This window comes from Eurosta solidaginis, chromosome 5, assembly GCF_040869045.1.
Source record: "Eurosta solidaginis isolate ZX-2024a chromosome 5, ASM4086904v1, whole genome shotgun sequence".
In the NCBI taxonomy this organism is placed as follows: domain Eukaryota; kingdom Metazoa; phylum Arthropoda; class Insecta; order Diptera; family Tephritidae; genus Eurosta; species Eurosta solidaginis.
The window spans coordinates 157,087,201-157,330,993 of NC_090323.1; the positions used below are offsets into that span (position 1 = coordinate 157,087,201).

At 38.2% G+C, this 243,793-nt stretch overlaps 3 protein-coding genes across 6 annotated transcripts; 2 read left to right on the forward strand and 1 right to left on the reverse strand.

Annotated features, from left to right (window-relative positions):
* The first annotated feature begins 41,458 nt into the window (after window positions 1-41,458).
* Window positions 41,459-42,453, forward strand: LOC137252816 (collagenase-like). The gene is made up of 2 exons (XM_067788893.1): window positions 41,459-41,768; window positions 41,832-42,453. Exons 1-2 carry the CDS (start codon window positions 41,500-41,502, stop codon window positions 42,391-42,393), a joined length of 831 nt encoding a protein of 276 aa, XP_067644994.1. The 5' UTR covers window positions 41,459-41,499; the 3' UTR covers window positions 42,394-42,453.
* A 50,456-nt stretch (window positions 42,454-92,909) lies between these two features.
* Window positions 92,910-238,966, forward strand: Egfrap (EGFR adaptor protein). Of its 4 annotated transcripts, none has more exons than XM_067792189.1 (8): window positions 92,910-93,061; window positions 96,975-97,437; window positions 152,254-152,404; window positions 220,468-220,630; window positions 220,703-220,835; window positions 230,900-231,185; window positions 231,253-231,533; window positions 231,632-238,966. In XM_067792189.1, the coding sequence occupies exons 4-8, from the start codon at window positions 220,533-220,535 to the stop codon at window positions 231,857-231,859; spliced, it is 1,026 nt and encodes a 341-aa protein (XP_067648290.1). In that variant the 5' UTR covers window positions 92,910-93,061; window positions 96,975-97,437; window positions 152,254-152,404; window positions 220,468-220,532; the 3' UTR covers window positions 231,860-238,966. The 4 variants fall into 4 exon arrangements, with proteins under 4 accessions (XP_067648290.1, XP_067648291.1, XP_067648294.1 ...); XM_067792190.1 differs by having other exon boundaries at window positions 97,014-97,437; XM_067792191.1 differs by having other exon boundaries at window positions 92,919-93,016.
* LOC137252828 (serine protease 1-like) lies at window positions 104,334-105,241 on the reverse strand. The gene is made up of 2 exons (XM_067788922.1): window positions 104,976-105,241; window positions 104,334-104,898 (listed from the first exon to the last, which is right to left on the reverse strand). The coding sequence occupies exons 1-2, from the start codon at window positions 105,239-105,241 to the stop codon at window positions 104,334-104,336; spliced, it is 831 nt and encodes a 276-aa protein (XP_067645023.1).
* Window positions 238,967-243,793: the final 4,827 nt, after the last annotated feature.

Below are 243,793 nucleotides of genomic sequence, written 5' to 3' on the forward strand. Positions count from 1 at the left end.
ACTTTAAAGAACAACGATTTTCCAACATACACAATTAAAAAATTATTAAGTAGAGTAAACCATGCTATTAGTCAACAAAAACCACAAAAGTCAGTCATTTTCAAATCTCTCACGTACGTACCTCAACTCTCCGAGCGCCTTGCAAAATCGGATTGTTACAATAAGGAAAAAATAAAAATTGCCCATAGACCGACTAATACTTTAAAATATTTATTTAATAATACAAAATCAAAAATACCACAAAACGAAAAAAACAATGTTGTGTACCAAATTCCGTGTAAAGGAAGTGGCAGAGAGCCGTGCAAGAGTGTCTATGTGGGCACAACAAAATTGAAATTAAAATCCAGACTTTCACAACATAAATCGGATTTCAAATATTGTCATACAACTGATAACCCAAAAACAGCACTAATGGCCCACTGTTCATCTAGTGGGCATTCGCCTAATTTCGACGACGCGAAAATTCTCCAACAAGAACGAAATTACAATAAGAGATTTACATTGGAGATGTTACATATAGTAAACATACCGTCGAATATACGACTTAACTTTAAGAGTGATAGCTTCGACTGCGCGCATATATATAAGCATTTATTAACTAATAAACAGTACCAAACTCCGCGTCACACAGGGCAGACGTGAAAATTAATGTATGTGAAAAATAATGTATTTTTATTATTATTTTTTAATGAATTAATTTTTTATTATTTTCTTACGTTTGAAGTTTGTTAATTTGTGTTTTATTTATGTTCATCAACAGTTTTACCCTGAGGACGGTTACCGTGGAGTAACCGAAATATATTGGTTAGAAAAGAAAAACACTTGTGTTTTATTTTTACGAAAGTTGACCTAAAGCCAGCCTAACAACAAAGTTTAGTTACATAAAGGTCGCCAAAAAATTTTATTAAATTTTTAATATTGTAACGAATTTACTGCAAATCCTCTTATTTCAAATCTTCTACTAAGGTTCGGATAATTAAACTGTTGAATAAATAACTCCAATATTTAATAATGCAAAATGGCCTTTATTAAAGTACTTCACAATAAATAACTCTACTGTTGCTCGACAGATAGCGTGCTTGATCAAAACTGACTGTCGCGCTTTTACTGTTGCTGCCTTTTATAGTGTTTGGTTTCCTCGTTGACATTTCTAGGCGGTTCTGTTCTAGAATCTACTGTTGCTGCCTTTTATAGTGTTTGGTTTCCTCGTTGACATTTCTAGGCGGTTCTGTTCTAGAATCTACTAGTTGGTTATCTGCTATAATTGTCTCAGCTATAACTACAGATGCACAATTTTTATAGCTTCTCTCACAGCTCATGCGCGTGTGTTTGTGCGTTGCTTCTCCGCTGCGTATACGTACATATGTGTAGACATAATGATTGAATTATTGATGTGAATACGCGTCATTGCTTAGCCTCGTCGTAGAGATGACAGTACCCCGGCCAGTTCAACCTAAACTAACCTAAGCTCAACAAAATCTTTATATTTGTTTGCATCAAAAAAATTTTTACAGTGATTATGGTTAAATTTTAATATCAAACAAAGTTCAATAAGACTGTGTCTTTATTAAATTAGATATTTTTCGTTTCTTATGGTCCATTTATGTAAAGGAAGTAATTAAAATTTGTTTATCTTCTTTTTAGTTTCTTCTTTTGTTGCCTTGTCAAGGTGACCTGAACTATGTGTAAGGTTTCGTATATGTAGCTCAGTGAGTAGTTACTTAAAATCGATCGCAAGATTCCAACATTTTTAATAGACTTTTTAAAACCTCTCAACATCTCGATCCCTGTTCCTTCTAGAAAACTCTTTTATCCAGACATCGAAAATATCTATTAATAATTTAAAAGGTTTTGAAAATAGCATGAAGGTTAAGCCAAATATTCAGATATTCGTCGAAAACTGAAATTCAAAGAAAAAAATATTTTTTTTTTGTCTTAGAAAAAACCTTACAGTTTGAAATTTTCGTTCTTTCTCTGATTATTGTTTTAAAAAACTTGAATAACTCAAACGAAAATAATATTGTAACGAATATTAGCAACACTAAGAGATACTATCATCTCTAAGCCGATGCTAAGAGTGACTTGTATGCACATCCATAAATCAATCATTATATATCTACATAAACGAATCAATCATTATGTCTACACATATGTACGTACACGCAGCGGAGAAGCAACACACAAACACATGCAGATATCTTATCTGAGTGCTCCCAAAGTATGCAATTGTAATTGTGGAAGTGTCGCTCGTAAATACACGCGCATGAGCTACACACGTGCATCTGTAGTTATAATTATATACCAGTAACTAAGTAAATTCTGGAAACCCCTAGAAGATGCAACGAGGAAATCACACAGTATAAAAGTAGCAACAGTAGAGGCGAGAGAATCAGTCTGATTTAAGCAATCTATTAGCTGCGAAGTAAAAGTGTTACTGTGAAGTACTTTAATAAAGGCCATTTTGCATTATTAAATATTGGAATTATTTATTCAACAGTTTATCGATACGAACGTTAGTAGAAGGTTGCGAATAAGAGGATTTGCAGTAAATTCGTTACAATTGGTGTCAGAAGAGGAATTGTTGAGTAAATTCCAGAGGAAACAAGAACATGGCAAAGTCCAGTGAACTGAAGATCCAGCAACTGAAGAAGGAGTTAGAGAGCCGTGGACTGAATACAACCAGCATTAAACTCGAACTTCAGGCACGACTACGAGAGGCAATGGAAGCAGAAGGAATTAACGTGGAAGAGTATGTCTCTCATCTTGATGTCTACGAGACAACAACAAAAATTGAAGAGAAAAACGAAGCGTCGCAGACAGTTACGAGCACAAACTTGAACATGATATTGGCTGCAATAACTGCTCAAACATCGACAGTGGCATCTCAGCCGGAATCGCAGGAGACACGTTTAACATCCAAGATAGAAGCACAGGAGGCACGCATTTCAGAAATGTCGTCACAAATATCCACAAATATGTCATCACAACTGGAATCACAGGAGGCATGTATTTCAGAAATGACGTCACAAGTGTCATCTCAACTGGAAGACGAAAAGACATATATGGTATCTCAATTGGAAGCGCAAGAGGCGCGTATATCTGAAATGTCGGCAGAAATTTTGGAACAGGTATCATCAAAACTGGAAGCGCAGGATGCAAAAATGGCTCAATTTCAGGCAGAAGTAGATGATTTAAAAGGTCGTATGGAACAGTTACAATTAATCGCCCAGCTGTTTCAGCAAGCAATCCGAAGGTAAAAACTCCATCTTTTGAGAAGACATCACCAGTGAACAACTGGAATACAGAAGATAAAGGTGCTGCACTGTTCGTGGCATTGAAAGGGCCTGCAGCTGAAATCTTACAGACCATTCCAGAGTACGAACGGAACAATTATGAAACATTGATGGCCGCTGTCGGGAGACGTTACGGAAGCGAGCATAGGAAACAGAGCTACCAAATAGAATTGCAAAACCGCCGAGACTTTGCAGGAGTTTGCTTCGGATATTGAAAGGTTGGCCCATTTGGCAAATGTGTACGCACCCGTGGAGTACACCGAGAGGGTAAAAATCCAGAGTTTTATAAATGGAAAGGCCAGACTTGGTAGACACAATTTTGGAAGCATTAAAAGGAACGCAACAGAAAAACGATGGTGCCGTCAAATGCTTTAAATGTGGAAAGCCAGGGCACATTGCACGCTATTGCAGTACCAATCCTAACAGTTCCAGCAATGTGGGTGGCCGTAAACGCAGAGCTGAAGGGGATGAGCAAATCTCCAAATCCACTAAATCTTTTAACTAAAGCAAGTCAGCTGCAAGGGGCGACAGCTGACTCCCTCAATTGAATGCCCCATAATCTCTATCTCACAAATTGGAAGAAGGTCAAACAATCTTACTGTCGGAGGACATGTGGAAGGAAAAGAATGTTTACTGACTGTAGATATGGGTGCATCCCATTCCATCATTCGATCAGATTGAATCAACAAGAAGATAAGAACATTTCTTGGAGCAAGATTACGTACAGCCACGGGAGAGGACACCCAGGTAATTGGAGAAGTAGCATGTGAAGTAGCAATTGGGAACGTCACGGTACTACACAATTTTATAGTGGCAGAGATTGTTGATGAAATCATAACTGGAGTGGACTTCTTAATGGACCAAGGCATTAAGATCGATATGCAAAGCAAGACGATGCGATATAAGAACATGGATGTGCCACCTAATTTCGGCTACGAGAGAGGCTACAGCAGTAAACGAGTGCTGGTGGAAGAGAGTCAGCAAATACCACCAAAATCCGAAGCAGTCATCTGGGCAAAGGTTGATGGAGATTGTGGGAAAACAAATTGTGGGTTGTCGAAGCAGCAAATAAATCAGCACTGAATATACTTGCAGGAAAAACCCTGGCTATGACAAAACAAGATGGACGTATTCCGGTAAGAGTACTCAATGAGTTCAAGTCACCACTCAACCTGACCAAAGGAGCTATTTTGGGAAGATGCCAAGAGGCTGAAGTAGTTATTAACTGTGAACAGCTCCTGGAACACGTTTCATCCAGAAATACTGATCTTTCAAATGGCATCACGGCATGGACGCAGGGGCTAGAGGAAGCCTATAAGAGTAAGGAAAAACAACTGCTCCTAAAGTTTGCGAACATATTTGACCAGGATGGTTCCAAACCAGGCCGCACCAACGTTGTGAAACATCAAATTGACACTGGAGATGCGAGGCTGATTCGTCAAGCCCCACGTAGTGTTCCACTGGCGAAGCGGAAAGTTGTGAGTCAAATCATACAAGAAATGAGCGACAGCGGCGTCATCGAACCATAAGCTAGTCCATGGAGCTCACCGGTAGTACTTGTAAAGAAGAAGGATGGAAAAATGAGGTTTTGCATGGACTACCGGAAGTTGAATGACGTTACGAAAAAGGATAGCTACCCATTGCCAAGAATTGACGACACTCTGGACTCGCTATCTGGTATGAAATGGTTTTCCACACAGGACTTGAAAAGCGGCTACTGGCAAGTTGAGGTGAAGAAGGAAGATAAAGAGAAAACAGCCTTCAGTGTCGGTGATGGTCTTTGACAATTTACAATGATGCCTTTTTGAATTTTTAATGCACCAGCTACTTTTGAGAGTCATGGACCAGGTACTGAAAGGACTACATTGGAAAACATGCTTGGTGTACCTGAACGACATTATCGTATTGAGCAAGAACTTTGATGAACATCTTAAGAACTTGGAGGAAGTTTTCCAGAGAATAGCTGGCGCTGGTCTGAATCTAAATCCCAAAAAGTGTGGGCAGTTTAAAAAGGAAGTAAATTATTTGGGTCACAAGGTAACGACAGAGGGCATCTGCACTGCGAACGAAAAGATAGAGGCTGTAAAGGATTGGCCAATACCACAGAAGCTACATGAAGTGATAAGTTTCCTTGGGCTGTGCACATATTACCGCCTATTTGTAGCAAATTTATCCAGCGTAGCCCATAGTCAGCACATGGAGCTTACAAAAAAAAAATAAAGCTTTTGAATGGAAGAAGGAGCAAGAAGTGGCTTTCCAAACATTGAAGGAGCGTTTGTGCACTGCCCCAATGTTGGCATATCCGATTCCAGGAGCAACATTTATTCTAGATACAGATGCGAGTGGATATGCTATATGAGGCGTTTTGTCACAACTGGTTGATGGACAGGAGAAGGTAGTTCCATATTACAGCCATTCAATTGGAAAACCAGAGAGAAACTACTGCGTTACCCGTAGAGAGCTGTTGGCATTGGTAGAGTGCATTAAACATTTTCACAAATACCTCTACGGCCAGCGATTCCGCGTCAGGACAGATCACGCAGCGTTGAAATGGATTCTGCAGCTCCGTAATTCGGAAGGAAAATTGGCACGGTGGATCGAGCGACTATAAAGCTATGGCTTTTCCATTGAGCATTGAAAAGGTAGTACCCATGGCAATGCTAATGCAATATCACGAAGACCATGTAGTTTGGAATGCAAGCACTGTTCAAAGGCCGAGGCTTACGAAGACATTATAGATGTCCGGCTAATGACTATAACATGTACAGATGAATGGGACAAGGAACAACTAAGGAAGTGTCAGCGAGAAGATACAGATCTGTCACATGTTATGCAAGGGCTCGAACGAAACGAAAGACCAAATAGAGAGGAGATGTCAGCAGAGAGTCCCATGGAAAAGTCATATTGGGCACAGTGGAACAGTTTAGAATTGATATCCGGTTGCTTGCATCGAGTATGCGACAGTGAGGATGGTCATTGCAAGAAGAAACTGATAGTTCTCCCCAGAAAGACGATTCCTAACGTGCTCAGCGAGCTGCATAATGGTCCAAGCGGAGGTCATCTTGGAATCACGAAGACGCTCGAGAAGATTAAACAGAGATTCTATTGGGTTGGTTGCCGTAAGTCGGTCACTGAGTGGATTGCGAACTGCGAGATTTGCAGCAGAGCGAAAGGACCCAAAACCCGAAGTCATGGCCAGATGAAGCAATATAACTCAGGTGCGCCATTTGAAAGGATCGCTATGAATGTCGCAGGCCCATTTCCTGCTAGCAACTGCGGAAACAAATGTGTACTAGTGGTTATGGATTATTTGGGCAAATGGCCAGAGGTATACCCAATCCCAAATCAAGAAGCGGAAACAGTAGCAGAAGTGTTGTCGGGTTGCAAGGTATGTTGTACCAATGGAATTACATTCTGACCAAGGCAGGAATTTCGAATCAGCTGTGTTCCAGGAAATGTGTAAATCATTGGGCATTCGAAAAACAATCCGATGGTATGGTAGAACGATTCAATAGAACATTGGAGGAGCACTTAAGGAAAGTAGTAGACAAGTACCATAAAGAGAGGGATACCCGCATACCGTTATTCTTGATGGCTTACCGATCAGCAGTGCATGACACAACGGGCCAAACCCCTGCAAAAGTAATTTTTGGCAATGACCTTAGACTGCCAGCTGATTTGAAATTTGGGATAGATGCCAATGCGGAAAGAAATGTCAAGAAATCCACAGGTGATTTGGAAGAAGAGCTAAGAGAAATACATGATCTGATAAGACAACGAACAAAGATTATGAGTGACAAGATGAAAGCCAGATACGATAAAGCATTTAATTCGGAAGGGCTTCAGGAAGGAGATCTGGTGCTGTTATACAACCCACAACGAAGAAAAGGTTTGTCCCGAAATTGCAGTGTAATTGGGAAAGCCCATACAAAGTTGTAAAACGGATGAACGATGTAGTGAACCGCATACAAACCATTGGCAAACCACGAACCAAAATGAAAGTGGTTCATTTGGAAAGGCTGGCAGCATTTAGATCGAGATATCTGTCTGACCGGGACGATCAAGACTTAGGTAGAGGGCAGTGTGACGAATATTAGCAACGCTAAGGGATACTATCATCTCTAAGCCGATGCTATGAGCTATTCACGTTAGCCTGCTTATCAAGTTATCTGTTTAAAAAAATGTTTCTGTCTAATGCATTTTATTTTTGTGATTGAGTAAAAAGAAAACTAAATGAGCTGATAACCTGATAGGATCATAAATTATCCCGACATACTCCAGAAAAAGTTCCGAAATGGCTCCGAGGGGATCCACGACGGATCGCGTAAACCATACAGAAATGATTCCGGAAGGATCCCAAAATGATCCCGAAATAGTCCGGAAATGACCCAGATGGGATCCCGCACAGATCCAGAAATTATCCCGAAAGGGTCCAAAAACTATCCCAGAAAAGTAACAAAAAATCCCGAAATGATTCCTACGGCATCCGGGACGGATCCAGAAATGATCTCGGAAGGTTCCCCAAATGATCTCAAAATGGTCCCGAAATGACCCTGATGGATCCGGCAAACCATCAAGAAATTATGCCGGAAGGGTCCCCAAATGATCCCGAAATAATACAGAAAAAGTCAATAAAAACGACCCCTCTAGGGTCCCCAAATGATCCCGTATTAGCCCCGAAATAACCCCGACGGGATCCCGGACAAATCCCGAAAACCATCCAGAAATGATGCCGGAAGGGATCCCAAATGATTCCGAAAAAGTCCCGCATAGATTCCGACGGGATCCCGAACGGATACCGAAAATCATCCAGAAGTGATGCCGGAAAGGTCCTCAAATGATCACCTAATAGTCCCGAAATGACCCTTAAGGCATCCTGGACGGATCCCGCAAACCATCCAGAAATGATCCCGATATAGTCCCGAAATAACCCTGACGGGAGCTCGAACGCATCCCTAAATGACCCTGACGGGATCCCGGACAGATCCCGAAATCCATCCAGAAATGATCTTGGGAGGGACCCCAAATGATCCCGAAAAATCCCGCAATTATTCCGACGGGATCTTGAAAGGATACCGAAAACCATCCAGAAGTGATGCCGGAAAGGTCCTCAAATGATCACCTAATAGTCCCAAAATGACCCTGACGCCATCCCGGACAAATCCCGAAATCCATCCAGAAATGATCTTGGGAAGGTCCCAAAAAGATCCCGGAAAAGTCCAGAAATTACCCTCACGTGTTGCCGGACGAATCCTGAAAGCCATCCTTAAATGTTCCCGAAAAAGTCCCAAAATGACCCTGACGGTCCCAAATGATCCCGAAATAAAACAGAAAAAGTCACGAAGCGACCCCTAGAGGATCCCCAAATGATCCCGTATTAGCCACGAAAAGGTCCCGAACTAACCCCGACGGGATCCCGGACAAATCCCGAAAACCATCCAGAAATGATGCCGGGCGGGATCCAAACGATTCCGCAAAAGTCTGGCAATGATTCCGGCAGGATCCCGAACGGATACCGAAAATGATCCAGAAGTGATGCTGGAAAGGTCCTCAAATGATCACCTAATAGTCCCGAAATGACCTTTAAGGGATCCTGGACGGATCCCGTAAACCATCCAGAAATGATCCCGATATAGTCCCGAAGAAGTCCCGAAATGACCGTGACGGGATCTCGAACGCATCCCTAAATGACCCTGACGGGATCCCGGACAGATCGCGATATCCATTCAGAAATGATCTTGGGAGGGACCCCAAATGATCCCGAAAAAGTCCCGCAATGATTCCGACAGGATCCTGAACGGATACCGAAAACCATCCAGAAATGATGCCGGAAAGGTCCTCAAATGATCACCTAATACCAAAATGACCCTGAGGGCATCCCGGACAAATCCCGAAATCCATCCAGAAATGATCTTGGGAAGGTCCCGAAATAGTCTCGGAAAAGTTCAGAAATTACCCTGACGGGATCCCGGACGAATCCTGAAAGCCACCTCTAAATGATCCCGAAAAAGTCCCGAAATGACCCTGACTGGACCCCGAAAGGATCTCGAAAACTATCAAGAAATGATGCCGGAAATGTCCTCAAATGATCACCTAATAGTTCCGAAAAGACCCTGACGGGATCCCGAACGGATCCCGACAACTATCTAGAAATGATGCCGAAAGGGCCCGCGAATGATCCCGTATTAGTCGAGAAAAAGTCCGAAAAAGAACCCGACGGGATGCCGGACGAATCCCAAAAACCATACAGAAATGATCTTGGGAGGGTCCCAAAATTATCCCGAAATAGTCTGGGAAAAGTCCAGAAATTACCCTGACGGATCCCGGACGAATCCTGAAAACCAATCTTAAATGATGCCGAAAAAGTCCCGAAATGACCCTGATGGGACCCGGAAAGGATCCCGAAAACTAACCAGAAATGATGCCGGAAAGGTCCTCAAATGATCTCCCAATAGTTCCGAAAAGACCCTGACGGGATCCCGAACGGGTCCCGATAACTATCCAGAAATGATACCAAGAGGGCACGCAAATGATCCCGTATTAGTCGAGAAAAAGTCCCGAAATGACCCCGACGGTATGCCGGACGAATCCCAAAAACCATCCAGAAATGATGTCGGAAGGGACCCCAATGATCCCGAAAAAGTCCCGCAATTATTCCGACGGGAATCTGAACGGATACCGAAAACCATCCAGAAGTGATGCCGGAACGGTCCTCAAATGCTCACCTAATAGTCCCAAAATGACCCTGAGGGCATCCCGGACAAATCCCGAAATCCATCCAGAAATGATCTTGGGAAGGTCCCAAAATGATCCCGAAATAGTCTCGGAAAAGTCCAGAAATTGCCATGACGGGTTCCCGGACGAATCCCAAAAACCATCCAGAAATGATGCCGGTAGGTATCCCAAATGATCCCGAAATAATCCCGAAATGACCTCGTCGGCATCCCGGACGGATACCGAAAATTATCCAGAAATGATGCCGGAAAGGTCCACAAATGATCCCCTAATAGTTCCGAAATTACCGTGACGGGATCCCGAACGGATCCCGACAACTATCGAGAAATTATGCCGCAAATGATCCCGTATTAGTCGAGAAAAAGTCCCGAAATGACCCCGACGGGATCCCGGACGAATCCCAAAAACCATCCAGAAATGATGCCGGTAGGTATCCCAAATGATCCCGAAATAATCCCGAGATGACCTCGTCGGCATCCCGGACGGATACCGAAAATTATCCAGAAATGATGCCGGAAAGGTCCACAAATGATCCCCTAATAGTCCCGAAATTACCCTGATGGGATCCCGGACGGATCCCGAAAACCATCCAGAAATGATGCCGGAAGAGCCCCCAAATGATCCCGAAAAAGTCCCCAAATGACCCCGACGATATCCCGGACGGATCCCGAAAACCATCCAGAAATGATGCCGGAAGAGCCCCCAAATGATCCCGAAAAAGTCCCCAAATGACCCCGACGAGATCCCGCACGGATCCCGAAAACCATCCAGAAATGATGCCGGAAGAGCCCCAAATGATCCCGAAAAAGTCCCCAAATGACCCCGACATACTCCAGAAAATGTTCCGAAATGGCTCCGAGGGAATCAACGACGGATCGCGAAAACCATACAGAAATGATTCCGGAAGGATCCCAAAATGATCCCGAAATAGTCCGGAAATGACCCAGATGGGATCCCGCACAGATCCAGAAATGATCCCGGAAGGGTCCAAAAACTATCCCGGAAAAGTAACAAAAAATCCCGAAATGGCTCCTACGGCATCCCGGACGGATCCAGAAATGATCTCGGAAGGGTCCCCAAATGATCCCAAAATGGTCCCGAAATGACCCTGATGGATCCGGCAAACCATCAAGAAATTATGCCGGAAGGGTCCCCAAATGATCCCGAAATAAAACAGAAAAAGTCACGAAACGACCCCTAGAGGATCCCCAAATGATCCCGTATTAGCCCCAAAAAAGTCCCAAAATGACGCTGACGGGATCCCGAAAGGATTCCGAAAACAATACAGAAATGATGCCGGAAAGGTCCTCAAATGATCCCCTAATAGTCCGGAAATGACCGTGACGGGATCCCGACAACTATCCAGAAATGATGCCGAAAGGGTCCGCAAATGATCCCGTATTAGTCGAAAAAAAGTCCCGAAAGGACCACGACGGGATCCCGACCGAATCCCAAAAACCATCCAGAAATGATGCCGGTAGGTATCCCAAATGATCACGAAATAGTCCCGAAATGACCTCGTCGGCATCCCGGACGGATCCCGAAAATTATCCAGAAATGATACCGGAAAGGTTCCCAAATGATCCCCTAATAGTCCCGAAATTACCCTAATGGGATCCCGGACGGATCCCGAAAACCATCCAGAAATGATGCCGAAAGGGTTCCCAAATGATCCCGTATTAGTCGCGAAAAAGTCCCGAAATGACCCCGACGGGATCCCGGACGGATCCCGAAAACCATCCAGAAATGATGCCGAAAGGGTTCCCAAATGATCCCGTATTAGTCGCGAAAAAGTCCCGAAATGACCCCGACGGGATCCCGGACGGATCCCGAAAACCATCCAGAAATGATGCCGGATGAGCCCCAAAATGATCCCGAAAAAGTCCCCAAATGACCCCGACGAGATCCCGGACGGATCCCGAAAACCATCCAGAAATGATGCCTGAAGAGCCCCCAAATGATCCCGAAAAAGTCCCCAAATGACCCCGACGATATCACGGACGGATCCCGAAAACCATTCAGAAATGATGCCGGAAGAGCCCTCAAATGATCCCGAAAAAGTCCCCATATGACCCCGACGAGACCCCGCACGGATCCCGAAAACCATCCAGAAATGATGCCGGAAGGGTCCCCAAATGATCGCGAAATAGTCCCGAAATGATTCCGGAATAGTCCCGAAAATATTCCAAAATAACCCCGACGGGATCCCAGACGGATCCCGTAAACTATACAGAAATGATCCCGGAAGGGTCCCAAAATGATCCCGAAATAGTCCCGAAAAAGTCCCGAAATTACCCCGGCGTAATCCCGGACCGATCCCGAAAACCATCCAGAAATGATCCCGGAAGGGTGTCGATATGACCCTTACGGGATTACAAATAAGGTGAAGCTAATTATAAAACCATGTTAATAAAGCAGCAGGCGCATTGGAGCGAATAAAAAGTTAGATAGAAACATACAGGTAAAGCTAATAAAAGCGTGCTAATAAAAACAATTGATGGAGGGCGGATGGCGGGAGTAGAGGAGAGGACCACTGATCGTTCCTCCAAAATTGTCTAGATCTCGTTCTGTATGTACCAGATACCAAAAACTATTGATTTAGGAGAAATTTTAGATTGAGTTATAACAATTTATGGATTTTACACCAGAGGGGGAGATAAAGGGGGGCGGGCGGAGGGTGTCACTGCTTACTTTGTAAGCCCTCGACTTATTTGACCCCTTGAGTCTGTGATATTGGTGAAGGCCAGTATACGTAAAGTTATAATGTGTAAAAATTATGAAAAATAATTTCTCGAAGGGTCGTGGGACCCCCACCCCTCTTTCCATGTTCGAAAAAAATTTCGCTAGTAGACTACTGTCTGTGTCCCAAATTTCATCAAAATCCGTGTAGCCATTCTGGCGTGATTCAGTCGCAAAGACGAAAAAATATAATAATTAAATTATAACTGTTCCTAGGGGGCGGGGACCACGCCCCGTTTGAAAAATATATAGCTAGTAGATCCTTCTAGACTATTGGCTATATGTGTGCAAAATTTCATCCAAATCGGTCCAGCCGTTCTTGCGTTATTGAGTCACAAAGACAAACGTCTGGACAAACATCCAAACATCCAAACATCCAAACATCCAAACATCCAAACATCTTAACATCCAAACTTTCCCATTTATAATATACTAGCCTTTACCCGCGGCCCCGTCCGCAAGGAGAAAATGAAATATGTGGGCTATTCACGTTAGCCTGCTTATAAAGTTATCTGTTTAACATTTTTTTTTCTGTCTAATACTATGTTCAAACAGAAAAATAAATTGAGGAAATTTCGATTTGAATTGAGTGCTGTTCATACAACTCGATTTAGCTTAAACAATAGTAATTTGATAGCTGGTTGGCTCATCTCTACAGCAAGAACATACCTTTGTTCAGACTGTCAAAATGAACACGCACATTATTAGGCGAATGAAATGGAATGAAAACATAAAACTTTGAAATTTTTGTGTGTTGTAAGAAAATGTGTTCAATGTTTTGGTTTCATTTTGATTTTGCCATCTTCTTTTGAAATCCGTACTCCAGTGAAATGAAAGACATAAAATCAGCTGATTAGATGAGCCAACCATATAGTTCAGCCATGCGTAACTGACGTTTAAGTATACTCAATAAACACACTTTACAATGTTGCATTTGCAGTTTGAAACAATTTATTACGCAATTTTTTTTAAATTGGCAATTTATTATTACAATTTATTATATGACAAATTGCGTAATAAATTGCCCAAATAGTATAAATTGCCAATTTGATGTGTGTTTGAACCTAGTATAATGCATTTTATTTTTGTAATTGAGTAAAAAAAATAACTTTATGAGCTGATAACCTGATAGGATCCCAAAATGATAACGAAATTATCCAGAAAAAGCCACGAAATGACCCCGACGCTATCGCGGACGGATCCCGAAAACCATCCAGAAACGCCCCGGAAGTGTTTCCAAAAGTTCCCGAAGTAGTCCCAAAAAAACCCGAAATGACAACGACACGATTCTAGACTTATCCAGATAACCACACAGAAATGATGCCTGAAGGGTACCAAATTGATCCCGAAATAGTCCCGAAAAAGTTCCGAAATTACCCTGACGGGCTCCCGGACGGATCTCAGAAACCATCCAGAAAATATCCAGGAAGGGTCCCTAAATTATCCCGACTAACTCCAGAAAAAGTTCCGAAATGGCTCCGAGGGGATCCACGATGGATCGCGAAAACCATACAGAAATGATTCCGGAAGGATTCCAAAATGATCCCGAAATAGTCTGTAATTGACCCAGATGGGATCCCGCACAGATCCAGAAATGATCCCGGAAGGGTGCAAAAACTATCCCGGAAAAGTAACAAAAAATTCCGAAATGGTTCCTACGGCATCCCGGACGGATCCAGAAATGATCTCGGAAGGGTCGCCAAATGATCCCAAAATGGTCCCGAAATGACCCTGATGGATCCGGCAAACCATCAAGAAATTATGCCGAAAGGGTCCCAAAATGATCCCGAAATAATACAGAAAAAGTCACGAAACGACCCCTAGAGGATCCCCAAATGATCCCGTATTAGCCCCGAAAAGGTCCCGAAATAACCCCGACGGGATCCCGGAGAAATCCCGAAAACCATCCAGAAATAATGCCGGAAGGAAACCCAAATGATTCCGTAAAAGTCCCGCATTGATTCCGACGGGATCCCGAACGGATACCGAAAATCATCCAGAAGTGACGCCGAAAAGGTCCTCAAATGATCACCTAATAGTCCCGAAATGACCCTTAAGGGGTCATGGACGGATCCCATAAACCATCCAGAAATGATCCCGATATATTCCCGAAGAAGTCCCGAAATGACCCTGACGGGATCTCGAACGCACCCCTAAATGACCCTGACGGGATCCCGGACAGATCCCGAAATCCATCCAGAAATGATCTTGGGAGGGACCCCAAATGATCCCGAAAAAGTCCCGCAATGATTCCGAGGGGATCCTGATCGGATACCGATAACCATCCAGAAGTGATGCCGGAAAGGTCCTCAAATGATCACCTAATACCAAAATGACCCTGACGGCATCCCGGACTGATCCCAAAATCCATCCAGAAATGATCTTGGGAAGGTCCCAAAATTATCCCGAAATAGTCTCGGAAAAGTTCAGAAATTACTCTGACGGGTTCCCGGACGAATCCTGAAAGCCATCTCTAAATGATCCCGAAAAAGTCCCGAAATGACCCTGACTGGACCCCGAAAGGATCCCGAAAACTATCCAGAAATGATGCCGGAAATGTCCTCAAATGATCACCTAATAGTTCCGAAAAGACCCTGACGGGATCCCGAACGGATCCCGACAACTATCTAGAAATGATGCCGAAAGGGCCCGCAAATGATCCCGTATTAGTCGAGAAAAAGTCCCGAAATGAACCCGACGGGATGCCGGACGAATCCCAAAAACCAGCCAGAAATGATGCCGGAAGGGACACCAAATGATCCCGAAAAAGTCCCGCAATAATTCCGACGGGATCCTGAGCGGATACCGAAAACCATCCAGAAGTGATGCCGAAAAGGTCCTCAAATGATCACCTAATAGTCCCAAAATGACCTTACGGCATCCCGGACAGATCCCGAAATCCATCCAGAAATGATCTTGGGAGGGTCCCAAAATCATCCCGAAATAGTCTGGGAAAAGTCCAGAAATTACCCTGACGGATACCGGACGAATCCTGAAAACCAATCTTAAATGATGCCGAAAAAGTCCCGAAATGACCCTGATGGGACCCGGAAAGATCCCGAAAACTAACCAGAAATGATGCCGGAAAGGTCCTCAAATGATCTCCCAATAGTTCCGAAAAGACCCTGACGGGATCCCGAACGGATCCCGACAACTATCCAGAAATGATACCGAAAGGGCCCGCAAATGATCCCGTATTAGTCGAGAAAAAGTCCCGAAATTACCCCGACGGGATGCCGGACGAATCCCAAAAACCATCCAGAAATGATTTTGGAAGGGACCCCAATGATCCCGAAAAAGTCCCGCAATTATTCCGACAGGAATCTGAACGGATACCGAAATCCATCCAGAAATGATCTTGGGAGGGTCCCAAAATCATCCCGAAATAGTCTGGGAAAAGTCCAGAAATTACTCTGACGGGTTCCCGGACGAATCCTGAAAGCCATCTCTAAATGATCCCGAAAAAGTCCCGAAATGACCCTGACTGGACCCCGAAAGGATCCCGAAAACTATCCAGAAATGATGCCGGAAATGTCCTCAAATGATCACCTAATAGTTCCGAAAAGACCCTGACGGGATCCCGAACGGATCCCGACAACTATCCAGAAATGATACCGAAAGGGCCCGCAAATGATCCCGTATTAGTCGAGAAAAAGTCCCGAAATTACCCCGACGGGATGCCGGACGAATCCCAAAAACCATCCAGAAATGATTTTGGAAGGGACCCCAATGATCCCGAAAAAGTCCCGCAATTATTCCGACAGGAATCTGAACGGATACCGAAAACCATCCAGAAGTGATGCCGGAACGGTCCTCAAATGCTCACCTAATAGTCCCAAAATGACCCTGAGGGCATCCCGGACAAATCCCGAAATCCATCCAGAAATGATCTTGGGAAGGTCCCAAAATGATCCCGAAATAGTCTCGGAAAAGTCCAGAAATTACCCTGACGGGTTCCCGGACGAATCCTGAAAGCCATCCTTAAATGATCCCGAAAAAGCCCCGAAATTACCCTGACGGGATCCCGAAAGGATTCCAAAAACTATCCAGAAATGATGCCGGAAAGGTCCTCAAATGATCCCCTAATAGTTCCGAAATGACCGTGACGGGATCCCGAATGGATCCCGACAACTATCCAGAAATTATGCCGAAAGGGTCCGCAAATGATCCCGTATTAGTCGAGAAAAAGTCCCGAAATGACCCCGACGGGATCCCGGACGAATCCCAAAAACCATCCAGAAATGATGCCGGTAGGTATCCTAAATGCTCCCGAAATAATCCCGAAATGACCTCGTCGGCATCCCGGACTGATCCCGAAAACCATCCAGAAATGATGCCGGAAGAGCCCCCAAATGATCCCGAAAAAGTCCCCAAATGACCCCGACGATATCCCGGACGGATCCCGAAAACCATCCAGAAATGATGCCGGAAGAGCCCCCAAATGATCCCGAAAAAGTTCCCAAATGACCCCGACGAGATCCCGCACGGATCCCGAAAACCATCCAGAAATGATGCCGGAAGAGCCCCAAATGATACCGAAAAAGTCCCCAAATGACCCCGACATACTCCAGAAAAGGTTTCGAAATGGCTCCGAGGGAATCAACGACGGATCGCGAAAACCATACAGAAATGATTCCGGAAGGATCCCAAAATGATCCCGAAATAGTCCGGAAATGACCCAGATGGGATCCCGCACAGATCCAGAAATGATCCCGGAAGGGTCCAAAAACTATCCCGGAAAAGTCAACAAAAAATCCCGAAATGGCTCCTACGGCATCCCGGACGGATCCAGAAATGATCTCGGAAGGGTCCCCAAATGATCCCAAAATGGTCCCGAAATGACCCTGATGGATCCGGCAAACCATCAAGAAATTATGCCGGAAGGGTCCCCAAATGATCCCGAAATAAAACAGAAAAAGTCACGAAACGACCCCTAGAGGATCCCCAAATGATCCCGTATTAGCCCCAAAAAAGTCCCAAAATGACCCTGACGGGATCCCGAAAGGATTCCGAAAACAATACAGAAATGATGCCGGAAAGGTCCTCAAATGATCCCCTAATAGTCCCGAAATGACCGTGACGGGATCCCGACAACTATCCAGAAATGATGCCGAAAGGGTCCGCAAATGATCCCGTATTAGTCGAAAAAAAGTCCCGAAAGGACCACGACGGGATCCCGGACGAATCCCAAAAACCATCCAGAAATGATGCCGGTAGGTATCCCAAATGATCCCGAAATAGTCCCGAAATGACCTCGTCGCCATCCCGGACGGATCCCGAAAATTATCCAGAAATGATGCCGGAAAGGTTCCCAAATGATCCCCTAATAGTCCCGAAATTACCCTAATGGGATCCCGGACGGATCCCGAAAACCATCCAGAAATGATGCCGAAAGGGTTCCCAAATGATCCCGTATTATTCGCGAAAAAGTCCCGAAATTACCCCGACGGGATCTCGGACGGATCCCGAAAACCATCCAGAAATGATGCCGAAAGGGTTCCCAAATGATCCCGTATTAGTCGCGAAAAAGTCCCGAAATGACCCCGACGGGATCCCGGACGGATCCCGAAAACCATCCAGAAATGATGCCGGATGAGACCCAAGATGATCCCGAAAAAGTCCCCAAATGACCCCGAAGAGATCCCGGACGGATCCCGAAAACCATCCAGAAATGGTGCCGGAAGAGCCCCCAAATGATCCCAAAAAAGTCCCCAAATGACCCCGACGATATCCCGGACAGATCCCGAAAACCATCCAACAATGATGCCGGAAGAGCCCTCAAATGGTCCCGAAAAAGTCCCCATATGACCCCGACGAGATCCCGCACGGATCCCGAAAACCATCCAGAAATGATGCCGGAAGGGTCCCCAAATGATCGCGAAATAGTCCCGAAATGATTCCGGAATAGTCCCGAAAATGTTCCAAAATAACCCCGACGGGATCCCGGACGGATCCCGTAAACTATACAGAAATGATCCCGGAAGGGTCCCAAAATGATCCCGAAATAGTCCCGAAAAAGTCCCGAAATTACCCCGGCGTAATCCCGGACCGATCCCGAAAACCGTCCAGAAATGATCCCGGAAGGGTCTCGATATGACCCTTACGGGATTACAAATAAGGTGAAGCTAATTATAAAACCATGTTAATAAGGCAGCAGGCGCATTGGAGCGAATAAAAAGTTAGATAGAAACATACAGGTAAAGCTAATAAAAGCGTGCTAATAAAAACAATTGATGGAGGGCGGATGGCGGGAGTAGAGGAGAGGACCACTGATCGTTCCTCCAAAATTGTCTAGATCTCGTTCTGTATGTACCAGATACCAAAAACTATTGATTTAGGAGAAAATTTAGATTGAGTTATAACAATTTATGGATTTTACACCAGAGGGGGAGATAAACGGGGGCGGGCGGAGGGTGTCACTGCTTACTTTGTAAGCCCTCGACTTATTTGACCCCTTGAGTCTGTGATATTGGTGAAGGCCAGTATACGTAAAGTTATAATGTGTAAAAATTATGAAAAATAATTTCTCGAAGGGTCGTGGGACCCCCACCCCTCTTTCCATGTTCGAAAAAAATTTCGCTAGTAGACTACTGTCTGTGTCCCAAATTTCATCAAAATCCGTGTAGCCATTCTGGCGTGATTCAGTCGCAAAGACGAAAAAATATAATAATTAAATTATAACTGTTCCTAGGGGGCGGGGACCACGCCCATTTTGAAAAATATATAGCTAGTAGATCCTTCTAGACTATTGGCTATATGTGTGCAAAATTTCATCCAAATCGGTCCAGCCGTTCTTGCGTTATTGAGTCACAAAGACAAACGTCTGGACAAACATCCAAACATCCAAACATCCAAACATCCAAACATCCAAACATCCAAACATCTAAACATCCAAACATCCAAACATCCAAACATCTTAACATCCAAACTTTCCCATTTATAATATATATTAGATATTAGATATTAGATATATTAGATTAGATATTAGATTAGATATTAGATACCAGTAATTAAGTATATTCTGGAAGCGCCTAGAAGATGCAACGAGGAAATCACACAGTATAAAAGCAGCAACAGTAGAGGCGCGAGAATCAGTCTCATTTAAGCAATCTATTAGCTGCGAAGTAAAAGTGTTACTGTGAAGTACTTTAATAAAGACCATTTTGCATTATTAAATATTGGAGTTATTTATTCAATAGTTTAGCGATACGATCGTTAGTAGAAGGCTGCGAATAAGAGGATTTACAGTAAATTCGTTACAATGTTATAGAAAATTTTCTGAGAAAAACATTTGACGCGTATATAAGCTGGGTAAATATCGTATCGTATAAGTACGCTATTTGCAGGAATAGGGTTGCAGCAAACAATGCCATTGGAGACGTTTTCCAATATAACGAGGAAGAAAAAAGTAAATTGGCGGGCGAACATTTGACCAATTTAAAACGCCACATAATAACGAAGAAAGGAAGATTTCTAGACGGTTCAGTGCTAATTTCGGAAATAGCGAACCATCAAAAAAGAAAATTAAAATTTCATACTCTATACAACCTTTCTTTAAGAATTCGTTAATACAAATTGTAACAAAAGACGAGCAGGCGTTGTCGCAACTGGACACTGAAGGGTTCAGGGAGAGAGTGGTTCCCATCTTCAAAGCCCTTAATATGAATCCAATCAACTCCCATAATGTTATGGAGTTAATAAGTAATCGTTCTTTAGAAATAAAAAACGAAATAAAAATGTGATTGTAAAAAAATTAGTGTCAATTAAAATTGATGCCGCTACTCGGCTTGACCGCTCAATATATTGAAATTCAAATTCAAAATTAGTAGTAGTTGTAAAAACTCTCGGAATGAGACCATTGTCACACCCACACACTGGGGACAAAATAAAAAGGACGGTATTGAAACTCTTGAGGAATATGATATTAGGCTGGAGAAAATTTATAGGTATTGTATACATCAAGGCGCTAAAAAAAATGCGAAAATATGCCTCTCTCTTGACCAGGAGCTCATAAACGCTCACCAAAGCTCGCAACTCACTACCTTTTTGGATGAGATGGCTCAAAATATAATAGCTGTAGTTCCTCATCATGAAGTTTCCGAACTTACTAATATATTTGCTGAAATTGTCAATTTTGAAAGCCTTCATAGTTGCTTGGCGGTATATGAATACATTTTTACTTATTATCAAAATATTCGCTTTACATCTCCGTAGAAAGATCATTTTCTTCTTTGAATTTCATTTTGGATGAAAGGAGGTACAACATAAGCGATGAAACGCTTGAAAAGCTATTACTTGTAAAGCTTTACTCATATCTCTTCATTTTATTCTGTTTAAACATACAATTTGTTGGTTGCTAAAAGACAAAAAAAGTTTAAAAATCACCTTACTTGTTGACCTTTTTTTTGGTTTTACATTTTATAGTTTTTTTCATTGAAATACAAAAAAAAAATTATATTTGTTAACAATTATTTTCAATCTCTGCTTTTATCCAAAATACTACAACCCAATAAAGTTTCAGGTCCCTGAGTTATTGGGATTTTCCTCGATTCTTCAAATTCGTGGGGCTCTGAAGTCCTTAATGTCGCAACCATAGATAGCCCAAAGTTTGATTCAAAGTTTCAGGTCTCTGGCTTTCGATAAGCTCCTTAAAATTCGAAAGCAAAATTCGGATTATTTTATTTTACTTTTTTAATTTTTACGATCCCTGGAACACATAGCGCAAATTTTTTTTCCTAAATGTTGCATTGTCATAGGGTTCTGTAACATGTTCTTGTTTCAAGAATCAAGCTCTACATTCCACATGTTATAAATGGACTTTTTACTATCTCTAAATATCTCGATCCCTGTCCCATCAAGAAAACTTGTTTATCCTAAAAATTACAACACAATAAAGCCCGAAGCTATGTTTCGGGTCACTGGGTTATCGGGAATTTCCTTAAAACTCGAAAGCAAAATTTCAAACTCGGAAGGTTTTTTGACGTTTCTCGATCCCTGAACAACCTAGCGAAAACTCGTTTCCCTCATGTTGCATTTTCAACGGGTTCTGCACTAGCTTTCTAGTTTTAAGAATCTAGCTCTACGCGAAAATTCTCAAACATTTTGTGAGTGGACTTTTTTAATTTCTCGATCCCTGTCTCATCGAGAAAGCTCTTTTATCTTAAATATTACAACCTAATAGAGCTCAAAGTTTTGTTTAAAGTTTCAGATCTCTGAGTTATCCGGAAGTTCCTTAAAACTCGAAGGCAAAATTTTCAAGTTAGGGCGTTTTTTTAATTTTCGGGATCTCTGAGCCACATAGCAAATTTTTTTCCCAAACGGCGAATTTTCACCGGGTTCCGATGTTTATTCCATGTTTCAAACCTCTAACTCTTCGGGAAGTTACTCAAAAATGAACTGCAAGAGTCTCCAATTTTGTATGGAAATTGGCGGAAAAACATCAAACAAAACTAATACTTAGCATATTTTTCTGGTGTTATATAGCTTCACTTAAGTCATTTTTCAACTACAACAATATCGTGAAGATTTTGATGAGACGTACGAATTTTTATTGCAACACATTAAATTTGAATAACGTATTTGTTGTAATGACCGCGTCACCAACTTTTTCGTATTTTTAAGGAGAACGGCATATCGAGCGACACTAGCGCCATCTGACATAAAAATGTGTTATACGTAAACCATAAAAAGAAGACGAAGACATTTGCTGTGGCTATGAGTGCTTTCACACTTTGCAAGTGGAATTATTTTTTCCACTCTTTTGAGCTTTTCCAAAGTTTTTCACAATTAAAAACTGCATTTTAACAAAAGAATAGGAGACAAAATATGTTAGCAAGTAGCTTTCTTATATAGTGAAACTGTTTATAACAGCGCTTTGCTAAATTTTGTACGTAAATGGGCAAGGCGGAAGAAGTTTCAATTGCTAAGTCTGAAGTTTCTTTATATTTCAAAACGCAACATTTTGCGTTATTGTGGCGATGTTACTGAAAAAGTTCACTCCGACGCGGCCATAAGTATATGTAAATGTTGGCAAGTTTAAGTCGACTTAATAATGCGACAACAAGCAATAAATTAGTTAACATGGCGTTCAACATCATGCAGATTGTCCCCTAGAAAAGTACTTCGCACGATTTATAGCAACAAAAAAATTTCAGCAAACAGTTTATTTGGATGCTCCTACATCATGACCCAAGAAAATATTCATTGAATTGAGTGCATCTACAAATACTTTTATACAGTTTACAATGTACGACTTTTTGATCGGCAAATGCACTCGTCATTCGCTCCAACAGCAAGCGGGACAATGCGTAAATCTATTCGAGCAAACATGGAGTTAACAATTGCAACACTCTAGAAGAACCATTATTAACACCCTGTATTGAAGATTATCCCTGCGGCGAATAACATTGCTTCCGAGTTAGCTCTGATTCTGGCTCCTCGAAGTGTTTTCAGCTGATGTCCCACCAAATGGCAACTTCCGTTTTACAGTTCTTTTGATGGCGTTCTCAACTGGATCAGTCATAGGTACTTTTGAAATAGTGGTTTAATACCACGTCGAATCCGATTCAAAGCCGTCCGATATTGGTTGGTTGCTCTACCTCCAGGCCGGCGCGACCGGGCCCAAGTAGCGCTCTAGGTGTCATTTTGATGAACTTACTCCTGGAACCAATTAGTTATCATGTATGTATATTAAAATATTATGCAGTGTTCTAATTTTTACTCTAAGTTAGTTCAATAAACCTGTTAATACTTCTTTAAGATCGGACAACACGTTATCGTCCAGCTCGGTACCTGATATTAGCCAGGGCCGGACACTCGCAGAGGAAATGGGTGACTCTTTGCCTACAACCTTCTTGGCTGCACTTGCTACAGAGTTTGTTCAAGGTTGATCCCCATGCTTTCTGCGTATGGGCCAAATGGCCAGTGTCCTGTGTTTGTGTCTGTCATCCCTAATATATATTTCCTAGACAATTTTATCAAATTCTGATTTTTTTTATGGTTGTGGTCCGATCACATTCTTTTGGTGATCATATATGAATCCGTTAAGTACCAATTTTGAATAGCGGCTTCCAGAAATGGGTAAGAATGTCAATTTTTATGAATGTAAGCGGTCTTTTTACCGCGACAGCCTCAGTGATGTCTAACGAAGTCCTGTGATCCAGTACCAATATGAATGGAATGGAAGCTGAGTTTGCTGCATTGCACAGCGCGCTCTTAAATTTATTGACGGCGTTTGAAGATGTAAGTGGTGAGTCCAGCGCCATGAGCACTGCTTGGTAGTCTGAGAGTATGTTTACCTCTCGACCGTAAATAGGGTTATCTAATAGGTAACAACAGACCTTCTCAATTCTAAGTAGCTCGGCTTGAAAGATACCAGCTGAGTTTGAAAGAATGCGAGAGCGAGTTCAAGATGTTCGGAGAAGACCCCGCCACCAACAACGCAGTAAATTTTGGATCCGTCAATGTAGAGTGATGTGATATCCTCCGTACTTACTATCGGCTGACCAATCCGTTCTCGAAACTAGAGTTTGCGTTTTCTCGAATTCGTTCCAGAAGAAATTTCGCTCGATTATCGGCTTATCGCGAGACTGTGCCACACCCATTTTCAAAAATTTTAGTGTTTTCCATTTAATGTTATAATTCAATTTAAAAAGTAAAATTCTATTGATACAAAGCTCTTTTTCGCTAAGAAATAGCTTATTATTTTCGTCTACGACCCTTTTATAAATCCTTTATATAAAAGTGGGCGTGGTCTTTCCGATTTCGTCCATTTTTTCTAGATAATCTGTGTACCTAATTTTATTATGATCCGTTAATTTTTCTTCGAGTTATGGCTTCCGAAACATAGAAAATTGCTTAGTCATAAAAGTGGTGCCACGCCCATTTTCAAAATTTGAAGTTTTTTTTGTTAAAATCCACTTGGGAAATGAAATACCATTGATATAAAGCTCTTTTTTGCAAAGATATAGCTTATTTTATTCGTCCACGACTCTTTTAAAAATCTTTTATATAAAAGTGGGCGTGGTCCTTAACCGATTTCGATAATTTTTCTTCGAAGCATTCCTTATAGTAAAGGCAACCTCTCTGCCGAATTTTGTTACGATAGGTTTAGAGTTGGGTCGTTTCGTTCTGAACTTGTTCAATTGACCGGGTCTCTCAACTGAAGAAGTGAACTAGATCTTCGATTTCGGTTATATTTGTTCCCTTAGTTCGTTTTATCTAATGTTATTGTTTCTCACTCTCGTTCGCGAACATTGTAAATTCATACATACATACGCAGAAATTCTGAGCACGAATGTCGATGATGCCACTTACACTAAAGATATGTGTGGTCATCTTTGTGTGTGGCACGGCTACAATATATGTATGGACTAATTATGAAAAACATCTTTTGTAAGAAACTAATTACATTTATTAAACTTGAAAAGAGCATATTTACAATTTGCGTCTGTACTCTTTCAATTTCCTGGATTCTCTGAAATGAACGAAAAAGCACAACTCTAGATAGGTTTAAAGATATTTGATTTATGATTAATAATATTTGTAAAATAAATTTTATCACAAGTAGGCGGTGCAACGCCCATTTAAAAAAAATTTTCAAATTTTTATGAAGGGTCTCAATGTCAGTCCACACGTCAAATTTCGATATTCTGTGTATTATTCGGTGTATTATTTACTAAATAGTTAGGTTTTTTGTGTATTTTGAGTATTTCGAAATTCGTTATTCTCGCTAGAAACGGAGTTTTCTATTTCTTGAGACAGGAAATTCTCGTTTGTTTCCAGAAGAAATCGTAAGCTCTACTAAAGTCCAATACTTATTTAAGTTTTACTTTCTATTGTCCGACATCGGTTTAGTTTCGCTTCCGATTTGGGTTGGACTTTTTGGTCATGGTTTGAGTTCAGGATTTGGTCTCAGTTTAGGTCCAGGTTTGGTTGCGGTCTAAGTTTCAGATTCGACTGCGGTCTTGGCTCAATAATTGGCTCGGGATTTTTCTTTCTGGTTCCAGAGTTGCTCCCTGCTTTTCGTTTTTGCTTTCGGTTTCGGATTTGGTATCAGAATCAGTTCCGCATGAGGTTAAGGTTTCGATATCCGATCCGGTTCGGACTCCGGGTTCGCTATAATTTTGATACTGTTTTCGATTTCTGTCCAGGTTGTGTTTCCAGATTCGGCTTCGGTTCCGATTTTGCTTCAATTTTCCGTTTAATTCCGGTTTCTATTGCCCTGGTTTCGGTATCTTATTCAGTTCTGCTTTTATTCCGCTTTCGGTTCCCATTTTGGCTCCGATTTCGTGTCGTACCCGGTTCAGGCTGTAGTTTGGGTTTCTTGTTTGGTTTCAAGTTCAGCCCCAGTTCCGATTCCGCTATAAGTTAAATATTCGATTATGATTCCGGATTAGTTCCCATTGCGGTCCCGGTGTCGCTTTCGGTTTTACATTCATGTTTCGGTTCCATTTGGTTGGCGTTGTAGATACAAGATTAGGCGTGGCATGAACCTCATGACACCCTGTATAAATATTTGTTCACATGCATAATTTTCGCATTTCGCTAGTTAGCATCTGAATTCCTTGTGACTGTGAAAAGCTCTTTGGTAATATTGCGCTTTGCCCCACTTTTATGCGCAACCTGCATAAGTATTTCTTGCCGTTGGCCAATATACCAAAGTCCTGCTATAAAAACTACGAGTAGCTTTAAAACTTTTAAAAATTAATTTCATAGCACCAAATGGAAATAGCAATGGCAATGGCAATGGCAGTGGCAACGAAAAGACAATGGCAACGGCAGCCGTGAATATAGTGACTGCCAAAATGCAAAAACAAAAACAACAGCAAAACAATTGGTTTGTTGTAGGGAATATTTTTAAGAAAAAAATGCACAAATTACAACATTACAATATAATGCTTATAAGTACAATACAGAAAACAACAACAACACTAACGCTAGAGCTCTCTTCTTGTTGTTAATGATGATGACGGTGCTGAAGTTGCAGAAGTTGCATTTAGCAATTCAGTTGATGACGTTGCCGAAATGTGTTGCAAACAGAAAGAGAGCACTTGAAGCAAACATGAAAAATTAAGATGATGTGAAATTTTGAACAGCTTTGTAAACAACAGACAATAGTGACAGGAATAAGGAGATCTTCTCTTGGAAAAGTTTCTTAGGAGAAACAAAAAAGTTCGTTTAAAATGAAGACAGCAATGATAAAAACTGATTCAGTAATAAGAACTTTACACAAGTAAGGAAGTCAAAGCTCGATTGAATATGATTTTTAATTACCCAGCAATATGCTCATATGCATATAATAAAGAGGAATTTAAAGAGCAGTGACATGATCTTTAAATAAAATATAAGTGATTATATATTAAAGTGGGGCAATATACTTCCGAGGAGATTCAGGCCGAGCTGCTCTTCCAATTTCTGTCATGCTATTTAATTTTAACATATAAAAATGTATACTTTTTCTAATTTTTCCAACAAAATGGTGTATTGGGCCGGGGCTTTATGCTTTATACCGACTCATAACGGCAGCTGCGAGATAGGTGAGTTTTCGCTGTGAAGATTTTCATGGCAGGGGAACACTTCCAAATCACTGCCAAGGTGTCGCCCTGTTTAGAACAACTTTTCCTAAAGTATTTTGACGTTGATTTCGAGGGGCTTGAACCCAGCACATACGGAGGCCTTATGAAAGAGTTATCATCATAAAATCAATTTGCTTACTTGTGACTTATGGCACTTAAAGTTTTTAGGAGAGATTTATTAAAAAGAGCGAGCCGTAAATTTTTGTTCTTTGAACTATTATTTCACCACTGTGGTGGAATTCCAGCACAATCTAGTCATATACCGTAAATATCTTGCAAATTTTGATAAGGTGAAATGTTTAAATAACTTTTTTTTTTAATGGGGACGTCTAGCTGTTTTCGTCCAGACTAAAATATCACGCGATCCCGGCTGTCGTTTCGAAAAAAGCCTATGAGCTTAATTGCAATACATTTTGACAATAGCTGGAGCGTTTATGAAACAAATTCACAGATTCACGCTAATCAATCATAAATTCTCCCAGATAGGGCGTTTTCGAACTGGCAGCCGAGAAAGAGTGATATTTCACTCAGCTGTCGATATATAATAACCAATTTCAATATGATATCAATGGTTTTGAATTTATAACGTGCAAGACTTTTAAATTTTCTTCTACACAATCTGGGGAGTGCCACTCCCATTTTCAAAAATGGCGTGTGATACTGCCATGTTCAGAAGTCGCGCAAAAGTAAATCAGACTTCGGTATATTGGTGGAACCAGGAAATGGCGGAGTAGCGTAGAAAATTCCACAAGACACGGCGAAGGGCACAGAGGACATGCTCGTCGCCACGGTATAATGAGCTACACAATACCTACATAGCCAAAAGAACGGCGCTTAAAAATGCTATACAAATGAGCAGAAGAGCTTGCTTCAAGGAACTGATGGATAGTGCCGATCTGGATCCTTGGGGATTGGCTTACAGAATGGTGATGGCGAAGATTAAAGGGCGGAAATCAGAGCAGCCTACATGCCCGATATAAATGAGAAGAATCGTAGAAACTATTTTTCCGACACAAGATTACTGGACCTCGAAGGTATGGAAATCCCACAAATAAGAGAGCAGGAGGTACTGGATGCAACACAATGAATTACGGATAGTAAGTCTCCAGGACCGGACGGAGTGCCAAATATAGCCCTTAAATCAGCGATAAAGTCTAGAACATCGGTATTTACAGATCTCTTCAACGCCTGTATCCAAGAAGGCGTCTTCCCGCGCTAATGGACACGGCGAAAGACTCTCTGTATACAGAGTTTTTGGAGACGAGCCTTTCATTAAGAATTTATTTCCCCAAATGTGCGGGCAAATAGATTGTTGAACTGCTGTGGGCAAGATGACCTTGATAGTTATGACGAAATTGATGAATGCTGAGGGCAGGAAAATGCGCATACGAAGTAGTGGTGTTTAAATCGCCTTCCCCCCCCCCGTGCCGTTATGCCTAACGGCGGTCCCACGGGGTCCGGTCACATGAACAAGATTAGCCTGGTTTCATTGGAAGACTTGAGGGTAGTGCGCTACCCCACCTTCCAATAAAATAGGCAGATCCCTAGGCAGCTGAGTCACATGGTTCAGGAGTTCAGCTGAGGTCTCATACCAACGACAAAATGACGCCCCTATTGAGGGTTTTTGATTTATTTATATCCATATTTTAGACAGAAAATTTAATTTACTGACATTTTATTATTAAATTTCCATATCCAGGCATCATAATTTTTATGTTTTTATGTAAATACAAAATTTATTATAACAGATAAGATAATGGCATACACATACATACTTAGTAAGATACATACATACATACATATGCACATATGTTTCAACTTACACTAAGTACTTTTATAAATTAACATTTATATAAGCACATAGTACGTACATATAAACGGTAGTAATTAAAATTATCAAACTCATCAATCTGGCGCTGCATTAAAACATACAAACTTTTATGATTTTACGATTGCACTGATTTATTATACCACAAAAGGCTTCAACTACTGGCTTTTGCCAAAACCGCAACAGACGATTCGACGCAATGACAAAGCTCAATGAGTCGATAGTCATAAATCAGTGACCAACTCATCGCAGTCATCTCAGTCGTCATCAAATCAGACAATCAGGCAATTAATTATAAGCCCTGATTGGCTGACCGTTGAATTGTAAACATAAAATATTAAAATACTTATTTATTTTTATAATCAAAATCATTTTGCGGAAAAAATGTGTTAATTTATTTCGCATTTAACTGTAAAGCTCTGACGCATTAAATAAATTGCAGTGTTGAAAATAAAGAGTGTTTTTATACTCAGTTGAGCAGAGCTCACAGAGTATAGTAAGTTTGATTGGATAACGGTTAGTTGTATATATATAAAGGAATCGAGATAGATTTAGACTTCCATATATCAAAATAATCAGGATCGAAATTTGATTTAGCCATGTCCGCCCGTCCGTTAACACGATAACTTGAGTAAATGTTGAGGTATCTTGATGAAATTTGGTATGTAGGTTCCTGAGCACTCATCTCAGATTGCTATTTAAAATGAACGATATCGGACTATAACCACGCCACTTTTTCGATATCGAAAATTTCGAAAAACCGAAAAAGTGCGATAATTCATTACAAAAGACAGCTAAAGTGACCAAACTTGGAAGATGAGTTGAACTTGTGACGCAGAATAGAAAATTAGTAAAATTTTTGACAATGGGCGTGGCAACGCCCACTTTTAAAAGAAGGTAATTTAAAATTTTGCAAGCTGTAATTTGGCAGTCGTTGAAGATATCATGATGAATTTTGGCAAGAACGTTACTTCTAAAAATTAGCAAAATCGGAGAAGGACCACGCCCACTTTTAAAAAAATTTTTTTTTTTAAAGTAAAATTTTAACAAAAAATTTAATATCTTTACAGTATATAAGTAAATTATGTCAACATTCAACTCCAGTAATGATATGGTGCAACAAAATACAAAAATAAAAGAAAATTTCAAAATGGGCGTGGCTCCGCCCTTTTTCATTTAATTTGTCTAGGATACTTTTAACGCCATATGTCGAACAAAAATTAACCAATCCTTTTGAAATTTGGTAGGAGCATAGATTTTATGACGTTAACTGTTTTCTGTGAAAATGGGCGAAATAGGTTGATGCCACGCCCAGTTTTTATACACAGTCGTCCGTCTGTCCTTCCGCATGGGCGTTAATACGATAACTTGAGCAAAAATCGACATATCTTTAATGAACTTAGTTCACGTGCTTACTTGAACTCACTTTATCTTGCTATGAAAAATGAACGAAATCCGACTATGACCACGCCCACTTTTTCGATATCGAAAATTACGAAAAATGAAAAAATGCCATAATTCTATACCAAATACGAAAAAAGGAATGAAACATGGTAAGGTAATTGGATTGTTTTATTGACGCGAAATATAACTTTAGAAAAAACTTTATAAAATGGTTGTGACACCTACCATATTAAGTAGAAGAAAATGAAAAAGTTCTGCAGGGCGAAATAAAAACCCCTTAAAATCTTGGCAGGTATTACATATATAAATAAATTAGCGGTATCCAACAGATGATGTTCGGGGTCACCCTGGTCCACATTTTGGTCGATATCTGGAAAACGCTTTCACACCACTCTCATTAATACCTTTAATTTGATACCCATATTGTACAAACTCATTCTAGATTCACCCCTGGGCAACCTTTATGGCGATATCTCGAAAAGACATCCACCTATAGAACTAAGCCCCACGCCCTTTTAAAATACTCATTAACACCTTTCATTTGATACCTATATCGTACAAACATATTCTAAAGTCACCCCTGGTCCACCTTCATGGCGATATCTCGAAAAGGCGAACACCTATAGAACGAAGGCCCACTCCCTTTTAAAAATACTCATTAACACCTTTCATTTGATACCCATATCGCACAAACAAAGTCTAGAGTCACCCCTGGTCCACCTTTATTGCGATACCTCAAAAAGGCGTCCACCTGTAGAACTAAGGCCCACTCCCTTTTAAAATACTATTAACTCCTTTCGTTTGATACCCATATTGCACAAACGAAGTCTAGAGTCACCCCTGGCCCACCTTTATGGCGATATCTCGAAACGGCGTCCACCAATGGAACTAAGGATTACCCCTTCTAAAATACTCATTAACACCTTTCTTTTGATACCCATATTGCACAAACGAATTCTAGAGACACCCCTGGCCCACCTTTATGGCGATATCTCGAAACGGCGTCCACCTATGGAACTAGGGATTACTCCCTTTTAAAATACTTATTAACACCTTTCAATTCATACCCATATCGTACAAACATATTCTAGAGTCACCCCTGGTCCACCTTTATGGCGATATTTCGAAACGGCGTCCACCTATAGAACTAAGGCCCACTCCCTTTTAAAATACTCATTAACACCTTTCGTTTTATGCACATATTGTACAAACAAATTCTAGGGTCACCCCTGGTCCACCTTTATGGCGATATCTCGAAACGGCGTCCACCTATGGAACTAAGGATTACTCCCTTTTAAAATACTCATTAACACCATTCGTTTGATGTCCATATTGTACAAACAAATTCTAGGGTCACCCCTGATCCACCTTTGTGGTGATATCTCGAAACGGCGTCCACCTATGGAACTAAGGATTACTCCCTTTTAAAATACTAATTAACACCATTCGTTTGATGCCCATATTGTACAAACAAATTCTAGGGTCACCCCTGGTCCACCTTTTTGGTGATATCTCGAAACGGCGTCCACCTATGGAACTAAGGATTACTCCCTTTTAAAATACTCATTAACACCTTTCATTTGATACCCATATCGTACAAACGCATTCTAGATGCAACCCTGATCCACCTTTATGGCTATATCCCTAAATGGCGTCCACCTATAGAACTATGGCCCACTCCTTCATAAAATACTCTTTAATGCCTTTCATTTGATACACATTCCAGGGTTTCCCAAGGTTCATTTTCCTACTTGGTTATTTTCCCTTATGTTGTCACCATAGCTCTCAACTGAGTATGTAATGTTCGGTTACACCCGAACTTAACCTTCCTTACTTGTTATTTATAAAAAATTACCTAAAAATATAATTCTTCGACAACTCAGTATTAAATTTAGATATTTTCTTTAATTTTGGTACATTGGTTCCCTTTGTAGAGCTGACTCGAAATGTATTAAAAATTTGAAAAATGGTCGTGACAACGCGAATTTATCAAAGAGATGCTGAACAGCTACGGTAGCGATATTTTGAAAACGGTTAAAGGTACAGTGATTAAAATTGGAATGCACCTTCTTAATTTAAGGTTGAAAGCCTCTAGAAAAAATTACAAAAATTGGTTGATGATCACGCACCCTGTCTATATAAAATTACATTTTGCACGCTCATGCAGCTTGACATCTATGTAGGTAAAATATAAAAGCTAATTTTAGAAAATTATATCGTGAAGACGATTAAAAATATGTATTTAGAAAACTAAAACAAGAGCGTGGCAACGCCCCTTAATGCCGCTAGAACCTTATAAAAATGCTTTTTAGTAGAGATATTTGGAGTATGGTGAAAGCTACAGCCATGAAACTTGGTATGCATCTTCCTTCTTGAAAGGAAACGCACCCATCTTTTTTTTTTGCTATACAGTAAGTGGGCGTAGTCACAAACCGATTTTCGTGGAGCGGTGATCTGTTCATTTTCAGAGCCGGATGAATAGGAAACACAAAACCTCCAAAGTAATAAAGCCTTTTCGATCACTGTTTCAGAATTGGTTTCAAAAATGTTCGATTTTAGAATTTGGTTTGACTCATAAATGACTCACTGAGCTTAAACTCATTCTCTGGTGCGTTTGAAAAAAAGTCTTTGATGGGAACGAAATTTTTGGATAAAGCGCTTTTGAAACATATTTTGAATGGGGTGTTTTTGAAAAATATTTTCAGATAGACGTTATCAAACTGGTAGCCAAGATAGGAAAGTATTCCACTCAGCCGTCAACTTTAATTGTGCTCCAATAGTATTACCAGTTTTCATATAGCTATCGCTAGACTGCTTCATCAATAGTATACGCCGTCATGCCCCAAGTTACCGCTACACATGTACCCCCTGTGATATACTGTTCATACTCACTTTAGCATTTAGGATTTAGCATTTTCGAAAATATGTTCATGTCGGAGGCATTTGCAAATGCTCATTTTCCAAAGTTTAAATCATGTGTCTTTTGTTTATCAACTTTCTAACCAAACGCTTTTTGTTTACATAAAAATTTTGTGTACAGAGAAAATTTTCAATAAATTTGCGTTATTTCAATTATCAATAACAATACTAACACCATAAATTGAATAAAACAAGTAAGGACGGGACTGTCTTCGGCTGTGCCGAAGACTTCATACCTTTCATGAATGGGGCTGAACAATAATCTTATCCCATTCGTAATCTCCGAATAATCGGATGTATAAGATAAGAAATATATAGTGAACAGATCTACATACCTAAACGATTTCTAAGATAAATATAAAATAAACAAGTAAGGAAGGTTAAGTTCGGGTGTAACCGAACATTACATACTCAGTTGAGAGCTATGGTGACAACATAAGGGAAAATAACCATGTAGGAAAATGAACCGAGGGAAACCCTGGAATGTGTATCAAATGAAAGGCATTAAAGAGTATTTTATGAAGGAGTGGGCCATAGTTCTATAGGTGGACGCCATTTAGGGATATAGCCATAAAGGTGGATCAGGTTTGACTCTAGAATGCGTTTGTACGATATGGGTATTTTAAAAGGGAGTAATCCTTAGTTCCATAGGTGGACGCCGTTTCGAGATATCGCCACAAAGGGGGACCAGGGCTGACCCTAGAATTTGTTTGTACAATATGGGCATCAAACGAATGGAGTTAATGAGTATTTTAAAAGGGAGTGGGCCTTAGTTCTATAGGTGGATGTCGTTTCGAAAAATCGCCATAAAGGTGGACCAGGGGTGACTCTAGAATGTGTTTGCACGATATGGGTATCAAATTAAAGATATTAATGAGGGTTTTAAAAGGGAGTGGTGGTTGTTGTATAGGTGGTCGCTTTTCGAGATATCGCCATAAAGGTGGACCAGGGGTGACTCTAGAACGCGTTTGTACGATATGGGTATCAAATGAAAGGTGTTAATGAGTATTTTAAAAGGGAGTAATCCTTAGTTCCTTAGGTGGACGCCGTTTCGAGATATCGCCATAAAGGTGGACCATGGGTGACCCTAGAATTTGTTTGTACAATATGGGTATCAAAAGAAAGGTGTTAATTAGTATTTTAAAAGGGAGTAATCCTTAGTTCCTTAGGTGGACTCCGTTTCGAGATATCGCCATAAAGGTGGACCAGGGGTGACCCTAGAATTTGTTTGTACAATATGGGCATCAAACGAATGGAGTTAATGAGTATTTTAAAAGGGAGTGGGCCTTAGTTCTATAGGTGGATGTCGTTTCGAAAAATCGCCATAAAGGTGGACCAGGGGTGACTCTAGAATGTGTTTGCACGATATGGGTATCAAATGAAAGGTGTTAATGAGTATTTTAAAAGGGAGTAATCCTTAGTTCCTTAGGTGGACTCCGTTTCGAGATATCGCCATAAAGGTGGACCAGGGGTGACCCTAGAATTTGTTTGTACGATATGGGTATCAAATTAAAGGTATTAATAAGGGTTTTAAAAGGGAGTGGTGGTTGTTGTATAGGTGGTCGCATTTTCGAGATATCGCCATAAAGGAGGACCAGGGGTGACCCTAGAATTTGTTTGTACAATATGGGCATCAAACGAAAGGTGTTAATGAGTATTTTAAAAGGGAGTGGGCCTTAGTTCTATAGGTGGACGCCGTTTCGAAATATCGCCATAAAGGTGGACCAGGGGTGACTCTAGAATATGTTTGTACGATATGGGTATCAAATTAAAGGTATTAATAAGGGTTTTAAAAGGGAGTGGTGGTTGTTGTATAGGTGGTCGCATTTTCGAGATATCGCCATAAAGGAGGACCACGGGTGACCCTAGAATTTGTTTGTACAATATGGGTATCAAAAGAAAGGTTTTAATGAGTATATTTAAAAGGGAGTGGGCCTTCGTTCTATAGGTGTTCGCCTTTTCGAGATATCGCCATAAAGGTGGACCAGGGGTGACTTTAGAATATGTTTGTACGATATTGGTATCAAATGAAAGGTGTTAATGAGTATTTTAAAAGGGCGTGGGGCTTAGTTCTATAGGTGGACCCCTTTTCGAGATATCGCCATAAAGGTGTACCAGGGGTGACTCTAGAATTAGTTTGTATGATACGGATATCAAATTAAAGGTATTAATGAGAGTTTTAAAAGGGAGTGGTGTGAAAGCGTTTTCCAGATATCAACCAAAATGTGGACCAGGGTGACCCCGAACATCATCTGTTGGATACCGCTAATTTATTTATATATGTAATACCTGCCAAGATTTTAAGGGTTTTTTATTTCGCCATGCAGAACTTTTTCATTTTCTTCTACTTAATATGGTAGGTGTCACAACCATTTTATAAAGTTTTTTCTAAAGTTATATTTCGCGTCAATAAAACAATCCAAGTACCTTACCATGTTTCATCCCTTTTTTCGTATTTGGTATAGAATTATGGCATTTTTTCATTTTTCGTAATTTTCGATATCGAAAAAGTGGGCGTGGTCATAGTCAGATTTCGTTCATTTTTCATACAAAGATAAAGTGAGTTCAAGTAAGCACGTGAACTAAGTTCATTAAAGATATGTCGATTTTTGCTCAAGTTATCGTGTTAACGGCCATGCGAAAGGACAAACGGACGAGTGTGTATAAAAACTGGGCGTGGCATCAACCGATTTCGCCCATTTCATCACAGAAAACAGTTAGCGTCATAAAATCTATGCCCCTACCAAATTTCAAAAGGATTGGTTAATTTTTGTTCGACTTATGGCGTTAAAAGTATCTTAGACAAATTAAATGAAAAAGGGCGGAGCCACGCCCATTTTGAAATTTTCTTTTATTTTTGTATTTTGTTGCACCATATCATTACTGGAGTTGAATGTTGACATAATTTACTAATATACTGTAAAGATATTACATTTTTTGTTAAAATTTCACTTTAAAAAAATTTTTTTTTAAAAGTGGGCGTGGTCCTTCTCCGATTTTGCAAATTTTTATTAAGCGTACATATAGTAATAGGAGTAACGTTCCTGCCAAATTTCATCATGATATCTTCAACGACTGCCAAATTACAGCTTGCAAATTTTTAAATTACCTTCTTTTAAAAGTGGACGGTGCCACGCCCATTGTCCAAAATTTTACTAATTTTCTATTCTGCGTCATAAGCTCAACTCATCTACCAAGTTTCGTCGCTTTACCTCTCTTTTGTAATGAATTATCGCACTTTTTCGGTTTTTCGAAATTTTCGATATCGAAAAAGTGGGCGTGGTTATAGTCCGATATCGTTCATTTTAAATAGCGATCTGAGATGAGTGCTCAGGAACCTACATACCAAATTTCATCAAGGAACCTCAAAATTTACTCAAGTTATCGTGTTAACGGACGGACGGACGGAAGGACGGACGGACATGGCTCAATCAAATTTTTTTTCGATCCTGATTATTTTGATATATGGAAGTCTATATCTATCTCGATTCCTTTATATATGTACAACCAACCGTTATCCAATCAAACTTAATATACTCTGTGAGCTCTGCTCAACTGAGTATAATAAAAATAAAATAAATGAACAACAATAAAGCAAGCAGCCATACCTATATGTACACATTAAAGAAAGCAGTCACACCTATGTACATGAACACATCAAACAACCAGCCACATATACACATAACCAGCAGCTTTAAGCAAAGAGATTATTTCACATACACATCACGTTATCATCAGCAAGAGCAGAAGTTGTTACTCACACATACACGCGCATATAGCTAAATAACCAAGTATGAGATAAAACTATTCCAGAAGGCATGTTCTTGAAAAGTTTAAACCTTAGGAGAAATAGGTGAACGAGGCTAACGGAGAGTATAAAAGCAGCGGTGCATGCGATAGTCAGATAAGTTTGATTTTAACAAGCTTTTAGTGAAGTACGCGTTAATTGTGTAGTATTACTCCCCAAGTAGGCTAAATAAAGACCATTTTTCAATACTGAATATTGGAGTTATTTATTCGACATTTCAGCGATTCGAACGTTAGCAGAAGGTGCATAATTATCAGGAACTCCCCAAAAATTCGTTATATTATCATAAGTGGAAAGGTGAAAATTGATGAAATTTTTTCGAGTTAGTGTTCATATTTGGTAAATATTTTTGTCTTGATCTTGTGTCCGGATATTGTCTTGCCGTGATAATGTATATTCTTGGCTAAGTCGTGTCTGCATTATAAATGGTCGGGATTTGGCCGTGTCTGGAGTATGTATTTCGGGACTATATATTGTATTTGACGATATTTTGTTATACCCACAGCACTACTTCAAAATTTTGAGCCATGGCAACTCACCTGCCAACTTACTGGCCTCTAATTTTACGGGTCCTTCTTCCGCCGTTATACGTGAAAACTTACAAGCGTCTTACTCGACCGTGGAAATGCCCATATGTTTTTTGGTACGGAACTTGTTTTCAATTAAGCGGAAGTAATTTTAAACCAAAAAGTGAAATGTTAGTCCACTTATGTTTTCTTTTAGCGCAATGAATTGTGATTATTCATCTATAAAATTTTATAACATTCATGCACACAATTATGAGCATGATAATAGCAGTGACAATTTTAAACAATTTTTTATTTTTTTTTTTTTCGAGAAAACTTCAATGAATTGCGAATCATCCTTAAAAACGTTTTCGAAATAATTCGAAAGTTCGAGGTGAGTTGAAAAATTGACATGCCAGTTTCGAATTTTTTATTTTAAATATTCAAAATTTTCATGAGAATGTAGCTATGTGATTCAATTTTAGTCCAGATAAATACAAACTGCAAGACTCGACAGTTTTTTTAACAATATTTTAGCTCATCTTTCCTAAAAAAATTAAAAAACCCAAAAAAACATTTCGGAACAAAAAGTTTTCAAAAGTCAATTCGTATTTTGAGAGAATTGCAATTTGTACTTCGTTGGACATAAATTTTAAGAGGCTGCAAATCTGCGTACTCAAGAATATTCTGAAAATTCTAATTTTAAAAGTTTTGAAAGTTCATACAGACACTTCTTGAATTAGTTTGCATGGTTTCAGTTATACAGTTCATTGATATTTTTTCTAAAAGTTACAAAAATAAAGGGAGAAAATAATTGATAAAATTTGTTAAGAACTTTCGTTGCTAATTTTGTGGTCGCAACTGTAAATAAATTAGATTTCGTTATCGCATTAACACTTTGTTATGGTTTCGTTAACTAAAACCCTAATTAAAATATTACAAACAATTTACTGAACTTTGTTCATATGTATATGTATGTACTTACATATGTACGTGACTAATTCTTGCTTAAGTCAATACATAAAATAAATTGAGTTCATTTAAGCGAGTAATTTTCTTCGCCTTTGCTAACTAACTTTATATAAGCATTGCCTTCCAACAGTTCCCACTCCGCTACCTATCTATCCACCCTTGATTTTTACTCTACATAAAGAAATATAAATTTTTCATCCTCTCATCGCTTTCGCCTAGGCAATTGCGGTCATTACGTAGCAAGTCATGCCAGTTATTCATGCTTCAAACCAGTTATCCCAGCTTCACGATAACTCACGCCTATTGAAAGCTCCAATCCTCTGCTTTCCTCCTTTCCATTTCCTCTGCTTCCAAATACTGGTGTCGAGAGGAATTCTTTTTGAGCCAAAGCGTCTTTATCAGGAACCGGCCTGTTCTAAAAAACTTTAATTGTTTGCGATTTGCTTAGAATTTGTTACTTGGGTCGCTTAGATTTATTTTAGAGTAATATATCTATCTTGGCAAAGAAACGGGAAAATGAAAGGGACACGAATTGTAGAAGTAACACAAAAGAGAAAGGAATGCATTTGGATAAGAGGAGGAGATGAAAGGTAGTGGAAGAGAAGATGGGAGCGAAGTGGGAAGGAGAAGACAGTAGGAGTGGACAATCTTCTTCTTACTCATCTTCTTCAAACTAGATTAAATACAATCATTATAAATTAATAAACAAACACTTTTTTCAAGAAAGTACGCAGGTACCAATATTTTGAAAAAAAAAATCATTTTTATCATGCGAGCGGTGAATAAATGAGGAAATAGTAGAGAGGCAAACGAGGTCAGAGAGGAGAGTTAAGAGGAAAGGGATGGGAGACGGACCGGAATAGGGAAAGCCAAAGGTAAAAGCAGAAATAGGAGAGAAGACGAGGAGCAGGGAAAAGGCGAAGGAGTGGAAGAGTTAGGGGTAAGGGAGAGGACCAGAAAGAGGGTGGAGAGAAGGCTAAATAAATTGAGGAAATGATAAACTGGTATTAGAATGAAATTTGGGGACGAGCGGCAGAGAGTATGAGTGAGCTTTGATAGTAATCTTCGAAAATATACTTATCTAAAAAAAATTCGTTTAAAACAAATACTGTGGAGAATATTAGCTGTTGAAGCCAAAGGGCCTGCAACAGTTGGGAATCGCCACAAATCAACACTATTATTGGAAAATCACCGGTGAGGATTTCCATGCTAGGATGGAAGTAGCTGATGATTGGCTGGAACGAGCAGTCTTTTGATAACCATCAACAGCAGCGTATCGATCCATCATCGCAACCCACAGCTAACCTAAGTAATTACAAGTTTTTTCCTATAGTGATAAACTTGCTATTATATATACCTCCCTATATCCTTGCCTACTTACTTATTTTGAAATACAGTCCTATCATTATACCTATACTAATTCGCTTTGTTTTCTTTCATTTGTGCTAATCTTTCGTGAGTTCGTACCGGCAGTTCCTTCGCTCGATTTCCCCCCTGAACATTAGCAGTTTCAATACATCAATATACTGCCAGTAAATAAATGCTGCTAATACAAAACACATGTAAACAGCATTTAAGACAGACGTCGGCAAATAGTCGCTGAGCATATGGCGCAGCAACATCGATCGTGTGCGTCGCTCGCAATGTTGACGAATGTTGCCCATATGTGTATTGAGTACATGTTTTGTAAACAAAAATATGCATTAGGGGTTGTATATTCTGCAGAAAAATATATCTTAGGATAAACCATTGTTTTACTGAGTAGAATTGGCAAAATTATAATAAACGATTTTGTCTTGTTGCTTGCTAATAAGCGACTGAACGATGCATCAAATGATGTGCCCGATCATCGCGCTCTCACTAACACATCTGCATTTTCTTTTTGCTGACGACTGTTCTAAGAGTGAAGAGAAAATTTCACACACATGTACACAGTAGTAAATAGCACACATGGCTTACATGAACAAAAGATACACATCCTTTTATGTAGCCAAAGCCAATATGAGATAGAGAAACGGGAAATAAATAATCGAAATAACTTAAACGTCGGAAGACAACAATTTGCTATACTGAATATATGAGTTATTTATGCAACTGTTAAGCGATTCGAAACGATAATAAAGGGTGCAGAATAATCGACAATCCTTAAAATTATTGACAATACCTTTTTCCTTAATTACGTTTTTAAGCCGGTAAGTCGATAGCGAATGCTTCATAGAATTTTAATAAAAATAGGAACGCCCGTCGGTAGTGGTGGTCAGCCCACCGAGTGTATCATTTACGTAGTTCATCCCTTCATCTTTCTTCTTTCCACACCCGCCCCTACTTTCAGTGGAAATCATTGTCCCATCCCAAGTCCCTCTCTATTCGCTTGCTCTCAATCTTTCTAACACAGTCTGACAACCTTCATACATATTATCGTCCATGCAGAAGTGTTCCATTGTACTTCTCGCAACAATCAGTTTCTAAGGTTCGATTATTTATATGAGCGCCTTAGTAGATAAAGGTGGTGTGAGCCCAAGAAAATGTGTATGTAAAAGAGCAATAAAACTGCTAACATTATCTGATAACGATTTAATGATTTTGCGGTAATGCGTAATTCCTAATTTATTCTTAGTCTTAGTTCTTTATCTTATTTTATAATTTTTGATTAAAAGTACATATACGAATATAAATATTGACCCAAGATCTTGCACTGAGTGAAATACAGTCCACTAAAATGAACGTATTGCTGTGTTTAATATTTGTTGTAGCCACCGCTACTGCAGGTCCACCTGGCATTTACGATAAGTTTTTCAATACGAAGAGTTTACCAATTCTTGATGGTCACCCAGAAAGTCGTATTACGAATGGTAAAGATGCAGCAGATGGACAATTTCCGTATCAAGTGTTTTTAAATTTTACCCAAGTGGAAAATAGAAAATATTATTGTGGTGGTGTTTTGATCTCAAACGACTATGTTTTGACAGGTGCTCACTGTACTTATAAGTAAGTAATTATACAAATACATACATTTGTTAGTAATACTCTTTTGTAATTATTTTATTATAGTGCCACTGTTGTCACTGTTGTACTCGGTACAACTCAATTCACAAGCCCCTTAGTGACTCGCACCGTTAACAGTAGCAATTTTATTGTAAACCCCAAATTCAGTTATGATATTTATGGCAATGATATTGCACTTATTAAAATTCCTCCAGTATCTTTTAATCATTACATCAACAAGGTACGTTTACCCGCCATCACTGCAACGCCATCCACTTATGATGGTCAAACTGCTATTGTTTCCGGTTGGGGTTTTTTAAATAACAATGCAACTAGGCTTAGTCCTAAATTGCAATCTGCTACCTTACAAGTGATAAGCAATATTGTGTGTGATCAGTTTTATACGCATGAAATTTTTCCCGATATTCTTTGCACTTCAACTGTCAACGGTACGTCAGCATGCAATGGTGATTCAGGTGGCCCATTGACAGAGGTATCGACTGGTGAACTAATCGGCACGTTTTCATTTGTACCAGATAGTGGTTGTGGAACTGGCGAACCAAGTGGTTATACACGTGTCACTTACTACTTGGATTGGATAAAAGAGCATTCTGGTGTTTATTATTGAGTTTAAGTATTTTCGAACTAATAAAATATGCTTTCAGAAAAATGTGTGTTTGTGAGATTCGGATAAGTCTTAAAGACGAAATGTATATACACATATATAAGGAATGCCAATTTTTTTCAATTTAATAAGATATATTTATTTTTTCAACAGCATAGCTTGCTCTAACTTTTAAAAAACTTAAGAGCTCACCTACAATATTAGGGGCACTCTCTATGCCTTACAAAGGGCACGGATTGCACCAATTGTTAACATCCTATGCGCTTTTACGAGAGCACCCTATAACAAAGTTGAAATATTCATCAGTAACAAGCGTTAAAATAATGGGATACAAATTAGCGAAATACCAATTTTACCATATTTTGATTGGGTATTTTGAATATTTCGATGCTGACTATGCCTACTGATATATCGGCCGCTGAATAAAGTATCACCCTATCTCGGCTGATTTTTCAAAAACACCCCCTTTCGGAAAAACTTTGAAAATTGTTTCAAAGATGCCCTATCTGAGCGTAAATTTAATATATTTCGTTGTCGGGTGTCATGTTAATGAAAGAGTTCTAAGACAGGGCGCTTTTTCAAAACAAATTCTGAACTTCTGGGAGTTTATGAAAAGTATTTTGAGGTAGAGAATTTTCGAATTAGCTTCAGAAATAGGATGATATTCCACTCAGCAGTCGATATATATTATACAATTTTACTTGATGCAAAACTGTTAGAACTTAAAAATAAATACAAATTTTATGTTGAGAGGACTTCAAAATATCTCCCGATATGGAAAAATCGTTTATTTATACTCAGAGATTTGTTAACTTATGTGAGGGCGCGGTGTATAGGGTTAATGAGATAATAATTAGCTCTGCTAGTACACAGCTAGAAAGGTTAGAAATAGCTTAGATATCTATGTGGTTAGGTTAGATTAGGTTAGGTGGTAGCTGCCCTGATAAGGGAAGCTCACTTGGCCAACATGAAGGTCCGTTGTGATACCACATACAATAAAATAATGGTGACGTAGATGTAGCTACTTAGAGAATCGTTGCGTAGCAACGATAAAGTTCCGAATGATACCGATCTCAACCTTGGACAAATCCTCGGGAGATCGGTGAGTCGTGATCAAAGTACTTTCGCCTTTCACTTAAAATGATTTTTCTTCAATTTCTTTTATTGACTTCAAAATAAGTTTGTCAAATAAAAAACACACTGATAAACTAACAACATATATTTTTTTATTTGGCACAACAAAAGCATTTCGGACAGACCTGCTGTCCATCATCAGCGACGCGCTACTAAAACAAAAGAGTCAAGAATATAAACAAAATAGAAAATATTAGCAATATTATAGCAAGTTCGCCTAGTTCTGGCAAAATCTGGCAATCAAACATAAAGTCATTTGATGATTTTATGAAGAAGAGCTGGACAATCCAAAGAGCCAACAATGAGGTTAAAGACAAACATGAAAAACTTGGCAGTTCTCCATATATCGAGGAAATGCAAATGGATAAACTAAAAACGGGAGAAGTTAGATGAAATCTGACGATCAAAATGTTGAAACCGGTTTATTTCGCAACCAAATTTGACAAGGGAATGAGCAAAATCGTTGCAATATACATAATTTATCCACGCTGTCGAAAAATCAACAAAATAAAATGAATCTCTACAATTTTTTAAAATATCTCGAAGAAAGGCCAGGTTACTGATGGCTTTCGCATGCATGTAACGGATGTCGTTGGTAAGTTTGAAGCTTGCGAGTATTGTCCTGGGGAACTCCAGATGTTGCAAGAAATAGGTGGGACTTGCAATGTTCAATTTCAACACAAACCAGCCTATTCGTCAAATATGACTTCAACCAACTTAAAAACGCAGAGTATAAGCCAATCTGTTCAACTTTATAAAGTAAGATCTGATAAGAAAATTTATCAAGCATTTTCGAGAAGTCGGTGTATATAAAATCAACTTGGAATACGACTTTGAAAGCAAAGTGACAGTAGGACGTTCAGCAACAAACCCATGCTGGTAGGGCTCAATAATGTTCCTGACTACAAAAGAGAATTTATCTTTTATGATTTTTTTAAGTTTAGCAATAGGCTAGTTGTAAGCGATAGAAAGATACAAGGTTAACTTTCACCTTTCAATAAAAAATCATGATGAAAAAAATACAGATTAAATATATAACATAAATAGGCATATAGAGATTAGATGAAATGCTTCAGAACAAAAGCGCAAACATTGTCACTATTACCTTTTTGTGAGAGCTTAAATGTGAGCTCGAAAATAGTGAGAGACTGCAAATCTATTTGTTCAGATATGTAAGGTAGGGGAGTCAGGATAGTAGATTTAATTTCAAAGTTCGATTTAAATAAACCTAGGAAAACTTAGCCGATTCATTCAGAAACTGAGAGTATTTACGATTAAAATTCATACACATTGAAATAATAGAAGACCCACGTTTGGAGCAAAAAACGCAATTCGAATTTTATTTCGACTTTTGGAACGAACTTCTTTTTGGAACCGGTAACTTTTTAAGAACCCATCGCGTTCTGGAACTGGCAATATTTTGCAACGGTCAAGTTTTTTTTTTTTTTTTGGAAAAAGTTATTTCGTTATTAGGAAGCATCAATTTTTGGTTACCTTTTTAGAACTGGTCCGTTTTATACTCGTAACTTAAGACAATTGAACCGTGCTATTCTTCAACACAAACAAAGAGCTCTGCTATATTTTCAGGCGAATATTGAAATGTGCTAGTCCTCCAAGTACGAGAACAAAACGAAGTACCTGCCGTCTTCGAGCAAAGCGCCTTGGAAACTACGCCCCTGTTGGCAGTCCTAATTTCGGAATAGTAAAAGACTTTTTTATTTGAGAACCAGAATTAACACAAACAACAACATCAGCTCTGAAATCTAGCGAAGAATTACTCTTGCTACTTTGGACTAGGTATACAATTGAAAAGTAGAGTATTCTCTCTGCAAACGAAAAACATACTCTACAATTCACTTATCGTGCCCTTCCTACTATATGGTGCAGAAGCATGGACCATGACAACATCAGTTGAGACGGCTCTGTCAGTGTTCGAGAAAAAAGTTCTTGGAAAGATTTATGGACCTTATGATGAGTTGTACGATCTGACACAGGCATCAACATAATCCAGTGAATAAAACGCCGCGGCTACGTGAGATAGGCCATTTTACGCGAATGAAAGATGATGCTCCTGTTAAGAAAGTATTTTTATCGGAATCCCCCTATGAAAGCAGGAGAAAAGGGAGGCCTCCGCTCTGCTGAAAGGACCAGGTGGAAAATGATTTAAGCTCCCTTGGTGTGACCAATTGGCGCCAGTTATGAGAGCGAAGAAATGACTAACGGGCCTTGGTGGACGGTTAAGCGCCATGGTTGAAAGGGATGTAGCATATAATAGGTTTCTCCTATTAAAGGAAACCGGTTATGGGCATTCTGAAGCGTGGGATCAATATAAGCAGAATAGAAATAAGTTTATAAATATTTGGAGGAATGTTGAGAAAAAATACTACGGAGATAGATTTGATGAACTGAAGAAAGATCCCAACAAGTTTTGGAATCATTTTAAAACTCTATATAAAGCTAATTCTAAACAAATTAATAGTGTTATAATTCAGAATGCACAGGTGTTTGATTCAGTTGAAATAGCAAATAGGTTAAATCAGGTTTTTGTCTATAGTGTAGAGAAAATAGTCGACAAAGTTTCCAATGAAAATATTGCTGAATTGGGAATGAGAGCCGGTAATGTTTCACTAAGTGAGTTCCCAGAAGTAGATAAAGAAGCTGTTGAAAAAATAATAAAAAATTTGAAAAATACGAAAGGTCCTGATGGCTTCAGTTGTGAAGCGATTAAAAACTTGTGGGAAGTGACTAGTATTATCCAACAGTCACTTGCACAAAAGAATATGCCTAAAACCTTAAACACGTCAGTAATTGTGCCAACCGCTAAAATCAAGGGGAGTGTGAATTGTAATGATCTCAGGCCAATTAATACCCTTCCTGTGATATAAAAAGAAATTGAAACTGTGTTGCATGAAACATTACTAAAGTACATATTAGAAAATCGATTACTTACAAAGCACCAGTCAGGATTTAGAGAGAAACACAGTACGGAGTCGACTTTACAACTTGTTATAGAAAATTGGATTAGAGCTATTGATAGAGGTGAAGGCGTTTTAGCAGTTTTTCTGTACTTCAAAAGAGCTTTTGAAACAATAAATAGAAATTTGTTGCTGAAAAAATAAGGGATATGTACAACATCACTGGATTTGTTTATGAGTGGTTAGAAGACTACTTAAGTGAGAGATTTCAAACTGTGAGATTTAATAATAGAGTTTCCAATGAGTTTGAAGTAAGACATGGTGTCCCCCAAGGAAGTAAATTAGGATCATTGTTGTTTATACTATATATAAACGATTTGCCAAATGTATTACTTCATTGTGAAGTACATATGTTTGCAGATGATACATTGATTTATTTAAGTGGAAACGATGTACAAGAGTTGAGTGGAAAGATTAACGCGGATTTAGCTACCGTGTGCGACTGGATTTGCATGAAACAATTATGCGTTAATGTTCATAAAACAAAATGTATGGCATTGGAAAAGCGGAGGTTCAGGGAAGATATGGAAATGGGATCAGTTATGCTTATGGGATCAATTCTGCAATGGGTTCCACGATATAAGTACCTAGGGGTAATTATAGATGCCAACTTGAGTTTTAAAGACCACGTTGAATATATAAATGGTAATATGGCAAAAAAAAGTTAACTTGTTGTGTGGATTACGGAAAACTATTTCTAAAGCAGGGAAAATTAAACTTTTCAAAATGATTTTGGTGCCTCATATAAAGTACTATTCTACAGTACCCTCAATGGCAAATAAAAATGATATATCTAAGTTGCAAAAGAATTTTAATAAAGGGACGAGAACAGTATTGAACAAAAGGCCTAGTGAAAATGTTCACAGTATGTTAAGTGAGTTAGGCTATTTATCCGTGGAAAATGAAGTGTTAAGGGATGTGTTAACTTTTATTCATAGAGTGGAAAATGGTTTGCTTCCAGAGTACTTATAGTCATTAGTAAGAAGAAACTCAGATGTGCAATATCGCCATAAAGGTGGACCAGGGGTGATTCTACAATGCGCGTGCACGATATGGGTATCAAATGAAAGGTGTTAATGATTATTTAAAACGTAGTGGGCCTCAGCTATATAGGTGGACGCCTTTTCGAGATAGCGCAATTAGGGTGGACCAGGGGTGCCTCTAGAATGTGTTTTTACTATATGGGTATCAAATTATAGGTATTAATGAGGGTTTTAAAAGGGAGTGGCCCTTAGTTGTATATGTGAAGGCGTTTTCGAGATATTGACCAAAATGGAGACCAGGGTGACCCAGAACATCATCTGTCTGGTACCGCAAATTTTTTTTTATATGTCATACGACGAACAGTATTCCTGCCAAGATTCTAAGGGCTTTCGATTTCGCCCTCCAGAACTTTTTCATTTTCTTCTACTTAATACGGAAGGTGTCACACCCATTTTACAAAGTTTTTTCTAAAGTTATATTTTGCGTCAATAAACCAATCAAATTACCATGTTTCATCTCTTTTTTCATATTTAATACAGAATTGGGCATTTTTTTCATTTTTCGTAATTTTCGATATCGAAAAAGTGGGCGTGGTCATAGTCGGATTTCGGCCATTTTTTATACCAAGATAAAGTGAGTTCAGATAAGTACGTGAACTAAGTTTAGTAAAGATACATTGATTTTTGCTCAAATTATCGTGTTAACGGCCGAGCGGAAGGACAGACGGTCGACTGTGTATAAAAACTGGGCGTGGCTTCAACCGATTTCGCCCATTTTCACAGAAAACAGTTATCGTCATAGAATCTATGCACCTACCAAATTTCACAAGGATTGGTAAATTTTATTTCGACTTATGGCCTTAAAAGGATTCTAGACGAATTAAATGAAAAAGGGCGGAGCCACGCCCATTTTGAAATTTTCTTTTATTTTTGTATTTTGTTGTACCATATCATTACTGGAGTTGAATGTTGACATTATTTACTTATATGCTGTAAAGATATTCAATTTTTTGTTAAAATTTGACTTTAAATAAAAATTTCTTTTTAAAGTGGGCGTGTTCGTCATCGAATTTTGCTAATTTTTATTTAGCAGCCATATAGTAATAGGGGGAAAGTGCCTACCAAATTTCATCATGATATCTTCAACAACTGCGAAATTACAGCTTGCAAAACTTTTAAATAACCTTGTTTTAAAATTGGGCGGTGTCACGCCCATTGTCCAAAATTTTACCAATTTTTTTATTTTGCGTCATAAGGTCAACGCACCTACCAAGTTTCATCGCTATATCCGATTTTGGTAATGAACTATCGCACTTTTTCTGTTTTTCGAAATTTTCGATATCGAAAAATGGGCGATTGTAGTCCGATTTCGTTCATTTTAAACAGCGATCTGAGATGAGCGCCGAGGAGCCTACATACAATTTCATCAAGATACATCAACATTTACTCAAGTTATCGTGTTTACGGACGGACGGACATGGCTAAATAAATTTCTTTTTTTGCCCAGATCATTTTGATAAATAGAAGTTTATATCTATCTCGATTAGTTTATGCCGTTACGTATTACCGTTATGCGAACAAAGTTAATATACTCTGTGAGCTCTGCTCAACTGAGTATAAAAACCCCCTAGCACAGGCACCCCAAGAATCCAAGATATGCACGATGAAATTCAAGTATTTCGCTTTAACTTGATCCATTCAACCATATCCAGACATTGGATATGCAGGGCATGACTGCAATCAAAGCATATTAAAGTATAAGGAAAGTGAAATGCATCTCCAATAGTGAACTAGTCAAGCAGTAAATGCTGTGAATATTTACAAAACTGTTGTTGCTGCTGTCATAGAAACAACACTTGAAATGACGTACAACAACAATAATAATCGTGGGCGTTGCAAAGAGTTTCATGACGCATAGACAAACCGACAAGGCGTTAAAATTATGAACAGCTGCCAACTAACAAAATTGAAAGGGGATCCAGATTGAGATGAAACAAACTCATGTAGAAGGAAGAGTTGAGAAGAAGAAAAGAGTAGTGATGAGCGGCACGAGGCAAAATGCTTGGCAGCATCAAAGTAGTGACTAGCAATTTCCGTTTGACTTTCATTGCCAATTCGACGGACACTCAACGAATTTTATGGTTGTTGCGTGGCGTTGCGCCACTAATTGCAGTTGAAAACTACTAAAATATGAAATGTTGCAAAACGGCCAAGGCGCAAATTTGGCTGGAAGTGGAGTTTTGGTAAAGTAGGGTTAAGCACAAACACATGCACAGACGCCTTGCCTTCATGCTTCAAAATTGCAGTAATCATTGCGGGAGTATAACTCATAAATTGTCATGCAATGAGCGTGACTTTCAGTGTCATCTTTTGGCTGTAAGCCAGTCCCTCCCTTTGTATTGTGTACTTGTTATACCCAGCTGTACATGTACACTTGTATTTATTATAACCTTGTTTGGATAACGGTTTGTCCTGCAGGTATAAAGAAATCGAGATAGATAAGGACTTAAACATAGCGAAATCATCAGTATCGAAAACAAATTAGGCTAAGCCATGCCCGTCCGTCTGTCTGTCCGTCTGTTAACACGATAGCTTGAGCAAATATTGAGATATCTTCGCCAAATTCGGTATATGGGCTTAACTGGACCCAGAATAGATTGGTCAATATCAATATGAGCGTAATCGCAAGATAACCACGCCTACTTTTTCGATATCAAAAACGAATACTGCTAAGCTAATGAAATTTGGTAGGTGGATTGGTTTTATCAAAACATAAATTCAAAAAAATTTTGGAATATGGGCGCCCACATTTAGAAGAAGACAATTTGGAAGTTTAGCAAGCCGTTAAAGACATTACATTGCAATTTTGCAGAGACACTATCCTTGCCAAATTATTTAGACTTGATGAAGATAGATTTGAAGGAGATAGTCAAAAAGACGACGTCCACTTTTCATAAAGGTCTAACCTTAACAAATTTTGCAATAATTTTGCATGGTATTTAACTACATTTGACTGATATTCTACAACAGTAGTGGGTAGTGGTATGGTGGAGCTTAGAGCGAAACTTAAACAAATTTTGAAAATGGACATGACTTGCCCTTTTTCTGTTACTCTTTCCAATATAATTTTAATTCCATAAACCGAACAAAAATCTCCCAATCCGAACGAAATATGGCATAAACATTTTTTTCAAAGCTTCAACTGTTTGGTCTGAAAATGCGCCTGAAAGCCACTCTTAGTTCAGCGTTTTAAGTACACAGTTGGGTATGTAATATTGGGTTTCACCCGAACTTAGGCTTTCTTACTTATTTTATTATGTTTTAATGACTTCTTCTAGTATTGCTGAAAAACGTTGAACATACAAACACACACGCTTGTTGTTGGTGAGTAATTAAAAAATTTGGTAATTTTCACTTATTTTGCCAAAGCATGACAGTTCCATTGGCCATTAGTTTAATGCGTAATTGCAAATAATTTGATAATTAATGACTGAACGAACTTCTGTGGTTGCCAAGAGAGCAGTGGCTTTGGAAGTAAAAGCAATCATCGACAACTTAATTTCTTTCGAAGTCAAAGAAATGGTAGACAAAAAATTCTTAAATTATAATTACCCAGTGCTATTGAAACTTTTTTCCCGCAACAAAATAACCATGGAATTTTTCATAAAACGGACTACGTACGGATCATTTTACCTTTCATGAACATGAAATGGTATATTAACTTTGGTCTGATGTTTGTAACGTTTAGAAATATAGAACATAGACTCACCATTAAGTATACCGAATTGATCAGGGCGACGAACTGAGTTAATATAGCCATGTCCATCTGTTCGACCGTCCGTCCGTCAGTGTGTTTGAACGCAAACTAGTTCCTCAAATTTTGAGATATTTCAATGAAATTTGGCAAAAGGATGTATCTTTGTATTATATTAGGTATTTGTCGGATCCGGTAGGATCGGACCACTATAACATATATCTCCCATACAACCCATCGTTCAGATAAGACGATTTTGGTCATTCCTGCCGCAATTTAGAAAGTATAAACGTGACACTCGGTGATATATATTTTAATATATTGTTACGAATATTAGCAACACTAAGGGTACTGTCATCTCTAAGCTGATGCTAAGCAGTGACGTGTATGCACATCAATAATTCAATCATTATGTCTACACATATGTACGTACACGCAGCGGAGAAGCAACGCACAACACACGCGCATTAGCTGTGAGATAAGCTATAAAAGTTGTGCATCTGCAGTTATAGCTGAGAAACTTATAGCAGATAACCAACTAGTAGATTCTAGAACAGAACCGCCTAGAAATTTCAACGAGGAAACTAAACACTATAAAAGGCAGCAACAGTAGAGGCGCGACAATGAGTTGGATTTAAGACGCTATGTAGCGAGCAATAGCAGTATTATTTTGAAAATCAGTTTCATTTAAGCAAGCTATTGATTGTGGAGTATCAGTGTTATTGTGACGTACTTTAATAAAGGCCATTTTGCATTATTAAATATTGGAGTTATTTATTCAACAGTTTAGCGATACGAATGTTAGTAGAAGGTTGTGAATAAGAGGATTTGCAGTAAATTCGTTACAATATCATAGAAGATTTTCTGAAAAAATCACTTTGATCGGAGCTATATACAGTATATATCCCATACAACCGATCGTTCAGATAGAAAGATTTTTGGCAATTTGTCGGATCCGGTAGGATAAAAAACTTTAAACTTGGTGATATTTATTCCAATATATCATAGAATATTTCATTTTGATTGGAGCTATATATAATATTGTAACGAATTTACTTGCAAATCCTCTTATTTGCAATCCTCTGCTAAGTTCGAATCACTAAACTGTTGAATAAATAACTCCAATTTGTAATAATGCAAAATGGCCTTTATTAAAGTACTTCACAATACACTCAAACTGTGCAACGAATAGCTTGCTTAATAACCACACTGACTGATAGCTCAATGAAACTCTACTATTCAAAATAGTACTGCTATTGCTCGCTAGATATCGTCTTAATCGCAACTGCTTGACAACTCAAATCAAACTGAATTACTTCTTACTCGCCTGCATCGCTTTTATAGTTTACGCTGCATACTTCTAGGCTCTTCGATTTCCAGAAGTTACTAGTTGTTTCGGCTACAAAATCGCCAGCCACAATTACGTGCATAAATTATTGCTCTCTCTTGTGACAACTCAGATAAGGTATATGCATGTGTTTGTAGTTTACAGTCTCCCGCACACACATAAGCGTATAAGTAAATTCATCGGTGTGTGACATCTCATCTCTCGCTGCCTTGTATGTAAATGTTGCTCGTCGGAATGTGTACATATGTGTAGACGCAATTATTGATTCGTTTATGTAGATACATAATGATTGAATTATTGATGTGCATTCACGTCACTGCTTAGATCGGCTTAGAGCTGGCAGCACTCCTTAGTTTTGCTAATATTCGTAACACTGCCCTCCACCTAAGTCTGATCGTCCCGATCAGACAAATCTCTCTATCTAAACGCTGCTAATCTCTCCAAATGAACCACTTTCATTTTGGTTCGTGGTTTGGTAGTGGTTTGTATGCGGTACACTACATCGTTGATCCGTTTTACAACTTTGTATGGGCCTTCCCAGTTACACTGCAATTTCGGGGACAAACCTTTTTTTCGTTGTGGGTTGTATAGCAGCACCAAATCTCCTTCCTGAAACCCTTCCGAATTAATTGCTTTATCGTACCTCGCTTTCATCTTGTCACTCATAATCTTTGCTCGTTGCCTTACCAGATCGTGTATCTCTCTCAGCTCTTCTTCTAAGACATCAGTGGATTTCTTGACATTCCTCTCCGCATCGGCATCTATCCCATACTTCAAATCAGCTGGCAGTCGAAGGTCATTGCCAAAAATTACCTTTGCGGGAGTTTGGCCCGTTGTGTCATGTACTGCCGATCGGTAGGCCATCAAGAATAATGATATGTGTGTATCCCAGTCCTTATGGTACTTGTCGACTACTTTCCTTAAATGCTCCTCCAATGTTCTATTGAAACGTTCCACCATACCATCGGACTGAGGATGCAATGCAGTTGTCCGTGTTTTTCGAATGCCCAACTTCTTGCACAGTTCTTGGAACACAGCTGATTCAAAATTCCTGCCTTGGTCAGAATGTAACTCCATTGGTACACCATACCTTGCAACCCATTCGTTTTTAACCACTTCTGCTACTGTTTCTGCTTCTTGGTTTGGGATTGGGTATACCTCTGGCCATTTACTGAAATAATCCATAACCACCAGTACGTATTTGTTTCCGCGGTTGCTAGTAGGAAATGGACCTGCGACATCCATGGCGATCCTTTCAAATGGTGCACCTGAAATATACTGCTTCATCTGGCCACGACTTCGGGTTTTGGGCCCTTTCGCTCTGTTGCATACCTCGCAATTGGCAATCCACTCGGTGACCGACTGACGGCAACCAACCCAATAGAATCTCTGCTTAATTTTCTCGAGTGTCTTCGTGATTCCAAGATGGCCTCCACTTGGACCATTGTGCAACTCGCTGAGCACTTCAGGAATCCTCTTTCTGGGAACAACTATAAGTTTCTTCTTGCACTGGCCATCCTCACTCTCCCATACTCGATGCAAGCAACCGGATATCAATTCCAAACTGTTCCGCTGTGCCCAATATGACTTCGCAATGGGACTCTCTGCTGACATATCCTCTCTGCTTGGTCTTTCGTTTCGTTCGAGCCCTTGCATAACATGTGACAGATCTGTATCTTCTAGCTGACACTTTCTTAGTTGTTCCTTGTCCCATTCATCCGTACACGTTATAGTCATTAGCCGGACATCTATAATGTCTTCTTTAGCCTCGGCCTTTGAACAGTGCTTGCATTCCAAACTACATGGCCTTCGTGACATTGCATCGGCATTTCCATGGGTACTACCTTTTCGATGCTCAATGGAAAAGTCATAGCTTTGAAGTCGCTCGATCCACCGTGCCAATTGTCCTTCCGGATTACGGAACTGCAGAAGCCATTTCAATGCTGCGTGATCTGTCCTGACATGGAATCGCTGGCCGTAGAGGTATTTGTGAAAATGTTTAATGCACTCTACCAATGCCAACAGCTCTCTCCGCGTAACACAGTAGTTCCTCTCTGGTTTTCCAATCGAACGGCTGTAATATGCAACTACCTTCTCCTGTCCATCGACCAGTTGTGATAAAACGCCTCCTATAGCATATCCACTTGCATCTGTATCTAGAATAAATGTTGCTCCTGGAATCGGATATGCTAACATTGGGGCAGTGCACAAACGCTCCTTCAATGTTTGGAAAGCCACTTCTTGCTCCTTCTTCCATTCAAAAGCTTTGTTTTTTCTTGTAAGCTCATGGAGGCTATGGGCTACGCTGGAAAAATTTGGTACAAATCGGCGGTAATATGTGCATAGCCCAAGAAAACTTCTCAATTCATGTAGATTCTGTGGTCTTGGCCAATCCTGTACAGCCTCTATTTTTTCGTTCGCAGTGCAGATGCCCTCTGTCGTTACCTTGTGACCCAAATAATTGACTTCCTTTTTAAACAGCGCACACTTTTTGGGACTTAACTTCAGACCAGCGCCAGCTATTCTCTGGAAAACTTCCTCCAAGTTCTTAAGATGTTCATCAAAGTTCTTGCCCAATACGATGATGTCGTCCAGGTACACCAAGCATGTTTTCCAATGTAGTCCTTTCAGTACCTGGTCCATGAGTCTCTCAAAAGTAGCTGGTGCATTACAAAGTCCAAAAGGCATCACTGTAAATTGCCAAAGACCATCACCGACACTGAAGGCTGTTTTCTCTTTATCTTCCTCCTTCACCTCCACTTGCCAGTAGCCGCTTTTCAAGTCCAGCGTGGAAAACCATTTCGTACCAGATAGCGAGTCCAGAGTGTCGTCAATTCTTGGCAATGGGTAGCTATCCTTTTTCGTTACGTCATTCAACTTCCGGTAGTCCACGCAAAACCTCATTTTTCCATCCTTTTTTTTTACAAGTACTACCGGTGAGCTCCATGGACTAGCTGATGGTTCGATGACGCCGCTGTCGTTCATTTCTTGAATGATTTGACTCACAACTTCCCGCTTCGCCAGTGGAACACTACGTGGAGCTTGACGGATCGGTCTCGCATCTCCAGTGTCAATTTGATGTTTCACAACGTTGGTGCGGCCTGGTTTAGAATCATCCTGGTCAAATATGTTCGCGTACTTTAGGAGCAGTTTTTTTGCCTTACTCTGATAGTATTCCTCTAGCCCCTGCGTCCATGCCGTGATGTCATTTGAAAAATCAGTATTACTAGATGAAACGTGTTCCTGGAGCTGTTCACAGTTAATAACCACTTCAGCCTCTTGGCATCTTCCCAAAATAGCTCCTTTAGTCAGTTTGAGTGGTGACTTGAACTCATTGAGTACTCTTACCGGAATACGTCCATCTTGTTTTGTCATAGCCAGGGTTTTTCCTACAAGTATGTTTAGTGCTGATTTGTTTGCTGCTTCGACAACCCACAATTTGTTTGTCCCACAATCTCCATCAACCTTTGCCCAGATGACTGCTTCGGATTTTGGTGGTATTTGCTGACTCTCTTCTACCAGCACTCGTTTACTGCTGTAGCCTCTCTCGTAGCCGAAATTAAGTGGTACATCCATGTTTTTATATCGCATCGTCTTGCTTTGCATGTCGATCTTGATGCCCTGGTCGATTAAGAAGTCCACTCCAATTATGATTTCATCAACAATTTCTGCCACTATAAAATTGTGTACTACCATGACGTTCCCAATTGCGACTTCACATTCTACTTCTCCAATTACCTGGGTGTCCTCTCCCGTGGCTGTACGTAATCTTGCTCCAAGCAATGTTCTTATCTTTTTGTTGACTAAATCCGCTCGAATGATGGAATGAGATGCACCCGTATCTACAGTCAATAACCGTTCCTTTCCGTCCACATGTCCTCCAACAGTAAGGTTGCTCGATCTTCTTCCAATCTGCGAGATAGAGATTATGGGGCATTCAATTGCGGGAGCCAGCTTTCGCCCCTTGCGGCTGACTCGATTTAGTTTAACGATTGAGTGGTCTTGGATATATGCTCATCACCTTCTGCTCTGCGTTTACGACCACCCACATTGTTGGAGCTATTGGGACCGCTGCTGCAATGTCGTGCAATATGACCTGGGTTGCCGCACTTGAAACATTTAATAACTCCGGAATTTTTCTGTTGTGATCCCTTCAGTGCTTCCAAGATAGTGTCTACCCAATCTGGTCTTTCCACTTCTACACGATGAGCTTTGTATGCTGGTTTACTCAATAGTGAGGCCGTTTCCTGAGTCAATGCATGTGATACCGTTTCAGAAAATGTCAGCTTTGGGTTTGCGTATGTAGCTCGCTTCGTTTCCACGTCCCGTATGCCATTTATGAAACTCTGGATTTTTACCCTTTCAGTGTATTCCACGGGTGCGTCCGCATTTGCAAGATGAGCCAATCTTTCAATATCTGAAGCAAACTCCTGCAATGTTTCATTTGCTTTTTGGTAGCGGTTTTGCAACTCAATTTGGAATATCTGTTTCCTATGCTCGCTTCCGTAACGTCTCTCTAAAGCGCTCATCAATGTTTCGTAGTGGTTCCGCTCGTACTCTGGGATGGTCTGTAAGATTTCCGCGGCAGGCCCTTTCAGTGCCACGAACAGAGCTGCAACTTTATCTTCAGCATTCCATTGGTTCACTGCTGCGGTCTTCTCAAACTGTAGCTTAAAGACCTGAAAAGGAACAGAACCGTCAAAGGATGGTGTCTTTACCTTTGGATTACTCGCTGAAACAGCTGGGCGGTTTAGTTGTAACTGCTCCATACGACCTTTTAACGCTTCTATTTCGGCATCAATTTTGTCCTCGAGTTGTAAAATTTTTGCATCCTGCTCTTCCAGTTTCACAAAGAGCTGCGCTGATACCTGTTCCGAAATTTGTGCCGACATTTCAGATATACGTGCCTCTTGCGCTTCCAGTTGAGATGCCAAATATGTCTTCTGTTCTTCCAATTGTGTCTCCATCTTTGATGTAATCTGTGTCGACATTTCTGCCATACGCGTTTCTTGTGCTTCAATCTTCGATGTAATCTGTGTCGACATTTCTGACATACGCGTTTCTTGTGCTTCAATCTTCGATGTAATCTGTGTCGACATTTCTGACATACGCGTTTCTTGTGCTTCAATCTTGGATGTTATGCGTGTCTCCTGCGATTCTAGTTGTGATGACATTGTCGATGTTTGAGCAGATATTGCAGCCAAAATCATGTTCAAGTCTGTGCTCGTAACTGTCTGCGATGTTTCGTTTTTCTCTTCAACTTTTGTTACTTCCTCGCCATCAAGATGAAAGTCATACTTTTCCACATCAATTCCTTCCGCTTCCATTGCCTCTCGTAGCCGTGCCTGAAGTTCAAGTTTAACGCCGCTTGTATTCAATCCACGGCTCTCCAACTCCTTCTTTAGTTGCTGGATCTTCAATTCACTGAACTTTGCCATGTCGTTGTTGTCCTCTGGAATTTATTCAACAATTCCTCTTCTGACACCAATTGTAACGAATTTACTTGCAAATCCTCTTATTTGCAATCCTCTGCTAAGTTCGAATCACTAAACTGTTGAATAAATAACTCCAATTTGTAATAATGCAAAATGGCCTTTATTAAAGTACTTCACAATACACTCAAACTGTGCAACGAATAGCTTGCTTAATAACCACACTGACTGATAGCTCAATGAAACTCTACTATTCAAAATAGTACTGCTATTGCTCGCTAGATATCGTCTTAATCGCAACTGCTTGACAACTCAAATCAAACTGAATTACTTCTTACTCGCCTGCATCGCTTTTATAGTTTACGCTGCATACTTCTAGGCTCTTCGATTTCCAGAAGTTACTAGTTGTTTCGGCTACAAAATCGCCAGCCACAATTACGTGCACAAATTATTGCTCTCTCTTGTGACAACTCAGATAAGGTATATGCATGTGTTTGTAGTTTACAGTCTCCCGCACACACATAAGCGTATAAGTAAATTCATCGGTGTGTGACATCTCATCTCTCGCTGCCTTGTATGTAAATGTTGCTCGTCGGAATGTGTACATATGTGTAGACGCAATTATTGATTCGTTTATGTAGATACATAATGATTGAATTATTGATGTGCATTCACGTCACTGCTTAGATCGGCTTAGAGCTGGCAGCACTCCTTAGTTTTGCTAATATTCGTAACAATATATATCCCATACAACCGATCGTTCAGATAGAAAGATTTGTAGCCATTTCTCCCTTAATTTCCAATATAAAGACGTGAAATTTGGTGATATATATTCTAATATATCATAGAAGATTTCCTTTAAAATCATTTCGATCGGAGATATATATAATATATATTCCATACAACCGATCGTTCAGATAAGGGGGGTTTTTGCCATTTTTATACTCAGTTGAGCAGAGCTCAAAGAGTATATTAACTTTGATTGGATAACGGTTGGTTGTACAGGTATAAAGGAATCGAGATAGATATAGACTTCCATATATCAAAATCATCAGTATCGAAAAAAAATTCGATTGAGCCATGTCCGTCCGTCCGTCCGTCCGTCTGTCCGTTAACACGATAACTTGAGTAAATTTTGAGGTATCTTGATGAAATTTGGTGTGTAGGTTCCCGGGCACTCATCTCAGATCGCTATTTAAAATGAACGATATCGGACAATAACCACGCCCACTTTTTCGATATTGAAAATTTCGAAAAATCGAAAAAGTGCGATAATTCATTACCAAATACGGATTAAGCGATGAAACTTGGTAGGTGAGTTGAACTTATGACGATGAATAGAAAATTAGTAAAATTTTGGACAATCGCGTGGCACAGCCCACTTTTGAAAGAAAGTAATTTAAAAGTTTTGCAAGCTGTAATTTGGCAGTCGTTGAAGATATCATGATGAAATTTGGCAGAAACGTTACTCCTATTACTACATGTACGCTTAATAAAAATTAGCGAAATCTGAGAACGAACACGCCCACTTTTTAAAAAAAATTGTTTTTTTAATACAAATTTTAAAAGAAAAATTAATATCTTTACAGTATATAAGTAAATTATGTCAACATTCAACTCCAGTAATGATATGTTGCAACAAAATACAAAAATGAAAGAAAATTTCAAAATGGGCGTGGCTCCGCCCTTTTCCATTTAATTTGTCTAGGATACTTTTAATGCCATAAGTCGAACAAAAATTTACCAATCCTTGTGAAATTTGGTAGAGGCTTAGATTCTAGGACGATAACAGTTTTTTGTGAAAAAGGGCGAAATCGGTTTAAGCCACGCCCAGTTTTTATACACAGTCGACCGTCTGTCCTTCCGCTCGGCCGCTAACACGATAACTTGAGCAAAAATCGATATATCTTTACTAAACTCAGTTCACGTACTTACCTGAACTAACTTTGCATTGGTGTAAAAAATGGCCGAAATCCGACTATGACCACGCCCACTTTTTCGATATCGAAAATTACGAAAAATGAAAAAAATGCCATAATTATATACCAAATACGAAAAAAGGGATGAAACATGGTAATTGTATTTGTCTATTGACGCAAAATATAACTTAAAAAAAAAACTTGGTAAAATGGGTGTGACACCTACCAAATTAAGTAGAAGGAAATGAAAAAGTTTTGCAGGGCGAAATCAAAAGCCCTTAGAATCTTGGAAGGAATACTGTTCGTGGTATTACATATATAAATAAATTAGCGGTACCCGACAGATGATGTTCTGGATCACCCTGGTCCACATTTTGGTTGATATCTCGAAAATTCCTTCACATATACAACTAAGGGCCACTCTTTTTAAAATACTCATTAACACCTTTCATTTGATACCCATATCGCACAAACAAATTCTAGAGTCACCCCTGGTCTACCTTTATGGCGATATCTTGAAAAGGCGTCCACCTATAGAACTAAGGCCCACTCCCTTTTAAAATACTCATTAACACCTTTCATTTCATACCCATATCGTACAAACAAATTCTAGAGTCACTCCTGGTCCACCTTTATGCCGATATCTCGAAAAGGCGTCCACCTATAGAACTAAGGCCCACGCCCTTTTAAAATACTCATTAACACCTTTCATTTGATACCCATATTGTACAAACGCATTCTAGAGTCACCCCTGGTCCGCGTTTATGGCGATATCCCGAAAAGGCGTCCACCCATAGAACTAAGGCCCACTCCCTTTTAAAACACTAATTAACACCTCTCGTTTGATACCCATATTGTACAAACGCATTCTAGAGTCAACCCTGGTCCACTTTTATAACGATATTCCGAAAAGGCATCCACCTATAGAACTAAGGCCCACTCCCTTTTAAAATACTCATTAACACCTTTCATTTGATACCCATATAGTACAAACAAATTCTAGAGTCACCCCTGGTCCACCTTTATGGCGATATCTCGAAAAGGCGTCCACATATAGAACTTAGGCCCACACCCTCTTAAAATACTCATTAACACCTTTCATTTGATACCCATATCGTACAAACAAATTCTAGAGTCACCCCTGGTCCACCTTTATGGCGATATCTCGAAAAGGCGTCCACATATAGAACTAAGGCCCACACCCTCTTAAAATACTCATTAACACCTTTCATTTGATACCCATATCGTACAAAATAAATTCTAGAGTCACCCCTGGTCCACCTTTATGGCGATATCTCGAAAAGGCGTCCACCTATAGAACTTAGGCCCGCTCCCTTTTAAAATTATCAATAACACATTTCATTTGATACTCATATCGTACAAACAAATTCTAGAGTCACCCCTGGTCCACCTTTATGGCGATATCTCGAAAAGGCGTCCACCTATAGAACTTAGGCCCACTCCCTTTTAAAATTATCATTAACACATTTCATTTGATACTCATATCGTACAAACATATTCTAGAGTCACCCCTGGTCCACCTTTATGGCGATATTTCGAAAAGGCGTCCACCTATAGAACTAAGGCCCACTCCCTTTTAAAATACTCATTAACACCTTTCATTTGATACCCATATCGTACAAACAAATTTTAGAGTCAGGCCTGGTTGACCTTTATGCCGATGTCCCTAAATGGCGTCCATCTATAAAACTATGGCCCACTTCCTCTTAAAATACTCTTTAATACCTTCCATTTGATACACATGTCATACAAACACATTCCAGGGTTACCCCAGGTTCTTTTTACAACATGGTGATTTTCCCTTACTTTGTCTCCACAGCTCTCAACTGAGTTTGTAATGTTCGGTTACACCCGAACTTAGCCTTCCTTCCTTGTTTATTTTGTATTTATCTTAAAAATCGTTTAGGTATGTACATCTGTTCACTATATATTTCTTATCTTATACATCCGATTATTTGGAGATTATTAACGGTATAAGATTATTGTTCAGCCCCATTCACGAAAGGTTCCCGTCCTTACTTGTTTTAACTTAACATAAGTACTTATAGTCCAGCACGTCTGAGTTATTATACCCAGCGTGTACTTGTGCACAAGGTAGATGTAATGGCATAAAAGAATACATATAGATATAGCATCGTCAGTTCGCCCGTCCGTCCGTTCGTCGGTTAAACGAAAACTTGAAGGAAAATTGTGAAAACATTACAAAACTTGGTATACTGGCTTGATCGTGACCTAAAATGGATTATTATTGAAAATATGAAAAATTGATCGATAGCCACGCTCACATTTTCGAATTGGAAATTTAAAAGTTTTTCAACCGTAAATCAAAAGCTGTTCAAGATATCATGTTGAAATTTGGCATGTAGATTGTTCTCGCTTATACGTACATATACACTTTATGAAAATAAGAGAAGATCGGTTGGCGACCATGCCCATTTGGAAAAAAGGAAAAAATACCCAAATTCTTTGCCGAATATTGTGACACGTATGATGACTTGATGGTGATAAATTGAATTTTTTTTAATTTTGTAAAATGGGAAACAAGAGTGTTTCAAGCCGTTGAAGATATCATGTTGAAACTTGGTACGTAGGTTTTTCATTTTTAAAATAAGCAGAAGAAGGGGGAGACCACCACTTAGTTAGCAGATGCAGGTGTAGGCAGACTTGACTGTTTTTGGTGCTCACAATCGGCGTCAGCTATCGTGAAATAGGAATAGTTGGCGTGACTTGTTACGAGACGGTCAAAATCGCTCAGGCGGTTAAGCGCCAATCAGGGAGGATGATGACTTCGAAGAGATTGTTTTCGCTGAACATACTTATTGCACAGTATCTCCAAGTTATATTTTATGTTGACTTAATAAGTGGCCTGTGCTTAGGTTTAAAAAAAAATCCTGAAAATTAACAACTTTTTTGTCCTAGAAAATATTGCTTCTTGCACAAAGCTTATCCTTTTCTACGAACATTTTGACTCTCCTCAATGAGTCTTTCCATTGTTTTTTTCCCAGAAACGAACATGCTTAATAAATATTTAGCAGCATGTTGCATCAACACGTAGCAGCTTGTTAATGCCACCTGGAAAAATATGGAAAAGAGATATTAACCGAAATGGTGGAATGAAAATGTTGTCTAAGAAATGTTACTTATTTATAAAGGACCAGTATTCTACTGTAGTGTAGGGGCCGTGTGCTCGTCTAACACCACGAAGGTTCTTTGTTCAAGGCCTAAGAAAAATAAGATCAAAATCTTTAGAAAAATTTGTTTCAATTAGAAACAAGTTGTTCCAACCGGGGTCACCTCTCGGCAGCGGTTTGGCAAACGCTCCGAGCGTATTTTTGTTATGAAAAGCTTCTCAGCGAAAATTCATCTGCTTACAGACGCCGTTATATTTCGGTATAGTAGTAAAACTAAGAAAGAGGAGCTGGACTTAAGGTTTCTTAAGCGAAACTTATCTGTATGAAGTTAATTTCTTTGTTGCATAATTGTTGTTGCACAGTGCGATTGATATCTACGATAAATCCGTGAAAATTTCTTTAACCATTTTAGTACAAAAAAAAGGGTAATATTTGATGTTAAATGATTTAATCAACTGAAATTAATTTTATTTCCTCTCACCCGATTAAACATCGAAAAAGGGCTGGTTTTCGTTTCCCCAAAAGTAGTTACCACGCAAATTTCCATCAACTAATTACAACAAAGCAAAACGACGCAAACCGTTTTAAGCTACTACAAAAACGAGCTTAACAAGATTTTTTCATACCTCAATTTTGTTGGTAAAATTATTTTATTTTTCGTTTGCATGCAGTAGCTGTACTATTAAGCCCAGGCGTAACCTCAATCAATCATTTTGGCAAAATAACAAACAAAAACAACACATTTTTTACTATCAAATAAAGTGGACACAAAAGATATGATAACGACGACAAAAACAGTCTAAATGAAAAAGAATTTCCTGATGAGAAAAATTTGAAAAAAATCAAAAAAATAATAGCACAAGCCCAAAAAGAGCTGACAAGAATTTAATAAAAGCCAATGAAGAAAAGAACTTGCCAAAAAATAGGTCAACAAACCTAAAAAGGCGAGTCTAAAAACCGCCACATGAAAATAACAAGTAAGGAGGTCTCAGTTCGGGTGTAACCCAACAGTATACATAATATACTCAGCGTGAGTTTCAATTGTACAGTTTATTTCAGATAAATTACTTTTTCGAATTTTGTTACGAGGGACGAATTTTTTTTTTGTTTTTTTTTTTTTTGAGGCTCTAGAAGTGTTGTTTAATGCTTGATTGAAATAGAGGCGTGTCACCGCCCATTTAAAAAAAATGTCTCACAATTCCTCTTACAATAAAATTTGGTAAATGAAATATCATTGGTGCAAAACTATTTTTCGCTAAGATATAGCTTATTATTCTAGTCTACGACCCTTTTAAACATCCTTAAAACAAAAGTGGGCGTAGTCTCAAACCGATCGCGTCCATTTTTCCTAGAAATATTTCCTGCTATAAGGAAAATACATTTACCCAATTTTTTACGATCAGTTAATTTTTTTTCGAGTTAAGGCTCCCGAAACTTAAAAAAACATGTATATTCAAAAAAGGGGCAGTGCAGGTCCCATTTTCAAAAATTTTAATATTTTCTCACTTTTTGTTATAATTCCATTTAGAAAGTAAAACACCAAAGGATTATTAGACGTTAAATGTGGGCGTGGCCCCAAACCGATCTGCTAAAAGGAAAATATGTGTACTCAATCTTATTTCGATCCGTTAATTTTTCTTTGAAACATAGAAAATTGATTGGTCATAAAACGCACATTTTTGAAAATTTTTATTTTTTCTTTTTTATACTCAGTTGAGCAGAGCTCACAGAGTATATTAAGTTTGATTGGATAACGGTTGGTTGTACATATATAAAGGAATCGAGATAGATATAGACTTCCATATATCAAAATAATCAGGATCCAGAAAAAATTTGATTGAGCCATGTCCGTCCGTCCGTCCGTCCGTCCGTTAACACGATAACTTGAGTAAATTTTGAGGTATCTTGATGAAATTTGGTATGTAGGTTCCTGAGCACTCATCTCAGATCGCTATTTAAAATGAACGATATCGGACTATAACCACGCCCACTTTTTCGATATCGAAAATTTCGTAAAACCGAAAAAATGCGATAATTCATTGCCAAAGGCCGTTAAAGCGATGAAACTTGGTAGATGGGTTGACGTTATGACGCAGAATAGAAAATTAGTAAGATTTTGGACAATGGGCGTGGCACCGCCCACTTTTACAAGAAGGTAATTTAAAAGTTTTGCAAGCTGTAATTTGGCAGTCGTTGAAGATATCATGATGAAATTTGGCAGGAACGTTACCACTATTACTATATATGTGCTAAATAAAAATTAGCAAAATTGGATGAAGAACACGCCCACTTTTTAAAAAAAATTTTTTTAAATTCGAATTTTAACAAAAAATTTAATATCTTTACTGTATATAAGTAAATTAAGTCAAAATTCAACTCCAGTAATGATATGATGCAACAAAATACAAAAATAAAAGAAAATTTCAAAATGGGCGTGGCTCCGCCCATTTTCATTTAGTGTGTCTAGAATACTTTTAGTACCATAAGTCGAACAAAAATTTACCAATCCTTTTGAAATTTGGTAGGAGCATAGATTCTATGACGTTAACTGTTCTCTGTGAAAATGGGCAAAATCGGTAGAAGCCACGCCCAGTTTTTATACACAGTCCACCGCCTGTCCTTCCGCTCGGCCGTTAACACAATAACTTGAGCAAAAACCGATATATCTTTACTAAACTTAGCCCACGTACTTATCTGAACTCACTTTATCTTGGTATAAAAAATGGCCGAAATCCGACCATAACCACGCCCACTTTATCGATATCGAAAATTACGAAAAATTAAAAAAATGCCATAATTCTATACCAAATACGAAAAAAGGGATGAAACATGGTAACTGGATTGGTTTGTTGACGCAAAATATAACTTTGGAAAAAACTTTGTAAAATGGGTGTGACACCTACCATATTAAGTAGAAGAAAATGAAAAAGTTCTACAAGGCGAAATCAACAGCCCTTGGAATCTTGGCAGGAATACTGTTAGTGTTATTGAATATATAAATAAATTAGCAGTACCCGACAGATGATTTTCTGGATCACCTGATCCACATTTGGTCGATATCGCGAGAACGCCTTCACATATACATCTAAGGGCCACTCGCTTTTAAAACCCTCATCAATACCTTTAATTTGATATTCATATCGTACAAACACATTCTAGAGTCAACCCTGGTCCACCCTAATGGCGATATCTCGAAAAGGCGTGCACCTATAGACCTAATTCCCACTCCCTCTTAAAATGCTCAGTAACACCTTTCGTTTGATACCCATATCGTAAAAACATTCTAGAGTCACCCCTGGCCCACCCTAATGGCGATATCTCGAAAAGGCGTCCACCTATAGACCTAACGTCCACTCCCTCTTAAAATGCTCAGTAACACCTTTCCTTTGATACCCATATCGTACAAACATTCTAGAGTCACCCCTGGCCCACCCTAATGGCGATATCTCGAAAAGGCGTCCACCTATAGACCTAATGCCCACTCCCTCTTAAAATGCTCAGCAACACCTTTCGTTTGATACCCATATCGTACAAACATTCTAGAGTCACCCCTGGCCCACCCTAATGGCGATATCTCGAAAAGGCGTCCACCTATAGACCTAATGCCCACTCCCTCTTAAAATGCTCAGTAACACCTTTCGTTTGATACCCATATCGTACAAACATTCTAGAGTCACCCTTGGTCAACCTTTATGGCGATATCTCGAAAAGGCGTCCACCTATAGAACTGAGGATTACTCCCTTTTAAAATACTCATTACCACCTTTCATTTGATACCCATATCGTACAAACACATTCTAGAGTCACCCTGGCCCACCCTAATGGCGATATCTCGAAAAGGCGCCCACCTATAGACCTAATGCCCACTTTCTCTTAAAATGCTCAGTAACACCTTTCGTTTGATACCCATATCGTACAAACATTCTAGAGTCACCCCTGGCCCACCCTAATGGCGATATCTCGAAAAGGCGTCCACCTATAGACCTAGTGCCCACTCCCTCTTAAAATGCTCAGTAACACCTTTCGTTTGATACCCATATCGTAAAAACATTCTAGAGTCACCCTTGGTCCACCTTTATGGCGATATCTCGAAAAGGCGTCCACCTATAGAACTAAGGATTGCTCCCTTTTAAAATACTCATTACCACCTTTCATTTGATACCCATATCGTACAAAAACATTCCAGAGTCACCCCTGGCCCACCCTAATGGCGATATCTCGAAAAGGCGTCCACCTATGGACCTAATGCCCACTCCCTCTTAAAATGCTCAGTAACACCTTTCGTTTGATACCCATATCGTACAAACACATTCTAGAGTCACCCCTGGCCCACCCTAATGGCGACATTTCGAAAAGGCGTCCACCTATAGACCTAATGCCCACTCCCTCTTAAAACGCTCAGTAACACCTTTCAGTTGATTCCCATATCGTACAACTAGAGACACCCCTGGTCCACCTTTATGGCGATATCACGAAACGGCGTCCACCTAGGGAACTAAGGATCACTCCTTTTCAAAATACTCATTAACAGCTTTCATTTAATACCCATATCGTACAAACATATTCTAGAGTCACCCCTGGTCCACCTTTATGGGGATTTCTCGAAAAGGCGTTCACCTATAGAACTAAAGCCCATTCCCTTTTAAAATACTCATTATCACCTTTCATTTGATACCCATATCGTACAAACACATTCTAGAGTCAGCCCTGGTCCACCTTTATGGCGATATCCCTAAATGGCGTCCATCCATAGAACTATGGCCTACTCTCTCTTAAAATACTCTTTAATACCTTCCATTTGATACACATGTCATACAACCACATTCCAGGGTTACCCTAGGATCATTTTCCTACATGGTGATTTTCCTTATTTTGTCTCCATAGCTCTCAACTGAGTATGTAATGTTCGGTTACACCCGAACTTAGCCTTCCTTACTTGTTTTGTTATGATTCTACTTGGGAAATGAAACACCATTAATATAAAGCTCTTATTTGCAAATATATAGCTTAATTTATTGATCCACGACCTTTTTAAAAATCTCTTGTATAAAAGTGAACGCGGTCCTTAACCGATTTCGTAAATTTTTGTTATAGTAAAGGCAACCTCTGTCGAATTTTGTTATGGTAGGGTTAACGGTATTTGATTTATGATTCATAATATTTGTAATATTGATTTTATCACAAGTGGGCGGTGCTCCACCCATTTTCAAAAATGTTTTCAAATTTTTTTTTCAAGAGTCTCAACATCAATCCACACATCAAATTTCAACATTCTAAGTGTATTATTTACTTAATGATCGGGTTTTTTGTATTTTCCAAAATGTTAAAAGTGGGCGTGGTTATCATCCGATTTCGCTCATATAAATAGCGCTGGGAGATGGGTGCCAAGGAACTCATGTACAAAATTTCAATAAGATAGCTCAATATTTACTCTAGTTATCATGTGCATAGACAGACGGACGGACGGACATGACTAAATCAATTCCTTTTTTCCTGAGCATTTTGATATATGGTTTCGTTTACGCCGTTACAATCAACCGTTATGTTACCAAAGTTGATATACTCTATGAGTAGAGCACGCTGAGTATAATAAAAAACGAGCCAACAAAAAACACAACGAAACAAAATCAGAGTTTTAAGCAGCACAAATTCCCCAAAGAAGCTCCAATTTAAAGGCAGCACCCAATTCGCATCAGAAGCATTCATGGTTGACCTGATTTTCGGTATTAGCTTTGCTGAGCTTTTTTCTTGTGAATTGTTTTGTTGTCGAGTTGTTCATATATTTATGCACAAAATTTATATTTGTATGTATGTGCGCGTAGTTGGTTGTATGTGTGATATGTGAGATATTACCTGCTGTACTTGGATAACATGGCCGCATAATTTAGCAACCTGCAGCGAAGAGCGAAGGCAATTTGTCGTTGTCGCATCGAAGAACAACAACACGTTGCAACATTTCACTACAATGCTTTTCCAACGCTATATTTTGCTACTTGAATGATGCTTTCAAAATCACTGGTAATTTGGTAGAGATAAACACACCCAACAAAATCCATTCAGTTCGTAAACATGCAATTTTCGTTAAATTTATGAAGTTTCATTTTGGTGTCAAATCTCACTAGGAGCCAAATTGTTGTTGTATTTTAAATACAGTTTAAGATTATAGAGGGTACATAATTTTGATCTTAACTCTAAGCCAAAGTAGCAATGTGGGTGCAGATTTGAGTTTGTGCTTACTAAAATTAGTTGAGGTGTTGATATTTGCAACGCTTGCGCTCTTTTCTTTCTCCGTCACCAATGTGCAGGATGCTTTTTTGAAGAAGACGCAGTGAAGTCGAGGCCTGATTAACTTTTTTTTTTGGAGACATTCAAGCAGGATGTGATGATGACCGCAATAGGTAAAGGGACTTGGAATGCTCCCGCGGTTATGCGTGCATGTCGTAGGAGATGATTGTAACCACAGACCCGTATGCTTCAGCAGATGACTGGGCAATCTTTGCAAGGGAAAAATTTCTGGACACTCTACCTCAAATTTTGCAAGACAATTCTGAAGGAATTCTCCACTTTCAGAACTTCCTCGATTTGGGGAGTACCGTTTGTACTTTCTGATAGGGTTAATTATTTAGAGTTTACGCTGAAAACAAACTGGATTCCAGGCCATTTCTGAAGGATAGGATTAGGAAGGCCTCTGTTGTCAGGTAGGAGTTCGGCAGTCCGTTTGACACATATGGTTTGCTGCTATATAAATGGGGCTTGATTAAGAAAGCGCTGGAAATACGTCTTGCATCATGCCATATCCTTATGGCTGAAAGTGGAGTTCAAGTGGTACATCATAATACACTGTGCAACTCTTCTTATTGCAGCTGCTTGAATGGTTTTGAGGTAGAATCGTCGCATTACTTCACGCATAACTGTCCGTAAAAATCAAAGTGGCTCTTCATGCTGTTAAGATGAGCTAACCCTACTGAGGTAGCTATTACCCAACATAAGCATCTATTCGGTAATGATAAACTAGATCCCGAGCCAAAAGAGTTACGTGGTCATTTTAGCCCACGTGTATACAACTGAAACGGAGTTTTGCAGTCCGCTGGACACATATGGTTTCCTCCTATAAAATGGGGCTTGATTCAGTTGAGAAAGCGCTGGAAAACGTCCTACAGCGTGCGTATCCTGGAAGTAGAGTCCAAGCGGTACGTCGTAATACGCCGGACATATTTTCTTACCGCAGCTGCTTGAACGATTTGAGTTAGAATCGTCGAATTTCTTCACGTGTAACTGTCAAAGTTTTGGTTATCGTTTGTAGCACCAAAATTCATCATCTTGTTGTTAAGATCAGCGTCCCCTACCGGGATGGCTATTACTCAAACTAAACTAAAATAACTAGTATTTTTAGAATGGGGCTGTTTTGCGAAGTGTGGGCTATCCCTTTTCGAGCAGAAATGTAATAGTCTCAAACTTGCTCTGATTTGACAAAGAAAATCAATTAAATTATAGTAAGGGTTGAGCTTGTGTTTACGATACATGGTTCCGAAAAAAAGCATAACTTAAAAAGAGTGTTACTTTTCTTTGTAAAATTTTTGTACTTTTCCAACAAGTCTAAGAGCATTCACGACAAGGTCTGGTTGTAAACTTGTTTTTTTTTTCTGAATAGTTTGTGTTATCACGGCAGGGTTTTGATGTGCTGGTATCTATATAAGCACCCGTTGAATACCTTTTACATTTTATTAGGGTTTCGTGTTTTTGATGTACGTCCGCATGTTTGCGTGGCTAAATGTATCTGTGTTAGTGCACATGCACTCGAATATTTAAGCTACAAAACATGCTCTTGTGATGTTATCAGTATTTTGTGGCAGCTCGTGCGTGTACCGATTATTTTACGGTTGTAGAACATGTGTTGATGTATGATTACCATCTCAGTAAGCTTTTTCGGGGGAGCCTGAAATCCCTAGAGGGCGCGTCCCCAGGTGGCGGATAGGGGAATGCCTCCCAAATATGGGTGGTAGGAGAGAAATCAAATATCTCCCGCGGACCACACAGGCCGAAGAAGGACACTTCGTTAATAAACCAAAGTACAAAAAAAAAAATCCTGTCGCCTCTTTGGGAGCCGAGTAGCCGGCAGGTGGGCGTCTGTTCTCCATGTAAGGAGCGGCCTGCTTCGAGCAATCTGTGAACTCATCACTCGCTGATTGAAATTTAAATAATATTCTAGCATGGATCAAAACGATAACGGAAACTATTCTCCACGGGGTAACCAGCATTTGCGACACAATCCCTCTGCTTCGGCAGCTGGCACATCGGATGTGGAGGTGCCAAATTCACGCTTTAATATTAGGATGAATGAAACTGAAACGACCGACCAAGATCATATTCCTGAAAGTAACAAACATCACAGAATCGGCATGAAGCATAAAACACAAATATGTACATGGAATGTACGAACTCTCTACGAGAGTGGTAAGCTTGAACAGCTACGGAGGGAAATGCACCGATACAAAATAGACATATTAGCCATACAAGAGTGCAGATGGACAGGATATGGCCGAATAAATGACCAAGGAACAACGTTCCTATACTCGGGCCGAAATGAAGGAGAGAGTCACACCAGCGGCGTAGGTTTTTTAATAACAAATACAATAGCGAAAAGTATTATTGAATGGGTGCCGATAAGCCCCAGAATTATTATACTTAAACTCCGCACTAGAGCAAGGAAACTAGTCATCATCAATGTTTATGGACCAACAGAAAGCCAAAATGACGAAATCAAAAACGAATTTTTCGATACGCTCAACAGCTGCGTAAACTCACACGTTAATCAAGGGGACATATGTGTTATTCTAGGCGACTTTAATGCTAAAGTTGGATCTGACAATGATGGTCTAGATATATACATGGGTAAACACAGCCCTGGTACCCGGAATGACAATGGTAGTAGGCTTATAGAATTTTGTTGTGAAAACGGTCTGGTGATCGGTGGAAGCTTATTCCCACATAAATTAGTCCACAAAACAACATGGACGTCTCCGGATCAACGCACTAATAACCAAATTGATCACGTACTAATAAACAGCAGATGGAGGTCATCCTTGCTAGATGTGCGCGTTAAAAGAGGAGCAGATATTGGTAGCGATCACTACCTTGTAGCTGGTAGTTTCAGATTTAAGGTAGCCGCAGTACAGAAAACCCTTCAAAAAATTAGCAAGAAAATTGATATTGAGAAACTAAAGCATGAAGAATATCAAAATGCCTTTAATGCCGCAGTACGCGAACGTGTTGAACAGGTAAACATGAGTGGTAGTACAGGTGACAGGCTAGACTCCGTTAATAATATCTACCAAGAACTTGGTAGCAGTATCCTTGGACACAAAAACAAAGCAAAGAAAGTATGGCTAACAAATAATACGTGGACACTTATTGAACAGCGGCGGAAAATTAAAGAATCGCTTCTCAGACGGACGAACAACAATGACACGGAGGAAGCAAGGCAGTTAGCCGCAAGGTATAAAGAAAAATGCAAGCAAATTAAGAAGTCTGCTAGAAAAGACAAGAGGGAATGGGCTGACACATTAGCAAGTCGAGCTGAAACGGCAGCCAGATTAAATAATATGAGGGAACTCTATGAGATTAGTAGGGAACTCACCGGAAAATACAGGAGTGGTCAAAAACCAGTAAAAGACTTAAACGGAAATCTTATTACTGAAAGCGAACAACAAATGAGTGTATGGGTGGAACACTTCAAGAAAGTATTAAATAATCCTGTAGGTGAAGCGACCTTAAATTCCAACACTATTGCTGCAAACTACAACAGCCAACCCCACTTCAATGGGGTAAACAGCGCGCCCCCTACGAAAAATGAAATAATTTCAGCAATCAAGTCCTTAAAAAAGGGCAAGGCCCCAGGAACTGATGACATATATGCTGAATACCTCATAGCAGATCCAGATACCGCAGCTGAAACCTTACTTCCAATCTTCCGTCAGGTATGGGAAGAAGAATCCTACCCTCGTCAGTGGAATGAAGGCATACTTGTAAAAGTCGCAAAAAAGGGAGATACCTCTGATTGTAACAACTACAGAGGTATCACCTTACTCTCGATTCCTAGCAAAGTGTTCTCCACGATCTTACTGTCCCGAATTGAAGAGGCGGTGTATCGAACTCTAAGAGAAAATCAGTTTGGCTTTAGACAAAACCGATCCTGTGTTGATCTAATAAATACCGTCCGAATCATTGTTGAACAATGCTGTGAATACAGAACATCAGCTTATTTACTTTTTATCGACTTTAAAAAGGCTTTTGATAGTCTCGACAGGAAATATATTTGGGAAATACTACGAAAACGAGGGATGCCCAATAAAATAATCAACATTATAAAGGCAATGTATGCCGAATTTAAGTGCCGGGTCAGTCACGATGGGCGCCTCTCAGAACCCTTCGAAATTAAAAGCGGGGTGCGACAGGGATGCATACTCTCCCCGCTCTTGTTTATCTTGGCATTAGACGAGATTATGAGGAACGCAGAAAATGGTGGACACGGTGTACAGTGGACGCCTTTCACTCAGCTAGGGGATTTAGAATATGCAGACGATGTCTGTCTGCTAAGCCACAGAAGTACTGACCTTCAACACAATTTAGAAGCTGTCAACACACATGCAAAGGAGGCCGGACTAAGCATCAATACAGCGAAAACCAAAGTCATAAGATGCGGCTATAGTATTTCATCAAGGCCATTGACGCTTACGGTTGACGAAAATGAAATCGAAGGTGTAGAGTCCGTTGTTTATCTTGGTAGTATTGTCTCAAATAAGAGCGGTGCAGATGAGGACGTTCAGTCTCGCATAAACAAAGCAAGAATGGTTTTTGGGCAACTGGCAAACGTGTGGAGGTCCAGCCAAATATCTTTAAAAACGAAGCTTCGACTGTTTAATTCGAATGTTAAATCAGTACTGTTTTATGCTTGCGAGACGTGGAAAAGCTCAACTTCAATTCAGAAACGTCTACAAGTTTTTATTAATAAATGTCTGCGCCGAATCCTGAAAATTCGATGGCCGGAAAGAATTTCAAATGACGACTTATGGTCTAGAACAAATCAACCTAAGGCTACCACAGAAATAACCAAGCGTAAATGGTCGTGGATTGGTCACACTCTCAGAAGACCTCCAGTAAATATAGCCAGACAAGCATTGCGATGGAATCCACAAGGAAGCCGACGACCTGGTGCACCTGCGAAAACTTGGCGCAGAACTGTGGATAAAGAACTCGAAGACGCAGGATATACGTGGAATGACATCACAAGAACTGCACCTAACAGAATAAGATTTAAGTCGGTGGTCGAGGCCCTATGCTCCAATAGGAGTTGAGGAGGATGATGATGATGATGATGAAGCTTTTAATGTGTGAACCCTTAGTAAGATCATTTACGCTTTTTTTGATTAATGGAAATTTCGATTCTCCGCCCTTTTTTCGGATACATATAAACGCGCATACTACAGGTATGCACGTGTATGCTAGGGATCGTACAAGTATGCTACCATGTAGCTGTTCTGATGATTAACACGATTCCAAACTAAATGCGAGTAAGGGTAAAATATTTCCACCATGGCCCAACAAGTTTATAACCTGGACCCGATATAAAATCCAGAGTTGCGCCAAAGGATCCAGAAATGATATCGACCGTAAGACTACAACAATATGCTCACATGAACAAATGTGCTATATTTTCCGAACTAAGGTAAGTCTGATAGTTGTCGTAAAGGTTGCTATGATAACACGATGCCAAACTAATATGTACTGACAGCATCGGCATCGTCTTATCTTAAATTAAAAAAATTTTAAAGTTGGCTAGAATTTATCCATGCAATTGTAATGCTGTTGTCTTCAAATCAGCCTTTGACAGCGCCAAAAAAGTTAATTGTGTGCTGCTATGTCTGAATTTAAGCTCCCTGTAGAGTTAATAAGGCTATGCGAAAGTACTTGAGCAACATCACCGGCTCCGTAAGGACTGGGAAGGATCTCTCCTAATTCTTGCAGCGGAACTAAGCCCAGATAGCAGAATCTTTATTATAGGAGCATACAATTACTGGCATATGCTGATGATAACGATAACGTTGGCCTTAACAAACGCGCCGTAAGTTTTGCTTCTCTGGATTAGATAAAGAAGTGGTATTACTGTCAATGAGGAACAGACGAAGTACCTGCCGTCATTCAAGAAAGAATGGACGCAAACACGTCTTGGCTCACTGTCGACAGATATTAATCGAGTCTGTAGAAAGCACCCTCAACTGCGAAAACAATATCAGCTTACAAAAGGAGAACAATGCTTGCCAACAAATCTTACTTCGGACTGACTAGGCAATTGAAAAATTAAGTCTATCCTCGACTGATGTATGGCTCGAAATTGTGGGCGATGTCAAGAGAAGATGAGATGAACCTTGGAGTGTTCGAAAGAAAACCTCCCCGGACGTTTTATTGTCCCGTCAGTGATGTCGACGGCAAGTACGGTAGGAGGTGTTATGTTGAGCTGTATGAGCTTTAGGCAAACATGAAGATAATGCAGCGAATAAAAGCCCAAAGGCTATGCTGGCTAAGTCATGTTGTGCTCCGGCCGAGAAAGTATTTTAATCGACAACCGTATTTAGTAGCGAATCAAGGGGATACCTCTATTGAGTTGAGTGAGGTAGGTGAAGAAAAACTTCATCTTTTTTAAGCTTAAATTGGCGTAGGCTATCGCGACTGGCACTTGGAATAGCCAGATGGTGGCGAACTTGATCTCCCTTGATGCTACCAATTGGCGTCAGTTATCGCGAAACAGAGATAGCTGGTTTGACTTGTTACGAAAATACCAGATCGCTTAGGCGGTTACGCTCCAATAGTGAATGAATGAATTTCAGTTTCTGGAGGTGTCGTTCCACCTCTTTTGCCTTTTAAGTACTAAGGTTATTGTCCTTAGATTTTTTCTTCCTGAGGAGCAGATAAATACTGCTCCAGCTCTGTACACAACATTCTTCCGAATCCTTCTCCAACATCCGAGGTTCTGATTCTTCAACTTGTTCAACGCATCCTCCGAATTCATCATCCGTTGTATACACAGCTTGGGGCTTAGCGAAGTCCGTATCAGAGCTCTAATAAGCAAATCAACAATGTGCCTTTGTCTTTCCTTTGATAATCTGAAATTACTCCCTTCAACCATTCTGAGATAGTGTCTTTTGTCAAGAGCTAAATGTAAGCCGCAAGTTTAAGTTGGCTGATCACTGCAGTGCATTCCAAGCGGAAGTTTCTGCGATTAAGGATGCGGTGGATGAAATGATATTCAGTGCTACTACGGTTAGGGAATTTAACATCTACTCTGATAGCCAAAGCGGCTATCAAGGCCGTGAGTTCAACTAGAATGCGATCGAGGGTGGTCTGGGAGCTATTTTATAATTAACATTATCTGTGTCCCGGGCCATAGTGACATCCCGGGTAACTGTTAATCGGATCTCTTAGCCCACATCGGTACAACTGAACCGGATGAAGATGGCTGTAGGGATTTCGGAATTCCGCTGGCCACCTGTGGTTTGCTCCTCCATAGCTGGGCCTCGAGTCAGCTCAGCAAACGTTGGGCGGACACCACCTCTTGCAGGGTAGTAAGATCTTTCTGGCCCAAAGTGGATGGCAGGGGTCTGCAGAAATAATTGGGTTCACTAAGACTCACCTATCAATGGTCATATGGGTTTTGAAAAGGCACTGTCTCATGTGTATCCATGCGGTACGTCTCAATATACTGGAAACTCCATCCTGCTGCAGCTGTATGGAGGATGATGATCACCAAATTACTTTATGCTTGATTGCCCAGCTTTTGCCAGAACTAGGTGAATGTACTTCGGTCTCGACTCACCTGGATCTCCCGAGGATTTATCCAAGGTTGAGATCGGTATCACTCGGAACTTTTTCATTGCTACCCAACGATTCTCTAAGTAGCTATATCTTCCTTCATGTTGCCCACGTGAGCTTCCCTTATTAGGACAGCTGTCACCTAACCTAACCTATTTGGTTCGTCTCGCATCATTTTGATCATTACATACATATATCAGTTCCTCTTCTCAACCTTCCGTTGACATCGGCCAGTAGGGTTGCTGCAATATATTAGTGCCACAGTCAGGGGCTGACTCTTCACTTCGTGCCTCTCATCGAAGACAACCGGAATCACAGAATTGACGATTGGTTGTAGCAAGGTCTATGCCAGTTAGAAGGCAGTTGACCCTCACTAAGCCTTAACACCATCGACAAGGTGCTTGCTATAGTGAGGATATTTATAAAAAGGTTTTACAATCTAAACCACTTCACATCTGAAATAATTACCTTGACGAAATATAGCAAAAAAAACTCAACTCACAGTATCTAAAAACCAAAGTGATAACATTCAAAGTGCTTCCTTTCCCCATAATAACTTATGTCAATATTTGACATTCATCACGCTGACAACGAAAAGCAGTCGCCGCCATTCGAATCCATCAATTTTAGGCGATTTCAAAAACTTACCAAAATCGATGCTGCGATAGAAAAGTATAAAACAAACTGACAAAAAGGCCGTAAACAAAGCCTGTCGACATTTTTGTGTCCCACTTTACACTTACACTCCATTTAAAAGTCAGTCCCATATCAAAAGTGTCACAGACACTGGTTTTTGGGTAGCACAGTAGCTGAGTGGTGACATCGCATCATTTGCTACCGAATACCTGTGTATGTCTGAAGGTATTTGTTTTTGTTTACTTACAAAGTTAGAGTAGAAACGGCGAAAGAAATTGATTGAAATGATCGTAATAAAAGTGGCCAATATTGAAATGCGACTATAGCAACAACAACAAAAATGTAAATAACGTAAACAATAACAACTAGTGCACGTACGGTAAACACTACCAACACCGAAATGCAAACAAACAAACAAATAAACTTGAAGCTTAGTGTCCCAAGTCTGTAGTCCGCATCTAAAACGCCAATATCGCAGCGACAAAAGTGAGATTTTGTTGGCGTCAATGACAATTGTTTATATGATGACCATTGGCTTGATGGACAACAGTCCATCTTATTGTTGTTTTGAAATGCAAGGAATCGAAGCGCACAAAAAAGCTGAGGTATTCTCTGAAGCAAATGCTGTCGAGATTTCTATTGTAATCGTTTAAATTCGAAAAAGGTTCAATGGTATGAACGTGAAGTATTTTGCACTTAAGCTTGTTGGTGTAGCACTTGGCTACGTTACAAATTTTTGCAAATAACAAAAGTTCTTCCAATTTAAAGGCAGCTACTAACTATTAGCGGTGTAGTCGCATACGTCTGATATGTAGAGATATGCCACCGCCTATGTCATCGCCATGGTCGCCGCCGTCACCAACACCACCACTGTCATCATCATCAACACCAAACATCACTGTTGCACTCTCACATCGGGTATCACATTCGATTCAATTGAAATTTGCCTGCTACGTGACTGAAATACGAATTCTTGGCATAAAACACGATGCCTCTGAAGCAAAAACATGTTTACATGCGTACCACCGTTAGTACTATGAGAATTTTTGGAGAGAGAAATGTGAAGGTATGTGAACATGTTTGTTTTGCATGTGTACGCCCTGTAGGAAAACCAGTTAAGCTAGTTTCGGAATCTCCTCACTAGAGAAGACACCTAGTCGATGATGTGTGGGCTTAGCCAAATTCGATAGCGCCTGAGAAATACTCAGGCTAAGCGGGTAGGATAGCATCTAAACCGTTTCGTTGCTTAGGAGAGAGGCGGGATGACGGTGTATCAGAACTGTAAGCCACACACTCCTGGGTATTACTTAGACCGTACCAATTTTATAATTTGCAGCCAGGCTGCAGTTCACTTATACCGAGTCGCCTCGGAAAGTAACAAGGACCTTACTACAATTAGAGACTCTGACGTGACGGAAAATTTGTCTGCTTATAATAAATACACCCATGTAACCTCCTGGTAGGACGGCTGGGTCGTATGGCCACGATAAATCACGCTGAAAATATAAAAAGAAGATAAACGGAATACGATAATATGAAAGCATCACAAGAGATTAGTGTGGGTGAAAATAGTGAAAAGCCAATGAGCTCCGCCACCAAACAGAGCGTACGGAAGTTTCAGTGGGTGATAAGCCAAGAGGTTACCTGTCTCTTTCCATCGTTATTTCCTACTATTACGCTTACATGCCAACCTAATAAAAATGCACTGCAGCAGTTTTCTGTCAAAAATGTCTAATGCATTGTGAATCAAACTAAGTGTGATATCTTCTGCATAGACGTCAAAATTCCAAAGTGATTGAATCACCTAATTTGTAATTGACTATCGCTGTCTCATTCTGTATCTCTTTCTATCAACCGCTGAAGATAGGCGGCCCTATGCGCCGCCATATTGAACACCCTGTTGACAGATAGATATCACACTTAGTTTGATTCAAAATGGTCTCATGCACATATAAATTGTATGAGAGAACCAAAACTGAGTTAAAAAGCTAACTCCATTTCCAATTTTTGATCTGCGTGACATTTCGGTTTGACGTTTGCATATATACATGGTTCAACTATACACACGGCGGCCACCGTGGTGTGATGGTAGCGTGCTCCGCCTATCACACCGTATGCCCTGGGTCCAACTCTCGGGCAAAGCAACATCAAAATTTTAGAAATAAAATTTTTCAATTAGAAGAAAATTTTTCTAAGCGGGGTCGCCCCTCGGCAGTGTCTGGCAAGCGCTCCGATTGTATTTCTGCCATGAAAAGCTCTCAGTGAAAACTCATCTGCCTTGCAGATGCCGTTCGGAGTCGGCATAAAACATGTAGGTCCCGTCCGGCCAATTTGTAGGGAAAAATCAAGAGGAGCACGACGCAAATTGGAAGAGAAGCTCGGCCTTAGATCTCTTCGGAGGTTATCGCGCCTTACATTTATTTATTTTAACTATACACAGGTTGGCTCATCTGTAAAGCAACAAAATATGTATGTTTGTATGTTCAAGTGTTGGTGCGAATGGTATGGAATGGAAACATAAAACTTAGCAGTTTTTGTATGTGTAAGTAAAATATTGCCAATGTGTTGGTTTCATTTTGAGTTTGCCATCTCCTTTTGACAATCCCTTCGACCATGCAATGACATTAATAAAATCAGCTGATGAGATGAGCCAACCTGTACATAATTGAACCATGCATATATGATTTATATTGTCGCAACGCATGCTTATTTCGGTTAGGGCAAAAAAAGCCGTTTAAGTGCGTGCGTTCAAAAACCGCAGTGCCTTTTTATTAGGTTGGCATGCCACTGATAGTAGCGATCTCTTTAGACAGATCTCGTTACAGAAAAACGCACTTTCATAAACTTTAAAAAAGGAAAGTGGGACGAATACAAATCTTTTACAGACAACCTCTTTGCTGGCCTCCCTATCCCGACTTATGCCCGCCAAAGGGAGCGTGCTTTCCGCAAGGTCATTGAATCCGCCTCGGCACGTTTCATTCCCGCTGGGAGAATTCCCGAAATTCGGCCCCACTTCCCGGAGGAGGCCGCAAATTTAGCGAGAGAACGTGACCTTATAAGAAAGCTCGACCAAGGCGACCCCCAAATAAGGGATATAAACCAACGCATCAGATCGCTTGTGGATGAACACAAGCGGGCGAAATGGGAGGAGCACCTAAGAGGTTGTAACCTCTCTGCCGGTGTGGGTAAACTTTGGTCCACTGTAAAGTCCCTGTCGAATCCGTCTAAGCACAATGACAAAGTTTCCATCGCCTTCGGCGATAAAGTGCTGTCGGATTCGAAAAAATGCGCGAGCGCTTTCTGCAGTCAATATGTAATGCATTCTACGGTCGACAAAGATAGACGGAGGGCCAACAGACACGCAGATAAACATAAATTCCGCGCGTCACCAATTACCATCACCGCCAGAATGATTGAAGACGCCATTGGTCATGCTAAACCATCCAAAGCAGTGGGCTCAGACGGCATAGCCATGCCGATGCTTAAAAGCCTAGGGAAAGAAGGTTTCAAATACTTAGCACATGTCTTCAACCTGTCTCTTTCCACCTTTGTCATACCCGAAAAATGGAAAATGGCCAAGGTGGTCCCGCTACTAAAGCCTGGGAAACCAGCTAACATAAGAGAGTCGTATCGGCCGATACCTCTCCTATCGCCAGTAGTAAAGACGCTTGAAGCCATTTTGCCCCTACTTCCAAGCAAATTTGCAGCTAGCCTGTCATCAGCATGACTTCAGAAAACTCCATAGCACCACCACCGCGCTAAATGCCATCAGCACGCAGATAAATTGCGGTTTAAATCAAAACCCCCACCATAGAACAGTACTCGTAGGGCTAGACCTATCAAAAGCTTTTGATACGGTCAATCATGGCACGTTACTGCAAAACCTGGAAGGGTCTACCCTTCCCCCATGTCTTAAAAGGTGGACCGCAAATTATCTGGGTGGTCGGCAGGCATCGATGCAATTTAGAAACGAAACATCAAAACCAAGAAGAATTAAACAAGGGGTGCCACAGGGCGGTGTCCTATCCCCACTTTTGTTTAATTTCTACATATCTAAGCTACTTTCACCACCAGAAGAAGTCACTATCATTTCATATGCCGATGACTGCACAATAATGGCCACAGGCCCACAGATCGATGAGCTCTGCAACAGAATAAACGGCTGCCTACCTGATCTCTCCAGTTTTTTCGCCTCGCGAAAACTGGCATTATCACCGACTAAATCTTCCGCGACCTTATTTACAACATGGACGTCCCAAATGTCGACCATTTTGAACATCCACGTCGATGGCACTACGCTACCGACTGTCCTACACCTGGACGTTTGATCAGGACGTTTAATCAGGATCTACATTTTGGTGAGCACGCAGCCGCAATTGCTCCGAAAATCCAGAGCCGTAATAAAATCCTCAAATCTCTTGCTGGCAGTACCTGGGGAAAAGATAAATAAAAGCTCATTACTACATGCAAAGCAATTCGCCAGCCGTTTACGTGCTACGCGTCACCCATATGGTCGCCAAGCCTAAAAATTACCCACTGGAAGAAGCTACAGGCCTGCCAAAATACTGCTCTCAGAATCGCCGCGGGCTGCCTTCTTATGTCCCCAGAACACCATCTACATAATGAGGCGAGAATACTCCCCATCAGGGAGAGAAAAGAGATGCTAACCAAACAGTTCCTGTTGAATACTCAGGAACCTGGGCATCCAAACAGACATCTGATTGATGATCCAACACCGCCTAGGAGCTTAAGGAGTCATCTCCGTAAGCATTTTGAGGAAATACGGCACCTGAGAACCCAGCCGTATGAAGCAAAAAACACAAGCAGGTCCTTGGTGAACTCCACAAACAGGCGTCGGACCTTTATGCCGGGAATTGCACGGTGAATCCAGTACTCAAAGAAAAGTACCCAAAAATTGTGGAAGAGGAACGGATACTCCCCAGGGAAACGCGTGTCACTCTTGCTCAACTTCGTTCTGGATACTGTAACAGGTTAAATTCTTACCTATCCAGAATCAACCCCGATATACAAAATGTATGGCCCGCTTGCAATGTGTCCCCACATGACACCAACCATCTCTTTAATTGTAATGTGGAACCAACGCCTCTAACACCCCTTTCATTATGGTCCACCCCTGTAGAAACAGCAAGTTTCCTTGGACTCCCGTTAGAGGATATTGATGACAATTTGTCATCGGTCGCGGCTGTTAGGTGGGCGAAGCACTGCTACAACAACAACAACATCTCTTTAGACAGATGTTTAAAGGCAGTTTCTTGGCTTCATAATCAATATATTACAGAACAACCCAGTAAACCGCTTCCATCCATTCGATTCCGCAGGTAGTATTAAGTCGATATCGCGAGGTCGGGGTGGCTAGAGTGAACTGCTCTTGCTTTCTTAAGGCAAGGAAAAAGTGGCTCCCCCATAAATTAAGAAAACAAAAATTCAGAAAACAAAAATTCAGAAAAACATTTTTTCAGAAAACATAAGTCAGAACCCTTTTTTCGGAAAGCCAAAATTCAGAAGTCAAAACTCAGAAACAAAAATTCAGAAATCAAATTTCAGAAGTCAAAATTCAGAAGTAAAATTTTGCGCAAAATTAATGTTTTTTGCTGTCTGGTTACTTTCTGAATTTTGACTTCTGAAATTTTACTTCTGAATTTTTTTCAGCCTGGAACACAGCAACGTCGAAAGAAGGCGTTATATTCAATCGAATTATGGAATATGTATAATATCACCAAATTGGGTGAAGTTCGTACAAATAATTCCATCGAAAGGTGGCACAACGTCATTCCAAATGCGTTTGGGACACACCCTAACATATTTAATTGCATAAATAAAATAAAAAACGAACAGGCAATAATAGAAACAAAACTGCAGCAATTTTCAGCTGGAGGCGATCCATATCGGAAACGCAAGAAAAAATTGAAAGACTTCGTTTTTTTAATACTGTAAATTCAAAAGATCGCGGGTTCGAATCGAGCTCGTGGCCTAACAATAATTATTTTATCATTATTATTGTTATGATAAATTTTTTCTTAATTGAAACAACAACAATTGTTAATACATCCCAGAGCACGGGGAAAAGTGTCGATACATATGACATCATTTAATGTGGCATCTTTGCCGTGAAAAAAGTCCAATTTTCACATCCATTCTGCAACAGATGTCGCAGTGCTGTGAAATCAATTGGCATGAAACAGGGTAGAAGTAGAAATGATGAAGACAAACAAGCAACCGCTGTGATAGCTGAATGGTTATAGCAGCGGCGCCTAAAGGTTGCCGTGAAGGAATTTAGCAGTTGTCTACATTTTTTTCTTTCTTCTATTCTAATTTAAATTTTTTTCAATTAGGAAAAAATTTATTATAAAAACAATAATGCAAAAATAATTATTTTTAGGCCTTGAGCTCGATTCGAACCCGCGATCTTACAAATCAGCAGGACGATATAACAACAAAAATTGTAAATTCATTTGAAAAAGATAAACGCGAAAAAAATTAATTAATTACATGCTTGCTATTGCACACAATTCAAAATTTTAGATTGTGCTACTTTTTCTTTATACATAATTCCTTCCAAATACATAAGTAAACGTTTTTGAATTTTGAGATAAATTTAATATATTTCTGTCGTCTGATTACTTTCTGAATTTTGACTTCTGAGATTTGACTTTTGAGTTTTGACCTCTGAATTTCGTCTTTCTGAAAAAATGGTTCTGACTAATGTTTTCTGAAAAAATGTGTTTCTGAATTTTTGCTTTTTGAATTTAATGGGGGCACCGGAAAAAGGACACGGTTTGAGGTGGTGGATAGAGCGTAAACCCCACAATACCAAAAACCAAGGTTTGGATCGCATATTTGGTGATGTCGAAAGATACGCAGCTTATTCTAAAACGTTTGAACTTGAATATACTAACACACAATTTTATGGTTCATATATCTACCTAGAAAGGTGTGTAAGTACTAAAACCTTCAAATAAATAACCAGGTGAATGATATGTCGTACACGGAGCTTGAAAAAAATGTTATGGGCGTAGGCAATATTAATTTTCACCCAAAGAAGAGAATACAAATGAGTATTTTATATTTCAACATTTTCTCTCATTGTATTTGATCCTACGTGCTTCCAATTTTTAAGTCGCCTAATGCAAAGTTATAAGCAAAAATATACTCCGAAATTTGAAAAATGTATAGCGCGTGTAAAATTAAAGTAATTTTTATGAAAAATTCACTATAGACAATAGCTCCAAAATTCTTTCTTAAAATTCGGTCGTTTCTACTAAAAAAGCTTTGAAAATGTTCGGCAGGCTTCGGTTTTCCGCTTGCAAAGTAGTCAAAAATGACATCGCAAAAACTGAAATCACGACTTTGTTAGTAGACAAATCCACCTTCCCATTTTTTAGTTCATCTAGGAACCCTGTTTCTTAACCATACAAATTAATGGTGTACCGTCGCCATTGTATTTATTAAAAATATGGTTTCATTATGGAAAAAAATTGCTAAATCGGCACACGGTTTTCACTTTTTTCCATTTTTTTAATTAAAATTTATGCAGCTGTCAGACACAAATTATGTGCCGCCGTTTTCCCAAATGTATACAGCGGTAGACTTATCAGAGTACACCCAAAGGAGTCAAAATGAAAAACTCTGTATGGTTCCGAATCCGATTAAAGAAAATTTGTGTAAAACGGAAAACAAATAAATCCTTGGATTTACTATTAAAGAGATTTGCCGAAAGTGAAAGTTTTTTCTCCGCCCATAGAGAAGTTAAAGGCTTTTGATGTGTTCTTCACTATGACTATGGTCGTTTCTTGTTTGTACAACAATAAATACTTGCAATAAAAATACAGTTTAAAATAAACCGTGTGTATGCACTTAATATTTTCTAAACATTTTCCTGCAGGGATATTTTTAAGGCAGATTTCACATTTCCACATACGCATTAGCCCTCAAATGCTTATATAAAACAGAAAAGCAAAGGCATTTGAAAATAGTTTTCGATTTGTACCTACAGGAGTGTTGTAATTAACAAATCAAGGCACGCTGAACTTAACTTCGCTTAAGAATTAATTTAATGATGCAAACTCACAAGGAGGAATGCTTAAAGATAAGTGATTTTGAAAACGACATCGTAGAGTTTAAGAGTTCCAAAATGAAGACTGTCAATAGTATTATAGTCAAGGCAACTGATTTTTGTGCTATCAAATATCGATTGAGAAGGTCAAAGTTTTCCCAGGATCAATTAAACTCATTTACTTAAAAGGCCACTAACCGTTTAAAAGGTTTGGCCGTACAACGAATCGGCGCCAGTTGGTTACATAAAGGTAACTGAGATCGTGTTCCACGTGGTCTTTACTGCTTCCATCGGCAGGAAAGGAAAGCAAAAGAAACGAAAAGAAAAGAAAAGAAACGAAAAGAAAAGAAAAGAAAAGAAAAGAAAAGAAAAGAAAAGAAAAGAAAAGAAGAGGAAAGAAACTATTTGACATATTGGGCGTTTTTGTTTCAAAATTGGAAAATAAAAACAAATGAAGCGAGTTGTTTAATTTTTTTTTTTTTTTTGCTTTTCAATTGAAATTGAAGCTTTAGAAAAAAAAAACATTGTGTTATAAATATATCTATAATCTATATTTAATCAAAAAGCTTGTTGATTTGTTATCAAAACGTTATGGATTTTTTATCAAAATGCTATCGATTTGCCATAAAAAATTATCAATTCTATATAAAAATTCTTAATTTTAAATATTTTATCAAAAAGTTAAATAAAAACAAGTAAGGACGGAACTGTGTTCGGCTGTGGCGAAGACTTCATACCTTTCATGAATGGGGCTGAACAATAATCTAATCCCAATCGTAATCTCCAAATAATCGGATGTATAAGATAAGAAATATATAGTGAACAGATGTACATACCTAAACGATTTTAAGATATATATAAAAAAATGTCAAAAAACCCCCTTATCTGAACGATCGGTTGTATGGGATATATATTATATATAGCTCCGATCGAAATGATTTTTACAGGAAATCTTCTATGATATATTAGAATAAATATCACTAAATTTAACGTTTTTATATTGGAAATTAAGGGAGAAATTGCCAAAAATCTTTCTATATGAATGATCGGTTGTATGGGATATAACTATATATAGCTCCGATCAAAGTGGTTTTTTCAGGATATCTTTTATGATATATTAAAATATATATCACAGAGTTTCACGTTTATACTTTCTAAATTGCGGCATGTATGACCAAAACCGTCTTATCTGAACGATCGGTTGTATGACAGATATATGTTATAGTGGTCCGATCCTACCGGATCCGACAAATGTCTAATACAATACAAAAATACATCCTTGTGCCAAATTTTATTGAGATATCTCAAAATTTGAGGGACTAGTTTGCGTTCAAACAGACAGACGGACGGACATACGGACGGACGGACAGACGGACATGGCTATATCAACTCAGTTCGTCTCCCTGATCAATTCGGTATACTTAATGGTGAGTTTATCTTCTACATTTCTCAACGTTACAAATATCGGACCAAAGTTCATATACCATTTCATGTTCATGAAAGGTATACTTATCTATGTATCACTTAAAAGTTATCGACTTGTTATTAAAAAGGGATTCATTGCCAAACTTTGACTATTAATTATAGATATATTTTCGACATGTTATCAAAAACTAACCTAGAGTCTATCCATTCTTTAAAGACATGTTAACTATTTCTTACGGAAAAATTATCGACTTTTATCAAACAGTTATCGATTTGTTATTAGAAAGCAACAAGTCGATAGTATTTTAGTAATCGAAAAGTTGTCTACATGATTGTAAAAGCTTATCGATTTCCTATCAAGATGTCATCGATTTGTTATTGAAAATTTTTCGATTTTTTATCGCAGTGCTAGCAATTTGTTATCGGCGTGTTATCGATTTGGTATTGAAAAGTCATCGAATTACCATCAAAAATTTAAAATGATAAATTTCTTATTGTAGTGTTACCAATTTGTTAGCGACGACTTATCGGTTTATTATGAAGCATATACATACCTTTAAAACCCATAAGAAACCAATAACTGCATGAGTACTTAGTACTCACGACTCTTTTTTTCCAAAACAGGCCTAGTCAGATTGAATCACAGCTTTATGAAAAAAATTCAGATATTAGATGTTCTCTAAAAACCTGCTCAGACTCGATAACTAGATACAAGCAATTTTCGAACCAGTAGCCAGTAAAGTACATTATATTTTTCACACTCTGAATATCTAGGCCAGCTATTAAAAATTAACTAACATTTGTTTTTATATTCTCAGAGTTCAGACATGTATGCGAACCAAAAATATGTCCGGCTTATTCGGAATATTAAAAATTTAATGTCTAAAGGATAGAAAGCAAAACATGCCAATATTTGTAAATGAGCAACAACACCGCCACCGGAGTTCCGGTAGAATGCACATTTTCCAAGTACTGACTGAAATGTACGGAATCTTATGAATGTATTACAGCAACGAGCAACACAGCAAACTCGTCAGCAACAAAGAAATCGACTAACGACGCAACTGCAATGAAGTCAAAACGTCGCACATGACTGGGCTGGCAGAAACTCGCAATAAGTTATTTTATTTATGTAAATCTACCTGTGAGTTGCCCAGAAATAGCTAATAGTAAATATCAGCGAAAAAGAAAGAAGACGCTATATCATTTGAGTGCAAAAAATTGCAGGAAATGTAGTTGGATGTATAAATTTTGTGGATATATGTACGTGTGTATAGAAAAGTTGCATACATTTTACATACTTAGTTATAACTTATAAGAAAGCTAAAAATTTGCAAAATGAAAGAAATTTTTACAAACAAACGTACGTTTTAACGGATGTACTTACTTTACAGTCCAACCAAATTGTAGGTAACAACTAGTACAGACAATAGACCGAGTCAACTAGTCATCAAAGTAACTGATATTTAGCATTTTTGACATAAGAAGCTTCTACGATATTTTTGTGAGGGGCATACCTTTCTTTACTAGCACAAAATGGAGAAAAACGACGAGGAGACTTGTGATAATTGAAGGAAACTGCATTCAGCTCGATCGTCATACGCTTTACGGACAGACGTTGTTCTACTACAATGACCTCTAAAAAGCAGGTATTCCACCGTAGTTAAAAAGATGGAACGAAATGTTCAACACTCATAAAATTTGCTGGTTCACTATCATACACTATAAAAAGTCCCACTAAGATGCAATTTTTGCAAGGACTAGAAACGAGTGTTTTACAACCGACCTGCAATACGTCGGCTCTGGATAGTGACGTTTAAGATTGGTTTTAGACCGTGAGCTGCCGTGCTGATGGGAACCACGTTCACTACGAAAACATTAGCCGTGTTTTTTTACATGTATATACATCTACATTTGCGCGTAAAAAGGCAATTATTGAACACTCGCGTCAGTGGTCAAATAACTCCCTACAAAACGGTTTGTGCTTAATAGCGAAGACACGCATTACTGTTTTGGAACCAGCTACTTTATTGGAACGGGTTACTTCCTTGGAGTTGGATACTTTCTTGGAAGTGGTTATTTCTTGGAACAAGTAACTTTTTGGAACCGGTTACTTTCATGCAACGGGTACTCTTTTGGAGCCAGTTGATTTTTTAGAACCGGTAAATTTTTGGGAACCTGGTTGATTTTTCGTAACCGGTTACTATTTAGAAAGCCGCTATTGATTTGGAGCTGGTTACTTTTCATGAACCGGGTAATGTTTTGGAAACGGTTTGTTTTTGGATACTGTTTTTCATATCTACCACATTTTTAAAGTTTCACCATTAAAATACGGCTTACTTTTCGGGTACTATTTTAGAACCGGGTACTTTTTTAAAACCGGCTACTTTTTTGGAAAAAGGGTTCCTTTCTTTCAAATCAGATGTAAAAAGATATAAGGGTGCTCTAGAGCACTGAATCGCGTTAAAAAAATAGATCCAAAAGTGACACAAGTATCACAAAAATGAGTTTTGTGCAGAGTCATATGGGTTTCGATGTATCGACTAATACTAGAACCCACATAGTTAGCTGTTTTCTATATTGAAATTAAGCCACCCTAGAATGCATGCACATGAACATACAAATATATGTGCCCGTTTAGGAGTTAGTACACTGCTATTTTTGTATTCACTTGCAGTCTCATGCTCCGCTGCAGGTTTAGTGTTGCAAATCTTCTGGCACACACATATGCACAGTTCTACAAACTTGCTCTTGGGAAACGTAATCTCCTCAACTAAGCATTTCCCGCCAGCATTTGCTTGTGAATTTCCCCTCCTTACCATAATTGCCGCTGCCTCGCCCCAACATGTTGGGCCTATCTAAAAATGTGCTGAGCTATTTGATGACTTGCATGCCGCACCAGAGCAATCTCTTATTATGACCTTGTGTGTTTGTTCTGCAATTGTTGTGGATGCTACGCGTGAATGTCGCATGCCGGTAACAGATTTTTCAGACTTGTTCGACAGATTTGGAATTTATATCGGAAATGGAAAAAAGTATGACGCGTACGTAAAGATGCACATGTCAAATGAATGCGTATGCGAAATACATACTTACATATACATATTCATATAGTTACTTGAGCTATTTATATCTTGAAACGGATTTACAATGAATTTTGTGCCAATGCTTTTAGCTGATACACCTCTAATGGCATTTATTCCGTCTCATGAAGGGGAAACTATCAATTTTTGAAATATCTTGACACTGAAAAGAAAGGGTGAAATAGAAATACTTATGAATTTCAATACTCCGGGTGGGTCCTACAAAGCCGTCTACATTCGTAGCAGGTGCCCCGGCTATTAGTTAAGCCTTGAGCATTTCTGCAGAGAAGCGCTGCATGAAAAATAAGTAAAAATTAAAAAAAATAAATAAATAAAAAAAATTGATCCGGAAGTCGAGGAAATTCAGGATCAAGACAGGTGAATTTCTTCTATTCGGCCGACCTTACCTCTCCTGCCCATGAATCCAAAAAAAATACTTAGTACCACGCCCCTCCCTCCCCCCTCATCTCCTTCTTCTTGTAATAATTGGAGGCTCCCGAAGGTTCTGTGAAGTTTTATCGATGTTGACGGTGCTTTGCCGGATATTAATCCAGTACGTTCCGAAAAAATAGCACCTTATAGGTTCTACCCGAATATCTCTGGATCGATTTAAAATGACCACGTTGAACCTTTAAGATCATCCATCCCCCTGCCGCCGTTAGGAACTTGCGGTCGCTAAAGCCTCCTTTTCTAAATAAACACTATTCTTCACGGATATGTGCGGGTGACAGTTGAGATTGGGAAGCTACAAACACAACCAACCGCTTGAAGGTTCACATTATAGAACATGTGGGATATGTATGCATTCCTAAGATGCAGACCTTCCAATACCACCATTAGTCGGAGTCTCATACCAACCTTTCCTCGACGGCAAGGGGGATACTACTCTTCAGATTCTGGCTTCGCGCTAGAAAAAAATCACAGCTCACTTCTGTGGTGGGAAGAGTGGGAACGGTTCGGATTTGGGTGTGTCCGATAGAAGTAGCACGTTCAATATAATCGTAGCCGTACTTACTTCCGTCATTGCAAACAATGTCGGAGGGTAGGAGCTGCAAGACGGCACCATCTCAGTAAAGTTTTTTTTCCACTTCGGATTGGCTAAACGGTACTGCAGAAATATTTCCAAAAATGAGAAGAAACTCTCAAAATTTTTGCCAACTTTCTTGAAATATTTTTCATGATTCTCGAGAGCGCATCAGCGCCAACGGAAGCCACAGGGGACTCGAAAAACAATTTCTAGTTTCTATCGGAAAGCACTTAAATCATTTAGTCAATAACTGTGTCGGATTCGGAGGACATAGTCAGTCATATGGGCTTCCTGAACTTTCAGTGTCTTCCAAGCGAAGTTCTATGCTATAGAGACGCCTGGTAAGCTGCTTCACTAAATGTGGCGATCCAGGCTGTCTTAATTGCATAATCTAACTTAACAACTTCCCTGTCCAATGAGTCATATGTGACAGAGGTGCCGAACTCCTCTTGCCTTCATAGGGCGTCTCAATGTACTTCTATATTGGCTCCCCGTACACAACATTATTGTAGTTTCTACAATGATTTTGCTGACGCTATAGGCCAGGAAAGGTTTCGTAATGGATATAAACGATGCTGAGTACTCCGCATGACCACCACTGGATTATCTTCTCGTGAAAATTCGGGAATATTCTATTAGGGCAACAAAGTTGCTGTGAAATAGCCTGCAAAAATATGAGATCCCAAGGTCATCGCCATGTTTGAAGAGGAGAGGCATGACCTACGGTCCCAAACTTAACACATCAGCGCCGCTGCTGCTACGATGGCCCATGTCAATAAGCTTCCTCTGCATGAGCGGTGAGAATTAGATGGAGCCCTTAAGCCTTTGGTTCCCAGTCGTCCCTACGAACAATAAGGGGTTGTTATGTTTAACCCTCTAACGTCATCTATAGCAATGGAGTCTCTTATCAGCAAAATGCTACACTGCCCAACCAAGTGCGGTCCCACATACTTATAGTCCTCAATTGTCAAACGTGTTTTGATGTTACACAAAAGTCAAAGCAATGGAACGTGGAAACTGGAAGTACCAAAGAAAACGAGAGAGATAGCCAAGCCAAAATTCCATAAATAACGCTAAGAGGACTCTCAGTAATTTCTGTGCGCAAGCAAAGGCTACCAAATATTACAATCCATTCTTTGACGTCCAGTTACATATCACCAACTCTACCACTTACGTTCCACAGACATGTTCTCGCAAAGCACAGAAATGAGTGCACTTCTACAAACACATACAAAACGAAATTGTGTATCTCATAGATACGAAAAACACTTGTAGCCAACATGGAACTTATATGCTATTGACTTTTTCAGATTACCAGCTGGTCGGCATTTAGATTTGGATTCCACACAGCTACCAATATATATTTGCCATTATGACAGTTGGCGTTGTACTTGCTCCCCACCCTTCCTTTTCTATAGGTATCACACAAAACGTCAGCCTAAATGGTCATGTTGCCAACAATTATAAACAGTTTCTGCGCTGATAGTGAAGATGCGAAGCATTGCGAGGGTCGATTCGGCTGCGATGTGAACAGCGACGTCACTATTGATGTGGACAATACGGCGTGTGTGTATGTTAGTGTTGCTCTTGGTATTAGTCGTAGTGGTGGTGGTGGAGCTGATGGTTTGGGGCTTATGTTGATATCAACCTGATTGAATGTGCATAAAATTTATGTTCTTTTTAGTTAGTCCATAACGACGAGTCTGCGAGTGTAAACGTGACGAGCCGCGTATGCAAGATAATTATTGAAATATTTTTGAAATAAAATTAAAATAATCGTGTTGACTTCGCGAAATTTGTATTTGATTAGATCGTTAAGTGAGAATTTCGTTATAAAAAAGAACTACATAAATGAATTATTAAGTGAGCCATTCAACTTAAGTTTTATATCCGTATCAATATATAAAAAATGTATAAATTAATTCATATTCACCATCATTTTATTGGCTGCGTATCGCCAATTTTATCAAACAAAATTTTCGTTCCCGAGTTTTCACATATTTTCCAAGTGTTCATTTTAAAATATAAAAAAAAACTACCACATACGCATTGCTTATGGCCAACTTGTGCAAATCGTAACAGCTTTTACGTTACACACTCACACAGCTACATACATATACAATTCATGTAACCGGCTAAGCTTGCCATCAAGCAGCCTACAGGCCGTTGGACCAAATCAAATAACCAACCAGGTTGTGCCATCGCTGTCTCTCTACTTGTCGTGATCCCCTCGTAAGCCTCTTCGGATAGTGCTGAAATACATGTATACTTACCGGCGCATCGTGGGCAAAAAGTGTACTTTTATGATGTCAAAATTTTGTCAAGACACTTTCGGTCACTACGCGTCAACTAGAACTACTTCAGAAATAACACGCTCTTTTCCTGTCTTGAAAGTGGTGGCAGCGCCCTGCCCCAAGCAGTCCAATGAAACCAGGCTTATCCTGTTCACATGTCCACAACACGGGAAACCGCCACTGAGGAGAAATGCGTTTAAATCACCAGTGCTTAGCATACGCATCTCCCTGTGTTCCCTTTCAGAAGCCAGCAATCGTGATAGGCCTATGTATTAAAGGGAGCTAAATTCCTTTCCTCGAAAGTAAATCGCACTAATAATTTATTTTTTTTATTCTTTCAATTCTTCGTGGAAGGCTCAGTTCAGTGAGTATTTTGCCATGACAACGATAGCAAGGATACTTGACATCTTCTACATTTTCCAATTAAGCGAAACAGTATGGACAGAATCATCCTATTGCATACGCTTTTACAAATACTCCTTGAAACCATGCCTACTAAATATCTGCGTGAGATGGGGGTTTATTCGCCGTGTTTCCGTTTATACATATAACGAACTAACTTGGCGTTAGATCTTCGAACTAAATCTTCCATAATAAAGACACTCCATGAAGGTTTCAAGGAGTGTTTATGATATTGGTGCTCCTTTGCTGGATGAACATACATATATCCGGTACGTTCCGGTAGCAAGCACCATTAAGGTACACGATTATCGCTGGAACGATTTAATATGGTCACATTGAACCTTCTATACCATTCCGCCTACACCCCCTACTTTCAGAAGCTTAGATTGACCAGAGCCTCGCCTGCTAATTGTGTGTTTGATACATCCACATACATATGTAATAGGTTTCGCCTTGGGTATGCAGGCTTGACTATTAGGTAGGTGAAGCTGTATTGCGCCTAACAATCCCGTGAATCGCACGGCAGCTTGTTATCATCCAGATAAAATTTTTCACTTAGCGCATATACTAGAGTTTTCCGAGATAGGAAAAGAAAATGTTTCAATTGGCAAGATCAACTGGAGTTTCCGAGATAGGACGGTCTGATATACACTAGCTACTTCTATGGCAGTTAGTTGGTAGTTGGTCGATCAGCTACGATGAGCGCCACACGGGTGCTGTGTATGGTGGACAGTTCCCGCTTCGCCACGAACTCCAATGTTAGGCACAATGGGCATATGAACACCACTTACTATTTCCCACCACTCTGAAGTAATGCTTGGAAATTTGTTTCCTTTATTCTTTCTACGAAGACCAGTTTCATGGCCATTACTACAACCACAAAATCAACTGCATATCCGATGAATTGTATTCCTCCTTGGAGACCGGTCTTTAGTATCATATATCGCATCCATAGCGCACCTCATCAGAGTAATTCATCTTTAAAGTAGCTGCCAATTATTCTACGCAAGTGTGCCAAAGCTTCGTATCGGTGTCATTATCTATGTCCAGTGGACAATATTAAAGGCGTTATTTATGTTCAAAATAATCAGTGATCAGCGCTCTCTTTTACATTGACTTTCGGGGTTTGACTTCTCGAGTTATATTGACAATTCTTTGATGACATCTTCCCTGGACTTTGATTTTCCTTGTCCAAACTGATGCCTCAACAAACCCTCGGAGCTTTCCAGGGCAAGATGGCGCATTAGATATTCGAATGAGAACAAGCGTACCCGTTATAATATCACTAAGACATAGGTGCAGATACAAAATGCGAATACCTTGATTTTTTTAAAGATTCAGCTCAATTTGGAAATGATGATGTGACTAAATAATTTAAAAGGAGACAACTTCACTCAAGTTGGTAATGAGGATATCACTGAACAAATAAAATGAAAAGGGCTTCACTTAAACTTGTTTGAACTTGTATAAATTTTTCGCACTATCACTGCACTGTATTCATATAAAAAAAGAGCACGGATTAAAATTTGAAATGAATAGGTATATTATTCCTTTAATTCACTTGTTTAAAAATGTAAGTACAAATTAATGATTAATTTCATTTATTTAAATTATAAAACCAAAGTCAAAAAAATGCAATAGATGCGCGACGGCGGGCGGGCGTTAATACAGGGCGAACGCTTACGATCGATGCGTAGCGAACGGGCTGGTAGTTAATGATAAACTAACAAAATTGAGAGTGAGCGCGGTGGTGGTTGGCAAGCCACAGCTGAGCTGCACTGCCTGCGCTTGGCCGCACTGGCCGGGTGTTGCCAGACGGAGGGGGCGGACTTAGTCCGAAAACTCGATCATGTCTTCAACATGCTCCCCCCGCCCGACGCGTTGGTGGGTTAAGGGCGGCATCAACCCTGTCCAAGGCCGCCCGTGCCTCGGCTACTAATTCTCGTATTTTGTCGTCGCGCTGTCTAGCCGACCGGCTTTGAATTGCCCGTTGGCGATGTTGGGCTGTTGCGCGCTGTGGTCCTCTATCGGTGCGACGCGGGTTGGTGGGTGTGCGTCGAGCTCGGTGTAGGAGCGTGTGATGGCCGAGGGAGCATTTGCGGCAGCTTGATTTTGAGTCACATGCCCCGGTGCTGTGCGACACTGCCAGACAGTTGATGCAGTACCGGTGGTTCCTCGCGCACTCGTAGCGCTCCTCCGGCTTCATCGCGAGGAACGCCCGGCACTGCCTTAGCGCGTGTCGCTGGCCACACAGCCGACATTTTGGCATCTCCGTACGTCTGCGGGTCCTGTAGAGACAAGAAAAAAATACGTATTTTTCAAAAAATGGGTTGGTGAGGGTAGCTTAGATATCTTTCCAGATTGCTAGGGGCATGAGGCAGAGCGTATCAGAGGTAGGGTTGGCACTACTAGGCAGTTGGTAGCACGCACAGTTTGGCTAAAATTGAACTGTGGTGTCGAAGATGAGCGTTTCTCCTCTCCATTAACGGTAGCACTTCCCATCCGTTTCCCAATCTTTTGTTGTTGTTGTTGGCCAGATTTTAGGAATTTATGTAAAGTAGCATTGCTTCTTTAAATATGAACCACTCACGTCTACAAGTTAACGGCGTCAAGACATGTTTCATGCAAGCTGCTGGCCCCAGAAATATTGAGTGCAATGAAAAATTTAATTCTGAAACAGTTACGGTGCATCCTCCTTTAAAGACAATTAAAAGAGGCCAAAAAGAGAGCAAACAACCAGGCGCGATATACCTCCAAGGGGATTCATGCCTAGTTTCTCTTGTTTTATGCTCCAGTTTAGTTTTTCCTACAAATTGGGGGTACCCTTTATGTTTTATAGCGACTTCGAACGGCAGCTGCATGCAAGAAAAATTTTAACCGGGAAGTGTTTTGGCAAATTCTCCGAGTGTATTTTGACCATGCAAAGCTTCTCAGTGAAGACGCATCTACCTTGCAAATGCCTTTCGGAGTCGGCATAAAACAATTAAACAAACACGACGCAAATGGAAGAGAAGCTCGACCTAAATCTACCATGAGTAAGGATTTTCGATTCGCTCTTTCAATTTTATTTTCTAACTGAGGAGCCGCAACTTGAGCAAAAAAAAAATACTCATTTATAGGTGATTCAAATTAAAAAAAAAAATTGTGAAACAACAAAGTGCAAATTAAAACATAAAAAAAAAAAAAAACAAATGAAAAATGTTGCAAAGAGATCTACAATTAAACAAGTTTGATACATAAACACATTCAAACAAATTTTTTCATCTGGAATTTTGTGTCTGTGTGTGTGCTCGCGCTCCGGAAAAACCTGTTGAACCTTTGTGCTCCTCGTTGTTGCTGCTGCTGCTGCATTCATGCTCAGTGGACTTTAAAAACCCATTGCCTGCATTATATTACAGTGCGTGCGTGTGAGTGTGTGTGCGTATTGCCGGATTGCTAACAACAAAAAATGTTATACTGACGAATGCTTTATATGAAAAATCTACGAATACAATTGCACTCAATACGCATAAAGAAGAAACTGAATAAACAGCAAATGTAAAGGTAAGGGATTAAATAAAATTTATTGGTTTTATATGTTATGTTAGAAGCATGAATAAAATTGGATTATTTGTATGACATTGAGCGTTGAGAACAAATTATTCATTTGAACGAATTTTGAAAATACTTAATGCACTCAACTCTAATATTTCCCAATAAAAATTTTGTTAAAGCAAAAAAGACAACATGGAATTTGTTTTAGGAATCTCTTAGAATTACTCTCAAAAAGTCTTTAGTAAACCGTGACGCAAGAAATTCCTTTTCGACAAAAAATCAGTTAACAAACACTTCAACTCAATGGCACTAAATTAATACAAGCAAAACCCATGTGTGATTTATTTATTAATCTACAAATTGATCGATTAAAACTAGAATGTACAAAGTGATAGAATATACATTTAATAATTGTGTTGTTGTTGTTGTAGCGATAAGAACACTCCCGACGGTTTTGAGGAGTGTTATCAATGTCGATGGTCCCTTGCCGGATGCAGATCCAGTACGCTCGGGTAACAAGCACCATTAAGGTATTAGCTGTACCATCTCGGGAACGATTTAGTATAACCACATTAAACTTTATAGGGCATCCCGCCCTCCAACCCCCTACATTCATGGGGAAATTGACAATTGGATTGTAGAAGATATAAATTGCGCTAGAAACCCCTTAAAATGGTTGCACTACACAACCCCTTGAATCAATTTGATTTTAAACAGTTTTATTTAGCTTAACTTGACAGGCCGGCCGGCCGTGGTGAACGAATTTTGTAATTAAAATTTCAGTAACTTCCCGATAAGCTACAAGCTTGAAATTTGGAATATAGTTCAGAACCCGATGACGATGCACTAATAAGAAAAAAACTCCGATAGGTGGCGCATGGATCGAAATATTTAAAAAAAAACGTATTTGTGGTCCGATTTAGTTCATATTTGGAACACATAATACATACATGAATATAAAGAGACCTATTGAAAAAATTGCCACTAGGCGGCGCAAGATACTTAAAAAAATATTCAAGTTAAACGGTTTTATTGAAAACAATACTGAAATTAAGTAATAGTAATACTAAAAGCTAGAAAATAATTAGGTAGGTCTTAGGCACTAGTCATCACACTCCTCATCAATCTAGGGCGTTGAACAGAAAATTAAATAAAAGCGTTGACGCGTCAAATTTCTATTGATAGTCATAAGTGGGACCAACTGAACTTTAATCAGCTTATGCTACGCCTCACGTTTTTAGAAATTTCACGCACCCAATGCTTTTATTTAATTTTCTGATCAACGCCCTAGATTGATGAGGAGTGTGATGACTAGTACCTAAGAGCTACCTAATTACTGTAAATAAAAATAAATAAATATTTTTAATTATTTTTTTAGTCGCCTCATACGACAGGCATACTCGCCGCGGGTATATTCTAAGTCCCCTAAACCGCTGGTGCTATATAATAAGTTTTCGGGATGGAATGTGGATGGCGAGTAGCTAGAACTGATTACTATCAAAGCTGTCGGAATGTACGGGATTTCGAGCAGCTAGTTTATGTATACATATATATCACACAATAATAATGGCTGCATCGTCTGGAGTTTGGAAAGCACGCGATTCCAAGCCATCCGTCCAAATCATTGAAGCTGGAAATTAGTGTGGGAGTTTGAAAAGGACATGATTCCAAGCCACCCACCCAATTCATTGCGTACTTAAGATCAGTAGATATTTTTTTACTACGAACAGCGAGTCGCAGGTGTGAATATGTATACAGTGCTTATTGAAATCAGTTCACAGACAACGGACAGGTTCGTGCATTGCGAAATTCGAATATGGATATATGAAATGGTTGGAAATGTCTCGATAGCCTAATAGGAGCATTAAACATAATTTCACCAAGCAGAAATTGGCTATTGACCACCTCTCTAATAAGTTGTACTAAGAATAACACATCTAACATCTCTCTACGACTCTGTAGCATAGGAAGCTGTATAAGTATTAAGCGGCTGGAGTAGGGAGAAAGAATGATGGAGGTATCCCACGGTAAGTCCCTTAGCGCGAAAAGTAGAAATTGCTTTTGAACCGATTCTAATTTGTCGCAGTGAGCCTGATAACGTGTGTTCCAGATTAGCGAGGCATATTGCAATATTGACCTCACTAAAGACATAAAGAGATTTTTAGTAATATATGGATCATTGAATTTTTTAGACCAACATTTGACGAACGCCAAAGTTTTGTTGGCATTTTTTTCTTTTTCCAACAGATATGTACATATATGAAAATAATTAAAATTCGACTGTGAAAAAGTTTGAATATTGTTGACCATCGATTGTTACAATTATAAATACGTGTTTTCTTAAAAATCGCTTTTTAATATTTATCTGAATTGAATTTTTCTGTCGGAAAATAATAGTATTTTTTTGGTTTTTTTCATTGCTCGGGCATTGAAAACTATTTTTCATATTTTTTTATCTCTGAAAAAAAAATTAATTTTTTTTTTAATTTGTTCGTAAAATAAAATAACACTACTCGACAAAAAAAAATCTCCAAAAATAAAATAGGCCTTTCCTAAAGTAAAATATTCTCCTGATTCCGAATATGACTTCCTTTTTCCTGTGGCAGATCTAGTTTCCGAGATATCGGCGAAAATATGAAAATTCCCATTTTTGCAGAACACTACTTCATATAGGTAGGGCAAAAATTTGTACTTTTCATTTTTTCATTTTAAACATTATACTAATTCCCATAAACATTTCTTGCCTTCACCTTCTTTCAGTATCTTCAGTAGTTTGGCCACTATGCCAAAAAACGTTGAAAAAATGTTGAGAAAAAAAAGAAATTTTTTACAAAATTTCAGATTTAACCACTTTAAAATCGGAAAAATTCTATGGACGAAAAAAAGTTAGCCCTCCTATGTTGTAGGTAATTTAACTATGAAAATTTTAAGCATACCTGTACAACAATCGGACGTGCCCTTGAGACTATAGCCCCGTTAGCTTGCAAGCGTCTATCCTACAATTTTTTATAGACAATTTTTATTCAAACTACGTTTTTATTTTTTTATAACGTTTTATTATAGACATATGTTTGCACGTTAAACTGTATTCAATTGAGTAATATGAGTATAAATCAGCAATTCAGTAAAAAACAACAACGGCGACAACATTAAATACGTACATATCTACATCTAAAAGAAAGTCAAATTGAGCGATTTTACCGTGGTGGTCAATAGTGAGGGACGTGGGTACCCGTTTATAATTTTCTGCGTTTGTCTTGCGTATTATTGTCCAGCAATAATCTGCCATCATTTTTTCATTCCAAAAACCTTGGTAACGCTTTTCAAAAATCATGAGGTCTTGGTGAAACCTGTTCATCACTTTCAGCACCTAGGTTTGCGGGAAAATTATCCAAATGTGAATGCAAAAAATGAATTTTGATGGACATGTTGCATTATATAGCACTGTAGTTTTTCAACAAGGCTTTGACCATCTCTCTATAATTGGGATCTGTGTGACTTGCTTAAAGCTGCCACAAGCCGCTGCTCTTACTGATGATAAATGATTCACAAAATTTTCTTCTTTCAGCAACTTTCTAATTTGCGGACCAACAAATATACCTTCTTTTAATATGGCTTGAGTTATTTAAGGAAAAATTTCGTTAGCTACTGGAAGGATGGCGCGTCCTTATTTAAAGCCTTTACAAATTTTTTCATTAATCCTAATTTGATGTGAAGTGCTGGCAAAATAACTCGTTCGGGATTTACTAAAGGCGGGTTTGCGATATTGAAGGCACCTGGTTCGTACTAAGCTCTTGGTGGCCAGTTTTCCTGAATATAATGGGTTTCTCTAGCACGGCTGTCCCAAAGATAGAGAAAACATCAATATTTAGTGAAACCTCCTTGAAGTTCGATAATTATAGCTACAACCCTGGGATGTATTTCATATACTATTTATTTTAAATTTTGCCACCGAAACTGCTTATCTTTAAGTCCGCACAAATTTTCCAATTAAATTATTTATATTGAATGAGCTCATGTAAATTGGATATGCTTAAATAAGTTTCTTTAGTCTTCTCAGAATGTGCCACTGGTATTGACGGTAACGAATTTCCTCTATGGAGTAATGCTGCTTCTAAACTATGCTTTGAACTGTCTATAAACAAGCTCCAATCAACCACTTTATTTTCTAATTTTAGTGCTTCAAATTAACCTTGAACATCATTGCAATAGCAAATATTTTCACTTTTAGTAAAAAAAAGAAGAGAAAGTCTTGTGTCTATTTCGAAATTTGGAAGTACTTGTCGAAAATTTTCGTAGTTAAATTACTTACAATATAGGAGGGCTAACTTTTTTTCGTCCATAGAATTTTTCCGATTTTGAAGTGGTTAAATCCGAAATTTTGTAAAAAATTTCTTTTTTTTTCTTAAAAATTGTTCAACGTTGTTTTGGAATAGTGGTCAAACTACTGAAGATACTGAAAGGAGGTGAAGGCAAGAAATGTTTATGGGAATTAGTATAATGTTTAAAACGAAAAAATGAAAACTACAAATTTTTGCCCTACCTATATGAAGTAATGTTCTGCAAAAATGGGAATTTTCAAATTTTCGCCGATATCTCGGAAACTAGATCTGCCACAGGAAAATGGAAGTCATATTCGGAATCAGGAGAAAATTTCACTTTAGGAAAGGCCTATTTTGTTGTTAATCAAAATTTGTTGAATAGTGTAATTTATTGAGTTTAATTTTTCTCCCGAAAAATAACAGTTATTTTGTAGTTGTTTTTTCTCGAAAAATAATAGTTATTTCTTAGGTTTTTTTACTTCGTTAGAGCGCTTCGAGGGAGATCTTAAGGCCACAATAGAAGTGGACGGTTGGCGCAAGGCGATACATGTGTACACAGATGATTCCAAAGTAGTGGAAAGAGTAGGGTCTGCGGTATACTGCGCTGATCCGGAAATAAGCAGATCCTACAGGCTGCCGGATTACTGTAGCGTTTTCCAAGCAGAAATATTAGCCGTAACCAAAGCAATAGAAACCCTGGAAGAGAAGAGCTTAAGCTGCAACCGTGTTAACTTTTATATTGACAGTCAAGCAGCAATTAAGGCAATAATCTCGCATAGCATAGCATCTAAATGCATGTTAGAGTGTAAGCCGTCTCTGGAGAGAATCGGGACAGGGAGAAGCATACATCTATATTGGGTCCCAGGGCATATGGGAATAGATGGGAACGCAAAAGCGGATGAACTAGCTAAAAATGGCGCATCCATTGAAGCTTGCTCCGCACACGTGCCAATTAGATTGGGCGAGATTAAGCGAAGGCGAGAGGTGCACATGATCGACCAAGCGGGAAAGACGTGGTTTCAAGCGCGGGTCTGTACAATGTCGAAGATTATGTGTAGGTCTTACAACCTTAGACTAACAAAGTTGCTTCTATCATTAAAAAGAGAGGACTGTATACTCATGACGGGTATTCTGACTGAACACTGCCTTCTGGCGTCACATGCCTTTAAATTAGGCTTGGTCAGTGATAGCAAATGTAGGAAGTGCGGGTTGGAGGAGAAAAGGATCTAGCACGATCGTGCCCTGCACTTGCCAGGCTAAAAATCCAGCTATTAGGAGTGATACAGCTGTCAGATCTATAAGCAGGGAGTGGCTTAAGTCCTAGTAAGCTTCTAGTATTTGCCAAGAGGACGGAGGTATTTTATAACATAGGTCCCGGTTTTGATAGGGTTTTTCAATTTGGTCGTTAAAACAAACTTCTGGTAACACTACGGACTCAATCAGTCTATGTGAGGTCCTCATGGACCGGTCAGTTCAACCTAGCCTAACCTTACTTCGTTCGAAAATAAGAGTTATTTTTTTGAGCTTTTTATTTCTGTCGGGAAAAATCTAGTTATTATTTCACGAAAAAAAAATTGTATAAAAAGATAATTATTATAAAAGCTATTTACCGTCACTTTTTTTTTTTTAATTTTGTCGCAGAAAATTTTCTTTTCTATCCCTGATCAAAGAACACGAAAGCAAAACGATCACGTCCTGGTCGCTAGTATCCTGGCTGGGCACGCTCTACGAGGTCAAAATATAAACTCCAACTATTACGATGAGAATGTCAGGATTTTCAAACAGCGACCCAAGAAAAGTTTGCTCACTATTACTCTAAGTGATTTTTCCCGGGGTGTTGGATTCCTTCAGCTTCACGGAATACAGAAGGAAGGAAATGATTGACCGATTGCCGATATAGCGCTAAAAGCATACAAAGTTTAACGCAGACCAAGGAGGACCGATAGATGGGACGCTCAATTTTAACTGCACACATTGCGTAAGGGTAGAGAAATGATTTTATCCTTTGAGATCTAAATTTGTTCTTTACATTAGATATTAGTCATCTTTCTCAAACAGCTGTTTTACTTTAGCTGCACCCTGTAATATTGATTGAGAGTGGCTTGGTTAAGGCACCAAGCATGGGTCTCCAAAAATTTTAAATTATTTCCCTTTCGCATATACAATTTGAGCACAATTGTGCGCGGAGTGAAGACCCCTGCTTTAAAGGTTTTTACCATAGACTCGTTAGAAATACTTTACCACATTTAAGGGATGTAGATATATTTTTCCACTGGAAGGTGCGAACCGGCCTACCCACTTTAGTTTAAGCTGAATGGAACCAATATAGTATACCGAGCTATTACCTTCTCTTTAGCTAATTAACTGGACTAATAACGTCAAATCAGATGTAACGGACAATCAACAGCATGTAGGGTACATTCGTTATGTCTTTTGGTATTGAATTTCCTTTGGTAAAGTAAATATGGTAGGCTCAACCAACAGTGACTTAAGAAGTATGGAATGGGATATTAAAACTCGCTTTCTTCAAATCTGCTAAAATCCATTTAATGGAACATTTCATAAATAAAAGGAAGCTGTCCTTCAATACGATATACCACTATTAGCCTTGATCCAATCCAAATAGCTTGTAACACGAACAAAACCAGCCGGAGCACCCGATTGGCAACCGGCACTGGAAACAAATGACGTAACACCAGCAAGCACTCCACTTGATTCCATAACCAAAGGACCACCGGAATCACCACTGCATGTAGAAGTACCAGCAGGAGTAGCCGTGCAAATGGTCTTTGAAGTGACCGATAATGAGCCATAAGTCTTGGCACAAACCGTATTATCAATCACTTGCAAACTTGCGTATTGAAGTGTTGGGCTAACCGAACTCGCCGAATCACTCACTAAACCCCAACCAGAAGCAATAGCTTTTTGACCAGAATAAGCGGCAGATGAAGAAGACGCCTTAGGTAAAGCAACCTTATTAATGTGGGGCGTATAGGATACAGATGCAATTATAATAAGCGAAATATCATTACGTAAAGTAAGAGAATTGTAGGCCGAATGTTGTATGAAATTGCTCTTATTAACTCTTCGATTTGTTTTAGCGCTTGTGCGTTTCGTTGCACCCAGAAAAATAGTGCCTGCGGAAGCACTGTGATGAAAGGAGTCAAATGAGATAGATTTATACTTTATAGCATATTTAAAAAAAATCAGAGTTTCACTACTTACCCGCTCGTGCAATGAGCGTCAGTTAAGATCCAATTGCAATCAATCAAAGACCCACCACACCACCAGCCACCACCGCTAGCTGTAAAACTCAAACCAACTTGGTAGGGAAATTGAGCTTCACGTGCAGCATCTGCATTGGTGATACGGCCATTAGGATGCGCCATTATGAGTTGCAAATCACGAGGATGTACAGGACCCTCAGGCTGTTGCACAGGACCCGCTGAAGCGGAGACCACAAGCAAAGCCAAAATAATGAATAATTTCATTGTAGACAGACTGTAGAACTTTATGCGAAAACTTGGGTAAAAGTCTCACCTTTTATACCAAAAAAATAAAAAATAGATCGAACGGTGTAACAGGAAACATGCATGAGGGTGCAAATTGATAAAACTCAAGTGCTGGATTGTCAAAATACAGGGAATTTTGATATTTTCATGGATTTTAATAAATTACAAAGATTATCGATATGAATACTTTTATTGTTTTATTAGCTAGATATATGATTTCATCGATAACTAGCAGAAAGGATTAACCGCAAATAAAGTTATCTCCGGATAACTTATTGCTTATACTTCAGGCTTTTATTATCTGTTTTATATGAGTGGTGCACGTGTGATATGACAGAGTATTGCAATCAACTGCGTCATTTGTAAGCAGAATAAGGGGAGACTTCCCCTGAATTGGAAGAGGGAAGTGGTCAAGTCTTTTGACCTGATGTGTGTTCTAAACTAGCTTCAATTATCGCGAGACAGGGACAGGTGGATTGGAAAGCTGGTAGGAAAGGAGATATTATTAGTCAATCAATTGCGCTCCGCCTTTATATTTTTACTTCTCATAAATATTTTTGCAATTTCTATGTCAAAATTTAAAAATCAAAGTTTAGCAAGAATATGCCTTTATATAAAGAGAAAATTTTCGCTGATTTTTGTCCATTTATATAAAGGAAGTGCTTAAAATTTTTTTATTTTATTTTTATTTTCTCCTTTTCTTACATTTTCTCGGCGTCTTAACCTATCTGTTAAGTTTTACGCTTGTAGCTCAATGAGAACTTACATAAAAATCAATCCCAAAATTCCCTCCGTTCTGTTTGATTTTAATACTCAATTGAGCAGAGCTCACAGAGTATATTAAGTTTGATTGGATAACGGTTGGTTGTACATATATAAAGGAATCGAGATAGAGGATCGAAAAAAAATTTGATTGAGCCATGTCCGTCCGTCCGTCCGTTAACACGATAACTTGAGTAAATTTTGAGGTATCTTGATGAAATTTGGTATGTAGGTTCCTGAGCACTCATCTCAGATCGCTATTTAAAATGAACGATATCGGACAATAACCACGCCCACTTTTTCGATATCGAAAATTTCGAAAAACCGAAAAAGTGCGATAATTCATTACAAAAGACAGATAAAACGACGAAACTTGGTAGCTGAGTTGAACTTATGACGCAGAATAGAAAATTAGTAAAATTTTGGACAATGGGCGTGGCACCGCCCACTTTTAAAAGAAGGTAATTTAAAATTTTTGCAAGCTGTAATTTGGCAGTCGTTGAAGATATCATGATGAAATTTGGCAGGAACGTTACTCCTATTACTGTATGTACGCTTAATAAAAATTAGCAAAATCGGAGAAGGACCACGCTCACTTAAAAAAAAAAATTTTTTTAAAGTAAAATTTTAACAAAAATTTTAATATCTTTACAGTATATAAGTAAATTATATCAACATTCAACTCCAGTAATGATATGATGTCACAAAATACAAAAATAAAAGAAAATTTCAAAATGGGCGTGGCTCCGCCCTTTTTCATTCAATTTGTCTAGGATACTTTTATCGCCATAAGTCGAACAAAAATTAACCAATCCTTTTGAAATTTGGTAGGCGCATAGATTTTATGACTTTACCTGTTTTCTGTGAAAATGGGCGAAATCGGTTGATGCCACGCCCAGTTTTTTATGCACAGTCGTCCGTCTGTCCTTCCGCATGGCCGTTAACACGATAACTTTAGCAAAAATCGACATATCTTTAATAAACTTAGTTCACGTGCATACTTGAACTCACTTTATCTTGGTATGAAAAATGAACGAAATCCGACTATGACCACGCCCACTTTTTCGATATCGAAAATTACGAAAAATGAAAAAATGCCATAATTCTATACCAAATACGAAAAAAGGGATGAAACATGATAAGGTAATTGGATTGTTTTATTGACGCGAAATATAACTTTAGAAAAAACTTTATAAAATGGTTGCGACATCTACCATATTAAGTAGTAGTAGAAGAAAATGAAAAAGTTCTGCAGGGCGAAATAAAAAACCCTTAAAATCTTGGCAGGTATTACATATTAAATAAATTAGCGGTATCCAACAGATGATGTTCTCGGTCACCTTGGTCCACATTTTGGTCGACATCTGGAAAACGCCTTCACATATACAACTACCACGACTCCCTTTTAAAACTCTCATTAATACCTTTAATTTGATACCCATATCGTACAAACTCATTCTAGAGTCACCCCTGGTCCACCTTTATGGCGATATCTCGAAAAGGCGTCCGCCTATAGAACTAAGCCCCACGCCCTTTTAAAATACTCATTAACACCTTTCATTTGATACCCATATCGTACAAACAAAGTCTAGAGTCACCCCTGGTCCACCTTTATTGCGATACCTCGAGAAGGCGTCCACCTATAGAACTAAGGCCCACCCCTTTTAAAATACTCATTAACTCCTTTCGTTTGATACCCATATTGCACAAACGAATTCTAGGGTTACCCCTGCTCCACCTTTATGGCGATATCTCGAAACGGCGTCCACCTATGGAACTAAGGATTACTCCCTTTTAAAATACTCATTAACACCTTTCATTTGATACCCATATCGTACAAACAAAGTCTAGAGTCACCCCTGGTCCACCTTTATTGCGATACTTCGAAAAGGCGTCCACCTATAGAACTAAGGCCCACTCCCTTTTAAAATACTCATTAACCCCTTTCGTTTGATACCCATATTGCACAAACGAATTCTAGGGTCACCCCTGGCCCACCTTTATGGCGATATCTCGAAACGACGTCCACCTATGGAACTAAGGATTACTCCCTTTTAAAATACTCATTAACACCTTTCTTTTGATACCCATATCGTACAAACACATTCTAGAGTCACCCCTGGCCCACCTTTATGGCGATATTTCGAAACGGGGTCCACCTATAGAACTAAGGCCCACTCCCTTTTAAAATACTCATTAACGCCTTTCGTTTGATGGCCATATTGTACAAACAAATTCTAGGGTCGTCCCTGCTCCACCTTTATGTCTATATCCCTAAATGGCGTCCACCTATAGAACTATGGCCCACTCCCTCATAAAATACTCTTTAATGCCTTTCATTTGATACACATGTCATACAAACACATTCCAGGGTTTCCCTCGGTTCATTTTCCTACATGGTTATTTTCCCTTATGTTGTCACCATAGCTCTCAACTGAGTATGTAATGTTCGGTTACACCCGAACTTAACCTTCCTTACTTGTTCTAAATATCTCAGTCCGTGCGCCCCTTAGCGAAACTTTTTGTACTGTGTCATCGACTGTCATCGACCTCTGAATTAAGCTCTAAATTTTTAGCCTCTAGTTCATCAAGAAGTTACTTAAAAGCTGGTTTGAAAATTTTCAAATTCTTATATAATTATTTCGATCCGTGCGTCACCTAACGGAATTTTTTTCTACTTTTGTTCCTTTGTCACGGTGTCTTAACCAGTCTCTGAGGTTTCATGCTTCTAGCTCAATGAGAAGTTAATTTAAAATTGATCTCAAAACACCAAATTTCCAAATTCTGATCTAAATATTTCGATCCGTGCGCCACCTAACGGTATTTTTCTCCTTTTCTTAAATTTTCTCGGCGTCTTATCCTATCTGTGAAGTTTTACAATTGTAGCTCAATGAGAACTTACATAAAAATCAATCCTAAATTCATTCCGTTTCGTAAGATTTTTCTAAATATCTCATCCCGTGCGCCGCTAGCGAATCTTTTTGTATCGTGTCATCGGCTGTCAGCGACCTCTGAATTAAGTTTGAAATTTCAAGTCTCTAGCTCATCGAGAAGTTACTTAAAACCCGGTTTCAAATTTCCAAATTATTATCTAATTTTTTCGATCCGTGCACCACCTAATGGAAATTTGTCTCCTTTTGTTCCTTTGTCATGGTGTCTTAACCAGTCTCTGAGGTTTCATGTTTATAGCTCAATGATAAGTTACTTTAAAATCGATCTCAAAACACCGAATTTCCAAATTCTTATCTAAATATTTCGATCCGTGCGCCACCTAACGGAATTTTTTTCTCCTTGTCTTAAATTTTCTCGCCGTCTTATCCCATCTGTGAAGTTTTACATTTGTAGCTCAATGAGAACTTACATAAAAATCAATCCAAAAATTCCCTCCGTTTCGTACGATTTTTCTAAATATCTCATCCCATGCGCCCCCTAGCGAATCTTTTTGTATCGTGTCATCGGCTGTCATCGAAATTTCAAGTATCTAGCTCATCGAGAAGTTATTTAAAAGCTGGATTGAAAATTTTCAAATTCTTATCTGATTATTTCGATCGGTGCGTCACCTAACGGATTTTTCCCCCTTTTGTTGCACTGTCACGGTTTTGTAACCTATGTGTAACGCTTCACGTTTATAGCTCAATGAGAAGTTACTTAAAATCTATTACAAGATTTGTATGAAAAGCGGACAAACATTCAACTGACCTAATATAAAGGAACTAATAAAAACCGAAACTTAAATTGTTACTGGATTCGGATCCAAAACCGGTACCGAGCCGAAACGGTACTTAAACGGCAATGGAAACCCGACCGGTAACCCAAATCGAATAGAAATCGAGATCGAAATCAAAACACGAACCAGATAGAAGCCGGGACGGAATTCAGGACCAAAACCAGACAAATACCAACCGAGACCGCCGAAACTGGAACTAAAATCAGTATTAAAACCTAAATACACCCTAACCAAAACCACACCAAAACCAAAGTCGGAAACGAAACCCGTCCTGAAGCACATATCGAACCGAAGGGGAATCCGGCACCTTAACCAAAAACCAAGCCAGAACCGCAATCGGAACTAAACACGGAACTGACACTAAAACCGAAACAATATTCAAATATCAATATCAATAATCCCAAACCCGAACCAAAGTCAGTACCTAAGCCGAAACCAGACAGAAGAGGGTACCAAAATCAAAACCGAAATAAAACAAAATCCGGACCCATCCAAATCCGATTCGGAAACTGGAAGCGAGACCGCAAAAAAGGAAAGCTGAATCCAGAAATAAACTGGAAACAATTCCAGAACCGGAAGACAACAAAAACCAAATCAAAACCGGATGTCAGAACTATACTGAATTGAAAGCGAGATCAAAACCACAACAGAATTCCTTCTCTCCTCCTTACTTCGAATGCCTACTTATTGGCAATGAGTTCTTTTGCAAAAGCCACTTGAACTTACAGTAGACGCTCGACAAAAAGACCATGAATATGAGTTGCAATATTATAGGCTTGACGAATCTTCACTTATTAGTGCAGGATTTGGCTGCTAGTATGACTCGGTGAGAATTCAACATTTGGAATTGACGCGAGTGCCGACAGGCATCGATATCAGATGACATGGCGAGAGGTTGGTTAAATGGTGTGAAAATAACTTAACGTCTGACGCGCACTTAAATACGACAGTGCTTGACTTCCAAGTTCAGAATATAAGGGATTCTTCTAAAGAGAAATGGGAAGAAGATTTTAACAGAGGTAGGGAGATAACAGTTTACAAAAATAAAAAATAAATATTAGACGCGATATACCTCCGATGAGATTTAGGCCCATTTCACATTTGTGTCTTGTTTTTTTTCTAATTTTTTCCTACGAGCCAGAGGGAGAGGTCCAATTTGTTTTATGCCGACTATGAACCGCATCTGCAAGCAGATTAATGTCGCTGCGAAGCTTTCCACACCACTGCCGAAGAGCAACCACGCTTGGAAGAATTTCTTTCTAATTGAAAACAACACTACTCTTTAAAAGATTTTTATGTCCATTTTCCTGAACTTTGAGCACAGGACATTTTGTTTGATAGGCGAGCACGCTACCGCTACACCAAGATGGCTCAAAAGTGGGAGAGGACACCACAAATGGGCCGTACTCGAAGCATATGAGAAACAATCAGTCGTACCGACTTACTGACTAACACGGTGTCTTCAAGGAGAATATCTCTGTCTTAGATAGATCAGCTAGACTGCTCCAGAACAGTACGTCTTGGTTGACAGCCAGACAGCTTTGGAGATATCCAACATTATTAAACCGAATAATCGAATATCGTGCGAAGATGGCGAGTGTCGCTGTCATTAATAGGACATCGCAATGAATTCCTTTAATTGAATCGTTGGAAAAGATGGAATCGAATTTGCTAATAAGATGGACAGGAAAGGTTTCGAAGGTAATATAATCCTGACGGAAAACTACCATTGGGTGGACACTGAGACGGTGGCGCAGAAGTCTGCAGAAGGAAGAAGAGGAATCCATGAATCTTGCGCTCCTAGTAAGGTTCATATGGGAAAGCATTTAATTTTTGAAGACTAATTTCAAGTATGAAATGATTGAAATAATATGCTCCAATCCACCACTTTATGGACAACTTTTAACCTAACTCCGAACCTACTACGTGTAGAAATTGATAACGACAATTCTTTCCAAAATTTGGTGTGTGGGACAAAAATTTACACCGAAGGCGGTATAACGGTAAACGCGAAATTACACTGAAGAGGGCACAGCGCTAGAACAGGTAAGTCTCCAAACAAAATTTTGCATGGTATAACGGAAAATAATTCTAATATACATACATCAAGTATCCACCAAGTCGGAAAAACAAAAAGAGAAAATAAAATGAGAAAAAAGTATTTGCAGAATCCCGTAACTTACCGACGCCCTAAACGCATTTGCTCCGCTAGAAAGAGAACAGGCAACAAAAAGTAACACACGGGCTGCGAAAATGCGCGTACCAGCCGAAAAAAAAAACAAAAACAAAGTCACACATCTTGCATCTTCACACACTTGACATGACAGCCGACAGCTGGAGGGGAGCAATTTATGTTGAACAAGCAAACACGGTACAACCACAAGGTGCAAAAACCTTAAGCTAGGAGAGGGCATTGTCATGTTTGCATATCAAATTTTTTTAGCTAATTTATGTGAGTGCTTTTGAGGGCATCTGCGCCTTGGAGTGCTGCATGCAACAAACAAAATAAATTTGATAAAAAATAGCAAGCAAAAGAAAATATGATATGCAAGTGTGTAAAATGCATATTCACATTTCTTTGCAAGCAAAAACAAATAAAAAATGCCAGAATGGAACTATGAGCAAAAACTGCTATGGCATGCAAATATTTGCAATTCTTTTGCGGTAATCGTGGTATTGCCGTTGCAAATGTGTTTGCGCATGCGCGATAGCAATGACTCGTGATGAGTGGATCATCCATGTTCGAATATGTATGTATGCTATGGAATGTTTATGGTAACATAGTGCATGAAGCATGAGAAAAAATCGAAAATCGAATGTGGTAAACCAATGAGAAAAAGTAATAAAATCTGAAAAAGAATTAGAAACTTAATTGCTTTTCTCATGGTTGTGATCTGCAAGCAAATATTTGCCACAGGTAGGCGTGTATAATTTATTAAAAGTGTGCACGCACCTTTAGCAGTCATCAAAGGAGGAAATGTAAAATCACATTAGTTTTATAAGGAGCAATTTCATTAAGCAGGCATATCAAATGAGCGAAGGAGAGGCACATTTCCTTCCTTTTTTTGTGTTTGGGCGATATTGCGCCCTCATTCGTTAAAAGAGAAAAAATAATGGTATAAAAAAATGTTTAAGAAAAACTTGTTAAACAACTTTTTTGCATTAAATTCGCTGCAACCAATTTAACTACAAACAAAAATAAACAACGGCAGCCAACATTACTGCAGAAAATTAAAATAAAACATATTTATTTAACTAGCAATGGGAATATGCCGTCGAGTCCATTACCAACAGAAAAAGAGCTAGAAAAAATCCTATTATTGCAATCAACATACAGATGTCGTCTCAATACGAGCACAAAAGCCAGGGACCGTAATCGTCATAAGTGATTTCAATATACCTACACTCACAAATATTCATAAAGTTTGAAACTTTTTTATTGAAAAATAAATTATGCCCTGACTTCCTCCACTTTTAAACGATTTTATTTAGTTTGAGTTGACAGGCTGGCACGAATTTTGTAATTGAAATTCAAGTAACTTCCCGATAAGCTACAAGCATGAAACTTTAAATATAGTTCAGAACCCGATGATATTGCAATAATAAGAAAAAGAACTCCGATAGGTGGTGCATGGATCGAAATATTTCAAAAAATCATATTTGTGGTCCGATTTGGTTCATATTTGGAACACATAATACAACATGAATAGAATGCGACCTATGAAAAAACCTCCGCTAGGTGGCGCAAGGATCGAGATATTCGAAAAAATCGTATTTGTTGTCCGATTTGGCTCATATTTGGAACACATAATACATACAAGAATAGAAAGAGACCTATGAAAAAGTCGCCGCTAGGTGGCGCAAGGATCGAGATATTCAAAAAAATCGTATATGTGCCCCGATTTGGCTCATATTTGGAACACATAATACATACATGAATAGAAAGTGCCGCTAGGTGGCGCCACGATCGAGATATTCAAGAAATCGTATTTGTGGTCCGAATTGGCTCATATTTGGAACAAATATTACATACAGTCCGGTAGAAGTAACATCAAAATATTTTGGAGTTCGAGGAGGGACAAGCATACGTGGCGCAGAGTCGAGTAATGTCTTTGGAAGGATTATGTATTGAGGACTTAGATTGTAACAAATTGTCAGCAAAGAGTCCGTGTACTAATGAGTCACTAAATGAACTAAATAGAATGGGAAATAACAGGCAATTAAATAAAGATTAAAAAGTTGAAAATAAAATAATTACAAAAAAAAAAAACATTTAAGTTAAACAGTTTTATTGAAAACAATATTTACATGAAGTAATAATAACACTAAAAGCTAGAAAATAATTAGATAGGTCCTAGGTACTAGTCATCACTCTCCTCATCAATCTAGGGCATTGATCAGACAATTAAATAAAAGCATTGGACGCTTAAAATTTCTATTGATAGTCATAAGTGGGACCAACTCAACTTAATCAGCTTATGCTACGCCTCACATTTTTGGAAATTTCACGAGCCCAACGCTTTGATTTAATTGTCCTAATGCCCTAGATTGCTGAGGAGTGTGATGACTAGTACCTAGGACCTATCTAATTATTTTCTAGCTTTTAGTGTTATTATTACTTCATGTAAATATTATTTTCAATAAAATCGTTTAACTTAAACATTTTTTTTATTATTTTATTTATATTAGATTGTTATTGGATCACACAACTGAAAAAAAAATCTACAACTTTCCAGCAAAATAATTAGAAATTTGATATTGTTGTTGCAGTGATAAGGACACTCCCCGAGGGCTTGGGGTATTTTATCGATGTTGATGAACCTTTTCCGGATGCAGATTCGGTACGTTTCGGTAACAAGCACCACTAATGTACTATCCTGACCACCTCGGGAACGATTTGGTATGGCCACATGAAACCTTCTACGTCATACCGCCCTCCTACCCTCTAGATCCATGAGGAACTTGGTATCGCCAGAGCCTTAGCTTTTAAAGAAAGAGGATTCGCCACGCGTAGGTGAGGTTGGCAATTGGGTTGGAAAATCTATACATTGCGCTGGCAACCCCTCGAAAGGGTTGCCCTACACAACTCCTTGAATCAATTTGGCATTTTAGTCGCCTCTCGCGACAGGATCGATCAATAAGGATCTCACATATACCGAATCTCTCTAGCAGTACTACCGATATTAGCTCGCCAGCCAACGAAAAAAACCCAATTAAGTACCAGGACGTATGTTATAAAATAGTCCTAGTCCTGTCCTTCTTGGAAATACTAGAAGTTTTCAAGGACGCAGCTTAATTGCTGTCTGATAACTTTGCTGTCCCTAGAAGTTGGAGCCTTGACCTTGCGAGCGCAGAGCATGAACCTTTTTCTCGTGAATCCCGCACTAGCTTTAACTGCTGTCACTAACCAGGCCTTATCTATGGGCATGCTTTACCATAAGCTGATGCCCCATTACACAGTACGCCCATTTTTAGGCTACAATCTTCTCTATTTAAAAATATAATCAACTTTGTTTCTGATCCAAGAGATTATTTTGCCACGAATTTCACGCCGTTCTAACGTAATTGAGCTCGACGCAGCCTTACTATGTTAGAGATTCTTTTGAGTGACACGCAGTATACTGGGCCTATTTGCCTCTTTGAACTTTGGTATTGTTGTATCCACTTCAAAAACCCGTGGTTTTTTAATGTTTTGGTGGTCTTGTGCTATCCCACTTAGCTAACTCAAAGCAATGTGTAGGCTGCACCCTCTAAACTAAATCCTATTTATCATCGCAGTGTATGGAAGTATAAAGATTCGTCCCGCAATATCCTGATCATTAAGTTAGAAAGCTATATTTCTTCACATGTCCACTTTTCCGTAGAAATCTGCCCAAAGTGAATACTACGATCCATTAAGGTCACAGTCAAGGACTAATTCTCCACGTAATTCATTCTCACGCATACATGCAATACCTTTGTTTGGCCTCTCTGAGTGTGCCAAAATCGTCATGTAAGCGTTATTTCACTTACTTTATCCATCTTTTCTGTTGTTGGCATACTATTGCCCCCACTCTTTCTCACTTGCAACTTTGCGGAAAGTTTTTTGACTCATAGCTTGTTACTGTGTCCTTTCCTCATTCTGTCTGTCACTACCTGCCTATTCCGCTCAAAACTTGTTCCCCTCTCACATCGGTTGCAGTATGAAGGTTTTCTCAAGCCCAAGTTCTTGTTATCGAACTGAATTCCACTTGTGTCTTCTGTCTGACGAGCCAATGCCGAGTGCACGCTTCCTTTATCAAATTTGTCTTACTTGACTTTCCGTTATCTTCACTTGTCTTTTCTTCTCTGTCAAGGCGAATCTATACAAGGTGATGGCAATGCGAAATCAACACAGTTCTCCGTGCCGAAGAATGTTAAGTCAAAAGAAAATTATTACTGATTTCGATTAACTGACATAGTGTTGTACCAAAGCATTCATTCATTCATTCATTTCAATCATGGAAAGTATGAGGAAGAAGCAATTCGCTGATGGTATAACACCACCTGGTAGAGAATTCGCCTTGTTGTCTGGTTAACGAACCTATGCTGCTATTATACTCCTTCATATCTTTGTTTTAAATGACATGGCGGCCCAGCAGTCCGTTATTAAATATGGGGAAGAGTTTTGAGATCAGTGCTCCGACATTCCGCAACTTCATACATTTCGAAATTCAGAAGCCTTAAATATGTCGCATTATTGACTGTCCCTACAAAAAATCAAACCAGCAAACAAACAAGTACATACAAATCACGTGCTTGCAACGTATGTGTGAGTGTATTTGGAAATCATGCTACTTAAATACCTGTTCCCATAGGCGCTGTTTTTTTAGCGAGATTTGCTCTAAAGCGCGAATATTTTGTTCGCTACCTTGACAACTGCTTTTTCGTTGCTTTATTTTTTTTTTCTTTGCTTGTTGTACTTGTTTGGAGCAGCTGCTGTTGCGCGTCAGCTTTTGTGTCGAACCAATAGATATAATTTAAACTTTTATGCACTTTTTTGGTTTTGTTTGCATTAGTTCAGGCATTCAAGTTAAATTGTGACCGACTTTGATCTGCTAATGTTGATAATTTAGAACTGTGCCACCTGTTCAGAACGATTTAAAAGTGAACGGAAAAGTAGGGGCATAATTTACCTTGAACTAAAAATATTTAACACTGCATTTGTTTCCTTGATACGTCTAAGATATTTTCCTAGAGTCCAAGTCAAACAAAAAGTGTTCTAACACGAGGACTCTGCCTACTACTTTAACCCTTTAGCGCGTACTGGTACAATATGTCTCAGCTGCATTCGAAATGAAATATCTTTTTTTTATGAATGAAAACTTGTATCTGAAATGTCCCAGTACAATATTTGGGATTTGTTTATATTGTCACGGATATTAGCATCACTAAATTATCCCATCACTAAGGCGATGCTAAGGCCATGCCAAGCAGTATTTACGTTAATAATCAAATCAAGTATACACATATATAAGGCAGCCCAGAGAGATGTCACACACAGATGCATTAACTTATACGCCTATATGCGCGCGAGAGACTGTAAACTACAAACATTCACATCAATAATTCAATCTTTATGTATCTACATAAACGAATAAATAATTGCGTCTACACATATGTACCATGTACGAATACGAGCAGCGGAGAGTCAATGCGCAAACACATGCATATATCTGAGAAGTTTGAGAGTTAGTGGACTAGTATATTCTGGAAGCGCCTAAAAGATGTATAAAATTGTGCAATTTTAGTTATAGCTGAGAAGTTTGAGAGCTCATGGACAATGCTAGTACATTCTGGAAAAATGCGAACGAGGAAACCAAAAGGTATAAAAGCAACAGATGTAGAGGCGCTGTAATTCAGTTTGAGTTGAGCTATCAATCAGTTTGATTAAGCACGCGATCTGGCGGCCAATAGTAGAGTTTCATTTGAGTTATCAATCAGTTTGGTTATTAAGCCAGCGAGTAGCAAAGTATAAGTGTTATTGTGAAGTACTTAATAAAGGCCATTTTTCCATCATTCAATATTGGAGTTATTTATTCAATAGTTTAAGTGATTCGAACTTAGCAGAGGATTGCAAATAAGAGGATTTGCACCATTTTCGTTACAATTGGTGTCAGAAGAGGAATTTTTGAATGAATTCCAAAGGACAACAAGGACAAAGTTCAGTGAATTGAAGATCCAGCAACTAAAGAAGGAGTTGGAGACCCGTGGATTGAATACAAGCGGCGTTAAACTTGAACTTCAGGCACGGCTACGATAGGCAATGGAAGCAGAAGGAATTGATGTTGAAGAGCATGTCTTTCATCTTGATAGCGAGGAGACAACAAAAATTGAAGAGAAAAACGAAACATCGCAGACGGTTACCAGTACAGACTTGAACATGATTTTAGCTGCAATATCTGCTCAAACATCGACAGTGTCATCTCAACTGGCAGAACAGCAAACATATATGGAATCGCAGGAGAACCGTATAACATCCAAGATGGAAGAGCAGGAGAACCGAATAACATCGAAGATTGAAGCACAGGAAACACAAATTTCTTCACAACTTGAAGAACAGAAGACATATATGGCATCCCAACTGGAATCGCAGGAGACACGCATAACATCAAAGATGGAACAACAAGAAGAGCGCTTATCATTACAGGTGGCACAAATGTCTTCACAGTTAGAAGCACAGGAAGCAAGGGTAACATCAAAGCTGGAAGCGCAGGATGCAAAAATCGCTCAATTTCAGGCAGAAGTCGATGATTTGAAGGGTCGTATGGAGCAGTTACAATTAAATCGTCCAGCAGTTTCAGCGAGTAATCCAAAGGTAAAAACACCATCCTTTGACGGTTCTGTTCCTTTCCAGGTCTTTAAGCTACAGTTTGAGAAGACCGCAGCAGTGAACAACTGGAATGTGGAAGATAAAGTTGCCGCGCTCTTCGTAGCATTGAAAGGACCAGCTGCCGAAATCTTACAGACTATTCCAGAGTACGAACGGAACAGCTATGACGCATTGATGGCTGCTGTAGAACGGCGATACGGAAGCGAACACAGGAAACAGATATATCAAATAGAATTGCAAAACCGCTACCAAAAAGCTAACGAGACTTTGCAGGAGTTTGCTTCTGACATTGAAAGATTGGCTCATCTTGCAAATGCGGATGCACCCGTGGAATACACGGAAAGAGTGAAGATTCAGAGCTTTATAAATGGGATACGGGACGTCGAAACGAAGCGAGCCACATACGCGAACCCAAAGCAAACATTTTCTGAAACGGTATCCCATGCATTGACTCAGGAAACGGCGTCATTATTGAGTAAACCAGCATACAAAGCTCATCGTGTGGAAGTAGAAAGGCCAGAGTGGGTAGATACAATTTTGGAAGCTCTGAAGGGATCACAACAGAAAAATGCCGGAGTTATGAAATGTTTCAAGTGCGGTAACCCAGGTCACATTGCACGTCATTGCAGTAGCAATTCCAATAGTTCCAACAATGTGGGTGGCCGTAAACGCAGAGCTGAAGGAGACGAGCAAATCTCCAAATTAACTCAATCGTTAAACTAAAGCGAGTCAGCAGCAAGGGGCGACAGCTGACTCCCTCAATTGAATGCCCCATAATCTCTATCTCACAAATTGGAAGAAGGTCGAGCAATCTTACCGTCGGAGGACATGTGGATGGAAAGGAACATTTACTGACTGTAGATACGGGTGCATCTCATTCCATCATTCGAGCGGATTTAGTCAACAAGAAGATAAGACCACTGCATGGAGCAATATTGCGTACAGCCACTGGAGAAGACACCCAGGTAATTGGAGAAGTAGAATGTGAAGTAGCAATTGGAAACGTCACGGTACTACAAAATTTTATAGTGGCAGGTATTGTTGATGAAATCATAATTGGAGTGGACTTCTTAAACAACCAAGGCATCAAAATCGATATGCAAAGCAAGACGATGCGATATAAGAACATGGATGTGCCACTTAATTTCGGCTACGAGAGAGGCTACAGCAGTAAACGAGTGCTGGTGGAAGAGAGTCAGCAAATACCACCAAAATCAGAAGCAGTCATCTGGGCAAAGGTTGATGGAGATTGTGGGACAAACAAATTGTGGGTTGTCGAAGCAGCAAATAAATCAGCACTGAACATACTTGTAGGAAAAACCCTGGCTATGACAAAACAAGATGGACGCATTCCGGTAAGAGTACTCAATGAGTTCAAGTCACCATTCAATTTGACCAAAGGAGCTATTTTGGGAAGATGCCAAGAGGCCGAAGTAGTTATTAACTGTGAACAGCTCCAGGAACACGTTTCATCTAGTAATACTGATCTTTCAAATGATATCACTGCATGGACGCATGGGCTAGAGGAAGCCTATCAGAGTAAGGCAAAACAACTGCTCATCAAATACGCGAACATATTTGACCAGGATGGTTCCAAACCAGGCCGCACCAATGTTGTGAAACATCAAATTGACACTGGAGATGCGAGGCCGATCCGTCAAGCTCCACGTAGTGTTCCACTGGCGAAGCTGGAAGTTGTGAGTCAAATCATACAAGAAATGAGTGACAGCGGCGTCATCGAACCATCAGCTAGTCCATGGAGCTCACCGGTAGTACTTGTAAAGAAGAAGGATAGAAAAATGAGGTTTTGCGTGGACTATCGAAAGTTGAATGACGTTACGAAAAAGGATAGCTACCCGTTGCCAAGAATTGACGACACTCTGGACTCGCTATCTGGTACGAAATGGTTTTCCACACTGGACTTGAAAAGCGGCTACTGGCAAGTTGAGGTGAAGGAGGAAGATAAAGAGAAAACAGCCTTCAGTGTCGGTGATGGTCTTTGGCAATTTACAGTTATGCGTTTTGGACTTTTTAATGCACCAGCTACTTTTGAGAGACTCATGGACCAGGTACTGAAAGGACTACATTGGAAAACATGCTTGGTGTACCTGGACGACATCATCGTATTGGGCAAGAGTTTTGATGAACATCTTAAAAACTTGGAGGAAGTTTTCCAGAGAATAGCTGGCGCTGGTCCGAAGTTAAGTCCCAAAAAGTGTACGCTGTTTAAAAAGGAAGTAAATTATTTGGGCCACAAGGTAACGACAGAAGGTGTCTGTACAGCAAATGAAAAGATAGAGGCAGTAAAGGATTGGCCAAGACCACAGAATCTGCATGAATTGAGAAGTTTCCTTGGGCTGTGCACATATTACCGCCGATTTGTACCAAATTTTGCCAGCTTAGCCCATAGTCTCCACGAGCTAACAAGGAAAAATAAAGCTTTTAAATGGAAGAAGGAGCAAGAAGTAGCTTTCCAAACATTGAAAGAGCGGTTGTGCAATGCTCCAATGTTGGCATACCCGATTCCAGGAGCAACGTTTATTCTAGATACAGATGCGTCGGATATGCTATAGGAGGCATTTTATCACAACTGGTCGATGGACAAGAGAAGGTAGTTGCATATTACAGCCGTTCAATTGGAAAACCAGAGAGGAACTATTGCGTTACACGGAGAGAGCTGTTGGCATTGGTAGAGTGCATTAAACATTTTCACAAATACCTCTACGGCCAGCGATTCCGTGTCAGGAAAGATCACGCAGCGTTGAAATGGCTTCTGCAGTTCCGTAATCCGGAAGGACAATTGGCACGGTGGATCGAGCGACTACAAAGCTGCGACTTTTCCATTGAGCATCGAAAAGGTAGTACCCATGGAAATGCTGATGCAATGTCACGAAGACCATGTAGTTTTGAATGCAAGCACTGTTCAAAAGCCGAGGCTAAAGAAGACATTATAGATGTCCGGCTAATGAATATAACAGGTACAGATGAATGGGACAAGGAACAGCTAAGAAAGTGCCAGCTAGAAGATGCAGATCTGTCACGTGTTATGCAAGGGCTCGAACGAAATGAAAGACCAAACAGAGAAGAGATGTCAGCAGAGAGTCCCATTGCGAAGTCATATTGGGCACAGTGGAACAGTTTAGAATTGATATCCGGTTGCCTTCATCGAGTATGGGAGAGTGAGGATGGTAAATACAAGAATAAACTGATAGTTGTTCCCAGAAAGAGGATTCCTGACGTGCTCAGCGAGCTGCATAATGGTCCAAGCGGAGGTCATCTTGGAATCACGAAGACGCTCGAGAAGATTAAGCAGAGATTCTATTGGGTTGGTTGCCGTCAGTCGGTCATTGAGTGGATTGCGAACTGCGAGGTTTGCAGCAGAGCAAAAGGGCCCAGAACATGAAGTCATGGCCAGATGAAGCAGTATAACTCAGGTGCGCCATTTGAAAGGATCGCCATGGATGTCGCAGGTCCATTTCCTACTAGCAACCGCGGAAACAAATACGTACTGGTGGTTATGGGTTATTTCAGTAAATGGCCAGAGGTATACCCAATCCCAAACCAAGAAGCAGAAACAGTAGCAGAAGTGGTTAAAAACGAATGGGTTGCAAGGTATGGTGTACCAATGGAGTTACATTCTGACCAAGGCAGGAATTTCAAATCAGCTGTGTTCCAGGAAATGTGTAAGTCATTGGGCATTCGAAAAACACGGACAACTGCATTGCATCCTCAATCCGATGGTATGGTAGAACGATTCAATAGAACATTGGAGGAGCACTTAAGGAAAGTAGTAGTCAAGTACCATAAAGAATGGGATACCCGCATACCATTATTCTTGATAGCTTACCGATCAGCAGTGCACGAGACAACGGGCCAAGCCCCTGCAAAAGTAATTTTTGGCAATGACCTTAGACTGCCAGCTGATTTGAAGTTTGGGATAGATGCCAATGCGGAGAGAAATGCCAGGAAATCCACTAGTGATTTGGAAGAAGAGCTAAGAGAAATACATGATCTGATAAGGCAACGAACAAAGATTATGAGTGACAAGATGAAAGCCAGATATGATAAAGCCATTAATTCAGAAGGTTTTCAGGAAGGAGATTTGGTGCTGTTATACAACCCACAACTTAAAAAAGGTTTGTCCCCGAAATTGCAGTGTAATTGGGAAGGCCCATACAAAGTTGTAAAACGGATCAACGATGTAGTGTACCGCATACAAACTATCGGTAAACCACGAACCAAAATGAAAGTGGTCCATTTGGAAAGGCTGGCAATGTTTAGATCGAGAGATTTGTCTGATCGGGACGATCAGACTTAGGTGGAGGGCAGTGTCACGGATATTAGCATCACTAAATTATCCCATCACTAAGGCGATGCTAAGGCCATGCCAAGCAGTATTTACGTTAATAATCAAATCAAGTATACACATATATAAGGCAGCCCAGAGAGATGTCACACACAGATGCATTTACTTATACGCCTATGTGCGCGCGAGAGACTGTAAACTACAAACATTCACATCAATAATTCAATCTTTATGTATCTAAATAAACGAATAAATAATTGCGTCTACACATATGTACCATGTACGAATACGAGCAGCGGAGAGTCAATGCGCAAACACATGCATATATCTGAGAAGTTTGAGAGCTAGTGGACTAGTAGATCCTGGAAGCGCCTAAAAGATGTATAAAATTGTGCAATTTTAGTTATAGCTGAGAAGTTTGAGAGCTCATGGACAATGCTAGTACATTCTGGAAAAATGCGAACGAGGAAACCAAAAGGTATAAAAGCAACAGCTGTAGAGGCGCTGTAATTCAGTTTGAGTTGAGCTATCAATCGGTTTGATTAAGCACGTGATCTGGCGGCCAATAGTAGAGTTTCATTTGAGTTATCAATCAGTTTGGTTATTAAGCCAGCGAGTAGCAAAGTATAAGTGTTATTGTGAAGTACTTAATAAAGGCCATTTTTCCATCATTCAATATTGGAGTTATTTATTCAACAGTTTAAGTGATTCGAACTTAGCAGGGGATTGCAAATAAGAGGATTTGCAGCAAATTCGTTACAATATTAAAGATCCCTCATCATATGATAAATATATAGCATTTGGTAGTACTGGTCAAGTCTGCCACAGCATGGTTGGAAATTTCACTGATCTGTCAGGACAAAAGTTGTCAACAGTAGGTAATAACCGTTAGCCACGTTGTGTAGAGCGAAATAAGGTGTAGATTTTGCCAATTCTTGCTTGAATTTTGCCTAAAATATTTAAAAAAAAATATGCAGAATGGTGAGTTTTATACAAACTATCAATTCGTGGGATATATTGTCCCAATATGTGTTTAATATAGGATTTATTTGTGCCAATATTGTTTTTAATAGATGTCGAAAAGGAAGTACACAGAAAAAGAGGTGGCAGATATATTGTGCGAAGCCTCCGATGATGAAGATTTTAGCCCTTCTGAGAGCAGCTATATGACTTCGCCTGACGAAGAAAATATAACAGAACCAGCCGAAGATGGCAGCTATGCTCCCTGGTCTGAATCGGACGACGAAGAAAAGCCTGAAAACAACTTAGGTGCATTTTCCCAAGAGGACGAAGAACTATGTGAAAATTACGCAAATGAAGCAGTCACCCTTGCTACCTGGACTAACATAACAGAAGAGGTAAACTTTGAACTGAAATTTGAAATGCCTCTGGAAAGAGATCCGCAAGTTCTGGTAACTTTACTACCGAACTCAATGTATTCAGAAAGTTGTTTCCAAAAAGTTTGTGAATTTTTTTCGCGCAATTTACAAACCAGCGAATAAGAAGTACTAGTTGTTTCTAACTGCCACAAACCAATAATATCCAACGTAAACAGGAAACAAAAGGATGGTAAAAAGAAGGAAGTTGATTGTCCCTTAGCTATTGTGGACTACAACCGTATAATGGGCGGCGTAGACCTGGTCGATCAAAAATCAACTGTATACGAAAATCTCAGAGGTGGTGGAAGAAAGTATTTTTCAAAGTTCTGATGCTTTCCACTGTAAATGCTGGGATTGTTCACAACGACCTAAACTGCAAAACACATCGATGATAAAGTTCATGGTACCGTTAGCTGAGTCATTGATTTCGGAAGGAAAAAACACAAGAAAATAAAAAAACGTCGGACTGGCAGAAGACCAGCTAAACGTACATGCACTGAGTTATTGAATATAGGCGATTATTTACCAATCAAGCGACCTTTTCGACGTCCCTGCGTACAGTGCACTTCGCTATAAAAGGAAACAAGAACAAATTACATTTGCTCCGGATGTAATGCGAATGCATTATGTTTTAACTGCTTTACTCCCTATCATAAATAAATGTTTTCCCAACAAAAAAGCTACAATACTTTTTAAATAAATATACAATATTTCAAAATTAATGTTTTATCAACTTGATATATTTTTATAGGAACTTATGTATATATAAAACCTTATTGGAGTAATATGTCCCAGGATAACGAAAGGACATAGCGCTTTTAAGCATGCAGAACATGTTTTTTTAACGTTGTTTTCACGTTTTGAAGAAAACAATATCTTAGGAACAGAAATAAAACTCCGGTGGGAAAGGGTTAACTCATAAATGCTATTACAAATTCACAATACTTCGACTGCCCACCACTGGCTCAATTCTGTATACTAAAATATAAACAATGCATTTCTTAACAAAAAAAGATTTTCTACTTTTTGTTGTGTGGTTGCTTCTCCTTTAGTAACACTAAAGAAAGCTAAGAGAAATGTAAGAAGAAGATGAGCTGCCAAAAAATTACTGACAAGCCATAAACAAGTCGATCAATTTGACGAGAAATGAGCAGGCGAAGACAATCATAATTATTATAATTGAGAATGAGTTGAATGGCAAGCCGGAAGGCATAAATACAGATGCGGAAAAAATATTTAATGCACACAACAACAATATGAACGACACATAAACAAAAAAATAAAAATAAAAATTTAATGTAATATTCATTATATATTTATGCACTTACATTAAGTTAATGTTTATGAATGCATAAATTGCTATTATTATAGGACATCGTAAGATTAAATGCTCTTTGTCGAAACTCATTAAAGGGACAAAGTCGGTCAGCGAAAATCGAACTTAAGGTGCAAATTTCCAAAATAAAATGGAGCAAGTTTTATTTAGCTTTAGAGAACTTTATTAACATTACCCGCAATCTTTTGTGACTGAGTTCAAAAAATCACGAGGCATAGTACTCATCGTCAATAAATTAGATACGAGACCAATGTTCCATCGTCACTGGTTGGCTATTTGTGGGCTAAATGGTATCTGCAAGTATTTTGAAAAAATAAACTAGCGGGTTTAGGTTGTAATGTACAGGCTAACAGGCTTATAATCGGAATTAAGAATTGAATTGAAAATCTCTGAACTTCAATTGTAACTTTCTGATTTTAAATTGGAATTTCTGAGCTTGAATTGTAATTTTCTAAATACTAATTTCTGAATTTTAACAGAAAAATGTGTAGATGTTGTGGAGTTTGCTTCCGAATCATTTCGGGACAAATGCACAATACTTTTGGGATGATTAAGAAAACATTTTGTGACTGATAGCAAGTTCGAATCAGAATTTTCCGTGGAGTTTCCGAACTGTAGGAGGGAGTATATCGTCACAGATTGGGGATAATTTCGGCACTATCGCCTAATTTTTTTCAAGTTCATTTCAGGAATATTTGTGGACTGCTTCTGGTTCATTTCAGGATTATTTCAAAAATGCTTCCCGGTGTTTAAACGAGATGATTTCAGTAGTGTTTTTTGGGAATATTACGAAAATATCTCCAGATAACTTTGGTGCTATTTTTGTATTATTTAGGCTTTTTTTACAATTGTTTCAGTAAAAGTGTCGAGATAGCTTTGAGACCATATCAGAGTGAGTTCTTGTTCGGCATCACCTCATCATTGCAGAACTACTTTGGAATAACCCTCTCCTTCATGGGAACAATTTTTTTTCAAACGTTCGATTCATTGACAATTTCACTATAATAAAGACCACTTCATGATTTTTTCGGCATCACCTGGGTACTTATTGGATATCATTTGAAATCAATTCAAGACTATATTTGGATCGAATCGGCATTATATTAAAGATTATCGCAATCTACTACAGAATACCCTCGCAGATTGCAGTATATTCGTATATGGCAAGAGTGCTTTATATATGGGTCATTTCTAGGCCAAAGCAAGACTCAGTAAATTGACTCAATGTGTGCTCGCATTTCCTTTATGAAGGGTAATTTGTTTTCTATGGTTCATTTTGCAAATTTCTCCGAAGGCTTCAGGCAAACAAATGATTGTGCACCCAGAGCAAGTCATCCTAAGTTCATACGACCTCAGAAACATTAGCTGTGTTATGTGATCCTTGGACTGTTTCGGGAGAGAACAACTTTTGAAGGATTTATCTCATCAGGGAACATCCACGCGGTCGTTTGTTGGCTTATTTCGACTTAAATGTTTACATATGTATGCATATCCAGGTTAAGTCAATTGTGATGATTTTATGGATGTAATTTCAATCATCGGGATTGTATTTTTCCAGCATACCATCCCTACAGTCAAAAGCCAAAGTAGTCAGCAAACATTCTAGTTCATTGACTAGAATTTTGTGGGGTTATTCATACTTGTTAGTGTATGAGTAGTTATTTGACTAGAATTTTGTGTCGTTCACCATACTAGTCAGTTTTAGAATGGTTCATTGACTATGATTTTGTGGTGTTATTCATAGTAGTTAGTATTTGAATAATTGATTCGACTAGAATTTCGTCTGTCGGACTCGAGGAAATGCGCGAGTGCCAGTTTGCAATCCATATTTCAATTGACGATGCTAGATATCGTCCAAATCAACGGGCACATAAACACAAGCATGACGAGTCGACCCTCACCGTTACCTCAACGGAGGTTAAAGAAGATATCGAAAACGCCAAGCCTTCCATATTAATAGTCCCAGACGGATAACCTATGCCGATGCCAAAACACTTTAGCCATGAGGGCATCAGCAGCCTAGCACATTTTTTCTACTTAGCGTTAAAAGCATTTGCCATTCCAGAATAACGGAGAATGGCAAGGATAATACCACTACCAAAGACCGGAAACCCAGTCAGTACCTACCGATATTATCCCTTTAGTCAGTAACGAAAACGTTTAAAGTCATTATGATTCCCTCAATTAAAGGAAATTCTTCGGTTATCTAGCCATCAGCATGACTTCTGTAAAGTGCATATCACTACCACCATTCTGAACTCCATTAACACTTATCGTAGGACGGTGCTAGTGCAGTTTGGCCTGTATTGATACCGTCAACAACGCCTGGTTCGTTCCTTCTCCGTTAGATAGATAGATAATTTATTGAGGATTGCACGGCGACCATTGGTCAGAACCTCATCCCAGCCGACTTCCATGATGAACGCGAGCAGTTCTCTTGACTTGAGGGACTTAATGTGGGAATGTTCTGGCCATGGTGAGCCCATAAACTTAGCCCTGCGTCTTGAGAATGCGTCACATTCCCGAGGATATGGTCCACCGTCTCCGCTGATCGATCACAAAATCGGGATGTGTTATTTCGTTACTTATTAATTTTTATACGTATGTACGTCTTTTTATTAAAATTTATTCTAAAGTATATTGAAGTCTTATATCTTCCAGAAGTGATCCACTTTTGATCCAGCTTCGACGAATATGCCGATATTTGTAAAATTAAACTTTTTATCGAATACTCGGCTGCTTCGCTTAAATCGTACTTAAGTACAACAAAACTCAATAATTCTTTATATCTGATTTCCTTCGAATGTTGAACCCAAATGTCAAAAAACTCCGTTCTTGGTACGGTTATAACTAAACTGCTTTGTGTTGTTGATTTTGCGACAGGGTGAATAGCTGATGATTGTTGTGCTGCCATCTTAAGTGTCGTTGATCGTTCTGATTTGTTATCAGTTGTGCAGTATTTATACTACATTCAGGTATTGGCGTAGATGCTAACAAATGAGGTTGTTTCGTGTAGCGTTCCTGTGTGGTTATACCTGCATTAGGATTGCTTTGTATGTACCTGTTTTTATGCCTTGGTGACTGGTGCGGTAGGTTGTGGCAGGTTGAAGTCAGTGATCTTCGCCTTTTTGCTTTTGGTGTGCTCCTGTTGACCTTGCGCGTTTATTTTTGTGTGTTTTATGGCTACGTGTTTGTTCCCTGTACCTGGGAATTGGTTTTGCCGTTTGTGGATCAGTTTTAAAGGTTCAAATATCTCGTCGGAGCTGGTACGTACATACATCCTATTTTATATGTGGAGATAACAAAATCTACAAAAAAAAAATTAAAAATAGATGTGCAAAGAATTCGCAATAGTTTTTCTATTGACTATTAGAGAATACTTGGGGCTATAACATATGTAAAATTTAGCCCGGATGTCCGCGGATATATGTAACTTTTTTGTCCCTAAATTTAAAAATATAGAGAAAAAATACCTTTTCTTCTTAATAACGGAATGTTAAATATATTGAAAATACTCTAATTGTGAAAGAATTACTATTAAAAAATTTTACTTACCTTCGAGCTTAGAATCCATCAAAAAAATTATATAAAAGTGTTCACTTAAAAGAAATAAGAAGCTTATTATTCAACAAGAATTTTGCAAATTAATCAATGCATTTCACGGCCACTCCTGCCTTCTTACTTCAATTACTCAATAAAAATGAAATGAAAATGAAATGAAATATATGAGCAGAAATATAAAAAAAGGCAAAAATCCCTTTATTTTGTTTCTTTTCTTTCATTTCTCATTACACTTTTCTTGGAATAAGAACTTTGTTTTTGTCCAGCTAGCTTGTTCTACACGAAACATTGTGCATCGCAGTGATTTACTTAACTTTTATATTTTTGGCAACCAATTTGACAGTTCAAAATCTATTGTGAGCTAAAAATACAATCCAACCTAATGTGGATCGTAAAATTTATTGTGAATTGAAAATAAATTACGTTCCGTTTGCTATCGTATTATATAATCCCATTTTGTTTATACGTTTGACGTACCACGTAATTTGCTTTCGTATGGTATCCGATCCGTGATCGTATGTCACGATTCGAGCCCAGTATTTATGTAAATTCATACATATGTACTGATATGTATCTGAGTGGATATTGACATTAGCACCGTGATGTTTAACATGGCTTTATCTTGTGAATACATGCTAAGTTACAATTGATTGGTATCAACTTATTCACATATAATTTCTGTTAATGCTGCCCAAGAGTGTAAACATATCATTAAAAACATACAATGTATCTATCTACAAGTATGCTTAAGTATGTGTTCCCTGTAAGTTACTGATTTACAGGTACATATGTCAACGAAAATCTCGTTGTAATAAAATAATCCATTCCCCATGAATGAGATATGCACTACTTCTGCACTATAGCAGATATCTTCACGTGTAAAGATCACTTCTGATATTATCAAGCTCATTATTAACACGAAAATGCTATAAACTGCTAGAAACTTAAATGCAATGAAAAGTTCATTTAAAACGTCAACTACAAAATTTATCAATTTTTTTCTTTTCCTTATATTTTTATTATCCAAAAAAAACAAGTAAGGAACGTTAAGTTCTGGTGTAACCGAACATTACATACTCAGTTGAGAGCTATGGTGGCAACATAAGGGAAAATAACCATGTAGGAAAATGAACCGAGGGTAACCCTGGAATGTGTTTGTATGAAATGTGTATCAAATGAAAGGTATTAAAGAGTATTTTAAGAGGGAGTGGGCCATACTTCTATAGGTGGATGCCATTTAGGGATATCGCCATAAAAGTGGATCAGGGTTGACTCTAGAATATGTTTTTACGATATGGGTATCAAATGAAAGGTGTTAATGATTATTTCAAAAAGGAGTGATCCTTATTTCCATAGGTGTACGCCGCTTCGAGATATCGGCATAAAGGTGGACCAGGGGTGACCCTAGAATTTGTTTGTACGATATGGGTATCAAATGAAAGGGGTTAATGAACATTTTAAAAGGGAGTAGGCCTTAGTTCTATAGGTGGACGCCTTCTCGAGATATCGCCATAGAGGTGGACCAGGGGTGACTCTAGAATGCGTTTGTACAATATGGGTATCAAATGAAAGGGTTTAATGAGCATTTTAAAAGGGAGTGGGCCTTAGTTCTATAGGTGGACGCCGTTTCAAGATATCGGCATAAAGGTGGACCAGGGGTGACCCTAGAACTTGTTTGTACGATATGGGTATCAAATGAAAGGGGTTAATAAGCATTTTAAAAGGAAGTGGGCCTTAGTTCTATAGGCGAACGCCTTCTCGAGATATCGCCATAAAGGTGGACCAGGGGTGACTCTAAAATGTGTTTGTACAATATGGGTATCAAACGAAAGGTATTAATGAGTATTTTATAAGGGAGTGGGCCTTAGTTCTATAGGTGGACGCCTTCTCGAGATATAGCCATAAAGGTGAACCAGGCGTGACTCTAGAATATGTTTGTACGATATGGGTATCAAATTAAAGGTATTAATGAGGCTTTTAAAAGGGAGTGGTGGTAGTTGTATATGTGAAGGCGTTTTCCAGATATCGACCAAAATGTGGACCAGGGTGACCCAGAACATCATCTGTTGGATACCGCTAATTTATTTATATATATAATACCACGAACAGTATTCCTGCCAAGATTTCAAGGGCTTTTTATTTCGCCCTGCAGAACTTTTACATTTAATTCTACTTAATATGCTAGGTGTCACACCCATTTTACAAAGTTTTTTTCTAAAGTTATATTTTGCGTCAATGAACTAATCCAAATATCATGTTTCATCCCTTTTTTCGTATTTGGTATAGAATTATGGCATTTTTTTCATTTTTCGTAATTTTCGATATCGAAAAAGTGGCCGTGGTCATAGTCCGATTTCGGCCATTTTTTATACCAATACAAAGTGAGTTCAGATAAGTACGTGAACTGAGTTTAGTAAAGATATATCGATTTTTGCTCAAGTTATCGTGTTAACGGCCGAGCGGAAGGACAGGCGGTCGACTGTGTATAAAAATTGGGGGTGGCTTCAACCGATTTCGCCCTTTTTCACATAAATAATTTACCGTCCCAGAATCTAAGCCCATACCAAATTTCACAAGGATTGGTAAATTTTTGTTCGAATTAGGGCATTAAAAGTATCCTAGACAAATTAAATGAAAAAGGGCGGAGCCACGCCAATTTTGAAATTTTCTTTTATTTTTGCATTTTTTTGCACCATATCATTACTGGAGTTGAATGTTGACATAATTTACTTATATACTGTAAAGATATTAAATTTTTTGTTAAAATTTGACTTTAAACAATTTTTTTTAAAAGTGGGCGTGGTCGTTCTCCGATTTTTCTAATTTTTATTAAACATACATATAGTAATAGGAGTAACGTTCCTGCCAAATTTCATCATGATATCTTCAACGACTGTCAAACTACAGCTTGCAAAACTTTTAAATCACCTTATTTTAAAAGTGGGCGGTGCCACGCCCATTGTCCAAAATTTTACTAATTTTCTATTTTGCGTCATAAGTTCAACTCACCTACCAAGTTTCATCGCTTTGTTCGTCTTTCGTAATGAATTATCGCACTTTAATGGTTTTTCGAAATTTTCGATATCGAAAAAGTCGGCGTGGTTATAGTCCGATATTTAAATAGCGATCTGAGATGAGTGCTCAGGAACCTACATACCAAATTTCATCAAGATACCTCAAAATTTACTCAAGTTTTCGTGTTAACGGACGGACGGTCGGACGGACATGGCTCAATCAAAATTTTTTTTGATCCTGATGATTTTAATATATCTCTATATCTATCTCGATTCCTTTATACCTGTACAAACAACCGTTATCCAATCAAAGTTAATATACTCTGTGAGCTCTGCTCAACTGAGTATAAAAACTGACGGAAGCAGCTTATAACCCAGCAAACTACAACTCGATCTATTGAATTTACTTGCGTTGTTGTTGCAAGCGATTTAAAAGAATTATTAAAACTAAAACGATTTGTGAAAATAAAACAAAGCAAAGAAAGTTTCCGGGCACTAGCAACTCGATACCCATGCTCTTTGTTCACCATCCGCTTTTCTTAAAGCAAAAAGTTTCAGAAATAAAACTTGCCGTATTTGAGCATAGTCAAAAGATAAAATGCAAAATCAATTCTGATTTTGGCTTTCGCCACATTACTTGCAGAAAAACCGACCTCAATCTAACCCAACACCAGTTTACAATGATAGCCCCTTTTTTGCAAGGTATTGGAAATAAAACGCTAGGTAGATTAGAGAATTACATAGAAAGCAACACCACAAAGTAACCTAGTTCAGTTGGCTAAGCGGTTTGAGATGAAAGCGCTTAGGTAACAGTCGACCAAAAAATGGGCACTATAGTGAACTATCTTTACCCGGCGCACGTTGTAACGCCCGAGATCGAATGGATGTTGCGTTATTTTTTCTGTTTTGTTTGTTGATAATTTTATTTATTGTTCTGTAAACTGAATTGAATTTTGTACGCATATTTAGTGAAATTTTCTGTTAAAACATTTTATTCTTGTATCTTATTGTAATGCATGTGGGTAAACAATAGTTTTGGTTTATTCGTTCGGTGCAAAGATAAACAAATTTTTTTGGTGTTCCAACTCTAGAGCAAGCAACATATAGCTGGCCATGGGAAAAGCACGGACTCTCTAAATTTAAGCCTGCAACAGTAAGCGATTCTCCTTGTGCTTTGTTGATTGTAATTGCAAAAGCAAGGCGTTCAGGAAACTGCAATCGCTTAAAATTGAATGGCAAATCTGTAGGAATCATTGGGATTCAGCAGCCATAGTTTTTCCCCATTCCACATTTTACGGGACTTGAAGGTGTTAGGACTTAACGTCACATAGCTCCTAACCAATTTTAATTATCCTACCATTACGACATTCAGATATATGCAGTATAATATATTCCATTTTTATGGGAGGTGCCACGCTCCCTTTTTCCTAATTCCATATTTTCTTGGTGGTGTTAGGGATTGACATAACTCCTTACTGAATTTCAATGTTCTGGCATGTATACCTTCAAAGTAATGCAGTACCAAAAATTCCATTTTTATGGGAGGTGCCACACCCCTTTTATATATCGAAATTATTTTTAGCCTAAAACCTTCCCGTTGATCGAAGGAACCCATAACACAAATTTGATGATGATTGAAGTGTGGGAAATATGTTTCCACATACCGAATACACACACACACAAACACACACACAGAATTTGATTTTTATATATATAGATGAGCTAATGAAAAGTACATATGAATGTGCAGATAAATGAAAGTAACAAAATATCAGCGTGTCGGCAGGATGACATATGTATCCTTATCTGGCTTATTGTTAAAAACGTACTTCGCTAGAAGTATAAACGTCAAAGCAGTTAAAAAAGTACCAATTAGCTGCTGATAAACTTCCACCACCTATATGTTTCCACCATGACGAAACTGTTTGCCTAGTTGAAGCGTTTTTTCAAGCTAGCTTGCAAAAAAAGCAATTATTAAATACCTTTAACGAGGTTATAAACTTTATAAGCAAAAGGGAATTTATTTTAATGGTCTGACCTTAAACTGGTTTGCCGTATCTTAATCGTTTCATAAAAGGGCTTTCTAACCCAAACTAAGCTTCTATTTAGGGATAATTCATGCACCCTTTTCGTATTTAATAATATTTACTTCTGAGATTTACACAGCCATAGGAAGTAATCAAGGGGCGTAACTCGATATTCCCAAGCATATTTTCCACCAGCTATAGAATCGAGAGAAAAGTTCTTCGAAAGATGTATGGACCTCTACGCGTTGGCGATGGCGAGTACCGAAGAAGATTTAATGATGAGCTGTACGAGCTATACGCAGATATCAACATAGTCCAGCGAATTAAAACGCAGCGGCTACACTGGCTAGGCCATGTTATGCGAATGAAAAATAATGCTCCGGCCAAGAAAGCGTTTCTATCGTAACCAGCCTATGGAAGCAAAGGTAGAGGGAGGCCCCCACTCCGTTGGAAGGACCAGATGGAAAACGATTTAAACTCCCTTGGTGTGACCAATTGGCGCCGGTTGGCGGAGCAAAGGAGCGACTGGCGGGCCTTGTTGGACGGCAATAACCGTTTAGACGATTAAGCGCCAATTAAGTAAGTAAGTAAGTAAGTATAGAATCGATATCCGATTTTGTTGATATCGATTTTGTATTAATTTTGCGATGCAGCTTGACCACCTTAGATAGTAATGCTTTTGCTCATTTTGGCATAATATTCTCTTTCAATCTTTGAAAATGTCTAGACGGTCTATTGTACTAAATGAACATAGTTTTTCAAGCAAAAACTGCTGTTTGCTGTGCTGGAGGCATGGCGGTTTACTACTCATCAGGCACCTCTCTATGACTGTGTAGCGTAGGAAGACTCTTTGTTGAAACCTTTGGTAAGTCTCTCAATGCATAGAGCAAACATTTTCTCTGGGCTGATTCCAAACTGTCACAATTTGCCGTTTTCTTTTTTCTCATTACTTCTTTCCGAGTTGCATAAATTCGCATCATACATATGTGTGATGCTTTCTCATAGATCGGTCCATATGCTACTACCCAGAAACATAGTGTAGGTACTAAGTACCTGATAACAAAACGAAGTACCTGCTGTCGTCGCGCAGAGTCAGCGCATATGCGCCTTGGCAACCACGCTACTGTTAGCACCCATAATTTCGAAATGGTAAAAGACTTCGTTTATTTGCGAACCAGCGTTAAGCTCTGAAATCCAGCGAAGAATCATTCTTGCCAATAACTTTGGACTAGGTACGCAATTGAAAAGTAAAGTCCTCTCGCGGCAAATGAAAATCATACTCTACAAGTCACTTATCGTTCCCACCCTGCTATATGGTGCAGAAGCATGGACCAAGACAACATCAGATGAAACTGCTCTGAGAGTGTTCGATAGAAAAGTTCTTCGAAAGATTTATGGACCTCTACGCGTTGGCGATGGCGAGTACCGAAGAAGATTTAACGATGAGCTGTACGAGCTATTCGCAGACATCAATATAGTCCAGCGAATTATGAAGCAGAGGTAGAGGGCGGCCCCCACTCCGTTGGAAGGACCAGGTGAAAAACGATTTAAACTCCCTGGGTGTGACCAATTGGCGTCGTTTGGCAGAGAGAAGGAGCGACTGGCGCGACTTGTTGGACAGCCATAACCGTTTAAACGGTTAAGTGCCAATTAAGTAAGTAAATTATGTACTGCATAATCTTAGCAATAATCCGTCAATATATGCAGTCGCATCCTAAATATGGTTTTTTCTTTATACACTCAGACACTTCTAAAAAAATTTCTATAGATTGAAGAAATATTCTATGAATTGAGTAAAATTTTTCTATTTCTGTATAAAACCTGCCATTAATTTGAGGAGAGATTTATCTTTGTTTCTGAAAACCAAAATATAATGCTGCCACCCTTTCTAAATATGTTAACGAACTTTCTTCGTGTTTTTTTACGCATATGCGTGAGCGCTTATCTCTTCATACAAAATTTAGGCGCAAACGCATATGCGCGTAAGCATTTCGCTCACTTGCGTGGATTTTTCTTGAAAAATATCATTTATGATACATGTTGCGTTTAATTACCAGCATTTATCTTAGCTGTCAAAAATTAAATGTCATGCAACGCGCCACAAAAGTTTTATTAGACATCGCCTTAACCGTCTCCAATGTGATCGATTAATGGTGCCATAACCTTAAACAGCTTAAACGACGCCTCATTTCGCGTTTCTTGCAAATATCTCTTGAGGGACATAACTATTTTATTTTCCGCTTTTTCCCGAAAAATATAATTTTAATTGCGAAAAACCAAATACAAGCAAACACAAAAATGGCAATAAGTTGTTTATGGATATGGCTATAATTGATCGGTCTCAGATCCAGTTTCCGAAAAAACTTAACAGGAACACTTTCTGGGTGTCCATGAAGCTATGCTGGAAATTTTAACGAAATAAGCTGAGTGTAGTAGGAGTGTAGTATAAGTTGTATTCTTCAAATAGTTACAAATTTTAAAGCATTAAATTTCTTACAGGGACTTGAAAATTTTCTTTGGTATTTATAATGTGATTCGGTCGTTTACATATATGGTGGTATTGGTTTTTATGCCATATTCAACTTTAATCTCAAAATTTTTTTTTACATTATTTGGTTTATAGTGGTGTAAATATTTGCTCGGTAATCGTCTTACGTTTTATGTTTATTTTCCTTAGGATTCGTGCGACAAAGGCACGTTTGGAATGCATTGTTTTTTTTTTTTTTTTTTTTTTATTGTACTGTATTAAATGAGACTGAGTTTGTAAAAAGAATTTAAGCAGATCGACATTAAAGTGAAATACGCTGGTGTCAATTTCGAAGCGAAAAACACTTTTTTTATCTTGAATCTAATAACGAGTTAGACAAGTTTTCGACAAGTGAGAGTTTGCTTTGGAAAAATAATATGTTTGAACAATGGATCATGCATATGTACATATGTGATTTGAGTATATATATGTATGTTTAATGTAAATAAACACTAAAAGAACATAATAAATGTCTTTTCGTTTTTATTATTGTCATAAAACATTTTCATTTGATTTCAATTTTGAAAAATTCTTTGAAACACGATTTGTTATATTACATACTTAATATGTATGAATGCCTTTACTACAAACGCATCTCAAAAAAAAATATAAAATAATTCTTTTTTGAAAAGCAAATTATATTGGTTTTTTTTTAAGATTTTTTTCTGCATGCACAACTGGTTAAAACTCATTTAACCTACTTCGACTTCATAAGTATGTATGTACGTGAGTACATAAGCATTTCATACCCGCATGCCTTCATATTTGAGTTTAATATCCAACTCACATGCAGTCCAAATACATAGCTACGAGTTCGACATATTTGACCACCCGCAGTTTTTCATGGCTCAAGTTATTGAACAGTTTTTATTTTTTTTTATTTTATAGGTTTATGTCGTTATTTATTTATTTATGTGCTCAAGTTGACATTAAAATTAATCGTTTATTTAAATGGAAAAAATATTATTTCAGGTTCAATCAACTCATTTTTTTTTTTGTTTATTTATACATCATTAAAATTTATTATTCTACTAATGAGGTTAAAAAGCCAAATCAAAATCAGTGAATGATATCTTGATAAATATCAAAAGTGAAAACAATTAATTGCACAAAAATTAATCACATTTTGAGTTTATCCAAGACATTTGAGTGATATATTTAGTGAAAAAATGCAATTAGATTAAGGATAAATCTACTTGCTTGTGTATGTAAACCTGCAAAAATCGTTGGATCATGTGGTCCACTGGAGTACTTACCAATATACTACACTGTAATGCAGCAATGGACCAACTCACGAACATATTGTAACCCGATCATTGCTCGTTTTTAACGATTGTAATCACTACACGATGTTTATTGGACTGTGGGCACTCCATGGATTACTCTGATGTAATGCGGAGCTGGAGTATATGGTGCAGTCCTAGGACATCGCAATGTTAATTGGGACATATTTTTTGTATGAATTGTGGTTAATTTTGGAGCACTCGCTTGGTCCATAGCAGGTACTCCATACATGCATACATGGAGTACTCGCGATTTTTGCAGGGCAGCAGCTAAAAGTGCAGAAGTTCCCTGCAAAAATCGCGAGTAGATACTCCAGCTGATACGTTCTTACGGAAAAAATCAAAATTGTTTTGATATCTACGTTCCGGCCTACGTAGGTACGTGCGTTGAACGTCGGTAAGTTTTCGTTTACATTGCACATTCATAAGACAGGTCATGTCAGCTGACACGTTTTTTGTACGTACGTTCGTTGGTAACTGGGGCTTTACAGTGGAGTATAATGGTATGTACTCCAGTATGACACAAGTGGACCACATGATCCAATGAATTTTGCAGGGTTATTAATCATACATTTATATACATATGAATAGAAGATAAAAACGTGAAATAAATAAGCTGCTATAAAATAAAGAAGCGAGAAATATTTAAGCAACTATTAGAGATGGCTGTTCGCCAAAAGTGTAGACGCTGGGAGAAAAGGGTGAATGAACCCAACTGAGAACATAAAAGCAGCGCAGTACGAGTGATAAGGCATCAGTTGATTTTAAAATGGGTTAAGTAATGTACCAGAGTAATTTAATTGTGAAGTATTACTACCATAGTGATATGGTATTGTATTATATATTCAACAGTTCAGCGAATCCAACGATAGCAGAAGGCACAGAATAGTCATGAATTCATAAATTTCGAAACAATGTCATCGTTTAGTTGCACCAGATTCGGGACGAATGCTGTTAAAGGTTTATACAATATCGGAAGATATAATATGCAGAGATTGTATTTAACGGAAGCTATGTATCCACTTTATAAGAAAATACCCAAGAAATAATCCTTAATTATTTCTTTTGTGAAAAATAATAGTAGAAAAGTAATTTTGACATTTCCTTTATCTACCTACTGCTTATAAAAGGATTGGTAAATCTCTCGCCTGCTCTGTGAGAGTTAACATAGGTTAGGTTGAACTGACCGGTCAATAAAGACCTCACATAGACTGAATGTGTCCATAGTGTTACCAATTAGGTGCCAGGACATACGTTATATAATAACTCCGTCCTCTTGGCAAATACTAGCAGTTTTCTGGGACCGAGATTAATTGCTGCCTCGAAATTTTGCAACTCTGAGAGCTAACATAAAAGCTGTTTTTTTTTACATGGGAGTACTCAAGTCTTCCTCCATTTGCTTCTGACAACTCAGTGGAAGTCTCCGTCAAGAGCCATCTCATCTTCTCTCGACTTCGTCTATAATCCCCAGCCATACATCAGAGCAAATATGATAAGAGATTTATAGAGCTTGATTTTTATACTTCGAGAGGACTTAACTTTCGAATTACATACTCAGTCTAAACGTGCGCTTGTTGTCAGGTAGACGAAGCCCTTCACGGTCTCGAATGTATATCGAATGCGAATGTGCCGATTCATTATTTGATAGCAGCAAGTACTTTGCAGCTTCAACGAAATGATTGGCCCAGATAATTATACGCATCATTAATTGGCACTTAACTGCCTAAGCAACTTAGCTGTTTGGTAACAAGTCATGCTATCTTTCCCTGTTTTGCGATAACTGACGCCAATTGGGGGCACCAAAGGAAGTCGAGTCTTCCTCCACCTGCTTCTCCCAACTCAGTGGAGGTCTCTTCCTTCCTCTGCTTCTAAACTGCAGTGTTGAACTAATTACTTTCTTGGTCGGAGTGTCTTCGTCCATTCGCATAACATGGTGAAGCGAATCATTTGGGTATTTATTCGCAGCACCATCGTCATGTTTGCGTAAAGCTCATATTTTACATTAAGGACCATATGTTTTCCGAAGAAATTTTCTCCCGAACACTCCAAGATCCTCTCTCATCTCATCTCTCGACTCCGTCCATGATTCCGAGCCATAAACTAGGACAAGTATGATGAGCGACTTGTAAAGCTTCGAGAGAGAACTTTACTTTTAAATTGCCTACCCAGTCCAAGGTAGCACTTGTTGTCAAGAGTTATTTTCCGTTTGATTTCTGAGCTGCCATTATTTTTGCTGTTTATGCTGCTTCCCAAAAAGACGAGATCCTTCTTTTAATATTCGTCTGCCAAGGCGCGAATGCGCCGACACTTTCTTAGATGACAGCAAATACTTTGTATTATCGTCATTTATCGCAAGACCTGCTTTTTTGCTTTTTTATCTAAACCAGAAAACGCACATCTCACAGCTTGTTTTTTCAGGCCAATTAAATCAATATCATCAGCATACGACAATAACTGTACGCTCTTATAATAGATTATACCATCGCGGTTTAATTCTGCTGCTAGAACTATTTTCTGCTGCCTTGCCCCTAGCCTCGTTTGGTTTCGAATGGCTCGGAGAAGTCCTTGCCAATCCCTATGGAGCTGGTGGGTTGCTCAAGGTCATTTGGTAGAGCCTTATTAAGTTTGCAAGGAACTTAAATTCAGACAATTAGCTTCTTTTAGCACTGTCAAAGGCTGCTTTGAAGTTTCCCACCCTGCTGGTTAGGGGGGCCTGATTATACCCGCGAGTTAGTGCAACAGAAAATACACTACTGTACCGATAACATCATCCCATGTATGATATAGAATCAGTAGTTTACATAAAAAGTATGGTCCTCTTTAAACATTGTCTATCTATCTATTAACCATTATCAGAAACCAAAACATTGTAAGCATAGATAAGATTCCTACTTAAACATTATCAGCAAGATCCTTTTTTTGAACATTATCAGCAGCCACTAAACAAAAGAAACCAGAGCATATAAATAGACGATTAAGCATAGAAATAAGTTAGTCTTCTATTACACTGAAGCATATGAACTTCAGTTTAGAATTCATTAAAGTACATATAGATACAAATAAAGTATATTGTTTTATTTAAAATCGAAAGTACATACTTAACTCGCGTTAGTTATGCCTGTCGTAAAAAGCGAATAAGGTCCAAATCCCTTTTCTGTGTTGTGCGCTAGCCTTAGGACCTGCCACGTTAAACCGCTTTCCAATGAAAACAAGATAAATCGATTAACGATCATTTTCTTAAGATACGCCATATCTTGGAGAAGAGCTGCCTCCTCTTTTTCCACTTTCAAACTACTTTTTAAGCAGGTAGCTATATGCTGCTAGGTCTTAACTTAAGTTGGGCTTTATTAGAAAATGTCTCTATCTACTTCGAAGACGATACTTTCACCCTCGACGCGGTATGTGTCCAATATGTTCCATTTCCTACCCGTTTAGCATCGGCTTAGAGATGGCAGTACCCGTTAGTGTTGCTAATATTCGTAACAATATCAAAATTGCTGTGGTCATACACATTGTTTGCATGTGGTCATACTATATCGTTATCGAGATGGTGGTGCTGGTGCCTTAATGGTGCTTGGCAGCGGAACACACCAGATCTGCATCCGGCAAAAGACCATTAACATCGATAAGGGCCTTCGGGGAGTGTCCTTATCGCTACAAGAACCACAACCAAATAGACGAAGAACATGTTCACATTTTAATGTATGTACAGCAGCGAATACGGCAATAGCAGTAGGAATTTTTATCAAATTTCGTAAACTATTTTTTTTTTTAAATTTCTATAAATCTCTTAACTCAAGCTATGCAAACTAATCTCAAAAAACGTTTTCCAAAAATTCGAAACTTGGAGAAAATTTTACGAAAGTTTTTATCTAAAGATTTTTGAATTACAAATTTCCTTCCATATAGAGAAGAAAATCTCAAACACTCATGGAAAAAAAATGTTGAAAATCAATGCGTACTCAAAAAATTCGGAAAATTTACTCGAAGTTTCGAATTTTTTCAAAACTGTTTTTGAGGTAGGGTTGCATAGTTTCATTACCAAAACTCATAGAAGTGTTTTCTTAAGCTATCGAATATTAAATAAAAAACCAGAATTTAACTAACGAAACTTGATAAAAAGTTGCGACTGATGTTTTTGTGTTCGCTGCTGTATTTTATAAATTGTATGCTATAATTATGCACGGATTTTCAAACCAAATAAAAATAATTAAAAATGTAATGCTTTCAATAAACGCAAGAGTTTTACCGTTAAATTGCAAAAATATTCTTCTAAATCGGCTAGCAGCTAGAATTTATTTACCACGCACACACATACATGGTATTTAGCACGTAACTCTTACTGTGTTTTGTTATTCCCTGTAAAAAATGTTGCCTAGTTATATGTAGATTTGTTGTTGGCTTCCTACTTTTTCATGAATAATTACAATGTTTATAGGAAAATAATTCGCTAACTTCCGCTCACTTCACACAGATGTTTAATACCGTGGGCGCACCGTACCGTACGCGCTTATATCTAAATATTTACATATCTAACAGCGTATGTGTAAATAAATGTAAATACGTGTGTAACGCGCAATAAAGCTGAGAATGCTGAGCTAAGTGGAATATTTTCAACGGGATTGTTAAATATTTGCCTAATTCAGTTTGCCAACACTAATACATGCATACGTTAAAATGTGTTCGAGTAGGTGTTTTGCAAATTATACACTTTGAAATTGATGTAACTTTACTAAGTAGTATGAGTGCGCACATACATATGTACGTATTTACCTACTTGTGTTAGCAAATTTGTATAGTCATCTCATCATATTAATGTAATTATCAAAATTTTTGGCATACCATAAGAAGAATTGTAGCATCATATTACAAATTTAATAGTGTGGACTGCACTGCAAAAAATAGTCTATATTTTGAAAAGTTTTATTTATAATAATGCTCGCATACTCAGCAAACGTTATTCTGTTACTACCACTCGCTCTTCACGAAATATTGGCATTTAATGAGATGTAGCTTTAAAGGTCTTCAGAAGAAGTTATAAAAATTTCCTTTTTTTGTAGGCTTACACTTGTTGTTCTCTTACTTTGCCTCTCTCTATCTCTGACCCCTATCTCATTCCTATCCTCTTCATTTCGGTTTTTTTCCCCGTTTTCTCTTCTCCTTTTTCTCTTCCCCATATCCTCTCTTTTCACCTTTCCCTCCACCTTTAGCTCTCTTTAACTGCCAGTAATTTTTCGCTTCGCTTATTTTCCTACATTCTCTTTCCCACATTCGCTTTCCAGTCTCCTCCATTTTGTTTGCATCTTCCTGACCCCGTTCCATCTCTTTGTTCCCTTCCTCTTCCACTCTTCCTCCCTTCTCTTTACCCCACTCTCCTCTGTTTCTTTTCTTCCACTCCTTCATCCTTTTCAGTAATTTTTTTCTCCTCCTTACACGTCAACCTCTTAATCTTTCATTCATTTCCCTTCTTCTTCTTTTGGTGATTAGAAGACTTCACAAAGAGTTTGAGGAGTTTTATCGATGTTGGTAGTCTTTAGCCGGATATTGGTCCAGTAAGTTCCGGATAAAAGCACCAATAAAGTTCTACAACAATGTCACGTTGAACATTCAGGGTCCTGCAACCCTCTTCGTCTGTTAGGAATTTGGGGTCGCCAGAACCACACTACTAGGATTCACTATTGGAAATTCGGGTTGACAATAGGGTTGGAGAAATTAAAAAATGCGCTAGCAATACATTGATGAGGTTTCGGTACTTCTTGAATCTCATTCATTTTCCTCTCAATCCCTCTCACTTTCTTTACCTTACTTTAATCTTCTTTTTACCCCTCGTCTTCCCCTCCATCTCTATTTTTTTATTCCTTCTCACTATCGCTTTCACCAACTGTCCTCCTCCCTGTTAATATGACGTTTCTTCTACTTTATATTTTCTCTCTGGCTTTTCTTTTCCCTCTGCCATATCTATAGCTTTTCCCTCTCTTATTCCCACATCTTGATCTCTTTTTAATACATATGACCCACTGTGTCCCAACACTGACCTTCTATCTTAAAAAGTTTCCCTTATATATTCACTCTCTACCTTACTTCCCCTTCCCCTAAAAATCTTCTCAACCATCCTACCCTTACATGATGCTCCTCCTCACGCTAATCTTAATCATAACAAATAAAAACAAGTAAGGAAGGCTAAGTTCGGGTGTAACCGAACATTGCATACTCAGCTGAGAGCTTTGGAGACAAAATAAGGGAAAATCACTACGTAGGGAAATGAACCTAGGGTAACCCTGGAATGTGTTTGTACGATATGGGTATCAAATGAAATGTGGTAATGAGTATTTTAAAAGAGAGTGATCCTTAGTTCTATGGTGGACGCCTTTTCGAGATATCGCCATAAAGGTGGACCAGGGGTGAATCTAATTTATTTATGTATGTAATAATAATAATAAATGAACAGTATTCCTGCCAAGATCTCAAGGGCTTTTGATTTCGTAACAAAGTAGGGCTTTAAACGAATTAACGAGATTTTTTTCCTGGGGTTGTAGCATTTTCAACTTTTCATCGGTAAAAGAGAACAATGAACATTTATTTTTCGCAGTGTAACAGGATTTAATTGCATTTCATTTAGCGGGTTACTTCCAGACTGAAGTACACGAATAAGCATCAGCTCAAAATTTGTAAAAAAAAAAACAAAAACTACACATAATTCAACAAAATTGTAATAATAGCATCAAAAGTAGCTGCTAGTAGTTACTCACAACCTCATTCAAGCAAACAGAGTATATCGACGAACTTAAAATAGAACAAGTGCATAAAAATTCAAAAAAAAATCCTTTAGCATGGATAGTTTGGTAATCAGCGAAAGTACTTACGTGTGAGTAGAGGAACCACTACATCGTTTTATAATGAAAATCGCTATATCTGCATTTTTTTTTTTTTTTTCAAAAAGCTTTTGTACGAAAATTTTCAGTGCAAACAACAAATGACTTAATGGCTGAGTGAGCACGCGCATTTATTAAATGAGTAGCGTGTGGGTGTATGGGTGAGTGGGTGTTTGTGTGTTTAAATGGGCGAGTTTGCATTTTCTCTGTTATTTGTAAGGGATCGTTGGCGTGCACTTAGCGCATTAGCAATTTTATTGCTGGTATTTCTAGAATACGCATACATACTTATATATGGATGTAAGCGCATTTATAAATGTTCACTTATAAATAAACACACGCACACACACACACATACATGCTTATGTTAACACGCTTGAAGGAATGTAAGTGCTTTTGAAAGATAGTAAATACTTAGTTAGCAAACCGTGTAATCCTGGCAAATAAATAAAATTGTAAAAATCCATTTAGCTTTTCTCTTTGTACATGCCACAAAATTGCAATTCAATTAGTTTTATTGGAATGTCCGTAATAGAAAAACAATATAGAAGAATGTAAAAATCTTTGTCAGTATAAAAAAATAATCTTATGTAATGTACGGCATCAAACCAAATTAACTGCATGTACATATATGTGTGGCACTCAAAGTATTTGTTATCGGAGCCCGAGTCACTTCACTGCACCACCTATATTTTCACATACGTAGGTACTACATACTCTACATACAACCCTAGAATGTAAATGGATAGCGAAAAGAGATGTACCCTTACTAATGCAGGGAATCTGGTAGGGCTTAAGGGATCATTATCATAATTGCCGTTTAACTACCTAGGCGCTTTTGGCAGTTGCATTACAAATTACGCCAGCTACATCCGTTTCACTATGCCCAAATATTCCTTCACTATCGCTTCCAAATCAGTGGTGAACATCCCTTTCCTATGATTCCAAATACGGGTGTCGAAGCGTATTCCTTATTTGGGCGTTTTATTTGCTGCGCTATGATCACGCTTTAAGCATAGCTCAGACAGTCCATCATTAGACCTTAGTCGATACATCCTTGGCATGACTATCCGAAACACATTTAGAAACACACCAGCCTATATCCGGGGCCGCGACCCAGTCCACACGAGTTAAATACAAAATAAAATTATTGCGATATAGCCCCACTATGATCCTGATTGTAGTTGGGAGACAGCTCAGAAAATAATATTGAAACAGGCCCGAAAATATAACGCAAACAATCGTGAAATGGTCTCCAGGTAAACCGTAGGAGATAGAAGGGAGGATATAATGGATTTTTTAAAAAAGTAAATAGTTTTGAATTAGTTCTGGAAACATTTTCGAGTTAATGCAGATATATGGGATGATTAGCAATTCTTTCAATATTCTCAAAGAGCAAACGGTCCAAAATAGTCAAGAAATTAATCTCGGAAACATTTCCGAAACGGTAATAAAAAATATTGTAGTACCCCGAAAAGGTCTCTCAAACAATCCGAAACCGGTCCCTAAGTAGACCTTGAAGTAAAATAGAAATAGCCCGAAAAATACCCTGCTTAATCCCAAAATGGAGACCAAAGCAAAGATTAGAGACGAAAGTAAAAAGATCAAAAGTCAAAACCGATGTATTAACCTAAGTGGACGGCGAGGTATAAATTGGTTATCAAAATGCTCATGGTTTGTCATCAATAGTTGTTGTTCATAGGTGTCGACAATCGATAATAATATTTATCAATGAGCTACCGATTTTGTATCGAAGAATTATGTGTTAGTTATCGGAACGGCTACGCTGGCTAGGCCATGTTAAACGATATAAATTCCCTTAATGTGACCAATTGGCGCCAGTTAACAGAGCGAAGAAGCGACTAGCGCACCTTGTTGGACGGCCATAACCGTTTAAACGATAAAGCGCCAATTAAGTAAGAAGGTAAGTATAATATAAGTAATATCGAAAGGATACCAGTTTGTTTTCGAAATGTGTATCAATACTTTTTCGTTGAGTTATAGATTATTTTTGGAAAATTTATTGATATGTTATCTAAAAGCTATCGGTTTTGTTATCGAAGTGTTACTAATTCTTCATCGGAGTATTCACGAGTACTTGGTACTCATGCCTGTTATATCTTTAATGAAGATTGGGGTTATTATTTTATATATAGTAGGTATTTATATATATAGAAGGATACACGCAGTATATATACACTACGACATGCATATTCGTCGACGTCACATACCCAAAATTTTATAATATATTGTGACGAATTTTAGCATCACTAAGCCGATACTAAGCAGCCACTCGTATGTATATAAACAAATAAATCATCATTTACACACATGCATACAAGGCAGCGGAGAGATACTCACAACCGCATGTCATCATCAGCCGACTTAGTACTCACATATACACTCGCATGTAGCTACAAACTACAAATATACATGTATATGGGGTAACCAAGCATGAAGTTCACGAAATTACTAGACCTTAGGAGAAATGGGTGAACGAGGAAACCGAGAGTATAAAAGCAGCGCAAGCTGAGGCATGACGAATCAGTTTTGATTTAAGCACGCTATTGGTTGTGTAGTAAGAGTTATTGTGAAGTACTCTCAAAGTAGTCTAAAAAAGACCATTTTGCATTACTGAATATTGGAGTTATTTATTCAACAGTTTATCGATTCGAACGTTAGCAGAAGGTTTCAAGTAAGAGGAATTTCTCTAAATTCGTTACAATATGCATATTTAATGTGTACCTTCCCCACCGAAACACTAACTAACAGTACAGGTCCGCGTTCTCTTTAAATTGAAGTTAATATCAAGTTAATTTCTCTTCGTTGTATATAAATTTGTTAACCATGAATTAATTGCCAGCATGACTTGTTAACATTTTTTAACTTCTTCGATTCCTTTTATCCTGAAATTTTCCACATTGTTTGTAAATATGACGTGGACTCATGGGAGATGTTTGGAAGTTACTTGGGCACGTACATCGTTTATATGTATGTATATGTGTACAGTCTGCGGTTGTCAGTTCAAACTGACATTTACTACTGAATGACAGCAATATGAAATTAACAAAATTTCATTTCCGTCAGATATCAATTTGTGTGTATTATACGCTGACCACACTGAATTGTTGTTGCAGTTGTGAAAATACTCCGAATATGGAGTGTAGAGTGTCGAAACTGTTAAGGTATTGCTCTATAAATATTGGGCATCCGATAATATGGAAACAAAAGCATTCGATAAACAAAGTGTCATTCATAATAAAAAATGAAGTGATCAAATATAAACCTACTTAAAACTGCAGGCATCGCGAATACACGGCGATATCATCCTATTTAAGGTAGGAAGTCAAATCGGGATTCTAAGCTAAGCTTGGCACGCTTTTACACTACGAATTCTAGCTAGTCAATCCCCCAACCTATGAGGTTTTAGAAATCCAGGCAAGTTTATTTATTTTAATATTACCAACCTATCCCCGTGCTTCGAGAATTTGCGTAGTAATGTAAGCACCCCATTCTTACGCCAGTTATAAGGATTGAGAAAATGAAAACTATAGAGAGCTAACCAACTTACAAAATAAAAACTCTAAGACTAAAAATAACTTTTTTACCCATTTATTTAAACAGTTTTAGGATCCATGGTAGAAATGGGATGTAGTGCTGACCAGCCTTAGCAAGCTAAAATGGGCGAAGTGTTGGTATATTCTGATTCTGAGACACGCAGAAGCAGCAGTGCATTCTTAATCTTGCCCTTTCCTATCATGGATTCTGCACCTTATTCACTTCTTTAGGTGGGCTTGTGTTTTAATCCTTAAGGTTTGGTAAAAATCGCTCTAACTATTTCAAGGTAGCGATATCGTGACAACCTATGACCGATAGTTCCACTCACCTGACTCGAAGGGTGGAAATGGTTTAATCGGTGTGTTCCATGCGATTTGATAGTGACGCTTAGAAGCCCCCTTTTTTACAGATTTTCACTGTTCGGGTAAAGTGATTGCTACTATCAGTTACCGAATATCTTAGCACTTCCAATAACAGAATGCTTATCAGCGAACTGCCTTGGATCTATTACCACTGCCTCGATGGCATATATCAAGCGCTAACTCTGCCGATAAGCTGGAACAACGACGGTTCCAAACCGACGAATAATTTTTGATGCAGCCCAGTACTAGGGGCAGATATCTGCACTTCGTAACCCTCTCCACTCGTATCCTTCATTTAGATTCGCCCATCACTAGCTCACTCCGCTAATTAAGTTTCCGCTTACTTCCTATTCCAGACTCATCTGACTCCAGTCCTTATCTTCTTTATAAACTCGGTCTACGAACAGCTGCTCGAGAAGGTAGGGCTAACGGTCTTTTGATAATTATGGGGAATAAGAACCGTTCGCAAAGGTATCTCCAGTACTAAGGACACCTTCCCCAGAAGTCGAGGTTAGCGGTCTATGGTTAAATCTGGGAAAGAATAACCGTTAACCACAGCAGCGACCTTTGCCCGGTATTTCGCGAGTCGTCCCGGTAGCGAGAAGGCCGAATGTATCCCCTGGCTGCAGTTCATTTAAAAAGCACATCATAGAATCTTTAAATAAGGGTAAACCATCACCGTCGTCCTGTTACAGAAATGTGCGATTTAAATTGAGACTAATTCAAACGGCCACAAGATCAATTGAAATTATGACCATATGAATTAAATCTCAAATAATTACTTTTAATGCTAATAAGGTCAATTGCCCTAATGTTCGTTGGCCTTATATCACCCCACACTACTATTACTATTAACTATTACTGTTACTATTTTTATTGCGTTATTTGTTCATTTGTTGACGAACTTTTAATGATAAATAGCCACAACTAAAGATAATTGCAAGAAGCTCGTGTCTTCGGCAAATTTTATACGTCAAACATTGCGTATCCAATCAAGCGAGCCATGGCACTATTCGTCCGACCAACCGGCCGACAACAATTATTTGCTGCACGCTTTCATGTTTGACTTTGCGCTTGACTTTGATGAAATGCCTTTTATTTTTTTAATTTATTTAGTTAATGGAATAATGTTCATTACAGACATACATACCAACTTATTTGTTGCTGTCAGAAATAAACCTATGATAGCCATTGTTTTTGATAGCTGAACTGGATTGGCCTCTTTCTCAATTGTTTTTTAGTTATTGACGCAACCGCATTTCTTTCGTCTTGTTACGCCTGATTACGATTTTTTTCGTTGCCTTTAGTTTTTGTTTACACACAATTTATTACACGCTAACCGCATAAATATGATTTCAATAACAAAGTGCGACAGCGGCAAAGAATGGTTGAAAGCCTTCACAACAAAAAAAAATGCTTAGATAGAGGGTACTAATTTGCTCACTGTACAAGTAAAAATACTGTATGAAATAAGAAGTATTTATGTACACTGTCCCTTACATACTTATATCCAGAGCTGTTCTCATCCTTCTCCGGCCGGAATTTTAATTCACTGAAATCGTTCACCAATTTCTGCCATAAAGATGAAAGAAATGGTGTTTCAAGTGTTATCATCAGCAATGTTTTTTCGAACAGTCAGAATTAGTCAACAACAACTTAGATTACTTGCAGTATTAAAAAATATGTTCGAGAACACACTGATTCATACTCTTCATGCGTGGCCAGCCCCGTAGATAGTGTTGCCACCTAGCCTTATCATTTCGGAATGGGCTTGGCTCTTTAGGTATTGTTACAAAAGACTTCTGACTATATTTGTTTGAAAATGGAGGCATCAGGCCTGCATCCTGAAGTATGCTATGTTTCTCGAGTCGTCCTCTAACATTAGAGATTCGAGAACAGCGGTAGTTTTCTAATCTATTTTCAGTGTTTGTTGGGTTTAAGGTAGTTCCACGTACTTCTACACAGTTACTTTCTAATCATTTTTTAATCATTATGTGTCTAAGTTCTTTGATCTTTTGATCTAGGCTACTGTTTTTAAGTAAATTAGGGTCATATAAGGAAAGATTTATGCAATATTCGGTAAGCCCCTACCCTACTACATGGGAATATGTTTCCTAAATTTATGTAAATCTGAGTTTATTTCACCCAAGCTAATAATATTTGTTATCTAGATCACATACATCAAGGGCTCAGTAAGTAATTGTGGAAGCCAGCAGTGGCATCTGTCCACTTCGTGTGTGCGAAGTTATCAAAATTGTTCAATTTATTATCGAAAGTGTCGAATATTTATCAAAAAGTTATGAATTTGTCGTCGAAAAGTCATATTTTTAAACGAAAAACTATCGATATGTTCTCAAAAATGTATGTACTGGTTTTCAAAAAGCTATCGTTTTACTATCGAGAAGTTATAAATATGTTATAAAAGTTATCGATTTGGTAACGAAGAGTTATGGATTTCTTATCTCGATTTAATATGAAACAGAAACCGGTTCAACTTTATATACAAATCGATTTAAAATCTGTAACCCATCTATAACAAGCCCGTTAGAATGCAATAAGCAGCATATAACCCGGCGATAACTCAACGATAATAGTTCGCAATAGATAATAAGCCGCTAATAAAACAATACCAGTCGGAGTCAGTTGCTACAGATTAGAAGCCGCTGAGGCTCCTCACAAAGAGCTCGAAATTATTTGTTTATCGTTGTTACTTCTGTTGTGTTCTAACTACAACCGCTAGAAGAGCTCTAGTTAGCTTTAAACATTCGTTTCCGGAGTACTTGGACTTTGTGCGGAGCCTTTTCGGTGAAACTACTGAACTTTTTTAGAAAAATTTGGCTACTATCTGCGGATGATTTCGGTATTGTTTTCAAAATAATTTCGGTATTATTATCGCTATTTTTTTGAAATTTTACTATTATAATTAAGGCTACGGATGTTTTTAGCAGTATCATTGAGGATCCATTCACAGATAATTTCGGCATTATTAACGGTTCTAATTCTATAGCTATACTCAGGTTCATTTCGAGATTGTCTTCAAGATAAGTATGAACATTTTTCGTTATCGTTTCGGGTCTATGCCCGGATAATTTTGAAGCTGTGTTTGTGATTCTTTAGAGGATATTTGTGGGTTTATTTCGTCATAATGTCACGTATATCTCTCTATTATTTCAGAATTATTTCTGTGCTGGAACCACCCGTATAAATCATAATTTCGGGAATATTTTAATTTTTATTTAGTGCAGTTTTTGGAGTCCTTTGGGACTAGTACCCCAAGGAGCATGACGAAAATTGTAAGAGAAGTTCGTCGAAATCTCCTCCGAGGTCAATCGCCCCAAGTATTTATTTCTTTTTTTTATGTTTTAATTTTACTATTTAATAAATGCGAGGTATTATAAATATAATTTTTTTCTTTCCTTATTGCAGTGTACTCTTCCTAAAATGAAGGTTTTGATTCGTGTACCAGTTAGAAGTTCTAATCCCTTCGCATAGTACCCAGAGGGCCAGGCCAAGCTATGTTTAAGTCCTTAGACAATCGCAAAGTTCATTAAACATTGATTGCAACACTTCCAAATCGGTGAGTATAAAATAATACAAATATCTACATAGGTCTGCATTTTTTACTTTTACTTAAGTTATGACACCAAGAAATTGTGAAACGCTAAGCCTTCGCGTAAACCATCTTCCAATGGAAACAAAGAAGAAATCGTGAGTGAGAGGATAAAGACGCCATATTCGCCATATTATTCTTAAAGGAGACCGGATCGGGATTTTATTCACCTCTTATAAATGTATGCTTTGGCTTGAGTATTTTCTAAGTCACCTTATCCACTGATGAGCCTCAATATTACGATTACAAGCACTTGCATTATTTTCTCGTTTTTATGCGTTACGCCCTTCACTAATCTGTTTGACGTACTTAAGTAGGTACTCAGAAATTCTTCTTCATTAAATTTTCAACGCTTAAGTTGGCTTTGTGACGGCATTTGTAACAGCCACTTCAAAATTATTCGTTGAAAGCCGCGTTGTTAATATTATGGATAATTTTTTTTTTTTTTTTGTATGTCTCTATATATTTGATCTCATTGTCAAGACCGTTAAAGTGCGTGCTGTGGTTAGTCATTTTCTCATCTGACAGGCCTTTAGTTGCACTTCCTTTGGTTAATTCATTGTGTATCAAGTTCGGTTGCATTGAAGCATATCAACAACTTCAATCAAGTTTTTTTCAACGATCGCTTGTGATGATGATGGCTCACATAGACAGTTTTTGATGCTGCTGCAACTGTCATAATCGACTGACAAGCGAAACAACAAATAATGACAATTACAACAAACTTCCTGAACTCAAATATAAGTATGTACATAAAAGCAGCCAATCATACATCCGCCGCAGTAGCCCGTTGGCCAAACTCTTGTCGGCTTGAGTAATAAAACAGATTGCAAAACGCACTTGAAGAGTTCAATTATGGCGATCTCAATGCGATCTTGCTAGTAGCGTTGCTATATCTTCGAAATTTATGATTTTTTAACTGTTTATTCTAACGAAAGATTTCTAAAAATTCCAAAAACTCTTTAAAATCCAATAAAAGAATTTTTTTAATTCGGATAAGCCGTTTCTTTGTTATCAAGCCGGACTTTTATTTTGGCCTTAAAAAATAAAAGTCCGGTTTTAACTTTTATTACCGGACTTTTATTTTTAAAAGTCCGAGTTTAACTAGTTATATCGAACTCAGGTAATAAAAATCCGAAAATAATTTTTATCTTGATCCAAATATATTAAAAGTCCAAAATTAATAGTTTTTCAAGGAATTATATTATAAAAGGAATAACAGTTTCCGCCCTGGTTCAAGCGCTTAGAAAATCACTCATCCTTAGAACCTGGCTATCGACGACTTTCTATATACATAATACTATGTTCAAACAGAAAAATAAATTGAGGCTATTTCGATTTAAATTGAGTGGTGTTCATACAACTCTATTTAGCTTGCACAATAGTAATTTGATAGCTGGTTGGCTCATCTCTACAGTAACAACATATCTTTGTTGAGACTGTCAAAATGTGCGTGTTGGTATTAGGTGAATAGAATGGAATGAAAACATAAAACTTTGAAATTTTTGTGTGTTGTAAGAAAATGTGTTCAGTGTTTTGTTTTCATTTTGATTTTGCCATCTTCTTTTGACAGTCCCTACTCCAGTGAAATGAAAGACATAAAATCAGCTGATGAAATGAGCCAACCATATAGTTCAGCCATGCGTAAGTGACGTTTAAATATACTCAATAAACACACTTTACAATGTTGCATTTGCAGGTTGAAACAATTTATTACGCAATTTTTTTTAAATTGGCAATTTATTATTACAATTTATTATATGACAAATTGCGTAATAAATTGCCCAAAGAGTATAAATTGCCAATTTGGTGTGTGTTTGAACCTAGTATAAGACTCTCTCAGTATTCAATTGAAAATATTTTCTCTAAAAAAATTTGATTTTTCACTCCATTTTCTGGCAAACGCTGTTTGTATGTGCCCGCCAATGTTAGTATGATGCCGCTATCGATACCGACTATCGTCATCAACTACTAGGAGTTAATAAGCAAAGCTACAGCAGCGTCCTAGCCAGCAAAGGCCACTTTCGACGACCGGTAATAGTAGAATTACATGTTGTTGCTATTTCAACTAACTAGCTGTTGTTGCATTTGATGATAATGATGCTTAGCAACATGTTGTTGTAATTGCCTCTTACCGCTAAAGCCGAAGCCCCCAAAATCACCACCAATGTTGTGCTTGCTGCTGCTGCTGATCACACTGATGATGTTGATGGGTTTCTCTTACCTCATTGTCTAGCTATATTATAAAAAAACTCGTTGCATGCAACATTCTTTTAGAAACTAGCATCAGCAGTGAAATAACAACAACGTGCGCTTCTTTGCGACAGCTGTTCGTTGTACTGAAGTTCTTGTGCGCCTGTTAACTTGGCCATGAAACAGTGATGGCAACGGCTATTATAGTTGTGAACTTGTTGGTGCTACTTTTGATTGCATGTGGCATGTTGCATGTGCAGCTATGTTTTTACTGTCGATAGACCAACTACGTGGAAAACTTGTCGTTAGTTGCTGTTGATTATGGAAAACTTGTTGGTAGTTGCTGTTGATTGTGCGATTTAATTTCGCATGCGCGCAGCTTTATTTTATCTATCTTACTACATTCTACATTTTTATACTCAGTTGAGCAGAGCTCACAGAGTATATTAAGTTTGATTGGATAACGGTTGGTTGTACATATATAAAGGAATCGAGATAGATATAGACTTCCATATATCAAAATAATCAGGATCGAAAAAAATGTGATTGAGCCATGTCCGTCCGTCCGTCCGTTAACACGATAACTTGAGTAAATTTTGAGGTATCTTGATGAAATTTGGTATGTAGGTTCCTGAGCACTCATCTCAGATCGCTATTTAAAATTAACGATATCGGACTATAACCACGCCCACTTTTTGGATATCGAAAATTTCGAAAAACCGAAAAAGTGCGATAATTCATTACAAAAGACAGCTAAAGCGACGAAACTTGGTAGATGAGTTGAACTTATGAGGCAGAATAGAAAATTAGTAAAATTTTGGACAATGGGCGTGGCACCGCCCACTTTTAAAAGAAGGTAATTTAAAATTTTGCAAGCTGTAATTTGGCAGTCGTTGAAGATATCATGATGAAGTTTGGCAGGAACGTTACTCCTATTACTATATGTACGCTTAATAAAAATTAGCAAAATCGGAGAAGGACCCCGCCCACTTTTAAAAAAAAAAAATTTTTTAAGTAAAATTTTAACAAAAAATTTAATATCTTTACAGTATATAAGTAAATTATGTCAACATTCAACTCCAGTAATGATATGGTGCAACAAAATACAAAAATAAAACAAAATTTCAAAATGGGCGTGGCTCCGCCCTTTTTCATTTAATTTGTCTAGGATACTTTTAACGCCATAAGTCGAACAAAAATTAACCAATCCTTTTGAAATTTCGTAGGGGCATAGATTTTATGACGTTAACTGTTTTCTGTGAAAATGGGCGAAATCGGTTGGTGCCACGCCCAGTTTTTATACACAGTCGTCCGTCTGTCCTTCCGCATGGCCGTTAACACGATAACTTGATTAAATTTTGAGGTATCTTGATGAAATTTGGTACGTAGGTTCCTGGGCACTCATCTCAGATCGCTATTTAAAATTAACGAAATCGGACCGTAACCACGCCCACTTTTTCGATATCGAAAATTACGAAAAATGAAAAAAATGCCATAATTCTATACCAAATACGAAAAGAGGGATGAAACATGGTAATTGGATTGGTTTATTGACCCGAAATATAACTTTAGAAAAAACTTTGTAGAATGGTTGTGACACCTACCATATTAAGTTGAAGAAAATGAAAAAGTTCTGCAGGGCGAAATAAAGAACCCTTGAACTCTTGGCAGGTATTATATATATAAATAAATTAGCGGTATCCAACAGATGATGTTCTGGGTCACCCTGGTCCACATTGTAGTCGATATCTGGAAGACGCCTTCACATATACAACTACCACCACTCCCTTTTAAAGCTCTCATTAATACCTTAAATGTGATATCCATATCGTACAAACACATTCTAGAGCCACCCCTGGTCCACCTTTATGGCGATATTTCGAGACGGCGTCCACCTATAGAACTAAGGCCCACTCCCTTTTAAAATACTCATTAACACCTTTCGTTTGATACCTATATTGTAGAACAAATTCTAGGGCACCCCTGGTCCACCTTTATGGAGATATCTCGAAACGGCGTCCACCTATGGAACTAAAACTAAGGATTACTCCCTTTTAAAATACTCATTAACACCTTTCATTTGATACCCATATCGTACAAACAAATTCTAGAGTCATTCCTGATCCACCTTTATGGCGATATCCCTAAATGGCGTCCACCTATAGAACTATGGTCCACTCCCTCATAAAATACTCTTTAATGCCTTTCATTTGATACACATTTCATACAAACACATTCCAGGGTTTCCCTCGGTTCATTTTCCTACATGGTTATTTTCCCTTATGTTGTCAACATAGCTCTCAACTGAGTATGTAATGTTCGGGTACACCCGAACTTAACCTTCCTTACTTGTTTTTTTTACATAGACAGTCTGCGAGGGGGATGCCACGTGCATAATGTAGTGCGAAACGTTGCTAAGTAAACTGCAATTTGAAATAAAGTGAAACAGTTGAATTATTTGCGGTTTGCGGCAATTTTAGTTGTTGCTATGCTGCTATTAAATTAATCGCCGTCTTCCTAATGCTATCGATCATGTTTATGTTGAACCGCAAATATAATGGAGTTTATTTTCATTCGTGTTTTGTTTTGCCTTGCTCAATGTCCGCTGAGCATAATTAATTGCATTATCGTTTTATTATATACAAAAACACTACAGACATACAAGCACTACATACACACATACATATTGTATGATAACGTCCTTATGTAAATATTGGATGTTTTGTATTGGCTATGCCACAGTCATGTAACTTAATTACATTGGCAATCGCTTTTGGCATTTTAATAAATCTTTAAATTGCCACATTTCCAAGAGTAAGCGAGTTTAGCGTATCCGCTTGCTGATCGTGTGAAACTGGTCTTAATACTGTTTTCCACACGTTTATTTAACGAGTTCAAAGGAGATAAATATTTACTCAGCCAACTGCTCAATCAATTTTGTGTGGGCTAACCATTAAAGGCGGGTCAGAAGATATTGCATTATAGAGGGTGATCATGATCATAGAGAAAACTCTGGAGCACCGGGAGTATACCTTAGGTGTTTTCCTGAGCATTGCCAGAACTTTATCTCCAAACGCGCAGTTATGGACAGCCTCAACTTGATTGATATACATTAGGCCGTAACAAATTGAATTGACTCAATTTTAATCTGCATAATGATCACATCCCAATAGGGTCTGCCAACAATCAGCTCTCTGAGGGGTCAGGCGCTTCAAAATGTAATACCTGGGTATCTGGAGTCGGATTGATCGCCAACGCGGAAACACCGATCTAGTATCATTTACTATAAAGTATAAAGTGCCGAATTGGACTTGGCTCAAGATGGAAAGGGTGACAAGACAAATATAGCACAAAATATCTAAGAGTTATTCAAGATAGTAAGTTGACGTGGAAGGTCCATGTGTATGAGAGAGCGAAGAACGCCTTCGCGGTACTGTATGCATCTAAGAAAATGCTAGGATGACACCTTAAGTGCAGGCCGTATGGCCATAGCTTTATATCGACAACTGATATAGGGCGAACATACTACTTGGTCTCGATCCTGAGCTTCGAAAGATTCTTTAGGCTGATATATTACTTTAATGTGCTTCAGGCGGAAATTTGGAGCGTGCTTAAGTTTCAGCCGCGTAAATATAATGTATGTATATATACTGATTGTCCGGCGGTCATTAAGGCAATAATCTCACAAAGTTCTTCATAAAAAGTGTCCTGGAATGCAAACAAGCATTGTGAAGATATCGTTCAGACCTTACCATACATCTCTAATGGGTTCACGGTTATGAAGAGATAGAAGTTAACAAGAAGGCAAAGGAGGGCGCAGTCTTCGGTGAATCAATTGTAGACATCGTTCTGGAGTCACATCCTAATACATTATGCCTCTGCAGTAACAGCAGATGTAAGAGATGCGGGCTGCAGCATTAAACGAAGTCAAGATTAAAGCTCCTATAGGGGGCAGAGTTGCCAGATCTCAATGCAGCTATTAAGCTAGGTACTAGAAAACTTCTCGTATTTGCTAGGAACATTGAGTTATTTTATAACATAAGTCCTGGCACCTAATTAGAGTTTTCGGTTTCGTCGTCAAACAACTTCTGCTAACACTATGAACACATTCAGTGTATGAAAGGTCCTTATTTACCGGCGAGTTAATTCTAACCTTACATATTGCACACACTCTACCGTCTCTTTAGAATTCATTCCGGCAGCCGGTTCTATGTACCGGAGCGACTCGGGATTTTGCCCGGATAAAGGGCTGTCATTCCAGTGTAATGACTGCTACAACAACACCAACAACTCTATCGTCTCTGAGTAGATTAACAGCAAATATAGGTAGCCCAAAGCCATATACATTTTAGCTCGTATTAACCTCAGGTTCTGTGCTCTAAGACGGTACAGAAATTAGGAGCAGATACAACGAAACACTGGCAGGTTCGAACTGCTCTCACCTCGATTGAATACAGAGAAAATTGCTTTAGCTTACCATAAATATCTCCATAAACTGGTAAAGGTTGTAATCCCAAACTGCATATACTGTGGAAATATATTTTACGTACCGCACACCTTCTTTGGATGCAAAAGACTGTAGAAGATACTCTTGGTCACCTATCAGCAACAGTTTCATAAACAACATTACCTGCGGAAGTAACAGATGGGATAACGCACGCAGATACGTGGGGCTCACGTAGTGTGCATTCGTACAAGAGCTACATCTATGGGCGAGCCAATGGGTGGTTAAGTTTTAGTGAATAGAGTCCTTCAAAAAAAGAAAGGAGACCAAAAAAGGGAGTCCAATAAACGCCAGTCATCGCATAAAGCATTTACTCCTTCCACCAAACCAACATACAAAATACCCAAGCCGCATAGCATTTAAACCGGTAATAGTCTAGGTGAGGTGACATATGTTCTACGGCCATAACGCCAGTCCACCTTATGACCACTTCGAATGGCCATATGTAATGGTCACAGCATCAAATTTGAAATGGTTACAATGTCAACCATATTGACATTATAACCATTCTGCCTTTCCGAAATGGTCATAAGTTCAACGGGTTTTTCTCGAGTGGCTATATACTTTGTTTCGCACCTCCGGGTATGATAATTTTAACCACTATTGACAGGTACGTTTATTAGTTTTCTCAATACTTTTGTGCAGTTAATGAAAGAATGAATTCTTTCTTGTTTAATAGTTTCGAACACGGTGCTCCGTTTTTTTTTTTTTTCATTTTGTTCCCATTTTAGTGAAAAATTGGGTAAAAAACTAGTCCGATGAGGTCCTTTGTATGATAAGAAGAACCTATTAACTATAAGTCTAGATAATATTTTCTTCTGCAGGGCTTCTTTTTATGTATTCCGATCGCATTTTTAGTCTTACCCCAGTAAGTTGTCGTTGAAGCACAACGTGGAGGAAAGGGTGAAGAAGGCCTCGATGGCACTTTATGCATGTAAAAGAATGCTGGGGTGTACCCTTTCTCACTGGGTATTTTCAGCGATTGTAAACCCCTTTCTATACTGCGGAGTTCTTATTTGGTGGAAAGCCACACAAAAAAAGAACCTACCTCAAAAAATTGGCGGAATGTATGCCATTCTGCACATTCCACCTGTAGAACTGGTGGCAAGGAACATAACGTTAACAACTGCAATGAGGCTCAGTTCCTTCGGGCAGCTTGAGCGTAGACTATACGGTCATAGTAGTATAGTCTCATCAATTACAGAACAGACTACCTGACTCCCTATCTGAATTTCGATGGGGCTCTTAAAGCCACAGTAGAGGTGTATGGTTGGCGCAAGGGTGCACAAATGGCGGACGAGGCGATACATGTATATACATATGTTTCCAAAGTAGTGGAAGGAGTAGGGTCTGCGGTATACCGTGATGAGCCGGAAATAAACAGATCCTACAACCTGCCAGATCACTGTAGCGTTTTCCAAGCGGAATTATTAGCCGTAAACAAAGCAGTAGAAACGCTGGAAGAGAATAGCTTAACCAGCTAAGTAGCAATTAGGCAACAATCTCCCATAGCACAGAATCTAAAAGTGTGTTAGAGTGTAAGCAATCCCGGGTGTGAAAAAAACTTAACAATGCAGGTAAAAAAAAATTTATAATAATCTTACTTGGTACGATTTAGATAGTATGATTCTTTGATAAGAGAAAGTAACAAATTTTATATATACATAATTTTATTAGAAAATGGATGATTTCTTTTTTTTGAGTTATACCGTTATTCCATAGATCGAATATCAAATATTTTGATTGAGGTACTTTATTAAACAAAATAGTAGATACATTAATAACCATTGTTAAATACATTATATTCTATTATTGAGATGTGCTTATAACTATTTGTTATTTCCGTTTGTTATTTTTAGCAATTTTTTTTTTACTACTTTTATTTTTTTCATTTTTAAACTTTTTCTTTTTTTAACAATGGAGGTCTCTGTCTGCTCATTGGTTTTTAAACCACTTCAATTCTTTTATTTTTCAGTTCTTTCTGGTCTACGACATTGAATATATTTTCATACCATTTAGATGATTCACTACTGCAAACTTTTATTAGAGAGTTATACCATTTTTCCATAAATGAAGCTAATATATTTGTTAAATATCACTATTATTTTCTAAGATTAATATGGTATGTGTATATAATCGTGCTCTTTTTATTTAGTTGATTTATGGAAAAACGGTGTAACTCGACTTATACCATGCTCCACACATCCCCTCAATTGACTTTACGTCACCCTACGCTCCTACGCAACTTGATTTAAAATTACATACGTAGCATAAATTACAAATACTACATAATCGCAAGCTTATCGACTTCTAACTCTAATCCTCACACTTTTTAACTTCATAAACATACCCTTTTTTCATAACTGTTATTATCAACATAATCGAATGCTAAAATATTGCATATAGCAATAAAGCCACAGTGTATATTAACAAAAATGCAGTAGGCGCCACTACTCCACAAATAAAGATTGAAACTCTTTTCAATAAATATACAAATACAAACCAACGTATGTATGGCCTACTATTTTGATGGGCGATATTATTATTGTTATTGTGATTTTTTTCTCAATCTACTAGCAGTCAGCGTACATTCATATTTCGCAATTTTTCGCCAATACATGCACATGAAATGGGCCAAAAAGGGTGGAATGATATTATGATAGAAAAACCGGAGCTTTTCGTATGAAAAAAGTAGTGTTTTTACCGTATTCAATCGTTTTGCCATTTGCACTTCACTTAAAAGGCGCGTGAGAGGTGAAAAAAGCCATGACATTTTCATATTGAATGTAAAAACGGAATACACACAGATAAATATAAAAGTTTTACTGGCACGTTTTTATTACACCCAGCAGTACTTGTAAACAGGGTATTATAATTTTGATTGGATAACCTTTAGTTGTGAAGCTATATAGAGGAATCGCGATGGATATAGATTTCCATATATCAAAATCATCAGTATCGAAAAAAAATTTGATTGAGCCATGTCCGTCCGTCTGTCCGTTAACACCATAACTTGAGTAAATATTGAGATATCTTCACCAAATTTGGTACACGAGCTTACCTGGAATCAGTAGATTGGTATTGAAAATGAGCGAAATCGGATGATAACGACGCTCACTTTTTTATATATATGTACTAGCAGACCCGTCAGACGTTGTTCTACCCTAAAGTTGGTCTATCTACATACATTTTAATAAGCTTTTTCCGTCTAACTCTGCTCCCCCCCCCCCCCCCCCCACTTATTCTTAATCCTTTTATTCAGTCCTCCCTCGGACGTTTCGCTTCATTTATCTCTATTTTCGTCTCAATCTATCCATTTCTCAGTCTCCTTCTCCTTCCATATTTTCTCTTCTCTCAAGTTTTTCCCATTCCTCTTCATCCCTTATTGCCAGGCAAGTCGAATAGGAATAAAATAAATAAATGTAAGGCGCGATAACCTCCGAAGAGATCTAAGGCCGAGCTTCTCTTCCAATTTTCGTCGTGCTCCACTTGATTTTCCCTACAAATTGGCCGGACGGGACCTACATGTTTTATGCCGACTCCGAACGGCATCTGCGAGGCAGATGAGTTTTCACTGAGAGCTTTTCATGGCAGAAATACACCCGGAGCGCTTGCCAAACACTGCCGAGGGGCGACCCCGCTTAGAAAAATTGTCTTCTAATTGAAAAACCTTATTTCTAAAATTTTGATGTTGCTTTGCCCGGGGTGCGAACCCAGGGCATACGGTGTGATAGGCGGAGCACGCTACCATCACACCACGGTGGCCGTCGAATAGGAATAGTATGTAAATAGTTATGTGGGTATTAATAATTCATGTCTTTATTTCGGCTTCGCATGCATATTTATCAGTTTTGCAGGTTGATGCGACTAAATCGAATATCACAATGAAAATTACTTTAAAGCTCTCAGCAACAGCTTCCATTTGATATCCCTATTACACACACATTCTAGGGGTATCCGGGTGCAGGTTTTGGCCTATTTCTTGAGACCCTAGTCACCCAGCGTTATAAAAATTACTCTGTACTAAAGCACTCAGCAACCATAATATAAAAACACATCCTAGTGTTACCGTGATCCACGTTTTGGCCTATATCTCGAGACCCTTCACAAATAGGTATGAAAACTACCCTGTACTAAAGCACTCATCAGCAGCTTTCATTTGTTATCCATATCCTATAAACACATTCCAGGGGTACCCGCGTCCACGCTTTCGCTTATATCTCGAGACCCTAGTTACCCACGGGTACAAAAAATACCCCGTATCAAATTACTCATAAACAGCTTCCATTTGATACCCATCTTGTACAAACATATGCCAGGATTATCCAGGTTCACGTTTTGATCTCAAGACCCTAGCCAGAATGGGATACAAATTATCGTATGTCTGTCTCCTGGTTCTAGACTAAACCTCCACCAATTTTCAGCCAAATATGTTCATCCTTTCCTTCCTCTTCAATCACTCTTTATCTATTAAAAAAGCGTATCAAAACCCGTTGCGTATTTTTAAAGGTTTAAGCATTCAAAGGGACATAGGGACAGAAAAGGCGACTTTGTTTTATACTGTATAGTGGTGTACATCCATACATACCTATAAACCTACGCCCGAATTTAAATAACGCAGCGAATGCTATATATGTACGTATGTATGTGTCGCATCATGCCTCACTCAAAAGCAATTAGCGCGCACAGTTCACAGCGAACAACACAAACACATTTTTTGGAAAAAATATTACTTTTGTTTAAACAATTTGACTGATATAAGAAATTAATCAAGTATTTTTTTTTTTTTTTTTTGATGCAGATCGAAGACAAATATTTCAAAGTTTTACTAAAAAGTAGAATTTTTGAAATCCATCCATCGGTTTATGAGTTATAGCTGTGTAAACAAAAATTTTATGATTTTTTATTACATTTTAGTAATTTGCCACGCCCCTATAATATATGTGGGCTTCTTTGTCGGCAGAATTATTCCAACAAATGATGGTTTCTAATGAAACGCTTTATCGCTGCCGAATCAAGGAAACACACTGTATAACTTTATATAAATATTTCTTGATTTTATTCGCGGATGAACCACAGTGTTTGCGATTTAGTTTTTACAAATTTATGATGAATGCGTGCGCTTGTCACGGCCGCTCGAACAAAGAACAAAGTAAGAAAGAGTATAAAACTCATTTTGACATTTATCATTGAATGACATGTGAATCGTGTCGCGAAGTAAAATGACTCTCATTGACTATTGTAAAAAGGCTAGTTAGTAAACCGCCACATACTCCCCCACCAGTGATCCACCGATCACGTTGAAAAAGTTACAAAACGATTGGGTTTTCTAATCAGTCTTCCTGATCGTGTTCTAACTTCTGTGGGTACACAGTTAACGTTATTGGATTTTTTGGCATGTTCAAATTTTTGACTAAGAGGTTCATTGTTTTCTTTAACATTATTTTTTACAATAAAATTTTTGGTATTCGTTTCATTATTATCCTTATATGATACAGCTGCTTTTAAACGGTCACATGATACCGTTACCAATCTTCCATTTACCCGAATGTCGAAATTTTTTTCCTTTCGTTTAACAACTTCAAATGGGCCATCATATGGCTGTTTAAATGGTGCTCTAACGGAATCATCACGTAGGAATACATGTGTGCAATTCGAAAGTTCTTTTTGAATGAAACAATGGTTCACAGAGTGATTCGAAGTGACAATGGTTTTGATTTGGTTCATGACGTTTTTTAGATTTTTAACAAAATCTGTCGAGAGATCAGTAGTTTTGTCATCGAGAAAATCGCCCGGCAATCTTAAAGTTGTGCCGTATAACAATTCAGCTGGGCAAGCTTGTAAATCATTTTTAATTGTCGTTCTTAATGCGAGCATGATTAAAGGTAACACGTCATACCAAGTTTCGTTTTGATGACACATGATTGATGCCTTCAGAGTTCTATGGAAACGTTCAATCAAGCCGTTGGCTTGTGGATGATAGGGAGTGGTACGGATGTGTTTACAACCAAGAAGACGATTCAATTCTTTGAATACATTCGATTCGAATTGTCGACCTTGATCGGTTGTGACATATAATGGTACGCCATAGTGTGAAATCCATCCACGAATGAGTGCATTGGCTACCGTTTCAGCTGTCATGTTTTCGATGGGGATTGTAACTGGCCAGCGTGAGAAACGATCAATGCATGTTAAGCAATAACGGAATCCCTTGGATAACGGCAAAGGTCCAATGATATCAATATTTATGTGTTTGAAACGACCGTCAGGTGCATTGAAATTAGCTAAAGCAGTTTTGTTATGTTTGTGAACTTTGCTTTTTTGGCAATTAACACATTCACTTGACCATTTAGAGACATCCGATTTGATGTTTGGCCTTACATATCGTTCGGTTAATAAATTGACAGAAGCCCTTTTACCAGGATGCGAGATGTTGTGCACCAGATTGAAAATTCTCTTTCGCATGTTACCGACGATAAAGGGTCTGATTTGCTTAGAAGATGTGTCGCAATAAACGTGCAGATTAGAACCAGGAAGATAAATTTTGTTCAAATTTAAAGAACATGGGATTTTTCCTTCCAGAATGTCATTTAGTTCGTTGTCGTTTATTTGAGAATTTGCTAGAAGTTCTAAGCTGATATCGTTAACTTTGATTTCTTCAATGCGCGACAATAAGTCTGCAACAACGTTATCTTTGCCGGAAATGTGACGAATGTCCGGTGTGAATTGACCAATGAAATCAAGTTGACGTGCTTGTCTGGGTGAAGCTTTGTCGGGATTTTGTCGAAAGGCAAATGTTAATGGTTTATGGTCAGTATACACAATGCAATTGCGTCCGTCGATCATAAATTTGTTGTGTTTGATTGCCTGAAAGATTGCCAAAAGTTCACGATCATAGGTGCTATAACGCTTTTGGGTATCGGTTAATCGTTTGGAATAGAAACTTAATGGTTGAAGTTGACCATTGTTGATTTGGTGAAGGGCTGCCCCTATTGCGTGATTACTAGCATCCACGTGTAATGCCAAAGTTGTATTGGGAATTGGGTGAGCTAACAGGACAGCGTTGGCGATATCAGCTTTACATTTTTCAAATGCTAAAGATGCATCGTCGTTCCAAGCAATTTGCGAATTATCTTTTTTTTTGTTGCCTTTTATTAGCAGCTGAAGTTTGCCTTGGATTTGAGCAGCATTCGGTAGAAAGCGACGATATGAGTTAAGGATTGCCAAAAAACTACGGAGTTCGTGTGCTTTTTCAGGTTTTTTGAAATTTTTAATGACTTCAACTTTTTCAGTTTTTGGTAAAATGCCATCTTTTGTGACGATGTGACTGAGAAAAGTGATTTTTTGTTGTCCAAATTCGCATTTGGCAAGGTTGATTTTAATGTTTTTTTCTTTAAGACGTTGTAAGACAATTTTCAAATGTTTTCGATGTTCGCTCATGTCATTTGAAGCTATGCAAATGTCATCGATGTAGACAACGACGAAATCAAGATCGTGAAAAATACTGTTCATGAAACGTTGAAAAGTTTGAGATGCGTTTCTGAGACCAAAAGTCATCACATTGAATTCAAATAAGCCGAAGGGTGTAATGATTGCAGTTTTCTCTTTGTCTTCTTCTGCTATTGGGATTTGATTGTATGCGCTAACGAGATCGATTTTTGAAAAAATTTGTTTGTTTGCAAATATGTGTGTTACATCTTGGATGTGAGGTAAGGGATATCGATCAGGAATTGTAACGGCATTTAAAGCACGATAATCACCGCAAAAACGCCATGTGCCGCCTTTTTTTGGGTACTATGTGCAATGGGCTTGCCCAAGGACTTTTACTTGGTTGACAAATTCCCGCTTTTAGCATTGCTTCGAACTCAACTTTAGCTAGTTTAAGTTTTTCAGGGTTTAAACGACGTGCTCGTGAAAAAGTGGGACGACCCGTTGTAAAAATTTGATGTTTTACCGTACTAGGTTTCAAATTATCACGTTTATTGAAGGTTGGAGGCAGAGTGAGATCTACAAATTCATTTATTATTTCGCTGAAATCAGATTTGCAATGAACCGAAGAGACTCTTTGATAATGTGTAAGATGAGAATTGCATTTAGTTCGTAAATTTGTATGAACATCGATCAATTGTTTATTTTTTATATCAACCAGCAATCCGTATTCATCAAGAAAATCAGCGCCAAGAATGGGTTTGGACACATTTGCTATCAAAAATGTCCAAATGAAATCACGTCTTAGTCCTAAATTGACATTGCAAGTAATGCTACCGAAAGTTTCTATGGGTGTGCCGTTTGCGGCGAAAAGTTTATAGGAATTTGGTTTATTTAATTTATTGAATAAATTTTTTGGCAAAATTGATAAGTCTGCGCCAGTGTCGACTAAAAATTTACGATGATTTGATTAATCAGTGACGAAGAGACGGCGAGTGAGATTTGATTCCACTTCGTGTACCGTCGGTGGCGAAGTGGTTTTTAGTTTTCCGAATTATCGTTTGAACTGCCTTCAGGTTTTTTGAACCGGCAAGGTTGTTCACATTTGCGAGCAAGTGCCCCGAATTTGTAATGATAACGGCAATATGGATGTTTTCTATTTGATTTAGATCGAGAACGTCTGTTACTGTTGTTGTTTCGGTTGGGACTTTTACTTCGACTTGCCCTAAAGTCATTAAACGATTTTGTGAGTTCATCAATTTGTGCTTTTAACTGTGACAAAGAAGGGTTTATTTCCGTTTTGATTTCGGAGATTTGTTTCAAAGAAGTTAATTCCACTACTTTATCGGCCAGAGTGGCGCATGTGTTCAAATTATCGTTAGAAATGGCTACAACCGCTCTCACATTTTCGGGCAGACGATCGATCCAAAGTGATTTTAATGCTTCATCACTCATAGAACTTCGTGCTAAATCACGCATTTTACGCAATAAATGCGATGGTTTGTCATCACCGAGTTCGATTTCTGTTAACAAAACTTTTAATTTCTTTTGATCAGATGCTGTATATTCATTAATTAAACGCGCTTTTAATGTTTCATATTTTGTGCCGTCGTCCGGCGGATTACGAATCAAATCAGAAACCATTGACAAATATTGAGGATCGAGTGCAGCAATGACATGATTATATTTAGCGTTATCTCTAGTGATTCCACCGTTGGTAAATTGACCTTCCATTTGAATAAAAAATAAATCCGGTTCATTTTTTACGAACGTCGGTGCCCTTATTGTAATTCTACTAATTTCAGGTAAAGGAAAATTGCTAGCGGTACTTACGTTTGATGCTGATTGTCCATTTGAATTGTTCGATTCGTCCATCTTGAATATCATCCGAAAGCTCTGGTTGAAATCGTCAAGATACTGGTTGTCTTCCACTTCGGCTTCTGTTGGGCACGTTTCCCAAATCAATTTTTTAGATAATAATGTTTTTGTGTTGCAAACAATTTAATTTTGTTGCGCACAAGTGACGTAATGTGTGAATCAGCTGGTGAAATTTGTGCGTTTTTAATTTTTTGACTTTTGCAAAAAAGACGATTTTGATTGCACTTTTCTGATTAAATTCACTTTTGGTTTTGTGAAAATATCGATGCTTTAATGTTTTTGGTAAGTTTATTCCATTCCCGAGTCGATAAACGATGAGGGCAATGCGAATATGTATTTGCACCTTGTTCACTGTATTGTATTTGTTATATGTCGGGGTCACCAATGTGGGCTTCTTTGTCGGCAGAATTATTCCAACAAATGATGGTTTCTAATGAAACGCTTTATCGCTGCCGAATCAAGGAAACACACTGTATAACTTTATATAAATATTTCTTGATTTTATTCGCGGATGAACCACAGTGTTTGCGATTTAGTTTTTACAAATTTATGATGAATGCGTGCGCTTGTCACGGCCGCTCGAACAAAGAACAAAGTAAGAAAGAGTATAAAACTCATTTTGACATTTATCATTGAATGACATGTGAATCGTGTCGCGAAGTAAAATGACTCTCATTGACTATTGTAAAAAGGCTAGTTAGTAAACCGCCACATATATATCTTCAAATTATACTAACTTACCATCTCACGTAGGTAAGCTTTCAAATGCAAAAACCCGTTTTAAAATCGGAGCATTCTGTGTGAAGTTATGTGCATACATGGCATTTCGCGACTTTATTTTATAAGATTTATAGATAGATAACATTTTGAAAAACACAAAAAACCTGATTATTTAGTAAATAATAGACCTTTAATCTTGAAATTATACGTGTGGACTGATATTGAGACTCCTGATAAAATAAAAAAAAAAAAATTGTAAATGGGCGTGTCACCGCCCACTTGTGATAAAATCTATTTTACAAATATTATTAATCATAAATCAAAATCGTTAAACCTATCGTAACAAAATTCGGCAGATAGGTTGCCTTTACTATAAGTAAAATAAAAAAGAAGAAGAAAAATTAACGAAATCGGTTAAGGACCACGCCCACTTTTATATAAAAGATTTTTAAAAGGGTCGTGGACGAATAAAATAAGCTATATCTTTGCAAAAAAGAGCTTTATATCAATGGTATTTCATTTTCAAAGTGGATTTATAACAATAAATAGGAAAAACTTAAAATTTAAAAAATAGGCGTGGCACCGCCCCTTTTATGACTAAGCAATTTTCTATGTTTCGGGAGCCATAACTCGAAGAAAAATTACTTCAGAATAGAGGCATATGTATATGTATTATTGCGCAGCCTTGTAATACTATTAAGCAAACAAAAAAGACAACAACAGCATTTCAAGTTTACAGCTGGGTATGTAATGTTCGGTATCACAGAACTTAGACTTCCATACTTGTTTTTTTTTCTGACAACAATAAGTGCAAATGCACTAAAGCAAACAATTTTACATGCATACGTATACCCAGACATAAGTGGATATGTGCATGTAGTATTTGTGTAAATTGTATACTCCTGTGATATCACTTGAATATGGCAGCACTTTTCCGGTAGCTTAAACTTCCACTCAACTTTACCAACACTTAACATATGGCATATGTGACAGTTCAATGGTTTACACTTCACTAAACTGCGATGCCATACATATAAAAATTGTGAAAACTAAAGATAAAATTGCAAAAAAAAAGCTTGAGATTTAAACAACAGAGGTGGGCAAAGTTATGAAAGCGCCCATATTATTAGTATCTTTCAACTGTATGTAAAGAGCTAAATATATGAGGATTTTTGTTCTTTGTCTAGAGAAGAGGTTAGGTTGAGTATTAGCTACACCCATTGGACAGTGACTCATCAGAACCAAACGAACATTGAATGCTACGTGTGGTCAATAATTTCGGCAGCCCCCTGATATCCACTTTCCGTTAGCCTGTAAGTGGTAGTACTTCTTAGCGGACCCTAAGCCAATCTGTTTGGGAGCAGACCACAGATGGCTAGCCAAACAGCCCTCTGCGTTCGGTTCAGTTGTCCTCATGCGGATTGAGAAATCCTCGTGATAGTTGAAATTGCGACTCCTTCTGGCAAGTTGGCGCTCAGCTAAAACAGTCAGCTAAAACGGCAATCAGTATCACAGTCTAAAAGTCCAAAGCTTTAATATCGGTTTGGCTGTTCGAGTGGATGTTACAGTCCCTAACTTATGGCGAACTGTATAAAATCCAAATATCCGTTGTACAGTTTCTAGCATTTTGATATTGAAAATAGTGTCTAATGTCAATTCCAGTGCGCAGCAGTTTATGACCAGAAAAGATTGGGGTCCCAATCATCTTAAAGCTTTGCAATCATCGATATGAAGAAATTCACCCAGAAACCCCAATTACTCCAATTGAGACGGATTACGGAGGATTCTAGAGTTGTATAGCGCAACCATTTAAAGGGATTGCCAGTGCAATTTATAGCCTTTTCACCCAATTGTCAATCTCACCTACATCGTGGTCATAAATAATCGTTCCGCCGATGGTCAATCAAACTCCAAGATAGCTTATTGTCCAAGCGGCAGCCGCTCTCTACGTTTATTATATCAAAGGTTCCATTTCGCTAACTAGATATTCCCTTACGCTATTTTACTTCAACCCAACTCATTGAAGGAATACTGTATTTACAAGTGATAGGAGGAGTGCTCCTAAAGAATATTGCATCCCCATATCAGGGAAAACAGATCTCCTGAAACGAGGGTGATATCCAAAATATCTTTCCTAACTGCGATAATACGAAAATTATTATCACCCCTGCGACGAATTCATACATAAAAGCTCGTTTAAAATAAAAATTTACTCATCTGTTACGTTACTATCGGACATAATAAGAATCACCATCCGCTCGGATGATAATCCTACTCCTCTACACCTTACACCGAGCTTCTGGCAAAAACCTTCATAAAACTTCCCCTCTTACTTTCAGGGAGTCTCTCCTCAGTACTCTCTTGAGTAAATGACTGTGTGGAAGCTTGTACGGGGGCTGTTGTCGGCACAATATTCTATCCTATCTAAGATTAAGTCGAAGTTGGTAAGAATCTTGGAATTCATCAAGTCCGAAAGCCCAGAGTTGATACCAAACAATAAAAAATTGCCCATCTCTGCTATACACGGCTAAATATATAGACATCCGTAGTTTTCGGTTATGGCAGACCAAAAAAGTACAGCAACAGTAACAGAAAAAATCTGCAAACAAAAATAGTATATTGTGAAAAAAAAGTGAAAATGCTGTTTTCGTATCATTTCATTATTGAGAGGCAAACACATTTTAACATGAATGTCCACAAGCGACACTTACCAAATGAGATTTTTGATATGGGGAAAAGGCGTTAGGAAATTTATTGAGCAAAACATCGTGCAAGTAAATATTAAAACTAATTATTTGGAGGTGAGTAGGAGAGGAGGGGATGAGATTGCAGATCTCTTTGCTTAAGCTGGGATAAAATGAATTTTTAGTAACCACGCCTACTGAGTATTTTTTTTTTTCAGTAGTACTTAACCATCGTATTTATAGAGGTCATGCTACTATAATCTATTATTCTCCTCAATACCAATTCTGTATCATCCTATAAGTTGCCTTTGGTATGTCATCTTGGACTTTAAACATTACTCCTTTTAATTTATTTAATAATTTGGGAACAATTTAAACAACGTGACATCAGGACGGACAAGGCGACAGCTGTTTCGATTATACCTTGTAAATCTCTTCAAAGCCTTCTCTCCCGGGAGTGGGAGTCGAACCCGCACTCCTACGATAGTTGAAATGGTTACAAACGCATTCAGCTACGTCATGCCTTAGTTGTTGTAAAGTTTTTCACAATTGCCTTCTTTTACCCTTTCGGATGTATCCTTCAAAAGTGTCCAGTGTCCTACAGCGTAATTTTCTCTGGGAGATTCCGACTATATCTCACTTCCATTGTTTTAAATCTTGGCTGCACATTTTCTCTATATATATTCGTTATTCCTTTCTTCTCTAAAATGAAAATTTCCATACCCAATATCATACAGTCAACTTCTGTTTTATGCTGCAGCTATTCATGTTATCTCGGGTATTATCGTGCCATCCGCCCCTTCTGTATGCAATAATATTGTTTTTTTTTTTTGGTTGCAAACTGCAATCACTTGATAGGCCATATGCTTTTTCAATCGTATTGCTTTTTGGTGCTTGGCATATTTATTTGCATACATATTTTCAAATATATCGAGGCAACCCATACAAACTTGTTTTTCGCCTCGCTGTTTTCCGCTTATTGGCTCCGACACAGATTTTCACTATGCATCCATTTCCTGCATTTAATATTGCAACATATTTTTATTTGCATTCCGCATATGCGTACGGTTTGCTACGGAATTATGAATGCGTCAAAATCAATTCAACCGAATCAATGTATGAGTGAAAGAGCTTAAAATATTTGAAAAATTTGAGCATTCTTGCTTATTGAAATGTATTGATGTGTAAACAACTTTGCTCACGGTATGGGGTAATCAAAATGTAATCGTAACGTAATCGTAAACGTAAGCGTAGTGGTAAACTATATGTGAGAATATAGAATGAAAACGTAAGTGTGGTCAGAAAACTGTAGCGTAATGTGAAGAAAATGTACATGGCAGAGTTAATATGAGCGAAATCAGACATCAAAGGCAAGACAAGGTAAGGAAAGGAAAGAAGATATAGACGAGTTATTGATTTCTTAACGAAGTGTTCATAATTTGTTATCAGTAACAAAGAAGGTCGATGAGTTATCGAAAATTTATTTATTTGTTATCGAAAAATATCAATAATTTATCGAAAATATATCGATATGTTATCAAAGAGGTATCGATTTGTTGTAGAAAAGTTAACAATTTCTCATTGGGGTGTTACCAATTTGTTATCGGCGTGTTATAGATTTGTTGGCGATGAATCATCGGGTTTTTAAGAAACAGATACCGATAAAACTTCAATATAAAAACGATGACAAATCTGTTATACGTCGATAATAAGCGGATAAGGAACATATTGTCAAACTACATACAGCTCGTCAGTATCTGTTGTTACCAACAAAAATCCGACGAAGCTCTTCTGAAATTATTTGTATATGTCAAAGTTACCCTCTGTTGTGGTTTAACTTCAACCTCTGGGCGACTTCCAGTTAACTTCACCAACTCAAACAAAATTAGTTAACATTCAGCCTTTACCGTAATTCACTTTCAACGGGTTGAAATCAAACTTATCAACGTGCTGCGCTACTCCGCTGTTTGTATACCCCATGAGTTGCCTCACGTCACATCCACGCATCTGGATTCTTTTGTATCACATTCTCGAAATCGGTCTTCGAGTTGTTGTTGTTGTTGTTGTAGCAGTATTTCGCCCCATCCAATAGGTGTGACCGATCACAAATTGTCATCCATGTCCTCTAACGGGAGTCCAAGGAAACTTGCTGTTTCAACAGAGGTGGACCATAAAGAGAGGGGTGTTAGAGGCGTTGGTTTCACAATACAATTAAAGAGATGGTTGGTGTTATGTGGGGACACGTTACAAGCAGGACATATGTTTTGTATGTGGGGGTTGATTCTGGATAGGTAAGAGTTTAACCTGTTACATTATCCAGATCGAAGTTGAGCTAGAGTGAGTCGCGTTTCCCTGGGAAGTGTGCGTTCCTCTTCTGCAAGTTTTGTGAAGTTCACTGAGGACCTGCTTGTGTTTTTTGGCTTCATACGGCTGTTTTCGCAGGTGCCGTATTTCCTCATAATGCTTACGGAGATGACTCCTTAAGCCCCTAGGCGGTGTTGTCTCATCAATCAGATGTGTGTTGGGATGCGCAGTTTCTGGGTATTCAACAGGAACTGTTTGGTTACCATCTCATTTCTCTCCCTGAAGGGGAGTATTCTCGCCTCATTTTGTAGATGGTATTCTGGGGAGCAGTATTTTGGCAGGCCCGTAGCTTCTTCCAGTGAGTAGTTTTTAGGCTTGGCGACCATATGGGGGGCGTAGCATGCAATCGGCTGGCCAATTTCTTTGTAAATGGTAATGAGCGTTTCTTTGTTTTTCCCCAAGTACTGCCAGCGAGAGATTTGAGGATTTTATTACGGCTCTGGATTTTCGGTACAATTGTGGCTGAATGCTCACCAAAATGTAGATCCTGATCAAACGTCACACCCAAGATTTTGGGGTGTGGGCAGTCGGTAGCGTAGTGCCATTTACGTGGATGTTCAAAATGGTCGACATTTTGTACGTCCATGTTGTAAATAAGGTCCCGGATGATTTAGTCGGTGATAATGTCAGGTTTCGCGATGCGAAAAAACTGGAGAGATCAGGGAGGTAACCGTTTATTCTGTTGCAAAGCTCATAGATCTGTGGGCCTGGGCCCGTAGCCATTATTGTGCAATCATCGGCGTAGGAAACGATAGTAGCTCCTTCTGCTGGCGAAAGTAGCTTTGATATGAAGAAGTTAAACCAAAGTTGGGGTAGGACACAACCCTGTGGCACCCCTTGTTTAATCCTTCTTGATTTTGATGTTGCGTTTCTGAATTGCACCGATGCCTGCCGGCCACCCAGATAATTTGCGGTCCACCTTTTAAGACTTGGAGGAAGGGTAGACCCTTCCGGGTGTTGCAGTAACGTGCCGTGGTTCACGGTATCAAAAGATTTTGATAGGTTTAGCTCAACGAGTACTCTTCTGTGGTGAAGTTTTGATATAAACCGCAATTTATCTGGGTGCTAATGACATTTAGCGGGGTGGTTGTGATATGTATATTTCTGAAGCCATGCTGAAGATTGGCTAGTTGCAAATATGATTTGAAGTAGGGGAGCAGAATGGCTTAAAGTGTCTTGGCTACTGGCGATTGGAGATATACCGGGCGATAAGAATCTCCTATGTTAGCTAGTTTCCAAGGCTTTAGTAGCGCGACCACCTTGGCCATTTTCCATTTTTCGGGGATGACAAAGGTGGAGAGGGACAGGTTGAAGACATGTGCTAGATATTTGAATCCCTCTTTACCTAGCGTTTTAAGCATCGGCATAGCTATTCCGTCTGGGCCCACTGCTTTGGATGGTTTAGCATGACCGATGGTATCCTCAAACTCTTTGGCGGTGATGGTAATTGGAGACGCGCTGAATTTATGTCTATGTGCGTGTCTGTTGCCCCTCCGTTTTTTCGCATCCGACAGCACTTTATCGCCAAAGGCGATGGGAATTTTGTCATTGTGCTTAGACGGATTCGATACGGACTTTACGGGGGACCAAAGCTTACCTACACCGGCAGAGAGGTTACAACCGCTTAGATGCCTCTCCCATTTCGCCCGCTTGTGTTCATCCACAAGCGATCTGATGCGTTGGTTTATATCCCTTATTTGGGGGTCGCCTTGGTCGAGCTTTCTTATAAGGTCACGTTCTCTCGCTAAATTTGCGGCCTCCGCCGGGAAATGGGGCCGAATTTCGGGAATTCTCCCGGCGGGAATGAAACGTGCCGAGGCGGATTCAATGACCTTGCGGAAAGCACGCTCCCCTTGGCGGGCATAAGTCGGGATAGGGAGGCCAGCAAAGAGGTTGTCTGTAAAAGATTTTTATTCGTCCCACTTTCTTGCGCTGATATATCCGGCGAGCTGTGACAGCTTCCAACCATAAGTGTGGGGGTGTCTCCATTTATTGTGCAGAACGTCGTTTCTTCTATTTGATCTACCAACATCTCACCCCTACTATCTGTAACCCCATTTAACCCACGGTCTTCGAGTTAACTCTCATTCTTCTGTTGGTGATCCGAATTACTTTCAACACACGCGTCAAGTTAGGATCCTTTGCTGATTTTTCTACATAGACCACCCTTTCACCGAAACGAGTGTCCGAGTAACTTCTTCTCCTTTATGAGAACACCTCTCTTTGTTTTCGAAAATCACTCCAATAGTCCATGTAGTCTCGAAAACTAAAAGGCACTTCAGTTATATGTCATGTAAATCTCTGTATCGGCCGAAAATCAACGCCAACGAAGACTTTGCCCACTGCAGTATCGAGTGGTTTTGAAACCCTTTATAGTCAGCTGAGCAGAGCTCACAAAGTTTATTAATTTTGGTTCGCTAAAGGCACCCCGTAACGGCTTAAACTAATCGAGATAGATATAGACTTCTATATATCAAAATGATCTGGGCGAAAAAAGAAATTCATTTAGCCACGTCCATCCGTCCGTCCGTCTGCCCGTAAACACGATAACTTTAGTAAATTTTGAGGTATCTTAATGAAATTTGGTACGTAAGTTCCTGGGCACTCATCTCAGATCACTATTTAAAATGAACGAGAATAGAAAATTTGTAAAATTTTGGACAATGGGCGGAGCACCGCCCACTTTTAAATGAATGTAATTTTAAAGTTTTGCAAGCTGTAATTTGGCAGCTGATTATGTAATGTTCGGTTACACCCGAACTTAGCCTTCCTTACTGGTTTTGCTATATCTGCTTTGTGTTTTCGCCTAGGTATCGTTCTTCGATAGCTGGCATTCATGATTCATATTTGTTTTATTCCGTCCGTAAACTTAAGGCACCAGGCCTTACACGAATATTAGAATGACTTTGTCTTCTGCATTCCTGTGGTTCACTCCTGCGGTCTTCTCAAGCTGCAGCTTAAAAGCCAGGATAGAACCAATTTCATTTAATAATGGGGCTTTTACCTTGGGGTTTCCCGTTGAGTAATTGAGTGATAAGTTTGCACTCCTGCAAGTGATATCTTGTCCTCAAATTACATTATCTTTTCCGCGATTCATGCCTCTGATTTTGCAGAAAAACAGAACTCCAATGCTTCTGAGAAAGACATAGTTATAAACACGAAAACTTTGAAACTCTTTCAGTTTCGATTCCGTTCTTCAAAACTTTTTTCACTAACTGTCTCATTTTTGTATGCTCTATGAGCTGGTATGGGAAATCGCTCTGGGAAAGGCATACTATAGGTTTCTGCGGTATAATTCTTTGACTTCTGTTTCTCAGGTATTTATTTGGCCTTTAGGTTGCTTCGAATGTGTTGAGCTGGCAGTACCTACGGTAGAGTTGCCTTCTGGCAAATCTTCCCGCACTCATTCGAAGCTCTCAATGTGACTATAGGACAATAATTGTTGCCGATTGGTTTTTTGATGGAAGAGACTTGCTCTTTAAAATGTAAAAGTCTGCAATTTTGAAAAATGTTCTTAGCTGATTTTGACTTTAAAACTAAGGCATATACCTTAAAAATATTAGATATTACAATAAAAACCTATAAATGCTTATTATGGTCCATAAAGCCAGCTTTTAGTTTATCTCAGAAGATCAAATAATCAAGAGAAATTTTAGCAAAAAAACTTACGAAGAGAAAACAACAAACTAAACAACAATTTTAACAAATCCCTACAAAATGAAAACAAACAAGGTCAGCAAATAAAGAAAGGATATCATCAAAAATAAAAACAAATCAAAATGTACTGGACAAATGCTAAGCTATGTGGCGAAGTTCATAAGGACACTAAATAAACAAAAGGATGCTTAGCAAAAAACTAAATTGTAAAGCATTTGTTTCGAAGCAAAAAAAATAATGATTTTAAAATTTCTGCACAAAATTCTTTTATATTTGCAAAGTACAACAACAACACAAACACACATCATTGCCAGTTGAATTGTATGAGAACTAGATCAAGGTACATATGACAGACATGGAGATAAACCCTAGCAAACATACAAAATCAAAACAATCTAAATAAGACCGGAAGTGAACATGATGTCAGGATACCTTCATAAGCATTCATGCGCACACACACATACAAAGAACAAGCTGCTGTATGTGTGTATGTGAAAATGTTTAAAGCGCTTAAAACAATAGTAAATTTTGCGCTAAACCACTGACACAGCACAAGTGTACTATTCTTCTTCTTATCGTTTATTGTCTTCTCCTACATAACATACGACAAATGTGAAAAAGCGACAAAAGCTAGTGAAGCTTAAAGCGAAAAATAGCGCACAAGTAGCTTAGATTACATGTCACTCTAAATTGTCAGCCATTCTACTACAAAGCTTGTCATACCAAGGATATAGGCATATATACACAAGCAAACAAAATGAATGCGCAACGATACTTCGATTTTTTTCTGTTTTATAAAAACATTTTTTGTTTTTTGCTACTTAAATATTTTTGGTCTTTATGTGCCATTTTATAACGAGAAGAGAACGAAAAAAAATTTAGTTTAAGATTGTGTGGAACCGATTATCGTATACCCAGTAGTGACTTTAAGTACTATGTGTGGGCGTAGTCGAATACAAGAGCTTTAACCTGCGGCGGCATCCTCAAAAAGAAAGTGATAAATACAGCCTAGTTTCACAAAAAGTTGACTTTTTTCGTAAGTTTTTTCCGAAACGATCCTATTATATATAGTCCGAATAAGATCGAAAACCTATGATTTTGAAATAATATATAGCTATCCGAAATTTTTCAGAAGTTATTTCAAAATCGCCCCCGAAGATTATCTCTGAGAGGTCCAAAAACAATGGGAAGGGCGGACCTCTATCTATGTCACTGCTACAACAACAACAACAACCTCTATCTATGTGAGTTAGATATTAAGTACTTTTGTTCCAGATCGGAAAAAACGGATAAGCCTATTCATCCGGATGAAAAAATGTATAATCTAAAATCAAGTAAAATTAGAAAACCAGCAAAAAACAAGATTAAAAAACCGTAAAAAATTTCGAAAATTTGTGTGCTGAGTTTTTCAGACGAATAGGGACCGTCGCTAAGAAAAATGTCCTAGGGAGATAGGGTAGCACTGTCCCTTTTCACAATATCATAGATCTGAATTAAAAAATAACTATAAAGTTAATATTTAATGCGACCTTGGAAATACCCCTCTCTAACACTTCAAAAAAATATGTCCTGTAAATTCTACAAGACTCTTGGCCCTCTCTGTTTAAAATTAAGACCGAATCTAGTAACTTAGTCTGGTGTGATTAAGTCACAAAGATGATTTAAATGTAACTGTTCCAGGGGATTTGAGGTCTTAGTTTAAAAACAAATATGACCAGGAAATCCTTTCAGACTATTGGCTATCCGTGTTTTAAACAGTTTTAGTTGGTCAAACAAATTATTAAAATATAAATGTCCGCAGGGGTCTTTAGACCCCCGATTCAGGACACGATTCTATGGTACTTGACTAGTAAATCTCTCGCTAATTAGGTAGAGTTAGATTAGGTTGAGTAACCACCACAACAATTAGGGGTCGAGAAGCTTGGACACTTTTACGCTCCATTGAGAACTTGGCATTTCGAACTTATCAATAAACTCCTTCTATCGTCCATTCCGATATCAGTAGAGAATAATTTGTTTTCAACTATGAAAAGTGATGATAACCAAATATTTAAATATTTATTTTTTAAAAATATTATGTTATTTATTTGATGTATAAAATATTATTTTTGTTTGTTTTTGAGTTTAGATATTTTCAAACTAATTAGAATTTTCTTTTTTTTTGAAGTTATTCAAAATTTTAAGTTAACACGAAAACTCAACTAAATTATTTTAAAAATTAAAGTAAAGAGTACAAAGTAGTTAACACTATATTTACTCCCCCTCCAAGAAAATTTGAAACAAACAAATTATTAATTAATATTAAATGTAACCTTTTTTTGTTTTTTGTTGTTTAATGTATTTGTATTTAAATTAGTGTTAATAAGTATGTTTGCTGGTTTAAGTAAATCAATTGAAATATTTTTAATAGTATTATTGTATTGAATTGTAAATGTTTTATGTTTCTTAGATATAACTTTAAAAGGTCCTTCATAAGGTGATTCTAAATTAGACTTACGAAGAACTTTAACAAAAACATACTCACAACTTTCTAATTGTTTAGGAACGAAAACATTTTCTTTGTTATGATGAAAAACTTTAGAACGAACAAGTGAAAAATATTCTCTTATTTTATGAAGAGCGTCATTAGAAAAATCATGTTCTTTATTACTATTTGAAATAATTAATTCACCAGGTATTCTAAGTGTTTGGCCATAAACAAGTTCAGCAGATGAACATTTTAAATCTTCTTTAATAGAAGTTCGTAAACCAAGTAGAATGAATGGTAAAATGTCAGACCAATGAACCGAGTCGTTTGATGCTATAATTGCTGCTTTTAAAGTTCGATGAAATCTCTCTATCATGCCATTTGCTTGGGGATGGTAAGGAGATGTATGAATTTTATGAGAACCTAAAAGTTTAGTTAATTCCGTAAAAAATTTTGAGGTGAATTGTGAACCTTGATCTACTGTAATATTCAATGGTATACCAAATCGTGGTATATAATTTTGAATAAAAGTTTTTACTATAGTATTTGTTGAAATATCTTTAAGTGGATAAGCTTCAGGCCAACGTGAAAATCTATCAATAATTGTTAAAATATAAGAATTTTCATTTGAAACTGGAAGAGGTCCAACAATATCCATATGAATATGTTCAAAACGGCCTGATGGTATTTGAATTTTTTGGATAGGAGATTTAGTATGTCTTGAAATTTTGGATTTTTGACAATTGATGCAAGATGAAGTCCAATCGTTAATCTCTTTGCGCATGTTAGGCCAATAATATTTATTTTGAATTAATTTTCTAGTTGTTCTTATACTTGGATGAGATAATGAGTGAATTTTGTCAAATATAATTCTTCTCATAGAATGTGGAACATAAGGTCGAAAAGGTTGCAGAGAAACATCACACCATATGTTTAAATTAATAACTGGAATATGAATTTCTTTTAAATTATTTTTAGAATTTTGATCAGAAATGGTTTTTTGTAGAAATGTATCAGTTTGCTGTTCTTTATATAAAGTTTCTAAATTTATATCTTGAGTTGAAATTGCATTTATTTCTGGAATACGGGAAAGTGTGTCGGCAACTATGTTGTCTTTTCCACGTATATATTGAATATCATTTGTAAATTGAGCAATATATTCAAGATGACGTAGTTGACGAGGAGATCTATCTACTTTAGAATTTAGAACATGAATTAAAGGTTTATGATCAGTATAAATAGTAAAAGCTCTACCTTCAAAAAAATGTTTAAAATGTTTAATTGAATTATAAATTGCCAAAAGTTCACGATCAAATGTTGAATATTTAGTTTCTGTTGTAGTTAGTTTTCTTGAAAAATAAGCTAAGGGTTCTAGTATATTATTGCTAGTTTGTTGAAGAACTGCTCCAATAGCAACATTTGATGCATCTACTGCTAATGATAAAGTACCATTTTTGTCGAAATGTGTAAGTAAAGTATTTTTAGCAAAAAGTTTTTGAACATTTTCGAAAGCTGTTGTGGTTTCATTTGTCCAATTTAATTGTTTGAGTTTGTTTTTAATTGCATGTGTTAACATTTCATGCAGAGGACTAAGTTCTGTTGCTAACATTTTAATATATCTGTGATAGTAATTTATCATACCTAAAAATTTTTGTAATTTATTTATAGAAATTGGTTTTTCAAAATTTGTTATGATTTCAATTCTATCTAAAGATGGTTTAATACCTTCGCCTGAAATTTCGTAACTTAAGAAATTTAATTTATTTACACCGAGAGTACATTTTGAAGGTTTGATATTTAAATTATATTCTTCAAGTCTTTTGAAAACTGATTTTAAATGATTTATATGTTGATCTTCATTATCACTGGCAATAAGAATGTCATCAATGTATGTAAATACAAAATCGAAATCAGAAAATACTTCATTAATAAAGCGTTGGAAAGTTTGAGCACTGTTTCGTAAACCGAAAGGCATTCTTACGAATTCAAACATTCCAAAAGGGGTAGTTATTGCAGTTTTATGAATGTCTTCTTCTGCCATTGGAATTTGGTGGTAAGCACGCACAAGATCAATTTTGGAAAAAAATTGTTTGTTTTTTAAATCAATTGTTAAATCGTGAATATGTGGTAAAGGATACCGATCTGGTGTAGTAATAAAATTAAGTCTTCGATAGTCTCCGCAAGGTCTCCAATCATTTGGTTCTTTTTTAGGAACGAGATGAAGTGGAGATGCAATAGGAGAATTTGAGGGTCTGCATATACCCGTTTTAACTAAAAATTCAAATTCAGCTTTAGCAATTTTAAGTTTGATTGGATCAAGACGTCTGGGTTTCGAAAATGGTAAAATACCTTTTGTTTCTATCCTGTGAACTGTATGGTGTTTAACTTTTTTAGTATAATCTGGTTCACAGGTAATAGATGGAAATTCATTAAGTAATTTTGAAAACTTATTTTCGACAATAGGAATTTTGAGTGAGAAAATATCAGAAAATCCAGAAGATCCAGTAACTTTAATTTTTGTAGTAGAATCCATTATTTCTTTATTTTTAATATTGACAATAATTCCGAATTTTTCTAAAAAGTTTGCTCCTAAAATTGGTGTATCAATATTCGCAATAATGAATGGAAATTCAAAATCTCTTCTTAAACCTAAATCAATTTTAAGTAGTTTTGTACCGAAAGTTTCAATTGAAGAACCGTTTGCTGCAGTTAAAGTAAGATCAGAATTTCTTTTATAAATTTTAAATTTAGAAAAAGGAATAACTGATACAACTGGGCCGGTATCGATAAGAAAATTAAGTTTATTGAATTTATCAAATATGAATAGGCGACGAGTAGGTTTAATAATAGTTCCATTATCCGTCACCGTCATAATGGATCGTTTCAGTTTAAATTTTGTTCGTAATTTGAATTATGATTTTGATTAAAATTGCATGGGGGTATACATTTGAGAGCGTTATTCTTAAATTTTTTGTGATACCAACAAATAGTTGTTTGTGAATTAAAATTACGATTGTTTGAAAAATTTCTTGATCCTGAAAAATTTCGAGATTTAGATCTATTTCTATCTTTAGATCTTGAACGGATTTGTAATTGATTAATATCATTCGAAATTTTATTTAAATTTTGATAAATAGCCGTAGTTAATTCAGTTAAATTTTTAACGCATTGTTCTAAAATATTATTATTTATACTTGAGACTACAGGAGATTTGGAAGAATGAGGTTTATTGAATAAATCAAAAAGTTTGTCAGCTAAAATAATAATTTCATCTCTGTTTTGATTATTATTGGAAGTCAAATGAATTTGTATTTCTTGTGGTAATTTACGAATCCACAATTTAAAGAGTAATTCTTGGCTAACTATGGAGGCAGAACCTATAAGTGATTTCATAAATCTGAATAATTCAGATGGTGAACGATCACCAAGTTCAGTTTTTGAAAATAATTGTTCTAATCGTTTTTCTTCGCTAAGAGAAAATCTTTCACATAGAACTTTTTTGATTGTATCATATTTATTAAAAAGAGGAGGAGGGTTAATAACATCTAAAATTTTAGATATAGTATCTCGTTGAAGAAAAATTAGAATATTTTGAAATTTTAAATTATCATCATTGATATTGTTAATTTCAAATTGTCCTTCAGCAAGCAAAAACCAGGCATCAGGACAATCTTGCCAAAATTGTGGTAATTTAATAGATTTAGTAGAAGGAAAATTTGTAAAGTTATCTTGTGTTGAAGTATTTTGTGTTGTATTAATGTTAGAATTTTGAGTTGTATTGTGAGTCATGATGTTATTTGTATGGTTGATATTTTGATTTTCTGAATTTGTAAATTTACGAGTTCATATTGGTGAACGTAGAACCATATGAAAAGAAATTTAAATGAAAAATTTGAAAATAAGAAAATATTTAAGAATTTTTTTGGAAAGGGAGTTAACAATTTAAATACAATATTTAATTTTATATAAAAAATAAATAAATTTAAATAACGTATATTAAAATTTTTAAGATATAAAAATAATCTTAAAATAAATTTGAAAGTTAAAAGGTTTAAAATTTTAATTTAAATTATAATTGAAAAATTTTAAATTTAATATTAGAATAAAAATTGTACTTACATAAAATTAAATTTAATAAAAAAAAAAATATTAAAATTAATAAGTAGTTGATTGATGATTGGCAATGGCATTTACGTTATTCGAGAAATTTTGATTGTTGATAAATATTTTCGTTTTGATTGTATTTGGAAGTCTGGCCAGTCTGGTGACTAGAAGGTCTATTGAGTTATGTATATCGATTTCTTTTAACATTTTTTGGCTTTCGTAAATCGCAAATCAGTTCGTGCACTTAAAAATGTTGTATGTACATAAATAACTGGTTGTTTGGTTACAAAGCAATTTTGTGTGTTGCATAAAATGTTCTAGTTTACGAGTTACACTGGATTGTTTTCATTTTTCTTCATATATTTTTAAGTTGCGTTAAACAATTCATGATAACTTGAACCACACGTGTCTTTTATATTTTAAGTTTTGCATTTAATATTGGCAAGATGACGGTTGAAGACGGTTGAAACTTCGCATGAGCTTCTGTTGGTAGCTACTTTCAGCTAGATGAGAAAAATTGGTTGCGCGGAAGTACTACACCACTTTTGTCAAACGAAAATTATATCGTTCTTGAACTTATTGGGGTTTAATTGATTCGATTGCAGGATCGTTGGTAAGATCGCCAATATATTTGGTGGTTAACCAAATATTTAAATATTTATTTTTTAAAAATATTATGTTATTTATTTGAAGTATAAAATATTATTTTTGTTTATTTTTGAGTTTAGATATTTTCAAACTAATTAGAATTTTCTTTTTTTTGAAGTTATTCAAAATTTTAAGTTAACACGAAAACTCAATTAAAATTATTTTAAAAATTAAAGTAAAGAGTACAAAGTAGTTAACACTATAGATACATTGAAAACTAGTCATTTTGAGCCTACTGGTAGATTGAAAACTAAGTATTTATTTGGAATATATCAACAAATTTCTACTAAGCGGCAGAGATATGATAGACTGACAACTAATTATTTCCAACCTTTCAACCAACTCCCGCTATAGGTCTTGGAATGTGGCCCATTTCGACATCATCAACAACACAATTATTTTTTTCTTTTCTCAACATAATTCCGACAGCCCAACTGGTAGCCACGTTCTTAGATTGTCCTTATTTATTTAAAATTGGATTGGTGCGACCGAGTGCAAGTTCATGGGGCTTGCATGTCATTAAACCCCCTCCTTTCATGAGGAATTTGAGGTCGGCAGTGCCTCGTCTGCTAAAGAATTAGGGTTCGCCATGGGTAGATGAGGTTGACAATTTGATTTGAGAAATTATAAATTGCGCTGGCAACCCATTGAATTGCGTTCATCGCCAACAGTTAGGCGAGCACTATTGGGTATATAAAGGCATGCGTTTGAAAGTACCCATTCAGCACAGTCGTACCAAAAAGAGTTTGAAAAGTCCATTGTTGTGACGTTTCACGGTTCCCCGCATGCCTTCTACAACTCAAAACAGTTGAACTTAATAATACTAACAATTTTACGATTGTCTCTGCACAATATTAGCTATGTTTAAATAGCACCAATAACAAGTTACAAACACGTTAGTAATAATAACAACAATAAAACCAATAAAAAGCCAAATGTAGCGTCAATGTGTTTCTCAGCACATTCATATGAAGTTTATTGAAATTGATATGATTGCTTTGTTACATGAAACGTCCAAACGTTTAGTTATAAGGACGTTTTCATACACAACAAATGCATATTTATGTACATTAGGGTGGTTCTTGCAAATTAAATAAACAATTGAAGACGGGTGTCGCACAGCGGTCAAAGTTAAGATCGCTCTATGGCTTTTTTTCTTAAGTATTATAGTAGGCAATATCGCATATGAATGTTGGTTCCGATTATAAATGGTTAATCCGTGTTGTATAAAGGTCCAAGCTCAGATTACCTGAAGACGAATCAATATATTAAAATCGGATATATATGGCTCAGTTTTTAGCATTTTAAGGGCGTGACTGAAAAAATTGTTTATTTTATTTTTATATAAGGACCACCCTAATATTTATACATACGAACATACATGGGATTAGGCTGAAAAAAAGCTACTGATAAAACAACAATAAACGACCAAAAGCATTCATATGCTATCCTCTTTCACATATGCATACTATATATATAAGCAAGTATGTGCATACAGACGCTCTAACTTCCTACTTCTCTATTATCCTCTTTTAATTCACTTTATTCGCTGTCGGGGGGCGGAGAGCGTTATAAATTCAATTTTGTTGTTAAATCATTTGGAAATATCTTGTAGAGAATATAAGATTTTCGTTTCCATGCTTGTCAACCGCATCATTTAAAAAGTTTTGTTGAAAGGATTGTGTGGTTGGTTGAATATATGCGCTTGATTTTTTCTCTAAGCAACAGAATATACCATACGGCAGATTTGACTAGGATACGTTGATATCGAATTGCAAATCTTTTGCGAGAGGCATGGAGTATGGACAAGCAATTAGTTAACATATATGAGACATTTTTTGTTTGTATTTGTTTTTTTTTAGTCCCCAGAGCCATCTTAGAATACCAGATGCTTTTAAAATTTTTGACAGTTTTCGCTGCATTAAACTTAACGTTTTCAATAAAATTAGGGACAAAGTAATTTAAAATAGAATTTAAAACTCAAGGATTCTGTTTCCAAAGATCGCATGAAATTGAATCCCGAATAGACTATGCACCGTAGAATAGTTATATAACCAACATTTTATCGGACATATTTTTAGGTTTGGGACATGCAAAATATTCAGTGCCCCACTGTATGTCTTCAGGGCGTGCCGCGTGTGATTTCCTTCGCCAAGCTGAGAAGCCTTTGGGTTTGTTTTCTTTATTCGCGATAGGTGGAGCCAGCTATAAGCATCGATTCGATTAATCAACTTTTCATTACCCTGCAGGACTTGAAGCTAAATATAGACTTGCTATAAATTGGTGTCAAACAAATCGAACGAACTGTTGCGCCTTATTATTTGACTATTTTCTTTTATTATTATTTGACTATTTCCTATGGCGAAGGCCGCGAAAAATGTCAGATTTAGTTTCATCTGCATAGCATGACAACAAAAGAGTAGTGAGCAGGGGTTATATCTATTGCAACTTTGCATGACATGACAACTAGCTTAATAACTAACTTTTGTATAGTTAACTAAAAGTTATAACTTTGGGGAAATATTGAAAATCTCTAAAGTTATAAGTTTTCAAAGGCCGAAAATGCAATGAAACAGTTAACTAAAAGTGACTCTTTTCTTTGAAAAGAAAGGGTCACATACCATTTCAGTTTAAGTTTTGATCTTAACCCAAAACACTTCGATACCATCTCCTGATCCTATCTTCATATAATTTCGACTATGTTTTCAGTAGCATTTTGGGACTATTTCAGGATTAGTTTGTGATTGCTTCCACTCAGTTGCGGGACCATTTCGGCAGTATCTTCAGATCATTTCGAGATGGTTATTAAGATCTGCGAATCGTTTAAATACTCTTTCGGTATAATATCAGAGCAATTTCGAAACAATTTCTAGACCATTTCGGAATTTCTAGACCATTGGAATTATTTAAGGGTGATATTGCACATTTAGATCAAAACAGCGATCAATTCACTGCCTTTCCCATATCCACCAATGAAGTTTTTAGCCCTGATGTAGTCATAACTTCTAAATGTCAGATTCTTGAGATAGCTCCCCTATTGATTTTTACTTACTTACTTACTTAATTGGCGCTTAACCGTCTAAACGGTTATTGATATATGGTATGCGATAACAGGACTATCTCGACAAAGTTTAAAAATATTTTCGGGAATTTCACAGAATCATTTTGGCCTATCTTCGTATTAATTTTGGAGATATTTCGCGAAAGATTCGAAAACATATCCGGATCACCTTAGAATCATTTGGGGACTATTCTGGGCTTGTCTCGGGACTATTACCTGTACAATTGCAGATTATTATTGAAATTATTTTGGACAAAGTCTGTTTTTATTTAAGAAACGTTTCGAGAGTTTGCAGGAATATCTCTGCATCACTTTGGAGTTATTTTCACAATCACTTAGAGTTAGTTTTCGTGATAATTTCGATCCAAAAATAGGATCTTTCTAGGACTGTAAATGCATTAATTCGAAACTAACTCCGAGTCAATTCGGTATTGGTTGGAGAATAATTTCATTATGGTTTTAGAATGTCAATACTTCCTCCAAATCATTTCGAGGACTATCTCCTGTATATTTCGGTATTGTTTTCGTTTCGTCTAATGTCTATTTCGGAATTCTTTAAGATTACTTCGGTGTTGTTTCGAGACGATCTCTGAATTGCTTTCGGATGGTCTGAGTTAATATTTCACGAAAACTTCGAAATCGCTTCGGAATAGCTTTAAGGACCGCATTGGAATAAGTTATGCCCCGGACATAGTTTAAGTCAGACTGAGATCCAAGATTTCTTTGAAAACTGGGCACTGCATTAAAAATGGAAATGATGAATACTTGGCGCCATTTATAATTTCGATGTTGCATTTCCCGAGACTTCAACGCAGGACTTTTCGGTGTGGTAGGTGGAGCACGCTATCACCACACCACGACGACCGCCGTGGTACTGCATAACCTATAAATACAATTGCCGGGAATGATAAGAGATTTATGGAACATGTTTTTTCATATATTAGATTCGACAGTGGATGCCATGTAAATATAAACAAAGACCTTCCCGATATCAAACGGGTGATGGCGCCTCGATGAGGAAAACACTCTTAGTTAAGCTTATTTTCATCGTTCACGTGCGTTTATCCCATTTAGCTGTGACGATGAATCTTCCCTTTATTCCTTTAGTTCGGCCTGCTGCTCTACTACTTTGATCCTTTTGTATGATATTCTCAAATACTTAGTGCTGTCTTACCATAAACTGGTATGCTTTCCAATATAAACCAAAAATTTACGCATACACCCGGACAAACTGCAGTCGTATATAGTTCCGAGTCACCACAATAGATCGGGTCCGTCGCTATACGATACAAATATAGCAATATATCGTAACATATTATATAATTATATTTTTTCTCCTATTGTCCTCTTGAGCTCTGCTATCGGTTTTACACAGTCGTGTTTATCATAGTTTGGATAAACGAGAAGCATACTTCAAGGAGCAAGACCTGGGTTAGCAGCCAAAAAGATGTAAAACGCTTTCAGAGCCCAAGAAACCCCTAAACATCCTGGCATATCAATTAAAAATTTTTTTAGCATAAAAATGTATTTTTAAAAAATTCTCTTTGTTTTTAGAACTATCAAAATACATAGCTTCAAATAAATTGACGGTGTTCCCAACAGTTTTTCCGGCCAAACGAAATACTGAACAAAAATACGGCGCGATCTTTAAATTTCATTAGTAAAGTTTAACTTTCGAAACCTGCATCAATTCCATTTAAACGCAATCGAACAACACCACAACATTGTAAACAATGCATTCAATTTCGTTTAATATTTGCTTGTTGCGAAACATGTTGCACAACATTCGTTTACCATCTTTTTTCATGTTTTCAATCACTAATCAACCCTATTCTGCGCACATAAATCAAGCGTTTGGAAAAAAGTAGATCAAGCTTTCAATAGCCTAAAAGTATGCTAAGCCAATATGACTTTCATACATCGCGAGAATGTCTGTCAAGTACATACGTTGCTTGTTTACAACAAAAAAAAAAAAAAACAAAGCCCAAAACAATAAATATACAACTAGGCGCACAACCATGCAAATGCATTTTTAAATAAAGGGAAGGTCCCTACATTTAATGCATACAACAGCAACGAAAATAGCGCAAAATAAGAAGAGCAGAAAAACAAAGGAACCGAATAGCCGGTATGCGATGTTTGTATGTGTGCATATATGTATATTTGTAAATATTTATAAGCCTATAAACAATGACTTCAAAGGTAAATGATGCACCGTCTTCAGTTGCATTTGCTATGCTTCCAGGGAGTGCAATTTTTGTTCCACATTAATGTAAACAAATGTGTTTAGCCTCGTTATGGAAAACGGGGAAAGGCCTACTTGTGACTAGAGTGGTGTGATGAAATTCTCTCCTTTGTTACAGCTGAAGGGTCCACCTAATATTATGCGGACACTGATATGCGAACTAATCAGCGAAAAAGTGAAAAATCGTCCATTCGCGGCTAATACTGCTTGAATAAGTTCATATCTCAGCAGATTCCGTAATTTCAGGGTTACAATAACAGAGGGCAACAATTCCTAATGCTGACTTCAGAGGCTTCATGCGTTTTTACATCACTTTTTGTTAGAATGCTGTTCTGAAGCACGATTCTTGTACAAAGGTCTGTCTTCCATCCTATCCTAAACAAACCTTCGGCTCTCGACTTTGGTGACTGTTCTTAACTGAAATAACCAACTATGCTGATACGTTAACGGGAATAGTCGTAACCTACCAATTTGTCTCCACCGGTTTTTTTTTAGCCAATCAACCACTATCCATTTTACCATACACCTGTCAGCACCCCAACACAAAATCATCTTATAACATCCACAATTCCGCAATTCATTGTTTACTAGTTCCGCTATACAACATCTACATGAAATTCGTCGCAACACATTTCCCTATTGACCGACCTACCATCCCCAATAAACCTGTTTACAACACAAAATGTTCTGGATACCAGAAAACAGTCCACCAGCGTTCCCCGATTTTACCGGTCGTTTTGACATCATCCATTCATTCATCTCAGTCAAATAACACCTGCAAATTAAGCTGCATTATTATTGACTGAAGCGGCTTCAAAGTCGATCCTAAGACTGAAATAGTTGTATTCCCCAAGCTCTACAAAAAATAATAATTTTGGCGCCGCTTTAAATGGAGTTAGGCTCACACTTTTATTGGAGACAAAATACTTAGGAATCTTCTAACTGCGCTACACGCTTTTAAAGTGGACGTAAGTAAAAAGTAGGGTATAAAGCGAAATATAATTCCCTGACAGAAAGCTTTCATTGTAAGACAAACCGCAGGGAGGTACGAATGGAACGATGTATCTACTTAAGACCCTCAATCCACGACAGGCTTCGCGTAAGTCTCAGGTAATTGGTGTTGTGTGGGTTTTATTATTGTGTGTATCTAGGAACGCAACTGCCGACGAATTATCAAGGAAGGCCACTGAATAGAACGAGTGAAACTTTTGCTATTCTAGCAAATACTGCCTCATGTTTCTTTTTACTGAAAAGGCTTATACCATATGGGCAGTAGTAGCCATATTTGAAGTAACCTGGCAAACTCGGTCCCTCATTTATGGGAGCTCAACCAAGTTTGGCAAGGATCTTGACCTTACGTGGATCATGTTCTCGAATAACGTTCACGCCTACTACCTTTCCTAGCAACATTCTCTCCTCTTTTAGTCTACTAAGATACCTCCTTATCCAATCTTAGCTTTCACAAAATATGCTCCATCTCTGAAAGCGCCCATAGAATCGTTTTTTTTTTTTTTGCGGGGAGGCTGAAAAATGCCTAATGCACCATAATTGCTGCCGTCGCCGCAACCGTGTGTCCGTAGACTAAAAAACAGCCCCGTTCTGGAACCGTCGCCCACCCCGGCACCACTTTCGCATTACTTCAGGGTGGCGTTCCATATTTCTCATTTTTTAAGAGCCTACTGTTGTCCCTGCGACCAGGTTCCCGCTATTTGCTCTGAGTGTTCATTTAATCGCCACTGCTTCGCATGCGCATTTCTCTGCGCTCCTTCTCAGCATCCATCAGGCGCGTCATTACTATAAATGCCATTTTGCTCACTGCAGTCCAGCACTCTTTCCTGTTGCACATATGTGATACTAAATTTCTCGTGGTAGGTTCCTCCCCAAAGACTCCATGCAAGGTGAGTCTTTCTTCGTGGAAACGGGGGCAGTGGAACATGACGTGTTCTGCGTTTTCTAACACCGTGGTACACATTGGGCAATGAGGATCTTCCTCTATCATACGCTTCCATAAATACTCTTTGAAACCGCCATGTCCACTCATTATCTGCGTGAGATGGTAGTTCAGTTCGCCGTGCTTCCGCTCATTCCATTGAGCTACGTTCCAAACTAGTGTGAAAGTCCAACGCCCTTTACTCGAGGCCTCCCACCGTTCTTGCCACTTAGCTATTGTTTGTGTCCTTGCTCTTTTCTTGTCTTCTTCAGATGGTCGCTCGATATTAGTGTTATACAGCCATTTCGCTTGCCAGTAAGTCCACTGGAATTTTTCGGGTTAGAACCAGGATCGCGTCGTCGGACACCGTCCGATAAGCACTTGCTATTCTTAAAGAAGCAAGCCGGTACGCTGCTAATATATATTTTTGATAAGTGTGTTTAGATCCATACCACACTGGTGCTGCGTATAGTATTATTGAGCTGGTTACTGTGGACAATAGCTGACGTGTAGCTTCGCTCGGACCACCAATGTTAGGCATTATTCGCATAAGTGATCCATTAACTTTGGTAATTTTCTCCCCCACCACTCTGAGGTGCTCTTTGAAAGTTAACTTAGAGTCAATGTGCACTCCTAAGTATTTTAAGGAATCCTTTGAGGTGATTTGGTGATCCCCGACAGTTAAGACTAACTCGTTCGCCGACCGTTTGGAGCTTACTAATACCACTTCCGTCTTTTGGCTAGCCAACTCCAGTCCCGTATTGGTCAGCCATTCCTTTATTCTTGCTACGGCGTCATTACATAATGCTTGAAGCAGGTTTAGTTCCTTGGCCACTACTACCACTGCAATATCATCAGCATATCCCACAATTTGCGTGTTTTCTGGTAGATCAGTCTTTAGCACCCCGTCATACATTACATTCCAAAGCGTTGGACCGAGAACAGATCCCTGTGGGACGCCTCCTGTGATTTTGTACTCTTTTGCTCCTTGATACGTGTCAAAAAGAAGTACTCTGTCTTACTAGCTACCTATTATTCTGCGTAGGTAAGCTGGAGTGCCGAAGCTTTGCAGCGCTGCCATTATCTGCATCCAGTTCGCAGTGTTAAAAGCATTCTTGATGTCCAACATAATCAGTGCACAGAACCTCCTTTTATTTTGGCCTCCAGAGATAGCTTCTCTAGCTATATTGACGACTGTTTGTATTGCATCTACGGTGGATCTTGATTTGCGAAATCCATATTGACTATTCGATAAGCCACCTGGTCTTTCTAGAGTCAGCTGTAGGCGCTCAGTAATTATACGCTCGAAAATCTTCCCTAGGGAATCCAGCATACAAAGTGGCCTATATGAGGATGGTTGGTCCGGCTGTTTACCACGTTTCAGCAATAGGACAAGTCTTTGTCGTTTCCACGGGCGAGGGAACACGCCTTCTTGCATACAGGCATTAAAAAGATCAGTAAATAATGTAGCCCTAGTTGTAATCGCGGCTTTAAGAGCTATGTTTGGTGCTTCGTCGGGTCCTGGATATTTGTTATCAGCAACTCTTTTTGCAGCATCCAGCACCTCTTGCTCTGTAATTTGCGGAATTTCCATACTTTCTATATCCTCGCTTGGATAAACCCAGCGATATTGCGCCGGGAAAAGTGTTTCAACAATAATATTCATCAGTATCGGGCACGTAGGTTGCTGTGATATCGGTCCTTTAACTTTGGCCATCACAGTTCTGTAGGCTGATCCCCAAGGATCTAGGTCGACATTATCCAGCAGTTCCCTAAAGCATAACTTCTTGCTCTTTTTTATGGCATTTTTTTGTGCCTTTCTTCGTGCGACATAGGTGCTATGTAGCTCCGCATATCGTGGTGATGAGCGTGCCCTCTGCGCTATTCTTCGTGCTTTGTGACATTTTCTACGCTCTTCCGCAATTTCGTCATTCCACCAATATACCGGAGTGCGCTGTGCTTTTCCGCGACTTCTGGGCATGGCAGCATCACATGCCATACATAGCAACTTAGTGATTTGAACCGACTGGTCTTCCGCGTGCGATTCTCGTACTATGGCGTCCTTCCAGATAATGTCAAATATTTGTGGGTCGAAAAGGTGCTGTTTCCATTTCCTACTTTGTCGATGTCTTGCTGCTACCGTTCGTGGAGTTGCGAGCAGCTCTATGCTAATAGCTTTATGGTCGCTGTGTGTGTAGACGTTGCTTATGGATCATTTTGCTCGTCTTGCTATTTCGCTGCTAGCGAAGGTGAGATCTATAATGGATCGTCTGGTACCTGTATCGAAGGTATATATCCCTGGTTCATTTAGGAGTTCTAGCCTCAAAGAAGTAAGGCTTTCGAGAAGAACTCTTCCTCTTTCGTTGGTTCGTCTACTTCCCCACACAGATGACCATGCATTGAAGTCTCCACACAGTAAAATCGGGTGTTTACCTCATGCTTCAATGGTGATCCCGTATATCATATCTTCGAACTCGGCGATGCTCATGCTCGGAGGGGCATAGCAACTGAAGACGTATATACCGTTGATTTTTGCCCACGTGAATCCTGCTACCGTTGGTGTCATAATTTCCTGTGGGAGAAATTTCCCTGGTGCCCAAATTGAGGCTTTTCCTGCTGAATCTGAGAGCCAACCCTGCTCCTGGCGACATTTGTATTGTTCAGAGAGTACCACTATGCCATAGAATCAATAAAACGATAGGTAGGTATAACTCATAGAACTCAAATCTTAAGATACTGATGTAGATAAATTACCACCACAATAGAATTAAAAAATTTTCGAAAAAACATAGGGGTCCTATACTTTGCTGATAATTTCGGCTAATAATGATCTCCTAGAAGTATTATAACCACCTCAGAGAAGAAATCGTGAAAAACTGAAAAAAGTGCAACATTTTCGGGAACGCTTTGGAAGCGAAATAAGCCCAGCTATAAGACAGACTCAGATCCCTTTCATAAAAACTCTAAATGTAAAATTTTTCTCTATTTTCTATTTTCGATATATGAAAATTGTTCCATTATTTGAGCCTTTCAAGTTCTTTGTAATAAAATTTGCTTGAGGGAGCCCTGAGAAAAGTGTTTTGAAATTTTAGAATAGGTTTGTAAATTTTAGCTAGTTCGACACATCACTATGCTGCAAGTAAATAACTGGGACACAATAACAACAACAATGCGAGCAGACGAAGTGGCAAATAGCTTCGTTCACACAAATATCGCAGACACATTCATACATGGGCATATGTAGGCATGGCTGCACGAAAGACCGAGAAGTAAATAAGCAACTATTTGGCAAGGTTGTTCACAAAAAGTCTAGACCCTGGGGGAAATGATGACAATGCAGCTGACTGGTATATAATAATCAGTTTAAGTTTAACACTTTCTAAGTGAAATACGCAAATAATTTGAACTTACTACCATTTTTGTAGTGAATAAAGAGCATTTTGATAAACAGAATATTTGATTATTCATTTGGCAGTTCAACCGATAACAGAAGGCAATATAAAAATCCGGAAATTCTTTCCGATTATTAGCTTTAACGATTTTCCCACTTGTTGCAAAAATTCAAAAAAAAAAAAATGTTGAGGTTTAGGTCTTTCACCGGAACTTGGAGTTACGTTACCCCACCCCAAAATTACTGTTGCGCAAAAAATTAGTGACGTGAGGGGTTTTAACGACCTTAAACGATATGTCAAGCGTTTAGGAGATTCTATGCAGTTTACCTGTATTTAAATGATAGCTCTATGTTCATATTTGCGGCCACCGTGGTGTGATGGTAGCGTGCTCCGCCTACCACACCGTAAGCCCTGGGTTCACACCCCGGGCAAAGCAACATCAAAATTTTAGAAATAAGGGTTTTCAATTAGAAGAAAATTTTTCTAAGCAGGGTCGCCCCTCGGCAGTGTTTGGCAAGCGCTCCGGTTGTATTTCTGCCATTAAAAGCACTTAGTGAGAACTCATCTGCCTTGCAGATGCCGTTCGGAGTCGGCATAAAACATGTAGGTCCCGTCCGGCCAATTTGCAGAGAAAATCGAGAGGAGCACGAGGCAAATTGGAAGAGAAGCTCGGCCTTAGATCTCTTCGGAGGTTATCGCGCCTTACATTTATTATTCTATATTCATATGTTTACCAAGATGTACAATGCCATCTATTGAATGATGTAACATACTTACTATTACTTCTTCATGTTTTTGTATTTTTGTGCATTTTAAATCTTCACTTGATGTCAGTCAAGCAGCAAGTTAAGCCAAATCAAGTACTCCCTAAACGACTTGACTCGATGCTCTACTCCACTTAGATAGAGATGCAGTCATGCTTTTAAAAGAACGAATACAACAGGTGCATGTTGTGATATCTATGCCTATGTTTGCGTATGTATCTGTGTATCTGTGTGCATTTTAGTGCAAGGATGAGTGCAATGATGGCGAGGGGCCAAATTCGTAAATTACTTACTGGCTTTTGTCTTTGAAGTGTGCAAATGGTTAAAAAAAGGGAAATTTTAATTATTGAAACAATTTTGGCATACTTAAATATGAGGGGTTTTGTGAAAAGAAATACCTTTGGCAATTTTTTATATACAAAGATATGTAATACAGCTTACTTTTGCGTTTGTTGCTAAATTGCACTGGAGCAAATTATTATACTAATTTATCAGAATGATTTTAATAGTTCATTCCTCTTTTCAATGTAATTAGTTGAAAATTTTCAGCTCTTATAAGAGTTTGTCTCTCCTTAAAAGTCTTATTTATATGCCAGATATGATAAAACGGTTGATTTTGCTTTTAATTGATGAAAAAATGATTTAAACGTAACTTAAATACATTGTAAGAAAATGCTCCAAAAGGGCAACGTTTTCGTAAAAATTTAAGGAATTTCGTCCGTAAAGAAACTATATATAAATTGGCACATTTACTTAATAAAGTAAAATAAAAAGTAAAAAAAAAACAATTAACCTAAATTAAAGGGGATTAAGATAAAATAAAATAAAACAAAAAAAAAATAAAATAAAACACAATAAGATAAACAAATAAATTTAATTAAAATATATATAAAAAAATAATATAAAACAAGTTCCAATAAAAATGTTAAATAAAATAAAACTAAATTAAACAAAACTAAAAAATCTAAAAAAAAAGATAATTAACAAAAAAATTATATGAATTCAAAAAAAAAAGTAAGGAAGGCTAAGTTCGGGTTTAACCGAACAGCTGAGAGCTTTGGAGACAAAATAAGGGAAAATCACCATGTTGGAAAATGAACCTGGAATGTGTTTGTATAACATGAGTATCAAATGGAAGGTATTAAAGAGTATTTTAAAAGGGAGTGGGCCATAGTTCTATTGGTGGAAGCCATTTCGGGTTATCGCCATAAAGGTGGACCAGGGCTGACTCTAGAATGTGTTTGTGCGATTTGGGTATCAAATGAAAGGTGTTATTCAGTATTTTAAAAGGGAGTGGCCCTTAGTTGTATATGTGAAGGCGTTTTCGATATATCGACCAAATTTTGGACCAGGGTGACCCAGAACATCATCTGTCGGGTACCGCTAATTTATTTATATATGTAATACCACGAACAGTATTCCTGCCAAGATTCCAAGGGCTTTTGATTTCGCCCTGCAGAACTTTTTCATTTTCTTCTACTTAATATGGTAGGTGTCACACCCATTTTACAAAGTTTTTTCTAAAGTTATATTTTGCGCCAACAAACCAATTCAATTACCATGTTTCTTCCCTTTTTTCACATTTGGTATAGAATTGTGGCATTTTTCGTAATTTTCGATATCGAAAAAGTGGGCGTGCTCATAGCCAGATTTCGTTCATTTTTTATACCAAGATAAAGTGAGTTCACATAAGTACGTAAACTAAGTTCAGTAAAGATATATCGATTTTATCTTAGGTTATCGTGTTAACGGCCGAGCGGAAGGACAGGCGGCCGACTATGTATAAAAACTGGGCGCGGCTTAAACTAATTTCGCCCGTTTTCACAGAAAACAGTTATCGCCATAGGAGCTATGTCCTTACCAAACTTCACAAAGATTGGTAAATTTTTGTTCGACTTATGGCATTAAAAGTATTTTAGACAAATTAAGTGAAAGAGGGCGGGATCACGCCCATTTTGAAATTTTCTTTAATTTATGTATTTTGTTGCACCATATCATTACTGGAGTTGAATGTTGACATAATTTACTTATATACTGTAAAGATATTCAATTTTTTGTTAAAATTTGACTTTAAATTTTTTTTTTGTTTAAAGAGGCGTGTTCGTCATCTGATTCTGCTAATTTTTATTTAGCCCAAATGCAAGAATAGGAGTAATGGTCCTGCTAAATTTCATCGTGATATCTTCAACGACTGCTAAATTACAGATTGCTAAACTTTTAAATTACCTTCTTTTAAAAGTGGGCGGTGCCACGCCCATTGTCCAAAATTTTACTAATTTTCTGTTCTGCGTCATAAGTTTACCCCACCTACCAAGTTTCATCGCTTAATCCGTCTTTGGTAATGAATTATCGAACTTTTTCGGTTTTTCGAAATTTTCGATATCGAAAAAGTGAGCGTGCTGTAGTCCGATTTCGTTCATTTTAAACAGAGATCTGAGATCAGCTGCCAGGAACCTACATACCGAATTTCATCAAGATACCTCAAAATTTACTCAAGTTATCGTGTTAACGGACAGACGGACGGACGGGCGGACATGGCTAAATGAATTACTTTTTTCGCCCAGATCATTTTGATATATAGAAGTCTATATCTATTTCGATTAGTTTATGCCGCTACGGATTGCCGTTATGCGAACACAATTAATATACTCGGTGAGCTCTGCTCAGCTGAGTATAAAAATAAAATTATAAAAATAACAAGTAAAAGTGTCTAAGTTCGGGTGTAACCGAAAATTATATACTCAGCGTGAGCTTCGATTGCACATTTAATTTCAGATAAATTACTTTTCTACATAACACATGGCACCGCCCGTTTAAAAAAAAATGTCTGAACATTTCCTCTTACAATAAAACCTGATAAGTCAAATATCATTAATTCAAAACTATTTTTTGCTGAGTTATAGCTCATTATTCTAGTCTACGACTCTTTTAAAAATCTTTTATATAAAAGTGGGTGTGGTCTTTAACCAATCTTGTCCATTTTGTGTAGAAATATTACCTGCTATAAGGAAAATATATTTACCCAATTTTGTTACGATATGTAAATTTTTCTTCGAGTTATGGCTCCAGAAACATAGAAAATTGCTTAGTCATAACAGGGACGGTGCCACACTAATTTTTTTAAATTTGAAGTTTTTCCTATTTATTGTTATAAAGCCACTTGGGAAATGAAATACCATTGATATAAAGCTATTTTTTGCAAAGATATAGCTTATTTTATTCGTCCACGAACCTTTTAAAAAATTTTTATATAAAAGTGGGCGTGGTCATTAACCGATTTCGTTAATTTTTCATAAAAGCATTCCTTATGGTAAAGGCAACCTCTCTGCCGAATTTTGTTACGATGGGTTTAACGATTTTTGATTTATGATTAATAATATTTGTAAAATTGATTTTATCACAAGTGGGCGGTGCCACGCCCATTTTAAAAAAATTTTCAAATTTGTATCAATCCTATTCGAATTTGGAACTCTATTCCGGCATCTATTCGGGCAAATCTGAACAAAGACATCTTTAAGAAAACATTATATTCGCATTTTCATTGATTTTATTATTATTTTTTTATTATTATTATTGTAACGATTTTACTGCAAATCCTCTTATTTGCAACCTTCTGCTAAGTTCGAATCACTAAACTGTTGAATAAATAACTCCACTTTTCAATAATGCAAAATGGCCTTTATTAAAGTACAATAACACTACTATTGCCCGACAGATAGCGTACTTAATTCAAACTGATTGTAGCGGTTCTACCTTTGCTGCCTTTTATATTCTTTGATTTCCTCGTTGCATCTTCTAGGCGCTTCTGTTCTAGAATATACTAGTTGGTTATCTGTTATAATTATAACTACAGATGTACGTGTATAGCTCTCATATGCGCGTGTGTTTGTGAGCGACACTTCCACAATTATAATTGCATATCTCAGATTAGATATCTGCATGTGTTTGTGCGTTGCTTCTCCGCTGCGTGTACGTACATATGTGTGGACACAATGATTGAGTTATTGATGTGCATTCAAGTCACTGCTTAGATCGGCTTAGAGCTGGCAGCACTCCTTAGTTTTGCTAATATTCGTAACACTGCCCTCCACCTAAGTCTGATCGTCCCGATCAGACAAATCTCTCGATCTAAACGCTGCTAGCATCGCCAAATGTACCACTCTTCTACTCCGTGGTTTCTCACTGCTTTATATGCGGTAGATGGTATCACTGATCTTCTTCACAACCTTGTACGGGCCTTCCCAACTGCACCGAAATTTGGATGGAACACCTTTCCGCCGGTGAGGGTTATATAACAGTACCAAATCTCCCTCCAAGAACCCTTCCGAATTATTGTTCTCATCGTACCTGCGTCTCATCTTACTACTCAATATCCTTGATAGTTTCCTCGCACTCTGTTGTTTGCCCAATGAACTACTTTGTAGAGCTTGCTATTGACGGATTGGCTTAACATACTCAGTATCATTTCGACGTTTCCCAACAGAAGTGCGCGCTGGCTTGAAACCACCCTTGCATTCTTTCTGGAAAATTCTTTCAGTCATTTTAGTGTGTCCATTAGGTTTTGTCAATGCCAGTGTTTCTCTCGAAGGTTCGCTTTATTTGGCCCATTCGATCCATCATCCTTTGTTCGATCTACTTTCCTTGACTTTCGTGGTCTCTGTCGAATCTCCTCCACCAGCACTCGCTTACTGCTAAACCCTTTTTCCAAACTGAAGTTAAGTGGCACATCCTGTTTCTTATACTGCATAATCCTTCTCTGCATATCGATCCTGATGTCATAGTCAACTAAGAAATCCACTCCCAATATGAGCTCATCAACGATCTCTGCCACAACGAATTTATATAGAACCATGACCGCCCCAATTAAGACTTCACATACCAATTCTACCTGGACTTGGTTATACTCGCCAGTAATCGTACGCAATCTTGCTCCAGGTAATGGCTTTACTCTCCTGTTGACCAAATCACATCGGATCAAGGAATGAGATGCGCCCGTATCTAGAGTCAGTACACGCTCCTTGCCATCCACATTTCCTTTGACGGTAAGCCTGCTCTATTTCCTTCCAGTTTGCGAGATAGGTATCACACGACATTCAATAGCTGGGGCAAGTTCTCGATTTTTACATTTGACTCGCTCTTGTTTATCTCCTCCAGCTTTGCGTTTACGACCAGCCAAGTTGGAACTACCATGACCGGTGCTGTAATTACGTGCAATGTGACTTGGGTTACCGCACTTGAAACACTTCATAACTCCTGCATTGTTTTGTTGTAATCCCTTCAGTGCTTCCAAAATTGTGTCTACCCAATCTGGCCTTTCCACTTCTACGCAATAAGCTTTGTATGCGGGCTTACTCAAAAGTGACGCTGTTTCCTGAGTCAGTGCATGGGATACCGTACGGTTCTCCTGCAATTCCATCTGTGATGACATATACGTTTTCTGTTCTTCCAGTTGAGTTTCCATCTTGGATGTAATCTGTGTCGACATTTGTGAAATACGCGTTTCTTGTGCTTCAATCTTTGACATTATGCGCTTCTCCTGTTGGGATGACATTTGTGACGACATTGATGTTACTGTCGATGTTTGTGCAGATATTGCAGCCAAAATCATGTTCAAGTCTGTGCTCGTAACTGTCTGCGATGTTTCGTTTTTCTCTTCAATTTTTGTTGTTGTCTCGTCCCCATCAGAATAAAAGACATACTCGTCCACATCAATTCCTCGCGACTCCATTACCTCTCGTAGCCGTGCTTGAAGTTCGAACTTATTGTCGGTTGCATTCAATCCAACTCCTTTTTCAGTTGCTGGATCCTCAATTCACTCAACTTTACCATGTCCAAGTTGTATTCCCAATCTTCGGAATTTATTCAACAATCCCGCTTCTGACACCAATTGTAACGATTTTACTTCTAATCCTCTTATTTGCAACCTTCTTCTAAGTTCGAATCACTAAACTTTTGAATAAATAACTCCACTTTTCAATAATGCAAAATGGCCTTTATTAAAGTACAATAACACTACTATTGCCCGACAGATAGCGTACTTAATTCAAACTGATTGTAGCGGCTCTACCTTTGCTGCCTTTTATACTCTTTGATTTCCTCGTTGCATCTTCTAGGCGCTTCTGTTCTAGAATATACTAGTTGGTTATCTGTTATAATTACAAATACAGATGTACGTGTATAGCTCTCATATGCGCGTGTGTTTGTGAGCGACACTTCCACAATTATAATTGCATATCTCAGATAAGATATCTGCATGTGTTTGTGCGTTGCTCCTCCGCTGCGTGTACGTACATATGTGTGGACATAATGATTTAATTATTGATGTGCATTCATGTCACTGCATAGCATCGGCTTAGAGATGGCAGTGCCCCTTAGTGTTGCTAATATTCGTTACATTATTATTATTTTTCCGTTAGATTTGCTGTCTAATCTTATATGTACTACATCAAGTTATTATATTATAAGACAGTTAATTTACTGAATTTATATAACAATTTTACATGTATTATGTATTTGGTTTGTTAGTTCTTAGCATCTGTGCATGATTTACCTGACAAATGTTAATACTTAGTTTTAAGCTCTTAATGAAGCTTATACAATTCTGTCTATACCCAACTGTTGTGCTATATAAGAGCATTTTCTCGATCTTAATGTACTAATACATTGTTCTTTAAATAAATTGAAATTGATATTGAATCTCCATATCAGTCCACACGTCAAATTTCAACATAATAGGTGTATTATTTACTAAATAATGAGGCTTTTTTGTTTTCCAAAATGTTATATATATAAAAAGTGGGCGTGGTTATCATCCGATTTCGGTCATTTTCAATACCAATCTATTCTGGATCCAGATAAGCCCGTGTACCAAATTTGGTGAAGATATCTCAATATTTACTCAAATTATCGTGTTAACGGACAGACGGGCGGACGGACATGGCTCAATAACATTTTTTTTGCGTTACTGATGATTTTGAAGTCTATATCCATCTATTTGAGTATAAAAATGTAAAATAAAATATGAAATAATAAAATGAAATAAAATAAAATAAAATGAATCTTAGTTAAATTTAATAAAATAAAAAAAAATAAAAAAAATTTGTAAAATGAAATAATATAAATGAAAAAAAAAATCAAATTAAAAAATTAAATAAATTCACATTAAAAATAATAAATAAATAAAATGAAATAAAACATAAAAAAATTTAAACAAGGAATTCAAAAAATAAAGTAAAATAAAATTAAAAAAAAACCAAATATGATAAAATATAAAAATTAGAATAAAATAAAATAAAATAAAATAAGTAAAACAAAATGAAATAAATTAAATAAATTAAAAAAAAAAGAAATAAATTAAAATATTATAATATAAAAAAATAAAACAAAGTAAATGAATTAAAAAAAAAATAATATTACATAAAATTAATGACAAAATTAACTTAAAAAAAACAAGTTAGGACGGAACTGTCTTCGGCTGTGCTGAAAACCTCATAGCTTTCATAAAAATAGCTGAACAATAATGTGCTGAAATTTCAAAAACTCATAAAATCTGACCAATCAATTGTATAAGATATATATTATGTATACGACCGATCTAAAAGATTTTTTATGACAATAATGTATGCCGTATATGTAAAGATCCTGTGAAATTTTAAGCAAAAACAGCTAGAAGTTAAAATGAGTAAAAAATTACGTTAAATATTTTATCAGAAAAACGGTTGTATGGGATACATATTATTTATAATATATATATAAACAATAAATTATGATACATGCATCTTGTGAAATTTCAACCTTATAGGAATATAAGGAATAAACGACAAAAACCCTCATTTTGGAAAAACCGGTTGTATATGGGATACATGCTTTAATGGTCCGATCCGATTGGTTTCGACAAATGATCAATCGGACACACAAATATACCAACTCACCAAATTTCATACAGATATCTCACTTTGAGGGATTAGTTTGCGTTCAAACAGACAGACATGGCTATATCAACTAAGCTCGTCAAACTGATTATTTGGGTACACTATTTAAGGACTTACAATTTTGACACTCATGACAAACTTAATATACCATTTAATTTTCATGAAAGTTATAAAAATATGAAAGTTGAAGAGGAAAGGCAATAAAAACTAAATGGAAAATGAGAAGGGAGGAAAGGTATTGTGACCTTTGTAGTGGTTGCATTTCAATTTCAACTGTACTTCACATAAATAAGCCAAAAACAAGTAAGGAAGGCTAAGTTCGGGTGTAACCGAACATTACATACTCAGTTGAGAGCTGTGGAGACAAAGTAAGGGAAAATAACCATGTTGTAAAAAGAACCTAGGGTAACCCTGGAATGTGTTTGTATGACATGTGTATCAAATGGAAGGTATTAAAAAGTATTTTAAGAGGAAGTGGGTAATAGTTCTATAGATGGACGCCATTTAGGGATATCGCCATAAAGGTGGCCCAGGCCTGACTCTAGAACTTGTTTGTACGATATGGGTATCAAATGAAATGTGTTAATGATAATTTTAAAAGGGAGTGGGCCGAAGTTCTATAGGTGGACGCCTTTTCAAGATATCGCCATAAAGGTGGACCAGGGGTGACTCTAGAATTTATTTTGTACGATATGGGTATCAAATGAAAGGTATTAATGAGTATTTTAAAAGGGCGTGGGCCTAAGTTCTATAGATGGACGCCTTTTCGAGATATCGCCATAAAGATGGACCAGGGGTGACTCTAGAATTTGTTTGTACGATATGAGTATCAAATGAAAGGTGTTAATAAGTATTTTAAGAGGGCGTGGGCCTTAGTTCTATATGTGGACACCTTTTCGAGATATCGCCATAAAGGTGGACCAGGGGTGACTCTAGAATTTGTTTGTACTATATGGGTATCAAATAAAAGGTGTTAATGAGTATTTTAAAAGTGAGTGGGCCTTAGTTCTATAGGTGGACGCCTTTTCAAGATATTGCCATAAAGATGGACCAGGGGTGACTATAGAATTTGTTTGTACGATATGAGTATCAAATGAAAGGTGTTAATGAGTATTTTAAGAGGGCGTGGGCCTTAGTTCTATATGTGGACACCTTTTCGAGATATCGCCATAAAGGTGGACCAGGGGTGACTCTTGAATTTGTTTGTACTATATGGGTATCAAATGAAAGGTGTTAATGAGTATTTTAAAAGGGAGTGGGCCTTAGTTCTATAGGTGGACGCCTTTTCAAGATATCGCCATAAAGATGGACCAGGGGTGACTATATAATTTGTTTGTACGATATGAGTATCAAATGAAAGGTGTTAATGAGTATTTTAAGAGGGCGTGGGCCTTAGTTCTATATGTGGACACCTTTTCGAGATATCGCCATAAAGGTGGACCAGGGGTTACTCTTGAATTTGTTTGTACTATATGGGTATCAAATGAAAGGTGTTAATGAGTATTTTAAAAGGGAGTGGGCCTTAGTTCTATAGGTGGACGCCTTTTCGGAATATCGTTATAAAAGTGGACCAGGGTTGACTCTAGAATGCGTTTGTACAATATGGGTATCAAACGAAAGGTGTTAATAAGTGTTTAAAAGGGCGTGGGCCTTAGTTCTATAGGTGGACGCCTTTTCAAGATATCGCCATAAAGGTGGAGCAGGGGTGACTCTAGAATTTGTTTGTACGATATGGGTATCAAATGAAAGGTGTTAATGAGTATTTTAAAAGGGAGTGGGCCTTAGTTCTATAGGTGGATGCCTTTTCGAGATATCGCCATAAAGGTGGGCCAGGGGTGACTCTAAAATTTTTTTGTACGATATGGGTATCAAATGAAAGGTGTTATTGAGTATTTTAAAAAGGAGTGGGCCTTAGTTCTATATGTGGACGCCTTTTCGAGATATTGCCATAAACGTGGACCAGGGGTGACTCTAGAATGTGGTTGTATGATATGGGTATCAAATTAAAGGTATTAATGAGGGTTTTAAAGGGGAGTGGCCCTTAGTTGTATATGTGAAGGCGTTTTCGAGATATCGACAAAAATGTGGACTAGGGTGATCCAGAACATCATCTGTCGGGTAGCGCTAATTTATTTATATATGTAATACCACGAACAGTATTCCTTCCAAGATTCCAAGGGCTTTTGATTTCGCCCTGCAAAACTTTTTCATTTTCTTCTACTTAATATGGTAGGTGTCACACCCATTTTACCAAGTTTTTTTCGAAAGTTATATTTTGCGTCAATAGACCAATACAATTACCATATTTCATCCCTTTTTTCATATTTGGTATATAATTATGGCATTTTTTTCATTTTTCGTAATTTTCGATATCGAAAAAGTGGGCGTGGTCATAGTCGGATTTCGGTCAATTTTTATACCAATACAAAGAGAGTTCAGATAATTACGTGAACTGAGTTTAGTAAAGATGTATCGATCGTTGCTCAAGTTATTGTGTTAACGGCCAAGCGGAAGGACAGACGGTCGACTGTGTATAAAAACTGGGCGTGGCTTCAACCGATTTCGCCCTTTTTCACAGAAAACAGTTATCGTCCTAAAATCTAAGCCTCTACAAAATTTCACAAGGATTGGTAAATTTTTGTTCGACTTATGGCATTAAAAGTATCCTAGACAAATTAAATGAAAAAGGGCGGAGCCACGCCCATTTTGAAATTTTCTTTTATTTTTGTATTTTGTTGCAAAATATCATTACTGGAGTTGAATTGAATTTTGACACAATTTACTTATATACTGTAAAGATATTATCTTTTCTTTTAAAATTTGAATTAAAAAAAAATTTTTTTAAAAAGTGGGCGTGGTCGTTCTCCGATTTTGCTAATTTTTATTGAGCAGACATATAGTAATAAGAGTAACGTTCCTGCCAAATTTCATCATGATATCTTCAACGACTGCCAAATTACAGCTTGCAAAACTTCTAAATTACCTTCTTTTAAAAGTGGGCGGTGCCACGCCCATTGTCCAAACTTTTACTAGTTTTCTATTCTGCGTCATAAATTCAACTCACCCACCAAGTTTCATCGCTTAATCCGTATTTGGTAATGAATTATCGCACTTTTTCGATTTTTCGAAATTTTCGATATCGAAAAAGTGGGCGTGGTTATTATCCGATATCGTTCATTTTAAATAGCGATCTGAGATGAGTGCCCAGGAACCTACATACCAAATTTCATCAAGATACCTCAAAATTTACTCAAGTTATCGTGTTAACGGACAGACGGACGGACGGACGGACGGACGGACGGACATGGCTCAATCGAATTTTTTTCGATACTGATGATTTTGATATATGTAAGTCTATATCCATCTCGATTCCTTTATACCTGTACAACCAACCGTTATCCAATCAAAGTTAATATACTCTGTGAGCTCTGCTCAACTGAGTATAACAACACAAAATTTGGGAATACAAGAAACGCTTACTATTAGAATATATTTTTAAATACAACTTATATAGGTAATACAATTTTGTATGTTATCACATTCCTTTTATCATTTGTAGTAATTTCTAAACTTAAATAATAACATGAATGCATAATGTCTAAAGCATCCTCTTTTGCAACAAATCCAGCACTGCAATTCTCTCAGACAGCACAAAATAGTAATTAAAACGAGAGTTTCAAGTACATTTCGTAATTATGTTAACATGTTGCTTAACAACTGTCACAATGGCAACAGCAGCAATGAAAACAAAACAACTACAAACAGATGTAGGTTGCAAATTCAACTGCATTGTACTTATGAACACAATTACAAATAACAACAGTGGGATATTTGTGAAAATTGTGCACATAAAAATATTACTTTTTCGTTTCGGAACTGCAACTTACGTGAAACTTAGACTCATATTGTGCCAAGGCATACACATTTCTTACTACCAAAAACTTTCCCGCAGATATAGGAATCCTACTCAGTTGGCACCGTTAAGGAGAAATTTATTTGAACTAACGAACATTTATCTCCGACGTCGATATCGGATATTTATTTGTCCATAACTTCTAAACGCACAAGGTCTGTGATACCTGACAACCAAAAAACAATGACCAAGGTGAGCGATGGCGCGACAATAATTGAATCTGCATCAACTCTTTTCAATGCGGCAGAGAGAATAGCGGGAATTCGTTCAAAATTTGCAAAGTCTCTGGAAAGAAGAGCTTTTTAGTTGGTTTGGGAAAGTTATGGTCACATGTCAAGGTGCTTTCTAACCAGACGAAAACTTAACTACAAGGCATCTGTGAAATACTGAACAGCTGTGTTTTGAGTGTAATACCGACCGACCTTTCATTATAAACCAAACATCCTGAAACTAAATATTGGTCATCGTGACCTAATGAGTATGTTGTTGAAGCCCAACTTGAATCCACTCTAAATAGACATATTTTTTAACACGTAATATATACAATAAGGATATACATTAGGGTGGACCCAATAATCAAATAGTTTTTTCAGTCTGGCTTCTTTTTTCACGGTTTCTCAATTATCAAACAAAGATCAAAAATGGGCTGCAAAAATTTAGCGCAACCAAGATTATATTTGTTTCGCCACTACATAAACACTATGCAACATAGCATCGAATTTAAGAAAACAAGACGAAACTGCTATTACAAGACTATTGTGTCAAAAGTGCGACTGTTGTACAAAAGTCATCAAAATCTTGTGGTTGGTTGGCAACATTGTTAGCAAACAATAAATAGTTCGTACTTAGTAACACAGACAGCACAAGTCAAAGTAACAATGATATGGCATAATTGATGTACAACTATAAGTTGTTGTTTTGCAACAACAAATAGACAAGCAATTTCATGTGTAAATGTCATAAATGTGGGAGGTGAAATGGAATGGGTAGGTAGCATGTGCATGTCAAACGAGTGCGACATATGTCACTTGAACATATAAAATTGCACACAGACACAAGCACATTGTGACCGATGGGCTTCTGTTTGCAACAATGCTGCAGCATCTAAGAAACATGCAAACAAAACAAATTTAAAAAACTATACGACAAAAGGAATCCCTCTCATGATATATATTACGCGATGTAGTCTATACACTGAAAGAAAAATACTGGTAAAATCAACCGAAATACGGGTCAATTCAACCGAAATTTCTGTCAATTTTATCTATCGCAACGAGATATTGAATCAACTGCGCTCAAATCGTTGATTCGTAATTGACCGTTTTAGTAGTCAAATGAACAAAAAAAGTTGTGTCGACAGCTTTGTATGAAAGTACCTTTGTTGCCATATAAATAAATAAATGTAAGGCGCGATAACCTCCGAAGAGAATTTTCGTCGTGCTCCTTTTTATTTTTTCTTACAAATTGGCGGGACGCGACCTACTTGTTTTATGCCGACTCCAAACGGCATCTGCAAGGCATATGAGTTTTCACTGAGAGCATTTCATGGCAGAAATACACTCGGAGTGCTTGCCGAACACTGCCGAGGGGCGACTCAGCTTAGAAAATTTTTCTTCTAATTGAAAAAGCTTGTTTCTAAAATTTTGATGTTGCTTTGCCCGGGGTGTGAACCCAGAGTCTTCGGTGTGGTAGGCGGAGCACCCTACTATCACACCACGGCGGCCGCCATATAAATACGTAAATATGTGAATACATAAATACCCATGCTTGCTTCATATGCATACATATGAATATAGAAATGAAAATAGTAGTCACGAAACTGATTCTCAATTCTTTCAGTTGCAGCTAAGCTCATTCTCAATTTCTTCTCTCGCATGTAGTTGCCACACTTGATTGTTTCGAACAAAACTTGTAGTATCAATGTTTGACGTAACATTTTAAAAAGAGAACTTGTAAGTTTTAGAAAAGTAAAGAATCAAAGCGCAGGAAGGTAATTCACTACTGGAAACATCAACATTAAAAAAGGATGTTTTTTATTATCTTATTAGATTCGTTCGCCTGAGTAAAAATTCAAAAAAACTTGAACAAATGTTACTAACTTTGGAAAAATCCTGTTCGTTCAAGCAAAACTTTTGCAACAAGAGGGCGTAATTTTGCATTTCGCTTGGAGGAGAAGTTGCAAAATTGTACCCGACAAATAAGTGTCCCGGTATCTCATAATTTTTTGCACAGTAAATTCAAAAAAGGGTTTTTTCGTTTTGTATTGATAACTGAAAAACTATTTTTTTGTTGTTTTCCCATTTTGTGTATTTTTTCGATTTGATGGTTTTCTTATTTTGGTGTTTTTTTTTTAACAAGTGGCACCATCGTCATAAGTACAAATTAGAGAGCTCAGTGAGCGTAAAATTCTCTTTGAAATTTGCTCATGTATTGACAGTTGATCGCCGTTGAAATGACCTATAAGATCAGTTGTGTTAACAGAAAAATCGGTTAGATTGATTACGAATCTGTCAATTTTACAAAATTTTGTTAACTTAAGAGCGACAATTTCTCTTCTGTTGAAATTACTAAACTCATTTGTTCGCTTGACAAAGAACTCGGTCGAATTAACCATAATTCGATAAATTTCACTGAATTTCCGTTAAGTCAAGAACAACAGAACCGATTTGTTGATTTTACTAGCGCCATTTCTTTCAGTGTATGTATTACTTGCAACATAAAAAAAAGCTTAACAGTGAAAAATAGCAAAGTCATTAATTTCAATGCTTTTGTCATTAGCAACAATGTACTGTCTTAAACAACACTGAAAGGCAACAATACAAATGGCGCCTCAAGATAGGTGTCCAAGAGAACAACAAAGAAACGCCCACGGTAAACTACAATAAAAGGTAAGAAAAATAAAATAGTAGTAGAAAAAGTAGGAGCAAAGCAACAGTATCACAAATCATTGGCGACATGGAAGTGAACTTTTTCTTGTAGTCTGCTACAAGGCGCATAAATACGAGCAACATCATAAATTATGTTGCAATCGGAAAAGTTTTACGCCAAACTGGCAACAATGATGACAACAAATATAATAACAACAGGATTGTAAGCAACTATTATAGGATCAATGCAACCGACGCAGCATTAAACGTATTTGGAAGCAACAACAACTATTGTCAGGACGCTAAATATAACCAATTACCTGTGCTATCGACCCGACAAAAAAATGGTGTAAGCAATTGTAAGATGTAAAACATACGGCGACAGGGCTCCTTGTTTCGAAGGCAGATGAGCCTATAATAAGTATCTAGTATCTAGGTGACCGAACTTTGCTCGACGTGATTTAAAATTGCCTCAATTCTACGATGCTTTACGATGTGCATACATATATGTATATACTTAAAGTTAGGTGGCAAGTCTGCAAAAAATTGGTTTTATTGTAAAAATATCCGCTGAAAACTCGCAGGTAAGGCAGATTAGAAAACAGGTCAATACTTTGGTGTTTTTGAGCTAATAGCGGTTACACAAAATAAAAAATATAATAAGCCTACACGACAACTCTGGCTTAAATATATTCTCACTAGGAACACCTAGTCATAAAATAATATGTAGAAAAATGTCATCCAAATCGGTGAAGCCACTTCCGAGATAGTAGAGGATATACAAAGAATACGCATATAAAATAGGGTGAGAATGTAACTTTGTTGTCGTAACTTGTTTAAATTTTAAATAATTTTAAGTCAGTGGCAACCTTTAGAGACGTCCTGGGAAGCCAGCTTTAGAATATAATTCTCTGTCTAAGTACCAAGCTATGTCAGAAATGGTTGAGCCTATTTCGGCATAGCACCAGATTATTAGAATAAGCTTATTATAATCCTTTAACGCGTGGGCTCAGGCAAACGAGGAGTCTACAGGCGAATAGTGGACGGCTTGCCTGAGTTGTTATAGCAGCGTACGACCACAGGCGAAAAGATGAGAACTTTAAAACCCTGGAAAAGCAATCATCACCAACCCAAATTGAGTTGCACTACACACAACCTACCTATAAAAAAAAGGTAAAAATGCGAAAACAAATCAGTAAAATACTTAATACACATACTTCACCATCTTCATCCAGTTTGATCCTGATAATGGTATGCCGGTAGCACGAGGTTAAATATACGACGACAGGGATTTTGAGCTTAGCATTCTACTACCTTAGTATGAAAAGTTGTACAATTCCAAAATAGCTGGTTGGGTAAAATTTTAATAGTCTTCGTGTCGACAAACCCTGGTTGGTACTCAAAAAGGTTCAGCCATCACCATTAATATGCCAGTAATAGCTCTGCATACAAGACCCTGTTAGAACTAGGGTCACCACTAAAGTTGGCACACTGTTTTCAAAGATAACCATGGATCTATAAGGCGACTTTAATCGGTGTTAAAGTAAGCGATCGACATAACCGGAAAATTGTCTACATAGGTAAGACTTAGACACTAAGACTAAAGATGGGCGAAACGATCTTAGCCGTTACTGTACAAGCTGCTGTAACGAAAACCCATTTGTGGAGTTAAAGAATTTTGCTATCGCTCTTATTTCGATTTTGGATATATCCTCAAGATCATTGAACAACGGTTGAACGAGAGTATCTAGCTGCCTTCTATATTGTGATAAACACTTGCATAGCAGATGCTGCTCGTTTTACTCCTTCTCAATACATCTGCAGCTGTGACAGTAAAACGAAGCACATTCTAGTGGCGTGAGTGCCTGTCAATTAGTGTCCAGTGAAAACTTCTACAAGGAAAAATATCCCTGACTGTTTAGGGCGAGCACGCGTGTTAAGTGCTGACCTGGGCACGTATGCCGTTATATAGTACTTGTTTTGCTTATTCTAGGGAACAATGTGGCTAGCCGCATCATCTCTGGCGAGCTGATAAGCTCTGTAGTTACCTAATTGGGATATTTACGCTATGTCCAGATACCCATATACGCCACAGTAGTCGGAAAGACGGGAAAAGATATCTAATTCCAGATCCGGCGAAAAGATATATACGTCCATAATGTTCAACTTCAAGTTGTTAACCGATAAAGAAGATTATCTTTGAAACCACTGACGAACCTTCAACAGAAGTTTAGAATCAAAATAAAGTAGAAAAATCACATAAGTCAGTACTTATATAGCCCACAGAAGGAAACGGCAACTCTGACTTCCTTATGAGCCACCTCTACAAAATAAAAGTTAAAGGCGATAAATTTTAAATTAAATCCCGTCAAAAAAGAGAAGAGAATTTTATGCCAGTCTCCTGTGAGCTGACTTTGTCCATGCTAGACAAATCATCTGTTCTATCTGGAATCAAAATACAATTTTACCATTGAAAGGGAAGAGAATTTGGCCACAAATGCGGAACAAAAAATTTCCACTGAATGCTCAAGAACCTGGGCGTCCTAACAGACATCTGGTTGAAGAAGTCGAACCTCACACGGACACAGGAAGTTTATCTAGTACTAAGAAGAAATTCGGCTTAAAAGAATTCAGCCGTTTGAACGAAATTAGCGTAAAAAGCCCCTAGAGTCATCCGCGAAGAATCGTCCAAGTACTGTGTCGATGAATGTCCCGTTCTCAATGCCAAATACCCAAAAACTGCATTTGAGGAAAGTGGTCAGGAAGCCGCGTAACTCTGGCACAACTTTGGTCTAGATACTGTATTAGGTTAAAATCTCCCCCAGCGGGTTAGGGGGCTTAGAATATACCCGCGGCGGGTATACCTGTCGTAAGAGGCAACCAAAACTCTAAATTGATTCAATGGGTTATGAAGCGCAACCCACAAAATTGTCAACCTCATCTACCAGTAGCGAATCCTGTCTCTTTAGCAGCCGAGGCTCTGGCGACGCAAAGTTCCTCATGGATCTAGGGGGTGGGAGGGCGGTATGGCCTATAAGGTTTCATGTGGTCATACCAAATCGTTCCCGAGATGGTCGGTCTAGTCCTTTAATGGTGCTTGTGAAACGTGCCGGATCTGTATCCGACAAAGGACCATCAACATCGATAAGACTTCCCAAGGCCTTCGGTGAGTGTCCTTATCGTTACAACAACAACATAGGCAATGTATGACTATCATGTCCCCACATGACAACAACCATCTTTTCAACTGCAGTGTGCAACGAGCACCATGGCTCTTTAGTCCAACCCTGTTGAAACTACAAGCTTCCTTGGACTCCCGCTGAACACGTGGAAACAGGTCCCTGTCTATCTAGTTCTATGCACTTCTAACACAACCGATAAAGGAAAGAAAGATTCATCAAATGCAATAAGCCTTACATAAGTTGTCCATTTTTTAGCTTTGCTATATATGTACCTATGCACTGTACCAAACTCTAAGCGGCAAGTGGCGTCATCGAAGTGCACTTTGCTGCAATTTGTTTACTGCAACACAACAAAATACAAACTTTTTCATCTTCCATCGTATCCTGAGCTTTTTTCTATATACAAAATACTTGCACCAGTACCGTAAATATTTTGTTGAAAAGTTTTTGCATCATTTGCCTCGTTGCTTCCTGATTTGAGATACTATTCTTAAAACTTTTAAAACTACACTTACACATGCGTATACGCTCACACACACACACACATTGCCGAACAAATATTTAGTAGCACGTAATCTTCTATTGAGCTCCCAACTTAGTAAGCTGGTTAATCTTGTTTATAGCTAGTAAAATACTAAAGTAAAAACTAATTCCTGTTGAGGTTTAAGTCAAACAAGTTCGGCCTAAATAGGTATTTTTTGTTGTTACACTTTGGCTATTGATCGAAAACGAACTTAATTATGATACAGTTCTGCAGATTTTGTTTAAAGATACTAATTTTTATGCCAACCGACTATTTCGCAGTTATCTAAAAATTATGTATCCGCTTGATGTATTTTCCTGAGAACTCTTTTCATTGCTCTGCAATCCTGCCTAAAGTCACAAGCCCAGTTTTTCCTATGCTCAGTACCACAAGAGCAGATCACCTAACTCTTGAGGTACTAGACTTTTTGTTTTCCTCTGCAATGCTGACCGGCGCACAGTGGGCGATTTGATATCCCTAGCGGCATTAAACTAATAAGTTAGTTGTTTCTTGTCCGATCAAAATAAAACTTGGCACTATAGAATTTTTCATAAAAGGGAAGGTGGCTGCCAAAATTGAATGGAATCGGCTTAACCCTCTAGTAACCACGCTCACTTTTGCACAGGCATTATCGTATGAAAATTTTTAATTTGATATCTTTGTCAAAAATTAGGTTATTATTTTTAAGAACTGTGCCGAAAGCGTAGTTTTCGATAGCAAGAAACTTCTTCCTGTGTATTTTTTCGGCCAGCCATACTAAGTAAAAATTGCGTTTTGGTACTGAAGTCATTGTATCTAAAAAATGATAAATTGATGGGTAGTGGGTAGTAGCGGTTCAACCAAGACATTTTGAACACACAATAAAACATGCTTTCACAAAGTTTTAAACTTAACTTGAATACGCTTGAATTTTATTAATTTCTAATCAACGAAATACAGGTGTAGGCTACCAATATCATGTTGTTAATACAATTAAATTCAACTGAGTTTTATAAGTCACACATACATAATCAGATCAACCAAATATATTCTAGATATAGTACTTACCTTGATTAAGCTACAAAGTAAACTTTTAAGTTAATAGGAAAAAATGTTATTATTTACAGCGAAATGAAAAGAACATTCTATAAGGCAAAAAAACATCGTAAAGCACTTGCTAAAATATATGTTGTGTTTGATAAGTAATAGCTGTTCGTATTTGCTTGGAAGTGGTAATTAACTATCGATCATTTAAGTATGTGTTATCGATAGGAAATGCAAAATTTCTGCATTATTAAACTTGAAAATTGAATAAAACGCCGCTAGCGCATCCAAATCGCCCACTGTGAGGCGTCGAGAATCCTGTTTGCTGATATGATATGAATCATATGGAAGCCTTTTGCTTCTGCCTCAATTCCCTGGGGGGAATCTTTTCAAGTTTCACCTTAATTTTAACACCATCGCAACGTTGGCGATGGGTTCAGTTTTCTCAACCGTTGTGCCTCAGGTTGGGTTCCAAATTCGGCAGCTTGTGGGTGCGTTCCTTTCACCGCAGAACACTTCCAGTTGGTATCCCTCATCTGCTTAAGACTTTTGCTCGTCAAGCTGGTCTTTCCCTCCAGGTATTTGGCTTATTAGCGGCGTGGGCTTCATTGTCGATTCCCTACCGCAACAAAACATTTGGTGTCAGTTTAAAGTCTAGTCCAGAGGCAGGAATCTAGGCTGATTTTACTTTTAAGCATTGTAGGCTTTCGTTGATCACATACCAATACGTTAACTATAGATTAAAGCAAAAGGTAAGGGAACGGTCGCCTACGGGAGAGTCTCATGTCATTGAAAATGAAGCTCCAACCCCCGCAAAATATGGTAAAAGATAAGTACGTTAGGGTTCATATGCTCAAACTCTAAAGAAGGGTTTAGCCAATCAGGCGCGTCTTCATTTTGCCATCAAACCACAACTGGTAACTCCAAGGTAACTAAAATCGTTCACCAATAGGTACTCCCAATGAAGTAGCGGCATCCGTCTTTACTAGGAAGTAGTATTTTCTGGAAACTATTTCAGTACCAGTACCAAACTCTGACTCAACTGTGACCGGTTTGACTTTACGGCGCATAATTTTCTAGAACATTGTACCTTGCCTTATTTCCTCTCCGGGTAGATGTTCACAGGACCAATGTGAAGAAAATTCAAGAGATTGATTGTGAGTATAACTGCAAATTATACTGGGCGACTTTATTTAATAAAAGTCTACAAAAATCAAATCTCAAGCCTTTAAACTAGCAAAGTAAATCATTAGCGAAAACTTGATCAATAAAAAAGTCAGGCATGAATACTTTTCTATTGTTATTGTTAATGTTGCAAATGGACTAACTTTGGAAATCAGCTACATTGATAGTTATTGAGCAACAGCATAACCAGCTGCGGGTTCAGGCGACCGACTACTACTCTCATGTCGAACATGTGTAACTGTAATTGGGTATCATATTTCATATATCACGTTCATAATAATCAAAGACCCATAATAAACTCATAATACATTGCAGACACATTAAAGCATAGCATACGCAAATGCAGCCTAATGAAAGCTTATCCTATGCCTACATAAAAGTCAATGATGTGTAAACAATATCTGCAACAAAGGAACTAAAAACTAAGCACAATTAAGGATATTATAGTTTGCAGTAGAACGTAATGAAATTCAAAGCCAAGCCAGTAACCACAAATTTTTAAAGCCTAATATGTTTTTGTGATAGGGGAAGTCGGTGTATTTTTGGACACAATTTCAGATTCCAGCTATACAAATTTGTCATAACAATAGGCGAACTGGAGGTCAATAAATAGCTCACAAAGACTGAATTTGTCATATCCCTGTACGTTATCACTAACTGGTGATATAAATTGCTAGTTCAGAGCTAGACCTAAAGTGGGAAGTAAGTACTAGTTCGTTAGTAAGTACGTTAGGTTAGGTTGAACTGGCCGGTCCATGTGCACCTCACGTGGACTGAATGAGTCCGTAGTGTTACCAGATGTTTATTTAACGACCACACTGAAAACCCATATCAAAAACCACGACCTATGTTATAAAATAACTCTGTGCTCTTGGCAAATACTAGAAGCTTTCTGGGACTTATGCCACATGCTTCTTCTAAATTTGACAGCAGTATCACTCCTAATAGCTGGAGTCTTAACCTGGCAAGCGCAGGGCACGAACACAGAACGCGCACTTCCCACATCTGCTATCACTGGCCAAGCCTAATTTAAAGGCATGTGACGCCAGAAGGCAGTGTCCAGTCAGAATACCCGCCATGAGTATACAATCCTCTCTTTTTAATGATAGAAGCAACTTTACACAGATGGTTCCAAAGTCGTGGAAGGATTAGGGTCTGCGGTATACTGTGCCCAGCCAGAAATAAACAGATCATACAAGCTGCCAGATCACTGTAGCGTTTTCCAAGCGGAAATATTAGCCGTAACCAAAGCAGCAGAACGACTGTAAGAGAATAGCTTAAACTACAGCCATGTTAACTTTTATATTGACAGCCAAGCAGCACTTAATACAATAATCTCGCATAGCACAGAATCAAAAAGTGTGTTAGAGTTGTAAGCAATCCCTGGAAAGAATCGGGACGGGGAAAGCATAGATCTATGTATTTGGCTCCCAGGGCATATGGGAATAGATGGGAATGAAAAAGCAGGTGAACTAGCAAAAAAGGATGCATCCCATGAAGCTTGCTCCGTAGACGTCCCGATTAGACTGTTTAAGAGAAGGCGAAAAGAGCACATGATCGACCAAGCAGGTTCAAGCACGGGACTGTTAAGTGTCGAAAATTATGTGTAGGTCTTACAACCTTAGACTAACAAAGTTCCTTCTATCATCAAAAAAAGAGGACTGTAGACTCATTACGGGTATTCTGACTAGAGTTTCCACCTTCTGGCGTCACATGCCCTTAGTTTAGGCTTGGTCAGTAATTGCAGATGTAGGAAGTGTGGGTTGGAGGCGGAAACGATCGAGCACATTTTGTGCTCATGCCCTGCGCTTGCCAGGCTAATACTCCAGCTATTAGGAGTGCTACAGCTGTCAGATCTAGAAGCAGCAAGTGGCATAAGTCCTAGAAAGCTTCAAGTATTTGCCAAGAGGACGGTGGTATTTTATAACATAGGTCCTGGTTTTTCATATGGTGTTTCAGTTTGGTCGTTAAATAAACTTCTGGTAACACTACGGACTCATTCAGTTTATGTGAGGTCCTCATGGACCGGCCAGTTCAACTTAACCTAACCTTGGTCGAAGGCTTGTTCAAATGTTCTTTGGCAAATCAAAGTATCTTTTTTATTTAATAGTAGCATTGCTTTGACATATGATAGATACGAATAAAATATGCAAAGAAGGCAATTGGAATAAGTTTACAACAACTAGATCATGACGTGGCGTAATGCGTTTGTATCACTGCCACCATCAGACGAGTGCGGGCTCGAATCCCACTCCCGAGAGAAAAGGCTTTGAAGAGATTCATAATCGAAACAGCTTTCGCCTTTCCCGCCCTGATGTCACGTTGCTTAAGTTTTTTCCAAATAAATTGAAAATTAAAACTTGCCCCAAATAAATGTTTACATACACTTAAAAAAGCAATGAGGACAATCCCCGCTTAATGCATATGAAGTATCTTTTGTACATGCGTTTTAGTCAACAAAGAAAACTTGGACTGTGGGCGCCTGGGTCGTGCTCACGCAAACGCCGACCAACAGTCGGAACTCTTTAAGATACTTTTGAGGCATCTTTAATCTCAGTAGCAGTCGCAAATGGAAACTGCTTTGAGTATCTGACGACGGACTTAACTTCTCTTACCGATATTTCTGGCTTTCTTCTACGCTTTTTGACACACACGATATCTTGAAGCCAACTTGGTAGTCTAATGTATTTCACAGTGGATACCGAAAACCTGTTGTGATATAAAAAAACTTAACCACTTTAATGAAATGAGTCATAAGCACTACTCAGATTTTGGTCGAAAGTTTACGTGTGATATTTGTTACCTATGTTTAAAAATCTGAAGATGTGAAACTATAATTTTATTTGATTTATAAGAACCACCCTTATATACATACTTAACAAGGAACTTTACATGCATTGGCCGAATTACGTTAGTGCCACTTAAATTAAGTGAAAACCTTGGCAAGCCCAAAAATTACCCACACCAAGCACGGCAAGAATTTTATGGTTACGCACATTCATACTGACCAAAACTAAGGGTTATCATGCACTAGAACAGTGGCCATACATATTTACAAATACATTGAAAGGACTTAGTTTGCTGTTTTGCTGAGGAACCCCTTTTTTGTTGTTTCTTTCTTAATTTGCATAGGTACTTATACCAGCGTTGCTTCAAGTTATTAAAGCATTTACTTCTTAAGAGAGTTCAAAAAGCTTGGCGTAACCAAAACACGATAAAAATAAAGGTATGCCGCCCGCGCTTTTTTACCTTTAAACGCCCTTGAAGATGCTTAGTTTAAATATTTTTCAAAATAACAGATTAATTGTTTGCTTAAAGTGCTTAATAACTTTTACTTAATTCATACTCCTTTTTTCTTTTGTTGCAGTTATACGACATCCTGAAATAGAATAACTTGCAAAAAAAAGGCAAAGTAAAATCGCCTCATTCAAAATGCAGGACATACGTTTGCGCGTTGAGCAGCCCATGTCGCGTGTTTCACCCACGCAAGGTCGCAGTCCCATACATTTACTGCCACAAATAACCTTAAGGTAAAATTGGCAGAAACTTCATTTTCCTATCCTTATACTATATGAAACCTAATGTAATTTTCTAAAACACAGCTGCAATGAACCACCATTAAATGCTCACCTACAACCCAGTCAACATCCAGTGCAGCGCTCACCCAGCTCTGAAGAGGATAACTCACCGACAGAAATGAATAACTGCCGACGTATGGCTGATAAGCCACCTTTGGTGAGTAAAGTTAATTTTTTTGAATCAGCATTGAATAACTCCAAATGCTCAATATAAAAGGGGATCTTGGTCAAGCCATGTTCCTCCGTTCGTCTATATGCACGAAAACTTTAGAATATCACATTGAAATTTCTTTTATCTGAATTGGCATTGTAACTTCCGGCGCAGCACGAATTTGACGTAAAGCCATCGAATTCCACAAACCAAAAAACATGCAATTCTTGTGTTTGTTTGTGAGGGGTTCCGCCATGCCGACTTCTATCACGGAGACGCCTCAACCGATTTGGAAGACACTCTAGCTGGATGTTGCCACCAAGCATGCCTTTGCAAGGTTGCCACCTATTTCAAATCAGAAAAATTTTATAATATACGCTTATAGGAATATTAAAGAAAGGTATTTTATTCCGTATTTCGTATTTAAATATATTTTGTATGAAATTATGTAAAAAGAAATAGGCTGGTGCTTAGAAAGTTTTAAGAAGGCTGCCACCTATTTGAAACTTTAAATAAATGGTGAGATATGCCAAAAGGGGAATCAAACGAAATATATTTCACTTCGGTTTTTTCATAGCGATATGTATCAGTCTAAGCTTGGTTGTCTTGCGGGGATGCCACCTAATCTTTTATTTTGTCATTTTGCATATCGCCTGGGCTCTCTCGAAAACAATTGAATGCATTTGGATGAAATTCCGTTTGTTCCGCGGCACACGATTTTGAGTTGATAGCGCCTTTAAGCTGGAATTGGGCTCAAATGAACGATACGATGAAAAAGTATAGACCTAATGATTAAGGGGAAGGTGATGCAGTGAGCGTGGGATTATTATTTCCGAAGTTGCTTCATTTGCCACTATCATTATTTCTCTGTGAGAGAGACTCGGCGAAGTCTGTCGATGCGAACTTCGGTGTTTTTTCTCTCATAAGTATATGTGATGGAATATTTATCATGGCTTGATATATCTCGGAGAGAAAAGTAAATGCGGGTCACTGGAATTTCGTCATACAAAAACATGTGATAAGTTCTTTGAAAATTAATGTTTAAAGGTTGGCAAAGTGACATCTTATACGCTGTGCTATATTTGAAGGTGGAACCCCGGGATGTGGCAGAAAGGCTGAGCAAAACTCTTAATGTAATAAAAAGGAAATCGAAAGCCAAATCATATTATTGCGGTAATTTTGCTAATATAATATGTGGCCAGTGGTACTTAATAAAAAGTGCGGGTCCAGATGGCGAGTTAATCCCCACAGAGTCGCCTTTCGCCTGACCGTTTGGGTAGGAGGTGGGATGGAGAGATGGCCTCGTCGAATTTAGAATAATTTTCAGTTGCACTCCGCAGCATATTCCGTCAGGTTTCTTCAAAATTTGAAAAGATCCCAACATAAGGAATCAAACGGTGTGACCCTGATTTTTGATACAATGTGGAAACATCTAGCAAAGCTCCCTTGCCGGGCCATGACTCGCCACACAAAAGTACCGATTAAATTAAATATGCCACAACTTTCCCCAACTTCCAATCAGGTAGGCTCATTTCAGAAGATTGGCATACTTACATTTACAAATACATATGTATATAACTCTGATATCACTTAAAATGCAAATTATTCCAACTTTTACGGTGCTGTAGTGCGGGCAAAGAATGTCAGAAATTTAACACTGCCAGCCATAAACTTTTCTTATAGTTTTTCACATTCAATTACACGACAGAGCCAGGTATGTGTATGAATTTACTGAGATGATCGTAGTGATGTATGGCTTAGCATATTTTAAGAGCCGATTTTGAGTCCTGCATAGATCTTTATCCGGAAACTCGCAGCATTGCGCTGTTTGTCCTTCCCCAACATTCCCGTAATTATTACTACATCTTAATATCATATTATATTTGTTGTGCTTAGGACCTCTTTTCCAGAGGCATATTAAAAACTAGCTATGCCTGGGAACATTTGCCCAAGCGTTAGTAAAACGCACTGTCCGCCTTCTTGTTAATTTAGAGTGCGTGCCGTGCGGGGTGTGCTTTAGAGTGCTGACCATGTTTAACGGATAAAGATAATCGACATAAATCAGCTCCTCTTCTACAGATATCCACTTTCGACAACCATCTGCTGATGTGGGCTGCTACAATCTATTAGTGCCACAGTCAGGTACTGTTGCACTTCCCCGATCTTCCTGCTCTGCAGCTTCCCTGAAAGTTTTGTCATCACAACTACCATGGCTCACGGTGCAGGGACTAGGGCGCTTTCCCTCATGATTGCCATCTCCCAATTTCTGTCTCTTCTTCTTTCCCAGGTTTCTGCCTCCTCAATCCGTTTGCAGAATAGCAGGGATACAAGGGGTTGATAAGCGCAAAACAAAGTTTTATAGTTTCAAAGCTTCCGCAACCCAAGTGTCAACCCCACAGAAGCGAGGGGAATCCTGTTACAAATATATATATATATCATACACACATTTAGCAGGCGAGGCTCTGGCGACCCCAAGTTCCTCATGGAACTAGGGGATGGGGAGGACGGGATGGCCTAGAAGGTTTAATGTGGTCATATTAATCATTCCCGAGATGGTCGGGCTAGTACCTTAATGGTGCTTTGTTACCGGAACGTACTGGATCTATATCCGGCAAAGGACCGTCAACATCGATAACACTCCCAAAGCCTTCGGAGAATGTCTTTATCGCTAATACAACAACAACAGCATTGCTCGCATTCAATTTCTTGTCAGTGTATTGCCTTCGACCTTCGGTTTTAACTGTTGTCTCACGTGCCCATGACAAACGCTCTTTCTTCGATCAGTTGGGTCTACTACGGCTCCCAAATTGAATACCATTCTCAATGCTGCAATGTATTGCGAGATGGCTCTCCTCTTTGTATCGTTTCCGTTCCAGTTATATTTATTGCAGAGCCCAGGGATATCACACTTCTCTCGAGCTATCGCTTAGAACTGTCTCTTTTTCCGCGCATACGACGCCATTCTCTATCTCCCGCTCCCTTTCTCTCTCATCATAGCTATTGTGGTTACATTTGTTCAGGTTAATCATGCTGTTTCCTAACAAGGCGGTCCCAGCGGTCTGCTAGTAGATATGCGGAAATATAATAGTCCGTCTTTGCAGCGTCCCTTGCCGTGGTTACTTTGGCAGTTCTTTAACATCCCACAGCCATCCTATAAATCGGAATGGCGCAGATGCAGGTTCCGAGACCACTCAGTCAGATAGTCGAACGCTATGAAGGTAGCACATCGACGACAAGGATCTTTACCGGTTCACCCAATACAGTTTCTTGGCTTTGTACACCACTAGTTGCTAGAGAAACTACTAACTTTATGACACACATAAATCTCAGCGATAAAAAACTTACTAAATTCGGAATCAAAACCAAACGATAAACTATGCTGCCAAAACAAAAGGCTAGAAATCTAAGTTAGTAGAATTAAATTTCACGCCTGTAAATGACATGCAGTCGAGAAAAAGGCATCACCACGAAAACGTAGTTGTACTTATATGGGCATATAAAACAAACAAAAACAAAATGCATTGTGGCGGAAAATTGTGAAAGTATGGAGTACAGTGAATCTAGAGAACAATAAGGATGTGAGTTTCAATTGGAATGCGAATGGCATTGTGCCGCCTTTTTCTTGTTGCAATTCTACCTACATACAGATTGTACTTGAGTTTTATGGAGTGAGCTGTCGGCACAGACTTAGGCGCGCTTAAGTTGGTTAACGTAAAACCTCATGTTGAGTTGAAAATAAAAGAAAAGTTGGTCACTTTTTTCGTTGGTAGATGGTGGGGTGATGTGCATTTAGAAAAGCTTTGTGTGAGCGCCTATTGGCTTGCAACGCCATCACCAGCAAACATGCGATATTAAAGATCCAATTTCCGTTTATACAGATAAAGTTAAATTTAAAGTTAAAAGGGCTACGGTAGCCACTGCAACTTTAGACTGAACAAGCGGACCAACAAAAGCAGAATGTATCTAATATCTTTATAAATGTGTCAAATCATAAATAAGGGTGGAGTTAGAAATTCTTTGTTGAAAAATCGGATAGGTGAAATGAACAACATCAGGTGGCGCTATCAAGTTCGTTGCGTATACGTGCTTCTCGCGGGAGGCTTCGCTTCCCGCCAAGAGCTAATCAAGCGCGGGCATATTCGGAGATCGAGTCAGCTTCCCTCGATGAGATTACTCGACTTTATAGTAAAAAGATGGCAAACTATTAGACCTACAGTCTTTTGGGTGCAGATGACTGATTCTTACCGCTTTTGGTATGAAGACTAACTCTGTTTTCACGTTCATAGATCCTCAAAATATCCATATACTCATTCAGCACTCCTCGATTTATGCAACTTTTGCAGGCTTAAACAATTACGGTTCTTTTTCCCGCTTTATTGTGACCACCGCTAGCCCTTCTGTTTTAGGCTAGATAGCGTACAAAATTGGTGTTTCCCTACCATGTCTGCAGGTCTACAGCTTTAAACTTGCTTTTTGCCCTTCTAAATCCGCGCGTGCCTATTCCAAAAGTTTTCCTCTAGATGAGAGCCATGTGCCACACTGCTTCGCAACTTCGTTCATCTTCTTCTCTTTGAAAGCCGGAGTATCAGTATAAGCTCCCTTTATTATCAACGAGTAAGTTTGGGTCTGATCGTTACCTCCATTTAGCTTAATTACGTTTTCGTCTTTTCTTCCCATGCCATTATTTCCCTCCGCTTTCTACATTGCAGCTTTTGTGGTAGGTACATGGCTTTTCAGTGCTTAGACTTACTTCTTCGCTCTGCTTTCCAAAGGTGTGGTTCCTGCCATTCCCGTTAGCTTGCCTCGTATTTCCGGGACTTTCGCGTATCGCTTCCACTTCTACATATTAAAAAAAGCTTGATAGGCTTAGTCGATCGCTGCCTCTTCTTCCCACTTGGGACTTCTTCTTCCTCGATACGGTTGCAACAGTGGAGACTGCTTGTACAAAGCCTTTGGCAGTGAACTGTCTTCGACATTCTTCCAATATCTCACGGGTCCACGTAAAATGCTCGCTTTCGCTCTAGATTCGATCGACGACTGCAACCAAGCACTGCACAATTCTTACTGCTGCCAGGCATTGTGCCAAGATTCTCTTGAACTCCCTATAGTAGGTTCACATTCTATTTTAAGTTCTTTGGACGGGCTGGCAGACCGCTCCTTTGCCAAGCGCAGTGACTGCACACTTTCCTCGCTATCCGCAATCATTGCTGATAGCGATTTCCTTTTTTATGGCTTGCGACGCTTCTCATCTTTCCTTTGTTCTAAAGTTTTTGAGTTCCTCCTGGTCGTACAAACACCTGCCCGACAAGGTCGGCTGGGCGGTATTATATAAAGTGTAGGGATAAAAAACCGGCCGCCACAGCAAACTTACAAAGATGTAATAAAAATCTGCAAAAGACAGAAGGCCGAAAGGATCTCTGGAGGTGACAATAAAAAAGCAAACGAGCAATGAAATAGGCTATGTATGTCCTTTCAAAAAGTCCAACTAATCAACAAGCTGACGGAACTAAGCGTCATTTAGCAACGAAATCTGATAAGTTCTAACGAACACGAGCCTTCCCGGCTGCGTCGCAGAGCCTCTAACAACTGACAACCTCCAGTTAACTTTCACCCCTCAGAAGGTTTAATGCGCCATCAAATCCTTCAACCCATTTAAATTTAGTTCGATAGCGCAACCCTTTCAAAGGGCTGCCAGCGCAATTTATAGCCCAATTATCAATTTCACCTACCCGTTGCGAATCGTCTTTGTTTAGCAGGCGACGATCTGGCGAATCCAAGTTTCAGCGTGATTTTATTACCACGATGCTCGATCTAGTACGTACGGATAAATATCTATAAAAGGAATATCCACATCGATATAGCAGTTCGACTGAATGCAGTTCTGCTCTAGAGCCGTATAAAAGATTGTTTCGCCAACATACGTCGCCCAGATTATGCTGCTCCGATCCTTTCTTCAGATAAATCGCAGAGTGGCAAAAATTATACGTTATCTCTACGGTAGACACAGAAGTCAAGGCTACAAATTGAAAAGCAATGTGAACTATGGCATCTTCTCAAAGGATGTTGTTAGTGCTTTTATAGCAATAAAGACACTCCTCGAACGCTTTGGAGAGTTTTATCGATGTTTATAACTTCCCAAAGGATCTTAAGCTCTCCTTAAAGTTGCTAGCCGAACTGGTGTCTCTATACGTAACAGCAGTGATGTGGGGCACAGTTGACAGTGAGGTATCTGGAAACTGTGATGCCGAGCTAGCTAGGAGTGCTACTTAGTAGGCTGAGCTACCCCAGCTGAGTGACTGACTCATCTATATTTTCACCGAGAAAGCCAATGCTTGATGGACACTGTTACCCACAAGGGAGGTGTTCAGACAAGCTTTTCATAGCATAAATATTTCCCTGTCCGAAAATTTAAAAAATGTCCGGTTTCTACCTCTACTACTATATCTAACTCCACCTTTGCCTCTACCCCTTCATCAACCTATACCTAGATCTTCACCACTATCCCAAAATCTGCCTCCTTAGTCCCTCTATCACAATTTTAATCCCACCTTTACATGCATATCTTGCTCTTTCTTCAGCTCTATTTTCACTTCTGTTTCTATATCTATTTCTACCCTACCGTCGCTCACCTCCGCAAACCAAGTATTTGCTGACCGTTTTATCCCTAAAACCTTTGGGCTTTATTAAAGTAACAAGATAAGACTAGAATTACAATAGTTCCATATCTTTGCCAGGGCCTATGGGAATAGACGGGAATGAAAAAGCCGGTGAACTAGCTAAAAAGGGCGCATCCCTTGAAGCTTGCTCCGTAGACGCCCCAATTAGACTGGGCGAGATTAAGCGAAGGCGAGAGGTGCACATGATCGACCAAGCGGGAAAGGCATGGGTTCCAGCGCGGGGCTGTAGTGTCGAAGATTATATGTAAATCTTACAACCTTAGACTAACAAAGTTGCTTATATCATTAAAAAGAGAGGACTGTATACTTATGACGGGTATTCTGACTGGACACTGGCTTCTGGCGTTACATGTCTTTAAATTAGGCTTGGTCAGTGATAGCAGATTTAGGAAGTGCGGGTTGGAGAAGGAAATGATCGAGCACGTTTTGTGCTCGTACCCTGCGTTTGCCAGGCTAAGACTCCAGCTATTAGGAGTGATACAGCTGTCAGATCTAGAAGCAGCAAGTGGCTCAAGTCCTAGGAAGTATTTCTAGTATTTGCCAAGAGGACGGAGTTATTTTATAACATAGGTCCTGGTTTTTGATTGGGGTTTTCAGTTTGGTCGTTAAAACAAACTTCTGGTAACACCACGGACTCATTCAGTCTATGTGACGTCCTCATGGACCGGCCAGTTCAACCTAACCTAACCTTGCTATATGCAAATCCTATTGCGAACTTCAAGAGGTTTAACTGCTTTACTTTACCCAAACTCAAAAGCTAACGTAAAATTCAATGAATTCACCTGCCAAATTGGAAAAGTTTTTGGCGTGTCAAGTTCGCGGTTAACGCAAACGCAGAAAACTTTAACATGAAATGAATCTATTGCGTGCGTATTTCTTCTTTCTTTAATTCTCTTGGATTTACGAACTTACTCTGTGAATGAAATGCAGAAATTAATGCAACATTTGAAATTTTTCGAAATTTGTTTGGTTTTCGATTTTGATTGTTTGTAAAAGTTTTGTGGTTTGAGGTGATGGAGTCCTCTATATGTTTGTGTAGGAATCCAAATGTGCATGCGTGCCTCTGATTGTGATAGTTTTTGTGTAGTTAAGCCTATGGAATTTAATATAAATGTATTTGAATTACAGTGAGGACTTCATAGTGATTGAAACTGATTGTGTTTTAAAAACTTACATACATATTTACATTCTAATGAGCTTAAGTGATCTTCCTGTCTGTTCCTGAAAACGTGAACTCCTGAACAGCTAATCAAACGCAAGGCAAATACCACCTCTTTCAAAGCGGGCGAAATTCGTCTGCCCTATTATTGACTAATAGGGTCTACATACTGCGCGTCTCATTCGCGAGTCGGCTATGTACGTGTTGACTCGGAATCAAAATCAAACTCGCCTTGATTTTCGCGACTCATTCAGAGTCATGTCTATGTGACTAATACAAAAATATTTTCACTAGGACATCGAAACTTACTTTTGACTTTGACTCAATGTGTGTAGACCCCTTTAAGGCTTATCTTTCCCTGTTTGTTGTCATTCTAAACCACTCCTTCTATTATATCATTACTGGGGATAGGTACAATCAATTAGTAGATTCTGGCTAAGCAAAACCGAGGCTAGAACATCTATATCTTGATGTTAGAAGATCTCTAGATGTCTTAGCTGTCGCTGCAACCCAGTAATATCCCAAATAACTACGATCGACTTGATATTAGATAATTTCGATTCTTGGTTGGATAATGATAGTGAGTGCCGTCGTGGAGTGCACATTCGTCTTGCCTAATACTTTCTTCAAAAACTATTTCTCTTGCCATACGAACTTAAGTAGGAGCGCCTCGTTTATATCTATTTAAGAAACCATTACTGTTAATCTCTTTAGCAAATTCATTCCCTCCATGATATCCGTCTTTACCAAGTTAGCTTCTAAGCCTTTAAGGCTGCCTGGCTGTTTGAAACTATACACTCCTGCAACATCTCAGCTGCCCGCTTTGTAGCAAAGGTCATTTATATCAGTATGTGCAGACTGCACAATTCCGGCGACATCCTAAGTTTCCATGTCTCCCACGAAAGCTGACCAAGTCAGGAACTGTGGTAATGTAGTCCGTATCACTTCAATTTTCACAGATCAGCACTGGAAACTAAATGTTAAGAAGGGAAGTGCCATATATTCGGAGGGCCTGAGCTCAAATTTGGAATGAATGAAATGAATAGATATATCTTCTTCCAAGCGAAACTTAGAGATGATTTTCTTACGTTTTCAGGCTATACCATGGCTGTAAAGAAACTCATTGAGGTGGGCTGTTAGGACTGTAACAGCATGCCTCTTTATCATGCATCATGCTTTTCTAAACCCTGCTTTTTACGGAAAGATCAATTACGAGTTAGAGGGTTTTATGGTTAGAGGACAGGCTGGTGAAGCCTTTGGAAGGGACGTGAAAGATCTTTCCAGCCTTTGGTAAGAAAGTGACTTTGATCGTATTCTAAGACCTGGAAACATAACCCAGCCTCAGACAAGTTACGTTAATAGCAGCCAGCTAGCGGCAGGAAATCTCCATAGGTATCTGCAGTTGCTAGACCTGGTTATTGGCTAATTTTTTTTTTTCTTTTTTGGCGTTGACACCATGATACCCACGCCAAGGCCATAGTTAGTTCAGTGAGCTGGTAGCGTTGCTTGCGCTATTCAGTCGATTGATATATGTGTGTCTGATTCGAGTTTTGTGCTATTAGCGCTACTGGCGATACTGGGTTGATGATGGTTAAACAGTCGTAAGTGGAGTAAGTTGAAGTGTTGCGAGCTCAAAAGAAATTTATACTAGTCCAGTGTGATTGGCGCCATATTGCGTGACAGATTCGCGAAATAGTGCGTCCGACGCCGGAGAGACCTATGTTAGTTTTTCTTTTCGCAAATGGGGTTGGAGCGTGTCAAAGCTTGCAATCGCCGAGAGAGAAGCAGATTTCATTTCAACTGGGTCGTCCGAAAACTGAGTGTACATTAGAAGTCAAAGGGACTCCTCACCAGGTATCACTCAGCTTCAATTCCGACCTCTGATTAACCTGCTCAAATGAAGCGAAATTCGTCGAGATCTTCCTGAGGCTCGTGACCTCGATAACACCGTTCCACGTTTCCGCATACACTTTCGAAGAAGGCCTGCTGGGTTACCCTAATCGCATAATTTAAACCACTAAATGCCGCCTAGTAAAGTTTCCAGGCAGAGGGTAGCTTACTCGTTATTAAATATTAAAAGTGTCACAACTTTGTCGTACCATAGTATGTTTTTGACTTATACTTTGCGCACATCATACCACTGTGACAGACCTTGAGTGATTAGTGTGACAAGATCTTAATCCTTTTGCACAACGCCCTTCTAAATGACGATATGTTTTCTTCTTTAATTTCAGGTAAAACGCTTCACAATGGGTATGGGTCTGCTGCGTGGCACCGAAGATAGTCGTCCACTTGTGCACACCGCCTCATCCTCGCTCAATTCAGGTTCGTCGCAAACTATATCCGATGGCTATGTGAACGAGGCAATATGTGAACCAGAAAAAATGATTACAAAGAAATTTGGCGACTCTTGTCGACAATCTTTGACAGCATTATCCTCTATGGAAGGAGCGCATATGTACACGCAAGAACATCCTGAATTTAGCTATAAAAAAAAATATCTACGTGAAACGTGTAGTGGTAAGTGAGATAATTTCTAATATCCAAAAGCCTTCAAAAAAATTACTGCATTATTTAATTCACACAGCAAACTCCAGTCCAAAAATGTTTGCACCAAACGCGCCAATCCGCCTTGATAGTCTCAGTTTGGTCGAACAACGTGAGCTGAAGGGAGCCGCATGGTTTCAAGCTGGCATACCACGTGAGATCTCATTGGAAGTGCTATCGCGTCAAAGTCCTGGCGCGTTTTTGGTACGTCAAAGTAGCACAAAGCCTGGCTGTTTTGCATTATCCTTACGCGTGCCACCGCCCGCGCCAAAAGTGGCACACTACCTGATATTACGTACACCGCGTGGCTATAAAATCAAGGTAGGTTACATTACACTGTAATTCGATACGGTGTTACCAAAAAAGTGGGTAGGAAAAAAATTAATTCGGCCAATTTTTTGTTGTGCTTACTTTTACAGGGCTTCACCAAGGAATTTTCCTCGTTACGCGCACTTATCACACATCACTCTGTGATGCCAGAGCTATTGCCTGTCCCACTGACATTACCACGTCCCCCAAATATCGGAGGTGGAGCGCCAGGTAGTCGACATGGTTCACGTGGTAGTGAATTGGATGGCTGTGATGATTTTGATACTTATGGTTCATTAAATGATTTTCGTAAAATGATGGCCGATTTGAATGTATGACTTTGGAATGGTACACGAATTGAGCGAATGCGTATGAGAGAAACCGATAAACGTAATGGAGCAGTAATTGAGGCAGCGGCAGCAGCAGCGAGCCAAGAGATGGAAGAAAATCAGGAGAGATCTATGCCTAGAAGTTGACAAAGAATTGGCTGTTTACGCATGTGTTGGTGTGAAAAAATTTATTAAACGAAACGTAGAGAAATTATTGATGGAATACGCAATTTTTCACGAAAGCAGATGACAAAAATTTAACTTGAGCTAAAGGTAATTTTCATTTGATGATATTAGGAGCTTGTGAGGTCTCCCTCTCATGTTGTCAGTCAGCTAAGCAAGATCATAGCAGCGACGTCATCAAAAAAGGGAGAGCTATTGGGATTTACGTAAGACTGCTGATAAGTTCATAATTTTGGAAAAAGTTTCTTGAAGGTATCGTTAAACGCAATATTAGTAACATTCGAAACTGGCCGATGATTTTATTTCCACATTCGTCTGGATGTTTCGTGTAGCACATTCGCGAATACTCCTCAGATGTATTGACGTCTTCTCATTTTGGGACAACGTTGTCGTTGTGGTCGTGGCACTATTTATTTTCTAGTCGTAGGAGCTGCGTATTGACATGAGACACTTGCTAACATTCGGTAGAACTGTGACGCATCGTGACAACATATTTGTGATCCCTAATGGAAAAAACTTTGCTAATGTGATGAGATGACATTTTAAATCATTAAGACTTGAGTCTCTTACTTACAAATCAGCACTGTCCACAAAAAAACTCCCGAAGTGTTTGTATGATGCCGTAGCTTATGGTAACACAAGCTGAATATATTATGAATATTGACGGAAGAGGTTTATTCAATGAACCTAAAGGAAAAGCTATCAGTTTAACCACAGTCCGGAAACAGACTGCACATGTGTTAAGGAAGCCATCAGCAAGAAAGAAAGCTAAAAACAGAACCATGACGAGGGAGTCTTGCTCCTTTTCGGAAATCAAAAATATACACGAGAAAGCTTGAGTGTGAAGAGCAAGTTTTGGCAAAATCTTCTCCAACAAACGGAAGAATGAAAGCGGCGACTAGGTACCTGATCCAGAAAGCGATACGATTTTGGAAATATATCTGTCCGCATGGCTCAAGATTGTTCTTTGTTCAATTCACAAGGAAGATCCTGCAAACTGTGCCAACTATCACGGAATCAGCTTTCCTTGTATCGCATATAAAGTCTTTTTCAAGCAGACACTTCTTCGCCGGTTTCAAAGCAATATTTTATAGCATATATGCCCCTATTTCCGATTTTCAGAAAAACCTAATACGACATCGCAAAAAGATGTTGAGCAACACACAGCTCAGGAAGAATTGGTTAGAACCACAGAGCCGTCGAGCACTAAACAATGTTTCAGTATGTTTACCCTCTTACTACAGTTTCTGTTACCGCAAACTCCACTTACTCCAAACTGGAAGTAGACGCGGAAGAGGAAACCTTGACAAGCCTGCTGTCAGTGCCACTGTTGGAATCCATAATTTCGAAATAGTAAAGACTTAATTTGTTTGGGAACCAGCATTAACACGAACAAAACACGTCAGTCTTGAAATCCGGAGAAAAATTACTCTTGCCAATAAATGCTACTTTGGACTAGCTAGACAATGGACAAGTAAAGTCCTCTCTCGGATGTGTATGTGGCTTTCGAAACTTGCTTTCACGAACCTGAAACCTTTCACACGGATTTGAACCGGCCATTTGGGCCAGCTTTTGACATTTACAAACAAAAATTTCGGGATTTGATTTAAATCGCATCATCGAACTAAATGTCTCTTGTCTCAGTCATTACAATATTTGATACAATAAGGGGGTATCTATAACTATAACAAAAATGGTAATAAGCTCATCTACCAGAGAACTATCAGCACGACGAACCACAGTTATACCTGAAACCAACAGCATCAGCAGTAAAAACAAAAAACAAAAAAACCGAACCAACAAAAGCATCGACAACAACTAACTAGCTATAAACCAACAACACACTCAACAATTGCAATTAAGGTTCTAGTTACACCAATGACATTGGCAATGGCAATGACAGTGATAGCGGCAAATGATATGCCACAAAACGACATACATATATGTACATATGTCTCTGCATCTTCGAAAGGTACACCAACATCATCAACAACCTGAAACGCAAGGCAACAGTTGCAAAAACAAGATGATATCAACACACCGAAAGAGTTCAAGTGCTGCTTAATTAATTAACATTGACAACTGATACCGGCACACGCACAAAGGCGCAGTCACAAGGGCATCAACAGATACAGATGCAGAGATCACAGTGATAGCGACATACGTATTTACATACATAGCCACAAAAAAAAAAAAAAAAAAAAAAATGCAAGCATACAAAAGTCAAAGCAACATGCACCCACTCATGCGTTGATTATTTAACTGGTTGTAGGTATCCTTCTCGGCACTCTCTCCTTCCTCTTTGCATTTAGATTCATCTCTTCTGAGTAGTTGAAATTTAAGCAAATGCATCAGGTTACAAGAATTTCATACGTACATACATACATCCCTTTATAAAACAAACAAGCTGCTCATGTAAACAGGCAATCACGCACGTAAATCAACATTGGAGAAATAAGATATACATATGTATGTATGTATATTATATGACTGATTGTGACTAGATATCGTGGTTTTGTTGATTAAGCTTAGTAATTATTTTTATTGGAAAACTAATTCTATGGACATTACATATATGGATAGCGACATGTTTGCATTGTTTGTACAGCAGCGAGCAGAAAAAAAGCAGTGGCATTTTTTATTTTAGGAAAACTATTTCGGTGAAATTTGTAACTGTGCAAACTAAACCCAAACCGCTTTCGAAAAAATTCAAAAATTCTAAAAAAAATTTGCTGGAAATCCGGGCCCGTATCGTGTTTTACGATCACGGATCTAAAACCATTTTCGCTTAAACGATAGATATGAAACGGTCAATCTTGTCGTAAAACTGATAGTACATTATGAATCTAGTAAGGACTAGGAGTTAGTATTTCACGTATTACCTAAATCCCAGTCACCATTTAAGTGCTATGGCGAATTAAAAAATCGAATTCAATCACAGATATTGTTGTTGTTGTTGCAGCGATAAGGACACTCCCCGAAGGCCTTGGGGAGTGTTATCGATGTTGATGGTCCCTTTGCCGGATGCAGATCCGGTACGTTCCGGTACCAAGCCCGACCATCTCGGGAACGATTTGTTATAACCACATGCGACCTTCTTGGCCATACCGCCCTCCCACCCCCTAGATCCATGAGGAGTTCGGGGTCGCCAGAGCCTCGGCTGTTAATGAAACAGGATTCGCCACGGATAAGTGAGGTTGACAATTGGGTTTGGAGAAGCTATATATTGCGCTGGCAACCTGAAGGGATTGCGCTACACAACACCTTGGTATTTTAGTCGCCTCTTACGACAGGCATACCTACCGCGGGTATATGACCCCCTAACACACTGGGGGCCGAACTCAATTTGGAGTTTGATTAAATTTTTGAGTATGCTGGTTTTAGCATATGTAATCAATTTTAGTCTGTCAAGGTGCAAGTTATAGGTCTCAAAATTCGTATTGATTTTTGACGATTTTTTTCCCGAAAGGGGTTTCAGATTTTCTTCGCATGGAAGAAAATATAAAACACCCTTCGGAAAAAAAATGTTCACAAATTAAAAGGAATTTTGAAAAACATATAATTTGCACTTTGTTAGACTAAAATTTATCGAGCTACAAAACTGCCTACTTACACAATTAACTTCAGAAAACTCTAAATAAAAAGTTCGAAATTCGTTTGAAATTTTTCGAACACGTTTTTGAGAATGGTTTCCAGAGCTTTAAGTACAAAATACATTGAAGTTTTTTTTTCTTAAATTATCACAAATAATTCTTAAAATATCGAAAATAAAAAGCATTTAATTAAAAATTTTATAAAAATGGTCACTGCTATTTGCGTCTTCGCTGCTGTATGTAGGAAATTACACACATATATGAAAAAATTTAGTACATAAAGTAAAATATTGGACTTTTTTTTCTGAAAGCTTTCCAAAAATAAGCACGTTTTGTATAGATGTTTGCGGTATGTAAAAGTCCGAACACATAAGATTTACGATGCAACATCGTGCGTTTACAGACTACTAGATTGAATGCGTTTACATGGCGAGCGGTAAAAAGGCTATTTGGCGCTCTCCATACAAAGACAGGCAATCTACTCACCTGTAAGCACATGATGCTGCATCAAGAACTGTATGTGTTGCGACCTTAAGTAAGTATGCAGCATTTGATAGTTCTATACGACAGCATAACACTCTAAATACACTCCCAAAAACATAGCGAGGGGTGTCAGATGCTAGAATCGCGAATCCGAAAACGGAAAACAAAAGTTTTGAGTCGTTCATATGATATTGATATGAACCCGGGTCCATCCGAAACCGGGGGTATGATCCATAGTATTTTGCGCAGAACACCTCCCTGCGCTGGCGGCCTTCGGCACGCTATAAAAAATTACCCTGGCCGGTACACCAATGGGGTGGGATCAAAATTAAATCCGTGCAAAATGCCTTTGTATACAAGATTATTTTCTGTGTACAACAACATTACTACAACCACATGAAAATTTGCAATTTCTTTTGCAAATATCTCTTTACAGACGAAAAATTGCTTACTTCCGTTTTCGGATTCGCGAATCTGAGTCCAAAACGCGTTTTCTGACATTCCTCCCAATATTTTTGGATGTGTATTAAGAGTGTCACGCTGTCTCAGTATTTGTATAAAATAACAAAATTACTTAAACATTTATTAGAAGTGCTAAGTAATGAAATTATTGGCAGCCAAAAATATGTATGTGCTTTAATTCAAATTAAATAACATACATAATCGTAAAGCAACATGGGTTTAATCGTGTATTATGTAATCGCCGAAAGGAGCGTGAAGTCTGTACCATATTCAAGTTGCGTTATAAGATTGACTTTGTGGCAAGATTATGGCGCAACTTAATTATAGAATCAGGTGTGCTTACTTAGGCCCACTTGCAAAACGACAATTTTTCGTTTTAACTCAGAGTTAACCTGACATGAGGGGTTAAACTCATACATTATTGACAAATTTTTTAAATTAGCTCGGCGTTAAAAAGATAACTTGCCGCTCTGCAAGTGGTCCTTATGTTACAAGAATCTGCTTACTTTTGTTAGCAAGGTGGGGTTTTAGAAATATCTTGAAGCCTGCTTGAGTAATACTTGAATAGTATTTATGTAATAATTTAATACCTATCATTGGCTTAGGCTCGGTTTTTTTAAGTGCAGGTTCAAATTAAAATTTTAGTTGACTAGAGTAAACTTTGGTCTATTGCATACAGTTTTTAGCCTCATCACCTTTTAAGCGACCAAAGTGGCAGGGTTACACTCTAGTCTACTTCAACTTTAGTATAAACTTGCACTGAAAAGCTGGGACTTGCGAGTGTAAACGTCCCATTTATGTCAAACGTTTTATTTTTCAAGTGATCGATTCGTGAGGACCTCACATCGACTAAATGAGTTCATAGTGTTAAGTAAAATAAAAAACAAGTAAGGACGGGACTGTCTTCGGCTATGCCGAAGACTTCATACCTTTCATGAATGGGGCTGAACAATAATCTTATCCCGTTCGTAATCTCCAAATAGTAGGATGTATAAGATAAGAATTATATAGTGAACAGATGTAGATACCTAAACGGTTTTTAAAATAAATATAAAATAAAAAATGGCAAAAAACCCCTTATCTGAACGATCGGTTGTTTGGGATATATATTATATATAGCTCCGATCGAAATGATTTTTACAGGAAATCTTCTATGATATATTAGAATATATGTCACCAAGTTTGACGTTTTTATATTGGAAACTAAGGGAGAAATGGCCAAAAATCTTTCTATCTGAACGATCGGTTGTATGGGATATATATTATATATAGCTCCGATCGAAATGATTTTTTCATGAAATCTTCTATGATATATTAGAATAAATATCACCAAGTGTAACGTTTTTATATCGGAAATTAAGGGAGAAATTGCCAAAAATCTTTCTATCTGAACGATCGGTTGTATGGGATATATACTAGATATAGCTCCGATCAAAGTGATTTTTTCAGAAAATCTTCCATGATATATTAAAATATATATTACCCAGTTTCACGTTTATACTTTCTAAATTGCGGCAGGAATGACCAAAATCGTCTTATCTGAACGATCAGTTGTATGGGAGATATATGTTATAGTGGTCCAATCCTACGGTATCCGACAAATGTCTAATATAATACAAAAATACATCCTTATGCCAAATTTCATTGAGATATCTCAAAATTTGAGGGACTAGTTTGCGTTCAAACAGACAGACGGACGGACAGACTGACGGACAGACGGACGGACAGACGGACGTGGCTATATCAACTCAGTTCGTCGCCCTAATCAATTCGGTATACTTAATGGTGAGTCTAATCTTCTATATTTCTCAACGTTACAAACATCGGACCAAAGTTAATATACCATTTCATGTTCATGAAAGGTATAATAAAAGTAAAACTGGAAAATACTGATTCAACTCTGCAAGAAAGTAACATCATCATTTGGCTATAAGCAAACTGCAACAACTTTATGTTGAGTTTAGTTACTTTCTACAGTTTTATTCAATATGATTAACATTTAAACCATTTTTTTGCCTGGTATACACTCCAAGCCAATATATGTGACGCGGCCTATGAAAAGGTGCCTTATGACTCAAAAAAGAAATTGCGAGAAACAGCTGTTAACAGCTGTTTTTTTACTCATAAGTCACCTTTTCATAGGCAGGGTCACAGATATTATGCAAATATGAAACATATTTTATGAAGTTTATATTTTATGTAATGTAGTGTAATACTATAGCGCGATTATATACAAACGTACTAATATATTAGTTAAAAAATTATTGAAATAAATCTTATTGTATATTATTAAACTATAAATATATATATAAATACATATGTTTGTGTGAATGTATATAGATACATGTCTATATAAAATATGTAGCTAGAAAAAAAATATGAAAAATGTATTAAATTAAACAATTTGAATAAACATTAAAAAAAAATTAAATACTGTTATTTAAATTATTGAGTGTTAGACTATGAAGAAAATGAGCTAAATAATCAATAGCAGTTATAAAGAAACCGTCACGCAGCGCCGGAAAGTATGCTTAAAAAAGATAACAAACCCCTCAGTAACAAGGAAATCTTACTCATACGTCCAGTAAGAATGACACAATTTCCTAAAAAAGATGTTCGAAAACTGTTTTTTTTTTTCTAAATAAGACCACAAATACGACCAGATCTTAGTTTTATATTGTAACGAATTTACTGCAAATCCTCTTATTTGCAACCTTCTGCTAAGTTTGAATCACTAAACTGTTTAATCGCTGCTAGCCTCTCCAAATGAACCACCCTTCTATTTCGTGGTTTCCCAATTGTTTATATGCGGTACATGACATCACTGATCTTCTTCACAACTTTTTGCGGGCCTTCCCAACTGCACCGAAATTTGGATGGAACACCTTTACGCCGGTGAGGGTTGTATAACAGTACCAAATCTCCCTCCAAGAAACCTTCCGAATTATTGTTCTCGTCGTACCTGCGTTTCATCTTACTACTCATTATCCTTGATCGTTCCCTCGCACTCTGTTGTTTGGCCAATGAACTTGTTTGTAGAGCTTGCTCTTGACGGATTGGCTTCACATACTCAGTATCGTTCCGACGTTTCCCAACAAAAGTGCGCGCTGGCTTGAAACCACCCTTGCATTCTTTCTGGAAATTTCTTTCAGTCGTTTTACTGCGTCCATTAGGTTTTGTCAATGCTAGTGTTTCTCTCTTAGTTACTTTTGATTTCGCTTTATTTGGCCCATTCGATCCATCAACCTTTACCTTTGACTTTCGTGGTCTTTGTCGAGTCTTCTCCACCAGTACTCGATTACTGCTGAACCCTTTCTCTAAACTGAAGTTAAGTGGTATATCCTAGTTCTCATAACGCATCACCCTTCTCTGTATTTCAATCTTGATGTCATGGTCAACCAAGAAATCCACTCCCAATATAACTTCATCAACAATCTCCGCCACAACGAATTTGTGTAAAAACATGACCTTCCCAATTAAGTCTTCACAGATCACTTCTCCCCGGGCTTGGTTATACTCGCCAGTGACCGTACGCAACCTTGCTCCAGGTAATGACTTTACTCTCCTGTAGACCAAATCAGATCGAATCAAGGAATGAGATGTGCCCGTATCTACAGTCAGTACACGTTCTTTACCATCCACATTCCCTCTGGCGGTAAGACTGCTCGATTTTCTACCAATTTGCGACACAGATATCACAGGGCATTCAATAGCTGGATCTAGCTCTCGATATCTACATCTTACTCGCTCTTGCTCATCCCCTCCAGCTTTGTTATTAAGACCACTCATGCTGTTGCAACCACTAGGGTCAAGATCGCAATGATGTGCAATGTGACCGGGCTTCCCGCATTTGAAGCATTTGATAACTCTCTCACTACGCTTTTGCGATCCTTTCAGCGCCTCCAATATTACGTCTACCCACTCTGGCCTTTCTACTTCCACACGGCGTGCTTTGAAAACTGGCTTACACAGAAGCGACGCTGTTTCCTGAATCAGAGCTTGTGAAACCGTTTCTGCGAATGTTGGCTTTGGGTTTGCGTATGTAGCTCGCTTTGTTTCGACGTCCCGTATGCCATTTATAAAACTCTGAATCTTTACCCTTTCAGTGTATTCCACGGGTGCGTCTGCATTCGCTAAATGTGCCAGCCTTTCAGCATCCGACGCAAACTCTTGCGATGTTTCACCAGGCCTCTGGAAGCAGCTCAGTAACTCCATTTGGTATATCTGTCTCCTATGATCAGTTCCATATCGTCTCTCTAGAGCGCCCATCAATGCTTCATAACAGTTCCGTTCGCCCTCTGGAATGGTTTGTAAAATCTCAGCTGCAGGCCATTTCAATGCCATGAAGAGTGCACCAACTTTATATTCAGCATTCCAGTTGTTCCAATTGTAGCTTAAAGACCTGCAAAGGATGGTGTTTTTACCTTTGGATTACTCGTTGAAACTGCTGGGCGATTTAATTGCAACTCCTGTATACGATCTTTCAAAGCATCCATCTCGGCCTCCATTTTATCTTGTCGTTCGCTAAAAGCCTCCAGCCTCGTTGAGATACGCTCTTCCTGTGCTTCGAGTTGTAATGTTATGCGCGTCTCTTGCTCTTTTAATTGTTCTGCAATTTGTGACGCCATTTGTGTTTTCTGTTCATCCAATTGTGCTTCAATCTTCGATGTGATGCGTGTCTCCTGCGATTCCAGTTGGAATGACATTTGTGACGACATTTCTGACATTAGCGACGACATTGATGTTACTGTTGATGTTTGTGCAGATATAGCAGCCAAAATTATGTTCAAGTCTGTGCTCGTAACTGTCTGCGATGTTTCGTTTTTCTCTTCAATTTTTGTTGTTGTCTCGTCCCCATCAGAATAAAAGACATACTCGTCCACATCAATTCCTCGGGACTCCATTACCTCTCGTAGCCGTGCTTGAAGTTCGAACTTATTGCCGGTTGCATTCAATCCAACTCCTTTTTCAGTTGCTGCATCCTCAATTCACTCAACTTTACCATGTCCAAGTTGTATTCCCAATATTCGGAATTTATCCAACAATTCCTCTTCCGACACCAATTGTAACGAATTTACTGCAAATCCTCTTATTCGCAACCTTCTGCTAAGTTCGAATCACTAAACTGTTGAATAAATAACTCCAATATATAATAATGCAAAATGGCCTTTATTCAAGTAATTTCAAAATAACACTTCTATTGCTCGACAGATAGCGTGCTTAATCGAAACTGATTCGCGCGTCTCTACTGTTGTCGCCTTTTATACTGTTTGGTTTACTCGTTGACATTTCTAGGCGGTTCTGTTCTAGAATCTACTAGTTGGTTATTTGCTATAAGTTGCTCAGCTATAACTACAGATGCACAATTTTTATAGCTTCTCTAAAATGCGCGTGAATTTGTGAGCGACACTTCCACAATTATAATTGCATATCTCAGATAGGATATCGGCATGTGTTTATGCGTTCCTTCTCCGCTGCGTATACGTACATATGTGTACACATAATGATTGAATTATTGATGTGCATACAAATCACTGTTTAGCATCGGCTTAGAGACGATAGTACCCCTTAATGTTACTAATATTCGTAACAATATGTTTGGCGGAAGGCCTTTGAAGTGAGGGTAAATGGCCGCGTACCCAACTAGTCCCTAAGTGTTCGCATTCATGGACGAAAGAAAGCAAGTGGCCCATTTGAAATAGCACAGTGGACGTTTTACATGCAGTACTGTGTAATTACACTATACAGCGAAATTATTTCATTTTTTTTAGTGTAGGACTTAAACAATTTTTTTGAAGAAATTGAGCCATAAGCAAAGCTTTCAAGTTCGAAATTGAATATTTCGTTCCTTGATTTTAAATAAATGTATTACCAAAAACAAAAATGGAAACTTGTGGGTGCGATTCGCCTTTTTCTTCTTTCATTTATACAGCTTTTTTTTTTGCAAGATATACAGCAGATGTTATACGGGTTCGGAATTAAGATATCTAAAAGTTAAGTATGTTAACCTCGAATAAAAATAGAAGGCAGATCAAGTCTATATTCCCCTTTTTATATATTGTTGCGAATGTTAGCATCACTATGCTGTTAGCAAATAATCAAAAAAAAAAAAAAAAAACACCAAATAAAGACTATTTTGCAATACTGAACACTGGAATTATTTATTCGACAGTTCAGCGATTCGAACGTTAGCGGACGGTGCATAATTATCAGAAATTCGCAAAATTCTTTACAATATTTTGAGGTAAATAATTTATGAAAATATACTACAAAAGACCAAATTTTGAACTTCGAAAGTCCTTAACCATCTTTTGGTGGCCAAATTTGAAAATATACATATTTGTACATGGCCCGATCTCGATCGAAAAAAATTTGTTTAGTCCATTCCCAGACCTTGGTTGAATAAATTTACAGCAGCGAACATAAAAATAGCATGGCTATTTTAATCAAATTTCGTCAATTAAATTTTTATTTTTTACGATATTTTTATTTTGGAAATAAAACTATGCAAATCAACTTCGAAACTATTTTGGAAAAATACGAAATCTCCAAAATGTTTTAAACGAATGTGGACCTTTTTTTGGAGTTAATTTGACGTAATATGGAAAAATTTGCCACTGTTGTTATTCTGTTCGCTGCTGTATATATTTAAAAAGTTCAGTACCTGGGCGACCGAGCTTTGCTCGGCAATCTTCGTGTATGCCGCATAACATACTTTGTTCTATATGTCATCATTAATCAAACTCTCCTTTTTTTATATGTACATATATTATATATTTTTACTTACCAATATTTGATTTCCTTAGAAATAGATTTCAAAAACATATCAAACACTAACCGCAAAATGAACTGGAATGAAAAATTTTAAATGGGTAATTCCAACCTATAGTATAAGGGATTGTTATGACAATTAGTGAAATCGAGAACTAAGTTATTTAGGTCGAGTATCTTGATGCGCCGAATTATTAATTTCAAACATTTTTTAGTTATTCACTATGAAAGTCTCACAATATTATTACATTCCAAAAACTTGTAAATTTCACGAATGACAACTATCAGTTAGGACAGGTAGGTAGGTTGAACTGGCCGGTCCATGAGGACCTCACATAGACTGATTGAGTCCGTAGTGTTACCAGAAGTTTGTTTTAACGACCAAACTGAAAACCCCTATCAAAAACCAGGACCTATGTTATAAAATAACTCCGTCCTCTTGGCAAATACT

Bases quoted from the DNA above. Each gene is read 5' to 3' on its own strand.
- Egfrap (XM_067792189.1), top strand. From the start codon at position 220,533: ATGCAGGACATACGTTTGCGCGTTGAGCAGCCCATGTCGCGTGTTTCA. The intron at 220,631-220,702 runs GTAAAATTGGCA...TCTAAAACACAG, and splicing joins CTGCCACAAATAACCTTAAG to CTGCAATGAACCACCATTAA. The intron at 231,186-231,252 runs GTAAGTGAGATA...TAATTCACACAG, and splicing joins TCTACGTGAAACGTGTAGTG to CAAACTCCAGTCCAAAAATG.
- LOC137252816 (XM_067788893.1), top strand. From the start codon at position 41,500: ATGAACGTATTGCTGTGTTTAATATTTGTTGTAGCCACCGCTACTGCA. The intron at 41,769-41,831 runs GTAAGTAATTAT...ATTTTATTATAG, and splicing joins GGTGCTCACTGTACTTATAA to TGCCACTGTTGTCACTGTTG.
- LOC137252828 (XM_067788922.1), bottom strand. From the start codon at position 105,241: ATGAAATTATTCATTATTTTGGCTTTGCTTGTGGTCTCCGCTTCAGCG. The intron at 104,899-104,975 runs GTAAGTAGTGAA...CTTTCATCACAG, and splicing joins GACGCTCATTGCACGAGCGG to TGCTTCCGCAGGCACTATTT.